At 54.9% G+C, this 270,733-nt stretch overlaps 14 protein-coding genes across 21 annotated transcripts; 7 read left to right on the forward strand and 7 right to left on the reverse strand.

The window, feature by feature from the left end:
- The first annotated feature begins 4,884 nt into the window (after positions 1 to 4,884).
- On the forward strand, positions 4,885 to 8,723 carry LOC126636662 (cholesterol side-chain cleavage enzyme, mitochondrial). The gene is made up of 9 exons (XM_050309079.1): positions 4,885 to 5,129; positions 5,803 to 5,958; positions 6,132 to 6,331; positions 6,688 to 6,891; positions 7,280 to 7,440; positions 7,518 to 7,684; positions 7,810 to 7,888; positions 8,040 to 8,231; positions 8,385 to 8,723. Exons 1-9 carry the CDS (start codon positions 4,885 to 4,887, stop codon positions 8,505 to 8,507), a joined length of 1,527 nt encoding a protein of 508 aa, XP_050165036.1. The 3' UTR covers positions 8,508 to 8,723.
- A 218-nt stretch (positions 8,724 to 8,941) lies between these two features.
- On the reverse strand, positions 8,942 to 49,281 carry CCDC33 (coiled-coil domain containing 33). The gene is made up of 22 exons (XM_050309706.1): positions 48,972 to 49,281; positions 48,168 to 48,619; positions 46,823 to 47,005; positions 36,468 to 36,631; positions 32,359 to 32,483; positions 30,699 to 30,808; positions 29,878 to 29,979; positions 29,645 to 29,736; positions 29,384 to 29,504; positions 25,809 to 25,938; positions 25,600 to 25,721; positions 20,345 to 20,470; positions 12,654 to 12,742; positions 12,353 to 12,386; positions 11,000 to 11,472; positions 10,741 to 10,852; positions 10,434 to 10,565; positions 10,198 to 10,270; positions 9,842 to 9,963; positions 9,543 to 9,626; positions 9,346 to 9,435; positions 8,942 to 9,007 (listed from the first exon to the last, which is right to left on the reverse strand). Exons 1-22 carry the CDS (start codon positions 49,279 to 49,281, stop codon positions 8,942 to 8,944), a joined length of 3,312 nt encoding a protein of 1,103 aa, XP_050165663.1.
- Positions 49,282 to 53,757: 4,476 nt separating this feature from the next.
- Positions 53,758 to 70,325, forward strand: STRA6 (signaling receptor and transporter of retinol STRA6). 2 transcript variants are annotated; one of them, XM_050309070.1, is made up of 18 exons: positions 53,758 to 53,803; positions 58,285 to 58,435; positions 60,650 to 60,728; positions 61,198 to 61,283; positions 61,425 to 61,564; positions 61,723 to 61,889; positions 62,046 to 62,171; positions 62,914 to 62,981; positions 63,104 to 63,180; positions 64,033 to 64,094; positions 64,372 to 64,552; positions 65,392 to 65,467; positions 65,544 to 65,677; positions 66,832 to 66,949; positions 67,098 to 67,199; positions 67,955 to 68,118; positions 68,642 to 68,854; positions 69,392 to 70,325. In XM_050309070.1, exons 2-18 carry the CDS (start codon positions 58,311 to 58,313, stop codon positions 69,568 to 69,570), a joined length of 2,097 nt encoding a protein of 698 aa, XP_050165027.1. In that variant the 5' UTR covers positions 53,758 to 53,803; positions 58,285 to 58,310; the 3' UTR covers positions 69,571 to 70,325. The 2 variants fall into 2 exon arrangements, with proteins under 2 accessions (XP_050165027.1, XP_050165028.1); XM_050309071.1 differs by having other exon boundaries at positions 68,642 to 68,779.
- A 2,232-nt stretch (positions 70,326 to 72,557) lies between these two features.
- ISLR (immunoglobulin superfamily containing leucine rich repeat) lies at positions 72,558 to 76,763 on the reverse strand. Its single transcript, XM_050309094.1, is given in 3 exon segments — positions 72,558 to 75,175; positions 75,177 to 75,541; positions 76,737 to 76,763. Coding segments are annotated over 2 exon segments (1,251 nt in total). The 5' UTR covers positions 75,534 to 75,541; positions 76,737 to 76,763; the 3' UTR covers positions 72,558 to 74,281.
- Positions 76,764 to 80,339: 3,576 nt separating this feature from the next.
- ISLR2 (immunoglobulin superfamily containing leucine rich repeat 2) lies at positions 80,340 to 84,399 on the reverse strand. The gene is made up of 2 exons (XM_050309072.1): positions 84,183 to 84,399; positions 80,340 to 83,677 (listed from the first exon to the last, which is right to left on the reverse strand). The coding sequence occupies exon 2, from the start codon at positions 83,669 to 83,671 to the stop codon at positions 81,575 to 81,577; it is 2,097 nt and encodes a 698-aa protein (XP_050165029.1). The 5' UTR covers positions 83,672 to 83,677; positions 84,183 to 84,399; the 3' UTR covers positions 80,340 to 81,574.
- Positions 84,400 to 89,075: 4,676 nt separating this feature from the next.
- On the reverse strand, positions 89,076 to 97,318 carry LOC126636654 (protein PML-like). Of its 3 annotated transcripts, none has more exons than XM_050309067.1 (10): positions 97,190 to 97,209; positions 96,377 to 96,564; positions 95,070 to 95,723; positions 93,846 to 94,423; positions 93,274 to 93,326; positions 92,792 to 92,863; positions 92,486 to 92,702; positions 91,813 to 91,865; positions 89,826 to 89,982; positions 89,076 to 89,740 (listed from the first exon to the last, which is right to left on the reverse strand). In XM_050309067.1, exons 1-10 carry the CDS (start codon positions 97,202 to 97,204, stop codon positions 89,169 to 89,171), a joined length of 2,559 nt encoding a protein of 852 aa, XP_050165024.1. In that variant the 5' UTR covers positions 97,205 to 97,209; the 3' UTR covers positions 89,076 to 89,168. The 3 variants fall into 3 exon arrangements, with proteins under 3 accessions (XP_050165024.1, XP_050165025.1, XP_050165026.1); XM_050309068.1 differs by having other exon boundaries at positions 89,078 to 89,740; positions 95,070 to 95,637; positions 96,377 to 96,503; positions 97,190 to 97,318; XM_050309069.1 differs by having other exon boundaries at positions 89,078 to 89,740; positions 95,070 to 95,637; positions 97,190 to 97,215.
- STOML1 (stomatin like 1) lies at positions 97,285 to 102,628 on the forward strand. Of its 4 annotated transcripts, none has more exons than XM_050309096.1 (8): positions 97,285 to 97,376; positions 97,575 to 97,829; positions 98,064 to 98,170; positions 98,306 to 98,455; positions 98,900 to 99,103; positions 99,847 to 100,075; positions 100,661 to 100,864; positions 101,524 to 102,628. In XM_050309096.1, exons 2-8 carry the CDS (start codon positions 97,682 to 97,684, stop codon positions 101,724 to 101,726), a joined length of 1,245 nt encoding a protein of 414 aa, XP_050165053.1. In that variant the 5' UTR covers positions 97,285 to 97,376; positions 97,575 to 97,681; the 3' UTR covers positions 101,727 to 102,628. The 4 variants fall into 4 exon arrangements, with proteins under 4 accessions (XP_050165053.1, XP_050165052.1, XP_050165054.1 ...); XM_050309095.1 differs by having other exon boundaries at positions 97,329 to 97,474; XM_050309097.1 differs by having other exon boundaries at positions 97,329 to 97,474; positions 100,664 to 100,864.
- Positions 102,629 to 103,714: 1,086 nt separating this feature from the next.
- On the forward strand, positions 103,715 to 109,459 carry LOC126636657 (protein PML-like). Its single transcript, XM_050309073.1, has 5 exons — positions 103,715 to 103,764; positions 104,382 to 104,860; positions 105,351 to 105,928; positions 106,675 to 107,467; positions 108,461 to 109,459. The coding sequence occupies exons 1-5, from the start codon at positions 103,738 to 103,740 to the stop codon at positions 108,540 to 108,542; spliced, it is 1,959 nt and encodes a 652-aa protein (XP_050165030.1). The 5' UTR covers positions 103,715 to 103,737; the 3' UTR covers positions 108,543 to 109,459.
- A 14-nt stretch (positions 109,460 to 109,473) lies between these two features.
- On the forward strand, positions 109,474 to 113,458 carry LOC126636667 (zona pellucida sperm-binding protein 3-like). The gene is made up of 9 exons (XM_050309091.1): positions 109,474 to 110,159; positions 111,012 to 111,130; positions 111,210 to 111,313; positions 111,479 to 111,656; positions 111,758 to 111,878; positions 112,253 to 112,344; positions 112,530 to 112,672; positions 112,793 to 112,882; positions 112,964 to 113,458. The coding sequence occupies exons 1-9, from the start codon at positions 109,764 to 109,766 to the stop codon at positions 113,077 to 113,079; spliced, it is 1,359 nt and encodes a 452-aa protein (XP_050165048.1). The 5' UTR covers positions 109,474 to 109,763; the 3' UTR covers positions 113,080 to 113,458.
- A 3,009-nt stretch (positions 113,459 to 116,467) lies between these two features.
- On the forward strand, positions 116,468 to 119,011 carry LOC126636935 (zona pellucida sperm-binding protein 3-like). Its single transcript, XM_050309710.1, has 9 exons — positions 116,468 to 116,836; positions 117,293 to 117,411; positions 117,500 to 117,603; positions 117,786 to 117,963; positions 118,047 to 118,167; positions 118,254 to 118,345; positions 118,514 to 118,650; positions 118,724 to 118,834; positions 118,887 to 119,011. Exons 1-9 carry the CDS (start codon positions 116,468 to 116,470, stop codon positions 119,009 to 119,011), a joined length of 1,356 nt encoding a protein of 451 aa, XP_050165667.1.
- Positions 119,012 to 120,830: 1,819 nt separating this feature from the next.
- On the reverse strand, positions 120,831 to 130,469 carry LOXL1 (lysyl oxidase like 1). Its single transcript, XM_050309711.1, has 7 exons — positions 129,464 to 130,469; positions 123,688 to 123,796; positions 122,735 to 122,872; positions 122,279 to 122,435; positions 122,100 to 122,195; positions 121,785 to 121,900; positions 120,831 to 121,510 (listed from the first exon to the last, which is right to left on the reverse strand). The coding sequence occupies exons 1-7, from the start codon at positions 130,467 to 130,469 to the stop codon at positions 121,504 to 121,506; spliced, it is 1,629 nt and encodes a 542-aa protein (XP_050165668.1). The 3' UTR covers positions 120,831 to 121,503.
- An 86,878-nt stretch (positions 130,470 to 217,347) lies between these two features.
- Positions 217,348 to 229,653, forward strand: INSYN1 (inhibitory synaptic factor 1). 2 transcript variants are annotated; one of them, XM_050309103.1, is made up of 4 exons: positions 217,348 to 217,486; positions 218,186 to 218,352; positions 218,665 to 219,400; positions 228,949 to 229,653. In XM_050309103.1, exons 3-4 carry the CDS (start codon positions 219,215 to 219,217, stop codon positions 229,627 to 229,629), a joined length of 867 nt encoding a protein of 288 aa, XP_050165060.1. In that variant the 5' UTR covers positions 217,348 to 217,486; positions 218,186 to 218,352; positions 218,665 to 219,214; the 3' UTR covers positions 229,630 to 229,653. The 2 variants fall into 2 exon arrangements, with proteins under 2 accessions (XP_050165060.1, XP_050165061.1); XM_050309104.1 differs by lacking the exon at positions 217,348 to 217,486 and adding an exon at positions 217,626 to 217,730.
- A 10,106-nt stretch (positions 229,654 to 239,759) lies between these two features.
- Positions 239,760 to 243,004, reverse strand: LOC126636668 (zona pellucida sperm-binding protein 3-like). The gene is made up of 9 exons (XM_050309093.1): positions 242,603 to 243,004; positions 241,907 to 242,025; positions 241,721 to 241,824; positions 241,365 to 241,542; positions 241,159 to 241,279; positions 240,961 to 241,052; positions 240,746 to 240,891; positions 240,120 to 240,239; positions 239,760 to 239,890 (listed from the first exon to the last, which is right to left on the reverse strand). Exons 1-9 carry the CDS (start codon positions 243,002 to 243,004, stop codon positions 239,760 to 239,762), a joined length of 1,413 nt encoding a protein of 470 aa, XP_050165050.1.
- Positions 243,005 to 248,613: 5,609 nt separating this feature from the next.
- CD276 (CD276 molecule) lies at positions 248,614 to 259,737 on the reverse strand. Its single transcript, XM_050309102.1, has 8 exons — positions 259,696 to 259,737; positions 256,897 to 257,029; positions 255,257 to 255,607; positions 254,607 to 254,903; positions 252,995 to 253,135; positions 251,414 to 251,455; positions 250,969 to 251,004; positions 248,614 to 249,799 (listed from the first exon to the last, which is right to left on the reverse strand). Exons 2-8 carry the CDS (start codon positions 256,931 to 256,933, stop codon positions 249,777 to 249,779), a joined length of 927 nt encoding a protein of 308 aa, XP_050165059.1. The 5' UTR covers positions 256,934 to 257,029; positions 259,696 to 259,737; the 3' UTR covers positions 248,614 to 249,776.
- Positions 259,738 to 270,733: the final 10,996 nt, after the last annotated feature.

The following is a 270,733-nucleotide window of genomic DNA, read 5'->3' on the forward strand; positions in this document are numbered from 1 at the left end:
CCATTGGTGCCAAGGGAAATTCAAAGCTCTAAACTCCCTCACCGAAACCCTGGGCAGGAGGGCTGGGAGCAGCACATGAAGGTGATCCCGAGCCCCTTGGGAGTGGGTTGGAAGCGAGGTGCAGGCAGCAACAATTCCAGTTTGGTTGTCCAAACTATCCGGCTGAGGGCACAGGGACAACCTGGGATCCGCGGATGACAGGGAGACTCATGGGCACACACAGGGGCTGTAGCTGCATCTCCATCCCCAGCAGGCTTCCATCCCCACTCCCTGGGAACAACCAGGGCAAAACACGGACCCTTTTGCTAAATTCCTTGAGAAAACTTGAAGCCTTTGGGCTGTGTTTTATTCTGGGATACATTTCCACCACCCGCTGGCTGTTTCCTTAAATACAATGAGCCAAAACCCGGGAGCAAACACAGGCACCAGGATTTATTGTGGCTTCAGGGCTGCTGGAGGGGAAAGCCGGAACGTCACCGCCCTCACCCCAACTATGGCCACATTGTTCGAGGGAGTTATTTTGGGATCTGTGTTTTCACTGGAGCAGGCACGCACAGGAAGGTCAGGTATTCCAGCAGTTTCTCTGGGCTTCCTCCAGCACAGGCAGAGTGGGAACGGCCGTACACCTCAAACAAAAGCCACAGGCATTTTGTTTTTTCCCAGCATCATTTTTCTGGGGGGTATTTCTGCCTCCAGCCTCACCAGAGGCTGCTCCAGGAGGAGGGTTTGCTGTTCAGGACAATAGTCCCAGGAAATCCTGTATCCCTCTGCATCAGAGGCCAGAGCCGGTGGGAAATCCCACAGTAGCACCCCGTGGATGCACTGACTGCAGGCTCAGCTGAGACAGCGGCTCTAGCCATAACACCCCATTGGGAAGCTTTTCCTGATGGGATGGGGGTACAGAGCCACCCCAGAAGGAGCTGCTGGAGCCTGGAATAGGGACATCCAAAAGCCACCCCTGAATTTACAGGAGCAGGATGGAGAGGTGCTACTGCATCATGACCACACCTTCCATCCTCCCATAAAAGAGGATAAATGGCTCTATCCAGGGAATTCACATGTCTGGGTCAGGTGCCTGAAAGTGCCGCCCATTGGCTCTCTCCCAGCTGCCTTGTCGGACCTGTTTTCCCAGTCAGTGGTGTGACAGCTCTATTTGTAGGGGTTATTTGCTGCCCTGTGGCTGTTTTCCCATTTTCCTGAGGCTCTCAGGATTTAACCAGCCTCAGACAGGTGTCTGTCTGTTCTGTGGTCCACGCTGGGACACGGAGGTGTGGGTGTGAGGTGTGGGTGATGCCACACTGCTGAGGTGGATCAGGGCTGGCCAAGTGGGAAATCCAGCCATTTTACTAGAAATGACATGACCCAGGAGAAGCTGGAGGAAGTTAAACATGGGATCATCCTTCCTCCCACGTTGCCGTGCTCCTCCTCCCCACAGCTACACACACAAATGCTTTCCCTTTCGAGCCGTGAATTTCCACTCCAACATCCCTGGGGGATGATCCTGGCCAAAGAATGCATCCCATCAGGCTGGGATGCCCCATCCCAACTGGATGGAGACCCCAAAAACCAGACATCAACCCAGCAATTTTTAGGCCTGGGATTAAAGGCAATACATTAGTAAGAAGAGATTCAGTTCAATGAAGTGGGAGAATAAAAACGAGGTAGACTTGTTCCTGTTTCACATTAAAGTTTGTCCTGGATGGCTCCATCCTCTGGATGCTCTGGCAGTAACTTAAGCATCAACAGTGCCTCAGGGATGCTGTGGGGGATGATGACCACGTGCAATGTCATCCCCTTCTCTCCACTCCCAGGGGAAACCTTCCAGCAAGAACTGCTTGGTCACAGTCACAGTCTGTTTGCAACCGAAAGTTTCTCTTTTTCAACATAATATTATGAAAATGAGTTTCCCTCCCTCCCTTCCAGCCCCAGATTGAATCACAGGGGGTTTCTGGGCAGCAGTTTTACTACTGGAATTATCCCAAGTACCTGTTTGTAGGCAGGAGCTGAAAGCTCGCAATGAATGAATTCACTCACGGGAGAGCAGGGAAGATCCCGGGGTGAAATCACTGCCAAAAAGAGAAGAAATCGTTGGGAAATACATGAAAACCACTGTACTTCCTATGGGACGGGTGTGAGCAATGGGGAGCCAAGCAGGATGGTCCATGTAGGAATGCAGGGTGTATTTTTGAGGTAAGAAAGCAAAGCAGCAGCTCTATGCTCTTTTTGCAGATGGATTTCACTCTGCTGTGCTCTGCTCTCCATCCCAGCAATGTTACACTGTCCTTTTATTTTCCCTTCAAAATGGATCCACTTCCTGCATCACACTGAAGTGAGACTCATCCCAGCCTATTCCCATTGGCTCGGGGGGGGGGGGGGCAGAGATACTTAAGGATGAGCTGCTCCACCAAAACATCTCCTCTACCCTAAATCATCACAATTATGGCACTCCCAGCCCTGGGTTTCCAAGAGATGAGGCTGAGGAGGGGGATTTTCAAGGGAGGCTGGACTTGGGGTTGTGGAGCAGAGCCAAGGGGGTGTCTCAGTGGCCTCCTGGAGGGGTTATTATCAGGGGAAGGTGTGAAGGTGGTGAGTCACCTGCTCGCTCCAGGGGTGACATGTCAGGAAAACCCCACGAGTGGAAAGCGAAAGCCCACGACGCCCACGGTGTCACCTCTCGGCGGGACGAAACCACGCTGGCGGGGCCCTTCTCGTCCCCGGTGTGGGTGGCAGAGGGAGAAGGCCTCGGGGGAGGGGTGAGACTCTCTGTTTCGCTCCTCCCAAAATAGCAGGGATACACCCGAGTCAGGCGGTACCGTGGGCTGCCTGCGGAGGCGGGAGAAGCGCCGCCTCCATCCACGCGCTGCCGCTGCGCTCGTCACGGATGAAGCCACGATGTGCTCCGAGTCCCGTCCCCACTGTGATGGCTGGGGACAGGGGGTTGCTGCGGGTGTTTGCAGCCCTTGAACCGCTTCCTGCCCACCCCTCCACCTTCCATCAGAGCCCCCCAAATGCCCTGCGGTTTGCTCTGTGAGAGGACACAAACGGTCGTGGTTCTGTTGTGCCGTAGGAGCGGTAACACCTTGGCAGGGTTGCAGCAAAAATGTGGAGCCCTCCCCAGGGCAGGGGGATCAGGGGAAGAAGGGCAGGGCCCCATGGAGAATGTGTGTGAGACCCCTTAATCCGAGGGGGGACAGGCATCAGGTGAAGGAGCCCGGGAGTTGTCCACATGCTTTGGAGAGGTGGTGGAAAGGGAGGTGCAGAGGTGACACTGAGTGTGATGGGGACTGTGACCTTGGGGCTGGAGGCAGTGTCTGACAGGGTGGAGCTCAGCGTGTGGCAGTGTGTCCCTCCGTGTCCCTTCTGTGTCCCTTGGGCCCTGACCTCGTGACCATGGCTGGAGGGGAGGCAGCAGGTCCCACCCAGGACAGCGACAGTGCAGGGGGAAAGGACAGGGAGTGACACTGTGCCATCATGTCTCCGGGGTGTGGGACAGCTCTGGGGTGCACATGCAGCCAGTTGGTGTTTTCATGCTGGCATAAACCATGGGGCCTGGTACACGAGGGGACAGGGACCGTGGGGCAGGAGGGGACAGATCCTGTGCCCTGGGAGGGAACAGGGACTGTGGGGCAGGAGGTGACCAAAAACTTGGGGCAGGAGGTGGCAGACACTGTGCTCTGGAAGGGGAGAGGGACTCTGAGGTAGAAAGGGACAGATCTTGTGACCTGGTAAAGGACGGGACTCATGGGGACAGGAGGTGACAGACCCTCTTTCCTGGGAGGGAACAGGGAGTGGGGGGCAGGAGGAGACAAATCCTCAGGAAGGAACTGCCCCTGTGCCCTGGCACGGGACGGGGACCATGGGGCAGGAGGGGACAAATCCTGTGCCCTGGCAGGGGACAGGCTTCAGGTGCCGAGGAGGGGGGGCACAGTCGGCGCTGTCCCCGTGCGGTGGCACTGACGGGCCAGGCGCGCCTCCCGGTGGCCGCCGCCGTTGTCGCATCCACCACCGAGCCCGGCTCAGCATCCCCGGCCCCGGACATCCCGCTGCTCATCCCGCTCGGGGTCCCTTACAGAGACACCCCAGAGACCCGGGGGACACCCCAAAGAGATGCCTCAGGGACCCCTCAGTGTAGCCCACCCCATTATCTTCCCCACCCCACCATTGCCAGTGGCTGTTACTGTGCCTGGGGACAACCTGTCCCTGTGTTACTGTGCCTGTCTGCCACCATCCTCGGGTGCTGCAGCCTTTCTCCGTGGCTCAGAACACCCCCAAAAGCCTTTCCCTTCTGGAAGGGGGGTGATTGCTGTTAGGGTTAGAGCCTGGGAAGTGGGAATGTGTCCCACCCAGCACCCCCTGTCCTGAGGAGGGTGGAGGTAAGACACCCTCAGCAATGTTCAGGAGTCCCCAAGGCTGTCCCCTCCTGGGGTGACCTTGGCCAAGGGTCCCCAAGGATGTCCCCTGCTGGGCTGATGCGACCTTTATTATGTTTAACTGCCACTATTTTGTCTCCTAGATCATTTTAATCATTTATTTGGCAGATAAGCCATTTCTCCCCTTGGCAGCCGAGTCTTCATTGTCAGCGCTGGCAGCAGCACCCGCCTTTAGTGGGGTGACACAGGCCACTTGCCAGTGTCACCCGTGGTCACCCCTTGCCGCTCAAGGTCGGCGTGTCACCTGTCACACCCCGCCGTGGCAAGGCTGGGAGGGGACGATGCTCTGCCAACCCCTTGCCCCAGTGTCCGTCTGTCCCCGGCCCCGGGGGGGGCCATGACTCATCGGGAGGCGGGCGAGAGCACCTCTCCTTGAGCCGGGATAAGAGCGAGGACACCCTCCCCACTCCACCGCCCGCTCCAGGCCACCCTTCCCTCTCTGCCGCCCGCTCCCATGCTCGCCCGTGCTGCGCCCAAACTCGGAGCCTTGCGGGGATGTCCCCCTGTCCCAGCCGGGGGGTGCCACCGGCTTGGGGGGACTGCCACCCCCACGCCCTCAGCTCCCCGACCCTTCAACCAGCTGCCAGGGGAGTGGCGAGCCGGCTGGCTCAACCTGTACCGCTTCTGGCAGGAGGGCGGCTTGAACAACGTCCACCACATCATGGCTCGCAAGTTCCAGCAATTCGGGCCCATTTACAGGTGAGGTGGCATCTGGGCCCCCCTGGCCTCTCTCACCCTGCTCCCCAACCCCAGCGGCTTTTCCAGACCGGGATGATGCTCCTATTACCAGCCCTGCTCGGGGCGAGGGAGGGGGGAGTACGTGGCTGAGCCGCTGGAGGAGTCTGGCTTGCCTTGCGCCGACCAGGCTTGATACCACAGTGATGGGCGAGAGGGGGGCAGGAGGAGACAGAGCTAGTGCCCTGGGGGGGGAAAAAGGGAAGGGGAGTCAGGAGGGGACAGGCCCTGTGCCATGGGAGGGGACAGGGAACGGGTGGCAGGAAGGGACAAATCCTTGGGAGGGAAACCTGGGGCAGGAAGGGACAGACCCTGTGCCCTAGGAGGGGGCAGGGACCATGCAGCAGTGCCTTGTGGATGCCCAATATCTGGAGGATGGAATGCTGGAGCTGGAGAGGATTCTGCCCTCCCTGATTTCCACAGGGTGTGGATCTGAGGAGGAAGGGCGGGGGATTTGATTTCAGCACCGCTCTCTATTCCCACCTGAGTCCTGAGGGCCTGATCCTGATGCTGAGCCCATGCATTCCCCAGGATGCATTCCTGAATCCTTCCAGCAGGATTTTAGGGCATGCAAGGGGGCGGGTGGTTGATTTGGGGTTGCTGAGTGCAGGGCTGACCCTCCTCTTCACCTCATCAGGGAGAAGCTGGGTGTCTACGAGAGTGTGAACATCATCAGCCCCCGGGACGCCGCCACCCTCTTCCAGGCAGAGGGGACACTGCCAGAGCGCTTCAGTGTCCCCCCCTGGGTGGCATATCGTGACTTCCGCAACAAGCCCTACGGTGTGCTCCTCAAGTGAGTCAGGGGGGCTCCTCAAAATGGGGCTACCAGGTCCTATTGCCATAGCCCTGGCACACGGGCTGGGGAGAAGCTGGAACATCAGGAGGGTGATGGGGACGTTGGCTGCTGGGGAGTGGCATCCCCTGGGTGAGTGGGACACCTCTGACCCCCGCTTTGGTGTCCTGCAGGACAGGGGAGGCCTGGCGCTCAGACCGCCTGATGCTGAACAAGGAGGTGCTGTCGCCAGAGGTGGTGGAGGGGTTTGTGCCCCTGCTGAGCCAGGTGGGTGAGGATTTCATCCGGCGGGCGCGAGCCCAGGTGGAGAAGAGCGGCCGAGGGCACTGGACGGCCGACTTCACCCATGAGCTCTTCCGCTTCGCCCTGGAGTGTGAGTGTTGGGGGGATGAGCCTCAAAGCCTGTGCCCCTCAAAAAACCCACCCTTTTCCCCAAGCTTCATCCTCAGAGATGGGCCAACCAGTGCCTCTCCCAAAGTTGAAGTGTGTAGAGGAGCCTCCTCTCTCCAGGCAGGATGTCCTCTGTCTAGACAAGAGAACAACTCAGTACTTGATAAAACACTCTTTTATCATTTGCTGGTCATCAACTGGTGGCCAACCCTACCCAAACCAACCCTCCACGACCCTGAACAAACAGGAGGCCAAGCCAGGTCTTAAAAAGGCTGGAGCTGGCCATGGGATGGTGGAAGGGGATGGGGATGGGTCCCCTCATGGGTGCTGTCCCTGCAGCCGTGTGCCATGTGCTGTACGGGGAGCGGCTGGGGCTGCTGCAGGACTTCGTGGACCCCGACTCGCAGCGTTTCATCGATGCCGTGACCCTGATGTTCCACACCACGTCACCCATGCTCTACCTGCCGCCAGCCCTCCTCCGCCACCTCAACACCAAGACGTGGCGGGACCATGTCCAGGCCTGGGATGCAATCTTCTCCCAGGGTGAGTGTTCCTCCTGCCTGCACCTCCATTTGTCATCCAAGATCCCTTTGAGGGCTTGGCTCCACAGTGCAGCCCCATGTCACCAATCTGGAGACGTTCTCCTGGGTCCAATCACCAAGGCCAGGAGTGGTTTCCACATCTGGAGCTTGTGGCATGGAGCTGAGGGGAATCATCCAGGAGTGATGAAGGGCAGGTGATGGGCAGCTTGTTGAGGGGAGCAGCTCTCCCAGAGGGGCATGTGGCCTCAGAGAGCTTTGGGCACCTGGGATAGCCCTCCTGCAGGCTGTCTCCCTCTGGAGTAGCAATGTCCTGATGTCCTGATGCGCCTTCCTCCTCCACCATTCCCTGGGGGAGGAAGACCATGTCACGCCTCTGTGTCTCTCCTCAGCGGACAAATGCATCCAAAATGTCTACCGGGACCTACGGCTGCAGCGCAAGAGCACCAAGGAGTACATGGGCATCCTCTGCAACCTCATCATGCGGGACAAGCTGCCCTTGGAGGACATCAGGGCCAGTGTCACCGAGATGATGGCGGGCGGGGTGGACACGGTACGGAGCGGGCAGGGTGGCTGGGCGGGGGGAAGGTGCTGGTTGGTGCTGAGCCTTGCTCCCCTGCCCTGCTCCAGACCTCCATGACGCTGCAGTGGGCCATGTTCGAGCTGGCACGGGCCCCGGGGGTCCAGGAGGAACTGCGGGCAGAGGTCCTGGCTGCCAAGCGTGAGGCGGCAGGGGACAGGGTGAAGATGCTGAAAACCATCCGGCTGCTCAAAGCTGCCATCAAGGAGACGCTCAGGTGAGCAGGGGCTCTGCTGGAAAACACCCCCAGCCCCTTCCCTCCCTGAACCGTCACGAATCGAGGGGGAATGTGGGCAGGCCAGGCTGTCCCCAGGATGAGGTGTGTGGCACTTGTCTCCCCAGGCTGCACCCCGTGGCCGTGACCCTGCAGAGGTACACCACTCAAGAGGTCATCCTCCAGGACTACCGTATCCCCCCCAAGGTGAGCATGGCCACCAGCTCCCTCCTTACCCTGTGGCCATTGTGGGACCTGTGTGACATGGTGGGAGCAGCTGGAGGGCTGGATGCCACCCCTGCACCCCAGCAAAGCCACATGGAGAGCCCAGACCCATGGGGCTGATCTCTCCCTACAGACGCTGGTGCAGGTCGGTCTCTACGCCATGGGCCGGGATCCTGAGGTCTTTCCCAAGCCAGAGCAGTTCAGGCCCCAGCGCTGGCTGGCAGCTGGCCCCAAGCACTTCCAGGGACTGAGCTTTGGGTTTGGACCCCGGCAGTGCCTGGGGCGCCGGATCGCTGAGCTGGAGATGCAGCTCTTCCTCATGCAGGTGAGCCTCCTGCTGCTGGGGACACCGGGAACTTGTCACTGGGAGGGATCAGGGAAGTGGCATGTCGGTGTTGGTACCTCCAGGGCAGGGTCTGCTAGACCAGGCTGCTCCAAGCCCTATCCAACCCATCTGCTCCGTTCTCTTTCATTCCAGATCCTGGAGAACTTCAAGATTGAAACCATGAGAGCAGTGGAAATTGGGACCAAGTTCGATCTCATTCTGATCCCAGACAAACCCATCTACTTGACCTTACGGCCGCTCGAGTCCCGGGCGTGACGAGCCTGCTCCCGGGTGACACCCAGCCCGGGAGACCATTTCGGGACATCCCCCACATCCCAACAGGCACTTTCGGCTCCTTCCAGCCAGCCTCCAGCCTGGGGATGGGATTTGGGGGACGCCTGGGACGCTTTCAGGGCCACAGCCTTGGCTTGCTGCATCCCTGCCTTGGCTCAAGGCTGCGCTTACGCCACGGGGGAGATAAACTGAAGCCACCCCAAGGGAGTGCGGGGTGGGAGGGTGGGTTGGTGCTGCTGCACCCTCCGGCTGCTCGGGGCTCCCTGGGGACGGCACCAGGGACTGCGGCCGAGCTCCTCCCACCCCCTCCGGTGTTCTGCTTTGCCTCTTATATTGTCTGTCATCGCATCCCGTCAAAAAGCACCGGCTTCTTCCTGCCAGCATTGCGTCTCTCCGTCTCTCTCAGCGGCCGCGGGTTAGGGCAGGGGGGGCAGGATGTGGGGTCTTCTCCGGGGGGCCGTGGAAATTGCAGTCAGGTTCTGCTGAGGGGCAGGAAAAGGTCTTGGGGAGCTGTAAACTCAGCCCCGCCCTCTGGGGGACATCGAGTGTGGGTGAGAGGGCTCTGGGTTGGTAGGGGTGTATTTTGGGGGCCCCAAGGTCCACACTCCCCCCTCCCTCTTGTCCTACAGGGAAATTGAAGCAGATTCCCCCCAGTGTGAGGGTGGGCATGGAGACAGCACCCACCCCCACCAAGCACCCCTCCCTCAAACTGTCCCCAGAGCACATGGGGGTGGCTCTGAGTCCCGATCCTTCCTGCTGGCAGCAAACACCGGCTGCCAGCCCCCGTGAGGGGTGTCCTTGGTCCCCCCTGTGTGCTCACCGAGGGGTGGAGGAAGCCATTCTCCTGCTCCAGCAGACGAGTCCCAAGCTCCTGCTTCTCCCGGCCCCACTTCCTCGCTGCCTTCTCCAGCTGGGACAGACACAAAACAGGCTGGCTCTCCCGAGGAAATGGGGGCAGAGGTGCCACGCACTCCAAGCCCCCCGCCATCAAGTGGGGTGCAGAGGGGTGATGCCCACCTGCCTCTCCAGCACTCGCCCGCGGGCTTGTGCCTCCTCCAGCCTGGCCAGCAGAGACAGCTTCTCCGTGCCCCCCAAAACGCCCTGTGGGCACGAGGTGAGCCGGAGTGGGAACGGCCTCGCTGCATTTCCCCGCTCCCTCGCGCTGCTCACGGCGGGGGCAGGCCGTGGGGTGGCTACTGCCCCACAGAGCCGGAGATGCCACCTCGGTGACGCCCCCAGGCGACACCCCCCACTTTCTGGGGTGCCACGGCTCTGCTGCCCCTCCCAGTCCTATGCCCGCCCCCTCCCAGTCTCACCGGCAAGGTTGGGGGCCGCGGGGCAATGGGGGCTGCGGGGTGGGCGGCCCTCGCCAGCTCCTCCCGCAGGCGGCGGTTCTCGGCCAGCAGCGCGGTGTGCACCTCCCCGGAGAGGGCTTCACCTGGGGGATGGGGTGGGGGGGGACGGACACTGGGACGTGTCCTACGCCCCTCCCCGTGCAGGGATGGGGGCTAGAGCAAGCCCTTGCCTCTCCCACGCCCAGGAATGTGAGCTGGCGGGCTCAGGACCGACTGATCCCCCATCATGGATCATCCCAGGGAGCCCAGGAGACGGGTATGGGACCCCCCCTCCCCACCCGGCTCTCCCGAGAGTCCTCGTTCCCTCTCGCACCCACCTGCCGGCTTTTCCGTGCTCCTGCCCGCCCTGGCGAGTTTTTCCTGCAGCACCCGCTCCATCACCTCGATGACCTGTGGGAGACAGCAGAGCTGTCCCCGTGTCACCGGCCCAATGCAAGGCTTTGATGATCACCTCACAGAGGAGCAGGATGAGCCAGAGGGTCCCGTCTGCTCCACAGTGCCTCGTGCCCCCCAGTCTGTCCTTCTCACCCCGGCCTAGTGCCCCATGGCTCACCTTCTCCTGCTGCTGCACCGTCTCCTCCAAGCCCTTTGCCTTGGCTGCCTTATCCTGGCACCTCCTCAGCATGGCTTGCTGCAGCCGGTGGGCTCGCTGGAGCAGCACCAGCTCCTTTTCCCGGTCATTTTTCTGTGAGGGAGGAAGGGGAAATTCCCCCAAGGGAGCCCTGTGCTGAGCCTCAAGCCTCGGGACATCATCTGGGAGGACCTCATGGGGGGGTCCTGGGGCTCTGAGGCACTTCCTTGGTTCCCCTGCTTTACCAGCCCACTCCATCCCCCCAGGCAGCCCCTGCTCACATCCATACCCGGATCAGCTCATTCTGCAGCTGCTGGACACGATCCTTCAGTCTCCTCATCTCTGCTGTGCTGGCCACCAGCTTGTGCTTGAGGGTGGCTGCAAGACGCACCCCATGCCACCTCCTTGTCACCTGGCCAGGGGACCAGGGAGGAGGTCCCCCAGTTTCCACCTGCCTGCCCCCTCCCCGCCACACACCGAGCCTGTCCAGCAGCTCCTCCCGGGTCATGACATCCAGGTCGTCGTCGTGGAGCAGGGAGTGGCCCAGCTCCTGCTGCGAGGCCAGGCTGCTCCGCAGGTGCCCGTTCTCCACCTCCAGGCTGGTGACGTGCCGGCGCAGGGACAGCAGGTCCCCTGCCATCCGCTTCAGCGCCAGGCGGTAGCTGCCCACCTCCTGCCAGCCCAGAACAGAGCTGCTGGCACCCCATGGCAGCCAGGGATGTCCCCAGATCCAAGGGATCAGCTCGGGATATGTGACTTGAGGGTCAGACCCACCATGGAGGAGCAAAGGAACATCCAGATATTCCTCTCCTCTTGACACCATCCATCCTTCTCTACCTCTTCCATCCATCCTTCTCTTACCCATCTGTCCATCCATCCATCCATCCATCCATGTGTCAGTCCTTCTTTTCTCTTCTCCATCCATCCTTCCATCCATCCTTCTCTTCCCCATCCATCTATCCATCCATGAATTCATATATTCATTCTTCTCATCTCCATGCATCTCTCTCCAACCACTTATCTTTCACTCTCTAGTGAGTGAAGTCCTTTTCCCATCCATCCATGCATGTATTCATGTCTTAATCCTTCTCCATCCATCCATCCATCCATCCATCCATCCATCCATCCATCCATCCATCCATCCATCCATCCATCCTTTTCTTCTCCAACCATCCATTCTGTCCCTCCAAACCTTCTCCTCTCCATCCACCCACCTCTCCTTCCACCTGACAGACCCCTCCTCCATTTCCCCATCTTTTCCTACAACCCCCTTGGGGACATCTCCCACGGATGTGGAGTGGAGCAGCGCTGGATCTGGGAGTCATCCCCAAGCTCTGAGCCTTTTGGGCCTTTGCAGGTCTTTAAAAGAAGGGATGGGGTGAAGAATAACAGAAAGATGATGCCAGGTGATGCTGGGGGGATAAAATTCCCTGAGGATTTTTATCTTTTCAGGCTGACCCTCCTGAATCCCTCTCTGCCACGCTGGGAGGATGCTGACAGCAGGGACCTTGGCCAGAGGCAGCTGTGTGCCTCCAGTTTCCCTGGGCCCCCTGCTCCCAGCCTTGGGAATGGCCTTGGCCAGTGGCCCATGGGGGGAACCAGGGCATGGGGAGGGGCTGCAGCAGCATCACGAAGCCTTGGGAAGGGAGGAAAGGGGGGGGCAGGTGCAGCCAGAGGCTCTGCTCCTTCCTCCCCATCTGCCCAGGAGCAGTTTCACCCAGGCTTTGGTTCATTCCCAAGATAAAGGTCCCTCCAGCCAAGCTCAAGGGCTGCCCCCCCCACCCTCTCCTAGACCTTCAGTGGCTTTGGTCCCTTTGGTAGCCAGGACCACCCTTGGGGACACTGCTGTCCCCTTGCAGTGTCCCCACTGTCCCTGCTCCTCCCATCTCCCTGGCACTCACCAGCTCCTGGCGATCTCCAAAGATCTCCTGGGACCTGCAGAGCCAAGAGCAGGGGGGACACTGTGAAACACCGGCAAAACCTTGGCCAAGGAAGCCTCCATAGGAGAGAAGAGCCTGCTTGGGGCGCTGGGAGGGATGGGAGTGCAGGAAGGGTGGGAGGCTGGAGGAGATGAGGAGTAAGATCAGCAGCATTGGGGCAGGAGGAGAAACTGCTGGGAAAAATATGGGGAGAGTGGAGGAAGGATGAAACCACCCCAAGGAGGATAAGAAGGAGGAGGAAAACCCACAGTGGTCCCCATACCTCTGCTCTCCATGTGGGAGTGGCTGCTTTCCGGGCAGGATACTGGCCATGGCATCAACTGCTGGGAGAGACGTGTCATCTTGGTGGAGCTGGCAGGAGACATCAGAGCGGAGGGTGAGGATGAGGAGCAGGTTGAGTAGGAACAAGCTCCTTCACTCCCTTTACCACAGCTGGGAGCAGCTCTCTGGGCTTTCACCTGGAGCAAAGCACCTTTGCCATTGTTGCTTTGGGATCAGGATCCAGCTCTGCCCCAAAACCTCTGGAATGACTGCCTGCGATGCTTCAAGCATCCTACCTTGGGGCTTGGATACAGCCAGAGGGCTGGAAGAAGACCTTCTCCTGAGGATGGGGGCACTTAGAAATCCCTGACTTTGAATTATGGAATCATTTAAGACCATCAAGTCCATTCACCCAGCACTGCCAAGACCAGCCCTAAACCACGTCCCCAAGTGCCACCGCTACATGTAAGATGTGGATGCATCTCCATGAGCATCATTCCACAGCGGGACTGTTGAGCCAAGCACCCTAACTTGGGTGTAACAGGGATCTTTGGGTCCTCCCCTCCCTTGGTGACACCAGGTGACGTCCCCATCCCCACCTGCCACTCCCGGCACTCACAGTGGAGGAGAAGGGTCTGTAGTAGAGCATCCTTCCCGCTCCTGGCGTGTCTTGGTCCCCCCAGCACCCCGTTCCCGCAGTCAGCCCTGCCCACAGTGGGTTGCCAGGCTCCTCCTGCCCCAAACAAATCCCCCCCAGGCAAACCTCCTCTTCCTCCACCACCGCCTGAGCCGCAGTATGAGGGGCACTTGTGGTGATGCCGGGGGGCTGTAGCATGAGGAAAAGCTGGTTTTCCCAGGCCTTTTCTGCTGGCAAGAGGATTTAGGTGGCATGGAGCTCCCAGCACACCAGCAGCTGTTGCTACAACACAACTCGCCTCTTAGCAACATCTCCCCGGAGCAGCTCGGAGGCTAAAATCACTCGTCTGCACCCTGATGGGAGAATTCCAGAGGCAGACAGGTGCCCTGGATATCCACAGCTCTTCCCCTTCAACATCCCATTGTGTCTTCCAAAACCATCAGAGCTTGTGGAGCCCCTCGCTGCTTCCAGCCATCCCTTGTCATTCCGTCCCAATTTTAGGGTTTTTTTTGCCTCATTCCCTGCTCCCAGCAGTGCAGAGCCAAGGAGGTGACTTGGTGGAGGCCACCATCAGATCCCAGCGGTCCTGGGTGGCTGCAGTGATGACAGCGCCTCATTTCCATGCACGGAAATGCTCTGCCTTCCCAGCACGCTCCTCTGATGTCTCAAACACTCAATTAACTCTGGAGGACCCACGTCTGGGAGGTGCCGGGTGGCATCAGGCTTCAGCTCCACCTTGGAGCCTGGCCTGGGAATGATTCGCTGGATGATTTGCTGAGCAAACCCCACTTCCGTCCTGAGACCGAATTTAAAGGGTTTTAAGGCACAGGATTCTCTGTCCCAGCTTGTCCCTCATCCCGTCCCTTTCTCAGGGTCCCCACAGAGGCTCCTGTGCCTCCCTCCTGCTGTGGTACCCCGTGTCTGCCTCTGCTCCGGTGTTTGTTAGGGAACAAAGAGGCTGGTGTAAGTCAATGGAGCCCTTCGCTACCTCATCCCGTGCCATCAATTTTTCATCAAGGAGATGGTGGGAAGCGTGCAATTATCTGCCCCATCAATAATGCACTTGCCTTGCCTGGGCTGCCTTCCACCACGGCTTTTCCAGGGTCAGGCTGCACCTGCAGAGCCTGGAAAAGCAATTCCAGCCTGTATTCCCAGCCCAGCGCTGCTCAGAATCCCACCATCCCGGCAGGCAGTATCACCCCAGGGACAGGGTTCAAGGTATTTGAAGGCATTTTTTTCCCTACATCTCCTATCTCAAATCCATACAGAGATCGCTGCGTCTCTCCTTCCCACAGGGGTCCGGGATGAAAGGCTGGGAATCCGCGTCTGAAATGATGGAAGCTTTGAAACTCCTGGCACTCGTTATTTATTTTTTAATTTTTTTTTTCCCCTCCCTCGTCATTTCCAAGCCTCTGAAGTTTCTCCTGCCTTTGGAGCCTTTCATCGCCCCCCTCCTTCCCATATTTGCTTAGGCCAAGTTTTTTTTTTTTTATATATTTACTTAACAAATTGCTCCAAGATGCTTTGATGTATCCGATTAGCTTCGACTGCTGGAATCAATCCCTCTCTAGATGGAGCAGCACGGAGCAAAGTGAGACTGGGGGGAGGGGGGCCTAGAGATAAACCTCTGCAGGAGGCAGAAAGGTCCAAAAAAGGCCAAAAATAGGGTGTGCCAGGGGGTTCTGCACCCACATGGCACGTGTGGACCCCATCCCTGTCTGAGGAGAGGACAGGAGAAAGGCTGAGGATGGGACAACTTGTTACATGTGTGAGCATAGAGGCATTTGGGCCCCTGGCAGTGCCCCACCCTCTGCTGCAGCACCATCTCCCTCCAGCTCAACAAATAACACATCCATGGATGAACATTAAGCCTAATTCCTTAATTGTTAGGAAGATGGGATAAGCTCGGATTTACATATCTGAGGGAAAAAAAAAATTACTGCAGTGGCTTAGGAAGATCAGAGGGGAAAATCCCATTTTCCCTCTTTTCTGTAACAAAAGCTCATGAAACCATCAGGAGATGGTGATGCCTTCCTTTGCTTTGCCCATTGCCCCCATCAGCCTCACATATTCCCTTGGAATGCATGTACAGATGGGGCTGGGGTTGATGCCAGGTCCCAGGTCCCTGATCTTCCTGGATACCCAAACCACCCTCAGAACATCTGGGTGGCCAGATCAGTGGGGAAAATGTTGGGTTTTCCCCCTTTACTTCTAAAATCACAGTGTTTTCCCAGGAAACTCCAATTCCCGGGGGAAATACAGAGATTTTTAGCCCGGTTGCTCCCCTTACACCTTGGCAGGATGTGAAAGGCAGCAAATAAACGGGGTTTTTATCTGATTAAATCAAGGCTGAACTCCCTTCCCAAGCACAGGGGGGCCATTCTGAGGGGGGTGTATTAGGCAAAGCATTACAATTCAATTTAGGAGTTAATTGGATTGCATTGAAAACTGCTTAATCGGTGCCACGTCCCATTTAATAGAGACACCACATCTTCTGCTCCCCCCCCTCCAACCTCGAGGACGAGTTTAGGGCAGGCGATTGCCATCGCTCTCCGACTCCAGGCCCAGCTGCCGGCTGCTGATATCGTGTTTTACAAGGATATAAAAGCCTCTGGATTACACTGGGTAGCTCGGGGAGGGGAGATGCTCCACTGAGAGGCGACTGCTCTGCAGGCTCCCACCCTCCCGCCTGCTCCTTCAAGATAAGGCTCAAGGAAGCAGCTGTGCCACCAGCAGGGATTGCGAGTCCTCTGTGAGTCGCTGCTGGTTTATTTTCCTCAAAAGAAAATGAAAGGAAGAAAAAAAAAAAAAGACCAATAATAAAAAAAAAAGATATGCAGCTAGGAACAGGTGGGATAACTTTTCCTAGGACCAAGAAAGGCTGATCCAGTCCCTAAACAAGGATGGATGAGTCCCTCTGTGCCACGTTCACTGAGGGTTTAGTAGCACTGCTGGGCTGTGTTGGAGCAGGACACAGATGGGCCCACACATTCCAATGCAAGCATCCCCAAACACATAAAAATGTGTTTTGGAGACAGTTTTCTCTTCTTCCATGCTCTGGCTCAGTGCTGGTGTCCCCAGTCCCCACCCCACACAGCTAAACCCTCAGCCACCCAGACCCAAGCAGGAGAAGCCCATGCAAAGCCCCCCTGTTTTCCCACCTTTGCCCAGAGCCTGGATCACCAAAAAACCCCTCATGCAACATAACTGTGGCAGCTGGATCATTTTCAAACCCCTTGGCCCACACACAGCCTCCTCCAGCCCTTGACCCTTGGGTTCCTGCGCCTCCAGCACCCTCTGCTGCCCTCCAAAAGCCACGTTCCTCTGTCCCCCTCCTTGCCATCCCGCCTTCTCCCCAATAAAACAGCTTTTCCCATTGCTTTTACTCTCCTCCAGCCCAGTGGTGACACTGCAGAAGGATTTGGGGTGGCTGGCAGGTTTCCTCTGTAAATGCCTTTACCCTGCCCCTGTTCCCGGAGGCAGTGCCAGGGTGGTGACTTCTGGGGTCACATTAGCTCGTTTATGGACCTGTTTCATTACTTGGTTTAATCCTGCTGGGGGATTCCCCCCTCCCCGTACCCACCAGCCTGCCACGCACTGAGCCTCGTGTTCGTGGGTGCCGGGGCACCCATGGGTGCCCAGCGTCCGGCAAACATCTCCGAGCATCCCCGGGCGGGGCAAAGCGAGGCATCCCCATCCCAGCCTGTTGCATCCCGGCTCCAGAGGAGCGGTATCCGGGGTGGAGGGTTGTCCCCTCCCCGGTGGGGAGCCGGGACCGGCGGAGCTGTCGCTAGATGGGGCTGGAGCCTCGCACGGGCCGGCGGCCGCCTGCGCCCTCAGCACCCTCGGCCTTGCAGAATCTTCGTCCCGCGCAGCTTCCTCAGCCTCTGCAGCATCTACAACCCCTGCAGCACCCTCACCCCTCACAGCACCTTCTCCTCTTGCACCATCCCTTGCGGCACTCTCACTTTTCACGTCCCTGTGTCCCCTCAGTCCTCTCTCACAGCACCCTCAGTCCTCACAGCATCTTCATCCCTTGCAGCACCCTCTCCCTATGCATTATCCTTTTTCCTTGCAGCATTGTCATCTTTTGCACCCTTCTGTCCCCTCACCCCTCACAGCACCCTCTCCCTTTCCAGCACCCTTTTCCCTTGCAGCACCCTCTCCCCTCACAGGGTGATGGGGTTCACAGTCCTTTACCCTTACAGTCCCTTCATCCTTCACATCCTCCTCTCCCCTCACATTACCCTTTCCCTCCACAGCACCCTCTCCCCTTGCTGCACCCTCTCTCCTTTCAGCATCTTCACACCTTGCTGCACCCTCTCCCTGTGTCCTCTTTCCTTGGAGCATCCTCATCTATCCTATTCCCCTCTCCCCTCACAGCACCTTTGCCTTTACAGAACCCTTGTCCCTTATCCCTTGCAGCACCCACTCCCCAAGCACCAGCCTTTTCCCTTGCAGCATCTGCACCCCCCAAATCCCCCTCTCCCCTTGCAGCACCCTCACACCTCACAGAACCCTCTCCCCTTGCAGCATCCTCACACCTTGCTGCTCCCTCTCCTCATGCACCATCCTTTTTCCTTGCAGCATCCTCATCTGTCTCCTCACCCCTCCCAGCACCCTTGGGCCCACAGCACCTTCACCCCTTGCAGCACTGTCACCCCACCCTCTCCCCTTGCTGCACCTTCTCACTGTGCACCATCGTTTTTCCTTGCAGAGTCCTCATCCTTTGAATCCCATTTTCCCCTCTCAGCTGGGCCCAGCAGCACCACACCACGCTGGGTGTCCCCTCCCAGCTTGCTGAGGCAGCAGACCCTGCTCAGTAGGTGCAAAAGCCCCCCCACTATTCCTTGGAAATCACACAGAAACTGGATATGGGTCTAGCAAAGGGACTCTGATGCTGCTGGGAAGGAAGAAATCGACCTCCCATCCCCTGGCTTTCTCTTCTGTGGGGTATTTTTGGGGACCATCTGCACATCTGGGCTCTTGTCTTATGAGATGGAGCCCACAAAACACTTGCAATGCTGGGAACAAAACACCAGCATGGAAAAAAAAATACGACATTTACTTCTCACAAGAGACCCTGTGGCTTGTAAATCCCCCTGCGTCGACAGGTCAGGGAAATATGTGTGATGGGAGTGGAGAAAGAAAGGCTTGAAGGAGAAGCAAATGTTTGAGGAGGCTGGAGAAAACGCCCCCCTAATCGTTAAGTGCTGCTTGTAAATTATTCATCAGCTGGTAAGAGAGGCACAAATCTATTCCGGGAGAGGGCAGGAGGGTAGGAAAACACGGTTAGGCTGAGCCCAGCACAAGGCTCAGCCTAAGGTCGGAGAGCTCGTCCAGCAGGAAAACTTGGTAAGCCCGGGGAGGGGAGGATGTTAATGTCCCCGCACAAAGGATTTCCACCCCCGTGGGAGGTGGAAAAGCAGGAGGGTTACCCCGTCCCCGATAATATCCCCCATCGCTTTGTTTTCCCACTTCTTAATGAAGGCATTAACGAGCAGATCCAGAGCAGGACCTCCAAAGCCGCAGGGCGGGGATGAGGATCCGGGTTTGATCAGCCCGAGCGGAGTGGGAAGAAGTGACAGGGCTGTGATCAGCCGAGTGCTCGCCCCCCAGCCCGGCCCCCCCAAACCCCGCCGCCGGGGGGGCTGTCACGTCCCGGCTCCCTCCCGCACACACGCTCCATTAGTAGGGTGTCAGCCCCGATTCCCGGGGCTGTCAGGAGATGGGTTTTCCAAGCAAATCCCCCGCGCCACAGTGCAAACCAAGTGAAAATAATTTGTGCTTTAGGGGGGAAGGAAAAAAAAAAAAAAAAAAAGCAAAGGAAAGCAAACGGCTGCCAAAGGTTGTGCGTGTGAGGGGAAAATATTAATCCTACCAGCAATGTGTTTTTAGACAGAAAAAGAGAAAATGCTCGTGCAGGGTTGCCCAGACCTTGTGAAAAACATTTCTGGGCTCCTGTTGCCCCACTCGGGCTTTAAAATTGGATGCTGGAAGCATTCTTGAGATCAATTTCCACCCATCCTCGCAGGGATGCTCTTGGGAGGATGAAGCAAGCTGAATTTGAGGCTGCTTGGAGCATCGGGCTGGATCCTGTGCAGGTCTGGAGGGTGCTGGGGCTTCTCCAGAGCCCCCGGGGGTAATTGTATCCATCAAATCTGGAGCTCACACCCCGATGGCATTTAAGCTGTGCTGTGGTACCCGCCTCTGCACGCCCCATTATGGGTTTCTATTAGGTTGGGCATAAAGAAGCCGTGGAAAGGGAAGTCATAAAGCTCAGTGGATTGGAGGAATTAAAACAGCTGGAGGAAAAACAAATAGCTTTGCTGTAGTATTATTCTTTTTCTTTATGGTGGTTATTTTATTGCTAATTTTCTTCTTGCTTTGCTGCCCGAATCGCAGGTTGAAGGTGGGGTCTGGGAAGCCACTGATGGGGAAATAAGTGGGGTTTTGGAAAGAATGGGCCCCCTCCACCCCTTCCCTCCCAGCTATTTAATAAGCAGAATTGGGCTTTAACAACCTGTTATTTTAAAAGCCAGATGGCTTAAAGCACAGGAAGATATTAGGATCACGAGGGCCGGGTTTAAATTCATCCAAGGGCTCCATTTGTCAGTACAAAGGGCTGGAGGAGGAGAGCAGCTGGCTTTTATTTTTTTCCTGGAGCCGAAAGGTATGAGCTGGAGGTGCCTGGGTTCTCCCACATACTGCAGGGATGGATAATAGGAGAGAATTTGCTAAATGAATTTGGGATTGAGCGATTAGATCGAAGCTGGTGCATTGAAGTACTGCCCCCAGCAAGGTGATGGGATGATGTCCCCTCTCCAGACCCTGTGCCACGCTGAAACAGCCCAGGGATGCTCCGCACAACACGAGAAATTACTGCTGCAGCCAGGCTGGAGATAAAACCAGCCACTCCCAGCAACACATACATTGGAAGAGAGATTAAAAATTGGGATTTCTGTTGGTTTTTCACCGTTATGAGGATGGTGGAGGCTGGATGCCAGGGGCAGGGTGCTGGCATAGCAACTCTGGATGCCCTCGTGGGTCCTTACCTGGCCATGAAGTGGGTACAGGGGGGTCACCTGTGGCTCCTCGCTGCTCTCGAGGGTGCTGAGGGTGGCAGGGTCCAGGCTGGGGAGGGCATCGCCGCCTGATGGGGTCAGGAATGCTGCTGGTCTCTGGAGAGGAGAGGCAATGGTCTGTGGGATGGATGGATGCGGTGACAGGGCCGAGGAGGGGGCAACTGGGCTGATCTGCATCCACTGCATGTCCCCTCTCCCCCATCCACATCCCCAGAATGCCACTGGAGTGATGGGGAAGAGCTGTGGGTCTGCCAAAAGGAAGTCGCAAGGGGAGCTTTGGGCAGAGAGGGGATCCCTGAGGCGACAAGGTGACAAGGAGGGGAAGGAGGCCGTTCTGTGCCTGTGGTGGTGGAAAGAGCAGCTCCATGCCCATCCTCAGCCTTCAGGTGGGCAGGAGGTGGGTATCCAGGTCCTGCAGGTGCAATGGGATGTTCCAAACCACTCTGCCACCTGCTGCCACCCCCACCTTTGATGCCTGCTGGATAAGCCCCTCCAGCACACCAGCAATCCCTGCCAGAGCCCTGCCAGATGCTGCTGGCAGCAGTAATGTGATTTCCCTGCCCCTCATTTCCCACTCCCGGCTCTGCGCGTCCTGCTCTCCTCCCGCCAGCCTGGCTTTTATAGACTCCCCTCTAATCCAGTTAGAGGGGGAAGCAGGATCTAATGGAATAAACGATGGAGTCCATGTGCTCCTCACTGCCACCTGAATGGCAAGGTCACAGACAGGGAGCTTTGCCCAGTCCTGGCTCCCAGGGCGATGAGGACCTGCCTCGGCCCTGGGATTCGTGCATCAAGGCATGGTATCCCTGCACCCACCCGGAAAATCCTCGCTCCCCACCTTCCAGCTGCTCTCCTGGCTCCCTCGGCTGAGCAATCAGCCTGGATGCCCTCTCCAAATTGGCCACAGGCATGGGCAACGGCAAAGTGGCCCTCTCTGGGTTTTCCTCCGTGCCTGCGCCCGGCCTCGCCTCGTTAGTGCGGATAACGAGGGCGGGCGCATCTCCCCCCCTGCAGCAGGAGGTGTCCGGAGGCGCCCCGTGCCCTTCCCCGCCGCTTCCTCATTAACACCATCAGCAGCAGCATCCCCCGAGCCGCCGCCTTTCATTCCGCCGCCGGCCCCGACCTCAGCCGAGCTCCTCCAGCATCAAAGCCGGGTGAAGCCGCCCCCCGCCCCACCACTCTCCCCCTTCCCGGGGGAGCAGCATCATGCAAAATGCAACAGTTTAGGCTCTGGCTGCAATTACGGAGGCCGGCGAGCAGCTGCTGCCGCCGCTCCGGAGCGATGGCCGCGGCCACCGTGGCCCGTCGAAGCCCGGGCGAACGTGCTCTTAATTCAATTAGCGCTGCCCTGAACGCTCCCCCGGGACCGGCGGCGAAAACCAACCCATTCCCTTTAACAAAGACATTCCCTGCTCGGTTTGGCTCTTCCTGGCCGAGATTACGCCTCTTGTAATCCTCCATACAGTGAGAGGAATGGGGCATGCGTTTGACTGGCAAGTGCCAATCAGCAGCTGACAGCAGTTTGGCTGTGCCAGAAGACCTCGGGGGCCTCACCGGCTCACCGAGAAAGGATGCTCAGCAGGGAAGGGCCGAATATAATTTTTATCAGGGATAAAAAAAAATACATTAGGAAGAAATTCTTCCCTGTGAGGGTGGTGAGGCCCTGGCACAGGTTGCCTGGAGAAGCTGTGGCTGCCCCATCCCTGGATGTGTTCAAGGCCATGTTTGATGGAGCTTGGAGCAACCTGGGATAGTGGAAGGTGTCCCTGCCCATGGTACGGGGTGGAACTGGGTGATCTTTGAGGTCCCTTCCAACCCAAACTCTTCCATGATTTTATGATTCCCCCAAAACAAACTTTTCACCAGCGTGAAAAATCCCAATTCCGGTGCTCGAGGAGTACAAACCAGGCTGAAATATCAGGAAGCACATAGCGATTCCCTATTCCACAGCCAATTGTAAACCCTTTTTCTTTTGGCCAGCCCAAAAGGGGTTTGATGGCCAGGCTGGCACAGTGACAATTTACACCCCGGCGCTGTGACAATTTACGCCAGGCACCGATCTGCTCCGGGTTTGGAACAGCAGCAATCACATAAATTAAAGCTGTTTAAGCAGTGAAATAACCAGCCTGTTGATTTTTTTTTTTCCCTTGCCTGGAAAAAACCCTGGCACTAGCTTTTCACTGTTTTTTTTTTTTTTTTTCAGAGGCTGTCACCATGTGCCTGCATGTCCCCAGACTCCCATCTCGGGTGATGTGACCATGGGCGCTCAGCAAAGTGGTGACAGAGGCTTGAGGTGACCCTGAAGGTCCCAAGTGCCAAATTAATGGGCTGAGCAAGATAGGGTTGTGCCAAAACAAAGTGTCAAACGAAGCTGGTTATTAAACAGGGATATAAATAAATCCCTTATTAATACAGATGCCTCCAGTGTGTGTTTTCCAGCCCTTGGATGAGGCTCAGAGTCACTTGGGAATGCATCCTGCTGACCCTACACGTGGCTTTACCACTGGCTACTGTGAGGTCAAACTCATCTCTTTTGGGCAAGACACTAAATTTGGGGTGAAAAAGGAATATTTGGAGTGAAGGTAAAACAGGAGTCCTGCCTTTAGCCCTGAGCCAGTACCGAGGCGGAGGAAGTTGGCTGCAGGCTTTCCCCCAGGGAAAAAAAAATCCTGGAAAACCTGGGTTTTTTTGAACGCCAAAGGTTAATTTGCTAAAGCACCAGCGTTTTGCTGCAGTCTTTGATTTTTTTTGTCTCCCTGAGATGATCAAAGTCTTTTGTTCTCCTGTGGGGTCCAGAGAGGGAGCTCGAGGGGATGAAGATGGAGGGGAACAGGGCCGGGTGGGAGCAAACCTGGGGGTCTCAGTGCCTTTACCAGGAGGCTGCAACCCAGCACTGCCCTTTCCCTGGGATAACACCGCTGTTTTCTCATTCCTGGTGTTGGGGTTCTTGGCTTTTAACAAAGCAGGTGCTCCAAACCCTTTCCCTGTTGCTTTTACAAGCGTAGCAGAGTTTTGAGACAGGGTATGAGTTTAGTTTGAGGATAGCCCCTTATCCCTGGAAAACCCTGTCACCGAGGACACTTTCCCAGCACAGAGGGTTGATGTGAGCATCTGAAACCAAGCTCTGGGCATTTAGAACCCTGGTAGGAGTTGGTGAAATCCCTGCAGAGGCCACAGAACAGCCGGGATTTACACCCGGCTCCGAGTGTGCCGGGTACCAGATGGCACCTCGGGTTTATTTAGCTGCTGTTTGTTATAAAGAGCCCAACCAATCTGGGTTATCCATTTTCAGCTCTCTGGGATAAATGAAAAATAAGAAAGGAAAGGAGACGAGCTCAGTGAGTGTTCTGCTTTGCCATCAGCTGCAGGGAGAGAGGTGGGGTGAGAAATCATGGAGAAGGATGGACAGGGATGCTGCAGCTCCTTGTACCCCGAGGATGGGCGTCCATACCATGGCTGCTCACACTCCAAGGATGGACAGGGATGCTGCAGCTCCTTGTACCCCGAGGATGGACAGCAATACCATGGCAGGGATTCTGTGGTTCCTCGCACCTCAAGGACATTCCGGTACAAAGGCCCAGTGCATCACCAGGTTCACCCAAGTCCTGTATTGGCTGTCTGTGCCACCTGGCTCCCATTTGGCCCCTTATTGCTGTCCCAAAGCCAAGCTCAAGACTAATCCATGAGCTGAGAGGCTGGAAATCAAGCCTTCAAGCTTCCCTTGGAGCCCAGGGCTGCCCAAAGCAGGAGAGTCTCTGCCCTTGCAGATGAGGCAACACCTCCCCTACCTGCTGGTTTTGGGGTGCTGAGGATCACAGCCAGCCAGACTGGAGCATTTTCCTAAGAAAATCCTGACCTCCAGGCAAGAAACAAGGAGCAGAACATGCCCTCACCCTGCTCGGTAGGAACTCGCTCACTGATTTGCATCGCTCCGGGTCCATCTGCCTGGGCCGCTGCCGGATGAATTATCCAGAGCCTAAGGCTTGCTGTGGCTTTCTTGCTTTTTGTTTCCACTCCCAGCTCTTACATACATTAGGGAAGGCAGGGCTGGAGCAGCGGAATGGGAGAGGTTGAGGAAGAGGAGAAAAAAAAATTACAGCTCCCAGATCAAAACAATAATCAGCTAAATGAATTCTGCAGCATTTTCCCGCATGACTGCGAGTGATAATTTAGTGCAGCAGCCAGCTGGAAGCAAAAGGATTAATTCTGCACTTAGTGACACCCATGTGAATAATTCATCACACGCAGACCCCTTTTTGCTGACCCCCCTGGGCAATCACTCCAAAGCCCCCCACCAGCCAGCCCCTGCCCGCCGCGGCTCCTCAGGGATGCAGCATCCAGACCGGACCCAAATTCACTTTATGGAGAGGATTTTTGGTTTGCAGATGGGAGCAGAGGCTGGTGGCTGCAGTAATTAGATCGATTGGGCTCGTGGACACATCCAAACCTGCCCAAGGACCTGGAGCCAAGGGCTGGCGGGGTTTCCTCCTCCCCAGGAAAAGCAGCCGCATTCCCTCCCTGCTGTGACATCCCTGGGGAACACGAATGCTGAAGGAAGACAGCTGGACATTTGTCACCATGGTTAACCAGCCTGGCATTTCTCCACTCTGACATGGTGAGCAGCCTCTCCCAAATACCCTGCCTGTACCCTGTCTCCAGGCAGGATTTCCCGGGAATACGAGCATGTGACAAAATCCCTGGGAAAGCAATGGATGTGTGACGGCAAGAACGACGCTGCTTTTTCTAGCTACCTGATGACATGATCCAGAGCCTTGGGACAACATGAAAAAGGGATGAAACCCAGATCCAGCCCAGCTGAAAGGTTTGGAGAGGGGGTGGCAGCTCTAAAGAGCCATCTCCTCCCCATCCCCTGTCCCCATCCCTCCTCACCTCGGGATTTTCCATCCCCAGCATCTCACCTCAAATCGAAGGAGCTGCAGGCAGAGCCCCACGGTTGGGATGGTTCCAGCTGTGGTTTGGAGATCGGTGCCCTGGGGAGGCAAATTGGGTTTCCACTGGAGCTCTCAGTGGCTTTGGCATCATCCAGGTGTTGTCCAGAGGTGCAGGACTGTGGTTTGGAGCAGAGCTCCGGGCTTCCCATGGGATGCTTGGGTGTTTTGTTGCTAGGCTGCTCACCCAGACACAGAGGTGGGGTTTCCATCCCACCATCCATCACCTGTAGATACCACCCCCTGCCCAGTGTTACCCCACGGTCCCTTTCTCACCTCCACAGCGAGGCCCTCCACGTGCATTCCACCGCTGCACGCCGCCAGCTCCTGGAAAACACGGCTGGTGAGGGGCAGCACCGAGTATCCCACAGGAATGAGGGTGCCCGGAGCATCCCACACTGGAAGGGATGAGAACAGCTGGATGAGGGCATGGCAGCCAAACCTGGGATGACAGAGAGGCATCCCTGGCAGGGCCCGAGACTCACCGGCTTTGTATGGATAGAACTCAATTGTCAGAGCGGTGTCTTCGGAGAAGATGGTGGCAGCATCTTGGCCTTGGAAAAGGAAGGAGGCATTCCAGGATGGCTGCTCCTGGGGACCGGCTGGTCGGGATATCTTAAGGGACAACAGGAAATTCGATATTTGGGGGGGAACACAGCACTCACACTTGGAAAGGGGTTGCTTTGCAGGTGTTCAGCATCTGTCTGTCACCTCAAAACCCCTTCCCAAACATGAATTCCAGGCTCACCCGACAGATAGGGAATAGTGGGGAGCAGCATGTTTATCCTTAGAGCTGGGGATATGCCATCCATCGTTGGAAATGGCATCACGCCGTCCCCACTGGCAGCCACTCCACTTCGCCTCCGGAGAGCCCCGCCAGCTTTCCAAAGGTCAACCTTAGCACTGACTCCCCAACGCCAAGAATTTATTGACAGCAGCTCCTTTTTAATGCTGTTACTCCATCCCTTCAGCCAGCATCGCCCAGCGGGAATGAGATGCTGATCGGCTTTTTCTGCATCAGCACATTTCTGCTTTGTTGGGGAGGGTGGGAGAGCGGGGCATCTCCCTCTGCTCACGTTTTGGGATGCTAATGGGCATTATGCACCTCGGAGAGCCGCAGAGGTGCATTATCCAGCCTTGGGAGGTGTTAGCATGGGGAATGTGGGGTTGGGATGCTTCAGAGCCTGAAAAATCCTCCACGGCGGGCTGCATCAGGCAGTGCTGTTAGTGCTGGCTCAGCACCAGGCTGGCTCTCTCATTCAGGAATTTGTCAGAGGCTCCTTGGGGATTTTTTAGCTGGGACACAGCTTGGTTTGGCTGCTGGGAGCACAGGCTGTGCCTGGAAGTCCTTAGGAAAATGCACACGGATTGGAGCAGCTCACAGCAGCTGGATCCAGCTCAGCACCCTGCGGCCACTCCTCTCCTTTCCCAGCCCACAGGGCTGTTTCATCAGCCTCAGAGAGCCCAGTTTTGGGGGAAAAGCTCAAAACCACAAAATGCCAGTTACTCTTTCTGTTATCGACCTGTACAAGGCACTGGAGATGGTGCCGTTTCAGCCTCAGCAGGGAAGGGAAAAGTCAAATGTGGGAGCATATTGCTAATTTGACCCCAATTGTTGGAGGTCCTGAGCCCACATGGCTCCTCTCACCAGGAGAGGGATGGGAGATGACGTTCCTGACTTCCCCCCCTGCCAATTTTAGAGGTGGGGGCAGGGGGCAGGGTGCTTGCTGGGGCCAGGCTGTCTCCCACCGGCTCGGTGGGACAGATGGATGCTCTGTGCCGGGGCATCAGAGCCAATGCACTGATTTGGGCAGACATCCTGCCACAACAACCACCCCTGCCAAAGGGCCACCTGCAGAAACACAACAAAGGGGATGTAGAGGAGGAGGAAGGAGACACCTTCATCCTTTCTGGCTGCCCCAGCTCTTCTCCCAATGGCTGGTTCAAAGGCAGCATCGTTGGCACGAGCAGAGGTAGAGGTGGCCAAGCCTACAGACTCTCTCCTGCCTTCCCAAGGGATGAGGCTGTCCCTGCTCCTCACAGATGCCTGTCTGGATGCTGCAGTCCACAGACAAGAGTGAGAAGCTCCAGATGGGTAGGTTAAGCTGGAGAATTCCCAAGGAAAATAGCCCCAAAGGAGGTTTATCTTAGAGGGGACCAACATCATAAAGGCTTGAGCTTGGGCCTGGGAGGACAGACACAGCGTGGCTTCCTGTAGGAGGCCCCATGGATTTGCCATTGCCACCAGTGTGGCAATCCCGTTGGTGACAAAGAGGATGTTGGCCCAATGGGAGCACCCAGGGACAGCAGAGCACCCAACAGTCCTACAGGTGGCTCTGTGCAGGTCTCAGCTGAGTCCTGGCCAGGAAGACCAAGTCTCCAGGAGCCCTGGCCAGGCAGAGAAGGGCTAGTGACCTGAGAACCCAAAAGGAGTGAGAGAGGTGCCCTGCTGAAGGTGAACCCAAGTGCTGTTGGCTGCAGACGCTGATGGGAACCGACAGGCGAGAGGACACACAGGGCTGGCAGAATTATCGAATCCGATTAGCCTGCCCAGGAGTTCACTCAGGGAAAGCCATTAACCTCTGGAACTGGAGCAACAATGCTCCCTCCTCCTCCTCCTTCTCCTCCTCCTCCCCCCAGCCTTCCCCTAACATTTCCTCCCAGGCCTTAAGAGTTCATCCTCCCGTGAGAGAAGCACATCCTACAGGTGGGGAAACTGAGGCAGGAGATGGGGGTCATGCAGCTCCCCAGGAAGAGCATCCTTGGGGATGTGCCAAGGCAGACTGAGCCCTGTGGGCACGGAGGGAAGGAGGAGAATGAGGAGGACGAGAAGGAGGAGGAGGAGGCAGCACACAGGCCAGATGGCCAGGTTTAATCACTCGTCCTCCCATGTTGGGCTCCCACCGCTTGGGCTGGCAGCAATGCCAGGGATGTGGGGCTCGGACCCAGCACATAGATCCCACAACTTTATGGGGGGCTGTGTTTGTAGTTATCCCTGTAAATTCAAAATAAATTTATTTTGGCTGCCTTTACAAGAGAGACATATCCCTGGGAAATGGCAGCCTCATGATTGCAAAGATTGGAGAGAGAAGGTATTTTGGGTAGCAAACAGGGATTTCCTTCCTGTATCTGCTCTGGAGTTGATGGGGGTGACTCATAGCCTGAATCCATTGCCATGGTGGGGCTGGGGATGCAGACCCAAAGTGGAGGGTCCCAGTGCTGCCTCCATCTCTCACCTGCAAGAGGAACCCAGGGAGGCAGAGGGGAGAGGGGAGGGATAAACCAATAATTATTGTACTGAATGAAACACACTATTGATTTTCATGATAATTCAGCGCCTCACGGGCGACTTGGCATTTGGCCGGCCTCCTCTCCATGATATTTTATTTATGGGCTCCCCGAATGTGTTGATCCAGGGCGTTTCGCTCCGAGCAGATCAAAATTCCATGCACGGGGGAGGAGGATCGAGCCAGAGAAAGGCGCGCGCTCCGCTGGCATTGGGGGCCAGCTGGATCCGTCCTCTGGGTGCAGCCGGACATCTGCCCTCGGCTGGCACTTTGCAGAGGTGAAAGGATGGAGCAGCTCTGCTTCTGAGGAGTGGCAGGCTACAAGCTGGCTCCTGGCTCGGCTGCTCCATCCCGCCTCCTCCCTGCCCCAGCATCCCTCCCTCCTTGCCAGTTTTTTGGCAGGGCTCGGGAACAAAAGCGGGGCCCTCCCCTCGCTCGCCAATGATGACGCTGTGTGTGGAAAGGGGATGTTTCCCTGGCAACAGCTATTTTGAAGATGTGCGTCGCGGTACTTGAGGCCCGGGGAGGAGAAGGTCGCTGCCTTCGAGAGGCGGCACTCGAGCCGGAGGCGTGAGCCGAGTGGAGGGAAAAAACGAAGGACAAAGGCACAGACGAGGAGCTGCCTGTGGGTTTCAGGATGTGAGGACCAGTGTCTGATGCTCAAGGCACTGTTTTGCCCCTGAAGCTTTTCCTGCGTGGGGTGCTCAGCTCCCCTGCTGAAGGAGGGGTGCTCATTGGTACCCGGGCGGGATGGGCACTGCTCGACCTCGTACCTGAGGGCAGCCGTGGTTGGCAGCTCGGGTGATGCTAAAGGCGGCTGCTGGAGGGTCTGGGAACAGGATGGTGGTGGGGCTGATGCTGGGATGAGGGATGGGATGCTTCTCCATGCGGTGCCTGAGGAGTGATGGAAAGGTCAGGGTGTGTGGGGCCACATCTGCCCCATCGAGCCAAGCGCCAGTGGGAGGGCGCGATGGCATCAGGGATGCTCAGGTTGTCCCCCCTGTGTCACCCGCAGATTCCCAGCCATCACTCACTTGTACTCCTGGACATTGGTCACAACTCTGGCCACGGCAACGAGGGTCCTGGGGAGGGTGGTCAGGGGGGCTGACAACCCCCGAAGCAGCACCTGGGAGGTTGAGGGTCCGTGGTGAGGGGACCAGAGAATGTGGGGAGGGGAAAGAGCTGCCATAGCAGGAGGCAAGGTGCAGCAGCATCCCAGCCCCTGCACAGCTCCCCGCCACCCCCTGTCCCCAAGGCCACCTCTCACCTCCAAGGCCACATAGCCAAGTCCGTCACAGCGAGGGATGAAGCTCTTTTTGCGGGTGATGGTGACGTGCAGGACCATTCCCACAGAGTCCTGCCTCCTTGGCTGTGTGTGGAGGGGAGCAAAGCGTGGGAAGAGAAAGATGAAGGCCACAGAATGCAGACACTGGGCACAGACAGCCCATGGCTGGCAATAAAGCACCAACTGGTAATTAAAGCTCACTGGCCCCCTGGGCCTTCCCGGAAAAGATCAATATAATAAATCCTCTGTGTTTAAATATTTCATCGTTCCCAATCTATGTGGGGAAGGGTAAGCTATGATTCTAAGCTCGTTTCTGCCAGCCTGAGCATAGGGGAGTTTGATTTTCGGGGAGTAGTGGAATGAGTTTACCAGGCCTCAGCTGTACAGGGCACTGCTGGCCAAGTCCCTGGGTTGGAGAAATGCCCGTGGAGGGGTTCAGGAAGCTGCTTCTCTGGGGCTGGGTACCTGCCTGCATGAATTAATGCACTGCAGCCCATGTTTCATGAATGTCCCGCCCTGCATCTCCTTCCCAGGATCCCGAGGGTGAAAGCACTTCCCAGCTTGCAATCCCGTCACTTTTCCACCACATCTGAGCCCAGCACAACGCTTGCCTTGTTCCCCCCTTCGCAGGAAGCTCACAAGCCTCTTTGAGCACCTTCCCCGACGTGCCAAATGCGGTTTTCCCACCGGTATTATGGCATTACACAAGGCTCCCTTTGCCCACAGGCCCCAGCCACAGGTGGTGAAAATCAAACTGTAAGCAGGAATAAGGAGCAGGACGGAGGGGCTCATGCTGTACCTACCAGCACCAGCCTGCAGTGGTGGGGTTGGAAGGGCTGGAGATGCCGGACTGGCAGCTGGAATGTCCCCAGTGCCTCCTTGGTAGGTTTGTCTGCCACAGTGAGGGTCAGCACTGGAAGGGAGAGGGTCAGCTGTCAGGATGAGCAGGGTTTGGGAAAGAGGAGGGGCTTGGGGGAGAGATTTGGGGAAAGATCTGGGTGAGGAAGGGACAGAGACTATGGACAGGTTAATTTTCAGCAGGCCCTTCCCTTCACAAGGCCAGGGTGGACAGGAGCAGGCTTTACACCCAGACTGGGATAATAAACACATAAGCTGGCACCAACGCAGCTCAGATTCCCATCTAAGAATCCAGGATTTCCTACTGATCCATCTAATCCACCTCCCTGCCTCCAGCCTGCCCTGCACAGCTTCCAGGGTTCCATCCTGCCCTGAGCCCTCCCTGCCCCAGGGTCCACCCTGAAATCAGTCCTGTCAGTGATGTCTATTCCCTATCTGCCCCCTGGCACAGCAGCATCACCCCACGGATTCTGGCACCCCCAGTTCTTCCCTTAAATTAGAGCAAAGCTGCAATTTATTTGACAAGCAGGAGTAGGAGCCTTTTATGGGGAAAAAAAAAAAAAAAGCAAAAAGGAGCTGATGGAAGGGAAAACCGCCCTCTCTTTATGCTGCCATCAAGAGTTGGGCCTCCCTTCCCCCAGCTTAATGACTGTGCCGAGGCACCCGCCTTAACTCCTGCTTGGCCAGCCTGAAAATGCCACAGGTTGTGCCCGTCCCCAAAACGAAGGTGAAGGCAGCAAGGTCCACGCTTTCCTGAGCTTGTGCTTTACAGCAAGTGCTCCATTTATATGGAAATTTTCCTTTTCTCCCAGCTCCTCGTGGAAGAAGCACCGGAGAAAATGTTCTGGGGTTGAGCAAGACACAAGTGGCTTTTCTGCCTGTCATCACCAATGATGGATAACACTCGGATTTCTGGGAAATAAAAGGATGGAAACTGTATTGCTGGGGAAGAAAAGCTGCGAGCTGCACCTGGGGATGTCAGCTCTAGGATGAACATCTGGGGGATGAACATGGCCAAACATCTGGAGGTGCTGGGAGGTGGAGGAGCAGACTCGGAGGTCCCATCGGGTCTCCCTGAATTTCTTATGATCCCGCACGGGGCAAAAAGTACATCAAAATCTCCTCAATTTAGTTGAGGTCAGGGCCTAAAGGGATTAGGCACGATGTGAAGATTGGTTCCCAGTGTTTGTTTTGTAAGGAGCTGATTTTATAATCAAATCCTGGCCCCTAATTCCATGAGTTTTATCACAGTTACAGATTTAGCAGCCCTGCGTGGGGAGTAACAGCATCAGGATGTGGCTCCAAATGATAAAAGGTGAGGGGTGGCAGTGGGGAAAGATTTGGGATGTTTTCCCTCTGATGCTGATTCCCGTTGGATACTTTGGAGGCTGCCCGGAGCGTCATCACTTGTTTCACCCTGGGCATGTCCCTCCTGGTCCTACCCTGCAGGCACCACAGCCATGAGCTCAGGACAAGGCTCGTTCCCTCTGCCTGGGGTCCTGCAGAGCCTGGACTCCCTGATATCGCCAAATTAACCCTTTGAGGAATGAGTCCCATGTCCTGGTCCCCAGCATCCCTGTCCCCATGGACCTCCAATGCCCTCACCTGCCCAGCCTGCATCCTCGGCATCCATTTCCACCATCACCTCCTCCTCCCAGGTGGGTGCGTGGGTGGGCGCTGAGGATGCACGGGATGCCTCTGGCTTCTGCTCAGCCCCTCCACTGGTCTTACTGCAGGAAAAAGGGAGGAAAACAGGTGGGGAATGCGGTGGCAGGGAGCTGGGAGAGGGATGAGCACCAGCCCTGCTCGGTGCAGCATCCAGCCCTCAGCAAAGCTCTGCCCCTGCTCTGGGGGGGCTTTGCCGGGGATTCTGTGCCGCTTTCACTCCTGGATCCTGCCGAGCCCCCAGGTGATGGGGTTTGCAGCCCCTTTTGTCCGAAAGGCTATTTTAGACCCCGGAGGCTAATTATCCACAGTATTGATGAAGGGACAGGGAGGATGCTGCTGGGAAAAGAGAGAGAAGATTGAATGTTAACGACTGTCATCATTAGGCTCGGCACATAACAATGCTGAGCAATAATTATGGTTGTGTTCACTGCTACAGACCTGGGTAATTCTTCATCTGTGCTGGTGTCACCATCAGGGATGTTTTGGGGTTGTTCCTCCCACTTTTATCAATTAATCATCAATTACTCATTAGCTTGGATAATTATAATAATCCACACACACTTTTTGTGGGGCTGGAAGATATTTTGGAGGGTCTCCACTGCCCCAGTGAGACACTTGGCGTTATCCTGGGAGTCCCAAAACCAGCAGAGTCCCACTGGCTGGCGACGTGGTGACCTCAAGTCCCTGCATCCCCACCCATGGGGTGAAAGGGGATGGTGACATCCCATTGTGACACAGATATCCCAGCCCTCTGAACGGTTTGCTCTGGATATTACGGTGATGAAGTGCCTGGTGCTGGCTCCTCCAAGGAAAGCTCTTCCTGGAGCTCCTGGTGGGACCGAGCAGGTTCATCCCAGATGGATGGGAGGATGGTTGCAAGACCTCCATTCCCTCTCCTTGCTGAAGAGACTGGTCTAGTGGGCCCTCAGCCACGCTGCATCCACATCCCGTGCTCGTTTCTCATCTCCCACGTGTCCCCACTCCCCACCAGCAAAGCCCATCTGCACCCCACAGGGATGGAGCTGGCCAGCTTTGGGAGGTGGGAATTGCCGTCAGGCTGGCACTGTTGAGGAGGGGCCGGAAAAAACTTGGCTCTCCAGTAATGAGCTCTGTGGGGGATTGCTCTCCCAGCAACGTGCTCGGAGTCCGAATGAAGCCAAACCTTGGCTGGGGGGTTGGGGGGGTGGGAGGACGAGCAGGAGGGTGAGAACCGGCCCCCCCCTCATTATAGACTTGCCTAAGGACGGGAGAGCATTCAAAAAGAGCTGTGAAGTGGGGAGGGGGAGGAAAACAGCCCACAGTTGTGCAAAGCACAGGGGTGTGCCTCAAAAACCAAATGAATAGGCCGGGGGCAGCGGGAACGGCGGAGAGCACAGAGGGTTTCATATTTTCTCCTCCCCCCAGCGAGCTCCAGACGCACTGGAGGGGCAGGAGCGGGGTCTGCAGACATGAGATCGCACACCTCAGGGCAGGACACGGCTGGGATGCACCAAGAGCTGCTCTTCCGATGCTCCGCATCCCTCCCTGCCGGCTCCGGGGCAGGCACTTGGCTCTGCCGTGCGTGTGGGGATGCACCATCCGCCCACCGCTGCGATAAAAGATAAAGATAAAAGATAAAGACGGCCGCCCCCAGGGAGTTATTACCCATCAACGTCTCGGCTGCGGTGCTCGGAGACGGCAGCACGCAGCCACCCCGCTGCTGTGACACCAGGGTGCCCAGCAAAGGGCTCGGCAGGGCTGTGCCCAGCCTTCAGAATGTTTATTTATCCGGTGTTATAAGTTATTATCTCTACAGGGTGAGCTATTTCGCGGGGCTTATATCCCAGTTGTTAGATTCCTCCCGATCTTCTAAGCCTGGGATGTTCCATCTTCATCCCACCGGGATGCTGCGGCAAGGAGGGAGCGCTTGATCTCACACCCTGCACCACCCCCCCCGCCCCGTACTCTGGGTTTATCAGCTGAGTCCCCGGTTTCATTTTGGCCAGAACAAAAGGTTTTACTTTGCAGGAACACCGTTTCTGAGAATATCCCCTGGCACCAGGACCTGGACCGCTGCCTTCACCGTGGGGTGAACCCACGGGCAGGGGGACAGCGGAGACCCCCTCCCCCAGCCTGGGAGCAGCTGGTGCATTCAGCAGCGACCTTGAGTTGCTTCTGTGGGCGCTGAAGAGCAGAGAGGAGTGAGCGAGGAGGTCCTTTCACCCGCCCGTGGTACTCAGCGGAGAGGAGAAGCCGGCCGGGGCCGGGCGCTTTGTGCCGTTAATTGCAAACACGCCTGGCTCCGGCACGCCAAGGTCATCCCTGCATCCTGCCGGTCCGGCAGCAATTTATCTGTGAGCACGAGGGACTGAAAGGAAGATGCGGAACAAACCCACCGGTGCCCCTGAAAGCAGGGAGGGAGGATTTTCTGGGTGTTCAGAGGGTGAGGAGCAGAGCCAAGGTGCCGCCCGATCCCCAGAGCATCCGCAGAGGACGAGGCTTTTTCTGGGGCAGGTTGAGCCAAAGCCCCTGTCTGGGATCTCCTGCTCCTCAAGGTCTTTCAGGCTCGCTGTGCTAAACCTGTCCCTCCCCAGATCTCTGGAAGTGATGCACACAACTGCGGAGCGCTGCGGGATGCTGAGTCCAGGCACAAGCGACTGGGCACAGCCACAGAGGGCAGCGGTGCTGCTCCCTCCCTCCCATCCCACTTGGATCGTGTCCTTTTGTGGGGTGATGCTCTGTGTGCCGGCGCTTTGAGCTTGGGATGGCTCCACTGGTTACCACCCGGCTGGTTTTGGGGGATTGGATGCCACCAGACCCCCCACCAGCACATCCCCTTCCCATTTCTCCCTCCCGTCCATAAAACCCCACCTTTTAACTGCAACATGCTACTCTCCTTAAAAAGCAAGTGCCCTGAAAAACAATCAGTGATTCCCTTCTGCCTTGGCTCCCTCACTATGGTTACTAAAAGGCCCCTCATGTGTCCTGCATCCCTAATACCCCCCTCCCCTCCCTTCCATCACTCTCCTGTTACCATGGCAATGCGGTGATGGAGCAGCACCAGAATGTAAAGAGAGATGCAACAATCACACGCCACCCTCGTGCTATCATTTAGGATATTGATGTTTAAATCTCCGGAGATCATCTGGGTATAATTGGTTTATGGAAATAGAGACAACTCCTGCCGCAGAGTTACTCAGGCTGTCGGGGCGGAGAGCGGGTCCTTGGCATGGGGGGGTTGGGGAAGAGGGGATGGGGTGATAGAGGGCTGGCACTGGAGGCTCCTGGCTCACTCTGTCCCAGTGACAGACCCTGGGACCCCCTTCACCACAGAGAACAGGGTTTCTACTCTGGAAAACACCCAGCAAGCAACAGTTTGCTTGACACGAGATGTTTCCAGGCTTTCACAATCCTGGCTGCTGATTGTTCCCAGTGGATGAGCCCCAACCCTGCAGCCTTGTTCCCTTGGCACTGATGGATGCATTTGGGTACCAGCCTGCCCAGCACTGCCCCCGGGAGATGCCCTGGAAAAACCAAGCTCTGCAGCCAGATGATGCTCTGAAGGCACTGACAGCTGCTTTCTCCTCTCTTTTCCAGGGAAGAGAAGCCCCTCTGCCTCTGGGATGGCAGTGCCGAGCAGGGCGGCCTCCCTCTTACCACAGACCAAAGCCTGACCAGCTAATTGAGTCCCCTGGCACATGCATAATGCACGAGGAGCCAAGTCCTCCTTACCCAACATCCTGTTTTATTTATTAAAACACTATTTTATTTATTGTGATATCATTCCCAAACCCAGGCAGCATTACCCTGTGGATTCTTTGACATCATTTTATACTTTCAATATTAGGAACACTTTCTTCCTGACACCCCAGCAAGCCCAAGTGCCTCGTGCCTGCCTTCCCCCATTGCAGCGAGGAGTCCTGGTTCGTCTCCCTGCATCTCACAGAGGTGATGCCAGAGAGGTTCCCCCCTCCCTAGGGCTTGTGAAGAGGGTGGCAGCTCCCAAACCCTTTCTCTGTGTCCCCATGGTCCCTGTTGTCCCCCCTTGGCGGGTGCTGGATACTCACACAACAACGTACGGCCACGGCACCTGGCCCTCGCGTGTGGCCGGCAGGTTGCTGGCTCTGTGGAGGGTGATGGTGATGGTTTCCTTCCCCATGGGGGCCACGTGTCCCCCACCAGACACGGATGTGTGCCCGGGACCTTCTGTCACAGCGGGGGACTTGGATACCTGTCGGGAGTGAGTGAGGATACATGAAGGTGGGAAGGAGATGGAGGAGATTTCATCCCAGCACACCCCCACATCCCAAGCTGGTCCCAGATAGGGAGACCAAGCCGGGGAGGTAGTGTCCCCCCCACATCCTCATCACAGCTGCCTCTTCCCTGTCCCCAGTGTGTCCCCCCACACCACAGATGCCACCATGTCACAGCAGTGCCACAGTGGTGCCAGGTTCTCTGGGAGGACACCCAGCAGCACCAGAGGATCTTGCACAGGGTGAAACCATCCCAGCATCCCTGCCCAGCATGGTGCCATGGAGGACAGCTTCACTCGGGTCCACAGATCCCAGGCCAGGTCACCAAAAGAGGGAGTAACCATCTAAGACACCTCTATGTCCTCCATGTCCCTCTGACCTCCCAACAACCCCACCCCACACACCTCCTGTCATCCCCGTGCTCCCCCTTGTCACCAGCCCAGGCATTTCTGCAATTTATAAGAACTCTGCCAGGATTGGGATCTCAGCCTAATCTGGGGGGGAAGAGCGAGAGTGCAGTGGCTCCCCCCACCCCAGCTCATTAATTCGCACCAGCTGATGTGATAAGGAGCAGCAGAGCCACAAGCTGCTCCTCACGCATCCCATTCCTGCTCCCATCACACCCCGGCCAAGTGAGAGACGGTGCCGTCCCCCACCCCCTGCGTCCTGCAGTGCCACTGTCTCAGGCAGCACAAGGCGTTAATCCATCTAAGATCTCACGTTCCTGAGGACACAGAGTTAAAACACACTCTGCCCCACTTCAGGCCCTGAAATCCAAACCCTTCATTGCATCTTTGGGCCTCCTGAGGTTGAAGCAAAAGCTCCAGCCCGGCAAGCAGCCCCGCGGGCTCCTCAAAGCCGCTGCCTGCAAATCCCCTCCGACACGTGGCTGTGCCTCCGAACTCAGTAATGAGGCACTGCTTTGTCCTAAACCCACTCCCTTGTCTCTCCCTTGTCTCTCCCGAGGCTGCCCCGTGGCAGCAGTGGTGGGCTTGGTGACCCACCACCAGGAGGGATAACAAGCCCAACCCGAAGCTGGGGATCACTTGTGGCACGGAAATCTGGGTGCTCTGATCACCAGTAGTCTGGAAAAATATGTAATTCAGCTTTTCTCCCCCTCCTTTTTTTCTTTTCTCTTTTTCTGTCAGCTCAGAACCCAGTTGGAGCTTGGGGCTGGGCCAGCCTTGGTGTTGGTGACAGCCAGAAAGGGGCACCGAAGGAGCGGAAACACAAAGTGGGGGAGGATTCCCTGACCCGCAGAGCGAGTAGGGAATGGATCCCAATCCATCACTGAGAGAAGACAGGGATGGTTGGGGGTTTTGCAGGGGCCATGGTGCCAGATTTGCAGGCAGGAAGCAGGCACAGGCATGCAGGCAGGGATGCTCTCCCTGGAGACCCCTCTATCCTGTCAAGAGAGCATCTGTTCAGGCTCCAGTTCTGGAATTTCAGTGGACATTTTCATCCCAAACATCACAGAATCCCAGTGTGGTTTGGGTTGGAAGGGATGTTAAATCTCATCTCATTCTAACCCCCTGCCATGGGCAGGGACACCTTGCAGTAGACCAGATTGCTTCAAGCCTCGTCCAACCTGGCCAAATATTCACTAAAATCTTGACCTGGAGGAATTCCAGCTGGCAGAGCCCAGAAACAACCTTGCTTTAATTGCACAGACACCTTGGAGCTCGCTGATGGAGCCCTGCTCTGGGGGGAGAGCCCTGGACCTAAGCTGTGATGCTGGGTCAGCATCCCACCCTCCCATCCTTATTTACTGCTCCAGATCATTACTTTGGGACATTTTCTTATATTCTCCCTATTTTCTTTCACATTCCAGGTAACAGAAGCAGGTTTCTTAGTGCACATCTTCATTCCCACCACTGTATTTACATCTCCCTTGGTTTTACCATCAGCAACAGTGACAGCAGGGTAATTAGCGAGGGTTTTACTAGAAAATTCACAAGTGGTTAAGCAAAATAAAGCTCAGCAGGAGAACAAACCATTTTAAAAATAGCAGGTGTGAACAATGCCAGGCTTCGCAGGCAACCAGTACCTCAAACCCTCAGCAAGCCTGTGATTAACTACGCAAAAAACCCCCCTAAATCACTGTTCAAAGCCTGGAGATTCAGTGTTTCTTCCCAAAAGGAAGAAGTATTTCTACCCTACAGTTCCAGGTAGAGCCCACGCTTGTTTTTCAAATCTTAGTGGGAGAAAAGCTTCTCCATCCTTCCGAGCCACGCGCCCTCCCCTCAGGAGTTTGCAACCTGTAGCTTGCGGAGGTGGAGATAAAATATATTTTGAGTGTGCCCAAGATGGTGACACCACGTTCTGAACATTCTGAGGACCTCTGGAGAATCACCGACTCCTGCAGAACATCGTGAGCATCTCCCGCAACCCACCGCCCTGATCCCACGCAGCCCCTCAACCCCGAGCCGCCCTTAAATCCTCCCTAACGATGATTATTAATTATTCACACCGCGCTGTTGCGGGGAGGTTGATTAACGGCGTCTGAGCTGCCATCGCCGTAATTTGTTTTTCTATCAACTCTTTATCATCTCGAACGAAGCACCGGGGCCCAGCAGCTCCTTTTCAGCAGCGCTCAGCCAAGATTAAATTGCTTCTGACTGCGAGCTGACAAGACATAAATAGCCTCAAGAGCCCGGCGTTTAGTTCAGGACAGCCTGGGCTGGGAGCCAGCAGGGACCTCCAGGCATGGCACCTCAGGGGCTCCTCCAGCCCCTGCCCACACCTGGAGACCATGGGTGTGTTTTCCCCCTGGAAGAAGGTCGGTGATTTCAGGGTTCTCCTTGAATTTTGATTTCGTGGGGCAGCACAAGCTCAGAGGGAGAGCCCGGGGCTGTACACCTGCAGCGTTCACCTCCTCAACTCCAATCCCAGCCCTCCCAGAGCTCCTTGGGGTGCTGGAGAAGACACCAGTCCCTGTCCTACCATAGAAGGAACAGTACCCTTGTAATCCTTTATAGTGAGCCCCCCAGCCCTGGCTAAAGCCAGGAGCGATGCTATCACGGAATCATCAACAGCCCCAAGCTCCTCCCTGCTCCTGGCAATTTATGAGTAGCTGTTGGGAATGTGTCAGCTTTATCCTCCTCCAGAGACTCCATAAAATAATAGTAGGCTCCATGAGTGAAGATGGACTGGGGCTGGTGTGAGTTTTCCTATGTGATGTCTCCCCAGGCTCCTTTCAAGCCTCCTTACGGCAGCTAAACACCAACAAGCTGCTTCCCTTCCCGGGTGGGAAATAAAGTGCCACTTGGCTTTAAACAAGCAGCAGAATCAGGCCACAGTTCCACCTCCAGCACTGTGCTGCTGTGAGGATGAAGAAGGGCTGGAGCATGGCCAGGACACCCCGGCCTTAGTCCGGGACATCCTGGAGTATGGCCGAGGTAACCCAGAGCATGGTCCAGGATGTCCCAGAGATGAGGCAGGACATCCCAGGGCATAGACAACTTGAAGATGCTGGATTCCCAGGTGTCCCTTGGGAAATCCCAGCAGATCTAGCCATCTCTCAGCTGGAGCTCAGGGCTCTGGGATGTCAGAGCACACCAAGAGCCCTGGGCACCACAGAGGATCTCTCAATAGTGGGACGAGCAGCCAGTTAGCAGCCAGTCGGCTCCATCATGGCACACAGCTCCAGGCACGGGGAAACCAGGATGGAGTGAGGGATTTTAGACTTCACCAGGCACCAAAATGGGGCGAAGTACGGATTTGCAGCAGGGTCTTGGGGGCTGATGGGTGAGTGGATGCTTCACCTAGACCAGCCCTCTCCCAGCATCCTGAATTCATGGATTTCTGGGGGTGGGAGATGCGTTGCATCTCAGCTGCCCCCCTGCCCCCAGGCTCCGTGTCGGTGCCTAGGGTGTTAGGGTAGAGCATGGCACCCCATATCCGTACGGATTTGCACCCCCTCCTAGCATCATGGCTCCTCATCTGTCTACCTCACTCTTGGAAGCAACTCGAGCCTCGGCACTAATCAGATTTGAGGCTGTGAAATCTCATTTGAGGCTCTATTAATGCAGAGCTGGCATGACACAGGCCCCGGCCTGTCTCCAGCGAGCAAAACAAGGAAAGCAATCTAGCTGGGAGAAATGCATCTCCCGGAACGAGCTCGGGGGAGCTGGCCAAACACAATTACAGTTAAAAGGAAGATTAAAACAGTATCAGCACTCCTCTTCCTTCGACCCCTGCTCCTGCCCCTGGGAGGGGAGCGTGGAGCTGCACCGATGGGCATCCCCGGCACCGTGGTCCTTCCAGCACGGATGGGGTGGAAACAAGATGCTGCCCCTTCAAAGCAAAGGGCTTTTGCAGGATGAAGGCCCTGATCTCCCTGTGGTCATCATCAAATCTTCATGGAATGGTGACTCAGAAGGGATCTTAAAGCCTATCTTATTCCACCCATGTGCCATGGGCAGGGACACCTTCCACTATCCCAGGCTGCTCCAAGACCTGTCCAACCTGGCCTTGAACACTTCCAGAGATGGGGCAACCACAGCTTCTCTGGGTAACCTGTGCCAGGGCCTCCCTCTTCCTCAGGGAAGAATTTCTATGGTTTGCTGATACAGCATAGGAAGGGGGTATCCCCCTGCGTCCAGGCATGAATGCTTTCTCCCTGTTTGCTCAGACATTGCTGAGGTTTTGCTCCTGGGTGCCTTGGAGCTGCTTGGCATGGGATGGGAGGAGAACACAGCCCCCTGTAATGACACCTATAATTAGCCAGAGAAGCGCTTATCCTTGAAAAATAACCTCTAGAATGCCACGGATGTGGATGTGCAAGGCAAGGAACAGCCATCAGCTTCCCAAATAAAGGAGTCAGTGCACACATGGTTTCCATTTCTAGGAGCCCACAAGCAGATCCTCCCCCCTGCAAAGGCTCCAGACTGACAAGCACAGCTCCAAACAAGACAAATATCCATATGGCTGGAAAACTCCATCTCCTCTGACAGCGCCAGCTCGGGTTTGAAGCAAACCCAATTGTATTCCAGGGGGGTATTTCCCAACACCTTCGCAGCAGGTTCAAACCACCTCCCAAGGAAAACCCTACTTTAAAGTCCTCTAGCAGATCCCCAGCAAAACAAAAGTGAGAGGAAGACAAGCAAACGCTGTTTTATTCATCATTTTGTCCTGCCAGCCTCCTCCCTTCCCGCTGCTCCAGTAACCCCCATCCCTGCTCTGCTCCCATTTCCCAGTCAGCCACAGGGAGGTTTTTCCCTTGGATTCAGGCTGAGCTTGATATATTCAGCTTATTATTATAATTTTTAAGCAACTTGTTTCCTTGAGGGGACCCTGCGGGAGCTCGTTAGAGATCACAGAGCTGTTTCGGGGCACCGGGAGGAAGGATGCTCTTCCCCTTCGGATGTCAACACCAAGACAATTTCCCTGGGGAGCTCCATGGCTGCAGGCTGGGAATCCCTCTTGGCTAAAAATTGCCAAATTCATTTTCCTTCCATTTACGTGGAAAACTCCCAATTCACCTGTCAAATAATGAGCTGGGCCGGCAGCCCAGCACCGCCTCGGCTGCTCCATTAGGAGAGTTTTACACTTTCTATATTTATCAGTGGCACCAGCGCAATTCCCTCCCCCCCCACCTTTTAAAAAGGAGCAATTTTCTCTTTTTAACCCCATTTGCTTTCCTCGTCAAGGCAGTTATCTGACACTTAAAGGGACGTGATGACTGAAATTGCAGGAATTAGAGCCAACAGCCTTCAGCTCCTCGGAGCAGCCAGAGTTTGTGTTTTACAGACGGGCAAATCACAAAGCAGCTTGGAAAACCTCCTGAGGATCCATCTTTGCCATCTGAGAAGATTTTTTTTTTTCTTCTCCATTTTAGCTAAGAAAATGTGAATTGCCACTCTTTGCCAGCCCATTTCCGCACCAGATCTCCACCTGGGCAGGGAGAAGCATGCGGGGAATTTTGGATCAAGCTGGGCAGCTGCAGCTCCCCAGTGTTGTGACCAGGAATATAATTTCCTTGCCATACATCAGCAGCAACATGTGTTTTCACACTCTAAATCATCATCTTTAAATCAGAGCCATGCAAGCAGCCCCCCAGAGCCGTTTGCCTTGGGTCCCCTTTGGCTCCCGGCTCCCCCAGCACGGAGCTGGACGATCAAGGAATGCTGAGAGGCGAAGCCCCCAATGAACCCATCAAGGCACACTCCTCCCTGGGCTGACAGCTCTTCAAAGCCCTACAAATTGCTCGCCGGAGCGGCATTATTCATCTCAGCCGTGTCCCGGGGTGAGCCCTGTCAGCAAAGTTTGTTTTTCAGCCTCATTGGGCTTTTAGCGAGTGGAGGCAGCTCTGGCCCCTCTCCCTGTCGCCAGGGCAGCAGGCTGGGGAGAAGGGCTAGAGCTGCTCCACCCTCCCTGTGACTGTCAGCAGGGTGAGGGATGGATCATCCATCACCCGGGAACAGAGACCTCTGCCCCAACCCCACTGCTCTGCTGATGGGAGACAGAAGCTTTTACCCACCACCACCGCTCGGAAAGATGGGGCACATCGCAAGGGCATCGTCACTGCACAGCGGGATCCTCATCCTGCATCCCCTGCCACTGCAGGTGGACAGAAATGCAAGATCTCAGCCCAAAACCAACCCCCTGGCACAGCTACAAAGGAAGCCCCATTCAGAATCCTGCACAAAAGGGGCTGAAATTATTCCAGCTGTGGCTCAGAACGCCTCAGATCCCTGTGCCTCAAATTCCTTCGGCACTTGAGGAGTCCCTTCTTCACTTTCTATGTCCTGCTTAAAAAACAAAGGTGAACTTTACTCCCGGGGGACTTTTTTCCTCCTCCCTGTGACTTGCGTGACGTCACTTTGCAGCCACGCAGGCTTTGCCAGGGAAGCTGCTTAGCTCCATGGGGAGTCTGAAAGGATAAAACACAGTCTGAGCAGAGCCAGGAGCTGGCTTGGTCCCATTTTTCAGACCCATTGAGGCTTCAAATGTCAGAGTAGCTCCGTGGAGAATCCAAAGGGATAAAACACAACCTTAGTGGAGCCAGGAGCTGGTTTGGTCCCATTTTTCAGACCTGTTGAAACTGTCCAAGTCAGAGTAGTTCCATGGAGAACCCAAAGGGATAAAACATAGGGTCAGGAGCAGGTTTGGTCCTATTCTTCCAACCTGTCGAAGCTTCCCAAGTTTGAGCTGACTTTGCTTGGTGTGGATGGGCTGTGCTCCCCAATGGGAGCCCCAGCTGGGTCTCACCCCGCTCCCTGATCCCTTTGCATCCCAGTAAACCAGGATCCAGAGGGAGGACACAAGCTGTGTGCAAACCCCTGTGTTTGTTGCGGAGAGGCTGCAATTCCTTGTACCCTGACAGCACCAGATCGTGGCTCTGGGCTGGGTGCTCGCTGCCAGCTGACACAGGAGACTGGAAACAAACCACTCTGTGGGCTTGCAACCGAGTTCAGCTGCCAAGGAGATCTCCAAAAGCTATCTCCTTCCTCCCAGCACCACTGGGGAAGTGAAATGGGAATGGTTCCTGGAGGGAGGGACTGACTTCTAAGGGTTTTAAAGACCTTTAAAAGACTAGGTGACCTTTAAAGGTCCCTTCCAACCCAAACTCTCCCATGACTTCTGCTGAGCTGGGGGCTGGTTCCCCTTAACTGAGCCCTGCTGTGAGATCCCCAAGGATGTTGGTGAGCCCATTTCCCTCTCCTCCTTCCCTGTGAGGAGAAGGAGGCCTGTGGGGCTGGCAGCTCCAGTGCTCAGCCTCAGCCATCCCGGCAGCTGAGTGATGATCCACGGCACGTTATCGATCTGCTCGGTGCTGTGCCCAGGTCCTGGGACAATTAGGGAGCCGTCTGGCTCTGCAACACACACCAGGCATTTGAACAGCCACCAGAGCCTCCCGCTTCGTGCCTGGGAATACATTATCCACAGGTTGCAGGGAGATGAGATAAAAATCATTTATCCCTGTGCCTTGGCCTTTTGCGGGGAGCTCAGCGCACATCCATCACCCCCAGCATCCTGCAGAGGAGGTGCTCGGCACAGAGGCAGTGTCAAGGGGCTGGCCCCGCTCCTTAGGAAAACAAAACAGATGGATGTGATAGCCAGCATCCTGATTTCTCGTGACACCAGTCTGAGCTGCAGCCCTGAGATGAAACCACCCTATGAAGTTGCGCCTCTCCAGCCCCATCATCACTGACTCCCCAAAGTCAGCAATTAATCAGATCACCCGAATCCTACCTGAATTTGGGCACATATTTGGTCTCTCAAACCTCAGTTTAGGGTTCACCCTCACTGTGCACTGCAGGGTCAACATATGATGCCTTGAGACGCTCAGGTTTGGACCACCAAGAGCCAAAACAGCTCCAGACCCACAAGCACCTCCCAGCTTGCTCTGGGCTACAGTGCCCCAGGAGCGTTTTTGGAGGTTAAAAACCAGCTCTACCTGGTGCTTCCCCATCACCCAGGACAGCTCAGCCACCCTTCAACACGTTTTCCATCACTCCAGGCCTCCCAGGAGGGAAGGAGCCAGCACCCCCCGCACCTCTCAGCTTTTACTTCTTAAATAAAATCCATCCTGGCAAATACTTGCTGGGTGACATCAGCAGCAGGTGATTTATTGCATTCCCTCCAGGGGCCCAGGAGCGAGATTGCATTTGCTAATGCCTCTCCTTACGCCCCTGGCCCCGCTCCGCATCCCCCTCCACATCCCAGCCGATTGCTATCGATTCCCGCAGCTCCGAAGAGTTTCCGTCTAGACTTTTGCTGAGCAAACTCAATCAGACCTCACTAATAAGCATCTCTGGCCAGTAATTTTTTGGCGGATCAGGCCGGGAATAGCAGATGCACTTGGAAATGAAGTGCTGCGAAGGGCCTGGAGTCGCTCCGTGGTGCTGGGTGTTCATGGTGCTCAGCATCCTGCCTGCAGCGCCTGGAGCAAGGAGATACCCCTGGAGAGCAGCTCAGCTCCAGTACCCTGTAACTCCCTTGAAATACACATTCCAAGTGTCCCAGAGCCACCAGCACCATGTTCCTGCATGAGGGGGGAAAGAGTCAAGGCATGAAGCTGGCCGGCAGCAGGCAGCCCCTGTGCAGGGTGCCCTGCAGGAGACAGGGATGACAACCCAAATTTGACCCTAAAACCTCACCAGTGGATTCACCAGTGCTATGGGTTTGCCCCTCTCCAGCTCCAGCATCAATGACTCCCCAAAGTCACTAATTAATCAGATCACCCAAACCCTGCCTGAATTTAGGCACATATTTGGTCTCTCAAACCTCAGTTTAGGGTTCACCCTCACTGTGCACTGCAGGGTCAACATATGATGCCTTGAGACGCTCAGATTTGGACCACCAACATGTGTCCAGCGTGAAGAACACCCTCATGGCTGCACCCTGGCCACAAGCCACCCCCTGCAGTGTCCCCTGCCATCTCTTCAGCACCGGAGCCTGGAGCTGGGGGGCTGAGGGAGGGCTGCTGGCCCACCCCTGAGCCAGCAGTGCTTGCCCAGCGGCCAGGAGGCTGCGGACAACCTTGCCCTCAATCCCACCATCCCAAACTCTCCCACCAGGGCTCCCTGGAGGGAGAAAAGAGCCCAGAGCATGCCCGAGGAGGGTCCACGAGACCAATCCCATCTCCAGCGCTGCAATCCAGCTTTGCAAGTGATGTTTTCACAGGTGTGTGAGACACCTCCGAGAGCAGCACAGACAGCACATCCACGGGTGTGTTATTCTTCCAGTGAGATGCAGGAAATGGAGCCCCTGGGGTAAGGGTTGTCTTTTTTTCCCTTTATTTAGACAGCTTTTAAAGCAACTAAGGGAAGCAACTTAGACTGTTGTAGCCCTGCCTGACGATTTCTGCTCCTTAAGTCTAGATCTGCAGGGTGAAATATTTAAGACATGGCAGCCCCAGATGCCCACACTCAGCATTTTAAGGCCTTTCAGGCGATGCCATCCACTGCCTGGGCCCAGCCAGCACGCAGGGATGTGTTTTGATAGTGAAAACGGAAAGTTTGGTGTCTCATTCCTTCATTCCCACAACCAGGCTGGAGTTGGGATGACCTGGGAGCAGCGCTGGTACCCAGGCTGGGTCAGGGATGGGATGGAGGTTCCAGTGTCCCTCTCCACCCCTCCATGTCCCCAGTGCTGGAAGCCAGTATAAATAATAGCATTTTATATTAATTTAGGATGGTGCTTTCTCCACCGGCTGCACTCACCTGCACTGGTGAGGAGGCTGGGTCTGGGCTGTACCCTGGTGAGGAGAGGTGGAAGCTGCTGCAGCTCAGCACAGCAGGCCCTGAGGAATAGGAGGAGGAGGAGGAGGAGGAGGAGGAAGGATGCTCTCCTGAGCCACCCAGGAGCTCCGGGGAGGAGCTGAGCTCAGGATCAGCCCGCAGCCTCTAGGGGTAAGAAAAAGGGTTTCAAGACTCAGCTTTGAGATCCAAACCTCCTTTCCCATTCCTCCCCAGTGTCCCAGTATCCCAGCTCCTTTCTCTAACAGTCAAGCTCAGGACCTCACACTTCAGGGGCAGAACCTTTGATAGAAATAAAAATAAAATTTAAAAAAACCCCACAAAACCAAAAAGAAACAAAGAAAAAACTACACAACTAAACCAGCCACAACCACCCCAAAAACATTTATTTTAGACTTAGAGACACCCCCTAAGCACCCCTAGGGATTGCCCCTCCATAGCCCCACTTGCCTCAGAAAATAAAAGAGAGAACAAACCTATACTTAATTAATGAATTAAATTATTAATGAATTTTGTAACAGCCCAACCCTCCCTCCATCCTTTATAGGGAGCACTGCCCAGCTCCCAGCTGCCTCTGATGGGGACTGGCTGCTCCCAGTGCTTAGAAGGGTGAGGTAGAGGAGGGCAGGGAGATGGTGGGGAGCTTCATCCTTCCTGGACCACCCAGAGGTGAGGGGGATGCAGGTGGGCTGGAAGTTCTGCTCCTACAAGTGCTGTAAGGGCAAGATGTAGGTCTTATAGATGGTAGGACATGGCTGGACCATGCTGTGGTGGAAAGAACCAGGTGAACACCCCATAAAGGATCTCTTCCTACAGCTCTGAGCATGGCTTGACTGTAGGACTCTCTTTTCTGGCTTTGCTTGGGGGGCTGTGATCTCACCAAGACCCTGACAGCATTTTGAGCTTGTCCCAGCTTGCTCCTATTCCGGACAGAGAGGATCACAGGGCCATTTAGGTTGGAGAAGACCCTTGAGGTGAAGTCCCACCATTAACCCAGCTCTGTGGTGTTCACCACTAAGCCATGTCCCCAGGTGCCACACCTACATGTTTTTTGAACACTTCTGGGAATGGTGACTCCACCACTGCCCTGGGTAGCCTGTGCCAGTGAGGAAATTGGAAATTCAGGGGCAAACTGAGGCAGGGCTGTTCTGTGTCCCAAAGCCACCCCTCAAAGCCATGGAGACCTCTCCCTTTCTGCTTTTGCTCCAGCTGGAGCCTATGTGGGACCATCCAGCTACTCTATAGGGCCACATCCTGTCCTGAACAGCCCCGTTTGCTCTCTGGCCCCCCCAAATCTGGGCTCTCCTACCTCGGGGAAGTGGGCGTGGCCCTCGGCAGGCAGCGAGTGATAAGCGGACTCCGGTGTGCGGACTGAGCGGGGGGAGATTTCTACATCTGGGGATGCTGGGGCCGTGCCTGCTGCCTGCTCGTCCCCCTGGGAGCTGGGGGGGCGCGGTGGGGGCGCAGCCGGCGCGGGGGGTGCCCGGTGCTCGTGCAGGGACACGGTGAAGGCCAGGCGGCCACAGTGCATGGCCGGTTGCTCGCTGCCCACCCGCAGCAAAGCCACCACGGCGCTGTAGCGGTACCAGTCCTCGTTCCTCCTGGCAGAGAGCTTCAGCCGGGGCTGGTCGGGGCGGGGGTAGATGGCAAAGAAGGCTTCTCCCACCCGCCTGCCCCTCCTCGGTCTCTCTGCCCGCCCGGGGAAGCGCAGGGCCTCGATGTGGAGCCGCACGTCGTGGTTCTTGTCGTTCTTGCAGAAACCTGCCGGGAGGGAGGGGGAAGCCTTTCTTAGGAATGCTGGTGGTCCCAGGAGCATCTCCTGGGCTCCTCCCTCAGCAGCCCTGCTTAGCTCTGCTCTGTGAGCACTAGAAAATGGGTTATCCAGCCTGTATATGTCTAGATCTTGGGTGGGGGTGGTGGCCCCAAGCTGGACCTGCCCCGTCCATCCCATGAAACTCAGACAGTTTTGACTCCAGCTCACAGATTCGGTGGAAGTGTGAGTGTGGTACGGGGGGGGGGCCTGCAAGCCTGGGACGGGCTGTGCTTGCTCCACACCCGTGCTCCTGGGTCACCTCTCCTGCCAGGCGATCCCCCGTGGTGCCCGGCCCCTTACCTCTGGGCAGGGTGAAGGTGAATTTCCTCCTCTGGAAGGAGTAGATCCGGTTGAGGTGGCTCTGCTCGACGATGTCGGTGGTGCTGGTGCTGCTGCGGGCGGCGCTCCCGCCGTTGACTCGGAGCTGGATGCCGGCGCCGGAGCCCTGCAGCAGCGGGTTCTCCACCGTCAGCCTCAGGGCGTAGCAGCCCCGCCGGTTGAACTGGACACTCACCACCTCGAACTCAAAATCCAGGGTCTTCTCCTCGGCCTTCAGCCGGGAGCGCTGCAGGGCCAGGGGGATGTGAGGCTCCCCTGCCTTGCCCGCCATGGGCGCAGAGCAGGACCTGGGGATAAAGCCTCCTTGGAGCAGGGAGTTTGCAGGTCTCTTCCCTGGAGGAAGCCTTCCTGGCAGCCTGGGGCAGGTTTCTGAGCCAAGCCAGCTCTGATTCCGCTCTCCTCTCCAGCAGGGAAAATGCCTGGAGGTGCCCCTGGGTGTGTGTTGGACTCACATCTCCGCAGGCAGCTTTCAAAGGCAGCAAACAAGGAAAAGAAATCCCTGTCTCTGAAAAATCATCCTTCAGTGCCGTGGGGAGCTGCTGAGAGCTTTCCTACTCCTGTGCAACGGCAGGACAGACACTTTGAACTCCGGTTTGTTTGCTGGGAAACCAGGTAACTAGATGCAAAGTGGTGGCTGCCTTCCAGCAAACAGCCCAGAATATCCAGGGTGACGCTGAGTGATGTGACACACACACGTGTGTAGGCAGGGTGTGCATTGATGGCTCCTTGAGCCCTTTTCCTTGGGACACCCACCACAAAGGAGTGTGCTGGAGCCTCCAGGAGATGCGGGTGTTGAGGATGGTACAAGCTCTGACTGCTGCTCCCGTGTTTTGCTGGCCCTAATCCTGCTTCTCCTGCACCCATGGGTTGTTTTTGGATCTCCTCTGCTGGGATCAGGCAGCCAAGTTGGGATCTCAGTGCTGCAGGGAGGGCTGGGCGTGTCCCAGGAGTCAGGGTTGGGCTGCATTTTGGGGTGACCTGGGCCAGAGCTGCCTACAAGGGGGTTTTGGTCCATGGCTGCTTTTCCCAGCATTACATGGGCTGCTCTTTCCCACATTGGAGTGCGTGTTTCTGACTGGTGCAACCAGAGCTGAGCTCCCTTCCTGGTAAGCCTGCTGCTGAGCCAGCTGAGCACCCCAAGGTTAGTCCCACCATGGATATTTTGGGACTGACATGAAGGGGGTTGGTGGTCTGGGTTGGGCAGGAGCTGGAAGCTCAGTCTGATCCTCACCAGGAGCACCCTGTCATATCCCCTTCCCCCATTACCCCTGAGAATAGCACGTTCCCACAGTTTTCGGGATGTTTCCAGTGAAACGTGAGCCGGAGCTGGGCTAGCAGGTGGCCCTTCTCTAAGACAGCTCCATACTCCATATAGGAAACCACATTCCAAGCTCTTCACGCTGGTGCAGGCTTGAAACAACAAGATTATCCTTGAGGGGAGCGGGCAGGGGGACAAAACAGCATCTGGGACCCTGCGGCATAAGATTTTTGGTGGGTTTTTTTCTTGCCCCCTAGTATGGGAGCAGCCCAGGCACCTGCAGGGCATCCAGCCAAAACCTGCACCAAAATGCTTGCCTCCAAGAATCCCTTTGGCTACGTGCATGGGCCATGGATGGAGCTCAGAAATAAATCCTGTTCTCCCACAGCTCCCTGGAAGCATCAGTTGTGTGTCCTGGACCTTCCTCAGTTTCTCTTTGGGGAACAAAGACATAGGCTGATGTCCCACCTGGAGGAATTATCCTGAATGTGATCTTGGTTGATGGATTTAACCTCCCACTGTGGTGAAGATGTCAGGATGAGGATGCTGTGGAGATCAGGATGAAGACAGAAGGCAAATGGATCATAATTCAGGGGCTTGGGGCACTGGGTTGAAGTAGAAGAAAAAGGTTCTGTGAGTGCTGCAGAGCTTGAGCTGGTGAAATAAGGAGCCTGTTAGGAAGAGTGCCAATATCTCCAGGGACATGCTGATGGGTGGATTGCTTATTTGGGAGGGCTGACCACATAAATGGTTTTAGCAATGCTGGAGGAATTGGTGGCTCTTTCCCCTCATGGGTGGAGGCATGGTGCTCCCAAAGCAGAGCTGTGCTGGAGAAGGTGGTTTTTCCCAAGATCCCAGGGATGGCTTGAATTGAGTGTGTGATGCTACTCTGAGCTGTTCCACCTACAAATTCCTAGTAATTTGGGCTGCTGACCTCTTCTGAAGGTGTATCCATGTGCAGCTGGGACATGCCCCAGCCCCCCTTGTATCCCATGCCACTGAGCTGGGCTCTGCTTACCTGGGACTCAGCTGAAGGAAGAATCCCAGAGACAAAACTGGTGCCCATGGGAAGGATCACACCCTGGTTATCAGCTCCCAAATAATCCTGAAAGTTTCCTTTGCCTCAATTAAAGCCCTGCCAGGTTCTAACACGGGGAAATGGGAGCTATTTCATCCTTAACTAGCCTGCTTAATTTCCTCCCTGCCCTTGTGCAAACACATTACAGAGCCATCGCTAATGACAACATCATCAAAGACTAATTTTCCCGTAATCTAATCTAAGGCACAGCTCATTCCTGCAGAGTTTTCCGGGCTGTACCAGAGGCGCACGTGCAGCACGTCAGGAGGTGCCACCCCCATTGTGTTAATGGGGCATTCCCGGGGCTGAGACCCTCTTTTTTCCCCCCCAGGAAGGTGAATAGCAGTTTCCAGAGCTTTGTTGGGTATGAGGCTGATTCACAGGGTTGTGTGAGGTCTGTCTTGGCAGCCTGTGGGTCTTTGTTCTGTGGAATGAAAAGGTCTCTGATGGCTGGAGCTCTGCCGGCATAACGAGCTCAAGGTTTGGGTCGGAAAGCTGGGTGTTCTGGCCACAGGTGTGTTTGGGCTGTCCTTAGCTCTGTTTCTCCATGTGAAATTCCCTTTCCTGAGGGAAAGATCCCCATTAACAGAGTCGGGTTCTGCCTGGATCTCGATGCTGCAGCTCCTCACCCAGTGTTACAAAATAAAACAGGCTCAGGACGTCAGTGCACACAAGGAGAGGACATTTCTCCAGAGACCAAAAAAAAGGGATTTCCTCATCCCTGGAAGTGTTCAAGTTGAGGTTGGATGGGTCTTGGAGCAACCTGGTCTGGTGGAAGGTGTCCCTGCCCGGGGCAGGGGGTGGAACAAGATGGGCTTTGAGGTCCCTTCCAACCCAAACCATTCCATGATTTTATGATTTGGAGGAGACCTTATCATGTGGGGCAGAAGTTAAGGATGCCCACAGTGAGGGGCCAGTGGTGTTGGAGGGGCTCTGCATCCTCCAGCTGCTGCACAGAACTGGGAGAGGTGTGAGAAGCAGGAAAACCATCCCACCTCCATGCTTATCCAGCACAAACTGCACCCTTTGGGATGCCGTTGATCTCCTGACAACCCTGACATCCTAGGCTTGTGGCTGGTTTCTCGACAGCCATTTCTGAATTGAAAATGCAAAACTCCTGGAATACCAACTCTTTGTGGGGTATTAGAGTGCCTCGAGGTGTTTTGGTAGCTCCAAAGCCCTTCCAGGGCTGGTGTGCATCTGTGTAATGGTCACTTCATGAAGATCAGGATGGGTGTTGCTGGCATACTTTTGTCTAGGAGGGGGCAAAACCCCCTGTGACTCTGAATTTCAGCCCCTTCCCTCCCTACTAGCCATTTTCCCGGTCTCTCAGCTTTCCCAGGAAGCAGCTTTGGGATCCAACAGCAGTGTTTCTTACTTAAAAACAATCCCAGGGAAAGGGGAAAAAAAAAAAACAACAAACCCTCAGGTCATTTTGTTTAGCGTTGCCACAAGGTTTTGGCTAAAAATTAAGCTAAATCTTCAACCCTAATTAGTTTTCCTTTGCTTTGCTTGCTGTCACATGTGGTCTGTGTGTGTATTTGTCCAGATTATATTTTTTTCCTGAGCTGGTGTCTCCTGCACTGTGTGGGATGGGTGTGCTGGCCAAGGGGCAGGTGGATGAGAACAGTGCTAAAGCTTCCTGTTATTCCCAGCTGCTCCCACCTGCCCCTGGGGCAAAGCATCCCCAGTTCTTACCCCAAAATGTTTTGCATCCCTCTCCCGCTGCTGTGGGACCGTCACTCTGCACCCTTGGCACTTTCTGTGCAAGCCCTGAGCAGGATCCGGCCATGTCCAAGGTGTTGGTGTCCCCAAACCAGGGATGCTTTGTCCCCAGGGATGTTTGTCCCCAAGCCTGCCCCCACCAAAACTTTCCTTCCCCGTTCCCAGCTGTGCTGGGTGAGGGGAAAAACCAAATAAAGCTGCAAGATTTGGGTGAAGGATTGGGCTGATTTACACCAGTCAGGAGCTGGCCCTTTGTTTTATCCTGGGAGGAAGGAGAGACGTTTGCATCCCGAAGTGGGGATGCAGCAGCATCTGTATCCCCGGGTTTCCCCCTAAATTTCAGCGTGGAGGGAGCAGTTAAACCCCAGCTGAGCCGGCGGAGCGCTGTGGAAGAAGGGGGCTGGCTCAAGCTGCCTCCTCTCCCGAAAAGCTCTGCTGAATCAAAGGGGAGAGCGGAGCACGGGGTTGGTTGCTTTTAATTTTCTAAACCCCAGGGTGGCCCCCAGCCAAGGCCTCCTGGCGATGGAGGGGATAAAGTTCCCCGAGCCACGGCGAGCCTCCGTTCACTCGCCAGTGCTCTGAACTTTGCGTTTAGGTTTGCATGGCTGCATCCACGCCGGACCCCCGCCGGCCAGTGCTTTAGGCCCCGCTTAGCAAGGCCCCGCTTCTCCAGAGCCCCCTGCCCAGCTGAGCCGCTAGGTGCCTTCCAAGGAGGTGGCCGACTGGAAGAAGGTAACTTTTGTTTTGGTCTCTTTTCCTCTTTTCCCACCCCTTTTTATTTTTTTTTTTGTTGTTGTTGTTTCTTCTTCAGACTTGGCGTGGTGGGGGGGAAGCTGGGTTCAAACTGCGGAACTGATTGCTCCAGGTTGTAAAGGCGACTCCTGTTTGCTTAGGGAGGGGCAAATCCTGCTCTGGGGGGTGCAGAACCCCCCTCCCCAAATCCCAGCTCTGCCCTTCAGCAGGGTTTCACCTCCAGCTTTGCTTTTCCTGGGGGATGCTCCTTCCCCCAGTGCCACAGGAGCAGAGGTTGTAGGGTGCTCTGCCTTGGATTCCCCCAGCACTGCTTCCCACACCGATGGATGGCTGTGTCAGCAGATTTTGCTGTGATCCTGCAAACTTTTCCCCTTTCCTGGCTCCTGGGGGTTGTGAGCAGCAGGTGCTGCTGCCTTTGCTTTGAAACGAAGAACCAAGAACGGGGGGCAGGAGCCTAAAAATAATCTTATAGAGCCTCCTTGGCTTAAATGTTTAAGCTGTCTTTGCTTTTAAAATGCAAAAAAAGGCGCTTTTTTCTTGCCTTTCTGGTGAGTTTGTTTATGATCTCTGCAGTGGATTTATTATCTGCAAGCTCCAGCTCTGCAAAGGGAAGGGGTTTGTGAAGCGCTGGAGCAGCTCCACGGCTCTCTCCGGGTGGTGGAAGTCGAGGTGCTGGAGGGATTTAGAGGGGACAGGGGGGCGGAGGAGCCGGAGGCGGGGTGGGGGGAGTGGGGACGGGACTTGGATCAGCTGAGAACCAGCCGGAGCTGGGAGGAGGGAGGAAAATGTCACAATGGGATGAAACACTTCCTCCGGACCCTTCCCTGCCCCCGGGGCTTTCCCAATGGGATAAGGAGAGCTGTGGGCGAGTTCACCACATATCCACTCGTCAGTGCAATGAGTTCAGCGTTCTCAGTCCCCTGGGGCTGTGCCTGTCCCCGGGTGGGAGGGGGTGGGGGGGAGGGAAGGGTGGAGAGCGGCTTCCCGGAGGCCCCAGCATCCAGGAGGGTCCAGGGTGTGTGTGGGCTCCTTGTCACTTGTGTTTGGAGAACTTGGAGACAGCTCCACTTTTCCAGAGAGTCTTCAAAAAGCAAGGGCTGGCTGGGGCATCTTTGATGCTTGGAGGATTCCAGAGTCACTGGTGGAGGGAAAAAATGGGACCAGCTGTCCCCTTGTCCCTCCCTGAGCTGAGTAAAAGTGGCTGCAAACCAACCTTTCCCATCTCGTTTTTGGGACTGGAACACTGAGTTTAGTGGAGTTTGGGGCTGGGGTTGGCTGGCTTGGTTTGTGCCAGTGACAGATCAGGTTTTACCTTTCCAAGCATCATCTGCAGCTGCTAAATCCACCTTCGGGAAGCCCGTCCTCTTTTTTGAAGTTCTCCAAAGCCATCCCTGTGCCACCCAGCTTTGCAGGTCCCAGCGCGGTTCCTGGATGGCAATTGAATTAGAGGAGGTCTTGCTTAAACAGCCCCCCCCTTCTTCCCCCGGCCCAAGGGCTCCCTGAGCAATTGTGAAATGAGATCTTTATCATTTTTATTAAAAGCTGTACACAAGGCATCATCATTAGGCTGGATGGGAGGAGGGAAGAGGGGTAATTCCCTTATGGCTCCCTTCTTCCCCTCCCAGTTTAATTCATAGTGGTGGGATGCAAAAGCTCCCCAGAGAGTGATGGATAGTGGGAAATGAAGAATATGAAGGAGCTTTATTGAGCCCATCAATCTCGGGCGAGGCTGCTGCGATCAAAGGCCCAGCCTGTTTCGGCAGGGGTTACGGAGAGGAGCAAAGAGATCAGGTTTCGGGGAAACCCGGGGCATGGGGGGGCTGCAAAGCCAGCGAGCTCCTGGCTCAGCCCCGGCCGGAGGAGCCGGCGCCCGCCGAGCTGGGTGGAGAGCCGGGGCCCTGCCCTGGCTGGGGATGCTGATCCTGCTGAGCTTTTGGCACACCTGCCCCTCTCCTGGGACACCGGGATTTGCAGCCCAAGCAGGAATCACAGGATGGTTTGGGTTGGAATGGATCTTAAGGGTCATCTAGTCCAACCCCCTGCCGTGGGCAGGGACACCTTCCACTATCCCACATTGCTCCAAGCCCCGTCCAACCTGGCCTTGGACACTTCCAGAGATGGGGCAGCCACAGCTTCTCTGGGCAATTTGTGTCAGTAAAGAGGGAGTTAACACTTCCCTGTTCCATGTGAGGCTGAAAGCCCTCATGGAATGCTTCTCCCCAGCCAAAATGCCTGCCCACAGTGAGGTCTCCCCTCCAGCACCTGGCAATAAGAGACCCCCTGGTGTCCGGGCTTGGATATCCCTGTGTGTCCCTGTGTCACACCATCATTGGCTGATGGTGTCCAGTAGACAGGTTGGAGGCTCTGAAGCACCTCCTGGTTTCTCCAGACCTTTCACAAATGGTGACCAAGATGCTGCCACCCTGCTTGGTAGACCACAAAAGGAGACCATCTCCTGGAACAGGACAGCACCCATCTCGTGAGGATCAGTGGGCAGGACTGGAGGACTTTAAGATCACCTGGTGCAGGGACACTGTTGACTCATCTTGGTCCCAAACCCAGACAGGAATGGGCAGCAGAGCCCTGAGATCCAGGTGTGTGTGATACTCCAAGCAGGATGTTTTGGAAGGGGACATGACACACAACCCAAGGAGATTGTCAGTTCAGTCTTGAGATACTGCTGCCTGCCTACTGAGAGTTGTGTGCACCAGGCGTCTCATGGAGCCTTTTTCTCCATCCCTTCCTGCTTTTCTCTGGCCTCCATGTCCCCAAGTGGCTGCAAATCCAGGCACTGGCAAGGTGGCATCAGTGGTGGATCACAGTGATAATGCTGCCTGGCTGGGCAGGTAGGAAGGTGCATCTTGTCCTTGCTCATTGTCCTTTTTTGGGTGATGCCAGGGGGAGGAGATGGGGGTACAAACAACCCCAGGGTGGCTTTTGGAGCTGATTCTTTAGCCTGATGCTGCATTCTCAAGATGCTGTCCCATTCCAAGGCTGGCATGTCTTACTTTACTTGTCCAAATCCCATCCCCAGCTTCCAAACCCTGCCAGCCTTTGGTGACCCCACAGGAGGGGAATGGGGCTTCCAGACCTGTGTGTGCACTGCTGTGAACTTTACAGGCTCCTTCTACCTTTTTACGGAGTGCTGCATTCCTGGGAGGTGAGGTCAGAGCTGCTTCCCTGCACAGGCGAAACCAAGGGAAGGCTGGAGAGTCGATTCCTTGAGGCTGGAACACTCGGGGTCAAGGATGGGGGCTGGGATCCATCTGAGTTGGATGCTTCCATGGGACGGTGGTGGCACCTGGATTTGCAGCAAAAGGTGGAGTGGGAGGATCTTCTTTCTGGCTGAGTTTTGGTGCTCTGGGAAGGGAGGTGAAGATCCCATCCTGACATAGAGGGAGCCCCTGGAGAACCTGGCTGGGTATGTGATGTCCATCCAGCCATGGTGAGGAGGTGACAAATGCCACTTGTCTATCCAGAGCCAGGGCTGCCTGCAGGGCTGCAACCCTGATCTGGGGAATCTCTTTGAAGCTGTGCTGGATCCATCACAGTCTGTGGTGAACACCAGCTGTACAAACAACAGCCCAGAGCAAATCTGCTGGCTCAGTCATCCATCTCCCGACCCATCCTGCCGAGGAGCCCTGTGGGAGTTCGGTGACATCCCCGAGCTGTGGGATGGGGTGTCCCAAGGTCCTGGGCTGTTCCCAGGGCTTGAAGGCTGCACCAAGCATCGCTGCCTGGCATTTGGAGACATCTTTGGGCACTGCCTCTCTGACAGCAGTGGTAAATTGAGGCATGTTGCAGCTTGTGCGGTGTAGCTCTGGGACAGCAGTGGAGGGTGTGGGGCTGTCCTGGCCAAAATCATCAAAAAATAATTGGGAGAAGGAGAAATGAGAACCTGTTGGGTCTGGCACCACGGCAAATCCTCTTTCCTTTTTATTGCTGCAAAGGGAGAGGGGCTGGGGGGAGGCTGAATGTCATGTGGAGCATCTGGTGGCACGGAGGGACACTGGGGACACAGATCCTGCAGTTCCCCAGCCGTGGTGAGATCTCATTCCCCTTTCATCAGCCGAGCCCAAAACTTGACCCTTGCACTGGTTTTCAAGTCGTTGGCGTAAAAACTGTTAAACAACCCAAACAAAGGCTCCAAGTCTATCAGCGTCCCGCGGCGGGCGGGGAGCGGCCGCGATGATTAGGTGTGCCCCGAGCACTCGGGATGTGCGGCGGGGGAGGGAGTTCATCCCTTAGCCCTCCTCTGAGTCCAGATAAAAGCTGGATCCTTGGGGGCGCAGCTGGATTTTGAAAGCTCCCGGTTCCTCCCCCGGCTGCGGGAGTGACCCAAGAAGATAAAGCCCCTTGGCTCGACGCCTCCATCCTGCATTTCCAAGCGCCCAGGAGGGCCCACCTTGAGCAAACCCTGTCACCTTCTGCCTCTGCTGCCTCTCACCATCTCTCTGCAGCCCACGGAGGGAGGAAGGAGACGGCCATGGCAGCCAACGGCTCCGGTGGGATGCACGATGCTCTCCTGGACAGCAGCCTCCTCAGCGATGACGACCTCGTTTCCAACTGGTACATCTACGAAACCATGGAGCCGGCCGTGCCACAGGATGAGTAAGTGTCCAGCCCCACTGGCAGGTGCCACGTGTCCCTGTGTCCCCGCTGGGACAGGGCAACCTCCTCCCAGCTGCTCTATCCCCTTTCCACAGAGCAATATTCCCACAGCAGCAGGGCCAGGATTTGTGCCCGGGTGAGTTGATTTAAGAGGCTCCTTTTGGCCCCTTAAATTGCTTCATTTCTTTCAAGTACCCCTGGCAAAGTCTGGAGTAAATCCTGCGGAGGGAATCTCTGCTGGTTACCCTCCCTTTTCATCAACCTTCCCCAAAATTCAAAGTGCATGGGGTTCACCTGCTGCCCTGACCCTCTTGAAGCTCCCAGAGACTTTTCTGGCTGCTCCTGACTCCCAGAATCATCTGGGTTTGGAGCCATCCTCATGACACAGCCTTAATCCCATCCCAGTTCTCTGCCAGCATCCATGCAGATTTTGGCTGGGAGTGAAGAGAGTTGGCAGCACAGCCCAATCTACTTGGACGCTCCAACAGGTTCCTGCAAGGCACAGTGACCCTGAATAGGTTTTCCTACCTCCAAAATAGGGCTGAGCATCTCTGGGCTTGTGTGGATGTCCTCTCCCTCTCCCTTTGAATTAGCGTATCCATGGGTTTGGTAAAGCCTATTCCCTCCCCATCCATGATGACCCACTATGTTAACTCTGTGTATTCCAAAGGGCAGTGCTATGTTTCCTGCAGGGATGGGACCCCAGGGCCCAACCTTGCAGTGAAGACCCAGGACTTTGTGCCCTTCTCAAGGACAAGGGAACTCCCGAAGGGAGGGGAAACTGAGGCATGGAGCAGCAGGGCAATTTATCCAACATGTCCCCAAGGCTCAAAGCCAGGCATCCCAAGGCCCATCTATCGGGATCTATTGTCCCTCTGTTGACTTAGTCCTCCACGGGTGGGTCCACCCCTCAAATCACTGATACCTAATCCTGAGGATAACCAGGAGGGTATCCCAGCAGTGACCAGCCCAAAAGGTTCCTTCTCATCCCTTATCCTTCTCATTGTTAAACAGCCTTTGAAATCTCCTTGCCCAGCCTTGGTTTCCCCAGGGGAAGCCCCACCTGTGTGGCCTCCACCTTCACTAGAATCTTTCTAGGGATATTTTTGGGGTGTCCCCTAAACCGTGGTCAGCAAAGGGATGGAGGCAGTGCTGGGGAATTTGCCCACCTGATGGCTTCTGGATGCTCTGGATTTTGATGCTGAAGCCTTGGTGATATCAAAAAGGTGTTTGGTGTCCCTGTGCTCTCAATCGTGCTAGGTGGATTTCCTAAGCCTGGATATTTTTGGATAGTGGGAATTTTCTGGTCTATCCAAGGCCAGTCACTGGCAGCTGGTCCTATAAAGCCTTTTTTCTGGCAGGTTGGTGACAGCCTTGGACATATGATGCCTGGAAAATCCCAATTTCTCTATCAGACCCTTCCTTGCAGGCTTGCTCATGGGAGCTCCCATCTCTGCCCATCCCATTGGAGCTGTGGGGTCTGGGAGGGCAGAAGGGTTTGGGAGGGGTCCTTCCCCGTAAGTTATGGGGTTCAGGAGGTTCCCACATGCGAGTTATGAGGCTTAGGGGGGGCTCAGCTCTTCAGCACAGGATCTGCTGCCCGGTGTTAGGTGAGAGTGTCTGGGCACACTCATGCCTGGCCTTGGGGAGAGGAGGAGGGCTGTGCCAAAGCAGAGATTAAGGGATGTAACAGAGGCCAGGGAATCAATAAATAAAACCACGTCTGCTCTGCTGGCCTTGGCTGAGGGGGTGAAGCTCTGGGACCCCAGGCAGCCATCTCCTCCATCATCCCAAGCTGTGGGACGGGTCCCTTTCCCATGGGAAAAGCATCAAAGCATCCTACAAGCAGCCTCCCAGCTGGAGTGCAGTGCCTTAGGTAGGAAGAAGTGCTGCATTCCCTGAGAAGCCAGAGGCAGAAGGGATATGGGTGTAAAAGAGGCGAAGGCAGGGTTTCATCCTGGTATGTGCAGGAGATCACCCAGTCCCTCTGGGGCTCAACTGAGGGCCATTGCTGGGGGTTATCTCTCCCTCTTGGTCATAAAATCACCTCATGAGGGTGACTTCATCCCTGGTTACTGAGGGCTGTGTAACCCAGCACTCGGGAGGTTTATTCCAGACGGACATGCTGTGTATGTGACCGTCACCCCAGCACCTTTGCTTTTTGCTTTTGGGGCTAAAAACAACCACAGATGATTTTTCCCCTGCTCTTTCTAGCATGTTTCCTGGCGTAATCCCAGACTGTGACCCCACTGTTTCTCCCAGGATGTATCACATCTGCATGGCACCCATCTCTGTAAGTACCTGAGCAGTACCATGGGGTGAGTTATCTGCCCCAACATCCTGTTTGCTGTCCCCCAGTTTGTGTCATGCCCTCCCAAATATCACGACTGAGCTCTGCAGCTGGAGCTAGGATGCTCTTGGACAGGACTCACACCTCTCTCCAGACCTTTTTCTGTGCCTGTAGTCAATGGAAGGCTTTGATTTATGGTTGGACTTCATGATATTGGGTGTCTTTTCCAATCCAAATCATTCCATAGTTGTATGATTCCCTTTTATTTTTTTCCCAGTATGTTCCCTCTGCGACATTTAAAGCCTCTAAACTCCTCCAAGCAGGTTGAGAAGTGCCTGTCCCTGCCTCAGCCAAGGGTGGGTTTAGGGTGAAGGGTGGAAATGGTGTCTCCATGGAGGCTTCCATCACACAGTGCCATGCCCCAGACTTCCCCTCCACGTATTTTCTGCTCCCTTGGTTGTGTTTCTGGCAGCTGGCCGTGCTCCTGGGCTTGTCCTTGCTGGTGAAGCGCAGGCGTCTCCACCAGAGCTGCTGGAACGGTGTCCCAGGACTGCTCAGGTACCTTGGCCCTGCGCCCCAGCCCTCAGGGTCCCTGCTACCGTGCAGCCAAAGGGGTGGTGGGAGGAGATAAACCAGCTTGGAGGGGGGGACAGAGTGCCCACAATCTGGTGTCAGGCTCATTCCTTCCTTGGCTTGCAGCCCAGCCAACTTTCTGGAAGAGGAAGGCAACCAAGGGCTGGTGGCCGCGGTGTTTGGCATCCTCTTCTCCTCCCTGTGCGTGCTGGTCTTGGACAGGGACCCTCTGCCACTCATCTCCCACTCCTCCCAGAGCAGCCGGGGTAAGGCCAGCACCCTCCTGGCCCGTGGGCACCGCACCCCTCCTCACCCAAGCCCAGGGGACACCCTGAGCACCGTTCACTCTGGTCTGTACTGACAGCGCTGCCTTCTCTCGCATGTTTTGCTCTCCCTTCCCTCTTCCCATCATCCCACCATCTAGAGTACTGGAAGATCATGGCTTTGCTCTACTACCCAGCCTTCTACTACCCCCTGATCGCCTGTGCCACCGTCCGGCACAGGCTCAGCTACCTCGTGGGCTGCCTGCTCTCCTGGTGCCACTGCGCGGTCCACATCTGGCAGAAGGTGGATTGTCCCCAGTCACCAAAGGTGTGTGTCCCACCTCCTGGAGAAGGAGCAGAGAGGTGGCCAAAGCCTGGAGGTGGCTTTCTCACAACCTCCTGGAAGTGACACCGTGGTGTCACCTGCCCAGGGTGGGATCCCTGGGCTGGGGTGGTGCCGTGTGACGTCTGTGCTTCCCCCCAGATATACAGGTACTACTCCACACTCTCATACGTCCCCATCATCCTCTGCCTCGTCCTCTTAAGCCTTTGGTATCCAGCCCTGCTCATCAGGAGCTTCACTGTCCAGGAGGAGGCCTTGGATAAGGAGGTAACGAAGATCCACAGGGAAACTCAGGGAGAACCCCTGGAGGGACCAACATGGTTTTGGGGACTTTCCTGCCCCACTGCCTTGGGGATCAGGAGGTCTGGGGTGCTCCCAGTGCACGTGTTCCCCACTTTGCTCAGGCACTGGAAGTGACTCTGTTTATATCACTGGATTTGAAGAGGGAGTGAAAAATCCATCTTTGGAGTAAACTCCTTAGTACAAGAGGCTTAAGGCATCAATGCCTCCCCTTCAGGCTGGGACTGGGGTTGCCTTGTTTTCCCAGCAGGCTGGATAATCCCTGGCCCTTTGAGAAATGCTGGGGCTTTGTTGGGAAGAGAGGAGGAAAAACCTACTTCAAAACAAAGAAAAAAGCCAGCCCAAGTGTGGACTGAAGTGACCCCCAGGCACTTAACTGGGAGCTGGCTGATGGGCAGGAGAGATTTCAGCCGTCCTACCGGTGTGTCTGGTTTTTTTGGGCTGCTTTGTTGGTGAGAACAAGGCAGGTTTGTTTCCACCTTTGCTGCACCAGAAGATTTGCTGCCCGTGTCGTTCCAACACATTCCTTATCAAAACGAGGGCTGGAAAGCCATCACCTGCATCTCATACAGAGATGCCAGTGATGGCTGGGTGGCCAGGGGTAGTAGAGCAAGGAGATGGATGCTAGAGGGGATGCAGATGCTCTGCCCCCCACCCAGATCAGAGTTCCTATGCTGAAATCAGGCAACTTATGGCTGCTTTCCTTAAGGTTACAGGGACAGGGTATTACAAGAAGTACCTAAAGGCTGTCCTATCCAAACGCCCTCGGAAGGGAAGGTAAGGATGGCACCTTCCCATGGCACTGCCTGTTCAGCGAGCACCTGTGCCAGCCCTGCAGTGGGACAGAGAGGCTCCCTGTCCCAAAGGACGTGCTCTTCACCCTGTCCTTCCCCCCCCAGCTCCACGAAGATAGAAGAGAGCCTGCTCTCAAGGATCCAGACGTATTTATGCTCCTACATCTACACTCCTGAGGAAGGTGGGCTGGGGGCTGCTCTCCTGGCCACAGCAGCAGCTCAGCAGACAGGCTGCCTGCCCTTCCCCAGGGACAGCAAATGCCTTTCTTGGCTCCTGCCCTGAAGCATCTGTGCCACGGCAGCTGCCACGCACCACACGTGCGATGCCTTGGCTCAGCACAAACCGTTTGGGGTGGGGACATGGACCCCTCACACCCCCTGGGGACGTGGGTGGGCTGAGGCAGTGAGGTTCAGGCATGGATTGTGCCAATAGCACAGAATCATGGAATGATTTGGGTTGGAAGGGACCTCAAAGACCGTCCAGTCCTGGATGGGCAGGGTTGGGCAGGGACATCTTCCACTATCCCAGGTTGCTCCAAGTCCTGTCCAACCTGGCCTTGGACACTTCCAGGGGTGGGGCAACCTGTGCCAGGTCCTCACCATCCTCACAGGGAAGAATGTAAATGGCCTGGTTCTTGATAATGCTGTGACAAGGGAATAAAATCAGCAATAAGTGGATTAAATCCCTAATAGAGCAGGAATGGGGAGCTGTGCCTTGCTGTCTCTCCTATGGAAGAAGCAGAGAGTGTCCCAGGAGGTGCCAACCCAGGGACCATGGCACCCAGCTGCTGGCATTTGGCGCTGTGGGCACAAAAGTTTTCATGGAAAAGGAGGATGGACCCATACAGCCAAAGTACAGGGAAGCCACTGCCAGCTATGTATCCACACAGGAAATCCAGACTAATATTAACCATCCTGTTTCAGTGCTTTCCCTGGGGTGTTTGCTTTGGCCACTGGGTTGGGTGGACCTGCAGCCTTCTCCCTTCTTCCCCCATGATCCCACATCCTGGCTCCTGTCTGATTCTGCCTTACAGGTTTCCGGATCCCCCTGAAGCTCGTCGTGTCCATAACCATGGCTGTGATCGCCGTCTACCAGGTGATGCTGGTGATTAAATGCCAAGCAGAGCCCCTTTCTTCCCTGCCTCCTGGCCATGTCCTCTCGAGGCAGAGGAGCCCAGAGGTCGCTGCCATGCCACAGTTTTGGCTATGGGAATAGTATTAACGTGCCTCAAGGAATTACCATCCCCTGGCTGAGCCGCAGCAACCGGCCATGTGCTTCCAGGGCTCAGCCAGCCCTAAGTCTTTAAGCCAAGGTGATGGCTCGGCAGGGGGATGCCGTGACCCGGGGCTCACGTGTCACCGCTCCTTCACAGGTCGCCCTGCTGCTCCTGGTATCCTTCGTTCCCACCATCCAGATCGTGCGGGCGGGAATGACGAAGGACGTCGTGGTGTTGTTGGTCCAGTTTGGCTTGGTGCCCTCAGACAACCCAGCTGTCCCAGGGGACATGGAGAAGGAGCTCAACATTGTCAAGCACTACCTGTGGTCGCTGGAAGGTGGGTTCCCAAGCCAGGCCCCGCATCCATAGGTGCTTTCTGGAGGATTTCAGAACTTACCGGAGGGGTTCCTGATCCAGAGGGTGGGCGGTGACAAGGCAGCTTCCAGAGGGACTTCAGAGCCAGCTGCCAGAGCCACAGACATGAAAGGTGGTGGTGTGAGCCTGGTGCTGTGCCAGCTCTGAGCAGCCACTGCGTGCCAAGGCGGGCAGAGCCGGCAGGGAGAGCCAGCAGGGCCGCACTGCAGATGCTGCCCCTCGGCTGCAGGCTTTGATATGTGCTGGAATCGAGCAGATGGCCCCCGGCCCCCTGGATAATTGAAAGCCTGGAATGGGGGTAGCAGGGGATGCCCCTCCCTCCATGGCACTACCTTGGGGTACCACCAACCGCAGGAACGCTTTTTATTCTTCCTGAATCACCAAGCCTCTCTCATCATGGTTTTTTTTTCCCCCCTGACATCTCCATCCCTCCTACCAGACTTCCTTGCCCCCTGTTGCTTTCCTCCCAGCGTCCACTTTTCTGAGAGCACCTTCCCAGGCTCTCTCCATCACACCACCTGCTTATCACAGCTTGCTCCAATGCCTTTTCCTGCGCTGGGCCAGCCTAACTGCTTGGATTTCCCTTGACAGCTTGTCTTTCCCTTTCCCTGTCTCATCACTTCACACGTGGGAGATGGAGATCCCTGTATTGCGATGGAGGGAGGGAGGGAGGACACTGAGGCATGGTGCCATGCAACCCCATAACTCAGTTTGCTCCTTAGATGCCTTTTCCAGTAAAATCCCATTCCTGGGGCTGGCCATAGGCTGGCTGATCCAGCCTTTCCCTCTGCCCCTCTGCAGTGTGCTACATCTGCTCGCTGGTGCTGTGCTGCCTCCTGACCTGCGCCATGCTCCTGAGGACGCTGGTGATGCACAGGTACGGATGGCATCTCCCTGCTCCCTCGGCTTTGCCCTTGCCACCGAGCTGGGATGCAGCTGGACTCTCTCCCCAGGAATAACCTGAAGGCCCTTTACCAAGGGGCTGTGCTGGACGTGTTCTACAAAGCCCACATCCTCCGCCCGTCCCGACAAGCCGTTGTCTGCTGGATGAGCTTCGCCGGCTTCCAGGCAGCTTTCGCCTGCTTGGGTAAAGGATATTGGGGGCAGAAGGGGTTGGATGGGTGGTGGATCCCCACCTTGAACGTTCTACCCTCTCTTCCCCCTTTCTCACCCCATTTTGCAGAGGGATGGCTGTGAGGCTTTTGTTCCCCTTTCCCCAAACACAATCTGTCCTTCTGCGGGAAGGACCATGCTGAACACCAAATGGTCAGGAATTAAAATAGGAGCGGGTGGGGGGGGGGGCAGGGTGTGTGATGATGATTCATTTTGGCTCAAGCCCAAATATTTTGATTCGAGAAGCTGTCGCAGAATCTCGTGCAAAGGACTGTCTGTCTCCCCTGGTCCTGATCATTCTGGGTGTTCCTCGCTGTGCATCTTCCCTGTCACAGCCTGCATGTCCCTGCCTGGGAGGGAGAGGCCACCCCAGGGAGGGGTGGAGGACGTCAAACAGGGTGTAAATCTTTACCCCATCACGGTTTGGAGACATTTTAAGGCCTCTCTGCCCCCTGGGAGGTGACTCTGGTCATTGTCTGCCAACAACCAACTGTATCAGCACCCCGAGGTCATGCAGGGGAGTCAGGCTGAGGGTCCAGAGGCATGATGGAAGGACAGGAGTGACCATCCCTTGGGAAAGCAGACCTGTTTTGCAGGCAGACTGCAGAGCTTAGTGTGGAGTTGGGAGCTGGGGAGCCCCCCAGGAGCTCCTTGCACCAGCTTTCCACAAGCCACCCAGCACTTGGTGTATCCCTGACAGAGCTGGATCTCACCTCCTTCTTAAAACTCTTGGATTTCAAGTGATTAAAGTAAAGCAGGGGCGGTGAAGCATCAGCTTGAGCACAAGGAACCACAGTCGCTGCTGATCTTGGTGTGATTTATGATTAGAAATCAGAGCTCAGGCTGGATTTTATGATGAGATATCATAGTTGCGGCCCCGAGTGATGGCTCTTCTCAGCGGGGATAATGTGGGGAGTGATAAGAAAGACTGAACTTGTAATTAAATCCTGTGCAAAGCATCGTGTTCGGAGTGGGGGAGGCAGGTGAGGATCTCACGGGCGTTTTATGGGATTAAAATGAACAGCATGTTCAGCAATGAGCATGGATCTGGGGAATAGGAGCAAAAATGAGAACCGCTTCTCCCTCCTCCCCCTCCATGGTTCCTCTCTCTCTCTGTCTCCCTCCCAGGTCTCCTCATCCAGCAAGTGATCTTCTTCTGCTGCTCGGTGGCGTTTGCCTTCCTTGTTGTCATCCCACTCCAGTACGGCACGAGCACCCCCCTCTTCACAATCATCCAGAACATGTGGTGAGTGCTCCTAGCCCTTGGGAAGGGTGTGCTTTGGGGTGCTCTGCTGTGGGCTCTTCCATCTTTGCTGGATGTTTCCGCTGCCTGAGATGGTGTCTCGTGCTTGGGACCCTCCTGGTGTCCAACCTGCCTCTTCCCTCCCACCCAGGCCCTTCTGGTTGACCCTGGTGGTTGCCGTCATTGTGCAGCATTTGGCAGCTCACTACCAGTTCCTGGAGCAGCATCCCCTGCGGAAGGAGCTCACCAACAGGTATGGGGACATGGGGAGCCTTCAGGGCAGAGCTCACCCTCCCGAGGTCCAGGACTTGTGTTAAGTTTACACATGTCCCTGCTGTGGAGTCCACTGGGTCGTGAGCTCAAGGCAATTTGAGGCTGGATGCTCCCAGAGAAGTTTCTTCAGATGCTTGAAAGGGCCACAGTCCATTTACAGCCTTGATTTTGGTGGGGGGGAAACAGTGAGGTCTGCGCTCTGCCCTGTCACCTCCATTTGCAAGTCAGAGGAAGTCCAGATCCCTCAGGATCAGCTGGACCAGCTCAGTCCTGGCAGCAGATGAGGTCACACGCAGTGTCACAGCCCAGAATGTGCCTTATGCTGGAGGCTGGGGTGGCAGATGGATCTAAGTGTCCTGCTCCATCCACCAAAGGCGCTTCCACCACCTCCACCACTCCCCCGGCACAGCAGGGAGGCCGCTGTAGGCTCTTCTGGCCTCCATGGGGAGCTGGTGCCCTCCCTCCCAAACCTTTGCCTGGTTTCTATGTCTCTGAGGAGAAAAGGAGACCCTGTGTGTGCTGGAGGCCAAGCTCTGCGGTCCTGACAGTGTTCTGAGAGCCTGCAAGGGTGTTTGCCTCTCCCCATGGGATGGAGACACCTCAGACAGAGATCATGTCTGCTGAGGAGGGAGGGAAGGGTGGGAGGCTTGTTTTGGCAGGTTCCTCCGGCAGGGAAGGGCTGTGCTTCCCATCCCGTGCTGTTTGTGTTCCGTGCTCTTCCTTCTCCACCCACAGGCGAGCCCTCTACATAGTCACCTACCTGCTCTTCCCCATCAACGTCCTGGTGGGTGTCCTGGCTGGGGTGTGGAGGATGGTCATTTCTGGCCTTTACAATGCCATCCACTTCTGCCAGCTGGACATCAGCCTGCTGAACCGGGGCGTGGAGGCCTTTGACCCAGGTAGGGCACGGAGAGGGTCCCCCTGCAGCCCCTCTGGGAACATGGGAGCCCTTCTCCCACCCCTGAGCTCCTGGGGGAGGTGGCTCCTGGGGCTCCTCTGTATCCTGGAGCTGCCAGGACTGGGAGTGGCTTCAAACCACTGCATTCAGAAATGGGAAAACTGGAGCAAGTGGCTTCTCCTGATGCCCGCTTGGTCCTGCTTTTCTATCCCAAAAAGTGGGTGATGCCCTTGCGGGTTTCACCAGTGACCAGACCTCATTTCCACAAGCAGCACACCCTCATCTCTCCTGCACTAAAGGCAGCAGGAAAGGGACCTCAGCCCTTCCCCTGCTTTCCCTGCTGGGATTTTGGGAGCAGAGTTCATCCCCAGCATTGAAGGCAGAGCAGCTCTGGCAGGGCAGAGCTGGAGCCTGGCAAACAACCCTCCCCTTTGCTCCAGGGTGGGAGGGGTGGGGAGAGGAAGGGGGGATCCTGCAAGTCTGGCCCCCCCCAGATGCATTGACTGTGGTCTGTGTCCCCCCAGGCTACCACACGTACTGCCACTATCTGAAAATCGAGGTCAGCCAGTCCCACCCGGTGATGAAAGCTTTCTGCTTGCTGCTTCTCCAGCCAGCCCGGCCAGAGCGGCCGGCGGCACCCCAGCCCAGCAACGTGGAAGAGGGTGAGGCCTTCCCACCTTCAACCAAGGGGGATGCACAGCCGTCAGCGTGGGGTGGCATCAGCGCCTCCTCTGCAGGTTTGCTGCTCCTCTGGAGGTGCTGGTGGTGTTTGGGGTAAAAGGGACCGTGGAGGGTCGTGGTTCCAGTGACCTCTCTACTTTCATGACAACTTTCCTTGAATTGTGGATGCCTCCATCACAGGAGTTGCTCCTGTGCGAGGGCAGGATGAGGCTTCCAGGGGTGTGGATGGAATCTTGGCAGCCCCAGTGAGAGGGAGCTGGGGCTGAGATCATAGAATCCCAAAATGGTTTGAGTTGGAAGGAACCTTAAAACTCTTCTTGTTCTACTCCCTGCCATGGGCAGGGACACCGTCCACTATCCCAGGTTGCTCCAAGCTCTGTCCAACCTGGCCTTGGACACTTCCAGGGGTGGGGCAGCCACAGCTTCCCTGGGCAACCTGGGCCAGGGCCTCCCCACTCATCTAACCCTTCCCTCTTGCAGTGGGAAGCCCCTCGTCCTGTGTCTGCACACCCTTGTCCCAAGTCCCTCTCCATCTCTCTTGGAACTTCTTTAGGTACTAAATAATTCCCCCCCCCATTGCCATGTCCTTCCAGGCATCCAGCTGATGCATCCCGAGAGGACGCCCCTGAGCAGGGCACGGACCAGGCGGAGCCGAGCCCGTTGGTGCTTGGCTTACACGCTCCTCAACAACCCCTCGCTGACGGCCTGCCGGAAAACCGCCCTCTCCGACCCCACGGCCAACGGCACCCAGCTCAGCCCCCCCAAACCCTGACCTCCAGAGAAGCCACCCACCTCTCTCTGCCTCCCATGCACGCTCCTGTCCCATCCCGTTCCTGTCTCCTGTTCCTGCACCGACAGGAGTTTTGGGCCCCCTCTCCAGCCTCCGGAGCCTTTCCAGTGGTGTTGGGGGCTGGTTTTTATCTCTAGGTCAATGCTGAGCCACTCCCAAGGCCCAGAGGTGGAGACAACTGGGTCCCCTCCAAGCCTGACCTGGAAGGAGATGAGCCAAGCTAAATCCTTCCGGCATCTCAGAGATATTTTAGGAGTCACTCCTGCAATGAGCCCACCCGTTCTCAACAGCTGCCTTTTCGACACGTGGCAAGGCAAGCAAAACCCCCAGTGCCAGGGCATAAGGAAAGAGGGAGAAGGTGTGTGGAGGGATCCTTAACCATCCTCAGCACAAGGAATTACCTGCATCTCAATGTGATCTCCTAGTGGAGAAGACCCCCACTGCCAACCCCATCCCCAGCTTCTCCCTTTCTGATCCTGGCTCCCTTTGGGCACTGGGACTTGCTTTTTTCCCCAGTTCTGTGAAGGATAAAATCCCATCTGCCCCTGTTCTGGGCTGTGAGGCTGCAGAGCTGTTTGTTTTCTGTCCTCCCCTGTCCTCTCACCCCCCCACCCCAGTGCCTCTTGTTGCCACCCCGTTTTGTTTAAAGCCAGCAGCTCCCAGGGCGGGTGTCCCTCCGAGCGAGACGAGCTTGAATCCGTAGAATCCAGTTTTACACCTCGCTTGGATGTGCTGAGTCGGGGAAGGTTAATAAATCACATACCTCATTCCTACGCTCGGGCTGTCCTTGGTCTCTTGGATGTTCCCAAATCAGGCAGGGGGGACCTAAGGATCATCATCATCCTGTCTCCAGGTGATGGTTTCGACTCACCTTGTCCAGCAGAGACTTTGTGGTAGATCTGCTTAACCAGGAGGTGACGGGATCAAATCTGTGATCCCACTTTAGGGCAGTTTGAGTGCAAAACTAATCCCTTTGCTTTCCCTTCATAACACTTGGCCCCTAAACTGCAGCTCCCACAAAGGATGGGAACTGAAACAGGGCAGTCCACGGCTAAAGTACCAAAGGGAGATGTGCAAGGTGTTGTTGTGTCACCTTTTCCTACACCTAAAATCCTTGAAATCCTGCCTTTTCTGGGCTGGAAGGATGCCTGTGGCAGCAGCAAGCAGAGCTCTTGGTAAGTTCTACTGGTGGCTCCTTCCCTCTCAACGCCATCACAAACACCTCAGCCTTGCTAAAGCAGCCTTTGCAGCCCACCCTGCACTGAGCAGGGCTACTGGACCATCCCCTTGCCCCAGGGACCTCCTTGGAAGGAGGCTTCCAAGGACCCTACTCCCTCTTACTGGGATGTTTGCATCCCCTCAGTGTGGTTTGGGGGTAGCGAGGCTGAGCCCAGTGCTTTGGGGTTTGCCTGGAGTGTCCCGAGATCTTCCCAGCAACACCTGGGTGGGAGCCATCCTTTTCCACGGCAGTCTGACCCCCATTCCTTTCCATCCCAGGGAAGACAGGGGGTCTGTGCCTTCACCTGCTGCCTGCAGGTGCCACCCGGTGTGCTGGGATGCTGGAAATGCTGTCGCATCCCCTGCCCACCAATCCAGGGTGGTTAAAGTAATCCCTTTTGATCACTGTCTGGCACGAGCACGATGTCACCTGACTGGGTGACAGCGGTGCCACCGGAGGCAGGTCTAGGCTAGTTTCTTTTTAAGACAGCAGGAGCCCAAGGTGCAATTCCTGCCACGTTCCCAGCTGTGGGATTCGTGGTGTGCGTGCCTGGTTTGCACGGCAGAGCGCGGGAGAGAGGGGTGCTGGGTGTCCGGGGTGTCCCTGAAGCACCTCTCCCTCACAACCCATCCCAACCCACCTCCAACCTCCCAGGCACTGAAGACAGCCTTGGTAATCCCGAAAATCTCTGTCAGCTCAGGGCGGCGGGTGGAGCTGGATTTCAGCATCTGTTTACACAGCCCTGCCCCAGGCGTCCTGGAGATGTCTTGGCTGGGGCCCTGGTGAGAGATGACAGCCCTGGGAGGAAGACGGGAGGTGGCCTCATGGATTTGCTTGTTTTCTTGGACATAAACAGTGCCCTTGTTGGGGGGGGACTGATCTTTTCTTCTTCGTGGTGGCTTCACACCTCATCTTTAAACCCCCAACACTGCCTTGGCTGTGGGGTAGCTCTGCCCCTGCACATCCACACCCCTCTCCACCCTACCCCTGAGCAGACGGTGAGGTGGTTCAGGGAGCTGATCCAGCTGCAAATGGCCCTTAAGGAAAAATTGTCCGTGTGGGGAATGGAAATTCAGGTCTGGCTTTGCAAACGGGAGGGACGGAGGGCTGTGTTACCCCGTGGTGGGCCCAGATGGTGATGCCAGGTGTGATGTCACCTGCAGCATCCAACCCAGGAATGCCATGGCATGGGGCCCTGTTTGTTAGGAATGACTGATGCTTAATATCACTAACAACTTGCCATGAAATCTATGAGTAAACCTGGCCAAGGTGGAGGAATTCACTTTTTTTGGTGGCAGAACACCAAAGCTGGTGGGAGCTGCAGCTCTGCGAGACAGGCTTGGCTTGGGACTGCTGAGAGCCTAAATTTCATTTTTTTATCCTTATGCCAGGCCCCAAACTCTGTTCCCAGCTGAGACTGCTGGAATAAACTCCTGTACCCCACTATTCCCAGGCAAGCTAGGAAGGGAGGATGTCAGCTGATGTCAAACTGATCTCAGACTGATTTTAAAAGTTGTATCCTATGAAACGAAACCAAAACTCTCATTGGGGCCACATTGCTTTTCATCCTGTAATGGGAAAAATATGTTCCTGCTTGTTAGCATCCATTGGTGCCAGGAGCTCCTGCCTGGGTCTGAGATGTTTCTGCCTCAGGACCCCCACGGAGACCTTGGCGCCGTATGGGGCTGTGTTGGCAGCTCCTCGGCTCTTTCCTTACCCTACGAGCCATCTGGGTAAGGAATTTTGGGTCTGGAGAGCTTGTGTGGAGGCTTGAGGCTCTGGGATAGCTGGTTGCCAGCTGATTTGGGTGTTGCCGCCCTCCCCAGCTTGCTTCAGGCACGGATGGGTGGGTTTTGGGGTATCCAAAAATGCCTCCTCCCTCCAGGTTATGGTGGGGGGATAATATGGTGCAGGGAGGGATCTGGAGGCATGCTATGGGATGGGGAGGTTTTTTAGGGAGCTGGGGGAATGCTGCAGCACAGGGAACTGGGAGATGATATGGCACAGGCAGGGTTTGAGGGAGCTATGGTGGCACTATGGGATGAGAGGGGTTTGGGGGAGCTGGGAGGATGATACAGCCCAGGGAGGGATTTGGAGGAGCTGTGGGGAAAAGGAGATGTCCCTTGATCAGAGAGGGTTGGTGATGAGCTGTGGTACCCCAGGTGCTGGGGGGTTTGGGGATGCACAGAGGCAGCATGCATCAGCTTGTTTAAAAAAGAAAAAAAAGGTATTTATTGCTGTCCATACAGGTTTGGTTATAAGGTGAGGGGGCTGCAGGGGTCCATCCAGCTCCCACAGATGGTATGAAAGCTGGACCATCTGTACCTTGAGGTGGGGGAGATGGAGATGCTCAATCCCCCCACCAGGAGACAAAGGGTTCTCCAGCACCCTGGGACAGCTGGATAAGGAATATATGTCCCGCATGGGAATGCTAAAGCACTTAAGGGGTGTGTTTATGGCTTATAGGTCAGCTCAGCTTCTCTCTCTCTAGTCTGGGGTTTCCCAATCTTTCTTCCTCCCGCTCCACCATGCAGCCCCTGCTTGGTATCCTGTCAAAGAAGAGCGCTAGGGAATTATTTGGGTCTCTTTGAGCTCAGTCCCTCCCTGCTGGGCTCAGAGCCGAAGCAGGGCAGCTCAGTGGGTCCAGCCCAGATGAGTGTTTTGGACCATGGGTCTCAGCAGTGAAAGGGGAGGGAGATGGAAATGCTGTGGCATTCAGGGAAGGCACAGGCATTTTAGGTGCTCCCAGCACCCAGCCAGCTGGAGCCCTCTGTGCTCCTTCAGGGAGGAAGCCTGTGGCAAATCTTCTCCCACTCCTAAAAGGGGCCTGATCCAAGCCCATGGCTCCATCCAACATGTTCTGCTGTACCCATTCTGCCTACAGAGCATCATCACAACTCTGTCCCTCAGAGCCACATCTCCTGGGATCCCAGGACCCCATTCCCCGCCTCTTTCTCCATTCTCAGACCTGTCCTTCTGCTTCAGGTAATGTTGGTGGTGGGAAGGATGCACCTGAGCTGGCCAAGGGCCCATCTGCTGGTCATGGAAGGGATGTTATCCTTGGAGCCCCTCCCTGGTCACAGCTGGATGCTGCAGGTGGAGGGGGGCTCCTGGTGGGCTCTGGGGACAGGTGATGGTCACCTTGTTGAGGGTGGACTTTAATCCTGCAGCCACACTTTGATCTCAGGAGGGAGATAAGGGGGAGGTGTCAGATTTGGACACCTGGAAAGCGGCAGCAGGGTGTGGATCTGCTCGACATCACCCAAACTCATTCAAAACCTTCAACTAACAGAGCCCAGCCCTGATCCCCACCTAAGGAGGGGTTGAACTACCAGCCCCAGGCCTGGGTCTTGGCCCCCTTTGACTCCTGACCGCCCACAGTTCCCAGAAGCTCAGCAAAGGCACGACACTACGTGAAAATAAATGCTACAGAAAGAGGGGGAACCCCCAAGGCACCGTTTCCTCCTCCCCCGTTTACCAGCAGAGCAGGATGCCCAAGGCCAGCAGGAGGGTCCCCACGTGGACCTGAGGCAGAGCCCCTTCAGCCCCGCTCTTCGACTCCCTCGGCATGTGGTAAACGATCACCAGCTTTTCTCCAACGCCCGAGGGATCCATTTCATCCCCCTTGTAGCAGCTCCGCCCCCCGAGGTGGCCGGCGTGGGGATCATCTCGGAGCAGATCTTCAACCGGATTCTCTGACCCAGCCAACGCCACGTTGACCGAGACATCCCGCGTGCCCACATCGTTGACAGCGAGACAGGTGTAGGTGCCTTCGTCCTCCTTGCTGAAGTTGGGGATGGCCATGGTGCCGTTCTTGAAGACCAAGAAGTGCTCTTGGCTCTGCTTGACGTTGCCGTCCCGTGCCACGTTGGGCCCGTTGATCTCGATGCGGCGGCTGGAGGTCTGGATTTTCCAGCGGATCTCCGGCGGGGGGCTGCCCGCCACGCTGCAGTGCAGGGTCAGCGTCAGGCCGTCGTACATGACCGTGTTGTCCAGGTTGGAGAGGTAGGTGAGCTGCACGGAGGGCGCGACGCAGTGGTGGTCGGGGATGTCTGTCACTGCCCTGCCCTTCAGCCTGGCGGGGGCCACGCACAGGGTGGACCCCCCCTTGGTGATGGAGACCGAGGTGCGCTCAGTCCACTTCTTCAGCCAGAAGACCTTGCAGGAGCAGTTGAAGGGGTTGTTGAAGATCTGCAGCTGGGACAGGGAGGGCAGGTTGTCAAAGGTGCCCTCCGCCAGGGTGGTCAGCTCGTTGTCGTTGAGCCAGAGGGAGCGCAGGTCCTTCAGGGAATGGAAAGCATCCCGGGACAGCCCGGCCAGGCGGTTGTTGTTCATCTTCAGGATCTGCAGACCGCTGAGGTTGCGGAGGATCCTGCCAGGGGAAATCTGCGATCTTGTTGTGGCTCAGGTCCAGGTTCTTCAGGTGCACCAACAAGGCGAAAGCCCCTGGTTCCACCACCCCGATCTGGTTGTAGCCCAACCACAGTGACTGCACTTCAGGAACCTCGGCAAAGGAGCTCTGCCCCAACCAGCTGATCCTGTTGGCCGACAAGGTGAGGATGGTCACATTGGAGGACAACCCTTTGGGTACCTCCTGGAGATCCTTGTAGGCGCACTCAGCCAACAGCCGCCCGTTTTTCTTGATGGAGCAGGAGCAGGGGCTGGGACAGGCCAGGCAGGGCCCCAGGAGTGCAACCAGAACCAGGCAGCAGAGCAGGGACCTCATCCTTCCTCCTGGGAACAGAGATGGGGCAATGAACGGGTTGGGTCTAGCCGAGAAGGGGATCTACTTTTTCTTGCTGAATACTAAGATGAAGCACAGAAGAACAAAGCATCCACGTGATTATCCCCAGAACTTTGGCTGCAAAAGACTGTTTGGAATATTCCCTTATCAGAAGGCATTTCCTCACCAAGAGCAGAGCCTTCAACTACTGAGTAAGGGGGGAACTTCTCCCTAAACTGCTTCCTTCCCCCACTAGAAGATGTCTTTTCTCAATCTTTGATGAAATACCACCCCCAATATGCTGTTTCCATGGGGTTCAGAGTTCACCCCGCAGAGACTGGAATTAGGAGAAACAGAGCAACCACAGCTCTTTCCCAACCAGCTTTCCCCTAAACCATCAAGCTGTTGGGATTTTCAGCAGGCTCTCAGACCACAAACCAACCCCCCATCTCCATATTTTTCCATGTCATGGAAAAAACCCCAGCTTCTCAAGTGCTTTTTCTCAGCAAGGGAGTGCGGGGTCCCTGGCTGCTGGAAGTCTTTAGAGTGAAATATTTCTGAACTAACTCCTTACTCCCCTCCCTCCTGCCTTGCAAAGGGGACGGTGCATGCTCAGCTCCCGGCGTCTGGAGGCTGTGTCCCACCAGGGAAGAGGTTAAGTACAGCTCTGCGAGGAGCTGGCAGCCAGACCCCTTTGTCTCTGCCTTGTAGGCAAATTTTGCTGCTCTTTCCAGTTCCCAACCCTGTCATTTAGAGCAGGAGGGGGGGACGTTTTATTGGTAATGGAGAGGCTGAATAAGACATGCACAGCTGAGGGGGAGGGACGGGACAGACACAGAAAAGAAGGACCCTGCAGGGATTGAACACCAGAGTCCTGGGGTTCGAGGGATGGGGAAGGAGCCCCGCTGGCTCTAGGGGTGATGGAGGGCTGCGGGGGGCCGGGGGGGGATCTGTCCTTTGCTGATGCCTTTGAAGCCCTTGTTTGGTGTAATTTGGGGGTGTCCCGTGCCTGTCCCAGTCCAAGCTGCCCAGCGAGGGGCAGATCCCATCACACTGCGGGATGCGGGGGGAGCAGGGCTGGCGGAGCAGCACCGGGGAGGAGGAGCGGGGGGTCCTGCATCTTTGTAGCTCCTGGAGCACCCCCACCACGGCTCCCTCCCATCCCTCCCCCCTCACCCCTTCCAGTATCCCCCGGGGCGCAGTTACCTCTCCCCGCCGCCTCTCGCTGCCCGCGGCCGGGGCGGGCGGAGGCAGCCCGGGGGCGGTGTGAGCAGGGCCCGCACGCCGCATACCAGAGCCGTGAATAACCACCCTCCCTCTTTCCTTCCCTCCTTCCCTCCCTCCTCGGCCCGACCAGCCCGTTCCCCCCGGCCCCGCCGGTCCCTGGACCCACACCGCTGCCCTCCCCGGCCCCCCCTGCCCCGTCACCGGCAGCTTCGCGGAGATGGAGACCGGTCACCCTCGCTCCTCTGGAGTGGGGGAAAACAGGACCGCCGGTTCCCTCGGCCCTCGTCGGGCTTCTCCTCCCCTCCCCGTCCCCCGGGCCCTTTTTGTTTTCCATGGCACCGACCCACTCCTGGCTGCGGGGGCCCTTCCTCCACCCGCCCGCCTCCCCCGGGGGCTGCTGTCGGAGCCCGGCCCCCTCTGCCCCCAGTCCTCTGCCCTCCAAACCTTCCCCCCCCCCCATACCTCTACCCCCAAAATATCTTTCCTCGTAAAACATCTGCCCCCCAGTCCTATATCTCGGGGTCCATCCTGTCCCACCCCTTGCAGAGGACGTCTGGGGGACAGGCAGAGAGCGAGCGGCTTCTGGAGGACATGGGGTGGCCGGTGAGTTGTCTCTGAGGGGAGTGAAGGGCTTTGGGGGCTTGGGAGTGGCAGGATGACACTGCTGAGGGACTGTGGGGGCCAGAGCAGGGTAGGAGGGAGGGCGGTGGGTGCTCAGAGATGCATTGGGGGCAGGAGGAAAGGGCATGAAATACTGAGGTCCCAGGAGGTCACCCAGAGCTGTCGAGGTCCCAGGAGGTCACCCAGAGTCATCTCATCGACACTTCAATAAATTGTGGATAAAAGCCCCTAAAAGTGGGTGGTGGGGATTTCATCTTGCAGACTCCATCCTCCAGCCTGGCAGGACCACTCGGGCAGGGGTGGGCATCCAGGGCTGGGAAGACAAACAGGTCCTTGCTGTCTGCCCTCCCTGGGGCATTTCCAGTCGGAAAGCTTCCTGCTGTGGGGCTGGCGTTGGAGGTGCAAGGACCTCCATCCTGCAGCAAGCCAGAACCTGTTTGTAAAAGCCCGTGAGGAAGATGAAGATGGAGCGAGGGGGAGCTGGATCCCCCTGGGAGAGCTTCACCTCCGTGTAAGGCAGCCACAGCTCCCTGTCTTCACACTTGTGCTGACGCAGCCGCAGCCGTGGCTGAGGCCGGGCTGAGAACAGGCTCGGGGTTAAAAATAGTGCTGTGCAAGGCAGGAGGGGATTGTTTTGAATCTAGAGCAGTTCACCGGGTGGGCTCGCAGCGTGGCTGCTGCCCAGGGGCTGTGCTGGCACGCCAGGAGAGCTGGGGATTTTCTTCAGTGGGTTCAGTACCTGTTTTGCAAGGCATTTGGGGGGATCTGTCACTGCCCCTCTCGGGTGTGATGCTCTCATGGACAAGGCCAGAATGGGGGATGCTTCCTGAACCCCTGGGCTTGATCTTGGCAGAGCCCATCACTCCAGAGCGAGGCAGAGGCAAATGATCCATCAACCCCTCCATCTCAAACGCCTTCAGAGCCCATCTGGAAGGGTGCAGGGGCTCTGGACCGTTGGAGGACACAGGACAAGGGTTATGCAGGGGACCAACCCTAAGTAAACCCACAGAGCAGGTGAAAGATGCTGCTCTGACCGCTCCCATGGGGGCCCAAAACTCTGTCTGTAACCCCACTGAGGCACAACCCCTTTTTGATCGGGGATAAGCGATAATTTGGGAAGGGAGGGCATGGTGTGACAGCTTCTTTATTTTTGGGGCCATCCTGGGAGAAGGGTGCCAGACACCTTCCCACAGCTCAGGTGTGTGTGACAGCCCGGGCTGTGTGGGTGTAAGCTTGTCACCATCACACGTGGGCACATCCCACTCAATCCCGGGCTGGTGGTGGTATGTGCAGAAGGGTTAAATGCCTTAGGAGAGGCTGAGCCATCCAGCCGGGATGCTTTAACCCTTTCCAGGAGGAACCCTTTCCAACCCCTCCCCTGACACCAGGCACGGAGGGGTTGGGAGGATGCAGAGCTCCATCCTTGACCACTTTTTGTGCCTTTGGGCACCGGGTACTAATTAGAGCCCTCCTGAAAAGGAGCAAATCTCAGCGTAATCCAGCATCAAGATTCCCTGTAGATACGTTAGGTGGGGAAATCTATTATTCTCTAATTAAAGGGAGGAAGAAATGATTGTTCTTTTTCTATTCCTTCTATGTTTCTAAGCGTGAAACTCAATTATAAGTGTATTCACAGGAGGGGATTTGTCTACAAGGGGGAGTCTCTGCTTGGCACGGGCTTTTAAAAGCTGCAGCAAACACCTGGGCTGCTGCAGAGCAGCCTCGAATTCCCGGGATTTGGGGGATTTGGGTGGCACCACCCCCTGCCCGCCGCCTCTTTGCTCGCTGACCTGCTTTATCTGCCTCCCCCACGCTCCCTGTCGCAGGAGAGAGATGCAGAGGCCGGAGTTTAAAATAGGAATTTAAAATAGGAATTTTCCTCCGGAGGATGGAGAAAGAAGTGTCTGCTCGGTGGGGATCTGCTGCGATCTAGAGGCTGATTTTTGGGAACGTGAGGGAGGCATCAGTGGGGCCTCAGGGGACACCCGTGAGTGCAGGAGGATGGGTTACTGTCCCCACATGATGGGATGCCGCCTCTCAAACGGGGACACCGGGAGGGCATGTGGCTTTGTAGCTCCAGATAAGGAAAGCAATCAAAGGCAGCCTTAAATCTTGGCTATGTAATTATGGGCTGAAATCATCATCAGCTGGATGAGATGGGGGGCATAAATCCACCAGGCACCTTTGTAGCACCCCCAGTCTCCAGGCTGGGAGCACTTAGGGATGGGAGTGACTCTAACCCTGCCCAGCAAGGTGCAGGGAGAGAAGTGTTGGGAGGAAAAAACTTGTGTGTACGTGGGCAGTGTGGGTGTTCAGCGTGTATTTGTGCATATGTTGAGCACAGTTATTGCATACGCGTAGATACACAGATCGTATATAAATTAGATACATTGTGTATATATGTTGTATATATTCTTACTCCACATGTATGTGTGTGCCAAGAGAAAACATTATTCGCATTTTTCTATAGGGTGAATTTATAGACAGTATGTCTACAGGGTATACAATGTATTAGGCTTATTATATTTCCCTAAATGAGCTGAATTTATGTATATTTATGTTGTGTACAGGCACTGCGTACGTACAAGGTGTGCAGCGTGTGTAAAAGCATAGTAGAGTGATTACAACAATTATTTGTGCTTATACATCGTGCGTGGATGTATAAAAGGAGTGTGTGCTTGTATATACAGTGTGAGTTCTTATATATATAGCATGTGCGTGAATTAATATATCATATGTGTATACAGAAATATAAGACGTATACTTCATGTGTGCATGGTTTATGGGTAGAAATATATATATTTATAATGTGCAGGGGTGCTTTACTGGTGGCTGTGGCGACGTCTCTGCGCCGTCTGCCACCTCCTTGGTGTCCCCTCGACCGCACTGGGCTGTACCGGGGGCAACACGGGGGGCACCGCGCGCGACCTCCCCCTCGTCCCCATCGAGCACAGAGCCGTCTCCACTTTCAATCCCTTTTATTGACTCTTTCACAGACAGAAGCTCGTAGAAGGGCGCCCGCGGCTCTCACCGGCGCCGGGCCTCGGGGGGAACGGGGCTGGGGGTGGCGGCGGCGGGGGCGACCCGTCGCCTCCCGGGACCGGGCCCCCTCCCGCCCGCCCGCCCGCCAGCAGCGCGGGCGCGTCTACGGCACAGACACTTGGCTACAACGCTACTCTACCCAAAACACATCGAGGGGCCCTGCCGGGACCGGGGGTGGGACCGGGGAGGGGGGAGCGGGACGCCCCCACTAACTCGGGGTGCGGGCGGGGGGCGCGGAGCTGTCCGGTCTCTCCGAGTGCTGAACGGGGAGAGCGCGGGAGCACCGGCGCCCATCGGGGGACGGAGGGGACCCCCGGGAGTGGCAGGGCGCGGGGACCCCAGTGTCCGCCGGGGAACGGAAAGCGCTTCCCAGGAGCGGCAGGAACCAGGGAGCCCCGGGACGCACCGGCGAGCAGAGAGCACCGCCGGGAAGCGGCAGAGACCGGGGAATCTCGGCACCCACCGGTGTCCACCGGGGAAAATCGGGATGCGCCGCAGCGCAATGGGCACCCACCGGGGAGCGGCGGGGGACCGGACCGAGGCGCGGCGGGGATCCACCGGCAAGTGGCGCCGGGAGGATAACGCCGAGGAGCGGTGCGGGCGGCTCCGGGCTCCAGCGGGGTTCGCTCGGGGGCTCGGCGGGGCCAGACCGGGGAGCGGCAGGACCGGACCGGGGAGCAGAGGGGACTCACCGGGGACCGAGGGAGAGGCGGGACAGGACCGAGGAGAGGAGGGGACCCACCGGGGGACTGAACCGATTCCAGGAAAAAAGGTTTTGGGAAATCGGGCTTTTTTCTTTTACCCGTTTTTTATCTTTTTTTTTTTCGTTTTTTTCCTTTAAGGGGAAAGAAAATATGGGGAGAGCGGAGGGTAGAGGCGGCCAGGGAACCGGGAATCGTTGTTGTCGCCAAGCCGGGAGCAAGGACTGCCGGTACCCAAAATGGAAACGAAATCGTAGGAGACGCGTCCCGCCGGCGCTGAGCATCCCCGGGGTCCTGCCGTCTGAGAACGAGGAGGAGGGTCAGGCGTAAATCGCTGAGGATGCTCCGGTCTTTCCTCGGAGGAAAAACAGCGGCGATGCCCCGGGAGGAACGGGGGTTGGGGACCAGGGGGTAGGTGGGGCCGAGGTGGGGGTGGAGGGGGCGTGGGGAGGCTCAGCGGGGCCGCTGCCGGTAGTTGCCGTTGATCTCCTGCGAGATGGTGACAGCCTCGGCACCCAGCGGCAGCTTGTCGCTGTACTCGGAGCGCACCTCGAACTCCTCGCCGTTGGCTTTGGATTGCGACTCCGCCATGGAGCTGGCTGCCACGCTCTCCTCTCGCTCCAGCTCCGGAGCCCCTTCGGCTTCTCTCCGCCTCCTCCACCTGCCTCCTTCTTCATCCTCCTCCTCCTCCTCTTCCTCCTCCACCTCTGCTTCCCCTACCTCGCTGGGATTGTAGTTCTTCTCAGACTCCAGGTAGGAGACACGGGGGTCAAAGTCAGCGGCCATGTGCTTCTCCATCTGGTCCGGGTTCTGGGCCTTCATGATGAGCTTGTAGGTTTTCCCTTGGTATTTGGAGAGGAGGTGGCACCACGTGGCCCCCATCAGGGGTAAGGTGGCCAGCACCAGCAGGAAGATGCTCACCACCACGATGATGATGAGCGAGGGGATCTCTTTTTTGGTGGTGAAGACCACTTGGACCTGGCAGTCCTCCCCGAGGTAGGTGAGGCACACGGAATAGTTGGTGCCGGGGTTCAAGCCCTGGAACCAGTACGAGTTCACCCCTTCTTCAATCTTGGACCACTGGACCAAGGCGTGGCCCTTGCTGCTCTCCTGGCACAGGTAGAGCATCCTGAGGTGGACCTTCTCGGGCTGTGTGTAGGTGGGTGTGAGCTGCACCCGGGCATCACGCTCTGACACATCCAGAGCAATCACCCCCAGGTCGAACGTGTGCTGCTTGAAGTCACCGCTCTGGTTGAAGGCGTGATTGGAGATGTACTTGCTGGTTTGTGTGGAGCCACACTTCTTCTCAAAGGCTGGCAGCTGGAAAGGGATTTGCTCGTCTCCCGTGGACTCTGTCCCAGCTGCCAAGGATGGTTGGCTCTGCCGGGTGGGACCAAGGGGTTTGCTCCTCTCGTCTGGTGTGAGCACGCTGTTCTTCGCTCCCTTGGCCCCAGGCTTCTTGTCACCTGGCTGTGCTTTACCCCCCAGTGGGTCCCTCCCAGGCTGCAGTGGGTATTTCTGGGTGCCCGCCACAGCCACGTTGACAGAGGTCTGGTTGCTCCCCATTTCATTGGAGGCCAGGCAGGTGTAGGTGCCCTCTTCCCTCTTGCTCAGGTGGGGAATCACCAACGTGCCATTCTTGAAGACCAAGAAGCGCTCGGGGTCCCGTTTGGACTGGTCTTTCCCAGCGCTCTCGCTTGGGTTCCCATTGAGCTCCAGGGTTTGGCTGGAGGTGCGGATCTTCCAGCTCACTTCGGGCAGTGGGGTGCCCGTCACGGCGCAGTGCAGTGTCAGGGTGAAGCCATCAAAGAGCTCAGTGGTGTCCAGGTTGGGGTAGTAGGTGAGCTGCACTGTGGGAGAGGCACACTGCACATCCGGGATCTTCCCCACTGGCACTCCTTGGAGCTGCTCCGGGAGGGCACAAGTGATGGAGTCCTTCTCAGGGATGGAGATGAGCGTGCTGTCCATCCACTTCTTCAACCATTGGAGCTTGCAGGAGCACTCAAAGGGGTTGTTGTAGATCTGCAGGTGGGATAGGGAACTGAGCGAGTCAAAGATCCCCTCAGCAAGGGTGGTGAACTTGTTGTTGTTGATGCGGAGGGACCGAAGGTCCTTCAGGGTGTGGAAAGCCCCCTGAGGTACCAGAGCCATGTGGTTATTGTTCATCTTGAGCAGCTGGAGAGCGCTGAGGTTGTAGAGGTCCTGCCAGGGGAAGTCCACGATCTGGTTGTGGCTGATGTCGAGGTTTTTCAGCTGCACCAGGATGGCGAAGGCACCGGGCTCGATGGAGCGGATCTCGTTGTGTGCCAACCAGAGGGAGGTGACCTGGGTCACTTCCACGAAGGAACGCCGCTGCAGTGAGGTGATCTTGTTGGCCGAGAGGCTGAGGGTGGTCACGTTGGAAGGCAAACCCGTGGGCACCACTTGGAGATCCTTGTAGGCGCAGTCGGCGAACTGGTGTGCGTACTTGTCCACGCAAGCGCAAGGCTCGGGGCACGCCCGGGCCAAGCCGAGCAGGGCCACTAGCCACAGGGCCAGCAGCGGGGCCATCTCCCCCTGCCAAGGGATACAGGGGGTCTCAGGGCTGCCGGCCCACGTCCCCGCCCCGCTCCCGGCCCCGGTCCCCGCCCGGCGGGAGGCGGTGGCGGGGCCGCGCCCCATTGTCTGTACCCGACTCCCTCCGCCTGCCGCCCCCTCGCCCCTCGCTCGTGCTCATCCCCTCTTCCCCTTCGCGCTGGTTTTCCTCCCTTCCCAGTCCAGCTCTTCCCATCCTTCTCACTCGCTTTTTCTCCTCTTGATTAGGCTTTTCTTTCCCCCAGCCCCTCAAAAATTATTTAAATCTCGTTTTCTTTCTTCTCTGCTTTAATTTCTCCATTTTCAATTATTTCTTTCCCTTTTCTTTTTTCTTCCTTTCTTTCATCTTTCCTGTGCCCACTTTTCTCCCTCCCATCTCCATTTCTCCCTAGTTCTCTCCTTCTCTGTTTTCCACTCTCCCTGACTCCCTCCTTCTCCCCTTTCCCCCACCTTCCCTCACCGCACCGGGGCTGACCCCGCACCTTACCCGCTCCTAAGTGCCGTTAAGCAACACGCAGCCCTTCTCCTCGCCGTTACCGGCCCTCCGCATCCTCCTTCCGACCCCCGTCCCTGTGGCACGGAGGAGCCTCGCCAGCCCGGACACGACGGCGAGGGACGGGGGGACCCCACCCGTCCCCCCGCACCTCTCCGGGCTGAGCTGTGAGCCGGAGCGGGGCCGCACGGGCACTGGGCTGCCGAGGCGACAGCGAAAGGGAGGAATTAGCATTTCTGCCAGCCTCCCCCTCCGCTCGGCTGCCCCCTCCCTCCTCGCCACCCCTTTCCCATCCCACCACCCACCCACCGCCGCCGCTCGCCAGCCTGCGGCGAGGACGGGGCCGGCTGCTCCCGCGACGGGCGCGGCACTGTCTCTCCACCCTCCTCCCTCCAAAATATAAAATAACCAAAATAAACACCCACCCGGCAGAGCAACGAGTACAACTGCGCGCGCTTGGCAGCAGGCGTTATCCACCCCCTCCCCGTCCGCAGTTTTGACTTTGCCGGTGCTCCCCCCCGGAGACACCGAAAAGCCGTCGGGGCGGATGCGGGACACGGCTACCCCCGTCCTGCCGGCACATCGCGAGGTCGCAGCCCTTTGGGGAGCGCTTGTGGACGGGGATGAGGAGGTCGGACCCTCCAGCCCCCGGTCCCCGGGCAGTGCTGCCATCTCCCACGCCCGATCCATGCGGTATTTCCACGGGCGATGAGCGCCGTGTGCCAGCCGGTCCCGTCGCTCGGCGTTCATTGAATGCAAAGCGCTTTTAAACACGGAGGGAGTAGGAGATGGGAGGCGAGGGAAATACACGAGGGCTACCACGGGTCCTCAAGACGGGACCGTTCTCTCGCAGCTTCCTCCCGAAGGTTTCAGACCCTTGGAAAGGCGCAAGGAGCCCAATATTCCCCTCGTAGTTTCTCCTCGACATGTGGGGCTGTTCTCCCCCTCCACCCCCCGATCCTGCCCCTCTCATCGAGAAACCATTGATTTTGGGAGCACGATCGATTCCTGTCTCCCGCCATCCCTCCCTTCCCCCCTGCATCCCTCCATCCTCTCCCCTCCGGGAGCTCTGCCGCGGGATGCCGAGGCGGACTCATCATGGATTCGGATGGGTCAGTCCGCTCCTCCCGGTGTCCCCGACCCGGCTCTGTCGTGACAGCCAGTGGCCCCGCCTAGAGCTGCGGCTACCGCCCCATACCCATTCCCCACGGGGTTTTGGCACATCCCGAGGAGCTTCAGGGCGTGGGGATCCCTGGGGATCTTTGTGGGGGCCCCGCCGCCTCCCTGCTTGCTCGCAGGCAGAGTAAAAGCCCGGCCACCTCTCCCTCGGCGGGAGCTCGGCTCGGCATCCCCGCCCCGAGGCCACGGGATGGGCGTGTTCTTCCAAGGACGAGGAGAGGGAGGAGGGAGCGGAGAGGGGGTGATGACTGGAGGGACAGAGCACAAGCTGCTTGACAGCAAAATGTCAGATCTGATCCTCGATGACGGTTCCCATCCTCCCAGGAACCGTGTCCAAAGCCCCCCAGCCTGACACCTGCTGCCCGGCACAGATTTGGCCCAATCCAAATAACACACTGCAAGTAAAGCCCTGGGAATGGTCCAAGGGGACTGTCCCGAGCAGATGGACAAGGCCACCTTGGTACAGTGGTCCACTGAGGGGCCGCACAGAAGAGGGGCAATGCTTCAAATCCAGTGCATACATCCACAGGGCAGCGCTTCCGTGTCTCCCTTCCTGCTGGAGCAGAGTTTGAACGACCGTGGTGCTCTCAGCATCTTCAGAGCTGAGCCATGACTCATCTCCATCCCACCCCTGTGGCTGGCTGGTCACCCAAGCGTGTCCTCACCCTCACCGTGACACTCCCAAGCACCCGCACTCAGAGAATTACAGCATCAGGCATTTGGAGTTGTGGTTTATAGGTATTTTCCCTTCATTTTGCCCACTCTCCGAAAACCTGTGGGCTGTCACCCTCTCCTGAGCCCCACGACAGGGAGTCCTGTGGTCAGTGGGGCAGCACGTGGGGGCTCAACATCTCCAAACAGACCCACCCTGCTCCTCACCCAGGTTAATCCACATCCTGGGCTCCCCGAGCTGCTGTGGGGTTGCAGGACCACAGATCAGCCCATGCTGGTGTTGCCCCATGGCTGCAGAGCTCAGGTGGGAGACACAGGGATGGAAAACTTGCTTTGAGGAGCATGGAAGGGGGTTAAAATGCCACAAGGATGTGGCCAGCGGGGAGAGGACACTCATTTTCTGGTTTGCCTGCTATCCACGGCACTCTGCTGAGCTCTTCCGAAGATGCCTTCATCCATCATGCAAGAGGAAGGAACCCAAGTGTCCTAGATACAGTGGCAGCATTTCAGGAACATTTCATGTTGTGCTAGAAATGGGTCAGGGATGAGGCACGTGTGGCAAGTTGGATAAAACATCCCTCCTCATGCTCCTGAGGGCCAGACCCTCACCTAGACACTTGGAAGGGTGTTGGAGCATGAAGCAGCATGGCATGGGATACACTGTCCATCCAGATCCCCACTCACCCCCTCATCAGCTGACACAAGAGGTTCATGTCACCATCTGTGCCTCAGTTTCCCATGGGCTGAGAACAGGGAGTAACAACAGTGCTCTGTTGGCTCTGCAATCATAGATGGATGGATGGATGGATGGAAGGCAGAGCAGGTTCTGGAACCTGCTTCTCACACCTCACTTGCCTCAGCCCCAGGCACTCCAAGTTTCATTGTGCTCCTAAACATGTGGCAATTAGAGGCTGGTGTTGACAGTCACAGCTCCAGAGACACAACTCCCACTAGTCAGGGACATTGCCTACTTCAGAAGGAGAAGGCCAAGCCACCAGGTTGGGCCCTCCTGGCTTCTCCACCTCTGCCAGGATCAGGTGAGCACATGAACCACCACCCTGGGAGTATCCTGACTGCAGGACTTGCCTGGCCATAGACACTGTGGCTTCTTCTTCCACCTAGAAAAGTCTTACTCAGCTTGGCCTCAGCACTTCTCCAAATATTTAAGAGTCCTGACTACCCCATCCTCTCTCTTGATGTTCCATGGGATGCAAACCTGTTCAGGTGATAGCAGAGTTATGTTTTTATTAGGAATGTAATCCAAGCAACCTTTGCCAGGCTCACAGAGGCCAATCCTCTTCTGCACTAGACTTCCCCCACCCTGGCCAGCAGACCTGAGCGATCCCGCAGGGCACAATCAACGCAGAGGAACCAGCCCTCTGGCTCTAATTAGTTTTGCATGATTGTTGGGGGAAGAAATCCGTTTTCATAACCAGAAAGGATTTATGCTTCTCCTTCTTGCCTTTTTTTTTTTTTCCCCCCCCTCCGAAGTCCCAGAGCACTTTGCTTGGGGCTGGCGGGGAGTCATTTTATGAATGGTTTAGATTGAGCAATGCATTATTAATAACAACCAATCAAGCAAGCAGCATAATATATATCATTTCAGGAGGTTCGCTTAATTCAGTAAAGTTATTTATTGTGCTAAGAAAAGCCAGAGAGAGCTCTTAGTCTTCCTGGAAGGAGGATTTTCACAGGGTGGCTGCGAGTGGAAGGGACGTCTGCACCAGCATCAAAGCTTCCTGTTGGAGGTGGAAGCTGGTGGGGCTTTTTTGGGGAGCCCTCAAAGCCATTTTCTCCAGGGTTTGAGGGCTGTTGGGTGCTGCTCTGCTCCCCTCACAGTGAGAGACCCTTTTCTGGCCGGATGAACGGCAGCTCAAGGCAAGACAAACAGCTAATCCCGCTCCCGCAGCCCATTGGCCCCGTCATTGTTTTACAAGGCTTTGATGAGGCCGGTGACAGCAGGCAGATGGGCTCTGCCCTCTGCCCGCACCCCTCGCGAGGCTGATCCCTCGCAAAACCCTCCAGCAGCCACCAGAGGATCCTCGCGGTGAATTTGGTGACAAGCCTTGTTTGTCAACGTGCCGGCTCCTTTGGGATCACTGCTGTAACAGGAAGAGCTCATCGCTGTGTCCGGGACGTGGTTTGTTCCCAGGGGGCTCCCAGGAGATGGGAGGCACTTTTTCTCCCTGTATATCCCGTTTTCCAAGCCTGGCAGCTCCCCTTGTACCCTCTTGGAGGGGAGACTCTCACCCTTCCCTGTCCACCTTCACCCTTCCCTGTACCCTTCATCCAGCTCAAGCCCCCCAGAGCACTTCCCACCCCTCTCCCTCTGTCCCCAGCACAGCAGCCCAGACACCTCAGTGACGGCCACGGTACCCCCCAGGCACAGGAGGGACCACTGGTGGGCCCAGGGGGTGCGGGGTGGTGTGAGGCGTGTGGGTGTGAGTGAGCACAAGTGGGTGTGAGAGCACGTGTGAGTGTGCACGAGTGAGTTTACACGCGAGCGTGAGCACCAGTGAGTGTGAGCGCCCCGAGGACGGCGCCAGCCCCGGTGCTCCAGGCCGTGTGCGACTGTACAAAGAGGACACCTGGTGGCATGTGCCACTCACTGCCGTGTCACACACAGCCCTGCTCGGGGACACCCGATGTGGCCGCCTCCGACTGTCACCAGGGCCACATCCAGACTTGAGAGGGGGGGAGGTCCTGAGGGGGAGGGAGCGAGGCAGGGCGAAGACAACCCAAAGCGTCTCCCCTCCTTGCCTAGCTGCAAAAAGGAGGAAGAAAGATGCCCCGATAAATTACATTGGCCTGTGTTGTGTCATTTATTTGATAAATATGTTAATTTGATTAGTCTATTTCTTCCCCCTAGAGCTGGCCCATGGGCCTGAACCTTTTAAGCTCAGTGCTGGGAGCAGAGAAGGTTTGGGAGTCCTGTTTAATGTTGCTGAGAGCTTCCCTGCATTCCTTGTGAACATCCCTGCGTCCCTGGTGAGCACCCCTGAGTCCCTGGTGAGCATCCTTGAGTCCCTGGTGAGCATCCTTGTGTCCCTGGTGAGCATCCTTGCGTCCCCGCATCCCTGGTGCAGTTAACCTGAGACCTGGCCAGCTCAGCTCACCCCAGGGTCGTGCTCACTCCTCTTCCAGATCCCGGAGGACGAGGTTGCGCTGTGCCAGCGCCTTGGCCACCCTCGCAGTGAGCAGCTTCTCCTGCACAAAGGGCCAGAGCAGGGTGTAGCTCTGCGCGTTGCGGTGGGTGAGCATCATCTCCATATCCAGGCTCACAGGGAGTGCCAGGGCTCCCCAGAGATCCTGCAAGGCCTTGGCCTTGGGCAGGGTGCCTTCTCCGAGTCGCTGCTGCAGGTACCTTTTCAGCAGGCTTTTCAGCCTGTAGGAACGGGCCTCGGGCACTTTGTCCTTGATCAAGGACAACATATCCATGTAACCACACACAACACGGCAGAAGTCCCCTTTCCTGCCCGTGGCATCCAGGGCTTTAAAGAGAGCACGCAGCTCCAGTCCCCAGAAGTTATAGAGGATGAGGACGGGTCTGGGGAGCAGGGAGAGGTACCAGAGGAGGTACTGCACCCCCACCTCCAAGGGGATGCTCTGGGGGAGCAGTGCCAGCACTGACTCGGGGGTCTGGATCACCGTCTTGAAGGAGTGGTCTCCGTTCACCGCCGCCATCTCCATGATGAGCTGGGCTGCGGAGGGGAAAGGACGAGGCTGGAGTAAGTGTTTGGGGGTGCCCCTCTCTGCCCCTCAGCCCCTGGAAAAGGCAATGCTCACTTCTCGGATCAACCTTCAGGCTGAGGAACACCAAAGCGCCCGGCTCCAACCTGTCGTCCAAGGGGCTGGTGGGGCCAGTGCTGTTGTGGGGTGAGGTGCCACTTCTGGACCACGTGGGGCTGGAGGGCTTCTTGCTGTCCTTGGGCTCGCTGAAGGCCTGCAAGAGATTGGAGAAGGGATCCAAGTCCCATCTGCCTGCTTGGACCTGGCTGGGAAGGCATGAGGAGCACCCTTGGGTGCATCATTGGCCACAGACAGGGGATCTGCTTGTGGCAATGCCACTAAAACCACAGGTGTGATGTCCTGGCACTGGGTGTGTGCTGTGTCCGGAGTGGGCTGGCCACGGGGAACCCTGCTGAGAGCCCAAAACCAGGGTCAGAGACACGTGATCCAGAGTAGAGCCCTGAATCCAGCTTGTCCTGTGCAGGGTTGGGATTCAGGCACTACCACACAGGTCCAGGGATTGCTGTCCCTTGCTGTTCATCTCATATGGATGCGGATCATGGAGGGACATAATCATGCCTGAGCAATCTCACTCCATGACATACTTAAAGATCTTGTTGATGTCTAGAAGAAACTGGATCAGGAAGGCTGGATCAGGTCAGAAGGAGGTTTGGGGCCTCTCCAGGCTCAGCAGATCCAGTGCCTACAGCAGCGCTTCCCAAGGATGAACAGAAGTAACCACACCACCCAGCCCCTGCCCAGCATCAGCAGGGATGGACATCCACAGTGAGTATCTCCCTACAGGAGTAGGACAGCAACACATTCAAGCGGCTCCAGCCTTGGTTTCCTTCCCTCTTTCCCCCCAGGACAATCCTGCACCTCTTTCCTGGGTATCCTGCAGCGATGAGACATCCATCTCCCTCCACACCAGCTCTCTACAACTTCACCTGCAGTCCAGGAGTGGTGGAAACATGGCTGGACAGACATCTTCAGGCTCCTCAGCTCAGGGAATGTGGGATTTTTACCTCTGGGACCTCTCTTTGCTACACCCTTAAATCCACATCATACTACAGGACACCTGGTTCACTCAGGGATTTCTGCCAGCAAGCTGCTAACATCCCCCAAAGCCCTAGCCCTGTGATTTTTTGCCACTAGGAGGGACTGGGGACAGGTTTTAGCCCCACAACTCTCTTTTCCCTTTGTTAGAGATGAATCAGAGGAGCCAGGAAAAACAGGATAGGAAGAAATGAATAAGGAAGCCAGCAGTGGCTGGGATTTAATATGGGAACAGCTTTATTGAAAGAGCAAGAAAAGCTTCTGCATTAGTTTATACATAAAAAAAAGGTGTTCACCCCTCATTAAGCCAGTATTGGAAAAACAACCCCACTTCCCGATCCCAAATCAGCCACACTTGCCTCATTTCCAGGGTGTCCCCTTCTTGTGATAGTGACATGGTATCTCATAAAAGATCCCACCCCTTGGATCACGTCACCACCTCAGCCAAGGCCATTTGGTTGCCACACACCAGTTCGCAGCACCAGAGCTGTGAAATGTCACTTTGGGGGTGCTCAGGTGGTCCATCCCTGCTCCGGTGGCTCCCAGGAGCGTCTCAGCCCATGCAGGTACAGGGCCGATGAACTCTGCGAGCACAGATGCTACATTCAACTCACTAATTTGATTTTTAGATCAAAATTGATCGGTTTTAAGCTGAGAACCACTTCCCAGGGAGCCACGAAGACCGACTGGGAAGGGTTGCCTCGGAGGATCCCACCTCAGAGCAGACCGAGGTGGTGTTTACAGAAAACCAGGAGCAAAGGCCTTAGCCTGGGAGAACGAGATTTGGGATGGCCCAGATGCCCTGCCACCTGGGAGCACCTGAAGTGGAAGAGAAAGCCACAAGCAAGTTTCTGGGTGCTGCTGGGAAGGAGAAGGCTTGGCTCCAAGCACAGCTGGAGGAAAGGGAAATGCACCCAGAGACAACGGGGTGCGGCCGCCTCTTCTCTGGCAGCGCAGCTCAAGGAGGGAGGTCTGGCGTTACACTCACCACCGTGTCCTCCTCGCTGTCATCCGAGCTGCAGATGATGATGCTGGTGATTTCTGTGGGAGGAACAGGAGGATGCTGAAGCTCCAAGACTGTGTTTTTGGATGCCACCAGATCAACTCTCCTGAGTTTTGCTGCAGTACCAAGAACCACTCAGCCCTTGGATGCACCCCAAAGTGGGGGCAACCTTTCTACTGCTGCTTCACCCCACGGATCCTGCACCAGCCTCTCCAGAAGTGCATTTCATTCTCTATCCTGTTTGCAGAGCTGATCCCAGGACTCCTCACTGCGGGATGCAGTGGGGTTGGCTCAGCTCAGGGAAGAAAATGTGTTTTCCTAAGATTTATAGTGGGTTTTGCACCAGGAAAATTTACTACTCCTGGAGCAGGAGGTGGAGGAGTCTTTCTGCACTTTCCCTGCTGATATGCCCTTCCCCAAGCTTGGATTTTGGCTACCTTGAAAGCAGGACATGGAGCTGGATGGAGCATCCACATCCACCCTGAGCACTGCTGTTGTATTTATTCCCTGGGAAGGAGCTCCCACCCTCTGCTTCTCTGGTCTAGGGGAGGTTGGCCAAGGCTCTGAGTGCCTGGGGATGCAGAAAGGACGGGAACAGACCCCCATAATGGAGAGAAAAATATGGGATAGCAAGGAGGGCGACATTTACGGCCCCCACCTGCATCCTCCGTGTGGCTGCTGATGGCAGGGGTGCTGCTGCAGTTCCATCTGGGCACGGAGGTGCCGGGCTCCCTCTGGAAATCCCACTGGTTTGACTTGGGATTGCTGGGGCCCGATGTGTCGTCACACTCCAGCTTCAGCATTTTGGGAGAGATCTGGCTGCCCCTTTCCATGTGGTGAAACATCCGCTTGTGCCATGAGGGGACAGGGAGAGCCTGGACAGGGGAGAGCACAGCAGGTGGAAGGTGCTGGGGTGGCAACTCCTGGTCCCCAAGGGCTCCTGCCTGGCTGGGATGGTTCTTACCGTGTCCATATGCACCTCCTCGAGGTTGGTGGGCGAGGTGCTCTGCTTTTTGTGCTGGACTTGATCCTCTTGCTGCGGAGAGAGTGCAGAGCAGCATTAGGGTGGACCTGGAGAACACTGACCCCTCAGCAGGGCTGGGGTGTCCCCAGACAGCGTGGGGGGCAGAAACATCCTCAGGATGGGGGAAACTGAGACACAGCCCGGCCCTGTGGCTTGGCTCAAGGTCTGTGCTATAGTTGTGGTTTTCCCTGTGGAAAGTGAGGGATGAAGCAGTGGGCTCAGAGAAGTGGGATGGGGTAGGTAAATGCCTGGGTACTGGAAAGCCCCGGGGGTTTGCTGTTGATGAAAAAATGGCACTGATGGGCTGGGGAGGGGAAGGTAGACCCTTGGGAAAGGTCAGAGGAAGGGAGAATCCATGTTTTGGCTGATGCAGGAGGCCTCCCCACAGGGCACCACAGAGGGATGAAACACTGATGTCTCACCAGGTTGTTCTCCAGGGCCACCTCGACCACAGAGACAGGTCGTGATTCAGTATCTGAAATGGAGAGAACAGGGTTGAGATCCCAAATCGGAGCCTCCAGAGTTCCCACCTGGCCCTGGCAGCAGCCAAGCTGGGAAAAACGTGCCTGACAGCTGCAGCAAGGAAGGGGCAGATCTGGTCTCTTTTCCCATTCCCAGCCCTTTGGTCTGGGATGGCCCAAGGGTTTAGGAAACTCTGGAAACCCAGAAATCATCATCACCAGAGCCTGTCTGACTGGTGGGAGACCAGAAAGACCTCTGGCCATATAAACAAAGAAGCAACTCTTGGCCCCAGTAGAAATAAGGAACCACAGGAACGGATCTGGGCTTGTCCTGCTGCAGGGAGCAAAAGTGGAAGAAGAAGAGAAGTTGTGGCTGCCCCAGCCCTGGAAGTGTTCAAGGCCAGGCTGGACAGGCATTGGAGCAACCTGGTCTACTGGAAGGTGTCTCTGCCCATGGCAGGGGTGGAATGAGATGACCTTTAAGGTCCTTTCCAACCCAAACCATTCCATGATCGTCAATGGCAAGTCCTCACCTGGGTGCCCTGTGACGCGCTCCACCAGCGCCTGCAGCCTGGCCTTGCACTCGGATAAGTCCCCGGGCTGCCCTCGGTCCACGGCCACCGGCAGCTGCAGCCGCTGGAGCTCCTGCAGCGAGCCCTTGATGAAGGGCTGCATGTCCATCACCTCCTGCTCCGTGGCGTAGAGGTTCATCTTCTCCACCAGCCTCTCGCCCGCCTCCATCCGCCGCAGCACCCCCTCCACGTGCTGCAGCTCCCGCGCCAGCTCCCGCCGGCCCTGCTCCTGACGCGCCTCCACCAGCCCCAACAGCTCCTCTTCCTCCTGCCGGATCAGCCGCACCAGCTGCTCCACGCGCTGCCGGATCAGCTCCCGCATCTCCCGCTGCGCCTCCTCCAGCCGGGCCGCCTCGCCCTGCAGGGACACGTAGGCGGCCTCGAAGCCACTCCGGCGCCGCCGCAGCTCCCGCTCCATGGAGCTCAGCTCCTCCTGCCTGCGCTGGGTCTCGCTGCGGATGTCGCAGAACGGTGCGTGCTGGTTGTCCAGCAGCGCGCACGAGCAGCACAGCGCCTTCTCACACCTCTGGCAGTAGATGCTGGCAGGGAACACGAGCGTCCTTCAGAGCTGGCACGGCATTGGGGTGGGAAAAGCAGCTCTGCTGCGCTGGGCACAATTCCCCCTGCCCGAGGAACAGCCCAGGGGAAACTGAGGCACGGGGGCTTTGCCTCACTGCACCAGCTGCAGGGGTGGCCACAAGGCTGGGCCTTCGACCCTCCTTTGCTGCCCTCCCTCCTCCCAGGGTGCTGCCAAACCCATATCACACAGACTCATACAGTGGCATCTCCCGAGCTGGAAGGGACCCACAAGGATCATCAAATTCCAGCTCCAGGCCCTGTACAGGACACCCCAACAATCCCACCATGAGAGCATTGTCCAAGCGCTCCTTGAGCTCTGGCAGCCTTGGGGCTGTGACCACTGCTCTGGGGAGCCTGTTCCAACGCTCAGCTACCCTCTAGGGGAAGGATCTTTTCCTAATATCCAACCTAAACCTCCTCTAGCACAGCTTCATATGATTCCCTCAGACCCTCTCACACCTTGCTCCTGCCTGGGGTCTCACCAGGGTTGCAGCTGTTCCTCTCCAAAGGCAGGTGATGAAATGCCTTTGGCAGGGTTGCTCCTGGAGCAGCAGCCCCAAAGCCCTTGGAACAGGATGGGATGCAGGAACAAGGCACCACTCTCACCTGCAGACGCGGCTCTGGTCGGGGTGACTGGAACTGGTGCAAAAAAGGTTGTAAGACTTCCTGGTGTCTTCCAAGAATTGATGGGCTGACTCAGCACGAAGCTCCTCCAACTTCCTGACTTTGTGATTCTTCTTCTTGTGCCACCACTGATGGTCCTCAAAGCACTTGGCACAGAAGAACTCCTCGCACTCGCAGCACCACACCAGTGCCGCTTCGCCACGGCACCGGCTGCAAGTGGGACCACCGTGGCTGGTGATCTGCTTGTAGACCTTCAGCCGGGCCTGCAGGTTGGTGAAGAGCAGGTTGTCCATGTCCGGGATGCCGTTGGCCTGCGGGATGGCCGTGCAGCACACGGGGCACTGCCCAACAGGCTTGTTCTCACTCAGGCAACCAAGGCACAAGGTGTGGAGGCAGGTGAGGAGCTTGAGGTTGGGCGATTCCTGCCGGCAGCCCTCGCAAAGGAGGAACGGGAAGTCATCTTCCACCACTGGAGGGTGGGATGGAGGTGAGCACACAGGTGCATCCATCTGGGGTCTTGTCTCCATGGGGGCAGTGGCACCATCTCCATCTAGGTGGGATGTGGAGGAAAGACCCCCATGAGATGGAAGTTTGAGAGGCTCAGTCCCACCTTGGACATCCCACATCACCCAGCTTCTGTAGGGGAGGGATGGGGGAGTCACAGGATGCATCTGAGGGTCCTCTCCATCCCTCCTGCTGAGGGCGAGCAGGTGGCAGCACTCCAGGTGCTCTCCCGCGGAGATTCTGTGCTGGATGCAAAGGGTTGTGCTCCCCCCTACCCTCTATGTGGGACCTCGGAGGCTCTCCTCCACCCTCCCCAACCGCCTTCCTTTTCAGGAATTCTGGATTTCAAAACTGGGGGTGGGGCAGGGGAACTGAAGCAAAATGGTTTTCGTTTTGCTGCTACCGCCTTTTCCTGCTCTGCAAGAGGGAAAAGCAGTGGAGGGAAAAGGGGGATCCTGGCAATGGTCCCCAAAGATTCCTGCGAAACATCCCAGGCAGCACTGGGATGTTGGCAAAGCTCTGTCCCCAAAGGTGTCCCCTTCCGCACCCCTCGTCCCCCTAGCCCCAGGCCGGCAGGGCAGAAACCGCCCCCCCCGCCCCGCCAATAAAGCCGGGACCGCACTTATCACCTCCCGCCTGCAACGGTTTTGTACCCTAAAAACTTACGCACACTCCTCCTTCCAAGCAGGCAGTGCCCGCAGGTCCCTTTGGGGAACTCTGGATCGAGCTCTGTCCTCCTCCCCATCCCGTCTCCCTCTCCAGAAAAGCGGGGAGCCCCTCGTTACCTGCTGGGGGTCCGTGGCCGGGCGGCCGCGGGGCGGTGGGGCTGCCGGGCATGGGAGCGCTGAGAGGGAACAGCCGCCTCAGTCCACTTTCGTTTCCTCAGCCTGGCTGGAAATGGAGGAGGAGGAGCTGGTGGAAAAAAGGCGGGGAAGGCACAGAAGGTGGCTCGGGCCAGGAGAGACAGAGGGAGCTGGTGGGTGGGAAAGGAGTGAGATGATGGGGGTTCCCCGCTCCCACCCCTGCCTACCGGCGGAAAATGCCAGGGAGGTGGAAATGCAGGGAACGGGGGGATGTTGGTAATGGGGCGGAATATTGGTACCGGGAGGGAGGGCAAGCCGGCACCGGGGGGCACCCTGGTAACCAGGTGGGGATGCTGGCACCGGGAGGGTGCTGGCACCAGGGGGATGCTGGCACCGAGAGGGGTTCGGATGGCAAAGCTCTGCTCCAGCTGTCAGATAGGACCCCCGAGCTGCGCTGTCTCGGCTGCAAGAGCTGCTGCTCTGTCTGGGTCAGTGTCAGGCTCCCACTTCAGCCGAGCGGGGCTTTAAACCCTCACTATTGTCATCCCCTATCCTCGGCAGCGTAGCTCTCGGATCTCCACTTCCTTTTGAGCCGGCGAGATGGAGAGTGGGGGGCTTTGGCATGGTGGGAAGGCCACGCCGGAGCGGGAATTCCTAGGAAAACTACCTTTCCCGCTTCCCTGTGAGGTCGGGGTACCCCCGGGAGCCCCCCATGATGAATGTGTGATGGAGACCCCCGTCTTCCCCATGGCCGGCGGAGCGGTTCCCTGGCAGGGCCTCTCCGGAAAAACTCACCGAGCCGTGAGCCATGAGCCGTTTCGTCCCTGTGCCGTCAGCAGCCACATGACGAGCAGACCAGGAAGCGACAGCGGCTCCCTCCTTCCTCCCCTCAGCATCCTCAGCGCGGCCTCCGCTCCCCACGGCCACGGGGCTGCTGGCCGAGGACACCCCAGGGTCATCCCCAGCTCCCGGGGGGGACAAAGTGAGGAGTGACGGCGGGGTCGCAGCTTTTGTCTCCCGGCTCGGCTCCTGCCCAGAGGGTCTCCGGGAGGATGTGAAGCCTCCAGCACCCCAGCTGGGGTGAGACTCGGGCCGGGGAAGCCCCTGAAGGATTGGATTTCTTCCAGCAAATGTCCTCCTGTAATGTGACTACAGCAGGGCTTGTCATCTCTCACGGCAGGGACGGTGGTGACAGGGACAGAGGTGGCTGCGATGGCAGCAGGGAGCCAGGATTAGAGGAGCACCTTGGAGCACCAGGAGCAAGGCCCCGTGTGAGGCACCAGCACCATGTTCAGCCGGTCGGGATACCAAGCCCTTCCCTTGGGAGACTTTGACCGCTTCCAGCAGTCCAGCATCGGGTTCTACGGTGCCCAGAAGGGCTTTTTCTGCTTCAGAGACAAGCAAGACCCGCTGGGACTGGCTGGGAATGCCACAGGTGAGCCCCAACCCCCCTGGGATGGCTGGGAATACCACAGGTGACTCCCACACTTGGAGGGGAGCTGCTGCCTTCCTCCCTATTGCCCCTGGTGCTATAGGGTGTTACCCTGGCTGGGTGCCCCCCACACTGCCCACTGCCCAGGGTGCATGGAGGGGAGAGGCTTGGATGGGAGTTCATGGGCAGGGCAGGGGGATTTGGAGCAGGTACATCCCCCTTTCACCCTCCTTGCAGACACCTCCCAGGGTTGGCTGTCCTGGATCTGCCATGGGATTATCACCTCCTTGGTTTTCTTGCTGATGGTTGTCACCTTCCCCATCTCGGGGTGGTTTGCCCTGAAGGTAAGTGAGGAAAGCAGGTGAGGAGTGGGATGACAACCAACCTCCATAAGGGGACTGTTACGAGTTGCCCCTAGTCCTGGAATTGCAGGATCCAGGGTTTTGCTTCTGCCCTGGTCTAAACTTTCCCTGTTCCAGGTCGTGCCCACCTACGAGCGAATGATCATCTTCCGCCTAGGCCGCATCCAGGCGCCACAGGGACCCGGCGTGGTCCTGCTGCTGCCCTTCATCGACCACTGGCAGCGGGTGGATCTGAGGACGAGGGCCTTCAACGTGCCCCCCTGCAAGGTGACTGCCATCCCTCAGGGTGGGATGGAGAAATAGCTCTCAAATTCCCAGAGCAGGTGGATTTTGGGATGGTCTGGGCCTTGGTGACCCAGCTTTCAGCTCCTCCTGGCAAGGCCAGAGACATTGTAGCTGGTGCTGTGTAGTCAGTCCTCACGTGCCTTGAGGTCAAAAAGATCGTCTCGCCTTATTCAGTGGGTGTTCCTGGCTGGAGACATCCCAAAACCATCAATCCCTACCCTTCCCAGATGTCTTTCAATAACAAGCCCATACTGGAAACTGTCCTCACCGTCCAAGCTAGCCCAAAATTAATTATTTGCATTGGTTTTGTGTCTAATAATCCTCTTAATAAAGACATCTGGGAATGCCTTTGCTCCCAGGATCTACACACGAGGGTGGGGCCGTGGGGCAGAGAGAGGGAGAGCTCCTGACTCCTTTCTGCCCCAGGTGACCTCCAAGGATGGGGCAATCATCTCCATGGGTGCCGATGTCCAATTCCGGGTGTGGGACCCTGTGTTGTCCGTCATGATGGTGAAGGACCTCATTGCAGCCACCCGGATGACGGCACAGAACGCCATGACCAAGACCTTGATGAAGAAGAGCCTCCGTGAGATCCAGGTGGAGAAGCTGAGGATCGGGGAGCAGCTGCTGGTGAGGACTGCCTCAGAGCCCCCCAGGACACCCAAACCCTTGGGATCGCGGTGCGGAAGTAACAGTAAGGAAAAGATGGAGCTGCTGAAAGTCCCTCTGGCCACAGACCTGGCCAAGGAAGGGAGCTGGGAAAATGTGGTGATTAGCAGGGAGATCTCCAGAGCTCTGTGGCTCATCTCCAAGGGCTTTGGGTGCACAGAAGGGCTCATGTGTTGTGATTTGACCTCCTTATCTCCGTCAGGAAAAGGTCTGGAGGGAACCTGGAAAGGGCTTTGGGTGAGAGAAGAAGGACAAGGTGGTGACAGAGGGGTAGTGAGTCCTGTCCTGCAGTCAGCCTGGAGCCAGGCCAAGATCTTGTGGGTTCAGTGTCTACAAGGAGTGATGTAAAAAGAGGTTGGGGGTATCTCTGGGGTGCCTGGGGTGGTTTGGAGGCCAGAGATACTGCCTGGTGGATCACTATGCCATGACGTGTTGCCCAGGGGGAGCAAGGAAAAGGGCTGTGGAAAGAGGAACAAGACAGAGCTGTGTCCCCTGTCCCAACCTCCTCCAAGCTGGGAGAACAACTGGGGGAGGAGGGTTTGAATGTGAGAGTTGACAGCTTGGAGGAGGAGGAGAACTACTGAGCCTGGTCAGTAGTTCTGACCACTGGTGGGCAGAGCAGTACAAGCTATAGGTTGGGGGTGCCATGGTGTGGCCATATGCAGCTCTGCCAAGGCTGTCAACACCTCTCCCTTTCTTCCCAGTTGGAGATTAACGACATGACCAAGTCGTGGGGCCTGGAGGTGGACCGGGTGGAGCTGAGCATGGAGGCTGTGCTGCAGCCACCCCGGGAGAGCCTGGTGGGCCCTGCGGCCACCGTGCCACCCGTGCCGGGGCTGGAGGGGCTGGATGGCACCATTCAGCAGCTGGCTGCCCACTTCTTCGGCAGCACCCTGGCTCTGGCCAGTGGTGGGAGCGGTGCTCCGGAGGCAGGTAACCAACCCTGGGTCACTGCTCCTCTGCTGGGGGATGTCCCTCCTGCCCAGTGACCTTTGTGACCATTGGCTATCTGACAGAGGAGTCAAAGTCCTGGAGATGTCACGCTCCTACGAGCACAGCACAGATAGGCTGGTAGCAGGGAGGAGAGACATCTGCCTTGGGCACAGCTCCATGCAGCACGTGGCCACAGCACCACCATTTCAACAAGACATTGGAGAAGGGGCGGGGAGGGGCGAAAGCAGACCTGCAGGAGCCCTGGGCTCAAGGCCAACTCATATCTCAGCATTTCCACCAGGCAAACTCGAGCCTGAGTTTGCCAAGAGTCACGTGGATTTTCCTCCAGCAACCCTGCACCGATTTGTGCCCCGTTAACTTTTCAGGGATAATTTTCCTCACCCTGGTAGCCAGGGAAGAGTAACCCATGGCAGACAGTGGAGCAGGAACCGGCAAAGCCAGTTGCCCTCTTCTTGCTTAGCTGGAGACTTGCTGGAAAAGTGGTTTTCTTGCCTCTGGAGACCTTTCCTGGTGGGTCTGGCTCATCACACAAAGGTGTCCCCTAATCTGTCCTGTTGTCCCCAGCAGACAGTGTGGAGACAGTGAACGAGGTGGAGCCTCCCACCGCTCCCCTCCTTGCCCAGAGGAAGCCCAGCGCAGATGAGCTGCTCTCAGCGGTGGAGTCTGTCCTCTCTGAGACGCTGGTCAGCCAGGTGGGAGCATCCTACCAGGTCAACATCGCCCTGCCCAGTGGCACCCGGAGCACCTACTTCATAGACCTCTCCTCAGGTCACCACTCTTTGGGGTTGTTGTGTTGGAGGTGTGAGGGAGTTTTGCTCTTGTGCCCCCTTTGCATGCTGTGAACCCCACCGAGCTTGGTGGCCAGAGGTCCCAAACCAAACCCCTTTGGTACCTCCACGAAAGCCACCCAGGGGCCTGTCAGGTGACCGATGCAGTTTGATGACCGTGACCTGGAGTCCACACTCCCTGGAAGTCCAAAGTATAATTTGTTCTGGTTTAAAACCGTGAATTTTCCTTCAGAAACAAAGTATTAATGGAAAATTGACAGCCAGGTCTCATGGCTGGCCTGGAGACCTCAGGAGTTGTTGACTCTTGTAGGACACCAGCACAAGGGGGTAGTGATGGAGGGCCCCTGCCATGCTGGAGGGTGTCCCCTCACGGTTGCCTATGGTTTTCCTGGTGGTCATGGCAAAAGCAGGACAGGGCTTGGGAGTGGACCACTGTAAAGGACATGGGTGGAGCAGCACAAGAGAAATTGATCTCCATAAGGGTGTAAGGACTCCTGCCTCCAAAGTCTCCCTGCCAGGCCCTTGTCTGTCATCTGGCCCATCTCAAATCTCATGAAATGTAGGGGGGAAACACCAGTTGGATCAAGGCTGGATCCTGAACCCACTTTTTCTCCCTCTCCCACCCACCGTGTCCTACAGGCAGCGGGCGGATTGGCCGCGGCGTGCCCGAGGCCGTTCCTGACGTCACTCTGGAAGTGTCGGAGAGGGATCTTCAGGACCTCTTTCTGGGTGACCTGCGCCCCCTGAGTGCCTACATGAGTGGGAGGCTGCAGGTGACAGGTGACCTGCACCTGGCCCTGAAGCTGGAGGAGCTCATCAAGGCCATGAAGCAGCATAGATAGAGTGTGTGCGTGGGCGCGTGTCCGTGTGCTTGTGTCTCTGTCGGTGTGCCAAGGCATGAGGACATTTGGGAGGACCGTGCTGTGTGGTGAGGGCCTTGCCATGCTGGAGCTCCTGCTGCCCTTCCTGTGGAGGCTGTGGGAGTTGGGTGAACATCTGAGCAGGAAAACCGAGGCTGAGCTCCACTGCCCATCCTTGCCCTTGGCTTTCCCTCTGTTCTTCAGCCCCTGCTTACAACATTACGGGAACCAGCTGGCACCTCAGCATGTGCCAGTTTGCTTCCAGTTTCACAGAACCACAGACTGGTTTGGGTGGGAAGGCCTTAAAGCTCATCTCGTTCCACCCCCTGCCCATGGCAGGGGACACCTTCCACTAGAGCAGGTTGCCCCAAGCCCCATCCAACCCGGCCTTGATTTCCTGGGCCAATGTGTCACCAGGGCACAGACCGACGTCCTGGTGTCCCCACAACCTGGTGCATGGCCAGGGATGTCACTGGAAGGGGCGTGAGGTGAGTGGCTGTGTGGAGGAGAGCTTGGGGACACTGTGGCCGAGGACAGGAGCCGTGGGATGGGGTGGGCAGCCAAAATGGGCCACGAGGGCTGGCTGCACCAGGCTGGGATGCCACCAGCAGGCTGGAACTGGGATCCAGCATGGCACCACTGATGGGATACCAGCACTTAACGGGGCTGGAGCAGAGGTGGCAATCTGGGGAATGACCTGCCTTCCCCACACAGTGGTTTGTAATTAGTGACTGCGCTAATCTGTGCTTCAAGATCCTTTTGCATGCGTGCTGTGAGGTGTGTCCATGGCGGGTGAGGACTGGATATAGGCATATAGAGATATTTATTTATTTTGTAAGCTTCCTTTCTATCTGATGGACAATAAACCTGATGTGCAGCCTTGGGCAGTGCTGGGCTCGTGAATTCTGCAGGCAGATGTGGCTGCACCCCTCGTGCCTCAGTTTCCCCCAAGGCAGAGACCAGAGGATGGGAGGAGCTGCCAGGCAAGGAAGCTCAATTGTGATGAACACATGAAGTCCTGGAATGGTGAGGAAGAGCTGGCAGGATGCCATGTGGCCTCTTGGGGGATGCTCAGCTCCCCAACAGCACCCAGCACCCCAGGGGTTAAAATGGCTCGGAGCTCCAGGCAGCTTTAGCAGCTCCAGGATGTTTTGCTGGACCAGTGGGACAAACCTGAGTGGTCTTGCTGTCCTGTCCCATCCATGCCAGGGGCTTCTTGCCGGAGGATGGGACAGGAGGAAAGAGAATTAACATGTTTCCAAACTGGAAATGTTTGGAACTGAAATGTTTCATGACTAAACCACCTGTTAAATGTCTTCTTCAAAGCCTGGGGCTGGGTGGCACCAGCCTGGACCAGGCTCTGGGGATCCTCAGGGCATCAAAACCCCCAGAGGAGTTGACAGTAGTGTCCTACCACTCCCTACTCCCTTTGGGGGTGCCAGGAAAGGCGAACCCCAAGTACTCCTGATGGTCCCCCCTTTGTAGTGGTCCCCTCTTTGTGGTGGTCCCCTTTTTGTGGTGGTCCCCTTTCATGGTGGTCCCCTTTCATGGTGGTCCCCGTGGTGCAGATGGCTGGGGGTACCGATGCCCTGCAAGAAGGAGCAAAGGACAGCCAGAATACAGGACAAAGGGACGTGGAAATCCTCTCCAAGGTGGAAGGATAGCCCCTGAGCTCCCTCACGGCCTGCAAAGGGCACCGAAACCGCCTTTGGCAGTGCCCGTCCGAAGCACAGCAGGGACTGGGACCCTGCTGTACATTTCTGGGGGCGCTTCTCCTTGGGGAAACGCCTTTTGGAGGGGATCTTGGGGTTTCTTCCCTCCCGGATGGCCGGCAAGGGCTGACCGGCTGTGAAGCGTTTCCCGGGCGGGGAGCGGCGCTGGGAGCGGGCTCTCCGAGGCTCCCCCACCCAGACCCGGAGGAGGAGTTAACCCCGGAGCCGAAGAAACCGAAAGTACAGGCGGGGCAGGCAGCGCGATCCTTTCCCGCCTCGCCATGTCCCTGTCCGGCTCCCGCGCCCCGGTCGGTCCAGGGGGGATGCGGGAGGGATGCGGGCGGGACGCGGAGGGGGCTCCGACCGCTTGAGGGGGTCGGAGATGTCCAGGACACCAGGAAGTCCCTTGCCCCGAGGAGTGGCGATGGGGATGAGAGTTTGGGGTGTCTCTCTGCTTCCCGGTTTGGTGGGTGGTGGGGAGGATGGGACTGGTCCCCAGTCCAGCCCCCCCCGCCCCCGCTGGGAGAGGGAGGTAGGAGGACAGAGGGATGGGCTGAAGGGAGGTGGGTGTCAGGGACGATGGTCCCCACCCCACCAGAGTGTCATCCGGGGGTCTGTAGATGTTTCCTCCGTGCCCCCATCCTTTGATCTGCCCCTCCTCAGCCCTCCCCAGCCCCATAGCCAGGGGACTGTTTCCTCTTTGCTAAAGGGAAAGGAAGGGCTCAGCAGGGCCCTGTCCATCCGACCTCATCCTAGGTGCACTGGACACCTCTGCCCTGGCCATCACTGGTGGGAAGTGGTTACTCACTGGTTGCTCCAAGAGCGGTTTTTGGGTCACCTCTCCCCCCAGTATGAGGTTTCAGAAGCTCTTAAAGACACTCCTCAGTGCTCATTCCTCACCCTGCCCCCACTCTCTCTCCCCAAGCTCCTAGAAGATGACTTCCAGTTCCTCCTTTGCGAGGGCTGCCGGCAGGAATCGCCCAACCTCAAGCTCCTCACCTGCCTCCACACCTTGTGCCTCGGTTGCCTGGGCAAGAATGAGCCTGTCAGGCAGTGCCCCGTGTGCTGCACGGCCATCCCGCAGGCCAGCGGCATCCCGGACATGGACAACCTGCTCTTCACCAACCTGCAGGCCCGGCTGAGGGTCTACAAGCAGATGGTGGATGGAGTTGACTTGTTTTGCAACAACTGCAGGAAATCAGGGGAGTTCTGGTGCTCCGAGTGCTTCGAGTTCCTCTGCACCAAGTGCTTTGAGGCCCACCAGCGCTACCTGAGGTGGGAGAGCCACAGAGCCAAGAGGGTGATGGACATCAGGGCAGGGTCTGCAAAAGACTTCCTGGAGGGGAGCAGGAGGACAGGGAGCTTGTCCTGTTTCAACCCAGACCACAAGAGCCAGCCTGTGAGGTAGGTCTGAGAAGGCTTGTCCTCATCTAAGTGGGTCCTTGCCATCTCTTTGGGTCCTATGATGGGACCCCCAGAGGGTGGCTGAGCATTGGAACAGGCTCCCCAGGGCAGTGGTCACGGCCCCAAGGCTGCCAGAGCTCAAGGAGCGCTTGGACAATGCTCTCATGGTGGGATTGTTGGAGTGTCCTGTACAGGGCCTGGAGCTGGACTTTGATGATCCTTGTGGGTCCCTTCCAGCTCGGGAGATGCCACTGTATGAGTCTGTGTGATATGGGTTTGGCAGCACCCTGGGAGGAGGGAGGGCAGCAAAGGAGGGTCGAAGGCCCAGCCTTGTGGCCGCCCCTGCAGCTGGTGCAGTGAGGCAAAGCCCCGTGCCTCAGTTTCCCCTGGGCTGTTCCTCGGGCAGGGGGAATTGTGCCCAGCGCAGCAGAGCTGCTTTTCCCACCCCAATGCCGTGCCAGCTCTGAAGGACGCTCGTGTTCCCTGCCAGCATCTACTGCCAGAGGTGTGAGAAGGCACTGTGCTGCTCGTGCGCGCTGCTGGACAACCAGCACGCACCGTTCTGCGACATCCGCAGCGAGACCCAGCGCAGGCAGGAGGAGCTGAGCTCCATGGAGCGGGAGCTGCGGCGGCGCCGGAGCGGCTTCGAGGCCGCCTACGTGTCCCTGCAGGGCGAGGCGGCCCGGCTGGAGGAGGCGCAGCGGGAGATGCGGGAGCTGATCCGGCAGCGCGTGGAGCAGCTGGTGCGGCTGATCCGGCAGGAGGAAGAGGAGCTGTTGGGGCTGGTGGAGGCGCGTCAGGAGCAGGGCCGGCGGGAGCTGGCGCGGGAGCTGCGGCACGTGGAGGGGGTGCTGCGGCGGATGGAGGCGGGCGAGAGGCTGGTGGAGAAGATGAACCTCTACGCCATGGAGCAGGAGGTGATGGACATGCAGCCCTTCATCAAGGGCTCGCTGCAGGAGCTCCAGCGGCTGCAGCTGCCGGCAGCTGGGGACCAAGCGGAGCCTGGGCCCTTTGCCGAGTGCAAGGCCAGGCTGCAGGTGCTGGTGGAGCGTGTCACAGGGCACCCAGGTGAGGAGGCACTTGGGCCAGGTGGGTTGGGGAGGTGGGAACTGAAAGCAGAGATGAAGGTTATATCCCCTGTGTAGACCACGTTCTCCATGGGTTTCTCATCTGCTTCAACATCTGCTTCAGCTGATGCCATTCCCACCCCTGGAGGTGTTCAAGGCCAGGCTGGATGGAGCCCTGAGCAGCCTGGTCTAGTGGAAGGTGCCCCTGCCCATGGCCTGCAGGTTGGAACCGTTCTGTGATTCCATGATTCTATGAGCTGAGGGAGCTGTGCCCCACCCAGACTTTGCTCACACATTGAGCACACTCCAGCCTCTCCCAGGGATGGGATGTTGTTGTTGCACCCATCCCTTCCAAATGAAGGGTGTCTCTTGCCCTTGCAGAATGTGGTGGGTGGTCCCCAAATGCAGTTGTACTGGGAGAGGACGTGGGAGATCCTTTATGGTGAATCTACTGACCCCAGACCTGGGCCATGACCTCCTTGGCTTTCTGTGGGTGTCCACCACTGAGCTTCCCAGAGCAAGCTCATGTGCCATGGATGGTCCATATAGGAGTCCAGGGGTGATGTCCTGAATGGAGCTTGGGGTTTCCTGGAGACAATCTGCCCCCCACCCCACTACCTGCATCTCCACTGCATGGTAGACATCATGCCTCTGTTTCCCTTCTGCACCTCTCCGAGTCATGCTTTGAGGACCCTTGGAGCCCTGACTATCTCCTCTTGCTTCCTTCATCCCTGCTTCCCGCAACAGGTACCTCCACTTCCCGGCACAACTCTCTGTCTGATGAGAGCATTGTGATCCTTGACCTCAAGCATCCCGGGGAGGATTGCCAACCACAAGCAGATCTCCCTGTGGACCTGCCAGCCCACAGCCAGCCCTGTGCGCCTGTGCCAGACCCCTCTGGTGGCAGAGAACACGTGTGTCCAAACCAGGAGGGGGATATGTCCCCCACCCTACCCAAGACTCTTCTGATTCAGAGGGAGGAAGAAGCAGAGGAAGACTCAGGCTCAGCCTATGGGGACACTGTGCCTCTTTCCAGGAGCATCCAGGACTCTCTGGCCTCCCTGCAGGAAGGTTTTGGTGGCTGGGCCAGGTCCAACATGCAGCAGGCGGACAAGTTCCTGAGGATGGGCACTCGCCTCCTGCAAGCTCAGCAGAGGGCAAACAGGCACCTAGTGGCCATGACCCAGGAGATCCGGGCCATGTCCCAGTCCCTGGCCACCATCTCCTCTGCTGTGGGACCCCTGCTGCAGCTCGTGGCCTGCCCACAGAACCCCTCCACCGCAGACATGGACTGGCCATCGCTGCCCTCCAACCTGCTGGACTTATTCCCTTCCAGCACCCCGCAGAAGGATGAACCGCCGGTCCCGGCGGCTGCTGTGGCCTTTTCCCCCAGGACACCCCCTCCTGCCACCCCCCCTGCCAGCCCAGCGCGCTCCGAGACCCCCAGCCTGGAGTCCGAGTGGGAATGCCCCAAATCATTGCATCCCACCAGGAGCAAGCGGGGCGGGCAGCCCAGCACGAGGCTTCGGAAGCGGAGGAAGTGAGGGTCTGCAAAGCAGGACGTTTGCCATGGGCTGTGGCTGCTTGGAAAACCCTCCAGAGGTCCCTGTGGAGACCTTTAGGGTTCCCTTTCACCTTGCCATGCCAATAAATCCTCCTGGGATGAACAGTGTGTTAGTCTTTTGCTGGGTTTGGAAAGCAGCAGCTCCCCCATGAACTGTGGTGTGGCAATAACTTGCTCAGGAGCAGCATGATTACCACTAATGTTCCTTTTTTTCCTTTCCAGCACGTGGGACCTCCTGGCTGATAGGTCTAGGATGGGTGGGAGGGCAGCAAATCCATATGGGAGAGCTGGAGGGTGGGGGAATGGATGGTGGCTGGGCGGAATGGACCTGTCTCCATCCCAGCCTGGAGCTGAGTCCTGGATTTCAGCCTCAGTAGCATCTCCAGGAGGTGACCCTCCGAGGAGGTGCCCTCAGAGCCACCTGCACCTTCTGCAGAGGCTTTTCTTCAAGGCTGCTTGAGCTCTGGAATGAGACCAGCCAAGCTGGCAGGGCCCAGGGCTGCAGGGCCAGGGCAGACTTTGTCCCTTGAAGGCACTTTTCTGGCTGAGGTGCCAACATCTCAGCACAAGACATGCCTCTGCATCCCCAGCCTGGGATCAGAAGGGCTTATCCCCTCCTGCAAGCCCTGCCAAGCCTGGGAGCTTCAAGGTTGACTCGAGATAAAGATGATTTATTGCCCCAGCTCAGGAGGAAGAAGTTCCCATCTTCTCCTCTGCAGCCGTTGAACAAAACAAAGTTTTCCTGATCTGTGTCAGGCAGAGAGGGAACCTTGACCAATGGGATTGGAGTGGCCACAGCCCAGGAATGAGGATGTGGTGCTGGTGCCCCAGAGCAGCAGAGACCATCGGGGAAAGAGAACTTGATTTGGGCAGGGACAGACCCGTGTGGTCACCTTGTTCAGGTGTGCTTCGGTGGCAAAGGCCATCTCCATCCCTGACTGCTCACTGGGCTCCTCTTTGCACACTTAGGTGTCCATCTCCACCCCTGCAGAGAGGAGAAAGTGCAAATTGTAATCGTCCTGATGTCTCTGGTGAAGGTGATGAGGATTGAAGACAATGCTGATGAGTGGAATGCTCAGACTGGCTGTTCAGTGTCCCCCATGACTCCCACCAAGGACAGCCAACTAGAAGACAGGCCAGGGGACAACACTGGGCTGCACAGCTCAGGTGAGTCACATCTGGAGCGATAAATCCACAGGTAGGCTTTAGGGGGTGTGGGCATTGAGGTGGGACAGTTTGGAGCACCTCTGTGGATCCCCTGGTCCCATAGTTTGCTTGAGGATGAGCACAGGATGACTCATGTATGTGAGACAGGCAGATCTCCATGAGAAGGGTGTTGGCTTGGAGACAAGGAAGAGAGCACTGAGAGGTCCTGTTTGCTCAGGGAGGTGCTAAGAAAGGCTGTCAGCCTGGTCCCTGTGGGAACAACTCAAGTCTTTTTCCTTCAGATGGTTCACAGCTTTCCTGCTGGCAGTTGTCCAGTTTGGATCATGCCAAACCAGTCTGATTAAGCCACGGATGTCACCTAAAATTCACGGGCATCTCACCTGGTTCTCACCTGAGGGTGTGGAAGCAAAGCACTGAGCGTGCCAGCACTCACAAGCAAACATCCTGGTATCACTTCAGTGCCCAAACTGCTTTTCCTCCTGACCCATAACCTCAAACCAAGCACGAGGAAGCTTGTAGGGTGATTCATCTGGATCTACCCCACCCTGGAGTATTTGTCCCCCCGTGGAGGGGACAACCTGCTGCTGAATCATCTCCAGAAAGGTTGGGCTGCCCACACACCATGGGAACCGTTTTGCTCCAGGCCAAATCATTCTAATAATTATTAGAAATAATTGTTATTTCAAATAGCTCTAATTTATTCCTGATAAGGAAATTATCGCACACCCCCTACTGCTCCATCCCCCAGCAGCCCTGCTACAGAAGGACCCCCTAATCTGGAGATGGGAGATATAGGCTGAAGGTGGGATACACCTCTGTGTATCCTAACTGGTTGTTCCCCCAAAAAAAAGGAGGGGAGGAGGGTTAGCTGCAGTTGGCTGCACAGCAAGCTCAGCATCTCTCCTGTGAACAAGAGACCCAATCCAGCATCTTGGTAAATCCCACCACAGGGGTTCCACAGGGAACTGGGTCTCTCAGCTGTTTCCAGTTGCCCTGATGGGAGGTGTGCTGAGCATCACCTGGTGGGAGAGTGGCTGTGGGAGAGGTGGGCTATAAAACCTCCCTGGGCAGCAGTTACTCCTTGTGCTGGACCCTGGTAGGCAGGATGAGGTCTGGAAGCAGCCTCGGGTTGGCTCTCTTGTGCTGGGTTTTTGGGGAGGTGGCTGCTTACAACCCCCTGGGTGTCTTCAGAGGGGAGGCAGAGCTATGGAGGTACGGAGGGGATCCTTCCCTGGGGCAGCCACGGCCCTTCTCGCAGCCCTGGGCGTGGGTGGACGTGTCCCAGCTCCAGGCTCTGGCCCCGCTGCACCCCGTGGCCGTGCAGTGCCAGGAGGCACAGGTGGTGGTCACAGTGCACAGGGACCTCTTCGGCACCGGGCGCCTGGTCAGGGCTGCGGATCTGAGCCTGGGATCAGCGTCCTGCCCGCCCCTGCTCTGGAGCACCCCTGAGCCCACTGTGACCTTTGTGGCCGGGCTGCACGAGTGTGGCAGCACCCTCAGGGTAAGTTGCGGGGGGCTGGACCCTTAAGGGGCGGGGGGGGTGGGGAGAGGAGGGGAGCGGGGCTGCCTCTTGGCTTGCACCCTGGTGCCTTGGGGTGCTGAGACTGAAAGGATCTGTGGTGTGGTTGGGCTCAGGGAAATGCTCCGAAGTTTTCCTGGAGGTTGAACACCTCAGTCAAGAGGATCAGGAGCTGTGCTGTGTTGTCTGGGCTCGGGTGAGCAGGGAAGAGGCAGAGAGATAAGTTTTTTTCTGATAAATACAGAGGTAGCTAAATGCTCCGGCACTGTTCGTGCTGCTGCTGCCACCTCGAGGGCGGAGCGCGGAAGACCGGGTGTTGGGAGCCACTGCTCCTTATGGATACCTCAGGAAGCATCTGAGTGCTGCTTATGGGGTGTAGCATGAAGCTACTTCACCGAAAACTTAAATCTGAAATGGTCTCTCCCCTGGGAGAGGCTTGGAGTGGTCATGTGAATGAGCAAGTGCCCTCCCCTTACTCTATCCAGCAGATGAAGTCACTCTTTGGTATCCTGGGAGCCAGACCTTCCTGTCTGTTGTTCCAGGGCATGGAAACTATAGAATAAAAGTAAGAATCAGCTAGAGCATGTCTGCATCCAGCTCTGCTGCTGACCACAGGCTGTCCTGGGGCAGGCTGGAGCAGGCTCCCATCCCAGAGGATTCCTACATCAGGATGAGTGCCCCTCACCTGCCTCCAGCACAAATGCTGCTGGCTGAGGACCAGAAACAATATTTCAGTGCTGAGTCTCTGAGCTCAAATGTGCAGCTCTGTGTGTGTGTGTGTGGTCAAAGGAACAGGGCTCTTAATGACTGGATAATTGCCCTGCCTTTCCCCAGGTGACCCCTGATTCTCTAATCTACACCACAAGCCTAAATTACAGCCCAGTTCCTCCCAGCAATCACATTGTCATCCGCACCAGCCCTGCCGTGGTTCCCATCGAGTGCCACTACCCCAGGTGAGCAAAGGCAAGTGAGCACCAAACAGTCCCTTCTGCTGCCACAGAGAACTCAGCTGTGGGCATTTCTCCTCCCCAGGAGGGACAACGTGAGCAGCAGTGGTGTCAGGCCCACGTGGGCACCCTTCCGTTACACCCTGTCCTCTGAGGAGAAGCTGCCCTTCTCCCTGCGCCTCATGACTGGTGAGTTTGGGGTGAGGATCTCCTCTGGTGGCCATGATTCCGCTAGATGGTTCAGTTTTGGGCAGCACCCAGGGCCTTGTGCCCGCTGGGGTTTCCCTGGGTGGAAGCAGCGAAGCCCAAACCAGCTTCCCATCCAAGAGTGCCTGGTGACCTCTGTCCTTCCAGATGACTGGAGCGCCGAGAGAGCCTCCACTGTATTTCAGCTGGGAGAGGTCCTGCACTTCCAAGCTGGTGTTGATGCAGAGAACCACGTGCCTTTGAGGCTCTTTGTGGACAGCTGTGTGGCCACCCCGACCCCAGACAGGACCTCCTCTCCCCAGTACGCCTTCATTGAATTCAGTGGGTAAGAGCTGGCTGTGCCCTTGTTCAGAAGGACCTTTCTGCAGGTTTATGGAGATGATATCTGACAGTGGGACCCTGTTTGGGCCCTGTGTTTGTGTCCAGGTGCCTGGTGGATGGGCAGCTGGATGATGCCACCTCGACTTTTATATCCCCGAGACCCAGGCAAGATGTGCTTCAGTTTGCAGTAGATGCATTCAAGTTTGCAGGAGACTCCAGCAATCTGGTAAATCATTCTTAAAGCAATTAACTCCCTTTCCTGGGTGAGAGCCTTGCTCCATTAGGAAATTTAAAGTGGTTTTTGTCTAGAATTACATTCCCAAGGTAACTGCCTCATAGCAACACACGAATGAGGTCATCCTGTACCACTGCTGCTGCATCATGGCCCTCTGAGGCAAGGATCAGTTCTGATAGTGGTCAAGACAAGCCCTTCTGGTGGGCTTTGATAGCTGAAATCCTAAGTGGCTTGAAGGAATTGAAGGGGGTTCAGCTGCCCTGGGGAGTCTGTGGTCCTGGTGCTGGAGATCAAAATCATGGTGTGTGGGAAAGACATGAAGACACCTGATGGCCAAACCCCTCTGCTCTGCCTGCCCTGCCCAGATCTATGTCACCTGCCACCTGAAGGTCTCCCCAGCTGACCAAGCTCCAGACCCTCTGAACAAGGCCTGTTCTTTCAGCAAAGCCAGCAATCTGTGAGTAGTGGGAACAGCAGCTTGGCCAAGGGTGAAGAGCTTGGGCTTCTTTCCTGGTGTGTCACCTCACAGGGAGGTGGGGTTGGACACCTGGGTGTGGGAGGGTTTGGGTCTCTCCTAACAGACCCCAAAGCACGTGAGGCACTCTCACCATAGGGTGGGCTGGTCACCAGGCTCTCTTCCAGCTGGGTTCCTGTGGAAGGCACCCAGGATATCTGTTCCTGCTGTGAGATGAGGAGCTGTGGCTTGGCCCGGCACTCCGGGAGGCTCCATGCTCCTTCCCAACGGCCAGGAGGACGTGTCCGGAGAGAACTGCCCTCCCAGCCCGGTATGTCTCTTGGTCTATGCCAGGCTGGAGCTGCTTCATGACCTGCTGGCTCCTCAGTGCCAGTCCAAGACTTTGGAGAGGTTCAAATGAGTTAGAGTGCTCACAGGTCCTCCCTTTCAGATCCCTTGGTGGAAGAAGCGGATGTTGTGGTTGGACCTCTCCTCATCCACAGCTGGCAGGATCACACAGTGAGGAGGGTCCCTTCACAAGGTAGGGAGAAGACAGGGAAGGGGGATGGTTTAGGGGACAGGTTCTGGCTGTGGCTGTAACCACCTCCTTCCTTCTTCCCAGCTGCAGGTCACCTGTGGATGGTTTTGGGGCTGGCTGCAGTTGCTGGGTTGGTCATCCTGATCCTTGCTGTCCTGGGAGCTCTGACTGTCTGCCAGAAACACGGCAACCCTGTCTGAAAGCTGAAACCAGGGATTTATACTCCCTTCAAATGATAATTTTTTTATTGTATAACTGTGAGGGACTTGGTGAGGAGAGGGGAGAAGTCTTCTTTGAGAAGGTGCATTGAATCTTTGTGCTGACTTTAATTTCCCAACTTTATCTTCTTCTCCTCCAGCCCTGCCCTCAGCAGAGCTTTGTGCAGCCTTACCCTCCTCCATGAACCTCTACCAGAGCACCTCTTTGGGGACTAATGTGAAAAATCCCCACCTAGATGCTCACCTGTAGAACCATGGACTTGGGTTTAGTGTCCAAACACTTTTACTTTCTCCTGGAGCCACGTGGGTCTGCTCCATGCTGGAAACTCCTTACTTGATGAGTGAAGCATTTAATAAAACTTGGAAGAGTCTCCTCTTGCCTCAAGCTGTTTTTGGGAGGAAAAGGTAGCTTTGCTGAATGAGGAAGGGAGCGCAGTTTGAGGGTCTGTGGGTTTGGCTCTTCTTGGGACAGAGAGAGGCAGGAATTCCAACCCCGGCCCCAAGGACTGTTTACACATAGTTGTATGTAACAAGCCTTGGCTGAAATGTATAAACAGTCCTTGGGGCCGGGGTTGGAATTTCTTCCTCTGCTTCCCCCCCTCCCCACTCCAAAAAGGGGACTTTCTGACATGCCTGAGTCATGCTTGTTGTTTTGTTTTTTGTGGGTTTTTTTTGCCCCCAGTGCTGTGGAATTTGGGCTCTTCCGCTCAGCAGAGTGGCCATTATGGCAAGATGTTCATCCCTAAATCCAGGACCCCCTGGTGCTCTCCACGAGCTGGGAGAGGTTCACACTTTTAGGCAGTGGTGGAATTGGGCCAGCTGAACACCGTGAGATGCTTTGTTTGTTGTAGGAGGAAAACTCAGGTGCCTGGATTTATGGACACCTGTGAGCAGCTGGGGTTTGCCTACAGCATGGCCACCTCTTGGGCTGGATTTGCAGAGAGCAGGAGGATCCTGCAGCCCCTTTAACCTTCCCTAGGGGACTTGTCTTTGTCATAGAAAGCAGAGGAAAGGGATATTTTGCACAAGCTTGCATGCCTTGGGGTGTCATCCAGAACCCTGGAGACCCCTCAGCCAGATGTCCTGGGATAAATGTCACCTTGCACTCTTTGGTACAGGGTCTCAAGCTGAACTTAAGGTTTTAGGTGACCCAAACCTTCTCCTGGAGAAGAAATTTCCTCTTCCCAGGCTACGAGTTGTGTCTGCTGAGACATGCTGAACCTTCTTGTCACCAATTTCTTCCTGATTGAGGTCTTCTCCAGGTGTTTGGGGCCTTCATCATTCCTTGGCACAGGTGCAGGGCCTGTCTCTGGTTTGCTGAGACACACAGAGGGACCCTTTAACTTAAACCCCTTTCCTTGTGCCATTGGGCACAGCCAAAATACCTCCCCTGGTGCCAGGGTGGAAGACAAGTAGGGGCCACATCTGGTCAATAAGGAAATGGGGGATGGGGAAAAGCACTCTGGCTTTCCAGAGCAGTTATCCAATTCCAGCAGCACCCCCAGCACTGACTGAGGCTTTTGACTTAACACTTTGTTATAAGGAAAAATGGGATGTGCTTTATATGATGGTGGGGCAACACAGGGGTTTGTGCTTTTCCAGTGCCCTGGGACTTTCTGGTCTCTGCCTTTCCCAAAAACTGAGTTCATGTTCTCTCCCAGCTGTGCCAGTCCGTGGCTCCAATTCCATGAATCCAATGTGCTGTGCTTGGAATAAAGTTGGGACAGCAGAAATCCCCTTTCTCATAGAGAAACACCCCCTCTTCCCACAGCCTGTGATTATATCTCCCTCTGGTCTTCCCCTCTGCTCATTTGTGCTGTGTAAACACAAGGTGATCCATCCGAGGGATTTATCCTCCTGCTGGGATCGAGCCCTGGAAACCAGAGACCCCCGGAGCTGGAGCTCTCCAGGGTAAGACCAGGCATCTCTCGTGGTCCTTGCAGCCAAGGACTCAGCTGAGCAGAGATTCTTCCCCCGGGAGGGGGGCAGCCGCATATTTAGTGAATCACCATCGCCTGCGGCCGTTATCTCCCTGACGCAGGAGCTCAGCCTCTGGAATCCCCGGCATTTCCAAGCAACTGCAACTTTCAAGGTATTTTAAACATGGAGAAGTCCTGGGCCTGCTGGCAGCAACGGGGATGGGGCATGGACTCCCAGGGAAAGGCAGGAGGTTTTACACCAGTCCATAAATGTCCCCACGCGTGGGTTTTGGGGATGTCGAGTCAGGCGCAAGCCAGTCCCAAGTCCAAACCCGGTGGGATTTCCGCTAGGATTGGGCTGGTCAACATCTGCCCCCACAACTTTCTGTTTCTCTTCCTTTTCCCAGAAATGGCTCAGCTGTTGCAGCTCAAACATCCAAATCAGGGCATTTCTTCTGTCCCTAAGATTTGCGAGGGACATCCTGAAAGGTGGTGAGGGATTTGGGGTATGAAATGGAACACCCCTCCTATGGAGCCAAGGGGATGCTGGCAGAGCTCTGACAGGGAAAAAGGAGTGAAGACACTCAAAAGAAGGGACAGAAACTCCATGATAATAATAAAGAGCCTTGTAATAATATATATAATTAAATAACCTCACAATAATAAGTTTAATAAATAATGAGGCTTGAAAATCTATAAGATTTCTTTTTAAGCAGCTTTCCCTGTTCTCACCAGGCCCCTTTTCCTGAAGGCAACAAAACAAACACAAGGGAAAGAACCAGGGAAGGGCAACAGAGATAAAAATGGTTGGGGCTCTGACCTCACTGCTGAGGCAGAAACTGGGGATGTTGGGCCCCCACTGAGAACAGCCACGCTTGTGACAGTGGTGAGGGCTCTGCATCATTGCTGCTGACCCAACCCCCCCATCCTGGCCCCGCTGAGAGCAGGGGGATGCACAGAGCCCACCTTTGGGATCAAACTGTGAGCACATGGGCTGCTGGTCCCCCAGCACATCAGCATCTGAGCGGAAAACCAAAGTCCCAGTGGGGCCAGCGGTGCCGGGCTGGGCTGGTCCCCGGGATTTGGGATCATGGACCCTGCTCTCCCCACTGCTGTCACCCCCGCAGCAGCCTTGAAAAGCCCCTTATCACCTTCTAACCTAAACAAGTCACTTTGTACCCGTCTCCCCGTCTCCGGCTTCTGCTGAGTTTTATAAACATCTTCCCCAAAGAGGCTGACGAGGATGTTTGCTCTTGCCTTGGGCAGCCCGGGAACAGGGGGTCCCGGCACCCCGGAAATGACGGGGTCATGCCTCCCCTCTCCCCTCACCCACGAGGGCTGGGTCCCCAAACGGGAGCCCGGGGGCAGACAGCTCCTGCTCCTGGAGGGGATATAAAGGTTGAAGGAGCAGCCTCAGTTCTCTGTGCCAGGGTTTGCTGGAAGAAGGAGGGATGGGACCCGAGAGCAGCTTGATCCTCTCTCTTCTCTGCTGGGCGGCAGGCGAGGTGGCTGCCTACCCACCCTGGGATTTCTCCTGGGGTGAGCAGGCGAGCCGGCAGGCGCGGGCAGACCCCAGCACCTGGTCCTGGGTGGGGGACTCCCAGTCTCCAGGCACCTACAGGCAGCACCCGGTGATGGTGCAGTGCCAGGAGGCTCAGCTGGTGGTGACGGTGCACAGGGACCTCTTCGGCACCGGCCGCCTGGTCAACGCGGCCGACCTGACGCTTGGGCCGGCGGCGTGCAAGCATTCCTCGCTGAGCCGCGCCCACAACACCGTCACCTTCACCGCCGGCCTCCACGAGTGCGGCAGCACGGTACAGGTAAGACCTTCTTCCTTGCACCGCTTCCCCCGGTCCCGGCATCCCGTCTGGCTCCCCTCCCCGCGCCACTCCCAGAGCAGCTCCAGCCAGGGGCTTTGCACCGGGCATCCCCTGAGAGGCCGGGGGAGCTCCAGGTGCTGGATGCAGAGCATAGTTGAGGAACAGCCCAGGGGAAGGATGAGCAGGTATTTGCCCCAAACTGGAGCATTTTTCCCCCAGCTGCTTTGCCCATTCGGCTGGAGCCATGCAGATAGCACAAAGCTATTTCACTCATGTTTTACCCCATTAGTTTAACTCACTGAGGACAGAGCAGGGCTCCTTCTCCATGCCCTTTCTCCCCCTTTTTTTGGATTTCCCCAGCATTTCCAGTTGGGAAAGGCTGGATGCATGGCCTGGTGGTGGTGCTGAGGGTGGGGAGTGGCCTCTCCAATGGTATTTCAATGTTTTTGTGCCCAGATCACACCAGATTCCCTCATTTACCGCACGCTGCTCAACTACGACCCCAGCCCTGCCAGCAACCCTGTCATCATCCGCACCAACCCTGCCATCATCCCCATCGAGTGCCACTACCCCAGGTGAGGCCTTCCTGCCCTTCTTACCCCCGCCCTGCTCCTTGGGGATCAGCATGGGGCTGTATCCTGATGCACAGTGCTCCCTATCCAGGAGGGAGAACGTGAGCAGCAATGCCATCCGGCCCACCTGGGCTCCCTTCAGCTCCACGCTGTCAGCAGAGGAGAAGCTGGTGTTCTCCCTGCGCCTCATGAATGGTAGGTAGGAAGCCATACTGACTCGTGGATGGGGATTTCCCACCTTTTCCCACTGCAAGAGATCTCCCAGCACCCCGCTGGGAACTCCATGGCAAACCCCTCCACTCCTGCTTTTGGACTTTGCTCCCATGAGAACCTGGGGACAAGCAGAGCCACCCCCTCTTTATCATCACCCCTTACAGAGGACTGGAGTGCTGAGAGACCCTTCACCGGTTTCCAGCTGGGCGATGTCCTCAACATCCAAGCGGAGGTGGGCACCGAGAGCCACGTGCCGCTGCGGCTGTTCGTGGACAGCTGTGTGGCCGCCCTCAGCCCCGGCGCTGACTCCTCGCCCCACTACACCATCATCGACTTCAATGGGTGAGCCCCGAGACATGTGGGGTGTGGGGGGGATCCACTGTGGTGCTGACCCCCTTACCCCACGCCATCCCATCCCACCCCAGGTGCCTGGTTGATGGGAGGTTGGATGACACCAGCTCTGCCTTCATCACCCCCCGGCCCCGGGAGGACATGCTGCGCTTCAGGATCGACGTCTTCAGGTTCGCAGGGGACACCAGGAACCTGGTAAGGCTGCGTGTCCCCTGCCAGCCCCAAAGCCAGCCGCTGTCCCCACTGGCAGGTGCCCACCTCTCTCCTTTCCCTCCCCACAGATCTACATCACTTGTCACCTGAAGGTGACCCCGGCAGACCAAACACCGGACCCCCTGAACAAGGCTTGCTCCTTCAACAAAGCCAGAAACACGTGAGTAGCCACCTTGCCAGGATGGGGCACGCCCAGGAAGGTCCCCACCAGCATCCCACAGCCCTGGAGTGGCACAGGGATGGGTCACAGACTCAGACTTGGGGGGGGCACGAATGCTCTGTGGGTGCCACGGCGGGTTCTGGTGACAATCTTCCCACCCTGCTCCAGCTGGGCACCCGTGGAAGGCACCCGGGACATCTGCAGCTGCTGCGAGATGGGCAACTGCGGGTCCCCTGCACTCTCCCGGAGCCTCAACCCCCTGGACCAATGGCCTGGACGCCGCTTCCGCCGCCACGACACCAAGGGTAAGGTCCCTGTGGGGACAGAGGGGACACCCCGGGGTGGTGGGGGCAAGCCTCATCGCTCCTTCCTCCCCAGGGAAAGAGGCTGAAGCTGACGTGGTCATCGGCCCCGTGCTGCTCTCGAGGGACCTGGGCGCGGGGGGACGGCAGCAGGAGGGTGGTCAGGGTGAGTCCCCACCTGATGTACCCCTGTGACGTGGCCCCAGTGGCAAGCGGTGACACTGCTCTTGATTTTGCAGGCGGGGTGACGGCCGTGCTCGGCGTGGGGACGGTGCTGCTCTGCGTGGTGGCTGGCGTGGGGCTGGCAGCAGCCGTGCTGGCCATCGGCGTGGGCCGCAGGAGGTGCGCCCGTGCTCAGGCCTGAGCGTGGGGCCAGAGCCTAATAAAGCCTGGGAAGGACAAACCGTGTCCGTGGTGCTTCCCCTGCAACAGCATCCTGGGGACATGGCTGGGAGGGAGCATCCATCCCTGGGACATGGGAGTGCTGGAGCCCCCAGTGCCGGGGAGGGCCCCAACATCTCCACCTGGGTTTCAGCCCTTGCTGAGGCTCGGTTTTGGAAAGGGCCCAATCATGGGGGAGGTGGGGGGCAGTCCCCTCACCCTAGAGGAATTCCAGATGGGTTTCCTGGCCTTGTCACTGCTCCTGGGGGAAGGGGGATCAGAGCGGGGTGCAGGGCCCAGCCTGGAAGATCGCAGTGGTGAGCTGGGCTGCACCAGCCCTGCAGGGTTCCAGGACCAGCCTCTACAGACCTCTCAGATGGCGTTTAGTGCCTGGGACCCCCTCCCAGACAGCTCCATCCCCTTTCCCACGGGATTTATTTCAGCTCCAGCCCTAGCATTTCCATCACTCCAACATCGTTTTGGGTCTGGCTCAGCCCCAGGGCCTTCATGTCCCCTCCAGCCCCGCAGTCGCTGTTTCAGGCCCAGCCCCTGCCCTACAACTTTCCTTTAACAAACATTGTATACGTAATAACAATATAATAGAATAAAAAAAAAAAAAAAAAGTGAGAATATCAGAATAACAGAGCTAAAATACGATAATACCATAAAATAATAATACAATACTAGGATAAAATAATAGTAGTAGAATAATAGTAGGAGCACACAACACCTTTATTGTCTTTAATTACAAGAGTTTAAGCTCCAGATACCCTCCGGTCCCGGGCCCGTCCCGCGCCGCACGATCGCCGCCTCCCGGCCACGCGTGGGCACTGCAGCCGCCGGGTCACTCCCGCCTGCCCCGGCCCGGCCCTGCGATCAACCCGGCCCGGCCCTGCGATCAACCCGGCCCGGCCCTGCGATCGGCCCGGCCCCGCGCTGCGCTCCGCGGCGACATCGCTGCCGGAGCCCGGGGATGGGCCTCCGGGACCAGGCCTTGTGCGGGAACCGGATTGGGAAAGGGAGGGAGGGGCGGGGAGTGGCGCGGGCCGTGCTTATAGGGGCGGGGAGAGAGGCGCGGCTAACAGGGGGCGTGATTTGCGGACGGGGGAGACAGCGGGGGATGGAGTGGAGGAGGGGGACACAGGGCTAGGTGGGGGGACACGAGCGAGTGAAGGGGACAGGAGCAAATGAGGGGGAGACAGGGCTTAGGGGAGACAGGAGTGAATGAGGAGGACACAGGGCTTGGGGGGGGACAGGAGTGAATGGGGAGGACACAGGGCTTGGGGGGGGACAGGAGTGAATGGGGAGGACAGGAGTGAATGAGGGGGACACAGGACTTGAGGGGGACAGGAGTGGATGAGGGGGACACAGGGCTTGAGGGGGACAGGAGTGAATGAGGAGAATATAGGGCTTAGGGATACAGGAGGAGGTGGGGACAGGAGTGGATGACAGGGAGACAGGGCTTGGGGGGAGACAGGATATGCAAGGTGGGGGAAGGACCATGCAGTGGGGTGTGGTGACAGGGCTGCAGCTCCCAGAGCCATGGGATGTCACAAGACGGTGGCCGTGTCCCACACCCCCTCCCAGTCCAGGCAGGCAGCAACGAGCACTGGGGGTGTCCTGGGGAGTCCATCCTTCCCATTTCCCCATGGGTTATGCCCTTTGGTCTCCAGCATCCAGGATTAAAGGACAACAGTCGTCTCTCGGCAGAGATTCCCATCCTGGATGGCCCAAGGACATCTGGGGATATCCCTCAGTGGGTCTTTGTGGTGCCACCATGGCCTCAGTTAAACACCAACCCCTCCAAAGCAACGTGTTTTAATGGTTTCTGGTTTTAAAGCTTGTGAAAATAACAATAACATAATTAAAAATAAAAATAATAAACCAAGACTTCCAGTCATCTCAAGGACTCTCCGTGTTTATAAAAGCTGGGCAGATGGAGAGACTTCTCCATTAAAGGTGATGGGATTTCCAGCACCTTTGGTCCCAGAAGTGTCTGGAGCACCCCGGCGTGGCAGCCACCTCAAAAAGAGGGCTCAAGCATCCTTCCTGGGGCAGCACCTCCAAATCCAGGCTGTCTTCTTCCCCCTGGGGAAACACGGCATGGCTGGAGACCCCCCTACCCCAGAAAATGCCAAAGTGGTTAAGAACTATAAAGCTAATATGCATTTACATCATCATACAGCACTTATGGGTCCCTGCCTTTATTCCAGCTAAAACCCAGCACTGGATCCCCTCAGAAAACGGTAAAAAACCAAGATAAAAGAAAAGTTAAGTATAAAAAAAATTTCAAAGAGTCATTCTGGCTTCCCCTCCTTTTAATGTGAAGGCATGGGGGGTTTTTCAGGGGGAGGGCGGTCTTGAGGAGCTGCTGGTGGGCTCCGGGGTCTCTGGTGGGGCAGAGGAGCTCAGGCTTTCTTTCTGAAGAGGGGGACAGAGGCTGAGGCAGGTGACATCCCTCTGGCCCTGCTCCCATCAAGATCTGAAAGAAAAGAAAACAAAATCCCAGAAGATCCAGTATCAACATCCCAAAAGGGAGCGGGACACCAAGCCCCAGCCCCACCATTGGCCAAATCCAACTTCTTTTTTTTTTTTATTCTAATGTTCACAGAGAAAACACAAATGGAAGGGAGGAGAAAAGGAATTAAACCACTCAGGTCCGATCCCCAGGTTTTTTTTTCTGGTGTGCCAAGGGAAGAACAGAGCAGGACATAGGGAAGAGAAGGACAGGGAAGGACACATGGCCATCTCCTTACTGGGAAATCTTGCAGTTTGTCGTGGAGACATAGCGCCCGGTGTAGTGGATGTTGCACCTCACCACGTTGTTGGTGAAGTCTGACTCCAGGACGATGTATTTGGGGTTCACCTGAACCTAAAAACAGGCAAAAGGGAAGGAAAAGACCCCCCCCCCCCCCGAAAAAAAATTAGTAAGGGGGGGGACAAGCAGCACCAAAACCCACGTTAAAGGGATGCCACCAAAGAAAGTCCAGAACGAGATGGTTGGAAGATCCCAAGCCAATCCCAAACTGGGAATATTCGCCCCAAAGATCTCCCCCGAAGCCCCTGGCCACCTTCAAGACATAGTTCCCCGGCTGCACATCCGTTATATCGATCCACTGGCAGTCGATGTCGGCATTGTAGGTGTCATAGCAACCCGGGCTCAGGCCCTGTGAGGAGAAAAGGGGGTTCAGGTGTGCTGGGGAGGGGGTGAACCCCGAGCAGCCTCTTCTCCCGGGCCCCCCAAGGTCACCTGGGTGTGGGAGGTGCAGGCGTAGCGCTTCAGGTTGCCGAAATCACAGGTGGTGTCCTCCAGGCAGAAACTGGCCTTGTGGCCCTCGGCCACCTTCTTGCCTGTGCTGGCATCCAGCAGGTCATAGTGGCTAAACTCATCCATGCTGTGGTAGTGCCTGGGGATGGAGGGGGGTGGCAGTCAGGTGACCCCCTAGAATGATGCCACTCCCTCCCCAGATGTGATTTTTAGGGGCTTCTTGTCAATGCTGGGTCCACAGCAGCTTTCCAGCTCCCTCCTTGGGGACATTAATTGCAGGAGCATGGTGGCTCTGGGGACAAGAAGCAATTGAAAGGTGACCCCCTCCCACCAAGACCTCAAAGCAAAGCCATGAAACGGGGCAAATGCCTTTAAAAAGCCTTAAAGCTGCCGCCAAACTGTTGGTTGGAGGAGGGGAGGTGGGGTGGGGACACTCACTGGTGGCAGCTGTGCCACTCCCAGCTGTGCCGGGGCCGGCTGGGCAGGAAATCGGCCGTGCCCTGGTTCTTCACCCGCTGGGGAAACCGCAGCAGCACCCGCACGTCGTAGTCAGTGGCTTCAGGGGTGTAGGCGGTGCTGGGGACATCAGGGAGGGTCAAACCCAGTGTCCCCTCAGCCCCAGCCCCCTGGGGGACAGAAGCCCCCCAGGTGCAGGGTGGAGTGTCAGCCCTGGCACCCTGAGGAGGAAAATCTTCAGCAAGTGCCTCTGTAGGGAGAGTTCCCTCCGTGGAAAAGGAAATGATGAAAAAAGGAGAGAAGCAGTACCCACCATACACCTTCCATCATGCTTTGCTTTGCTCTTCCCTTTCCCCTTCCCTCTTTCCTTCTCTCCTTTCCCCTCTTCTCCTTCAACCTTCTTCCCCTTTTCTCTTTGCTCTCCTTACCTCTTTCCTTCATCCTTCTCCTTCCCCTTTCCTTTCCCCTTCCCTCTTTGCTTCCCTTTCTCCTTTCCTTCTCCCATTCACTTCTTTCATTCATCCTCCTTTCCCCTTCCCTTTTCCCTTTCCTTCTTCTCCTCCATCCTTTCCCTCATCCTCCTCCTTCTTTCCCATCCCTCTTCTCTTTCCCTTTTCCTCTTCCCTATCATTCCCTTCCCCACCCCTCTTTCCTATTCTTCCTTTTCCCCTTTCCTCTTCCCTTTCTCCTGCCCTCCATCCTTCTCCTCCTTCCCCTTCCCTCCTTGCTTTCCCCTCTCCTTCCCTTTCCCCTTTCATCCCCTGCCTTCATTCTCCTCCCCTATCAGCATATCACCCATTCCACTCTCCAGGTCCCCCCTCTCTCCACCCATCTCCCCACAACCCGTTGCCCCATTTCCCCTCCTTTCTTCCCCCTGTGTCCCCATGTCCCCCTCATCCCGGGACACATCTCATTCCCAGGAAAGCTGCTCCTACCTGGCCAGGCACTTCTCCTCGGCGGCGCAGCGCAGCGAGTACAGGTGAGCTCGCTGCACGTAGGTGGACGCTTGCACATAGTTGGGGTCCGGCACCAAGTCAGGGAGACCTGCCAGGAGGAGAGGAGGACAGCCCTGAGGACAGGGACAGGGCTTGGGGACAGCCCTGAGGGCAGGGACAGGGCTTGGTGACAAGGCTTGGGGACACCACAGTCCTCTCCTCGAAGCAGCCAAGGCGGGGTGGGGGGGAAGCTTTCCTTCGGTCACCACCACGTTTTTTTAATCTTAAGCTGCAGATGGAAAATCCTCCCTTCCCCTCCCCTTCCCTCGCAGCTCCCGCTGGCAAAGCCCAGTCCTCCATTTCCCTACAGCGGGATTGCTCAACCCATCCTCCTGGAAGCGATTACACTCAGCCCTGCCTGGCCCCCTGAGAGGGATTTTGGGGTTCCCCTGAGCCCCTGTGGCAGTCAGGGACAGGGGTGACATGACCCCCATGACCCCCAAGATAGGAGAATCCCTATTTCCTTCCCTGTTTCCTGTTTTTCACCCCAAAACAGGGGCAAAACTGCAGAGCTAACCCCAGGAAGCCCTTGCTGTTATCCCTCATCTCCTTGAATTCTCAACAGTTCCCTGTGCTTGGGGTCACACTGAAGTGACCTGTGACAGACAGACAGACAGATGTAGAGACAGGCAGGGGCTGCCTCAGTTTCCAAAACTATTATGGAGCCCTAATGGAGCTGGAACTTCCCCCCCAGCAACTCCCCTTCACACCTCCCCTTCCCAAAGGCTCCTCCGCCACCATTGGCCCAGAAAGTGCCCCGGCATCTGCCCCTCAAGGAGGATTGGGAGAGTGGAGGATGCTCCCCAGACACTCTGTGCCTCAGTTTCCCTTCTGCCAGCCCTCTGCAAAGTCCTGCTCCCCTACAACCTCTTCTTAGAATCTGTCCTTCCTACAGGATTGCCAGCCTATCCCCATTCCCATCCTTATCCCTGTCCTCATCCCCATCCCTGTCCTCCTGCCCATCCCCATCCACAACCAATCTCCACCCTCATCCCCTGTCCTTGTCCCCACCCTTGTCCCCATCCCATTGCCACACTCACTCCTTTTCCACATGCCCATCCCAATTGTCATTCCCACTCTCCTCCTCATCCCCATCCCCATTCTCGTCCCCATCTTCAAGGCCATTCCTATCTTCACTGCCAATCCTCATTCCCTTCCCATGCCTGTCGTCATGCCCATCCCTCTCCTAATTCTCATCCCTGTCTTCATCCCTATCTTCCTCCCCATCCCTGTCCCAGTCCTCATCCTCATTCCCATCCCCATCTTCACCCCTCAACCTCATCCCCTTCCTCATCCCCATCCTCACACCCAGCCCCTTCCTCATCCCGATCCCTGTTCCCAACCTCATTCCTATCCTCATCACCATCCCTATCTTCAACCCTCATCCTCTTCTGCATCCCCCTCCTTGTGCCCATCCCCAGTCCCGTTTCCATCTTCATCCCCATCATCACTCCTCATCCTCATCTCCTCTTGCCCACCCCTCTCCCATCCTCACCTTCCTGCCCATCCCTACCTTGGTTCCTGTCCCCCCTCTCATCCCCATCATCTTCATCCCCAATCCCATCTTCATCCTTGTCCCCATCCCCTCTCAAGACACCCAGGGGCTCCAGCCCCACCCGCTCTTTGCCCCCAGACAGTTTACATCACATTTCCTTTTTTTTTTTCTCTTTTTTTCCCCTATTTTTCCTTGGACAAGAAGAACAATGCCTCCTTGTTTCTGGGCCTGCCTTCCCTCGAGGGATCACGTCACTCCATTGGAGCTCGTTTCCTGCCCCACTCGCTTGGTCATCGCTGCTGATGTAATACCCAGGGGGGGCCTCACAAGCCGGGGGCAAGAAAATCAGGAGAGCTTGGAAAGACATTTTTCCCCCCTCCCTTGAAAAAATTAATAACAAAAAAGCAATGGAGAACGACCCCGGGCCTGCGAGAGGAACATTTGTCATCATTTATAAAACAGCTTTTCCTCCCCACTGTTGTTTATAATAAATTCTTGGACGCTCCAGAGAGAAATCCGACTCCTTTACCAACGGGGAGTTTTATTTTCCCCCCACGACGGAGCTCGCCCTGGATGGCCCCGTTGTTATTGTAGGGTCTCACGCCTGATTTTCGGCAGTGAAGGGTCAAACCGCAAGCACCGGAGTCGCTGGAGTTAATGGGATGGCAGGACCCGGCCTCACCACCCTACAAATGTCCCCTCAGCACAGCGGGGAACCCGACTGTCCCAGTCCCAGCTGGCCAAATCCTGATTTTTTTTTTTTTTTTTGCTGAGCCAGCATTTTCCCACCTCCTGCAAGTGAGAGCCCTGGCAGCCCCCCCGCCATCGCCTCTGAAACGGGACAACCACAGCAGGGAAATGTTTGTTTTTCCTCCTCGGCCCCTCGGCCTGCCCTGGGAGCTGCCAGAGAAGATTTCCTTCTTCTTCACCGTGAAAATTAGAATAATAAAAAAAGGCCGGCCCGCTCCCGCCGTGCTGTTTGTGCAGGTGTGCCGGGCTTAGCCCAAAAATCCCGGCTCCAGCAGTTTTCTGAGAGGGCAGCTGCTTCTCCTCCCTGTGCCCGGCAGTGCTGGGTCCCAGCCCTGGAGAGGCAGGAGCACCAAAGTAGGGTGGTTTTAGCAGTGGGGATGGGGACACAGGGACACTCTGAGTGACTGAGACCCCATTATTCCTTCATCCCATCCCGTATCATCCCATCCCATATCATCCCTGCAGAACCCTGGTTCCAGCACCAATGCACCCCTTCATTCCCCCATCCCATCCCCACAGCATCCCTCATCTACCACCTCATGATACACCCCTTCATGCCATGCCATGCCATGCCATGCCATGCCATCCTATCCATGCAGCACCCCCACAACATCCCTACTCCACCACCCTGTGGTGCACCCTTTCATCCCATCCCATCCCATCCTATCCATCCCATCCCATCTCATCCCATCCCACCCCATCCCTGCAAAATCCCTCCTCCAGCACCTCCTGACACCCCCCTTCATCCTCACTGAATCTTGGGAATCCCAGCTGGTTGTTAAACACCTCAAATCAACCCAAAACTGACCTCCAAACCCACCAAAGGAAGGTATTCACAGGAAGACCATCATCTCCTGGCCCAGGGGCCCCATCCACGGGTGATGGCACCCCAGGTGTTACCACAACTAAAGTTGAGTGGGTAACAAAATCCCTGTCACCCCATGGGATTCCCCAAACCCACTTTCATTCCAAAACCAACCCTGGGTGATCCATTCCATGAGGTCAAGGTGAAAAACCCTTCGGGAGATGGGGTCCAAGTTGGGGTCAGGGTGAGGAAGCCCCTGGAGAGGACCTGGTAGGGGTCAGGGTGAGAAGCCCCGGGAGATGGGGTCCAAGTCGGGGTCAGGGTTAGGAAGCCCCTGGAGATGCCTCCTAGGGGTCAGTCAAGAGTGGGAAGCCCTGTTGGGAACCGGCACCTTGTCCAAACCCCGTGAGAGGGGAGACACTTGGACCTGAGGTGACACAGCGCCAGAGCAAGACTTGGGTGACCCCTGGGTCATAAGCAGAAGACATAAAGACTTCTGGGGTCTCCTCCCCATCTCCTTGGCCCAGAGTCCCCCTCCCTCAGCCAACACACAGAGAGATGCTTCTCTCGCACCCCAACCATGGCTTGGTCACCTACAGATTTATGACTGGAAACTCTTCCAACTCATCTTCCAAGATATCTCCATCTGGTTTGGGTGGAGGGAGGTGGACAATCCACCATGCTCCCACAAGCCCCAATAAACCCTCTCATAAAAGCTGGTGGGATCTAATTGCTTAATTAACCCCCCAGGTACCCCAGCGAGGGGCCAGGAATGCTGCACATTCCTTGCAGAGCCGGGTGGGATTAAGAGGCTCTTAAAGAGCTTAGATGCATAATTAACATCTGATTCGGCTTTATGAAGTGTTTTGACCAATTAAGAAACCATCCCGAAGGGTGGCCCTGTGGGTGACAGGTTTGGAGGGGCTTTTGGTGAGCCCCAGGGAGGTGACAGCTTTCCCTAAACAAAGCCCAGCTGGAGAGAGCAACAAGTGACCCAGAGGAGAGGCCAGGCCACCTCTCTAAATTGCTTGGATGATCTTTATTCCTGTCTTTAGATTTATTAAGGAAAATCATGAGGCAGGGGGCCAGGGGCTCCAGCACTGAGAGGTGAGTGTCCTGTGGATGGAGCGGCGAGGGTTGCTGACCCACCCACGAGCACCCTGATTCCCCCAGTGGAGCCACAGCACTGTCACCTCCTGGCCCAGCTTCCACGGATCCTTGAAGGACACAGCCGTTGCCAACAGGGAGACGATAAACTTGGCAGGCATCTTCCCATTTCCCTCTGCTGCTCTGGGTCATCTGCAGGGCAGCTGTCCCCAGGCGTCCCTCGCAGAGACAGGACTGCCAGCATTCCTCCTCCCTGCATCCCTCGCCCCTGCATCCCCCATCCTCACATACTTCACCCCCCTCATCCCTCACCCCCGGTACCCATTGCCCCCCACATCCCAGGCCGAGCAGGAGAGGCTGCTCCTGGTGGGGCCGGCAGGGATCCAGAGGAAGATCCTCTCTGCACAAACCCTGTCCCTGAGCTCTTTCCCAGATGGACCTTGGGCTGACCCAGCCCGGCTGCTCTTGCTGTGTTTACTCACTCACATGCAACAGGCAGGGCTGGGACAAACGCTTCCCCCAGCCCAAATCCTCTGGGATGGGTTTTTCCCAGAAACCAGGGATGAGGCTGGATGGGTCATGGGGTCAGACTGGTCAGAGGCTCCAGCTGAGATGGGCTTCCCAAGGGATAAGGCTGATCCCCCAGGCTGCTGCTCCTCACACCCTCCAGCCTTGCTTCCAAACTCACCACGGAGCAAAAAACACTCTTGGTGAGGCTCAGCCAAAAGCCACAGGATTTCACCAGGATCGGGGTCAGTGGGACGTGAAACAAGGGTGTCCCTGCTGCGACCTCGGTCCCCTGCTGCGGCCCCGGTGCTGCCAGCACGGGGGGAGAGCTGGGGGCAACTGGCCTGGCTGAGGCAGTGCAGATCTATCCATCCATCCATCCATCCATCCATCCATCCATCCATCCATCCATCTGTGAGCTGAGCGTACCCAGCACAGGGCACATGGCCAGCGTGACCAGGATACAGCACTGTCCTACCCCAGGAGCATGGCAAGCCCCCAACCCACGGCACACAGCCACCCCGTGGATACAGGATGACCTGAGATGTGGCATCCAGGCATCCAAGGAGCACGGTGTGACCCCAGCCCACGGCACAGACCCACCCCACACAGGCAGGGTGGCCTGGGACATGGCACATACCCACCCCACGAGCACAGTGTCCCCTCATGCCAAGCACAGACCCATCCCACAAGTATGAGATGACCTGGGACATGGCATAGGCCCACCCCACGAGCACGGGATGACCTGGGACAGGGCACAGGTCCACATCAAGCCCAGACCCCACACTGGGATTTGCTCCTTCACACCCTTTCCCTTTCCTCTCTGTTCTTCACCACCTCAAACATCATTCCTAAAATATGTAGGGTCTCCAACAGCCCCTCGGTGACCTCTCAGTCACGGTTGTCCCCACAACACCAGGGCAGCATCCTTGAAGAGTGACTGACATCAGGCATGGATGTAAGGGGACTCTGCCCTCGGGAATAACAAAGCACCCAGGGCACATCCCACCCAGGGGACCTGCCCCCCATCCCGGGGTGCCCCCCAAACTCACCCCGTCCGCCGTGGCTGGGCCTGTAGACGCTGCCCACGCTGACCCGGGCTTGGCTATCAGGGACAGCTTGGGGGATTTCAGGGCTCCTGGCGGGCAGGTAGGACTCGGGACGAGGGACCCCGTAGGGCTCCACCACCCGGAACGGCGGCTGCGGCTCGTAGGGCGGGTACTGACCCCCGTACCCCGTCCCGACGGCCGCTTGGAGGTTATCCGTGGAGGCCACGCCGTGGTTGACGGCTTGTTGGTTGGCGTACGAGTCCGGGCTCTGCTCCGGCGCAATCCCGGTGTCGTGGTACAAACTATGGGAATACCGCCGGTCCAGCCCGTCCACCGGCTGGGGCACGGCGGGCACGTAGGGCCGTTCGGGCGGTGGGTAGTGGGCTCTGTAGGGGCTCTGCTCCTCGCCGTAGTCCTCGTGGCGGGCGCGGGGCTGGAAGGGGTACACCACGCTGGCCCCCGCCGCTGCCCCCGCCGCCACGGCCGCCCCGCCGGTCCCGGCGCTCCGGTAATAGGTGAACGCCTCGTCGTAGGCCCGGGGCGCCTCGTAGGGCTCGTACTGCGGGGCGAAGGGGTACTGGGGGTACGGCGGCTGCCCCGCCGAGGCGTACGCGAAGGATGATGCTGATGCTGACGCCGCTGAGGATGAAGGCTGGCGCGCTCGGGCGGGCGGTCGCCGCTGAGCGGCCGCGCCGTCGCCCACCGGGCCCTCCCGCCAGTTCTCGGGCACCTGCCCGAAGCCGAAGGGGTGTCTCGCCTGTCCCCGCACCGTCCCGGAGCCCGGAGCCTGCCGGCGGACGCTGCCCGCCGCCCCCGCCAGCAACAAGCGGCTGCCGGGCGGGCGCTCCTGCCCCGGCGGGACGTACTCGGCGCCGCTGTTGAGGAGGCTGTAGACGCGGCCGTTGTTCTCCCACTGGATGAGCTGCCGCCACGGCTCCTGCCCGCCCGCCAGCAGGCACAGCCCGCAGCCCAGCGCGGCCCAGAGCCCCCAGCCCGCCCTCCGGGCCATCCCGACCGCCGCCGCCGCCGCCGAGCGCCGCGGAGCGAGCGCACGGAGCGGGGCCGAGGGCGGGAGCGGCGCCGCGGGTGCCCCGGCACTGCCTCCGCCCGCCCGCCCGCCCGCGGGGGCAGGATGCGCGGGGAAACTCGGAGTTGCGGTGCGCGGCGCTTTTTTTTTTTTTTTTTTTTTTTCACTCCAGCCCTCCGGTGAGTCACGCCGTCAAAATTTTGGGTTGAATTCGGCGGGGTTTGGTCCCAGGAACCACTTCTGGCGCGGGTCCTTGCCCGCCAGGAGCCGGGAGGAAGTACATCCACTCCGAGGGAGAGCTGAGATTTCACCTTCATGCACTTTTTTTTTTTTCTGGTTTTTTAACCCTGGAGTGATGCACGCCTTCAAAACTGGGGACAGTTTTAAGAATTTTACTCCTAGGAACCGCCCCCAGCACGGATCCTTCCCTCCCTGAGCCGGGGCAAGGAGGAAATAGGTCCTCTTGGGATAAAAAAGTGAAATGTTGGGGTTGGTACTTTTTTTAACCCTGGAATGATTCACACCATCAAAGACTGGGTTGAATTATGCGGGTTTCAGTGCCAGGAACCACCTGTAGCATAGATCCTGCCCTCCAGGAACTGTAAGGAAAGGCTGCAGGGTGCTGGCTTTAAGCAAAATGAATTCCCTTGGGATAAAAACCTGGAATTTCACATTTCTGCACTTCTTTTTAAACCTGGAATGAGTCATACCTTCAAAACTGGGGACGGATTTTAGTACTAGGATCCACATCCAGTACAAATCCTTCCCTCCCTGAGCAGGGAGTAAATGCATCCATTAGGGATTAAAATTTGAAATTTCAGGTTTTTACACATTTTTAAACTGCAGAAGGATTCAAGCCTTCAAAACTGGGTTGACTTCTGAGGGTTTTGGTCCAAGTAGTCACCTTTAGAATGGATCCTGCCCTCTAGGAGCCAGGAGGAAGGGCTGCTGCCTCCAAGCAAAATAAATCCACTGGGGATAAACCCCTGACATTTCAGGTTTTTTACATTTGTTTTTAACCCTGGAGTGATTCATGCCTTTAAAACCGGGTACAATTTTAAGGATTTTAGTCCTAGGAACTGCCTCCAGCACAGATTCTGCCCTCCTGGGGCCAGGAGGAAAGGCATCCACTATGGACAAAAACCTGAAATTTTGCAGTTTACACTTTTTTTTAACCCTGGAATGATTCACGCCTTCAAAACTGGGGATAACTTAGTGGATTTTGGGCCTAGGAACTACTTCCAGCATGGATCCTGCCCTCCAGGAGCTGGGAGGAAGTGCATCCACTGGGAATAAAAGCTTGTAATTTCTGATTCTTACCTGAAATTTCAGGGCTTTGTGCTTTGGTTTTAACCCTGGAATGATTCATAGCTTCAAAACTGGATCTTGGGCCTAAAAGCCGCCTCCAGCATGGAACCAGCCCTCCAGAAGCCAGGAGGAAGGGCTGCTGCAGGGTGCTGACTCCAAGAAAAATTAATCCATTTGGGATAAAACACCAACATTTCACTTTTTACCCTTCTTTTTAACCCTGGAATGATTCACACTTTCAAAACTGAGGGTGAGTTAATGGATTCTGGGCCTGGGAACCACTTCCAGCATAGATCCTGCCCTCCAGGAGCTGGGAGGCAATGCATCCACGCGGATTTTTACCTGAAATTTCAGGGGTCTGCACTTTGTTTTTAACCCTGGAATGATTCACACCTTTAAATTGGGGAAGATTTTAGGGTTTTTGCTCCTAGGACCCACTTCTGGCACAGATCCGTCCCCAGGAGCTGGGAGGAAAAGCTGCAGGGTGCTGGCTGCACAGCAAAATGGGATAAAAGCCAATTGGGATAAAAACCTAAAAATTCATTCTTTAACCCTTTTAGGATACCATTTTCTCCTGAAGGGACCTGTATTTCCACTAGTGCCTATCCCATGCTGATGCCAGGTGAGGGCCTGGAAAAGCACCTTCAGTCCCTCACAAAAGCTTTCAGTAGGTTTCAAAGCGAAGCTGTGCCCCAAAAAATGGACTTTTCCCCAGAATTTTATTCTTTGGGTCAATTTGGGATTATTTTCCCCATGGTAGTGTGTCCCAAATGAGGATGGGCCCTGCACAAAACATCTGGAATAAAACTGGAGACCAGCTGGTAACTCAGTGCTGGAAATATTAAATAAAAAGGGGGGGCATGAGGAGTAATTCTGGTGGGTCCCCAACCCTGCTGCCAGCTGGATCCAGTCCCTGCCAACCCCGAATCCATCACCACACTGGGATCATCACTATGGCTCACTCCTTCCCCTCATGGAATGAAGGATCTTGGGCTCCTTGTCCTCTCTTGGGTCCCCTGAACCCCCTCCCGCCTTTTTACATCCCCACACTCCCAGACTGGCATCCGTAGGGGGGATATTTTGGGGCAGGAAAGAGGCTGGGAAAAAGCATCCCAGTATCCTGGGATTTCTCCTGGGGAAACTGAGGTAGCGCCCTGAAAGCTGGGATGGACATCCCAATCCCTGCCACCCCCCTGTCCCTGCAGCTGCCCTTGTGCCACCTGGCATTTCCCCGTTGCTTTAAGTCCCGCCCACTGGGACGTGTGTTTTCCACATGTAGATTTTTTCCTTTTCCCCTTTTCCCTCCCTCCCTCCCTCCCGCTGCTCTCGTTCTCAGCTCCAAAGCCAGGGGTGGAGCCAGGCTGAGGGCGGGGGCCAAGCCCACCCGGACTACGGGGGAAACCCAGCTCCAAGTGCTATTGAGGGGCCTGAATCCCACCCGTGGGATTCCCCAGTTCCCTGCGTCCCCCGGTATTTCCTTGCTTTTCCTGGCTCCTCCCTTCTCCCCGCGGGGACTGGAAATACCAGAGTTGATGTAATAGGCAGCGCAGCGCTGGCCAGGAAGGAAATCCTGGACTAACCTCCTCCTCCCACACCCCAAGGCCCCATGGGGGGCTGTAAGCGGGTCACTTCCCTCTGCATCCCCCCAGGTGGGGAGGGGCGGGATTTGGGGGGGATGGAGCGGGAAGGACACACAGGGACAGAGTTGGAGGGGGTCCCTGTGTTTGGTGCAAGGGTGGGGGTCCCATGTGGCTCCATATCCCATCCCCAGGCCATGTGATGCCAGCGGGATGTGGTGGCCGAGGGGACAAGGCGCCACCCCCACCCATGACCCTTAACGTGGAGGGGACACGCGTGTCCCATCCCAAATCCCCACAGCTACCTGTCCTGAGTGGGGACAGGGACATGGAGGGCTGGCAGTGGGTCACTTCCCTCTGCTCCCCGGGTGGGGAGGGATAAGATTTGGGGGGGATGGAGGGAGGGACACGCACGGTGACAGACTTGGAGAGGGATGGGGGGGCTATGGGAGGGGGGTGCTGTATAGCTTTGGGGTTCCCACCTGGCTCTGCACCCCATCCCTCTCCCCAGGCCATGTGACGCCACCGGGATGTGGGTGGCCCAAGGGACAAGCTGTCACTCCCACCCACGACCCTTAACGGGGAGGGGGAGGGAGCGCCCATCCCAAATCCCCACAGTCCCACGCGGGTTCAGACTCAGGAGGGGTGGCCAGAGGGCTTCTGTCCCTTGGCCACGGAGCAGTGACCCGAGGGGCCGTGTCCCGCTGTACGGGGGTCCCACCCCCACTAGATGGTGCCAGCAGCCCACGCTTGCGGTGCCAGCGCGCCGGGGTGACACCAGCGACAGCCACCTCTGCAGGGGTTTCTCCCCCCCCCCCGCCCAGCTCCACAGAAACCCCTTCCCCAGGCGGGGCGCGAGGGGCTGGACCCCCTGAAGCCTTTTCTACCCCCTTATTTTTTAGGGGGGGGGAATATTTATATATTTTTAATATATATATTTATATATTCACATATTTATGTATTTATATGGGAATGGATGTGGGAGCTGGTACCCAGGACCACAGCTGAGGGAATCACGAGGGGAATCCCAAAGAAGAGGGTGAGGTGAAGCGCTGGCACTGGGGAAACTGAGGCAGCCTCGGTGCCTCCATCCTTCTGTGCTGGGATCAACCCCCGAACTTCCCCTCAGCCTGTCCATCCTGCTTCTCCTTTGCAGAAATAAATTACCAACACCAGGAATTCGTTGCATTCCCAAGTGATTAAATTACTTAGCAACTTAACTCCCTGAAGAACAGTTTTTCATTGTTATTATTTTTAGGTAAATTGGGATAGTCACGTGAGCGACTGGATGTCACCTCCTGGAATTCGGGGGGACACGTGATCGCCGTGGGGCACGGTGGCACTAAAGTTCCACTGGATCCATCCCCCTCAAACTCACCTAGAAGATCGTTTCCAGGATTTTCCCACCTCCTTTCTAACAAGGATTTTCCAGGATTGAGTTGATTTTCAAGACAGTCAGGTGAGGAAAAGCGCAGGGGAGAAAAAGGGGGAATTTAACTGAACCTGAATCTCCACTTTCTTGCCCCAAAACAGGTTTTGTGAAACAGCAGACTTCCCACCACCACCACCCCCCAAAGGAATTTTAGCAGTTTATGGCAGAAATTCCCCTTCTGCAGTTCCCACCTCATCAATGACCACAAGCAGCAGGATCAAGGTCAACATCCCCCAGCTCTTCAATCCCTGTGCTGTGGGGATGAGTGGATGGGACTAAAGCATCCCAAGGCTCCCAGTGGAAGAGGAAAAACACCTCCATCTTTCCCTGATGGAGCCAAGGTTTTCCTAGTAATTTTTCCCCCAACTTAGCCAAATTTAGAGATGTGACAACCTCACCTGACAAAGAAATCTGCTCATGCCACCACTGTGGATGAATCACCTCCTTGTCTGGTCATCCAATGGCTCTCCTCTCTCCAGGCCAAAAAAAAAACAAAAACCCAAACAAAAAAAAACCAAATAAAAAATAATTGAAAGGGAATAATCAAAATGCCAGTTCTTCCCATCCTTCTGATGGCTGAGAAAGCTGAGTGTGCCAGGTCTCAGACCCCAGGGAAGCCGGGATGTCTCTGCTCTATCCCTTCCCCCCTGCACCTTGGGCGGGTGTTCTGCACTCCCTTCCCTCCTGCCCTGGAATGCAGGAAGGGAAAGCAAACACCGGGACATGAGCAAATCCCACTTTGATGCCTCCAAAATCCCCTGTCCAACCATCGCCTTGATTCCATCCACAGAGTCACTTCCAAGACAAGGAAGGGCAGATTCATCACTGCAGCCCTGGTCAAACCCACAAAAATCCCCCCTGGGCTTTATATTCCTGGTTTCCCAGGTGGGTACAGGAGAAGAGAGCGCATGAAGTGATGCCAGAAGTTAGTGCTAGAGGGATTATTTGGTTCATCTTGTCCCTAAAAGCCTATGGTTCAATCTATGGGACAGAGCAGGGAGGTGCCAGACCTACCACCACCCCACCTGGGCCCCACCAGCTCCTTTCCCACCTCGTGCTTGACCCAGAGATGGCTGGGGAGGGTCTCTAAGGGACGGGGGTTCTTCTCCCAACACTCTCTTTACAGATTCCCAGTGTTTTGGAATGCTGGCAGCACTCCTTGCTTCCTACGCTGACGTTCCTCTATCCCATTTAGCAATTAGAGGTGATTTTCTTTTCCCCCACGTGTTCTTAACGGAGCTTATAATTAACTCCTATCCGTGTTTGCGTCCTGGCCTCATCAGAGGTGTCAGCAAAGCTCTCTTGCAACGTTTCCTCTGGGGTTTTTATAGCTTGGGATCCTGCAAGAGACTCCCTGCAAATCCAGCTGGGCTCTTCTCCCAAAGGACGAGAGACCCGCCTGTCCCCAGGAGACGCTGTCCCTCAGCATCCAGCCTGGAGGGACATCCACAGGCAGATGTAGCTGGCAGGACTGACAAATCGCTGGCTCCTGCTGCCAGCCCGACCCATCAGGAGCAGCAGGGTTTAGGCAAAGCCTAAGAGAAATGCAGCTGCTGAGCCCTGTCTCCATCGCTCAGATTAACCTTCAGTGCAGCACCTTCCGTCGGGGACGCGAAGGTGACAGGGAAAAGCATCCTTTATTTCCGCGTGGCTGCCTGCTCCCGGCACACGTGCCCAGAGCTCCCGCCTTCCGCCGGAGGTTTCTCCTGGAAATTGAATAAAGTTGTCACCGCCCTAATCTCCCTGGCTCTGCATGAGGAATGTTCCATCCCTTATCTCCCCAAAACTCCTGCCTGCCTCGGCTTTCCATCCCCTTTGGATTGCTTTCATGTTTTTTTGCAACCCGGCCCGGCTCTCAGCGGAGCAGGGAAAATCCATCATGTTCCTCGAGGTGAGAGGAAAGTCCGTGGAGCTTTTTGCCTTCCCAGGGGCCATCGTCCTCAGATCTCCTGAGCCTGGTCACCATCACTGCCCCCAGTTGCAAACCAGCCCTTGCTGGGGGACACATCTCAGACAGGGCAGACAGGATGGGCGTCACCCTCGGCAGCTCTGGACTCCTTGTTTTCCATCTTTCCTGTGCTTCCGTGGTTGTCACCAGCTTGGATCCATGGGCAGATCCTGAGGAAGCAGCCCCTGCACCTCACAGTGAGCATCTCCTCCTCCTCCTCTCACCCAGCAGTGCAGGGGTGAGACGCCCTCTCTCTGGCTCTGCCTGTAACACCCTAAAATAACACAGACTACTTCTCCCATGAGCAAATTCCCTCTTTTTTTTTTTTTTAAATTAAATCCTTATTAAATCAAGGCTTTCCCTGCCCAGCAGAGGTGATCCGAGGTGGCTCAGCTGTCCCAGCATCAGCAGATGACAACCTCGACAGCCCGAAAACCCACCCACCGCTATCCCACCCACCCCTGCAGCACCACTCGGGGCTCTCAGCATCTCCGTGGGGGTCTCAGAATCCCCTGGGGGTCTCAGTTCCCCCTCAGGGGTCCCTGCACCCCCCGGGGGTCCCACCCAGCACAGATGCCGGGTACCCTGTGGGCTTCACTCATGGATGGCGGGAGATGGAATTAATTAGGGAGGCAGAGTGGATAATAACATGTTTTTTAAAGCATGTTGTTTGCAGCAGACTTCTCTGGAGTGGGTTATTTATAGGACACGGCTATAACCTAAATAAAGCAGTGGAATTTTGCCGTGTGGCTCCGGGGGGATGGCGCCGGCTGGATCTCGGGGGGGGAGGTACAGCCCCCCACCCTGGTGCCCCCCGGGCACCCCCAGCCCCTCCTGGGGGCAGCAGCACGTTGCAGACCAAGTCACAAGGCTTGGTTCCTGGAGAACCCCGAGCATCTCTCTCTTGAATTAACACAGGTCGAGTGAGATGATTTAAGGAGCAGAACTCGTGAGGATCCCGCAGGCCCCCATGGGATCCTTTCTGTGGGACCCCGAGGAGGAGGAGGTGATGTGAGCTGTGGGCTGGACCAGCTGCTCCATCCCAAGGCTGCTGCAAACAGGAGCAGGAGCCAGGGCTGTATCCTGAGCAGGGTAGAGACAAGGCAAAAGTGTCTCCCAGCTCCAGCTGGGAAGTAGGGGGTGGTCTCAGACACCTAAATCCAGCTCATCCCAAGGGATGCTCACAGGGATGCTACAGCCACCCCCAGGAGCAGCGAACCTCCTCCTGCCACCCTCTTCTTCTTCCTGGTCTCCTTCTTCCTCCTTCTCCCCCTCACTCTCTAATATTTAATTAATTAAATATGAATTAATATTTGATCATACAGGCTGTCCTGGATGGGCTGGGACAGTGGTGGTGGTTCCACCAGAAGATGATTGTCCCCAGACCTTGCCAGGATGGCCTGTGCTTGCCGTGGGATTGCCCAAAACCCCTCATTTATTGTTCAGGCATGCTCAATGTCACTGTGATCCCACTCCCCCCCCACCCCCTTGCCTCAGTTTCCCCCCTCCTTGCCCGGGAGAGGCACCAGCAGGAAGCTGAGCTGATGGCAGGGAGGATAAATAAACCCCAACACGTCCCTTGGCATTCCCAGAGCCACTTGAAAAGGAAAAACACCACCCACAGCTGTGACAAATGTCTTTGTCTGGCTCTCAAGTGGGATAGGGAACACCCGGAGAGCGGTGGCTGCTCGCGCTCCAGAGTGGTAGGAGTTTAAATATATAGTGAATAAAATGAATAGTTTTGTTTGTTCTGCTCTTCTCTAATTTAACACCTTCTGGGTGAGCAATTACTCTCTGTAACAAGAGCAAATAAGCAGCATTAGTGTAATTGGTTGAGTATTACTCTGCTTTATGCCATATAATTCAACATTGAGACCTCAGCATTTACTCTTAAAAGAAGGTTTTCTGCTCTAGTCGAGGCTCACTGTGGGTTAACCCTGGGTTTACCCACCAACCCCCAAATTCAGCTTATGTTTGTCATTCCCAGCTAGGAAAAACTGCTTTTTTGCTTGGTTTTTTTCCCTTAATGTTTGCTGCAGAAGCTCTGTGGGATGAATTCTCCTCTGGAGGAATGGCTGAGATGTCTCACTATGGGTCTGGAGGTGTCTCACCATGATGCTCATCCTCCTCCCCAGCCACAAATGGGCTGAATCCAGCCTGGAAAGCCAAAAAACCACCCCTCATCCCTGTGCATGGCTGGGTTTAAAGGAGAAGGGAAAAAAAAATCACCTGTCAGGCGAGCAAGTGGAATTAGCCCATCATTCCTCAGTCAGATCAGTGGTGTACATGGATTTAAATGGTGGTTAATGCATCCCTTCCTGCTTGGAATCATATCTGGGTTAATGTCCTTGCCCGCCCGTCCCTGATGGACATCTCCATTAGGAGCAGTCGGGAAAGCCACAGGAACTGTCTAGGGGGAAAAAAAAATCAAAGAGAGAAATTGTCTTTGGGGTTGGGGAGAGGTGGAAACGTCACATAAATCCAGTGAGTTGCTTTGCTGCTGCTGAGGAAGTGGAAGAGGCAGCTCCGGATCTGGGGCTGGGTGGAGAATTAATTGGGAAATGGGAGATAAAAAGCAAACCCAGTTTTGGGAGTTTTCTGGTTGGAAACAGCACCTTGTTTTTACTCCAGGAGCCCCAAATTCTTCTCCCCACACTCCTTGGGGGCTGTTGGATCTTTGTCCCACAGAGGAAGTATCTCCTCGTTCTGTTCATCCCTGGAAAACAAAAGCAAAGCCCAGTTCTTCCAGGTGCTCCATGTGCCCCATTGAAACACTTCCAGCAGCTCTTAGTCTTTCCAGTTGACCTCACTGGTCTTCAAAGAAGGAACTGGAAATCTGAAGGGTGCTTGCCCTGACTGTGCCTCAGTTTCTCTCCCTATGGTAAACAGAGGGAGGAAAAGGGGCCACGTGGACACCTTGAGTTGGTCCAGAGGGAAAGGGATGCAGGATCCATCCTGTCTATTTGACCACACCCCCTCTATGGGCGCTGAGTGCCCTCAGCCACTCCCTTCCCTTCCCATCTCATCTTACCTCATCTCATCGTCCCATCCCACTATCTCAACCCCTTCCCTGTCCCATTCCAGGGTCCCACTCCTGCTCATGGATGGATGGAACCCAACTACTTACATGGTGTCCTGCCTGGAGAGAGGTAACCAAGACAGCCCTTGTATTTGATGCCCCAGGATGGTTTAACTCCATCTGCAGGAAGGGTAGATCATCCCCAGGCCCTGTGGTAAGAGAGGGATGGCTTGGAAGGGAACATCTGTGGGGTGAACTGGTGCAAACTGGTCCCTGGCAGCATCAGACACCAGACCCAGGAAAAGAAGGACAAGTCTCGCTCTGGAAGAAACTCTTGTTACCTGCCCTGGGAGCAGGCAGGGGACCCAAAAAATCCATCCTCAAACTCCCCCTCAAGCAACAGCACCCCATGGAAAAACCCCGGGGAAAAAAGGCCCTCATCCCCTTTAACCCCTTCAGCAGGATTAGTTCCCAGCTGGAACAAGGCTCTCCTTTATCCTGCCAAAGCTCCACGGAGCCACCAGCTGGCAGCGCCCAGCCTGGAAGAGCCTCACCCCAAATCAGCTCAGGCTCATTGGCCAACCTCGTTAATCTGGCTGAGGAAAAACCATCTCCCAGCCTGGGAGCTCTGGGAATTCCTGCCACAAGCCCAAAACCAGTTTCGCTCTCATAAAAGCGATGTGAACTCCGCTGAACACACAGGAGCTCCCACAAAAGTGGCAGAAGGAGGGAAACAGCCAGGAAAGTGAGCTGGGGTTTGTGGGCACGGCCAGGGTGGTGTGGGTCTGTCACGGACCGGAGGAGTCAGAAATCGAGTTAAGGAAGGGAAAATACATAATCCAAGAGTAAGAAAAGGAGGTTTCAGCTCAGAACCTGTGTTTCAGAAGCAAATTTCTAGTGAGGAGATGGGCTGTGAGCATCCCAGACCTGGGATAACGCTGCTACAGCTTGAAAATTCCCACTTGGAGCTGAGTCTTTCTGTATGCTGAAGGCCTATGACAGTGTGAATCACCCCAAAATGTGACCAGCACCTCATTACCTGTTCTGCAGAGGTTGGGGGGTCTTGGGGCTTTCCTGGAGCAACTTGTTTGCCCCTTTTTACCCTGGAGGAAAAGACCATCATCACCCATGGTACATTGGCTCCTTGGGGAAACCCAAGGAAATCAAGGCAGGACTTTCTCCGTGGCCACAGGAGCGCCATCAGTCACTTGGAGCATGAGAACATTTAAATGTCCCTCAGGGCTGGAGAAAATCCTGCTGCTGAGATGTTTTGATCTCCTCCTCAGAATTCCCAGCTCCAGCTTTACTGCCTCCCTGGCGTCTCCTCTTCCACCTGGGAGGCTGCATGGGAAGGGGACAGCAAGCACAGACACAGGGACAATCCCAAAACAACCCAGTGCCACCCTGGAGAGCCTCAGCTCAGGGCCAGGACCACACAGATGGATTAACATCCATCTCCAGGATCAGATGGGAGAGGACCAGCAGCCTCCTCCCCTCCTGCCCAGCACAGAGGGAATTTCCTTCCACAGCCAAAAGGAGCCACCAAACACCATGCATTGGGTCCCACCTCCTTCTCCAGTGGGTTGCACCTTCCTCTTGCAACCAGAGGCAGCCCTATCCATGGAAAAACCACCTCTTGAGCCCAGGACAGGAGCTGAAGCATCAACCAGGGAAGTGCAATCCCAAAGGGACTCATTCTCATGCACCCCAGCCTGGGGGGACCTGCTCCTGCTGCCTGTTATCCCTCAACAACATCCCGGGGGAAGGAGAAAAAACAACCCCAACCCCAAATCCCACTGCACACAACGTGCTTTGAATCAGGAAGGAAAGCAGAAGAGGGGAGAGTGAAGCAGTGAGGCTCAGGAAACAATCTTGTTATGGATCTCAGCAGGGATGAGGTGTAATTAATCCCAACAAATCCATCAGAGAACAATCCCTTGGTTTGGGATAAATTGCCTGTGGCATCATCCCGAGGAAGTAGCAGGTACCTCCAGGTGGTTTGTGGCAAATGAAACGGGATGAATCCTCCCTGTTCTGCTGCTGTTGGGTGGGAAAAGGGGTTTTTCCATGCTACCAGATGGCAAATGGGGACAGGTTTGCTGTGGCCTCCCAGGAACCCAAATCCCCCCGCAAGCTGAAATGAGGAGCAGGATGAGGAAGCTGGAACAGGCACAGCCACCTTCCTCCATAATTCCACGGAGGAAAAAAAAGGCTGAGATCTTCCCAGATTTCAGCCACGGGGGTGAAACAAATTGAGTAAATAAATCCAGGTTGATTTGCTGTGGATTTTCGCAGGGATCACCTGTTTCCCTTCATTTTGCAGAAGCACCACTGCAAGCTCAGCCAGCACTGACGTGGCTTCATTGCTCAGCTTTCCCAATCCCCTCTCTTCCTCAAAGAATTCCCTCTGCAAGGCAATTTTGTGCCCTGTCCATTTAAAATAGGACACGTTAAAAATCTCTCCTGGAGAGGATGGTTGGCTTCAAGCGTATCGGGGTAGATGCACTTTGATGTCTCATGAAGATGCAGAGGGACATCTGTGCTTCGTCATCGTGGTCTGCTGCAACAAAAATAATAATGAAACACCCTCAACCCTGCCAGCTCTTCCCTGTTGGAGCCTGGGAATCACTGCTCTTGGCGTTCCAGACCGGGATGCCGGGCTCTGGGCACCACCAGCATCCCAACGCCCTCGCGCTGCCCTTCCCAGCGCGGGAGGGCTTTCCTCCCCGGAGGCTTTCCCAGCTTTCCTCTCCTCCTCACTGCCTTGCCTCATCTCCTAAATGAAGTATGTCAGGCAGCATTAGCTCATCCTTCCCCTGATCCCTGCCCAGGGAGCATCCCTTGGAAAACAAATCGCTCCATGTCAGCAGAAGTGTCTGGAGTGATAAAAGCTGTTCAGCAGCAGCAGCTCTGTATGACCAACCACTGGACACTCCCAAACTTATTAGAAACTGGAATATATCGGCAGGTTTTCTGCTCCACCTGCCAGCCTGGCTGAGGATGGATAAATTCCTCATGCTGGCTGGCTGGAGTCTCTTGCTTCTCCTTCTTCATCCCTCATGGAGGTGGGTGGCCCCTGGGTGGCATTTTTGGGGAGATGACAAAAGTCCAGCCCTTCCTTGCTCCACAGCAAGTTTCCTCATCTGTTAAAAAATAAATAAAGAAAGAAAAATCCAGGGTTAATTCTTAGTTTGGGATCTATTTATCCCTTTCCTGAAGACAGAACAAGCAAAAGATGCTGCCCAGCATCACGTTGGATGTGGTACCCAGGGGGCTGAGACATGGGCAGCACATGGAACTCCTCTCTGAGAGGGGTATCTTCCCTGCCAGAGCAGCAATCACAGCCCATCCAATTCCCTGCTCCATTTCAGGAGGAATTTTTGTCCCTGTGCTTGTCATGAACTTGCCTGATGCTGGGGAAGATCAGCCTGTCCATCTCTCTGCGATGTGAAGGAGGGGAGCTTTTTCCTCCCCCCTCCCCTCCTTTTTTTTCTGTCAGGTTTCTTTTTGTTTTTTAATTCTTCCTTGCTTTTTTCCAGCTTTTCCCCCTCTTCTCCCGCCCCTTTTCCTCTCCCTTTTTTCCCCCCTTTCCCAGCTTTTCCTTTTTTTTATTTGTCTTTCCCAGCTCCTGCCACTCACCATCAAGGTGTCACTCCTGCTTCTGTTTTCCCACAGGACCTGCTCCTGCACCAACCAGGCCACAAGCCCTTAGGAATTTCAGCAGGGCTTCTCCATCAGGAATATCTGGGAGGCAACTGGGACAGGGATACGGAGGGAGTTAATATCAGGGGGAATCCTGGAGGTGAAAATCTCCAAACCTGGATAACTAGACCCTCAAATAAATCAACCTAAAAAAAGTTAAACTCTTAGATAAGCTACACAATAAACAAAGCAGTAACCCAAATTCCTCAATGTTCCTTCTCAGAGGATCCCAAATCCATTCCCTGGCTCATGGATGAGGGTCTTACAGAGCTGGCACAGACAGCAGCAGTCAGACATGTGCACAGGTAGGTTTGAGGGCTGCACGATTTGTTTTTGAAAAGAAAAAAAAAGCAATTTATGGCTCGGGGACCTGCTGAGCCACAGAAAGCTCCGGAGATCTGATCCCTCATCAGCTGGAGAACGAGGAGAACAAACACTGGGCACACCGACTTCATTGGGACGGGTGAGCACAGAGAGACTCTGTGCAAATATTAACTGAGATAACCAAAGCTGCGGGGAGGGATGAGCTGCAAGGAAAGAGAAAGTTCTCCTTCCTTTGGATCGGGAGTTGTGCGAGGATGGGGCTGGCTGCAGCAACACGGGATGCTTGGGGTACCTGGGCAGGATGCTCAGGGTGCCTGGGAAGATGCAGGATGTTTGGAATACCCAGGTAGACAGATCCAGGATGCTCTGGGTTCTTGGGAAAACAGATCCAGAATGCTCAGGGTGCCTTGGAAGGTGAATGCAGGATGATCAGAGTGCCTGGGAAGAAGGATGCAGGATGCTCAGGGTACTTGGGAAGCTGGGATCAGGATGCTTGGAATACCTTGGGCAGACAGACACAGGCTGTTAAACCTGGAGGAGAGGGAATATTTTTTATCCCAGTAACACCAGTAGGACATAAGAAGGTCTGGCCTGTGGAAGCACAGCTTGGGAGAGCTCAGTGGCATCCCAAACTGATCCTGCTGGATCTGTGGGGGTGTTGAGGAGGCTTGGGACTCACCCAGAGTCCATAAATGCAGCTGAGGCCTTCCCCATGTCCCTGCTCATCCCACAGCTGTGCTCCTGGGGGACACAGAAAGCAGGGACTCAGGACAGGGAAAGCTCCCATGGCCCAGCTTGTCCGTAGCCACAACACCCCAAAAATAGAAAAACCAACTTCTTACTACAACTTTACTACATCTCCATGCTCTACAGGATCAGCACAGCCTGGGAAAGCTGGATAAGGATCTCCCCAAGCCGATGCTCACGGAGAACTGGCCATTTCCCTCAGGGAAGGACAAGGGACCAGGAGAAATTACGGACTTTCATCTCCTGGCCTGTTTGGCCCAATGAGGAAGCACCCAGAAACTTACTGTTTTGTGGAAGAAGAACTGGAATATTTCCAGGAAGAACTGGATCTCACCTTTCCTCTCAACCGGGAGCTAAAAGAGCAGGCACAAGCCTGGAAGGAGAGACATCCATCATGGACAAAACAAGCCTGAGACACGGAAAAGCTGATTTCCTTGCCTTGGGGGGGCTCAAGGGGGCTCCAAGACAGCTCTCCTACCCTGATTTTGACCATGGATTTCCTTCTGCTCCAAGAGTTCCACCATCCCTGATGCTCCAAGTTGTACTTGCCTACGCCTACGAGAAGTTTTAGCTCCGAGTAATGTGTGTGATCCTCCCCGCCCCCACCCCCAGCTCTCTGAGAAGTTCATTTCATCCAGAAAGTTGGAGAGTGATTTCTTTTTTCACCTACTCCTGGAAAAAAAAAACCAAAAAAAGGAGCAAGGAGATGTATCTGACTGAAGGTGTGATATTTTCCGAAGGTCTTCTCCAGCTGGATGCAGCACCTTTTATTTCTAAAGCAGTGACTTTACCGCTTGGAAAAAAAAAAAAAAAAACCCAACCAAAAAAAAACCCTCCCAAACCTCACCTTGGGTTGGGTTGATTTATGCAGGTTACGTTGATTTGTAACATAAATTTTGCAGGATCATTTCATATTCCTTTTGTTGTACAACTTGGAGAAGCCTAAATGTGAATCTGAATATAATAACCCTCCTCACTGAAGCGAGCTCCTTTCATCCACACAAGAAACGGGCCCAGAGGTTCTCTCCCAGGCTCCTGGTTTCTCTCTAATGACATCCATCTCCTGCCTTTCTATATATAATTCCCTGTCTCCGGGTCACTCGGCCCGCCGTGGTGGAGCCGATGGCTCCGGGCGATGCTGTGGCAGGTGCCACATCCAGCAGCCAAACGCTGCAGCTCGAGGTGGAGGAAAGAGGTGGGGGGGAAAAAAACCTGCCATAAATCAGATTTTCAGGTTGTTCAGGAATAAAATGACACGTGCTGGGCCGAGCTAGCTGGGGGATCATGGTGGGGGGGGATGCCACCCCTCACCCTGGCAGTGCCACAGAGGGAGAGGACACCCATCCCGGTGTCTCATTCAGCATCGACAGCCCTGCTCCTGCTGCAGCTGGGGGACAGGAGGGAGGATCCAGGATTCCATTGCAGCTGTTCTCTGCAGTCCCAGCACACAATTTCAGGCAGTTTCAGGTGATGCAGGACCTTTATATGGTCTTTGGTGGCCTCGACCCCGTCCCTCCTGGACTAGCCGATCAAGCCTGCATCTTGCTCCATGCACATCCGCAGGGTTAGTTATCCTCAAGACAGGATAACTGGATTTTCCAGTGTCCGTTTTCAACTGGGCATCACAACTCCAACCACTGTAACCCCCCCAGGCCCTCTCCCTCCCCCCACCAAGGCCATCAGCACTTCTCAATGGTGCTGCAGATGCAGGAGAAATCCCTGTGCCTTGTCTCCAGTGACACCAAATTCTCCCTGCAGGGAAGGGGGACAGCTGAAAATCTACCCAGGATTTGGACCAAAATTATATTTCCTACTGATTTTTTCCTCATTTCAGACCCACAAGGGGGTGCAGGATATGTGGGCAGGCTGCCAGACAGACAGAGCTCCAATTGATGTTGACATTTTGGGAACTGCTCTTTCCACATATCTGATGGCACAGAGGATTCCAGGCCTGGGGGATGGCAACGTGACATCTTGGGCACATTTATTCAAGAGACCCTTGGTGGCAATGTCCAAATCATGCTACTTGGACAGGCAGTTTCAGGGTTTCCTGCAAAACCAGATCCAGTTTGTAACTTCATTTAAACCCAAACAACTCAGCAGAAGAGTTTTCAGTGCAGATTTGCCCATTCCCTGAGGCTCCCCGCTGTCAGGAGAGGGAGGGCACACAGGGAGGATGCTCAGCACTTCTGCAAGATCCCCCCCCCATGCTGTGGCCTGTCTTGGACAGCACAACCCCATTTCCAAGGAGGTAGGAGCACCCTCTCTCCCACCTCCCCATCCCATGAGGATTTAGCTCCATACACCAGCTGAACAAGGTCTAAGAAGTCATCCATCCCAAAAGCACCATCCCCAGCCTCCGTGCCACCAGCAGGCCAGCTCTGGCCCCTCCACATGTTTTCCAGACACTGCTTTTAAGCCCAGACAGGAAAATTTCTCACCACCAGCCCAAGCAGACTGTTTTCGCAGCTCTCTGCGAGTGTGACAAGGTGTCTGCGTTCTTCTTGGAGCTCTCCAGGCTGCTTTCAGGGGAATGAAAAGCTGTTTTTAGAGGCTTTAAAAAAAAAAGAAGGAAATTAAAAAAAAAAAAAAAAAGGTGTTTCACTGTAAGAATCAATTCTCCCTCGCTGGGCAAAGCTGACTAATTTGTAAACTGCGAGAAGAGAATAAAAAGGAGCCAGTGAGCGAGAAATGCCAGGCGAGGATAAGTGAAGAGCATCCCTTGGCAGAGGGATGCTGCTTCCTCAAGGGCTTAGCTATTCTCCTAGAAAATTGGGAAGGAAAAAGCAAACTTTCAGAGGGTGGCTTCCCCTTGAAATGCCACCTGGGTGGACCTCACGAGCCTCTCAGCTGCTGAGCCTCTTCGCCCTGCTGATGGGAATCTTCTTGGCTCTCTCCAACCCAGAGGAGAGTGGGATCAGCCAGGCAAGGGCAGGAAAATCTCCCCTGGGTTTGAACCATCCCAAAGCTCATAAAGCACATCATCAACCTGCTCAGCTCCATCGCTGCTCCCATTGACCGACTCCCTCACTTGGAAAATGCATCCCTGAGCCTACATTGCTCCATTTAATTCCAGTCCAAGCCCGCTTTTAGTTGAGGATAAAAGGCAAGAGCAGTGTGGGTTAGCATTGCTAATTAGAAAGGATCAGAGAGGAGGAATTAAGGGGATGAAAATCAGGGGAGGAAACGGTATCAGAATCCGAAATTTCAGCATCCAGCAGAAGAAACACTTGACATGGCTCCTGGGATCCAAAGGCAGGAGGAAGGGCTGTGCAGGCAGCAGGACACAGGAACACCACTGATGCTGCTTCCCAGCCTTTTGAAGGGAGCAGGAGCAGGCAAATCCACCTTTTTTTTTTAAACCCAGCACCAAATTAAAGGTGAGTGAATTCCTTCTTCTGCTGCCTCCTGACAAAAGAGTGGGATTCAGGAGAAGTTTGGCCAACCTGGGAGCAGACTGTGCCCCAGCATAGGCACCTGTGTGGCACTTCTGCCACCTCAGGGCTGTGGGGCTGGAGAAACAGTGCCAGAAAACCCAGGTTGGCTCTGGGTAAGCCAGGTCAACACTCCCAAACCAGAATATGCCCAAGGTCCTGTGAGATGCCCACTCGGCCGGTGCTTATCAAGGCACAAGTCAGAGACGTTTGACCTTTCAGATTCTGTCCTGGAAACACCTTTATGGCTTGTTTTAACCATCCTGTGTACGTGCTTTTCACCTCCCCAGGAAATCCACTGGGCTGGGAACAGCATCTGAGGGGGTTGTTGCCCCGTTTTTGCTCCTCTCCAAGTGGAGCGAAGACAGAGCAGGAGGGCTGCCCAGACTCGGGAAGGCCCATGTTCCAGCAGGGAGAAGGAGGAGGGTCTGAACTGAGAGATGTTGGTTTGGGAGAGGCACTCAGCACCTCCTCAGTGCTGCTGATGCATCACCAACTCAGGAGAGGAGAAGAGGGGAGGGATTCACATGCCTGCAGGGCTGGGACGTGCTGATGGAGGCTGTGAGGTCCCAGGGACAGGAGTTCACCCAGAGACGAGGTCACGCCGTGTTCTCAGCCAGCACCTCCTCCCCAGCCCGAATCACAGCCCCTCGGCAAGAGCTGAAGGTGCCCAAGTCGTTTAACATCTCTGAGGCTCCCTGATGACCCATTTACGATGGCTTTGGTAGATCTCAGTCTACATCCCATGTTTAATGTGATTACAAGGCTGTGTAATTGCGGCGTAATTGTCCTTCTTCCTGAGGCTGGTGCACCCTGGGGTTCCAGCCTCTCAATCTTAATTAAAAAGGATAAATCTTAATCAACCTCAATCAGAATTTTGGAGCTTGGGAGGGGGTAGGATGGAAGGGTCCCTCGGCACTCTTTTCGGGTGTAAGGGGAACATGAGCCCATGTAAGGAAATCAGCCCCACTAAGGGTCTCGGAGGTGCCGTGTCCCATTATTAGGGGTCTAATTGAGGACTCTGTTTAACTATTTTAACTCCTCAGCAGCTGATTGATTGGCAGAGCAAAGCCTCAGGAAGATCCACCTGGCAGCTACAGAGCATTTCCATCCTCTTCCCTGCGTTTCATGGAGGGAAAAGAGCACGAGCAGAGATGCTCTTCGTCTTCCATCTGCTGGGAGGTGGGAGCAAGTCAGCCTTTCCTAGTCCTTGATTCAGAGTGGTGCCACACCCCATTTCTCTCAGTAAAAGTTTGCAAGAGGAGTTTGAGATCCCCCCAGTTCTCCTTTTGCCTGGTCACTGACAGCTTTTGGTCTCAGAAATGCAGCAATCCAAGGGGCCAGGGAGGTGGGATGCAAACCAGCTCCTGCCTGGAAAGCAAGAATCCATGTCAGTGAGGGGGCAGAGAAAACAAAGCCTTGCCAGGATCTGGCCCCCAGGCTGCTGGGACCCAGGGAACCCAAGGACGAGGAGAAAGGGCTTTCCAAGAGAAGGGTTTTCCAAGGCAGGCACCTGCAAAGGACTGCTGAAGGGGAAGGTAGGAGTGAGGATGGGATTTGTGGGAGATACACGGCAGATGACAGCCAGGATGGCATCAGAGATGCTCAGGCAAGTAATGCTCAAGGGAAGGTTTGATCCAATCCCCACCTTCCTCCTGCTTTTTCCCATGCAGGACCAGGAGAGACGCCCTGCTAGCCCTGATATCTTTTGGGAAAAGCCACCCAGAGAGAAGGGTGAGCTGAAATGGGGTGTGATGATGCAGCACATGAAAGAAGAGAGGTCTAGGTACACAGACATGCTCTTTCAGAGCTGTCTTCTTGAGGAGTAACTGGGCCAAAGCTCCCACATTAACTACTTTGAGACTGGCAAGGATCTGCCCTGCTCGGTGTCCAGGGAAACGTAAGGAAGGTGCAAAAAGGGCTAAGAAAGAGTGAAATGAGGAGGAAAAGAGGAGGCAGTGATCCCAAGAACCTTTGGAGAGAGCTGATAGAGGAGGGTAGCTCAGCTAATCACATCCTCAGAAACTTCACCACTTCCAAATGAATTTTTAATGAAGAAAATAATGCTCTTTTGCAGTTATTTCACTTAGAAAAGAGAAGCTCTGGAGATTGCCACACCATCCCTCAACACCTCTGGCACCTGGGCATGTGAAGAGTACACGGAGAGGTGAAGTAGAGCCTTTTCCAGACAGGTCTTGACCTTGGAAGGTGGGACCAGGAGTTAATTCAGTCTCACACAAACTGAGAAAATACTCTTTAAAGTGGAGACAGGAGATGGGAACTTGCAGGGGTCAAGGGGTGATGACACCCCTGGAAGGGGACTTGCTACAGAGGCAGTACTTGGAAGCTGAGGGAGAGTTTTCTAACACAAAGGATGCACCCAAATTCCCCAGGATTCTGAAGATGGTGTGGGAGGGCAGATGGTGCCACAAAGAGAGAGCAGCCAGTACCTTCAAACACTTCCTCTATCTTCCAAAGGGACACCCAGGATGGACTTCATCCCCTGGCATGGCACAGAGATGGGTGCTGAGCACTGTGGTGCATGACTTCCACCTCCCTCCAGTCCTTCAGGATGAGAGAGAATGGATCCACATCATTTAAAATCAGTTGGAGCCGTGACCACCAGATCCTACCTGGGATGGGTCATGCCAACAAGCCCTGCCTTTGTTTTAAACCTTCTTTCATCTGGTATCTTCTGTTCTTGCCTTGGGAAGAAGAGTAATCATTCCCTGCCACTCAGGTTTTCGTAGAGTTCTGTCACCAGCCCCATCGATCATTCCTTCCCTATGCTGAGCAGAGCCAGGTTATTTAAGTTTTCCTCATCCATAAGCCTTTCTACCCCTCTGATCTCCCTCAACACCCTCTAAACTGTCACACAGAGAGCCCCAGTTCTCAGCACGGCAGCCAGAGATGAACACGAGAAAGGTGCAGGGACTATGCTGAAACCTCTAAAAGTAAAAATGTGATTATTTTCACCTTTAACCACCTCACACCCACCCAAAACTGCTTTCAGTCAGGCAGGATTCAGATCCATGATCTGGAAACCTGATGTCCTAAAACTGTGTGTCTGAAAGCCCTGGGCAACTCTTGCCTCCTCCGCCCGGTGAGCTCAGCTCAGCTGCTGTGCTCTCCTGCCTTCTGGTTCCCAGGGACCATGAAATATTAAGGGGAGAAAGAAACCCCAAACATAAAAAGAATTTATAGGGGATTTCCCAGGGGCTTTTTTTCTCCTACTTGAGCAGGTCAAAGTTGCCCTTCCAGAAATGAGCAGAGGGAGAAGGCTTGTTCTTCTTTGACAGAGCCAAGACCTTGCTAAGCAAGACGTCTTAAAAAGTAACTTCGGATGCTTTGTGAGGCAGAAAAAGGTGTTGGGATGGAGGAGCCCCTTTGGGCAGCAAACCCCCATCATCCAAATTGCTGTTTAGCTTCTCTGACAGCCTCTTTCAGTGACCCATTCATCTTTTCTGGGTGGAGGGCTGCAAACTCTCCCTCCCTGCCTCCAGTTCTGTTCTTTCAAACTGCTCCATCAAAGAGATCTATGGAAGGCTCCGTTCCCAGCTGACAAGTGATCTATTTAAAGTTTATATGCCCGGGAACAATCACAAAGACTTATTAATGGGGAAACTGCTGAAGGGAGCAGGCCCACGTGCAGCCGCTACACAAACACGTCTCCATTGCCATTTAATGCTCCCCAGCCTGGCGAAACGGCACATTTCTGCTCCTCGTTCCACCCCCTCCCCACCTTCAGTGCTTGGGATTCACTTATTCCCCACCAGCGGGTCTGAGGGTCTGGTAGAGGTGGCAGGTGGGGACCTGAGAGGGTGAAGCTGGACAGGCCGCCCGCCCCAAGTGCTCCGGCTGCAAGGAAAGGAGCATCACCTGGGAGATTCCCACTGTGGACAGTTCCCGTGGGGGGAGATGCATCTCCAGCATGGACCAAACGCCTTCAGCCTGCATGGAAAGAGAGTAGCTGTCACTGCTAGGTGTGGGAACAGCAGAGTCACATCTCCTGGGAATCAGGGGAACAGGCAAGTTTAAGGTGGAGCAAAGCCAAGCCACCGCCAGCACGAGCCTCCAGCTTGGGGTGTTTTGACAGAGTCACAGAAGGGACCCCCGGGGACCACCCAGTCCCAGCCCCGCTGCCAAGACAGGGTCACCTGGAAGCAGGTGACAGAAACGTGGCCAGGTGGGTTTGGAATGTCCCCCATGGGCAGCTGCTCCAGTGCTCTGCCACCCTCCGTGGAAACAGGCTCTTCCTCACGTTGAGGTGGAACTCCCTGTGTTTTAGTTTGTGGTCACTGCTCCTCATCCTGTTGCTCCCTGCAAACATCCCAGAAAACATACGGATGGTCTCAGCAGAGAAGGTGAGTTGGGATAAAAAGGGCTGGGATCACGCCGAGCTGGAGGATCCCCTCTGCCCCGGGAAGATGTCACAGGACATCCTGCACCAGGCAGATCCAGAAGAAGCCCAGGCACATTGCTGCCTTTGGAAGGAGGAAGGAGAAAGCAGCAGAAAGGTTGAGATGTGGCCTGTGATCCCTTGAGCCGGTCACAAGGAAACATCTGTGATCAGAGAGCTCCACAAACCAAGAGAGGGCCCTTCTACCCTTCCTGACAGGGGAAAACTGCCTTCTCCAACACTGGTTTCTCAAGCTGGGAAAACCCAGCAATGACACAGGAGTGTCCTGGCCAGCCCATACCAGGTAAGAAGCTCCAGCAGTCGCTCCCACGGCCGTGTGCCCCGGGTGATGTTTTGCTCCTGGCACGCCAGGAAGCGGAGCAGGACTTTTGGCTCCAGGAAATCAAAGATTTACCAGTGCAGGTCCACAAAGCTCACCTGAGGAGCGGATGAATGGACGGTGAGGGCACCTCTCCCTCCTCTTCCCAACACACGTGTCAGTAAATGCAGCATTTCCAGCCAGGCGATGACATATCGAATGTGGTCAGCCCAAGGTAATTGCCTCTGCTCTTCCTGCCTTAAGACTTCCAACCTTGCGGTTTTCCCACAGAAGGAGAGCCCTGCTCTTCTGATTAATGGCCCTGGCTGCACGGCTCAGGTTTAGTTTGACAGCCAATAAAAGGCCTGAGAGACTGAAAAAAAAAAAAAAAAAAAAAAAAGGTTATTAAGCATGAGAAGGCTTTCTCTGGGCTGAGGGGTGGAAAAACCTGGAGCTGTGAAGCCCCACTGAGTGTGACTGATGGAAATAGGGTAAGGAACATGCGCTGGAGAGGGGCGGCAGTCATCTACCAGTCTCTCCATCTCTGACACACCTCCTTCCACAGACCAGCATCACCAAGAGATCACCCTGGCACCTCCACCCCCTCCTCTTGCTGCAGGCTCTGGGTTTCTGCATCAACCACGAGTGTTTCTGAGATGGTCCAGCTGCCCCCATGTCCCCCTCTGAGCAGCTGGCAGATGTTCTGGAGAGATGAGGCAGCCGGGACTGGGATCTCTGCCCTTACTGCCTTGCACTGCTGCCAGCACCGAGCATCTCCATCTCAGGGATGGAGCCACACAGCTCTCCTGGCAGAAGAAGGGATGATTTTATAGGCAGTGAGAGCTCTGCTGTAGGCAAACAGTGCCCAAGGTGGTGCTTAAACCCATTTCCAAGCCTGTGGAGGGGCCACGTAAATGGACAGCGGTGCCAAGCCTCACTCCTCCCCGGCAGCCAGGTGGGAAAAGCCATCAGTGCTAGAAAAAGGCATTCCCTGAACACCCACAAGTCCCTCTAATGTAACAGCCTCGTGTATTGATTACCTGATGTGGCCAAATTAAGCAGTTGCTCGGAATTCCCCCCAAGATTTACGGACACGGCCCTGCGGCTACCGGGTTTGTGCGAGGACACCAAGGGTGTCATTTTTTGGTACCGTTCCATTTGTTCATGATATTACTTCCTTTTATAGCTTCAGTAAATTTTTTCAAAAAGCACTTTTATGGAACCCATTTCCTAATGAACAGCCTCTCCAATTGGCTTCCTGAAAGAAGTCAGGGCAATATTGACGCCTTCATGTCAATGCAGTAAAAAGCAAAAGGATGTTGTTAACGCCTCGGAGTTCGCAGGTCCTCCCCTGCATGGAAATGCCTTGGGATGCAAAGAATAGATCCACCATAAATGCATGAATCACTTAAAACTGAACACCAGGACCTTCTACAGAGCACAAGCTGGGATTTCAGGGGGAAATATCTCTGCATAAGCTCAGGTCAGTGTTTAGTGTGAGTTTTCCTGTCTGTTGGGAAAGGTTTTCTTTGGCTCAGGCTCCATAGCCAGGTTGGATGTCAAGCTGGGGCATCCCAACCTGAAGGTCATTACAGGGCAATGGGAGCAGTGCTGGATCTCGCCTAGGGAAGCAAGCAGAGCTGGAAAAGAACAGCCAGACTTCCCAAGAAACAAAGGAACAATGCAAAACGGGGTCAGACGTAGTGAGCAAGGATCAAAAACCGGCAGGAGAGCACGGAAAAAAGGACTCAGAGATTCAGCCAGCCCTCCAGTTTCATTGCCTCACCTTGCAGCAGCGCCGACAGACAGCCCATCTGGCTCAGCCGCTGGCACCTGGGCTGGGAGAAGATGCTGCAGGTCCAGAAAAGCACTCAGGGGCTGGGAATAGACAAGAACAACTGCCTTGAGCTTGGCTTTCGAGCTCAAAACCAGCCACCCACCACAATTAAACCGTTGGCAGGTTGTTCACCGGCAGCGCAAGGAGGCTCCAGCCAGCAGAAATCGGGTTTATTCGGGGCCAGCTGGAAAATCACAGGGGCAAGGAGAGCAGTCCCACTGAGATCACCCACCCTGTTGTTTCCTGGGAGTGAATGACACCGGTTTAAATTCAGACATGAGGTTATACCCAGGACACATTTCCTAGATAAATAAGCCACTAGCCTTTTCCACTTGTAACCAGGCAACACACAGACATGTGGGTGTAGGACGCCAAGGAATGTTTATATTGGGTATTATAACCTTTATTTACTGTTGGACCGGAGCTGCTCTCTCATTCTGAGGAAGAAAAGGAAGGTTTATTGCCAAGCTCAGTGGATATGGACTCATGCCTTATAGCCAAGCCCCACAGGATAAAAAAAAAAAAAAAAAAAGAGGTATTAGATCTCCATCCTCCCCAAGCATCGGATCAAGGGTCCTGCCGCAGCTCCCAGGGCAAGGGGGGAGCAACTCTTTAAACATTTAACACGCTCAAACCAGCAGTGAGACAGATGGAAAAATAAAAAAACACCCGGAGCAGCTTGATTTTCAGCCTTTGGAGACACAAAGCCATTAAACTTTCATGTCCACCCTTCGCCTCCTCCCTGCCCGGCTCTGATCCGATTTAACAAACACGCGGTCCCAGGGACCGGGACCTGCTGGAGGCAACGGAGGGAAGATAAACAAGGTATCAGAGCCCGGACTTGCGATGCTGAAACACAAGATCCTAAGGAAAAAAAAAAAAAAAAAGGTGGTTTCTTGGGGTTATCTTTTGAGGATGACTTGATTTCTGCGTCTTTTGCTTCCACTGACCCGGCAGGGATAAAGAGAATAGCACCGGTGCTGTTACAAAGGTAACTAGGATGGGCACACATGGATATCTAAATAGTGCATCTAGAAATAAATACATATAAAACATAAACATGTACAAGATATAAATAAAAATACATCAAATTTTGGAATATATATAAAACGGATATTTTTATTTTAGGGAAGTCTTCTCGAAAGGATCTCGTGGGAACGTTTAAAAATAAACCCCCTGGTGAGCTCTCCATTTCAATAATCCAAAACATAGCAAGGGAAAGCAATACTCCAGAATGGTTCAAAATTAGGTCCTGTCCATTTTTCCTCCCCCACCTCTCGTGTTCTGCAGAAGCTGTCCCAAATTCCCCATTTCATCCAGGCTCCTGACATGGGGGGCAGCAGATTTGGGCTTTCCCTACGGTGAAATAAAACCACATGAGGAGCATTTGCTGCAGGTTTGCATCAACCAGCAGCAGGGCCAAGTCACCCACACCGAACAAATCATCCCAACAGTTGTATTTTCTGGATGCTGTCCCTGCCCTGTGGATGCCCAGCCTTGGGCGTGGCTGCTGTGCCACCACTCTTAAGGTCATTTAAGCCCTGGAAACGGTGGGAGCCTCCTTTCCTCAGCACCCATGGGTGTCCTGCTCCACGACAGAGCCTGTGAGGTGCAGGGTGGTGTCCAAGGTGGGACACACTTGGGATACTCAACCTGCCAAGGTCCACCTCGGCTTCCTTCCCACTGAGCTCTCCTTCCCTTTTACTCCATCTTGGCAAAAAAGCTTCTTCGGGGAATTTTGTCCCCACACCAGGAATGAGCAGCTCCAGGCAAAGCATGGCCAAACCATGCAGCAAAATGCATTTGCAGATGAAGCTCTGTGGTCAGAGAGATGCCTCCAGCCCCTGGCACAGCCTCACCTCCTGGTCCCACTGCCCCATCACCGCAGGTGCCAGCACCCCCCATTTCCACACAGCATCCCTGCAAAGCTCAGATCTTTTCCAAGCTGGGATATCCACAGGGATATCTCCTGTACATCAGAGTAGTTGTTGTGGTCAGAGAGTGGCATCTCTGCTGCTCCTCCTGAGCCACCAAGCAGGTATTAACTACCCAAATCCAGCTGCTGGCAGCCCGCCATGGCATCCATGCCCCGAATCCATAGGGATGGTTAGATACCGAAGCGTTACAGTGACGTCCTTGGGATTCCCAGCTGGAAGGGTGGTGGGTACCAACTCCCTCATGGTCCTTCTCTGTCCACAGCTGCTCCATGCCCTGGTGACACCACACTGGGAGGATCAAAGCATCATGCTCCGCACTTGGACACTCCTGAGGGCACCAGCAAGAAGATCAGGGAAGGTTTCAACAACCAGCAGCAGGATGGATAGGGCCATGGGATGCCCTCGGGATCATGGAATCATGGAATGGTTTGGGCTGGAAGGGACCTTAAAGCTCATCTCATTCCACCCCTGCCATGGGCAGGGACACCTTCTGCTATCCCAGGTTGCTCCAAGCCCTGTCCAACCCTGCCTTGGACACTTCCAGGTGTGGGGTAGGACGATGCCTTTAAACCAGAGGACCCTCATGAACAACAACCAAGAGTCCTTGGGTGCTGATGGGGAAAACCTGCCAGCCCAGCTACCCAGGGGGGATATTTGGGGGAGGGATGGGGACATCCCCGTGCTCAGGGGATCTCCTGCAGCCCTCTGGTCTCCACAGGCAGTCTGGGAGCCATTAGGATGGACATCACGTAACTGCAGCAGCTCTAAAAGGTTTCATTTTGTACCACCTTGACTCGAAGTTTTGGTGTAATTCTTCGACTGCTGTTTATCCACTTGAAATCAGATTGGCCTCCTTCTGCAGAGACCTTTCTGGGACATTTTCCAACCTTCTGTCTCTGTTTATCTTGCACTCCCGATAGGGGAAGGGAAAAGAAACCTCAACCCAACCTCCAGGCAGGCAATCTGGTGTCTTTGCTGCACATCCCATCTTCCTTCCCCTTCTTACTGGTGTATTGCCTCTGTTCTTATTTTCCCTCCCCCCACTTCTTCCTGCTCTAATAAGATCTGGGCTTTAGGAGGCTGAGGGAAGAGTTGGATTCATTTCTCTGCAGCCCTGAAAGCCAACCTACCTGTCTGTAGTCCACTCAAATGGATCATTTCACCTCTGCAGCATACCAAGCCCAATTAATATCAGGCTAAAAACTGCCTTGTCTGCATGTTTGGAAAAAAAAATCTGTAGCATTTTTGATGGGAAGGATTTGCTCTCAGCCAGGGATGCAAATCAGGGTGGTGATGCAAGGGAAAGAAACCGCTTTTTGCTCAGACCAATTTTTTTTTCCCCTCCTGTTGTTTCTGACAGTGCAGAGATCAAACTTCTTCCAGCTCTTACAAATTCCACGAATTTTTTGGATGCTGAAAGGAAAGAAGTTGATGTTTCCTTTCGAAGCGTTCAAGAAACAGACAGGAAAAAATTAAAAAGCTTTTTCCCCCTCCATTTATTTATTCATTTAGTTAGTTTTGGAAAAGGAAATGCCAAAATAACAGATTTGGAGGAGAACAAAGGGGATGTTTCCAGCCATGGGGTGCAGCTCACCTGCCAGCTGCAGGGCTCCCAAAATCCTGGATAGGGAGTGGGACAGCAGCTCACAGCAGAGAATGTTTGCCTTCTTCCAAAGGATGTTTTCCACACGATGGCTCTGCAGAGAGGTGCAAAAAACGGGAGCTGAGTTTTTCCAAAGCCTAGGTGGGAAGGGATAGAGATGTGCCAGGCAGGGAGGGTCTTGCTGAAGACCTGCTTCCCAAGGGGAGGTTCCATTTGCATCCATGCTAGAGTCATGGAATGGTTTGGGTTGGAAGGAGCCATAAAGACCAACTCCCCTTCCACAGGCAGGGACACCTTCCATTATCCCATGTTGCTCCAAGCCCCATCCAACCTCCCCTTGAACACTTCTAGAGATGGACAGGCACAGTTTCCCTCTTCCCAGTCCTGAGTGAACGTGGAATTCAACCAGAAACTCTTGGGCTGACAGGAACAGAAGTGCAATAGCCACACAAAGAGGACAAATGGGGAGAAGCAGCATCAAAGGAGCACAAAGAACATTAGCCAAGGCCACCACAGTGGACATGAAGGGTCCCTGGTGTGTCCTTTGGGGCCACCAGAGGCACAGGGGGACACAGGAAAGTAGGGCAGCTCCATCCCCAGGGGATTACTCACAGGTAACTCCCAGCATCGCCCCAGGATGAACCAGCAGCTCATGGGGAAATCTCCACTGGCCAGGAAAGCTCTCAGAATCCTGAAAACACTGGAAACCTACACCTCCTCACCAGCTCCAGCTGACCCCCCTCCTCTATCACCCCCTGCTCCCTAAGAACCTCCCCCTTCCACTCTCATTATCTAATTTATTAAAGTAATTAAGCACAGCTGGGAGCACTTGCTGCTTTGGGGCTGGGAAAGACCCTGGGTGACCAAACACGGAGACAGGAAGGTCCTGAAATTCCAGGCTTGGAGCTAAACTGCCCTTCGTGGGGTTCAAAAAAACCTCTGGAAAAGGGGTGCCACATCCCAAAGTCAAGCATATCACCTCAGCTTAGCACCGTTGGGAAGGAGTTTTCTGTCCTGCAGGAAAATCCCAGAGAGAATTTAACGCTGGTAATAACAAGGTTCCCTCGGGACAACATTTGTTCAGTGTGACATAAAACATGAAACCTATACAAGAGAGGAGGTAGAAAAGTCCAGGTGAAATTAGAGCTGTAACACCTCAATGAAGCATTTTGACTGTCAAAGTGAAATGAGATTGAAAAGATCCATTACGACACTTTTGCAATAATTAGGGGGGGGTGGTTAGATTTAATAAGCTTCTAGGAATTTTTTCCAGTTCAGTAAAACTGCATGTTCAGCAAGAAAACTCCTGTAGCAGCAATATCAGTTTCCCTTTGGGAGATTCCACAAATGTCCCAGAGGCTCAAGGATTATTTGCTTTCCTGCAGGGAGTACTGACAGAGCCAGCCTGGCACATCCCTGGCACTGGGATTTGTGGGCTCGTCACAGGAATGCTCATCCCCTTCCCAGCTCCATGGCCCTTCAGCCAAGCCAGGAACACCAGCTGGAGGAAGAGAAGCAAGAGTGGGGGGATATATATCCCATAAACAGTGAGGAAAGGGGGATTTCTTTGTAAGGGATGAGCAATTTTCCAGGCACCAACACAGGCGGGGGAAACCCTGGGCTGTGCTGAGCCCATGCCCACAGCTCCCTTGTGTCTATCTGGGTCTTCACAGGCTCACTAGGTGCATTGTGGCAGTGGGAAGTCCTTCCCGAGGGCAGGGAGTCATGGAATACATCCATCCAAATGCATCTGGCCAGTGGAGACATGGCCCCAGCTCACCAAGATGCCCCCCAGCTGGTGATGCTCCTCTGCCTGCCAAAAAGTTCCCCCTGCCACGATTTATCCAAGGGCACAGAGAGAAGGGGAGGGGAAAAAAAAAAAAAAAGAGTGAGAAATCCCTGATGCATTTATTGAAAACCATTTTGGTCACAGCAGAAAATTGCTGGCAGCTCTAGCCCCATCATCTGAGCAGCTGCCATGTGGCCTCCAACCCTTCCCTGCTGGAAGCCAGCCTGGAAATGAGCTGGCCCCAGTACCAGAGTCCTGCCCAAAGAATGGGAGGAGATTTGTTCCTTGAAATCAAACCCAGGGAATATCCTGCCTGGTTCTACACGGGGAAAATGATGGCCACAGGGTGTTCCCAGAGGAATGCAGAGCCCTGCAGGGTCAGCCTGGGCTGGCATGGGCACCCCTGAGGTGCCTCTGGGTGGGTGAGGACATGTTGGACCAGCAAGAGAGAGGTTGGGATGATTGGAAACACAGAGGAAGCATCATCTGGTGGATGGTCCCTGCAAATGAGCACAGCAACAAGGGCCAAGGTGGGCGAGGATCCTCTGTCCCATTCCCACCATCTGTCCAGCCCGTCCTCCTCCCTGCAGAGGAGGGAACCATCAGCCAGAGCCCCAGTGATGCCCAAATGCTTCCCGGTGCTCTGAGGAGTCACACTCAAAGCCATGTGTCCTGGATGGCTGCAGAGATGCTGAGCAGTGGTCAAGCCAGAGCCACACGTCTCCGTTGGCAGCCTAGCAGAGGGAAGGGTTGGGATACACCTGTTCCTCATCCCCACGGTGACCCAGTGGCTTCCCACAGGCATTGGGTACAACTCAGGCTGGTTCGGCACTGCCCAGGGTGGGCAGTGTCACCATCCTGCTCTGTCCAGCTCCTGCTGACACCACCAGCACCAAAAGTGCCAAAGCAGCAGGATGCCACCACCCAGCCAGAGTTGGATCCCCTGTCCCTCTGCCACTGCAATCTGGTGACCACTCTCTGCTCCCTGGGTCCATCAGCCGAGTGTGTCCCTCAGGAGGTGGCTCCTCGCAGATCCACCCTGCGCTCCAGTGTCCAGAGTCCTGCCCAGGCTGGGACTGAGCCAGTGCCCCACCCAGGGGGTGGATGCTCTGAGCCCACGGCCCCAGCCCTGCTGAGACAACTCACCCAGACGGGCAGCGAACCCTCTCCCAGCAGGAGATCTCCATCTTTCATCAGTCCAACTCCCAGGCACGGCTTTCAAAGGAAAAGCGAGTCTGTGCTAGAGAATTTGAGATCCAGATCCCTCTGTCACGGCAGGAGACACGACAGTCTCTCTCCCTCCCCCTACCTCCCTCCTTCACCTCGCTAAAATCCCATTTCAGAGTCACGGCGTGCCAGTCTCTGTCCCAGGGGAAGCGAGGAGCAGTTTCCTCTCCTTTGCACACTTCAAAGGTGCTAGTGATCTGAGAGCGTCTCCCTCTGGTTCCCTTCCCCTCCAGCTTGTTTCCTCGTCTGGCAGCCTCTGTACTTCCAGCTCCTCTTGCTCTCTCCCTCGCCCACGTAGCTGGAAGAGAGCTGCACACGGATGGCAGCTCAGCTCGGCTTCCAGAGGCACTGGGTTCACAACCTCCAAGGACTTCTCTGGGTTTTCTCTGATTTTTCTCCTATTTTTGAGCTTTTCCCCCCTCCTGTTAACTCATGTCAGCCCCAGTGAGCTGGATGTGCTCCCAGTTGATGTTTGGAGATGATGAATCCCTGTCGGGTACCACGTACATGGAGATCTGTTACAGGCACAGGTGGGTTCAAGCTTCAGCATCCACTTCTGCAAGCAGACCCCACCCCATTCCCCAAGGTCTGGATAAGCCCCTAAATCCAGCAGGAATCACTGCACACCCACCCCAAGAGGATGTACAGAGACTGGAGATGAAGGGGAATGTCCCACTAGGGACAACATCACAGGAGACCCAGTTCCAACCCGCCTTGCAGAGAGAATCCAACAAAGAGTCAAACTTGGCTGTCCCAAACCCAGCAGGAAATTTGGAGCACGGTGCCCCTCAGGGGCAAGTTTGAGCTGAGGACAAGCGATCATTTCTCAAACTGCTCTCACGCCCTGGAAGCAAATCCAGCAGGAAATTTTACCTGGGTGTTTGTGGTCCTTGTAGAGCCCAAATCAGATGGAACCAGGGAAGAAACAGTGGTCCACACCCTGAAAAAACTGCTCTCCTGGCACTGGGGGTAATGGAGTGCAGCCTGGGGAGGGGACCGCCCCAAACAAGCCCACCCCATGGTTTTCTAAACAGTGTGACCTCTTTGCAGGCACAGTATTTGGGCAGAAGGATGAGAGAGTTGATAAAAGGTTCATTCCAGAATCAATGGGGCTGTTAATCAGACTGCAGAGAAATTAAATCCTTTCCTGGTGGCAGAAGGGAGTCACGGGAGAGGAAACCACCCAAAAATGGTGGGACCAGAACAAGTTTGATTGTCCAGCTTATCCCAGGATTACCTTCCATGTCAGGACTGAACAACTTGCCTTTCACCCCTCTAGACCAACTGTATCAACCAACAGGGCAGGTTAAACCAATTGTATTAACTGGAGAGGGTAGGAATCAAAAAGCCAAATAAATCATAGATGCAGATTTACATGGTTTAAATAAAGCCTTTGAAACAAGACATTATCCACTGGAAACTCTTAATGAAAAGCCAGCAATGTTCTCAGAAGCAGAAATATTCTCAGCATGAAGGCAGGACATCTATTAAAGCCAGGAAAATGAGATGAATGGGGCTCAAAGTTAGAGATTTTTAATACACCAGTTGGACACTGGGAATTTAGGCTAATGCCATTTGGAATTAGCTCTGCTCCCAAGGTATCTCAAAGAGCAATTTAGCAGATGTTTGAGGGATTAGGAGGTGCTGCAGTTAAAGCAGACGATATTTTAATTTGGGGCTGTGGAACCTCAAGGAACACCATGAAAGGCAGAGGTGAGTTCTGCAGACAAGGGAGAGGAGGACAGGCCTATTTGCATATTTAAGGAGTCCAAATGCCACGGGTATAACTGGCCTCAGGTGAGTCATGTCAGCCGTGCTGTCCTCCAAAATAAACACCAACTGGCTGATGAAATGACCTTCAAAACTGTGTCGACACTGAGGCCAAGATGGTTTTAAGTCAGCAGCTTGGGCACTGAAGGCTTCTGGAAAGGTGCCCTTCATTTGCTGTCCAAGTAGGGTTTGGAGATTCAGCTGCTGGGAACTCTCTGCCAAGGACACTTCTGTCTCTCTGCCCAAGATCTCCTCAACCCGATGAGCACACTGAGGGATGTGGTTTCTAAATCCAATTACGAGTCTTAGAGGCACTAAGATTAAAAAGATGTGAACCAAAAATGGTCACTGTGAAGATGCTGGAGAAACCAGACCAAACCCCCAAGGAACATTCTAGCAGCCTCCAAAGAATGAATGAGCTGAACATCACTGGAGAGCCCTAAGGTGCTTTAAAGACTCCACATGTGAGTTCCCCATTAAAAGGAGGATTTTAAAAAGTCTAAACTTGAAAATTCCCAGGAATCATTCACCCTCCATGTCACCTAACCAAGAGCCCAGGGCAGAGAGGATGGAGAAGGCATCTCAGCCTCAGGAAGGAGGGTACAAGCCCTGCAGGGAGACTGGAAAATCCCCCCTGAGCAGTGACAGTGAGGGCTGCTGTTCTTCTTTTGCAACTTAAAGAAATAAAAAACACCCCCCCCCCCCTAAAAAAAAAAAAAAGGGGAAAAAAAAAAAAAAGAGAGAGAGAAAAAAAAAGGATGAAAAAACTATTTACCCAGTTTATAATATTGCTCTGGATCAACATATTAATTATTGATACAGCCAGAGACGAAAGCAGTCTCCAAACACCTCCCATCACATCAAACTCATGTGAGAGGTTTCTGTCCATCAAACCCTGAAAGGGAACAGCCTAAGAACAAGTCTCCAGGTGGAGGAGAAAGCAAAGGGAGAGGGAACATTATCCTGGGAGCAGAGAAATCCCAGTGTGCACATCAGCTGCTGCAACAGCTGAGCAAGGAGCTGGTTCTCTGACACTCAGCACTGGAAACGACTCCGAGGGGGAAAAAGACCCTCTCTGTGGGCACAGACAAAGGAATTTTGGGGGGTAAAGGAGACAATATGGACACAAGCTCCTCCTGGCTGCCACCAATCCGCTCTGCAGTGGGTGCTCCAGAATTAGGCAGAGCTCTGCTCCAAGAGAGGCTGCCTGGGCATTAATAATTCATGCTAAAAAGCTGAGCCAAACCCCTTGATGTGAGTTTGCAGCCTCTGTTGCTGAGCCAAGTGGGGTGGACAACCTGCTGCCACCAGACCTCCTCCTTCAAGAGTTGTCTGCGCTGGAAAAAGAAGGAAAACCTCCCATGGCAAGCAAAAAAATCCCATTTTTAAGCCTCGTGGTCTTGGCCCCCTCCTGGAGTCACTCAGACAAGGAGGGGGAAATAACAGGATTGCAGCCAGGACACAGCCCGGGATCGGGTCTGGGTCCAGCTGTGCAGCCTCGTTCCGGCAGAGGCACAGCTGTGGAATTTATCGGATTCCTTCCTCCGGGGGCAGTGAAAGGCCAGCTTGAGCAGTGGGGCGAGGAAGCACCGGATCCCGTGGAGATGGGAAGGGCCCACAGCACAGGAACTCCCTGCTCACCACGTGGCCTTTCCCACCTGCCCATCTGTCCCCACGAACATCAGACCCCAACCTCCAGTGGCGATGGGGCTCATCCCAGACCAGTTTGGGGGTGGGATAAGGGACCACAGCACTTCACTGTGCCTTTGCAAGGGGCAAAAGACAGTTTCTCTTCACCACGGGCAGTGGAGGGAGGTGCTGTCCTCCTACCACCTGCTCCCACAGGAGCTGGATCCTGTTATTTCACCTCTCATGGGATCTTTACTCCATCCTGGTGACTCCAGATGCTGCGATCTCACGTGTCCAAACCTTTTGTCACCGGTAAACAAAATCACCAGCATTTAGTAAACGCACACAAAATGTTTTGTAAAAGCAGGTAGACAATTCCCAGGCATCTGATCCAGTTTGGCAGTTTCTTCCCAAGGTCTGGGAGGGGCATTTTGCAGTGTTTGAGGTGACCATATTCTCATTTGCCTTCAGCTGTGGAAGTTTGGACAAAATCTGTCCTTGATATAACAAGAGCTCATCCTAAGTTGAAACCTTGGTCATGAAGACGTGGAGACCCTCCAACATTCCAACCAATTCCATGAAAAACACAATTACCCTGCCAAAGAAACTCCTAGAAGACCTGAACTCCAAAATCCCCCGAGACTTGGTGGCCGTGGTCAAAGGGACACGGGCAGGTTTGGATGGACCTTGGGTAGGGACTATTTTTATCTGCTGTCATTGAGGGTGGCTGTGGGACACCTCCAGTGACAGAAGAAGAGTTTAATCACCCTTGTCCCCCCAAAAAGCCTGGTCCTGTGCTGATTCACAGGGGACTCTCTACCTCCAGGGTTCCTACAATCTCTGCATCGTTAATAGCTTGTCCTCACGCAACCCAACTATTTTTTCCCCAAGCCTGGAAGCTTCCTCCCCTGCTCATCAGCAAATCAAATTTCTTAATAGCAAAGTGAAATAACCTGAGAAGTAATGGAAAAAAAAGGGAAGCATTAAGCTTTCCCAGGGACCTTGATCTCTTTTATCATCTCATTGTCTTCAGAGGGGTGGTTTTCTTTCAATCTAATTATCTCCTGGATATGTGTTGTCGGCTCCCTTACGTATCCCGGCTTCCATCAAAACAAACCAAAAAAAAAGAAGTTAAATCCCCTGTTATTGTTTTTTTGATGAGAAACTCATGCTAATAACTTCCATTTGGGAAATAATTTCAGTGACTATACCTTGTTTTCCTAGTAGATGTCCCATGGGAGCTCGGCGGTGTAAGAAACGGCCACGAGGAGGAGGCAGCTGTTGCCAAGAAGGATAAAAGGGATATGCATGTCCAATGTGCTTCCTGAGGGACTTGACCCACATGTTCGAAAAATAATCCATGGGAGGTTTTGGCCACTTTTGGGAAGGATTTCCTGCAATGAACCTTCTGCACTTGGCCATGAAATGGAGAGCAGACAGCTATAAAGAAAAAGGGGAGGATTGCTGAAGGCTCGAGGGATGTATTAGGGAAGAGCTCCCTGGGATCATGAAGGCAGCAACAGTGGAGGGTGAAGATTCTGCAGCAAGGCAGGAGGTGCCTGCCCTTGAGAAAGGAGATGGAGACAGGAACACAGGAGGTGAGGGCGTGCATGGGGAGAGACAGGGCAGGCCAAGAAGACGGTCGTGCTGGAGAAGGTGGAATCAGGTGGGAAGCAATGGGAATGGGCAGACACAGGGATCAGGGCTGCAGGCAGCATGTGGTGCCCCGGCCTGCCTGGGGATTTAGAGGCAGCAGTATCTGGTGATGTGTGTAATTACACAGCTGAGTTTCTCTCTCCAGGAACAGCTCCACGTCTCACTCCCCTCAAGCCTGACAGCATGGAAACTAGGGATGGATTTGGTTGTCCATAGGGAACACCCCTCTTCTCTCTCAGGCAGCAGCATGATCCAGGCAATGGGGAATCTCAGGAAAAAACACCAAGACTGAAAATACAGGAAGAGTGGGAAATCTCCAGACATGAATCCTCTCCAAAGCCTGTGTTGCCCCAAAACTGAGCTCCTTTACAGTTCCAGCACAGCATCTGTGTCATGAGAACACCCAGCTACCTCCTGGAGGGTCTGTTTGCTCTCACCTCACACTGATCAAGTGAAGGTCTCCTGTCTCCCAAAAGGCTCCAATAATTCCCATCAGTGCCAAGTATCTTCCACATGACCGGCACAGAACCAGCACCACACGCAAGAGCTGCTCCATCACTGGACTTATGGCAGGAGGAAGGGGTGTCCTCTCTTCTAGATGGCTTGTTGCTAGTTTAATACAATAATTAGTGTACTAAAGCACACAAATCTGTGACTTTTGGAGATGTGACTCTTGCCTGAGTCACTGGAACGCTCTTTCCTTGGCATGAGGAGCAAAGCAGGTTTCTTGGAGAATCACGTTTAAGCAAAGGTGGAGAGGGTGTCTGTGCCCAAAGGAAACACCTGGAGGCTTGGAATGGGTTAATTCACCCTCCCCAGGAGGAGGAAATGCTGAGTTGGGCCAGCAGAGGTGACAATATCCCTATCTGGGATGATCATGCTGGAATCAGGAAGGTTAAACACCAGCAGGACAATGGGGACGAGACCTCAGCACAACACCGAGATGCGCTGAGAACAAAATTAATCAAGGGCACCACGGGACGTGGCGTGAAAAAATGATTTAAGTGCCTGCCCACCATCCCTGCAGCCTGGAAATGCACAGACAGCACTGAGCTGCTCGTTTATAAATAAGCATTTGACCCGGTCGGTGCTGCTGAGAGCTGGTGGGAAGCAGTACCTGCCAGGAATGCCGAGTCTCTGAGTCACTCCAGCAGGAGCAAGAGGTGGAGGACGGGCATGGCTGGAAAATAACCCAACCTGATGTTTGCAGCCCCAGTGAGAGCCTGGAGAGAAGGGTTTGTTCTGGCATCTCCCCGGGGCTTCACACACCTCCTTGTTCCAGCATTCCCCCATGGCAGGGCTGCGCCCCAGCCCCACGTCACACCCCCAAACACACAGTGGATCAAATCCCTCGCTAAGGATGCGTTGGCTCCAAATATTCTCTCCAAGAGGAGTGGTGACCATGGCCAGGAAAAGCTGCAGCCTGCAACAGGTGAAGGAAGAAAGATAAACACTCCAAAACCCCAAATTTATTCAAGGAAGACGAAAAAGAGAGAGATTTTGTGGTTAGATTGATGGCGAGACATAAGGGCAAGAGAGATAAAGCAGAAAGGAGCATGAAGAGATTTATCCTGAAAGATATTCCAGATAAACAGGAGGCAGATAGATGAATAGATATAAATGGATTAGATAAATAGACTGTAGGAAGGAAAAGGAAAAAAAAAAAGAATGGATATATGGATAGATCTTTATTTCCCAAATAAATCCCAATCTCCTATTTCAGTCTTTGGTTTGCAGACATAAAATGCACCTGCTTTGAGAGGCGGGAGAGGAGCGATGAAAAGCCTCCTCACCTGTTTTCCACCCTCTGGCAATGTTCATTCCTGACCACGGGGAGCTTGAAGCACGCGTGTAACCCCAAAGCCTCCCAAATCCATGGGAAAAGGCTGCTGCCAGGGATAGCTCCCTGGAAGGAGAGGTGCTGGTGCTCCAGGATGAGCAGGGAAGAGCTGTCTCCATCCTGTGCTCAACTTGGACATGGAGCCCCATGCACTTGTGCCCTCCCAACATCTATGCTGCACACCCACAAAACCATGGTAGGCTTTCCCCCTGCTGCTGCTTTATTCCTAGACCACAGGAAAGAGGAAAAAAAGGAAGGCAATTTTGTTCTAAACAGTGGAAACTTCACACAAAGATGAAAGTCCTGTATTTCATAATAATTTACCCTGTTTTCCTTCCAGTGTGTTCTGTCCCTCGTCTTCACGGCTCCCAAGAAGAAGAGATGGGTCTCAGCAGACCTGTGAGATGCCTTCAATCCCTGCTGGCATCGTTTCTGTGCTTACCAGGAGTGGAAGTCTCACCAGAGACCCCAAGATTCCGCAAGCTGTGGCTCAATCCTGCACAAAGTCACAGGTGAGAGCTCCCTGTGTGCAGGGTTGGGCCCAGCCCGGCCCTGGACAACGGGGCAGAGCAAGGAGGTGCTGTGTCTGCATCACAGACCTGCTCACTGCGGGTGTGAGAGGCAACATTACACATCCACAGAGGGCAAAACACTTGCTTCAGCAGATAGAAAGATATAAAACCCGGGAAGAGATGGATGGATGGGTGGAGAGCAGGGGTGGGGACCACATACCCGGTGGGAGCCATCACCTTCCCGTGAGCTGAGTTTGCAGCACAAAAAAGTGCATATTCTGGGATCAGCTCAAGCAAAACCACCTCAAGTCATGTTGCATTTGCTGGAGGGTTGGAGTGCACACACATATCCTGAGGGGGGGAAAAAAATGCCCTTTTTTCCTACCACAAACCTTCAGGGAAAGAAAGCAAGCACGGGAACAACGGCCTGAGGACATCGCTGAGATCAATGGGTCTGCAAAGCAAGAGTTATTGAGAGATATCCCACAACAAAATCCGTCAGGAGTGATGGATAGACAGTCTGGGAAGGGTTCGGGTGCGAGGAGGGGGGGCGTCCCTGAAAACACTCTCTCCCCTCGGGGGCTTCGCTGGCACCGCTGGCAGAGCTTCTGAAAGAGATCCCGAGGCTGAGCCATCACAGCGAGAAATGAAACGCTGCCTTCCCCTCCCCCCAAAATCACCTGCCAGGGGTTTAGGCTAAATATATCTCCAGCCCGGCTTGTATTCCCAGGGCTGCAGTGCCGGGAGCGGCGAGACGCTGCCGGGGTGGGCGGCACGGGAGAAAGGGGCTGGAGCAGCGCGGGCGGGCACAGGTTGTCCCTGGAGTCCTCACGGCACCCCTCGCTGTGGGGGCGCGGGGGGCTCAGCGTGGCAGGCAGGGGGAGCGTGGGAGGAGCAGTTTTTGGGAGCGCAGGAGGGCCGTGGGTGAGGAGCTGGAGGTATATTTAGGTGCTCGGGGGTGGGAAGGAAGAGGGGTGTCTGTGCCTGAGTCGTGACCCCTGGTGGGAGGGTATTCCTGAGGACTGGCAAGCCCTGGGCAAGGAGGTGCGAGGGGAGATGGATGCACCGTGCACCCCTCCAGGATGGGGTGTTCCTGGTGAGCCAGAGCCACCACCACAACCCTCATGGTCCCTCTCTGCCGGAGCTGGAATATCTATCTGTCTGTGCCTTTTAGGTAGCCATCCCCATTTATTCCCTGCCCTAGAGCACCACGGCAGAGGTGAGATGCCCACCCCAAAGTGGGGGGACAATGTGGTGGCTGTCCCAGCCGTCCAGGGACAGCAGCCAGGATCCAACCCCAATGCCACATCCCAAAAGGAAAACAACCTCCTGCACCCCTCAAAGGCTCATGGAGGTGCCCAGGGTGGTCTTTGCTGCTCACCTTCCAGAGGGAATAGCTGAGAAGGGACCAGGTGTCCCCACCAAAGGAGAAGGACACTGGCAATCCATCCCCAGGGTCTGGCCAAAACCAGGTGACAAAACATCTCCCCAGCCGTCCGGGAAAGAGGAGTTACCTGGGCATTTTTCCAGCAGATTTTTGTTATTTTGCAGGAAATATTTTCCAGAGCAGCCCGAGAGACCTGGACACCCTGGAGATTTACATGTGGGCAAGCGCCAGCCAGACGTTGCTCCTAATGAACACAAAAGCTCTCCACAAAACCTGCCAAGACCCGGAGTGGGAAAAGGACAGAAGGCAGCCAGGGGAATGCTCATCAATAAGTTTTATGGAAATCCTCAGTCCCTGAGCCTCCATGAATCTCGAGAGCTACTGCAGGATATCAGGGCTGGGTGAGACCATCCCCTGCCATGCAGCTGTACTTCATGTTCCCAACAAGAAACCAGGGGGTTTGTGTTTTCTTTCCTTCCAAAGGGTGGTTGGGCACAACCGGTTCTTTCTCCAGCTTTGCCAGAGTCAAAAATGGCCCCAAGTGGGAATTGTGCAGTTGCACCCCTACTCATGTGGTGGGTGTGGCAGCACCCTGTGGGGGTGTCTCTCCTGGGTTCAGCTCCCACAGCACTGCTCCAGCAGGATCCTGCACCGCCAGCATCTCCTTAGCCCAAACCAAAACCATCCTTGGCTTCATCAAGTTTCGGCAGCGATCTGGAGAGACGCCCTGAACCAAAACCTCCACAGGGAGGGTCTCCAGGCTCCCACTCAGCCTGCAGCTCCTCCAGCCCAGCATCCAGTTTATATCCAAAAGGGTGCTCTACCCCCTCGAAGGCAAATCCCTCTGTAGACTGGAGTCCTCCATCGTTAAGTGACCTGATGGACACGCGACCGAGCTCCTCCCAGGTTAACCCAGCATCGCTCTCACAGAGGAACCTGCAAAGAGCATCTGTGTCATTTTTCCCACTTCCAAAAGTAACAAGCAATGGAGGTGGCTCCGGGGTTTCAATCCACCTTCCAAGCTCATTGGGAAATGCCAGCCTGGAGCTCCCAGGGGCTCCTTGCAACCACCCTTAGGAGGACACACACTCCCAGACCGCTCCTCTGAGCTTCCGAGGTCTTTGGATGCTCTTGGAAAAAATCCCCAGGGTACATCAGACACCATCAGTGATGCTTGGAGCAGCTCAGGAACCTTCCCCACGGCTCCAATGCTCCTCCACTGGCAACATTCCCAGCTTTGAGGGTCAGGAAGGGGAATAACACCCTTTCCATCCTTGGGAACGCTCCTTTGAAGCGCTTCCGTTGGTGGTGACGGAGATCAAGGGCTGCAGCCAAGCCTTTGTCTGCAGTTTGCAAACCTGGGGTTGGTGTCACTACCCTTGCAATGATGCCAAATGCTCCCTGGTCCCGTGTTTCCCACGGTTCTGCTGCCCTACCTGTCCTCAGGAATTAACCTTGGGCATGCAGCTCTAGCTGCATCCTTTATCCATGCAGCTGGGGATTCAGGAGCAATATACTGGCTTGTTCTAACTGATTTTGACCCCAGCCATGCACACATCCCCTGTAGGAGGTGCCTGTAGGCATGGCCAGATGAGAGCTATTGCTTCCCTGGTTTTCTTCTGCAAGAAAGTTCACCAAAAATTTGGGAAAAAGGGGAAGGAAAAGTCTGATTTTTGCAAGTTTTCTAGCATTGATGGGACTTCCCCTAACAGGATGGCTCCACCAGAGCCTCCCCAACCCCGTCACCTACTCATCTTCAAAGTCACCTCAGATGTTGGTGAGGGCCTGGTGGGAAGAGCAGCTGGATGTGGCCCTGCTCAGAGCCTATTAAATGGTTTTCCTCAAAAAGAAAAATGAAGCAGCAGCCATTTTCAGCACACAGGAGCAAGGAGAAACTCAGAGCCAGTCTGAGGCCACCACGACCCAGCACCTGCAAGCAAATATATCACATAATCCCACTCCTAAATGGATTAAATTCCTTCTTAAAGCCAGATGGCCCCTGGCTGTCCTCAGAATCCCTCCAGAAACTCTCCTGGCAGCCAAAACCCTTCCGCTAATTTTTTTAAGCGCCTCCATCCTAATTGGCTGTGCAGCTCGTTGCTGTGGCTGTGCAGCTCGTTTCATCTGCAGAAACAACAACTACGGGCAGGATTCGGCTCCTTACAACTGCAAAGCTGCTTTATGGCCCATAAAGGAAGAGATTACCACTTACCTCACAAACATGCCTTGAAGAAGCCTCCAATTTCGTGCCTTCCACCGGTACTTGCGGGTTTTAAGAGCTCCTTTTCCCCTCGTTTTAAATCAGAGCTAAAGTTTCCCCATGCGTGTTGGCTGCACTTTGGCGTAATTAAAGATATGGAGTTTGGGATTGTTCTTATTTCTGCCGTGGCTCTTGTGAGTCAACAAAAGGGTGGGTTGGAAATGCCACGTGCACGGCGAAGAGTTCGGCTCCGGGGGGCTGGACAGGTGGCTGAAGGCAGCACTTTCCATGAGCACCCTCTGCCTTTCTGCACCTGCTTTTCTATTCCTGCACCTATCCAGGAAGAGTGCAATTATTAATAATTAAAAGAATTAAGAGATTAATCAGAGCGGGGCGACTGCTGTACCCTGAGGGGCCACACTGAAGGCTCTGGGGCTGCAGCTCCAGGCGTAGAGCAGAGCCCTTCCTTAAATGTTCCGTGCTTGTGCCCTGTTTCCAGGATAACTAAGGAGAAGGAAGTAAAAAAAAAAATAATAAGCCAAGTTAAGGATTTGTGTGGCTTCCAGCTTTCCATCCACATTAAAACATTACGTCTGGAGCCACGAGGCATGGATGGGGACCCCAAACTCATCTTAGCCACCAGAGCCACGGGAAAGAGCTGGGATATCAAACAAGCCCTGGAGAGACAGGACATGGATGGGGACCTCGAAGTCCATCCCAGAACTGGAGCCCCAGGGCATGTATGGGGACCCCAAACCTATCCCAAGCTCTGAAGCCACAGGACATGGATGAGAACCCCAAGCAAACCCCAGTCCTGGAGCCATGGGGACCCAAAACACATCGCAAGCCCCATAGCCACAGGACATGGATGGGAACCCCAAATGCATCCTGAGCATCAAGGCAGGGATGGGGCCCCCAAACACATCCCAACCCTGGAGCCACAGAATGTGAATGTGGACCTCAAAATCCACCCCAACCCTGAAGCCCCAGGGCATGTATGGGGATCCCAAACCCTTCCCAATCCTCAGAGCCATGGAGCACGGATGGAGACCCCAGAGCCAAAGAACAAGGATGAGGACCCCAAATACATCCCAGTCCCAGAGGCACAGGACAGGCATGGGGACCCCAAACCCTTCCCAAACCACAGGGCATAGCCAGGAGCAACATCAACTGTTCGAGGGTTCCCTTTTCTTTCCTGACCCTCCTCTTCTCTGCACCACCCAGGACAGCCCCTGCTGTACTTTTTCTCCTCCTCCTCCCTCCCAGCAGCTTCAACCACCTGTTAATTCCTATTTTAATTGCCAACAGCATCCTTCTCAACAAACATGGAGCATTTTGGGATCTGCAGTGTCCCTAGAACCTGCCTCAGTGCCCCGGGAGCCCACCTGGGACCAGCAAGGTCTCAGAGCAAACCCCAGGGGCACCTCCGCTTCCCACAGCCAGGCCACCTTGGTGACCACACCATTCCTCCCCAGTTTTTTTTCCTTTAATTAAATCACAGTTTTCCAACAGGGAAAGAAAAGCAACCCAGAAGTGCCTCCCCACCCCACAGGCCTTGGGCAGATTATCTCCTCCAGCCCCAGGGTCTGTAGCAGCCCTTCCAACAGCTCCTATTAAAGCACAGAACCTTCTCCACAGAACCCTCTCCCACACTGTCCATCCATCAAGCTGCACTTTGCCTCGAAATGAAAGGAAATTTGGTTTATTTGATCCTCGGACTCTCGAGGAGCAATTTCACAACAGCTGGCGACAAGGATTTATCCCTTGTCCAACAAAAAAAAAAAAAAAAAAGAAGCACAACCCCTCGTAGCAGCACTGAGGGATTTTTCTGAATGGGAAGGAAATAAAAACAAGCTGAAATTATTCCTGCAAAGGGGGAGGGAGGTGTGAATAATACCTTGTTCTGCTCTTGGCACGCTGCTTTGATCTTTACTTTGTAGTTACCATAGTGACAAATAAAAAAGGCATAGGTGGAATAAATTGCTGGAAGTTGATGGTGTCCTACATAGGTTTCTCCAGCGCACACAGCGTACGCCCGGCCCAGCTCTGCGGCTCACGGGGAGCATTTACACCCTGCCTCACCTGGAGCGGTATTTAGGCACGTCCCAGGCACAGAGAGCTCCATCACTGGTGTGCCGTGGTCTGGAGGAAGGAGGAGAGCGTTTGTCTTGTCAGCAGAACCAAAAGACTGCAGCTTGGGGATGGACCAACATCCTCCTCCCCTGGGATGGTGCTGAGGGTGAGGAGGTAAAAGGGATACAAGTCATCAGAGGGAGGGGGGTGCAGCCTGCAGATGGCAGTTAGGGGAAGAACATCTCCTTCATCCGATGAACCTTTTTTCCAGCTGCTCTGATGCCTGCGCTGAGCTTAAAAAAATTAAAAAAAAAAAAAATCAAAATGTATGAAGCGATTTTTTTTACGGAGAAATTCTATCTCTGGTTGCGTTGCTTTGCCCCGGCTGGTTCACTCCAAGGAGCAAACTTCAGGACATAAAGTTGCTGCCAGTTCCAAAAGAGCTTGAAATTTCAGGGGATTCCATTTCTCATGGAAAACACCCAAAAAACATTGTCCAAGTCAGTTGCTACTGGTTAAGCAGGATTTAAACCTGGATAACCTTCATCCCAGCCACCTGAAGCTCTTAACTGGGGTGACCTAACCTGGAGGTACCTTTATTTTTTACCCCCACCCACCGTCTGCCAATGCCTTAATATTTGTTTTTATACTAAAAGAGGAGCAAAACCCCATTAGAATTGATTCCTCTCTCACAGAGAGGTTCTTTGCAGGTTGGGATGACTTAAACCATTCCCCAGGATAAGGTAGGATTTGGTCCAGTGCCGGGGCAGCCACTCGGACTGGCTGGTCCCTGTCTCATGGAACAAGGCTTGGCTGCAAGAAGCAATGGGATGCTGCCACAGGCTCAGATCATCCTGATTTTCCCATGTATGTACATTTGGAAATGACTAATTCTTACATTCAGACCAAATATTTGAAGGCCCTGATCCCAAGCAGCCGCACAAAGCAGCAGAGCAAACAGGGATGATGCCAATCCCCCATACACAGAATAAAATACAGTAAAAATCAGAGGAGCAGGGCCAGTATCAGACCAGTGGAGGAGCTTTGGGGGCTGAAAAAGAAACAAAAGGAGTTACCATCCTGGAGGGACAAGGCAAAGGCAGCATGGGGCAGTCCTGGAGAGGAGGAGACTGAGGGGAGACCTCACTGCAGTTACAACTCCCTTGTGAGGGGCAGAGGAGGGGCAGGCACTGAGCTCTGTTCTGTGGGGATCAGTGACAGGACCTCAGGGAATGCACTGGAGTTGTGTCAGGGCAGGGTTAGGTTGGATATCAGGAAAAGGTCCTTCCCCCAGAGGGTGGTTGGGCACTGAACAGGCTCCCCAGGGCAGTGGTCACAGCACCAAGGCTGACAGAGCTCAAGGAGGATTTAGACAATGCTCTCAGGAACATGGTGGGATTCTTAGGGTGTCCTGTGCAGGGCCAGGAGCTGGACCTGATGATCCTTGCGAGTCTCTTCCAACTCGACAGACTCCACGATCCTGTGTTGTTGCACCCATGCAGCAGGCAGGCAGGGGGGCAAGTTAAAAACCCAGACACCGCTTTCCAAAGAGATCCCCCGAGCTTCTGAGCACCCTTTAAACCCACGAGGACGGCACCGTGCTCGAGAGAAACAACCAGCCCCGGGCTCTGCCAGGCCCTGCCTTGCTCCGGTGCTGTCGACACGCGGCTGCTGGAGTCAATCCGTGCACAGCTAATGTGCTACATCTGCTGTGTGCTTTGCCCGGCGATTGTTTGCTTTAGCTCCGTGGAATCTCTTCCCGTGTTCCACGGTAAAGCTCTAACGATGTGCGGTGGCTGCTGCGCCACTGCGCCGGGATAATCTTCGGACAATTATTCGCTGGATTCGCCCCCGTGGCTGGATGAAGCGGCGCCTTTGCCAGCTGCCAGTTGGATGCTCCTCCAAAGCGAAGCCAGAGCGCGGGAAACCAGCCTGGCAGTAAATTAAGAGCTGCCAGTGCCAGGAGCATCCCAAGGAAGTGATTCTGGCTTTGGAGGATCGTTAGTGGTTAGGGGGATCACAGGTGAATCCTGTGGGTGATGGGAGAGGATGAATCCAAAGGTGGGTCCCCAGTCCTTGCACCCTTGGTTCCCTAGGACACCATTTCTTCCTCAGATATCATTTCAAGCCTTCTTTTCCCTTAATTCTCAGGAAAAGCAGTGCTATTCTAAACCACACTCATACAAGAAAAGGCAGCAAGAGGTCACAGGTTGATTCCTCATGGTGATGTCTCCCACATTCCCCCCCCCCCATTCCATTCTCCACGCTCCCATGCTTGTGGGGCTCCCCCCATGGAGGAGACAGGCCACAAATGCAAAATAAGTTGTCCCAACAGAGGGAAAAGCCCATGGAGCTGGTAGGCTGGAGAGTCCGAGCTCTGGGTCAAGCTCACGTGGGGGAATTATCCAGCAAAGCTCTGAGAGGAGCCTTTCAGGAGAGGAACGGATGCATCTGTACCAGGGAGGGTTGTGGAGGTGGCTCAGGCCCCTGTGTTTAAAAGCTTTTAGTCTCAAAGACACACATAAAAAAAGGGACCTTTTTTTTCAGGCTCATTACTTTAAAACAAACCCTCAGAAGCTAATTTGACTTGGGGGATCCTCCTGGAACATCTCAGAAGTAACTCAGTTGCAGATCAAAACACCTCGTACTTTACATGGAGCTTTCATCTCCCCGTGCCGCCTCTGCCGCTGCTGTAATTAGAGACAAAGCTCCTTTGTCTCCAGCTATCCCTTCCCTTCCCCTCTCCTTTCCAGAAGATACTGACTCCATTTGATTTTAGATGACCAGCCTTTTGTGTTGTTTAACGCTCCCACCTGCCCTAGAACGCCTGTTTTTTTGTCATCACAGCACTTTTGCAGCATCCTCTTCCCTGCATCTCTGATGTTGTTGCACATCAGGCATTAAACACGCTCTCCCAGCCCATCCACGGGGGTGCTGAGGGCTCTGTGGGTTCCTAACCAGCTGCTTCTGGTTAGCGATGCCCACCCACACTGGGAGCAAGCACAGGTAGCATCAGGACCTGGGATTTCTGCCATTCCTCTTCGTTTAACAGGATTTTACCTTCCACTCCTCATCTCCAGGTCAGCAAGTAGAGAGGAGACACTTCTCATGCAGCCCTGGAGCTATTTTGCCCTAGAACACAAATTAATGGGTTACAGAGATAACCAGCTGCTTACATCTGTTCTCCAATTTTGTCTCCATCAATGATGCATGAACCCATCTCCAGGGGCTCAACCTGTCCTGGAAAACCCAAATTAAAGTGGGGATTAACAGCCCCACCTGCACAGACATGGCGTCATTTGCTTTCATTAATTGTGATTAAAGTCATCATTCCCAAAACCAGCTCCAAAGGGGACCCAGAGGCTGGACTGAGGGTCAAGATGCTCAACTCCAGCAGCAAAGATAGCTGGGAGAAAAGAAACCAGGCCAGGATAGCATGCAGAAATATCCCATGGGATAAAAAAATGGGAGTCCTGAAGGAGAAATCCAAGCTCACTTTCAACACTGGCTTCAGATGGTCCAGTAGTTTGGGGAGCCTGACCAGAATCCCAGGACTCTGTGGTGATGAATGAGGGATGTCTGTGGGACCCAAGCCTGGTACTTGGAGTTTTCCCTGAACACCCAGCTGTGGGACTCATAGGATTTCCAGCTCCATGGAGGGGAGAGAGCACTCCTGCTGCTCACACTTCCCTTCCTGTTATATGGAGAAAGGAAATAAAATAAGACAAGGCCTGGATATCCTATGGCCAGGATCAGGACCTGGATAACAACCCGAGTACCCACCCACAACACCTGCCCTTTAAATTAAGGCTGAGCTGAAGCATCACCTTTATGAGCCTGAAAATAGGATTCTGCCACAAGTCCAAACCTAGGGATGCCAGGAGCTCCTTTTCCCTGCTTAACTCTGTCCACGGTGCGGATTAAAATCCTGAAGGACCCAAAAACTCGGGAGCTGCAGGGACATCCTTTGCATGCATGTCTTATATGTTCCTTAAGAAAGGGTAAGAAAAGCAACCAGGGAGCAGTAAAAAATTAAATTGCATTATATTTTATATTCTATTATAACCACTGAGAAGCCTCATTACTCTCAGAGGGGTCTGCAAGCCCCGTCCTCTTTCATACACCAAAGCACCCCAAAATCTGCACTGAGAGATTCCTACTCCTCTCATGGACAGGGAAAAGGGGAACCAAGAGGCAAATACATCCACCCCCAGTCCTGTACAGTATAGCAGCCATGCACAAGCCAGTTGCTTTCTGGGTGTAAATCCCACAGTTTTGGTATCATGGGAATTTGTTCCTGTCCTGTCTCCGGCAAGATGAGCCAAAGCCGGTAAAAATCAGGGAGAAAAACATCTGCCTCTCTAGGAAAGGAGAAAACGGAGCTGTGAGTTCAGGAGCAGCAGGAGTTAAAAGCTCTCCTCATCTGTCAGCACCATTCAGTCTCCTATGAAGTTCAGGGGGAAAAAAAAGGGAAAAATAAAGCCTGACAACATCAAATTAAACGAGCAGCCATCCTTTCCCCCCTCCCATTCCTTTAAAACACAAGCTCATCAAGGAGAATCAGAGGGATTTTATCCCCCTGCCAAACGGACACCGGAGGGTCTGGCACATTCCGGGGTGGGGGCATGGATGTGGCAGGACCATTCAGCTGAGGCACCTCGGCCCAACCCTTTGGATGAGCATTCCCATGCCCGGCCTCCCTCCACGGGTAAATCAAGCCCAATTATGACAGGTGTGATTTTATATCGGCGTTTGGCTTTTATTGCCATCATAAACGGTCCAGCTGGCACCGGGCTGGCAGTGGCTCATAGCAAGAGATGAGATGAGATGAGATAAATAAACGAAGGAGAGGGGAGTGTGTTTTTTTTTCGTGCTGTGCCTGAAATTCATCCCTGCATGGCTCCGACCAACCCTGGGCCAAGGCTGGCGCAGGGAGGAGCTGGAGTCTCGTAGGGCAAAATGCTCCCCCCTGTTTGTTTTTTGAGTCCATCAGCAATGCCTGGGAGTTCCAGGCATCCCCCATGGCTGGATCAGGAGAACAGGGATGAGATAATGTGCCTCACGAGGGGCTGTGGTTGAGGGGTTTTGCAGTTCACCCACCAAACCGAAGAGGGTGAGATGGAGAGAGGTCCAGAGCTCGGCAGCAGAAGGTGTCTGGTGCCACCCAACCCTGAGGAATGAGCATCCTCAAAGGTAACATTTTGGGTAAAGACCTCACCTCAGAGTCCAAAGGATAAATCCTGCCTGGGGCTGATGATATTTTAGTGTCTCCCACTCCCCATAGCTTGATCCACAGACCCCAGGGCTCAAATCCAGGGATCTGATTGTACCTGTTGCTCTTTGCCTGGGACAGAGTCAAGGGCCAGTGCCCGAACCAAGGATCCCCAATCCAGAGGTTCTTACCAAACCTTTCGATACATCAGATGCATTCCCATCCCACCCAAACGTCCTGGAGACAGGTGAGGATCAGTCAGTCATAAAATCATTTAGTTTGGGAAAAACCTCTAAGCTCGCCAAGTCCAACCCTTCCCCAGCACCACCCAGACCACCACTGACCACGTCCCCAGGTGCCACATCCACGTGGCTTCTAAATCCCTCCAGGGGTGGGGACTCCTCCCTGCCCTGGGCAGCCTGTGCTGAAGCCTGAGCATCTTCCACAGTGAAGAAAATTTTCCTGCTGTCCAACCTAAACCTCTCCTGGCACGACTCGAGGCCATTTCCTCCAGTCCTGTCACTTGTTACTGTGGAGAAGAGTGAGAAGGACGTAAAAAACTGTCTGGATGGCTGAGCCCAGAGAGTGGCCCCCTGAAAACCTGCCTGTCACACCAGCCTTGAGGAGGAACCTGCTCCTGGAGGGGAATCACCAGGGGTAGGAATAGTGAAATTAAAGTGCAAATAGCGAGGGCAGCCCCATAAACACCCGGGAGGGACCTGGACATGGGAGATGGACAGGAATTCATCCTGGTTTTAAATTAATGAGAGGTTAGCTTGGCCACAGAAGCTGCGGCTGCCCCAGCCCTGGAAGTGTTCAAGGCCAGGTTGGAGCAACCTGACCTAATAGAAGGTACCTCTCTCCATTTACAGGGGGGTTGGAAGGAGAGGAGCTTTCAGGTCACTTCCAACCCAAACCAATCTATGATTCCATGAGAGCTTTTACATTAACTCAGAGGGTTGGAAAAGACCAGTTCAACCCCTTCCCAGGTATTTAGAACCTGTTCAAGAGAAGTAAAACAACAATAAAATAAAAAGCAAAGGCAGCAGGACTTGCCCTGTTTACTGGAGTGATCACACAGCTCCAAATAAACCCCCAGAGGAGGATGAAGTGTCTTGGCCATAACAGCAGAGCATCAGAGCAGCTGGTGTGTGGAAAGGAGGAAAAGATTTACTATCCCTGGTGCTTGTGTTTCTCCTTCCCCACCCCTTCTTTTTTTGTAATAGTCATTGTAAAAGGGAAAAGAAAAAAAAATTCTTCTGTACCTCCCCATGATGTTTCCTTATTAAAAAAAGTGACAATTAGTCATTTGAAGAAGCAACAAAGAGAGGCAGCGTCGGAGAGGCGCGATTTGCATTTCAATGTGCGATGGGAGGGACGGGGAGCCGAGGCTCGGGGAGGAGAGCTGCCAATCTTCCTGAGGAACCCACGGACACCCTCCCCACCCCAGCTCTCTCTCTCTGCTCGGGGAGGGCCCAAATATAGCTCAGAGCGAGCATCCTGCTCCACCCTCCCCCAAAATTCACCCTGCCTTGCTCCCCTGGCTCTGTTCTCTTCCACATCCTGGCGCAGGCACTTTGAACGGGACGCTGAGCAGGGAGGGAACCGGCTCCGCTGGAAACTGCTTTGTTGTTAGACCACATGTGCAGAAGGACGGGGAGGGACCCCAAAAATCCCACCCCAAGGCAGATGGCCCCCAATGAGCCTGTCCCAGGGGCCTTGAGCAGCTTTCTGGGGCTGGGGTCCAGGAATGCAGACTGGGAGGACAAGGAGAGATAGATCTAGGCTGGGGTGGGAAGGATGCAGACCTCAACCCAGAACCTCCATTCCCCACACCTCCCCATCCTTCCCCACGCAATCCCTTCAGGGAGTTTTAAGGAATAGTTAAGTTGAAGGAGCCTGGAGATTTAACACAAAAGCTACATCTCACCTTGTATCTCACCCTGTCTCATGCACGCTCTGAGCCCCTGGCTCTGGTGGGCCAGGAAAAGCCCCAAATAGCCCCCAGATCACCCCAAAGACTCAGGATCAAATCCACGAAAACAGAAGCCACAATTCTGAGTGCAGCAAAACAAGTCCAAGGGAGCAGAAGGGGCTATAACCCCCAGCCCAGAGCCCTGCACTAGATGAGCCCCTACACCCACCCACCCCAGGTAGGGGGGCAAATCCCAGTCTTACTGTCCTTCTCTTACAGCCCCTTTCCCATTTTCCCTGGGACACAGCTCTGAATTCCGAGACGGAGATCGACCAGCCAGAGAGAATATCAATGCAGCCCTGCAGCCCAACAATATCTTTATTAACATCTTCCTTTTATTATACGTTACTGGGAGGGGAGTTTTTTTCCCTTCACTGCCTTTCTCCTCCTTTTATTCTCCCAAACCATGACATTTATGGGACAAGATGGGCAGGATGCCTTTGCCCAACATCCCTCAGGGGACATCAGGCCCCTCTGGGGACACAGACGCCCCTTCAAGAAGGGAGTAGCCAAGTGTGATAGAGGAGAAGGGGTTGGAGCATTTCCCCCATCATCAGCAAAGGGGAGAAAAATAACCCTGCATGACTTCCCAAAGCTTTCTCTTCCCAAGGGAAGCACCCCCAGGAGCCAGACCCTGCAGATGGAGGGACAACAGGCAGAGCTGGACGTGCTCCTTGAAGCCAAATACAGGAGCCTCGTCTTCTCCCTGCCTTGGAGCTCCTGCAAATTTACAGTGCTGACAAGAATTCCCTGATTATGGGATCGGAGCATCCCTTCACCCCCGTGTTCCCAGCACCGCATCCCCCCAGGGACCTCCCGCGTCCTCCAGCACCTCCTGGTGCCGCGGCGAAAGCTCCGCTCGCTTCCCCGCATCCCGGGGGAGACGGGGATGCTCGGTGACGTGCTTAAAAGCAGGCTGACCTCTTTAGCCATGCATGGATGCTGCGGAACAGCCAGCGGGACAGGGAACAGCTGCGCTTCCCTATCCCAGGAGAGGCAAACAGCCTGCGGGCGAGGCCGAGGGGCTCGGCGGGAGACGGCCCCGCATCCGCGGGGAGGATATGAGAGGCTCGGGTGGCCCAAAATGGGTCCCTATACCTATCTCTCTCTCCCCTTCTCACCCTCTCTCTCCCCCTCTGTCCTCCTCCTCCTCTTTCTCTCTCTATATATCAATGATGTGCCCATCCCAGCAGAGCCATGGCCTTCCCAAATCCACCCCACTTTGCTGCTGACATCCCCAAGTAGCAACACAACTTGGTTTGCAGAGGATCAACCCCACAGTTTATTCTCAGTCCATCCCCACAGGGTAAAAACATGTATTTTATATATATATATGTATAATCTCCCCTTTTTTCCCCCCCATCTGCAGGTGAGACTTTGTGTTTAGAGGAAAGAGCAGATTGCAGCTTTTAATTAAAAACCTCCAAGCCTTCTCCTGCTCCGAGTTGCTCCAGGAGCAATCCCTAAACAACGTTCAGCAGAGAGGAAACAGCCCTGACTGCTGCTCTGCTTTCAAAAAAAAAAAAAAAAATTAAAAAATTAAACAGCACAAGCCACAGAACAGGGAGTTCTTCCAACAATCTGTTTTCCATACCCTGGAAAATAATAGCAACCCATATGGAAAGCCCACACAGCTATTTTCCAGGTGCTTTTTGTGGTGTGAAATCCATGGAATAAATTACCTGCGTGACGGGGGGGATGCTGGGGATGTGTTTGTTGGCTGCACCTCAGTCCCTTTGGGTGCAAACACGGGGCATGGGGCAGATTTTCCCCCTCTGTCACCCTAAATATCAGCAGCGTGGGGCATGGCCATGGCACAGCCCCGTTCCTGGCCCAGCTGGGAGCAGTTGGGAAGGGGGAAAGGAAAAACACCAAGAAATATGTTCCAGGAGTATCCAGGAGATGAAATTTAATGGAGTTTCCCCCCCTCCACTGCTTGTTCAGGGTGTTTATGGGATGCCTGGATCCTCCAGCTGGGTTGGTACCTGGCCCTAACAGGGAAACTGAGGCACTGCAAGGGCTTTGCTTCAGAGTGCTGCAGAAATCAGATCCATGGAGGAGAGCAGAGCAGGCAAACAAGCCATGAAAACATTCCAGTTGTGGAGACGGCAGCAAGATTTCGGCTGGTCCATGAATAAAGCCCTGAAACCGCTCACAGATGCGCAAGTTTGATTCTCACACCTATTAAAGCCCCCCCCAGCCCTTCTGTTTGATGAGGGGGATGAAGGGCACGAGGACATCCTTCTAAAGAGGATGCTCTTCTTGGTTGGACATTTCCCAAACACCTTGGAAAGCTGTTCTCACTCAGGCAGCACTGAAAAGACACATGGTAATTCTGTTCTCCTTCTGTCTCAGCCCTTAAACCTGGGGAGTTATTTTATTTTCTAGTTTTTTTCCCTTGGCCAAAACAACATCAGTTTGGGTAGGTGCTCAGGCTGCCTGAATCTCCCCTTCCAGCTTGAGCTGCAGCAGGTCCTGGCTTGGGATCAAGTGACACCTCCGCACCCTAAAAACCCTCTGCATCCCACTTCGAGCCCCCTAAACTAATTCTGAAAGGTTCAATCCCTTCTCCCTCCTGTTTTTAACCTAAACAAGCAGATATCCATGGCTAGAACATCCAGGACAGGCTCTGCTCCAGATCCAGGGATGGTTTCATTTCCTGGATGTCACACACGGATGGCAAGAACAGTGTTGGGCTCCCACAGCCCAAAAATTCGTTAGGGATGCCCCCACAGAGCCTGATGAAAGATACATTTAATAAACTCAGAGTTTCGGCTGATGGGAAGAAAATCAAGCCTGGGGTGAAGATGAAGGAGATGGTTTGGCTTCTTCCCTCTTCTCAAAAGTATCCAAGAGACAGTTCAGCAAAGACCGGCACAAATTCACCCCAGAGGTTCGAGATCCCACTCCTCCTCCTCCTCCTCCCAAACACCACCATGTTTTTCCCACCTTCCCATCCTTAAGCCGCTTATTACAGGGCGACGTGGGCAAATCCAGACAGAAAATTAAAATGTTGTAAAAAAGAGGAGAACTAATTAAAGCCGCAATCAGCCCGCGCTGCAAAAATCATTTCAGGTTTTCCTCGCTGATAAATCGGGAGGGGGACAGAGCCTGGGATGTTCGTCCACCTGCTCGAGCTCTTACAGCCTTGCATGGCAAATAGATTGTGTGATTAAGGGAGTAATTATGAAGCTGGACCATAAACTTCGATAATTAATGGGCTCTTCCCTCCCCCTCCGTGTCTGCTCTGGCCTGGCAGGCACCACCCAGCACTGCTGTTGATCCTATCTCCTCAAGCCCGGGATATTTTTGGAGAGCTTTGTGGGATTGCAAGGTCTGTGGGGAACTACAGCCTCCAAAACTCAGCCAGCAGAGAGGGGTTTCTGCCTCAAGGAGGGGGTGACCAGTGGCACCCCAGTTGATTGCAGCAGGAGGCTGGAAGGGACCCACGTGGACTCAGTGATCCATGAGGATCCCTTCCAACTCCATTCTGTGATGGGGGACCTGCCAGGTTCTGCCCCAGCACCTGCTCCTTCTGGTCCCTCATCCCAGTGCTGCCCACAACAGGGTCCTGCCATTGCCCACTCCAAAATCCCTCCTGTCCCAGCACCAGGAGCATCCCTGTGGAGCTGGCACAGGGCAGCATCACCCCAGAGCCCACTCCGACCCCCTCAGCCCCAGCAGGCACCTGCTTACAGGGCTCTGTAGGGTCTTCAGAGCCCCCCCAGACAGGGAGAAAAGCAGATAACGGGGTTAAACCACTCCTGGGGGACGAGGGGGAGAACAGGGGCTCCCCCAGAGGAAGGGAAAAGCCAGAGATGGAAACATCCCTCTCCAGGGCTGGGCTCCCATCAGAGCAGCCCAGCACCCCACAGCAACCCCCAACACAACCTGCCCCCCTCACCTACACCCCACTCACCACATGATACCCCAGTTTTAGGGGATTGATGACAGCACGCAGGAGGAGTCCCTGCAAGGATACACATTCCAGGGTCCCCACGGCACAACTTCCCTAAAAAACACAGCTGCCCCCACTTCCCCCACCCTCCAATAAAGCCACAGCAACACCCCACAGGTGCCTGCCCCAAACCCACCCCAGCTGCCAAAGGAGCAGCAGCAATTAGGAAACCTCAATTAAAAAGCTCAATTTCGGGACGTTAAACGTGCTGACAGTGGGACAAGCCTGGGGCTGCATCCAGAGAGGAAAATCAAGGGATGCTGAAAGCCCTTACACGAGCCAGGGGCTGGGCCAGCATCCCCAGTTTCCCCTGAGAAACCAACCTCTCTCTGCTAAATTGGATTAGAATTGGCAGTGGAATAACCTCGTGGAAGGGAGGATGGCACAGAGATGTATCCAGAGCACTCTGCTTCCTCCAGAACCCCCAAAAGAACCACCGAGCAGCCCCTGCTCCCATCACCTCACCAGGGAGGGACCAGCATGTATCTCCAGGATTAATAATATTCTTATTTTGGAGGTGCTGGCTGCCAAAATTGCCAAATTTGAGCCCAGGGGGACCCTCCAAGCCATCACCCTGGGCAGGCCCTGGGGAAGATGCTCATCTCCAAGATGCCTGTCAACCTCAGCATGGAATTTATGCAATAAAACCAGCCCAGGGTGTGAAGGATTTAATAATACAAGCTGTTGCATGACAAAGCCCAGAGAGCAATATCCATATTATGGTTATTATTAAATCAGAGCAGCCTCCTATGTTTTGTCCTGCCTGTAATTTAAACGGATCCTTGGCTAGACTTGGGTGCTTTCACAGGGAAAAAGCCCTGAGTTATATCTGAAAAACCATGAAAAGAGACTGATGAGCAATGCTTCACTATCAAAATCTAAATATGAAAAATATTTAGTTTAGAAATTCTAGAGGGTTGTTGTGTTTTTTTGCACCCTCTTAGCACTGGCAAAGACTGCTGCATGTCCTTAGGCCTGGCAAAATGATACATCTCATGTGGTGATGGGACATCTCACCTATAGAGCACCCTGAGACACTTCAACCCTCAGCTGAGGGAATTTCTTTCCCTTTTTTGTGGTTTTCCCACCTCTCTGCTCCTTTGCTCTGCCTTTGCTCCTGAATCCTGCTGGCCTCCAGCACCCATAAACAGCACAGAGCCCCTTCCTCATTAAAAAACTGAAGTCCTAAAGTTTGGTACCCCAGGAAAAAAATTAAAGAAAATAAGAAAAAAATTAAAAACTTCCCCATTTTCCCCAGCTTCAAAGTGTGTTTGAAGATCACCAGTGAAGTTACGGTGATTGGTTACTACCAACCTTCAGAGATGAAGGGGGATGAGGGGCGCTCTGCAAGCCCCACAGTGTGAATTTTGGGCTGGACAACACAATCAGACAGAGCCTGGGAACTGCATGGTTGGAATTTTTACTGGATTCGTGGCTGAGCTTGTTTACATGTACCAGTTCCAACTTTTTTAGCACCCAGGATGTTGCTCCGAGGAGCTGGTCCTGGTCCTGCCCTTTGCTTTCCCTGTGTGGAGAAGCGCTCTAAAATCCTGTATTTCCTGCAAACACCGTGCAGGAAGACTGGGGAGGGGGAAAATGGAATTTTCTCTCTGGACCCCTGGAAGTGCCAGGCCTGGGGAGGAGGTGATGGCCACCAATGGGTTCCCATTCTGCTCCACGCGTGCTCCCAACGGGGGGAGCTGCTTGCACAGGAGCTCAGCAGAGCAGGGACCATGCCAGGGGAATGATTCCCACCCTTACACCTCCCAAATAAACCCTAAAACCCAAGAGAGGACCAAACCAGAATTAAATGGGGATGGCACACAATGAAACCGGGGAAAACCGCTCGTGAGGGTCTGTGGGCAGCCTGAGAGCTGGAGCCCTCGCGCCGCCTCCGAGGGTCTCCGAAGGGACTGGAGAAGAGCAAGGGAAGCCCCTGAACCTCTAAACAGCACTCTGAAGCATCAAAATTCCCTCTGGAGCTGGGCCTGCCTTTTCACAGAGCAGGGGTCTCTCAGCCCACCAAATTTTAAAAAAAATCAGGAAATCTGTTTCCCAGTAAGGGAAAATCAGTTTGCTTCTGGGAGGCAGGAATCACCTATTCCTGGTAATTAGGAACAGGGAGCATCACTTACTAAATGCCTGCAAGGTGGTTAATTAGCAAAGAATCGAGCGCTGAGCAATTAAGAGCCATTTTTCCAACAATTCAGGGTGGTAAGAGAAGTGGAAGGATCAGAGGGAGGACTTGGCTTTGGTTGCTCAGGGGCACGGAAAGGTTCAGCCCCAGGGACAGCCCTGGATCCACATTCCCTAAAAAAATTAAAAAGCAGAGGTATTCTGTGATTTTTGGGGGAGAAACCATCTCCTATGTAGTCCTCATGCTGCAGGACAGCTCTGTGCCCCACCAACACCGCTGCTGGATGTGGATGCTGGGAACACAACGCTGTTCCCAACCACCTGCTTCCACATATCCCTTTCCCCTCCCTGGGAGCACCTCCAGCCTGGGGCCAACAAGGCAACCTCCAGCCAACGAGGCTCTTTGTGGTACATAGGGATCACATTCCTTCCTGTTTGTCCTCAGCATCCAGGGATCTGCCTTTCCAAGCCCATGGCAGATGGATTTGGGCACAGAACCGCTGGAGCCATCCCTGTTTATCAGCTTATTTCCTTCCCCTTTCTGCTCCGGCACATTTCGGCATCTGCAGGTAAGTCCAGAGCTTATTTGATATCATTTTTCAGCTCAGTGAGAAACACAGCAAAGAACAGGAGAGCAGCACCGAGGATCTCCCCACAAACCAGCCTCCAATCCATCCACCACGTGCTGCACAGCCCTGCTCCGGCGCTGGATTTTGGCAGGCTGGGATGCACAATTAAGTCAAACGCGACACAGAAGTCGAAGGACATTAAGTCAAGTTGTCTTTATTAGCTGACCTTGTGAACTAGTAAGAAAAAATAGCCTGGAGGTTGCTTGGCAAGAGCAGGATGTGACACCTCTGCAGGCTTGAGATGGCAGTAATCCCCCTGGCCTGCCTGATCCAGGATGGAGAAGCACGTGCCATACCCTTGTCTTCATCCCGTGATGTCCTCCTGTCATCCATCAGCATCACTTTGGGATATGGAGGGGATTTGAATACCCCTTTGTGGAGAAAGGAGTCCTGGAAAAGGTTCCCCTCCAGCCCAACGGATTGATGAGCCAAGGAGAGTGTGGGATCCTGGGAGAAGGCAGAATCCATGAGGGAGCCCAGGAGGGGTCCAGAGCCTCCATGCTCAAAGCCAGGCGTGTTGGGGACAAAGGCAGGCGGCAGGTGAGGACACCTTGGCACATGGGGAGGGTGACAGGAGCAAACACCAGGGGCTGAGGTGTCATTGCTGCCCATTTGGGATCTCCAGGGACGGGGAAGGGGGTACTGATGAGCACAGGCTGCAGGCTGTGGCTGCCATGAGAGGTGCTTAAAGGGCCTCTGCCCTCCCTCCAGCCTTCCTGGAGCAAATCAAGGCCATTCTCTACAGACACGGAGGATCCTGCAGCACCTGCCCGTGAGTCACCGGCTGCTGGTCACAGTGAGTCACTGCACACCCAGAGCTGGAAGGTCTTGAAGCATCCCCAAAAAAGTGACCATGCCATCCTCACATTCCCATGCCGTGGCTCCCTGCAGGATCTCATCAACCAGAAACCGTCCTGGCTGCCGGGAGTCTCCTCCAGGCTTCCCGGGCAGTGAGAACAGCTGAGGAGGGATGAGAGAGGAGAAAGGCTGTAGAGGAGAAGGCAGACTTGTTCTCTTGGATAAAGATGGGAATGATGAGGATTCAGACAGGGAACAGGGATACCTTCCCATCCCAGAAGGGTCAGGTTTCTGCTCTGGCCTAAGAGAACACGACCAAAATGTTTTGTTCTGGGCGGTTTGAAAGCATTAAAATGATGAGTAAGCTCAGGGAAAGAGGAACAGTAAAGTCCATCCTCTCTCCATCATGTTTCTCCCATCCCATCCCTAAAGCCTCACTGGTATCCCGATGCCCTGAAATCCCCTGGGGAGACCAAGGACCAAGCCCCTTCTTTGCCTTTGCTCTCCCTTCCCTGCCTTGGCTGAGCACCTCCAGCTTCCCACAAGGACTTTTTCTTGGCTGGTTTTGACTTTTTTGTTTCCTTTTCCATAAACTCAGCGCAGAGCTTAAGCTCAGACTGTCAAGAGCAGGAATTAGGTGGGGAAGGCATCCAAGCATTGCTGCCCTGGGTGGCTTTCCCTACGGGATCATCGTAATTTACAGCATATAAAATATGATGTTTGGAGTGTGACGTCAACCCTCTGAATGATTTTTCCCCCCCAGTCCCTTCTTAAACATTCCATTCTGAGGAAACAAGCGTGTGGAATGAAATCCAAACAGATCAGATTGCCTGTTGATGCTGGGATGGAGCCATTCAGCATCTCCAGGGCCGGGAAATACAGCAGCAGATTGGGACACCTCTGGGTTGGGTGATCTGGACTTCTCCAGGCCTTGTTTTCTTGGCTGAGAAATGGGGACAGCATCAATTTTTCACCCTGTTTGGGGGTGGGGGGAAAGGCTAAACTGGTGTTTCTGAAGTGCTGGCACAGCTGGGCAGCTCCACTGAAGGAGCTCAGTGACTGCTCCATGCAAGCAGAGCTTTGGAGACCATCAACACGCAGCCAACACCGATCTCCGGATCAGCTTTGTGTCCTCTGTCCATCCCTGAATGGATTTTCCTGTTCCCAAGAGCCCACCACGAACCAGAGGAGGTCCCACACTTGTCCAGCACCAGCAACTGCTGGCAGCTAATGGGATGTTCCTTCAGTCCCAGCAACCCTGGCTGAGGCCCAGGGTGGATTTTCCCTTGTTTGATCCTTGCGGGAGCACAGTGTGGGATTCTGCATGGACCAACCTCAGCAGACAAGATGGAAAAAGCCTCCTAGGTGCTCCTATGGCTCTGGAGCAGATGATGGATGGATAACGGGAGCTGGAAGAGCAGGGTTTGGACATGGTGGGACACAGAGGTTCCTTCAGATGATGCTCTCCAGCTGGGCACAGAAGCAGGGAAGGTACCAGCCTGTGTCTACCTCTGCATGGAGCAGGTAAGAGCATGGAGAATTAATCCAGGGAACAGACCGAAAACTTGAGGAAACAAATATATTTGAGGTGAAAAAAGCTCCAGCAAAATCAAAGAGGAAAAAAAAATGGGTTGAGGACAAGTAGAGGGATTTTCTTTGCCTTAGGACAACGTGTGTTTCTTTGCCCCATCCCAATGTGTGCTATCTCAGGGGGTTGCATCCTCTACTTACATTCATTTTTAAATGAAGAAAAAATAAGAATAACTTAAAGGGCAAAAGTCAAACTGCTGTTTTTTTTTTTTTTTTGAAATCAGCAGTATGTCAAGATGCCTAAAATAAAATATTTCATTAAAAGAAAGCCAGAAAGGCAAGAGAAAAGAGCTCAGAAGTTCCTCCAAGGGTAAAAGTTTGACCCAATGCTCCCCACACCCCTAAAACACCAACACCCACAGATTGTACTCCCAGAAAAATCTGCATGGAGATCTCACAGTTTTTCCAAGCATCCGTTCCTGGGATGGGACCTGGCTGCTGGGGCCATCACTAGGATGGACACCCAGTGGCTCCCAGATCCTGCTCCTTGGTCCATATCTTGGTTCTTCCCAGTGGTGCCACCTCCACCCAAGCTGAGGTTTGCAGTGTCCTCGTGGTGAGTGACGTCCAAGGCCTTTTAGGAAGGGCCCAGGACATCACCTCTACTTGTTTTTAGGATAAACCTGGAGGGAGTCCCCTGACCCAGAGCAGGGAGTGACTCCTTCACGCTCCAGATCTGGCAGCTGGGAGGGACCCCACTCCGTGCAGGGATAACATCTGCATCTTGTCTCCCTTGTTTATCAGGGAGTTCACTCCAGAAAATCTAATCATCATTTTGGAGTTAATCCCTCTATCAAACCCTTACAAATCCCTTCATCCAGAAGTTTATTAATATTAGCTCCTCTCAAGCAGAAGCAAATAAGCGCCTTTACCTCCCGTTTGGCTTTCTGCTCCCCTTCTCTCACTGCTGTTAACGGGAGCAATTCAATTAAGGAACAAACGACTTCCCAATAAAAATCCTTCCTCTCTGCCTCCCTCCTTCTTTCATTCAAGGACTAATAACGTTTAATTGGGGAAATGAGCTTGGCTGGAGGTGCGGGGTGGGGGGATGGAACAAGCCCTGGTAAGCGCAGCCCCCTGCGGGCTCGGGGCAGAACGGCTCCGCTCATCCCAGGGAAGGGGGATGCCTGGTTAGAAATTCCCAAAACTCCCTGATTTGCCAGGAGAAGATCTCCCAGCCCCAAAGTGGCTGTCCCAGTGCCCATCCTGTTTGAGCACAATGGTTCGAGGGGCGGAGCACCCTCAAAGGCTGCACCAAATCGGGACTGTGTGTGGCAGGGAATGCTCTCCAGCTGCCCCACATCTTGCTGATGCTCCAAAAATCCCTGAAATTTCCTTCATCTTGGTGCAAACCGTATGCATTCCATCAGGAACCGCTGCAGATCCACAAGGATGTGGGGGTGAACCCAGCACCAGCAGCACTGGCTGCCAGTGGAAGGCTCAGGACCCCTATCCAGCACCAGGGAGAGGGGATGAAAACAGCAACAAAGTTTGAAAACAGGGCAACAACTATGCATCCCACTTGCACTCTGCATGCAAAAAGCCTCCTCCAAGGGGGCTCCAGGGGGTCCGAGCCCCTCTCCAAGGGGTCCAGGCAGCCTCTGCTGACTCCATCTCCAAGCCTCGTGCTGCAGGCACGGTCCCTGGAAGGGGAGGCTCAGCTCGCACAGGGAGCGGTGCCGCCCGTCAGCTCCGCTCCATCGCAAAGGCCACGGCATTTCCCGGCTGTCACAAAGGATTTGTTTAGTGCTGTGTGTCCCCCCACCCCCTTCCACCTCCTGCAGTGACAGAGCTCTTTGCTAGAACCTGGGGTGAGCCTGGGAGAGGAGGTCGGATCACTCCATCCATCCCATGATCCCTCCTTGTGCTGGGCTTGGACCTGTTTGCGTCAGCAGCAGGACATGATAGACCAGAGATGCTCAGCCACGAGCTGAGGTGCCACCTGCAAGGAGAAGACACGTGAGCAGGGACAGGGCACAGGAAAGGCATCAGCCTGGGAGAGCTCCCTGCTTGTACCCCTTAATTCCCCAAACCTCCTGCTGAAGTTGAGGGGCAGCCAGAGGAGTGACCCCCTCTCTCTTTCCAAGCTCTGCCTCTGCCATCCCCATTCCAGCTGAGACCTGAAGAGCTTTACCACACCTCTTCCAGCACTGGAACTCTAATGATGGCAAGAAAAACGCATGGTGTGGTCTGAGGTGACCTCCTGACACGCTCCACTCACACTTCACCCCAGGGTCTGCCCGGGGGCTCAGCATGGAGAGCATCCCCGTGCTTTCACACATTTTCCCATGGTTTTCCTTCCAAAACATCCCCGTTCCCAGCTCTCCCCTTGCCCCGGGATGTGTTGAGCAGCATCCCCTGCCCTGAGTGCCAGCACAGCGAGGATGAGGGATGGGCACCCGCCTCGCTGGTGGCCACGTTCCAGCAGCAGGAGAAGTGCTACAGGAATCCCTTCGGGAAGAAATGTCCTGGTGAAATGTCAGTGGGAGTTATCATAATGGGAGAGACGGGTTTGTCGAGCAGAGGATGGTTCAGATCAGGACAGGCGCCTGTGGGTGTTTGACAAGAGCTTTCAAGCCCAAGGAAAGCTCTGGCCCCAGTCTCAGGACCCTTCCTGGCTGGACTTCGGGCTGGCAAAGGGATGGGGGTGGTACTGCCAGCAAGGAAAGGGCTGTGGGATGCTCTGGCAAAGGTCGTGTCACCCAGGCTGACCCATTTTTGGGCAGTAAAGAAAGCAGAGTCACACAGCTCCAACTTAGCCTTGTGCTAACCTTGGACCAGGCTTCTTCTCGGAGCTGCTGGAAAGCCTCCAAGACAGGGCTGCAGCAAGGGCAGGGCTGCTTGGAAAAGGAGATATCCAGGAAGCAAAGCAGGTGAGCAGAAGAAAGGTTTTGTTCCCTCTCTCTGCTTCTTTAGATTCCCCCCTCCTTTAGGTTCCCAGCGGTCACATCGTCACCAGGACCTGCACCTGGGTCTCCTCCAGATCCATGTTCCTTCCAAACTATGAAGTTTATGGGGTCACCCATACAATGAAGGGTCCCATCTTTATCCCATCAGGGTCTGTCACATCCAGCCCCTGTTCCCTGCAAGTTAGGCCTCACTTTAGAGCGGTCAAAGGGGTGGAACCCCAGGCGTGGTTGCCCGGGCACATCTGCAGGGGGGTCGCCACCTGAGGAACAACAGAAGTGACAGTGGTATCCATGGGGGGATGGGAAAGGGGTCACCTCACCTCCAGAGGCTGAAAAGAGGAAAAAAAATTTCCACCTGCATCAACATTTTCTTCTCCCACGCTAGGAGAAGACACCAAGCCGCCCCACAGGGCATCTGGTACGGCCTTTGCCCCTCCTTTGGCTTCGCTGGAGGGGTGGCTGCTCATTAGTGAGCGCCACTAATTGAGAGGAATGAACCTAATTTGCAAAAGCAAAGCTAAGAGGCTCCACTTGCTCCTGTCTGCAGCTGGGAACAGCTTTGAGGGGGATTATTCAGCCACCAGACCACGGTGAGGGCAGTAAACGTTGGACACGAGTACGTCCCACCTGGGAGGAAGCAGCTCCTCTGGGTCTCACAGGCACTTTCAGACCCAGCTCACGGAATTTCAGCAGAAATCCAGCTTTCTTTTTCCATGACACAGTCAGAGAAAAGCACAAGTTGAAAGTCTTTCCAAGCCTTGACGTGCCTGCCTTTGATTTCTTCAAAACAAAACAAGGTTTCCGCAAATAAATTAATTTCCTTTCAATGAGAGGTTTCTTGGCAGGTCCTCTGACACCTGCTGACCCAAAATGGATACTTGAGAAATTTTTTTTTTTCTTTTTTTCCCCCTTAATAAAGACACAGTTCACACTGACCCAAATTTTGAGCTTTGCTGTTGTTAGCTTTGCCTCTGGACGGCGAATGGAAGAAGCAGCTGATCTCCCATCGCCAGGGGACACCCAACTGAGGCATTAGGGGGAATATTATGAGACATCCAGGTGGGATCAGCAATTCCCACCCCTGAAGGAGGCCAAGAGGAGATGTGGAAGTCTGCAAGCAGCAAAACAAGAGGGAGGAGATGTTCTTCCTGGCTTTAAAAATTCATCGCTGGCTTTCTCTGCATGTCCTGGCTCAGGGATGCTGGAGGCTGAATCCAGACCACAGGGCTTAAAATCCCCTGGAAAGCTCTTCTCCACGAGCTGGTGAAGTCCAATTTGTCCTCCAGAGCATCCTGCAGCAAGAAGTCCCATGAGTGAACATCCCTCCCACTGCAATGAAAAAGAAGAAAAAAAAAAACAAAACCAGGCGATTTGGAGTCTTTTGATTAAATTAAAAGACATGAACCAAATTACACAGGACAAGCTTCGCCTGGGATCTGCCAGGGAGCTTGGCAAGACCTGGCGCTGCCCGTGGAAATGGAGAAGGAGGAGAAAGCTGAGCCACCAGCGGTTCCTTGAAGCTCTTGATTTCACCTTTAATGTATTTCAGTGCATGATTCAAGCACATTATCTGCATGAAATGCTGCATTAGCATCAAAATGAGGGGAGTTCTGTTCGATATATTAAAGTGGCTCTGATGGGTTTGAAGGGAGCTTAGCGCAGGAGAGGCATTAAGGAAGTAAATGCCACATTTGTATTCAAAAGAGCTTTCTTTTTTTTTTTTTTTTTTTCATTTAAAGCCATTGATCTAAGAAGTGGTGCTTAAGACGGGCTTATAAAAGCAGGAGTGCATCTTCCCCGGGAGAGACAAAACTCTGTGTTTATGGGGAGTGGGAAGGGGAAGCAAAGAGCCCATTTGGAAAATATGTGGCACTTGGGGAAGTTGGCACATCACCCTGAGGAGCCAAGGGCTGGGAGGGATGGGTCCTTCAGGTGGCATCACCACTCTCTTCCTAGTGTGTCCTACATGATGCCTTTTTTTGGTTCAAGTCCAGAATTAAAAACGCCTTTTCCAGGCTGGTCACACTCACCGTGCTTTTTCCCGGTAAACACCCGGTTTGCCTTTTTCTGCTAAATCTCAAGGAAAAAGAATATCCTACTTAAGCATTTTTTTGTTAAATTAGGATTTTTTAAAAATTAGGAATTTTCTTATTTTTTTTTTTAATTAAATTTCTGCGTGACAAAACAGCTTCAGACTTTTCACTGGAACATCAAAAGTCAAAGCCACGTCAGAACAAATGTCGCCGACGTCTCCACCAGGACAATTTCAGTGGTCTTGCTCACCAAGAGTTTTTATAAAATAGTAATTCCTGCTTTAGAATATTCTTTATATCTTTATGCCACTCAAGTAGGAAAAGTCTCTTTTGTAGCTGGCTCTGAGAAAAGCAGTTTTTCCCCCAAAATCAGACTCGGCGCTGCGGTCTTGTTTAAACCACGATGAATTTTTCTTGCTCTGTTAATGCCAGACAAGGAGCATTTTAGCTGAAAATGCCAGGATTTCTGCAGAATTTGGGAGATCAAACTGGTTTAGCTTCATTATCTGAAGCAAACAGAAACTGCCCTGAAAGCTCTGGAGTGAGCATTAACTGCCTCCATCCATCTTTGCCACCTCCAATGGCAATTATTAGTCCCTTGTCTTTCCAAATGGAGAAAGCAAGGGGTTAAATTAATTGCTTCTGACCACTTAATGAATCAGGGAGAGACCCTGGGAAGCTCCTCTTGCCTCTGCCTGCAAGTCAGCCAGAGGAAAAATACACTTTTCTTGGCTGAGATGCTTTGCTTACAGAAATATTTATGCCTTGGAGCTGCCACGGGTGTGACACCCTCCAGACTTGGAGAAGTTGGAGGTCAGTCACCCTGTGACATTCCACCACGTGTGGCCCTCGGGGTGAATTAAATAAATTAGAGTATTCCTGCCATGGGAGCTGTGAGCAGCACTGTGGAGATTTTTGGGGGTGTCCGCAGCGGGACACACACTGGGACCTCCAGCCACACACTACCAACCTGTCGCCAGCGTCATCCCTCCCTGGAGGGCCATGCCAAGAGGAAGACACACCAAGGAAAAGCTGGACATCTTACAAGCCTTCATAAATTAACAGCCCCTTCCTGCCGAGGACACTGAAGCCCAGCCTGAGGGGACGTGGCTTTTGTCACTCAGCCTTCCTCCCTGCTCCGCGCTCTTCCTCTGTCACCCTGCAAAGCGAACCTGGGTGGCTCAGGGACATTCCAGCACTCCCAGCCTTTCCACCCAGCTGTCTCCCAACCCCCTGGAGCATCCCCCACACCCACCCATGAGGATGGGGCTGTTGGCTGGAAGAGCATCCCTGAATTTTGGGGGGGAGAGGAGGGGCAGCAGACGCTGCTCCCACTCAGATATCTCCCACTCCCAATATTCTTTCCCATCCCAGCTTGTTTTCTCCCTCCTCTCCGGAGCAGGTTGTCATGTCACAGAAGAAGGGAAGGAAACAATGCGGAGGAAATTGATAAGCATGGCTTGAAAGCCAGAGAAAGGGAACATTTGCCTGGGAGAAGCTGTGATTAGATCCGTGTGTGTGTCCTCTGCCAGCGTTCCTAAAAATAGAGCTTGGCTGCACAGACTGTCACACGCATGCAGACATGCTCTCGCTGGAGCTATATTTACCAGCCTTGGAGACAGCCAGATTCCCAGGAACGAGCCGTACGTCCCCCCGGGACCGCCACGGAGGGTTCACACGGCCAGGAAGGGACACAGGGGTGAGGAGGGAGCTCCCCGAGCATCCCTGGGAACTGCTGGGGAGGTGGGGTGGGCACGGAGAGACACGGATGGGGAGCACAAAAACGGGGACCTTCGTTTCTGGAAGGTCCTGGAGAACATCTAGAAAAGCAGATCTCTTGATCTGGAGGGACACACGTGGGACAAAGAGAGGCCACCCAGGTGGCCACATGCTCATGGTCCTACCCCTCAGCACAGAAGCAGCCCTCAAAAGAGACACTTATCCCCCAACCCCTCTTCCCATATCAACCCAAAAACCCAGCGTTCATGGCCAAGTCTTCCAAGCCCAACATCTGGGCCAGCACAAATATCTACATCCACGGGCTGAAGAAGGATCACAGTGAGCTCCAGTCCTTCTGCACTGATGAGACCAGGGCTTGGTGCCATCAGGGTGCCATGGTGCTGCATTCCTGGATCTGGGCATGAAGAGGCTGGGAAGGAGGAAGGTCCCACAGCTGCTTGTTGGAGAAAGAAAAACTAGAGCATGACCTACATCGCCTGCTGGAAAGAGGCTCCTCCGCCCCCCGCCGCGCTCGTTGGCCTCGTGATAGAGCGGGGAGTGTTTAAAGGGACAAAATTGAGGCATTTGAGTCATATTCATGAGGTTTCTGAAGAGGATGTTTGAAGACCGAGGTATTATTATCCACATATGTCTTCCCAGAGGTTGCGTGCAATTAGCATTATTCACAGATATGCAATTAGCATTACCCAGAGATATGTATTTCGAGTGGGAAAATAAGTGTTTTTCTTCCCAGAGTAGTTGTTTTGTGCACGGCTTGCTCAGCTCAGAGTGCTTTGGTCCGATTGGAAATTGGAGAAGAGCCACTTGCCCCAGTTTGCCCCTAGAAAAGGAGAGGCCAGCAGCAAAGGGTGCTTCTGCAACTGCAGTTTCTGTTTAATTAGTGGATTTTGGATGAGCCAGTGGGCACCCACACAACCAACTGGCCCATTGCCATCTGCGGTGTCATTCCCTGGAGACCAACAGCACATCCCCAGCGCTCTGCCCTCCATCTGCCCAGTGCAGGGTGGCCACCCCAACCCTGTGCCATCTCCAGGAAGATGAGTCTCATCTCCTGATCCAGGCCCTGAGCCACGGCTTTGGTTGCAAACCTTCCCCTCTGATGCCCGGAGGTGACGCTTGGCTACAGAGGGGGAAGCAGGGTGGTGTCTCCAAGGGCGGGTCCAGAGTGGGCTGTGACCCACCTTCATTTTCCAACTCAAATACCCTCTGTTTAACCAGCTGGATATGAGATCACCGTGTGGGACGTCGTTACCGGAGGGCGAGGGGAGAGTTCCACCCCACCACGGAAAGGCAGGAGTGTGGAGCGGCTTGTTCCGTGAGCCCAGACACCCAGAGCTGCACGCTCAGAGCTCCTGTACTCACCAGCCTCGGAGGAAAACGTGGAAGGTGGCGCAGGAGAGACTCTCCAAGAGTGAAGGATTGAATAGGCTCACTGTGCCGACAGCCGGCTGTTTTGATAGGAGGCTGCAGCACCCTAAATCGTGCCAATAAACACTCAGACATCCAGCTTTGATTCAGCTCGGTGAAGAGCTGAGCTGTCTGCAAAGAGGCGGTTCATAAATCAGGAATTTGAGGGTCACTTAGTGAGGACAGCGCCGTAAATCCAGACCTTTCTTCTCTCTGACTTGGAGTTTAAAAGCCCAGGAAAGGGCAAGGTCTAGACCTAAACAGATGCTCAACCACCTGCAGGAGGTGTCCTCGGCATGAGGACTCTGGACAATCCTTCATGCACAACCACGCTGCAAATCCCACTCACCTCACTCCAGGTGGATCCTCCTCCCATCAGTCACCATATCTGTAGGGTCCTTTGGACTGAATCCCACCGGTCTCTGGAGACACCAGTACTGTCAGGAGAAGAATAAATCCGACAAGTGATGCTTCACAGAGCTTCTCAGACAAGGTAGGGGTGTTGGGTTGGTGGCTTTTAGTTCCTTGAAGGCACCTGGCTTGGACCTGGATACAGCAGGTGACCTGCACTGAGATGGGACTGTGGAGCACAGCTCAGGAGGCCCCCATCCCTCAAATCCATGCAATACTGTGGGAGCTCTCATTCCCAAATCCTCCTCCCTCCTCTCAGGAGACAGGTTAACCTCAGCACACAAGGACACATCACAGGGGTAGACAGGGACTAACGGTCAAGTCAAGAGCAGAGCCCACTTCCCTGACCTCTCCGTGGCCCCAAGAGCAGCCAGGCCTCACCACACACCCAGCCTAACTTCCCAGCTCAAAGACGTCACAGGGACTGCCACAAAGTCCTGCTTTTCCCTTCAGAAAGAGCCAAAACTGCAAAACCACATCCATTTGTCACCAGCAGCTCTTGCTCCAGGGCATCCCATGCCAGCTGGCTCCGTGCTGTGCCAGTCCCCAGTGTCACTCCCTGCTCCTCCTTGCTGCAGCCAGAGACCTTTACAAATAAATAATGTTCTACTCCAATCTGTTGGAGCAAGTTGGCCTCCTCCATGCCTCTGGGGAGGGTGGCAAATGAGGAAGGGTTGATGATCTGCATGGAAAACACCTGCTTGTCGCCCAGAAATGCTTCTAAAAAGCAAAGAGGTTGCCTGGGTGCTCCAAAAATATCTAATATTCAGAAATTTGACACTGTGTCTATCGAGAGACCAGCACCAGCTCCCAAAACATCTTGGCAACGCCAAGAGAGGTGCCAAGGAGCCCAGAGCATCACGTTAATGGCATGAAGATATCCAAGGGCTGGTGGCCCAAGGTGGTTTACAGTGGGTGGAGACCAGAATAAGCACCAGGTTCACAGAGGAATTGTTCACTTGCAGGCAGCTCTGGGCTGCAGGGAGATGGCTCTGCCTCCCTCCTCAGGGCTGTTAAACCCCCTCATTTCCCCAGTGAGAGTTTTTCTTCAGCACAAGCCTCAAGCAGAGGCACAAGAGGCACAGAATCCCGAACAGGCTGAGCTGAAAGGGACCCACAAGGATAATCCAGTCCAACCCTCAGCCCTGCACAGGACCATCCCCAAGAGTCACACCAGGTGACCCAGAGGATCATCCCAATGTTCCTTGAGCTCTGTCAGCCTTGGTGCTGTGGCCACTGCCCTGGGGAGCCTGTTCAGTGCCCAAACACCCTCTGGGGGAAGAACCTTTTCCTGCGATCCAACCTGACCCTGCCCTGACACGACTCCAATCCATTCTCATGGGTCCTGTCACTGATCCCCACAGAGCTCAGTGCCTGCCCCTCCTCTGCCCCTCACAAGGAAGCTGTAACTGCAAGGAGGTCTCCCCTCAGTCTCCTCTTCTCCAGCTGAACACACCAAGTACCCTCAGTGTCCTCACACGGCTTCAAATCAAAGCCCTTTCCCACCCTTGTTGCCCTCCTTTGGACACTCTCTAATGGGTTAATGTCTTTCTTATGTTGCAGTGCCCAAAACTGCCACAATATTCAAGGTGCAGAAACCACTTCTCCCCTGCCCTGGCTATGGAACACAGGAAAAGAATAAAAAAATCCCCTTGGGATGGGATTGCACAGCACCCTTGTGTTCAAGGACAGGGTGAGGCTCCCCCAGGCACTTGGCCAGCACGAGACTTTCCCAGCACCATTGCTGAGAGGGGAAGATGCAAAACCCTCTGGAAGGAAAGGAGCCCATCAGGAACAAAGGACGTTGTCTCAAGCTGTGCAGGGGAGGTTTAGGTTGGACATCAGGAAGAATCTCTTCAGAGAAAGGGTGATTAGACATTGGAACAGGCTGCCCAGGGAGGTGGTGGCATCACTGTCCCTGGTGGTATTCAAGGAAGACTGGACGTGGCACTCGGTGCCACGATCTGGGTTGGCACAGTGGTGTTGGGCCATAGGTTGGACTCAGTCTCCAAAGGTTTTTTGATTCTGTGAGCCAAAGCTGAGGAACCACAGTGTGCAGGTCCTCTTCCTCAGCCAAAAGACTCCAGGATGAGCTCCGGGGCAGCATCCCCAGGGCACAGTGACCACAGATCCCTCTGTAGCTTCTCTAACTGAGGGTAACCATCTGATACAGGTCATGCTTAAGGATCTGGAGTCACAGCTGGAGCACCTGCAATCAGTGCAAACCAGGTTCACTAAGCCTGAAAGGAGAAACCTGCTGCCAGGGCCTCGGTGTTGAACCCCAGAGCAGGGATGTCCCAGTAAATCCTGTACATATGAGCAACAGCAACAGAATTGTTCATGCAAAATTATTAGAGGAGTCGTCTCCAAGAGCAGAGTGTAAAGCTGGTAACATTCAGCACCCACTTTTCACAATAAGACTTAAATCCTGCTTGAAACAAGGTGTTCCAGAGAGGAGGCTGAGAGGAGAAGGTGCATAGGGACATATCAATTGCAAATTGCCAAGAAAAATCAGTGGCTGGGTAGAAAAGAAAGAGAAATCCCTGGAAGAAAAGCAGGTCTGGAGCTGGCTGAGAGCCAGTCACAACCATCACTGGGGAGAAGACTGAAGCCCCAAAGCCACCACTAAAAGCCTTATATTACCTTTTCTGTGTGTCCATGTACTAGCCCCTCCACATGCAGGAGCCATGGCTGTGAGAGGGCAAAGGCAACTGAGACTCTCCCCTCTGAATCCAAAAAAAAGCCTGGAAAACACAACATGGGTGGACTCTGCAGGACACAAAGCATCCCAGTGTTTTGGAAGAGTCTTCTGAGACTCAGAAGGTGAAGGAGACCAGCTCAGCCAGGCTCGTCAGAGTAGAGCTCATCAACAACCAAAGACCCCCCTGAGGGCAAATCCATCCCCTGCTCATCCCCATGGGATGCAGGGTCAGGTCAGCCTTTTGCCCCATGGTTAGGCCAAGTAGGAGACCCTGGATAAACCCCACAGGACTTGACACATGGGGAAACAGCTGGTGAAGGAAGTCACCAGCGAGCCAAGGCACATATCAACCACATCCTGCAAAAAGAATCGGGGTTGTCTACCTCTGAAAAAAAGCCCAGGGCACAAAAAGTGGACAAAGTTTTCATGGAAGGGGGGAAAAATTCAAAGCTGCTTTAATCCCGTGGTAGATCCTCCACCCAGCTCATGCTTCCAAACTCATTAGCTGCCATCCGATTCTTCCTTGACAGCAGGATCGTTAATTTTGCACTTCCCAAAATAATATTTGCCAGGCAGCACTCTTCACTATGATTAAAACAATATTGGGCACTAAAAATATCCAGCTCCTGGGGGAATCCTGCCTGCCCGAGACAACAAACTGCTGAAGACACATCGAGGAGGAGCTTCGTTCCTGTTAAAGGCAAAGCGGGACCGTGCTCTGCAATGGGGGGTTGGGAGGGATGGAAGGGGGAAACCGAGGGTGAGGAAGGGACAGGAAAGGTGGAAAGGGTTCTTTCAGGCACGAAACATCCGGGATGGCAGAGCCCAGGGCTGGGGAAGGGGTGGTGGGAATCCACAGGAGGCGAAGTCCAACACCTGGAGATGACCCAGGCAAGTGCTGGTGAGACCCTCCCTGCAGAGCTGCCTCCAGCTCTGGGGAACAACAGCACAGAAAGGACATAGAGCTGCTGAAGCAAGTCCAGAAGAAGCTACCAAGATGATCAGAGGGATGGAGCACCTCTGCCATGAGGAAAGGCTGAGAGAATTGGGACTGTTCAGCCTGGAGAAGAGAAGGAGTGACCTAATTGTGGCCTTCCAGTACCTGAAGGGAGCTGACAGGATGGAGAGAGGCTATTTGCAAGGGCCTGGAGTGACAGGACAAGGGGCAATGGCTTCACTCTAACAGAGAGCAGGGTTAGATGGGATATTGGGAAGAAATCCTTCCCTGTGAGGGTGGGGAGGCCCTGCACAGATTGCCCAGAGAAGCTGTGGCTGCCCCATCCCTGGAAGTGTCCAAGGCCAGGATGGACGTGGTTGGGAGCAACCTGGGATAGTAGAAGGTGTCTCTGCCCATGGCAGCGGGGTGGAACAAGATGATCTTTAAGGTCCCTTCCAGCCCTTCCCTGACTCTGTGATTAGGTCAGTATTTTCCCACATGGCTCCAGAAGCTCCCACTGCCGGTCACATCATGTTCCCCACCGGGTTACACCACTCACACCTCCTGCCAGCTAATGGTTAAAACATCTGCATGCAGGCACTTCATTATTCAGCCAGCCCCCATGGCCACATACAATTCATCCAGGCAAATATTTGCATTTTTATTCCATCAAGTAGCAAACGTATTATCAGGCAACACCCGCTCCCAACACCGAGGATCCATCCCCGAGATCATCTCTCCACCACGGTGGCTTCGTGTTTGCCAATCCATCCATCCTCTGTACTTTTTCTCCCCACCCTCCCCTTTCCAACATAAACATATCTCCATTGGGTTTTTCCTATTTATTCTTGTGCCAATATTGCCTTTTCACTTAACCCCTCCCCAGTCCCCTGGTCCCCTCCCTCCCTGGGGCATTGCCCGGTGCCCACGGGCTGCACAACTTGCCCGGAGCCGACGTGTGTTTCTGGGCCACGAGCTGCAAAGCCTCGTGCCCTTCCCCAGCTAAATCATTAATCACCACTCCTCTCTGATCCCATGATTTGCATGGCTGGCAGCCAAGGTCACTCCAGGGAGGGCTGCCTGGTGGAGATCAGCCTCTGGTGGATGCCCCACCACCTCCGACAGTCCAGGCAGCACAAGGACCTTCTCGGCAGCCGCTGGGGCAGGTCCCTGCAGAGCAGCCCCCACGTTGAGCTCTGATTCCAAACTCTGCCTGCTCCCCATTCCCTTTGATCTCCCCTTCATTAGTCCTTCTCCTTCGCTTTTTGAACGTAATTAATACTTCCCTGATCAAAAGCCCCGGCGCAAGGAGAGTTTTAACAGCTCTTGTTTCACTGCATGTTCCCATTAAAGGAGGGCTCGGGCAGAGGGGAGGAATGAGACCTCGTTTGGAGCCTCAAAAATGCAGCAGTTTCTCATCCCTTTGCCCCGTCCCCAGGATCTCACCACCAGCAGTCAGAGCACACCATGACCCACTTCTTCCCAGCCCTCACGTTCTCCAGGGGACTCAGGACCTACGTGATGGTTGTTTGGGGTCTGGCCAAACACCCACCTGAGCCATCAGCAGCACCCAGAGGACGAGGGAAAACACAGGGGTTCTTCTCCCCAGCAGCCAGGTGCTGTCCCCTCACTCCCAAGCTGGCAGAGAATCGTGTCCTAAATCTTCCCTGATCTCTACACCCAGCCCCGACCTGTCCCAGTTCTCATCACTCAGCATCGAACTCCAGCCCAAGCTTGGAGCAACTCTGAGCCCCTCCAAAAACCCTTACAACTCAGTGAGAAGCTTTGCTGTTGGGCCACTTGGCAATCAGACAATCCAACAACTACATGATCAAAAACCCCCTGGTTTAACCTCCTTGACTGCCTCAACCCACGGAAGAAATCCCATAAGGTCTTAGCTGGCTCGTGGGGCTGTGAAAAGCAGCTGAGATGGGGGTTAGGGGACAGCACAGGACAGAAGTTGGTTCCTGAGACAATTTGGGCCCCCAAACCTGGCTTGCTCTCCCCGTGGACCATCAGGTTACTGGGCTTCAAAGGGCCTCAAAGCAGCACTTGAAGTCTCTGCTGCTGCCCACACACCCTCACTGACCAAACCCCCAAATCCTGGCTGAGCCAGAGCTCAGCTGCAGTTCAGGTCTCCAGGAGGAAGGTGTTGATCCAACCCCCAGTCTTTAATGCACAGGAGGGTCTCCAGAGCCTCAGCTCCTCCTGACACAGGGTAAAACACCATTTCCCCAGGCAAACTGGGGGAGGAGATGCTGATCTCACATTTTCACCTGTCAGCAAGCAGGTTTCAGCTTTGCTGAGGGGAAAAGAGCACAGAACCACCACCCAAAGCATGTTCAGCCCTCCCAGAACCACCCAAGACATCCTGATTTGATCAAAGGACGCTGCCCACACACATCAGCATCCTTCCCCCTCCAGCTCAAACCCAGAAGGAAACCAAAGGTATTTTTTTCCATCCAAACTTGCTTTTTGGGCTGCTCAGAGCTTTTTTACCCTGCTGGTGTCCCAGCCTTTGCCTCAGCCAGGTCAGCAGCGTGTCCCACACACTGTCCTGGACCTGCCAGCACAGGAGCCAAGGTCAGTCCACCCAGGTGACATTACCCAGCAGGCACATCCAAGGGCTTGGCTTTGCTCCCTGGCACCGTCAGCCTGGCCAGACCTTGCGAAGTCACATAAGGTGACATTTTTCCAGAGAATTTAACTCACCCTGATAAAAAGCCAGCTAAAAAATCCTCCTGTCTGTACATATTCCTGCTGGGAAACGCTGTTCCAGAGGGGGGAACAGGCTGTTTTCACTGGCATTTACTTGGGAAAGAAAGGGAACAAGCTCCTTCCCGAAGGTGGGAACCACACGAGGTGATTGTTTCCTTTGAAAAGGCTTTTTGGTTGGGCTCTATTTTTTTATTTTGTGCTGCGGCAGCACGATGAGACAGATCTGTTCAAAGGGAGAAGGAGAATATGATGCTCTGATCCGCTCGGACAACTCCAAACACATCCCCCCCTCTCCCCCCCCAACCACGGCTCAGCTTCGCCCTTCCTGAAAATGTTGATTTATATTCCACCTGCAAACGAGGAGGAAACAGAGTGGCCAAACACCCCACCACACTGAGCCCTCAGGCATTTAGGGAACGAGCCTCTGCCCCCAAAATGTAGGGTTTTTTTCATCCTTTTATCCTTGTAGTAAGGAGGAGGGGGATACAGGCTTCAGGGTAAGGAGCAGGGGAAAGCCTGGAGCTTTTTGGGTCGGGAAAGCTAAAAGAAACCAAAAAATAAAATAATTTCAAGACATGTTCGCAACCTCTCCTTCGCCTAAAGCTGCAACCACAGACACAAGTCACAGCCCAGCAACCGGAAAATGTGGCTTAGGAGCAAAGATTTTTATTTGCTCTGCCTTAGCCTTGTGCTGATAACATAAGAAGGTGGGAATGGGGTGATGTTGCACCTTGTGGTGTCTCCTGGGGACCCAGTTCCAGCTCTGGAAGCTTTCATGGCTCAGCAGGGCTAGCCCTTGGATGTAGCACAGGGAAGGAGCAAATGGAGCTAAGCAAAGGAGGTGCAGTGCTCCTTCTGAGGGCTGGAGAGCTCACAAATGCAACAAAAAACCCCAAACCATGTTAAAAATAGAGCAGCAGAGCAGAGGGGACACTCACTGCTTGCTGCAGCCCAGGGCAGCCTGGTCCTGCTGCCACCGCTGCCCCTCCGAGCCCCATCCTCCAGCAATGCAAAACCCATGCCCAGGGACCACAAACCCAACAGAACCTGCACTCAGCCCTTGTGCAAACCCAGAATTAGGGCAACAAGGTGAGGTTTTTTGGTCTGGTTGTCCTTGCATCCCTTAAGACGCCACGCCATAGCCCAAATCCCCAGTTCATGCCATGCTCTAGCCGCTCCCCTCCTGCCTAAGCTCCAGCTGCCAGCAGGAAATGTCTTCTGCCACTTAAAATCCATTTTAATGCCACTTAAAAATCACTTAAAGTTAGTCTATACTTCTTTACCAGTGAGGAAACGTGTCCTCTGGAATCCCAGGAGAGCAGGACAGCCGGTTCAGCATCTGTCCCAGGCTGGAAAAATCCATCCAGCTCTGAACACCAGCAGAAAGCATTAAATGAAGAAAAGAGACACATTTAGAGTCTCTGGACAGAGGAAAACCCCCTAAAAATTTACACTTTTATGCACCCAGCAGCAGAAACTGGGGAATATTAGAAAACATTAGGGATATTAGCAGATATTTTATGGGCCTGTTTTATTTCAATTCCTCCCCTTCCCACCCACTGCATTTATTTTTTTGCTGTCCCACTGCATCTTTCCAGAACAGGGAAAGCATCACCTCAGGATAAATAAAATAAGGGATGTGCAGAGAGACAGGGATACGGGCTCAGGGAATTTCCACTGGAGGAGTCAGGGCTGGAGGCACTAAGTTATGGAGGTCATGGAGTTTGGGGAATTTCCCCCCACCCCTCCTTCTCTCTTGTTTCCTAGTGCAATGACATAACCCTCTCAAAGCTATTTTAAGGCCTCGTGACTCGTTTCATCTCAGGACAGATGCTGATCCCAGAAGCCGGAGGTAATTCCCACATGGCAGCATTATTCCAGGAGCGACGGCGCAGCCGGGGCTGGTCACCTTTTATAGATGCTGAATAAGCTTCTAAAAATACCTGAATTTTTTTTTGTTGTTGTAACAGAAACAAGGGAGCTGGAGAGGGGAAAAATATCCCAGTTTGCCTTTCCCGATGATTTCCTCAACCCTGAGCTCACCAGAGGACACTGCTGGGGACAAACAGCCCAATTTCTCATTCCAGAGCCCATCCCAGACACTCATTTTTGGGATACATCAGCAGGGCTGAAGGTTTTGACCACTTTTGGATATTAGGAAAGATCCTTTCTTGGGGCATCTCTTCGCCAGGACACTTCTTTGAGCGGGGAGGAGCATCCAGAGCTACCACAGGGGCAAGAGATGGGCAAGGACAAGGTCCAGGAGACACTTCAAGCTTTGACCTCTGGGTTGGGACATGTCCCCAGGGCTCCTCTGTCACCTCTGAGCTCCCACCTCTCCCACCTTCCCACTTCCTTGCACAAAACAAGTTTGAGGAGTCTTGGCCTCAAATCCCACTCGGTGAGGGGTGGAGAGGCTTTTTGGGACATCTGTGAGCTGTTGGGTTTGTAAAGTAACTGTACACTCATCCTTGGGATGCACCAGGGAGCACACAAAAGTTGCTGGATCAACCCTAGTCCTGGAACTGGGGGTCCAACAGGAGGCTGTGGTGTTCCTGCTCCTACAGCCACAGCATCCCCGGGGTTCCCCACTGGGCAAAGGTACCTCCAAAATAAATCCAACCCTCCCACCTGCTCCCAGCACCTCCTCTCCCTTTCTACAGCCAGGCAGGAAGGGCTCAAGGTGGGAGTCTCAGGGGGAAAAGCAGGGGAAGGAAACCCTGGTGAGGTGGGAATCTGCAGTCAGTGCTCAGCCCTCGCCTCCAAACAGCACCCAAATCCCATGGGAGGGTGGTTGTCCCCTTTCACACCCAGTTGTCCCCCTCCAGGAGAGGCACTGGGAGTTTATGGGATGCTCTTGTAAACAATCCATCCCACTTTTCCCATGAGTTTTAAGGGAATAAACACATATATTTCAGTTGCTCCTACACTCAAGCACTTGGCTCAGTGAGAAGAGAGGGAGCAAGGCAGAGAGCGATGGTTAATCCAAGCCTTGCAGCAAAGATCCAAGAGTCAGGAAGGTTGAACCCTGTGACTAAAGCGATGCTGTCTGAAGTTCCAGGCATGGCACACACAGAAAAGAAGGTCTGAGGAAAATTTTGTCTAATCCCTTCCAAGTTCCAAGGAGATTTAAATCCTTGGCATTTTCGTCAGGGCTGTTCCAGCTCACCAGGAGGAACAGATCCCCTCTGAGCCCACCAAGAGCCAAGTCACGAGGTTCAGAGCCCTTTTCCACAGCATCCTTCCCACCTCCCATCCCTTCCAGGACCTTTCAGCAAAAATAAATCAGTCACAGAATTATTTATGTCTGTTCCTCCCCACACCACCCCCCCTCAAAGCCCAGAAGCAGCCAACTGGATTTTGTTCAGCCTGTCTCAAAAGGCTCCTGAACAAGGAGAGGAACACGCAGTAGATGACTTTGAAAAACTCTGAATAGCTACAGTGAGGAAGCAGCTGGGAAGTACCCAGATGGACAGACACAGCCCTTTGGGATGTCCCAGGCCCTGTGAGGTCTTCCTTTCTTCCTGGAGAGGGGCAAGAAAGGGGGAACGAGAGGGAGAAGAGGTCACAGGTTTTGGATCTGCTCAGCCAGCTCAGCCTGTCCTCCGCAGGCAGTGCTGGAGTAAGAAAGGCTTTGAGACAACTCCTGCATCCTCAAGCAGCTCACCCGGCCCTGAGAACACCAACTTTTGCTTTCAAATCAATAAAAATGAGGTAAAAATTCAGTTCAGTGTAACCATGAGGAGTAAGACTTGACAGCAGAGGGGAGAAAGGATCCGCTGGTGGAGGAGCTGAGATCCCAAGGCAAGAATCAGAGCAGGAGACAAATGGAGGGACATCTAAAGCTCATTTATTCCCCAGTAAACTTGGGGACTGGGGACAGCACCCCCACTCATCTCCACTTTCTAAGCTCTTGAAACGATCCTAAGAAATCCAGACATCCCAAACTCCTGTAGGCTACAAATGCCTCTCCACCAGGCTGGTGGATGGTTCTGCTCCAACCCAGCTCCTGCATCTCCCCATTTTCCTTCTAAAGGCTGAGATGATGGGGTTTTCTCCTCCACAGGCCTTGCCTAGGAGCATCCCACTAGGGCAGGGGACACCAAAATGAACACTTTTTCACAAGGGAAAAAAAAAAAAAAAAAGGAAAGAAACCATCAACCTAAGGAGGAATTGGGAAAAATCAGCAAGACAAAAAACCCCTGGAAGCACTTCCAGCTCAGCTCCTCAAGGTTTGAAGGAACAGGGCCTTAACTTCACCAACTGTGAAAACCCATTAGCATCTCACTAAGGTCCATTAAAAATTATTCAGCTGGAGGATATTTTATGCAAAACTGCTACAAGGCATTAATAAAACACATTGAAATCCCTGTCCTGTGGCAGCCACCTCCCATGGGTGGGAGGCGGGATCAGGGAAGGTGGCAGCAGGGAGGACAGTACGGGATGACCCATGGAAAAAGGACATCAGTGTTAAGGAGCACCTTGCCAGCTTTGAGGGAATAAATTCCAAAGTTTGGCCTAGTTTTCCAGCCTGGAAGCACCCACGGGCCACGTGCAAACCGTGCAGCACCAAAAAGGGGCTTTTCCAGAGTCACAGCCCCAATCCCAGAGGGATGCACAAGCCCTTTCCTCCTCCCCCACCGGCTCGCGGGAGATTCTGGGGCAATTCTCAGCTTTTCTTCCTGCGTTGGGTTTATTTCTCCAGTCCCACGGCGGGGAATTAGGAGGCAAGAAACTCTGCTGTGGCCTCTGATTAACAAAATATATCATTAGCATCCCAAAGAGAGCTCTGCCACAGCCTATAAATACGAGGCAGCAGTGACTCAGCAAAGCTGGAGCTACTTTGCTCCCAGCCCGCCCCCCAGTTTCCCAGGTAGTTCCATTTTGGGGTGTGCACGTGTGTGGTCCTGGCTCCTGGAATGCCGTGCGGGTCGTCATGGAAACCCCACGCTGCTGAAATCCTCCCTCCTCCAGGAGATCCTGCTCTAAATCCCCCCCCAACCTGGCCTGAAGTGCCCCAGGCTGGCACGGACCAGGCTGTGGCATCAGTTGGCAGCACCAAGAGGAGGAACAAGAAGATTCTGAGTTGTTTTTAAGCCCCTCACGGCCTTTAAAAAGTCACCCATGCATCAGGGAGGGTTCTCTGTTGCTTGTCTGAGGCTGTGCTGGGCTTGTCCAGCCCCCAGCCTGGGCAGAACACGCTTTATTTTAACTGCAAGGTTACCTGGGCAAGAGTAATCAAGGGAAATTACATGAAAAACCACATTATGACATGGGTTTCCCGCTATTTTGGGCAGTTCTCTCTACCCCTGATTAAATCCTGCTGTGAAACCAAGCAGATTAAATACCTCTGCCCCCCCCAACCCCCCTCCAAAAAAAAAAACAACACCAGCAACGTTTGGGAGTTTTAACAGCCTTTCACACATCACATTAATGGACTCATCCAGCCCCAAGGCACAAAACCCTGTGTTGTTATCGAGCTTAAAGGATTTTCATTTGCAAATTCACCGTGGTAAGCAGGGCCCTGGGGCGGAGACAGCCCAAGTTTTCCAGGAAAAGAAAAGAACCAGCCCAAAAAAAAAAAGCAGAATGCTCGGCAACCCCCAAATTTCCATGACTTGGTCCAAGTTTCAGGGAGTTGTTTGTGCCCGGAGGAGGCCAGTGCTGTTTCACTGCAGCATTTAAACACGTTGCTGCCCCAGAAAAGGAGATTTGCATTTGGAAATTCCCTGTGATTTTGCTTAAAAAAAAAAAAAGTTTAGTTTGAAAGGAATTTTGAGAGAAATTCCTGTTTTGGCTAACCAGGGAATCACAGCTGGAGCACCACAGGCAGGACCAGACACCACAGGGGTGGGAGCAGCAGCCAACTCCATTAATATTAATAATTTTAAGTAGGTGGAAACAGCTTCTGAGCAGTGAAATGAGAAGGAGATGGTGGCCAAAATGGGCAGAGTTTGTCCCCAATCTTAAATCCTGCCCCAGAAGAGACCACCTTCCTGTGTCCACAGTCAGCTCTGCCACTACCCCCACCAGCCTGTGGGGCCAGAGGTCTCCCTGATTAATTATCCATCCTTACACACCACAGATCAGGAAGAATTTGAAGTGGAAACCTCCCCGTGCACCACGAGCAAGGTCACCTGTCCCCTGCCAGGGCTCAGCTCTCCCATTCCCAGGTCTAACACAGATATCCCAGCCCAGACAGAAAAGATGCTGTAATTACATCCAGCCCTTGTGATGGTCACAGACAGCACCTGGAAATTCAGATTCCACATCCCGGCACTTCAACAGTCCAAACAAGCAAGGAGCCAAACGGGATCTTGGGTGAAGTTACCAGGGAACATCAAGAAATCCCAAAATCCAAGGATCCCGGTGAGCATCTCTTGCATTTGCTCCAGAAAAATCTTAATCCTAAACCCCTCATAATCTCAACTCTTAAAATCCTAAACCCTGAAATCAGTCCTAAACCCCTAATTGTATCCTTCTGATAAAACTGATTTTGTCCTTCCTATTTATATCCACCTCCCCAGTCTGTCCACGCTGGAGCGTCTCTGGGCCCTCGACAGCACAGCTTGGTGTCCACAGAACTACAGAAGACAGATGAGAGCCAGAAACTTGGATAAGGTCACGGACAAGGCTTTTAAAAATGTAAATGAAGCCCGAGGAATTGGCCTAATCCTGCAGGCAGGAACTCAGCGACACACAGGAATGAGATTAGCACAAGGTCCCCTTGGCGCATGTCGGGCCCATCTGCTTGGCATTCTCCTTGCAGAGGGTCTCCCTGAGGACAGGCTGGAGCCAAGGGCTCCCAAGGACATCTCCTGCCCCAGCGCCATCCTACTCGGGCATAATCGCCCTGGCAGGTGTCAAATAGGGGGAGAAAAAGATGCAGTTTTGGGCCAAATCAGCATTTCACTCCCAGAACATCACTGCTGACGCTGCATCCCTCGAAGGGAAAGGAAAGTGCAAGGGAAGCTGGAAAACCCTCTTCCAAAGCTTTGGGGAAAAGCTTATTTTTCCCTTCAGCATTTATTTGGGTAGAGGTTTTTTTTGGAAAAGCAGCTGGAAAAAATCCGCTGTCGAGCCCCAGCGCTGGCCCAGAGCTCTTGGATGCTGCTGGGGCTCCTCCAAATCCAGCCTTGCTGCATCCCTGCTCCTTCCCGATGCTCCCAGCCAGCAGCCCCAGCAGAGCACAAACCCCAGCCAAGCCACACTTCCAAACAGCATCTCTAGGAAAGACTTCCACTTACAAAAATGTCCCGCCAGGCTCCCAGTCTGACCGGCACACACAAGCTGGGGATGGCAGAGAAGGTGTTCTGATGCTCAATCCCAGCAGATGCTTCCCAGGGGCTCAACGCTGATCCCAGACTAAGGACCGGGATAGCTTTTCCTCAGCCCAGTCCCTGGTGCCACCCTCCTGCTGCCCAGCAGCCTCCAAATACCTTCCCTGCCCTCCCGGAGCACGTTGAGCCCAAAGACAGAGTGCAAAGGGAAACTGAGGCAGGGAGCATTGGTGGCACCTGCCAGCTTCGCAGGAAGCACCATCCAGGAGTTTTTAGTCTCCACTGGAGCACCTTCCCCTCCAGCAGGCACCTCGACCTCTCCAGCCAAGCCAAAAGTGTGCATTTTCTGGGCACCTCCAGAACTCACAGTCACTCCCTGCCCCAGCACCAGCAGAGGTGCTCCGAGATCCCCCGTCCTGATTCCCTGTGCTGTTTGCAGGGATAAGCCATCCCTGAGGAGACTCCGCTCCCCTCGCCGGGGTGATTAATGGGGGGTTTGCTGGTAAAACAAAAGACCATTAAGAACGTTAATATTTGCTCTCCCTCCTCCCTGCCCACTTCATTTCATACTTCAGTGAAAGCCCAGCACTGGCCCTGACGAGGAATTAATGAGGGCATGAAGCCACATCGATTTTTCCTGCCACAAGGGATTGGATCCGTCTGCCTGAACCCAGAGACACCCAGACCCACTGTCTGTGACAGGATGCTCCCAGCTCCAGCCATCCAAGTGAGGGATAAATCCCAGAGCGGGTGTCTCCGTCCGAGACTGAGTTTTTCTAGTATTAAGAAGAAGAGCAGCATTTCCACCTGGTTTTCAGCTGACCTGGCAGATGGAGAGGATGCCAAATTCATGCCCATCCCAGCCCTACAGCAACAGAGACTCCACCAACATCAAAAACCTTCATTGAAGCAGTTCCAAGCAGCCCAAACCTCACAGCTCTGAAGAATTAGGAAATGAGGAGAGAATCCCAAGAGACAAAATCCTGGGGACAAGAGCCCCATTTTGGGGTTCTTCCCTACTCACCCATTGCAGCTCCTCCACAGCTTCCACAGGGACAACCTCTCAAAATCCCCAGCTCCAGAAGGAATCCCCTTGCTCTGAGCCCCCTTGAAGTCTTTGATGCTGATGATCCCGCCCTTCCCAGGGCTTTTAGCCCGAATACATCCCACCTGTGGAGGGAGGTTGGGTGCCCTTGGAGTTATTTGGGATGGGCTCGTGATTTTCTCCAGTGTTTCATACAAGCCAGCCTGTCACAGGCCAAGAGACCCCACGTGATGGGACACACATTTTCCACCCTGACAGGCAAACTAATTAAAACATAACCATTTTCTCGAGGTAGGAGCAGTTTGTAATTTTCAAAGCCTCTCTGGAAAGCAGTTGTGAGTTTCCCCAGGTCCCACTCCCCCTGCAGCCGAGGGTTTTACGGGTCACGCCCGTGTTGTCACTCCACTTTAATAGGCTTTTTTTTTTCCTTCCTGCCCGCTTAAAAGCAACAAGTCGACCTGAAATCACCCGGCTGCAACACGTGGCCTGAGCACATTGGCTCAGCAAAGCCGTCACTGCTCAGCACCAGAGGCAGTTTTTATTCCCCACCCTCACCAGGGCCAGGCTGGGATTTGAAATCCAAGGATGCTGCGCTCACTGGCATGAGCCGACACAGGGAATTTGGGGTTTGGGCCCTCTGCAGTGTGGGTTTTAGCTGGAATGTGGTGTTGAGGGTGATGCCCACACCAGGCAGAGCTGGAGCTGCCAAGATTTTGTGGTGAAGCCACCACCAAAAAAAGCCCATCACGGACCATCTCACCCAAAAAAATCCCTAATCCTCACTCACTGGACTGGAGGATTTTGATTTCCTTCCAGCCCTGGGGGGAGCTGAGACCACAGCAGGGAGGGGAGGCCCCTTCCCCCCTGACCATGAAGGTTTGGGAACATCTCAGGGATTAATTCTCACAGTCCATGTTTCCTTTAACCTAAGGATAAAGTCCATCCAGGAGAAGGCCATTTCACTGCAAGCATCCCACGGGATTTCTCCCGGAAGGCATTGTCTGCTGCCAGGGGAAGGGTGGTTGGGTCTGCCAGGGAAGGGTGACAGAGATGTGGAAAAAAATAGATTTTGAAACATTGCTCTCAACAGGCTTTTTTTCTGGGGTTATTTTCTATCTCCTCCTTGGTTTCTTCCCATTATTCTCCGCAGGTTTTTCCCGGGACCTGAGGCGCTCCCGGGCTCGGCGTTGCTAACACACAATTCTGTATTCTCACATCTCTCCTCGCTAATCTTTAGGGAAAGAGGAATTGACAAACTGGTGAAAAACTGACTGACACTCGAATCAAAATACAAAAGAAACAGAAATAAATGGCTCTGAAAAGAATCGCTATTTAATTAGAAATTAGATCTGTGCCAGTGAGTCACGGCAGGGAAGCGATACATCAGCGGCTCGGCAGCCGAGGGCACCTGCCAGCAGCATGACAATGGAGACCAGCTCCAGCCCAGGGCCACCACGGGGGCCTGGGGGGGCCAGAGAGGACCCCTCCACCGTGGGGGTCCCGTGTTAAGCCTTGCTGAGGCAAGAGCCACCCTGCAGGAACCAGCCTGGCACGACCCCACAGAATAAAACGCCTGCGAGCCCGAAAGCCTTGCAGAGAAATCCCCTCCTAGCAGTTTTCCTGTTGGAACGGGAAAATCCCCAGTAAATCAGATCTGACAAAAAGCATAAATAAAGGTTGGAGAACGAGGGAGGGAGAGAGATTAGGGTGGTGGGAATGAAACCACTCCTCTCTCTCTCTCTCCATCATGCTCCAGCCGTGTCCTTCCCAGGGGGACACCTCCACCAGTGGGGTACCAAGGCTGGGCAGCATTTGGGGATCTCCCCCAAACCCTCTGGGAGACCCTGAGGAAGGTGGGATGGGATAGGATCGGACCTGACAGGGAGATGGAGAACATGGATCAATCACAAGGGCCATGAGAGCTGAGAGCAGGATGGGCCTTGACTCCCAAATCCAGGCTGTGATGCACAGGTGGGAAGAAGCAACCTGTGCCATTCTCCAGGTTCTTCAGAGGGGGAATCCAGGCTTTGCAAAGCAGCAAACAGAAGCAGAAAATAAATTTTAAAAGGAAAAAACCCACCTTCTTCCTATTCTTCCTCTACCAGTGATGAATTGACCAGCAGCTGGATTCATCCATGGTGGCATTCACAGCAGGATCAAGGCAGGACAGGAGCATGGGAATGCATTCTCTTGGCAGGGGGGACATCCCTCGCTGCATCCCTTCATTTCACATCCTCAAGACACCATCCAGAAGGTTTCACGTTGTAGGAGCCACAGCTTGGGGGCTCTGACCTCACACTGGAGGTTCTGGACATCCCTGCAGGGCCATTTTGGCCGCTTTAGCTCTACCACCATGGGCAGGAGTTTCCAAGGCAGGTTTTTGGGCTGTGCTCCCACCCTCCAGTGCTGACAATGGATATTTCTGAGCATCTTTTATCAGCCTGGCTGGGGCCCAAACTCCCTGGGCTGCTGGTGCCCACCACAGCTGGGAGAAGGGAGGAGCAGGTCATGGATGGAGCCGTGTTTCCCCCTCAGTCCACATCTCAGCCACCCACTGTATCCCCCACGGGAGTGTATTCAGCTCCTCCTCTGCCCCACATCACTCAATATATTTTCCCACCTGCTCCCGCATCACCACTGGACTTCCCAGAAGCAGCACCTCTGTCTGGGTTTTACCACCTCCACTCTTTCCCCAGATCGCTGTCCCAGTATCCCTGCTGATTTTTGGGATGAGGCAGAGCCCGAGCTGGCATTGACGTGCTGTTAGAGGAAGCAGGGGGAGCGCGGTGGCTGTCGGGGACCCAGGTGGCCACGCTGCCCCTGGCTGAGCTTCAGGTGCAAATTGTTGGAGGAGATTCCTGCTGAAAACTTCCCACATGATTACCCTGGAAAATATGATTCCAATAAATCCGTGCAGTGAGGGATTGCTCGCCAGCATCCACCACACACCTTGGCGCCCCTGCCATCCCCGGCTTCCCACCGGGATGTGCTGCGGGAATCAGAAAAGCCCCCAAAGCACCAGCTCACCACGAGCTGAAGGATGAGTCAGTTCGGGTCCACGCCAAAAAGTGTGTTCAGCACTTTTGAACATTCCCAGTAGGAGGCAATAAATAACATAAATGCGCACCCGCCGCCTCGCCGCTGGCAGACCTGGGATTGCCACCTATCGTCACCGCTCAGCTCCAGGACAGGGATCTCTCCTTGCTCCCACTGCTGCTAAACCGGATGGGTTTCCCCGGGCTGGATCCCTGCTTTGGAACAAATCGCTCCCCTCCTGGGGGTTCCTCCCCAGACCAGCCCACCCCCCCCAACCCCACGCACACACTCACATGCAAACCCATGGTTGTTGTTTTCCTCCCATCCAGGGACCTTTGCTGGGATCCTTCTCCTGCATCCCGGGTGGGTTTTTACAGATCCCGCAGAAATTGGCCCCAGGTACGACCCACGGGGCAGGGGAGGGGCATTTTTGCATTCAGAAGGAACCAGCCTTAACGAGCCCGTTATTTGGAGCGGGGGCACAGAGCGGGGAAACTGAGGCACAGCTCCCCTCCTCCCCAACAAGGGACCCTCCCCCAGCGCTGCCTCAGTTTCCCCGGCGCCGCCTCCCGTGCAACTGGGCTCCCGGTCCCTTTAAGCCCCCCGCCCGGCGGAGGCTCAGCCCCTTTCTCTGACACAGCAGCCGCCGGGGCGAGCGAACCGGGAGCCGCGGGAGGCTGCGGCCGGGGCCGGGGCCGGGCGCCCACCGCCGCTCCGCCCGCCCCATGGCTCTGCCCGGGCGCCGGGCGCCGCCCGCCCCGCTCCGCCCGCCCGGCGCCCGGGGAGCCGCCGGCCCTGAGCCCGCACCGCCGCCGGTCGGTCCCGGGGCACCGCGCGGTGGGGTGCGGGGGCACCGGGAGGGAGGAGAGGCAGAGCAGGGAGAGGGAGGAAGGGAGGGAAGGAGAGGGAGGGAGGGAGGGGAGGGGGATGCGGGCAGTTGGGATGCGGGGAGCGGGGATGGAGGATGCGGGCTCCCGGGGATGGAGGATGCGGGGAGAGGGGAAGGAGGATGCGGGCTCCGGGGATGGAGGATGAGAGCGGCAGGGATGGAGGATGCAGGTAGCGGGGATGGAAGCTGCGGTTACAGACATCCTCCATCCCCGATGCCCGGGAGGATGCGGGTACCGGGGCTGAAGGATGGGAGCAGCGGGGATGGAGGATGCGGGTACCGGGGATGGAGATGGGAGCATGCCGGCACTCCCCCTCCCTGTGCGCACCCCCGAGCTGGGGGGACGCGCCCCCCCTCCCCATTCCGCCTCCGCCCGTGCTGCTTTCCCCCTCCCCGGGGGAAGGGGGGACATTTGGGGCCAAGGTGGGTTTTCCCCCTCCTCGGCCGAGGCGGGGTTGGGGTTTGAACCAAGCCGGGAGGAGGATGATGGTGGGATGGGCCCCAGGGAGGAGGAGGCTGCCCGACACCCCCCCCCCGCAAGCAGATGAGTCTCTCGGGACGTGTGTCCCCGTCCCCCCGCCCCGGCAGGCTGTCACCTCCGGTAACGTCTCACCCCTTCCAACAGCAACCGAAGGAAAGTGGCCCCCGGACTCCTCTTAAGCCACGGAAAAGCCCTGAGGGAGGAGGAAGAGGAGGAGGAGGAGGAAGGGGAGGAAGTAAGGAAAGGAGAAGGGGGAAAAAAAGGACAAGGAAGAGCTTGGACTGGAGCCAAGGAGGGTCTGGATCGCGACGGTGAGTTCCTGAGCTGCACGGCTGTCTGTCAGTCTGTCCCTCTATCCATCCATCTGGCTCTGCGAGACCCCACTGTGCCCCCAGTCTGCAGGTCTCAAACTGTGGGGAAGTGGGGAGGGCAAAAGGAGGGGGACAGCATCAGGCTCCATCCTGTCCCCCACTCAGTTAGGGGGGGCTGCTGTGGGGGTGCCTGGGGGCTTGTCCTCGTGCCGGGGCTGAGATCAAGGCAAGGTGGGAGTGGGCAGAGCCCCCCCACCATCCTCCTGGCTCCGGAAGGGATGGCTCCCTCACGCTGTCTGTCTGTCCTTGCAGGAGGGGACCCTGGGCTCCCCAGGACACCTGTGCCCAGCTGGGAGACTCCCCACCACCACCACCACCCAGCGTTGGAGCCGGAGACCCCGCAACGAGGGCTCGACGTGGGGAGAAGCGTCGCTCCCTGGGGACACCCAGCCCTGCATTCCCCTCCCCGGCATCGGGGAGCAGGCAAGGCGTGAGCCGCTGGATTTTAGCTTCCTGGGACATCCAAGGGACTCTTCCTCCTCCTGTTCCTCCTCCTCCTCCTCGTCGTCCTCTGCTCACCCCATGGCCACCTCACACCGCCCCGCGGCCACCGGCTGAGTCCCCTCCGCAGCGTTCCCGACTCTGCATGCTGCATCCCGACCCTGCTCCGCGCTCCGAACCACGGCCCCCCGGCCTCGCAGGGAGGCGAGCGTGCGGCTGGGACTTCCTTGGAGGCAGGGGAACGTTAAGATGTTGAAAGCTCCCCGGCCGAGAGGGGCTGCGCGGACGCCAGGCCACCCGGCTAGGGGGGAGCAGGATGGACAGAGCCGTTGGGGCCGGGAACCGAGGCTGGTAGGGAAGGATGGACTCCCGGACCTGCCAGGACAGGCAGCCCAGTGACCACCCCAGCAGCAGCAGCAGCAGCAATTGTAGCAGTGGCAAGAGTAATTGTGAGCGGGAAAGGATCCGGAGCCGGATGAAAATGGTGATCGGGCAACTGGAAGGCATCTTACAGGAGCTCAAGGAGGTGGCCAAGGAGCTCCGGGAGGTAGGAGAGTGGGTTGTGGTAGCTGGTGATCCCGAGTGGGGGTGCCCTGTCCCTGTCCCCCTGCCCCAGGGTCAGGATGGGGGGGAGCAGAGCCAGCTCAGCACCCGCAACGCACTGGCCCCAGGAGGCACCTGGATGATGTGCAAGAGGATTTTCAAAAAGGGGAGAAAATTGGGCATGGTTCAGAAAATCGCTCCTGTTCTTGACCTCAGGGTGAGGGGGCCTGGCCGAGGCACCAGCCCTGTGGGTGCTGCTGGTGGGAGAAACACCGCCAGCACTGGGAGAACTGGTGTCGCAGTCCACCCTGCTCTGCCTTGGAGGGTGTTTTCCAGGCCACTTCCAACCCAAGGAGGCGGATAGAGTGGGGATGGTGGGTCCCCCGGCATTGCAGAGGGCACTGAAAACATGCCATCAGTCCTGGGTGCAGTGAGGAGTGTCCACAGCGTGGACAGGGGGTCAGAGTGACCGTGTGTCCCGCAGCCCGGCTGGAGAGGGACCATTGCTCCGGCAAGAACATCTGTGTACACACACAAAGTGTGGTTGGAGTTTTCTCCCAGTGCAGAGGCACCACAGAGACGCTTTGGTGGGGAGTTTAGTATCTCCCTGGTTCAAGTGTTTGGGCCACGCATCTCCAAGCTGGAGGGGAAGGGGACGGGGTTGGTAATTTAGGACACCACTGCAGGGGATGGGGAATGGTGGATGGGAAGTGCAGTAGCCTTGATCATGGAGCAGATGATTGCTTTGGCAACAGGGCAGGCAGGCACTGGCATCCTCTCCATGGCCTGGGACTGCATCCAGGACCTCTCCACCCCTCAGGAAGGGCAGAAATTTGCCATGGGCACCATGGAGCAGCCCCGTGTGGGTCGGTGACATCTGGGTGCCACCTGGGTGCCACCCAGAGAGCGCTGATGCAGGGGGACCAACATGATCCTCGTGGCTGTGGTCAGGGAGGGGGCATCCTCCAGCAGTGTCCTCCTTTGGGATGGCTCCTCTCCATCCAGGAGATTTTAGGGGTGCTGTCCCTGTGAGAAGGCCAGCACTGGAGAGATGCCACATGCTGCCACGCTGCCCCACTGTGTCCCTGTGAGGTCTTGATGGGGCCGTGGCATCCCAAGAGATTGTCCTTTCTCTCCTGGCTTTGCCAGTCCTTCCAGCAGCAGAAAACAAATCCAGCCACGCAAAGCAAAAAGCCCCCTACTCCCCCACCAAACCCCTCAGTGCCACCGGCTGAGCGCCAAACCCCTCCAACACATCTCTGATGGATTAGGAAAAGCCATAATAATAATAATAATAATAATAATAATAATAATAATAATAATAATAATAATAATAATAATAATAATCAGGAGGCAGAGCTATTTTCTGTTTGGCCTGAACTCACTTCATGCTCCACCAGGAGCCTAACAGGCCTTCAAAGGGAGGATGATGATGGCGAGTTTAAGGTCGGGTGGGACCACCATGAGCATCCCTCTGGCTGAGGATACGGAGGAATAAGGAGGACCAGGGTGGGGCCAACCTCTGACCATTTCACAGCTGAGACCAGGTTGTGCTTGCCACCAAACTTTAGGTGGCTCCACAAGGTCCCTGTTGAGCTCTTGGGGCCAGAAGGGTCCTGGTGGGCTGCCCAAGTCAGGCAGTGCCAGCATGTGTCAGAGGAGAGAAGAGGAGGAGGTAGCCAGAGGACACCCATCCTCTGCCCCCACCCTGCTCTGTGCCAGGGAGGGGGTCCACGCCCCTTGAGGTGGCTTCTCCAGGGGTTGCCTGGAAGTGTTAGGCATGGAAATGTTTTTTTTCCATGGAGCTGGCACGTTCCTAGACACTGGTAACCTTCCAGGCAGCATCCCATGGGTGCCCTGGGAGAGCCCCCCACAGCAAGGGACAGCGAGGCCAGGTCAGCGTGCAGCCAGACACGAGGTGGGTCCTAAACTTCAGCCCTTCTCCTGGATCCTAGAACAGCCCCATAAAACTCTGCAGCAATTAGCTGAATTCATACAAAACAGCCTAAATCCCAGTACACTCAGGGCAGGCTTCGGAGCTAAAACACACTGGTCCAACCAGGTTGAACCAGGAGTCAGCGACTCCAGAGAAACAGAGGTCTGGTTTTCCCCAAACCAAGCAGAATTTGGGTGTTAGAGGCTTCGGAAATTCATAGAATGGTTTGAGTTGGATGGGTTTAAAGCCCAGCTTGTTCCACTTTCCTGCCACGGGCAGAGACATATTCCACTAGACCAGGTTGCTCCAAGCTCAGTCCAGCCTGGCCTTGGACACTTGCAGGGATGGAAATTCATCTTCCTGCTCTCTGGATCACTCAGAGCAAGCTCAGTGGGAGCAGGTTACATGGAATTCTCTTTCAAGCCCACACAGAAAAGTACATGGCAGACACCAGGCTGGCAAATCGTAATCTCTAAGATTTAGGCGGAAAAGAAGTAAAAAAAAAAATAAGCCCTCTTGTTGTCTTCCTTGCACATAGGGATGCTCTTCCTTGGCTGGAAGTGAGAAGCAGGGTATGGGGACAGGCAGGGCTGATGGCCCCAAGCTTAGGTGGGCTCTTGGGTGGGCTCACAGGTGGGGTCCCAGGTGGGGCTGCCCTGGGCCATCAAAGCCCACCAGTGTCCTGGCACTTGTGATACTGGTGTGTTCTCCAACCGTGGGGGCTTTGGAAATATCCATCCCCATGGCCACCTCCTCTGGTAGGGGTATCGCTGCTGAGTGGGGATGCAGGGCTGGATGTGCCCACAGAAGACACCCGACACACCCACGGAGCTGGAAAACCTTCCCTGGGTGATCCTGGAAGGCAGGGGGTGATGCTGGACCTGCTCCTTCCAGGTTCTCCTTGTAGAGGGAGCTGGGTGCCAGGACTTCACCCGTCTGGAGGCAGCAGCCAGGTTGTAACCACCTTGCCAAAAATAACCCCCGAAGCCATCGACACCCTGTGTGGGCACAGGGGCTTCCACCCAGGGATGGTTCCTGCTCCAAAACCACTCACCAGCTCCAGGCACAGCTGGCTCTGGCTCACATAAGCCTGCTCTCTCAGGTTGTCCCTGCTTCAGCAGAGGCGCTGAGTCCCAGACCCAGCCAGGATTGTGGGATGCTCCAGGACGAGGCTCCAGTGGGACACCCCAGGGCAGCCCCACTCTGCTGGTCCATCCCCGAGGACGTGATGTGTGACCAGACACTGGTTCAGGCTCCATCCCCGCCTCCTGGGAGCGGTTCCCACCTGAAGGCTGTCATTCCAGATGTCCGTTTTATTCGGGATGCTGTTCCACCAGCCTCCCCGCTCCCGCTCTCCCTCCCTCCCTCCTTCCCTTTTGTGTATATAATTATTCCCCAGCACTCCAAGACAGGGCTGTATTATGTGCGGGGAAAATGATTATTAAAATCTTTGATTGAAAACGCACACTGGAAGTAGAAATCAGGCAGGAGGCAGCGGGGAAGGCGCTTCCGCCGCGCGCTTGCCATGCCGCCTCCCTCCCACGCACCTCCTGCCAGCCCCGGCCTCTTCCCGCGGGGATCAGGGCGATGCCACAGGGAAGGAGATAGCCCAGGAGGTCCCAGGCAGCTCCACGGCAAGGCTGAGCTCCTTCCCACCCTTGGGGGATGAGTGCTGGGAGTGGGAAACCATCCATGGCGGGAAATAAACCCAGGTATCAGTTTAAACCCCAAAAAAATTCCCCACAGGGAAGGTCCTCTCCCCTCTGGGGCTGCTGATGGAAGCAACAGGGTCCCAGCACCCAGAACAGCATTGGAGGGGTTCCCTCCAAGACTTTGGCATGAGGAAAACCCTTCCTGCAATCCCTTATGATAATAAATACCTTAATAATGTTGTAATCAATAGGTGATTAGCTGGGAACGCTTGGGGAAGTTCATGGCGAGAAGGCGGCTTATTATTCCAATAACAACATGTTTGGGAGATGTGCAGGATGATTTTGAACTATTTAGCAGCTGATGATGGAGCAAATGAACCCTGGATCCTCGGCACACTCATTTGTAAGGATCAGCTCAGGGAAGAGAGGGCCCTGCAACTCTGCTTCAGTTTGCCAGCTCCAATTAATCATTCATTCCTTATTAAATATTTACTCACCTTGCCTGCACCGGAAAGTGGGAAGGTCCCTGCTCCAGGAGCACTTGGTTGTGGGGGTGGTGGGGCTTTGGGGTGGCTCTTTTCCCCTGTGGAGGTTGGAATTGCTGGTGACAAACACCTACGGGATGATTTGATGCTTTGGGAATAGGGTTGGGGAATTTTAGCATGGGCTGCACGGTCCTGTTGCTCATCCCCTCTGTGCACCAGCTGGCAGCAAAGCACAGTGCAGGGACACACGGGCCGGATCCAGCCTGGGAAAGCAGCTGTGTGGCACAGGAACATCCATCCCTGGAAGTGTTCCAGGCCAGGTTGGACGGGGCTTGGAGCAACCTGGTCCAGTGGAAGGTGTCCCTGCCCGTGGCAGGGTTTGGAACGAGATGGGCTTTAAGGCTCCTTCCAACCCAACCATTCCGTGGTTCTGTGGAAATGCTTTGGACCCCCAGATGTGCTGCTGGAGGTGCTGGGAACGGGGAGCATGGGGGACACACAAAAATCCCGGCTGGGGACAGGATGTTCTGCTCTGGATTGGGAAAACTGTTGCATCTCACCGTAGTGCGGCTGAGAGGACACACACAGGGCTCCCATCACCGGAGCAAAGACAGCCCAAGCAGTGCCGTGTTTGATCCGCCCACCCCGGCCCCGCCTTCACCCGCCGGAACCTGCCCTGAGCACGGACCCGCCTCCCCCTCCTCTTCAAAGGCCGAGTGGGGATGAAGGGGCTTTTGGGCCACTTTGATCCCAGCATCTTCCAGCTCCTTCCCCAGCCCCGGGAATTCGTGTTACCAATTACTGACCACAAAGCCTTTGAAGTCCCCTCTCATCCTCCCGCCTCTCCAGCGTCTCCCCCAGCATCCGGGAGGTTTTAGTTCCTCGATAGGAAACAGCGGGGCCAAAATGTGGGAGCTGGAGCCACCAGACCCAACTCCCAGGCAGCGACCTCGGTGCTTGATGTGCGGCCAACAGCCCAAAATCCCATTAAAAACAACTATACACCAGATGTTCAACATCTGCCTCAGCTGAGGAGGTGAACACCCATTTTAGGACCTTTTATCTGGAAAGCTTCTGGCTGCCTGTAACGTCCATGGGCGTGGGGACCAGCACTCCCAGCTGGGCGGAACGGTGGGAGCTGGTTTTTGGGGTGGGGGTGAACGTGGTTTAGCTCATCCTTACTCAGGGTGCGTCTCTCTGGGGTCCCACAGGGATGTGGCTCATCCCTCTGCCTCGCTCCATCCTCCAGCTGCTCAAAGCTCGTCCCTGGGGATGCGAGCTGAGCCCCCTCGGCCGCCCAGCAGCTGCTTTTGGGACACTGGGGTGCAGCAGGAGGAGGCCCCTTGGGGACACCCCTGCACGAGGTCAAGGGGAGTTATTTTGGTCCCTCTTTTCCTGCTGTCGGATACCCCTGCTGGACCAGGGATGCTCTGCTGCCACCAAAAAGGTGGCTCTTTGCAGCAGCCTGAGGGTGATGGAGGATGGGGACACGTCCTGCCTGTCACCTGCATGGTGCTTCCACCACATGCTGAGGACACCCCACACCTCCTACCCTGCTTGTAGGGGGACACATCCACCCCAGTTCCCTGGGAGATGAGAACATCACCAGGGTCTCGTCCCAAACCACCCCAGGTCTGGTCGTGCCTCCTCCCCCACCTCTCTCCTCCTGGCTCCCTCTGCCAGCAGAGATGGCCTCAGCTGGAAAAGCTGTGACAACCTGCTTCAGGAAGGAGAAAAGGGAGGAGAAAAGCCCAAATCCTACTTTACATTTAAAGCCTCGGCGAGTACCAAGTGTCACATAGGTATTTAACACCCACCACCACCCCACAATCCTCCCCCCTGCCCCCCCGGCTAAAATAGCAAGTGCTCCTAAAAATAGCCTCGAGTGAGCCACTGCTGATGTGACACTAATCCCCGTGTGCCACGAGGAGGAGCGGGACAGGGACAAGGGCTGGGATGGGCATGTGCCTCCTCCTGTCACCACCCAATCCCGAATGAGCAGCGGGTCCCTTTAATGAGGATGAGGAGGGCCCTGGCTGTCAGGGACCTGAGTCAAAGCCCAGGGAGACGCTCCCCCTGAACCCAGTGCTGTAATCACCGAGCCTTTGTGAAAACAGAGGTGATCTCATTCCAGCTGAGGGTTTCAGCAGAATCATTTGCAGCCTTATTAAAAAATAATAATAGCCGGGTGTTTCCCAAAGACAGCTCCATTCCTGCCCTTTTTCCTAATTCTTTCTTGTCACCAAGAAAGAAGAGGTCGCATCATCTTCTTTTTAATGCCTCTCCTCAAGTTTCACCCTTTCTCCCCCAAAGATAAGAGAGTCAAAAAAACCCCCAGAAAAAAAGATATCTGGTGGTGCATCAGGAAGAGGAAAAATCACCCTTGTGAATGTCAAGATTTTGTTGTGGATGTTCCCAGCACCTCAGCACCCTTCAAAGCCAAAGCTTGAAGGATGGATGGGTCCCTGCCTGCCCCCTCTGGAGGTCTTGAGTGGCTGGAAAAATAAGTTGGAGATCACAGGTGAGGAGCTTAGCTAAAGCCTGTTGCCTTCTGCTCCTTGGGATGAGCACTCAGCTCAGCATCCCCAGCTCTGCCGTCCTCTGGGGACACAAAGTCCCTCCAGGATGCAGGGACATGATGGAGATTCAAGGTCCATCCCACAAACAGGACCTGGGATGGGCTTCAGGAGAGAACCCAGCTGTGGGGCTACCACATGGGGCTGGGGACTGGTCCTACTCCAACACAGCTCAGAAAAGAGGTTTTATCCCAAAACTGGGCTCATATGGGTCCCAGGAGGGGCTGGTCAGGGTCGTTTAGGTGTATTAGTGCCCATCTGGAGCATATTAGACCATGTGCTCAAGTCTGATGGTGGGTGCACTACTCTCTCCCACCCCCTCTTCCCATTTCCTACCCACCCCTTCTCCATGGAAAGATGTTTCTTGGCATCTTTTATCCCCAGTGTGGCCAACCTGCTCTCGGGCAGCAGCCCCAGCCCTTCAGTCTCCATTCTCCCGTTCACACCAGCCCATCCCATCCCAGAAAGGGTCTCACCATTCCCAGGTCTCCCCAGTTTCCCAGCCCCGTGTTCACAGCAGGCAGCGAGCACGCACATCCACCCCACCGCCCTCACCCAAACCACCCTGTGCCCCTTGGGGTCCTGCCCCAGGAGGGTGGCACCGCTTTGTCCTCCAGAGATGCTCCTCTCTGGGTTGTCACACGGCCTCAGGTGTCTCAAAAAAAAAATGGTCCTACCTGTGGCCAGAGCCTGGAGCTGTCCCGCGGGGCCGGCGGCTGCTTTGCAAGAGGGGGTGCTGCGCGTCCACGCCCGGACGCACCTGGGGGGGCTTGAGTTCCCCGTCCTTGGTGCCAAATCCTGGGGAGCTGGGCAGAGCAGGAGAGCTGCATGGGCAGGGCTGTGGAGCGAGCGAAATTTGGAGCTCAAATATGGGAATTTGATTAAAATTAGGTCAGCAGAATGTAACGGAGCCACTCCGGCTGCTGGCAGCGTAATCGTCCCCCCCGGGCTCCCCGTTTCAGTTGCCCAGACATATTAAATTACCCTTAACTCTGCCCACGCGTCCTCACCCACCACGGGGGCTCTGTGAGGAGCCTGCCTTGCTGAGCCATGCTTTATGGTGCATTTCCAGGGATTTATGGAGCTGTCCCAAACCTCTGCACATCAGCAATCCAGCAAAGGGATGCAGAGACTGAGGGCAACCTGGTCCCATGACAGCAGCTTTGGGGTGCCCACCTTTGGGGTGTCTGAGCCTCACAGCAAAAATGCTCAAAAAACATGGAGCTATGGGATACAGCAGCGTAAAAATGATGGAGAGATGTGCCATGATTAATTAATCCTGGTGGATGGGAGGCTCCAACACCGAGTGATGACTGACTCACCATGGGACTGGTGGAGATAAGTCAGGGCTTTTCGGTGGCATGAGGAGAAGGAAAGGAAAGGTGCCTGGTAAGACACTGCCCATTGCTTTACCTTCCTTCCTTTATTTTGGGAGATTTGTGGCTGATTTTCACCAGGAAAGGACAAGGTGGAAGGGGCAGTGGAAAGATGGGCAGGGAACAGCAATAATGAAAAAAAACATTAATGCACGAAGAAACCACCCGGAAGGAGCCAAGCACATCTGTGCTTCCAGATGCTCTGTGAGTGGGATGGGGGTCCGGGAGGGACACGGCCCTGGGGTGCTGGGGGCACCGATGCCCACAGACACCCAGGGATGGGAGGAGCACAGAGTGCACCAGGGGGGTCACAAACAGGTACGAGGCATACAGAGGGGTTCCCCCCGGCCCCCCCTTGTCTGCCACTGCCCACCTCCTGCTTGGCAGAGCGGGGACCAGCCAGGCCCTCTGCCAGCTCCCCCGGAGAGGGGGGAGGAGAGCCGGCAAAACTGCCAAAAATACGCGTTTCCCGGTGCCGCCGAGTTGGATTTCCACGTCGTGCTCTGCCTCCCCCACAAAGCAGAGCCCCACACGCCCACGCGCGAGCAGAGACGCCAGCCAAGGAATACCGCGGATAAACGCGGTTCCGTCGGGATGCCGTGTGGGATTGGGGTCTCCTGGGCAGGATAAGTGCTGTGGTCGGTGCTGGGCAGCCCCTGAGCTGGGTGGGATTAAAGACTTGGAGGTGGGTGACGAGTCTGCTGAATCCAAAACCTCGGCAAGGTTGTTAGATGGAGACCGTGATCCATGGGAGCCATCATTCCTCCCATGGTCCATGATCCAAGGGAGCCAAGGGATCCAAGGGATCCAAGACCATGATCCAAGGGAGGTCATTCCTCCCTTCCTTCCCCTTCCAGCCCTGCCCACGGCTTGAACCTCCCTCAGGACATTGCATCTACTATTTTTAATATTTTAAGACTTGTTTTAGTCTGTCCCCGGTGGCATGTTGGGGCCACCACAGGGCTTGATATACTCAGTAGTGTGAAAGAAATGAAGGATTGGGATCGATCTGTCAGTGTCCCAGCCAGGGCAAAGGGGGGACAGCCCTGTCCCCTCATCCCCTGCACATCCCCACATATTTTGGCCCAGGACCTTGGGCCATCATCCACCCCCTCCCTGCTTTGACTTCTCCACCTACAGAGCTGCCTTCTCTGGGGGAAGGAGGTGGCAGTTGCTGGTGGCTTCCCATGGTCAAGTGAGAGGGACTGAAGGACACCATGTGCACGGGGATTTGGGGTGGGAGTCATCCCAGGGGACAGGGTGGACCTTGGGAAGGCCCATCCTGTCACATCGAGCCCTCAGGGGCACCCAAAAGCTTGGGGGTTCAGGTGTTTTGCCACCGGGTGGGCTTTAGTCCCTGCCAGGAGGCTCCGATTGAGCTGAGACCTCCCAGCTCATCACACCAGTGGTGCCAGGGCAAACGGCAGAGATTTGGGGGTGTGGTGCAATTACGGAGCAGAACTGGGAGGGTCTCCCACCCCACTCAGCGACTCCTGTCTGCCCGTGCCTCCGTCCGTCTGTCCGCAGGTGGTGAGCCAGATCGACCGCCTCACGTCCGACTTCGAGTTCGACCTGGAGCCGGACGACTGGACCACGGCGACGGCCAGCAGCACCTCCAGCAGCGACAAGGGGGGAGGCACCTTCGAGCTGGGACCCCTCGATTTCGCCGCCTCCGACATCCTCTCCGACAGCTGGGAATTCTGCTCCTTCCTGGATGCTTCCACCCCCTCCGACCCGGGCGATGGCCCCGAGCCCCCCCGGCCGCAGCCGCAGCCCCCGCCTGCTCCCCAGCCCGACTACCGGCTGATGAACGGGGGGCTGCCCATCCCCAACGGCCCCCGGGGCGGGGGCACCCCCGATTCATCCAGCGAGGAAGCCTTTGGCACGACACCCAGCCAGAAGCTGCCCCAGCACCGCCCGGCCGGCACGCGGGAGCGGGTCCGGTTCAGCGACAAGGTGCTGTACCACGCCCTGTGCTGCGACGATGACCGGGACGGTGACAGCACGGCGTCCCCGGGGGACGAGGGGCCCGAGGAGCCCGCCAGGAAGGGGCCGGTGGGGCCCTCGAAGCATCCGAACGCTGGCGGCGGGGCAGCCCCGGGCCGGCGGCTGATGAGGAACAGCAGCACCCAGACCGTGGCCGACAAAAGCACCCAGACGGTGCTGCCTTATATCCCGGCCAAGCAGAGGATTAAAAACAAAAACTGACACCGGATTCCGCCGCACGGATTTGGGGAGGGTGGGTGGATGGCGGGGGGGAGAGGGGGACGACTCCTGGGAAGGGACAGAAAAGTATATATATATATATATAAATATATATTTAAATAAATCAATACTAATAATAAAATCGACATGAAAAGGTGGCAAAGAAGACGAATGTCCCAATGTCCCAACTACCTACACGTCATTTTCCAGGCTCAGGGAATTTTAAACTGTTTTTTTTGGTTTGGGTTTTTTTTGGTTTGTTTTGGTTTTTTTTATGGACAGAAGTTTCAGATCAATAAACCGTCCATCATGGAGAAATAACAACCATAACATATATATATTACATGTATATATGTGCCAAGAGGGGGAAGGTGCTATGAAGGGGAGAGCCAGCGAATCCGAGGTTGTGGATGGGGGTGGATGGGGACATGGGGGTGCTGGAGGGGGGTGGCTGGACCGGGGAGGGGACATTTGCCCTCCCTGAGACATTGTATCCCTGTTTGGCTTAACAAGAGCTGGTGTGACCTGACTTGTCACATCCAACGTCTGAGTGGACCAGGATGTCACTCCCACCTCCAAGGGGATGTTGAAGGGATTTGCAGAGGGCAAAACCACAGCAGTGAGGAGGAGCTGGGGCAGGGAACTGCTCCCCTGCTAATTTCCAACCTTTACACCAGGTCCAGGAGGAATATTAGCGACCTTCAAGTCTTGCAACTGCCTTAAAATGGTGTGGAAAGTGTCTCCAGCTTTTCTTTATGTACCTAATTCTGGTTTTCCGCTTCAAAAGGCCCTGATCTGTGGGGGGGAAACAGCTGTGTTTTCCCTGACAGATGAAGGAATCTGGTGCTCCAGATCTACCCCTGGCACTTTTTTTTTTCAGCTTCCAGATTCTGCCAAAGCCTTCAGCACAGAAAGCACCTAGCCCTGGGGACAAAGCCCCTGTGCCCTCCCCATCGGATCTTCCTCCTGCAGGGATGCACTTGCACTGCCAGCCCTTGAGCATCCCTGGCAGGACACAGTTTTTCCAAACCTGGCAGCGAAAAAACCACCACCTTGATTCCTTAGTTTCAATCCAGGTCAGAGATGCTCCATTTCAAGCCTTTCCCAAGTGTCCTCCCAGAGGCAGGACCCTCGCTGGCACCCAGCACCGCTGCCGGGGCAAGGGATGCGTGGAACACCCACCATGGAGGAAGCAGCAGTGACCACAGCACTCTGAATTCCACCCAGACTGCAGCAGAAGAAGAGCCTTTCACCCAAATTGTACTGAATTACATTTAGCTTTGAGGGGCATGGCATCACCTGGGGAATCAGTGTATGTTCCCCAACACATGGGAGCACCCGTCCAGTTCCCCATGGGGGCATCCCAACCCTGGGCAAAACTGGGAAAGGGATGAAGAGCCCTGTAGATGGGGCTACAGGGTGGGAGATGATGCATCATCATGCACCATCAGCATCATCTTCCTCCACATCTCTCCCTAACCCATGGGCTGGGATACCATGGGGAGCATCAGCCTCTGTTTTGTCATAGCGAAGGATGGGATGTCTCCATCCCCCATCCAAAGAGTGGCAACACCATCCCGGGGACACGTGGGGTGGGACAACTCCCTCCATCCTCTCTGTGTGTCAGCAGCTGGTTACTCATTTATTTTTAAGAGCTTTTCATGTCCTGACCCCCTGTAAAACTACAATTAGCACATGTAGCTTTGTTGTTCAATAATTCCTCCCGAAGGAAGAGCACCAGGAAAAAATTTGGAGCAGCTGGAGCTGCACAAGGAGATGCTTTTCAGCTGCTCCAGATTTGGGAGCACCTGCATCACCTGCAGCTCTGGAAGGAGCTGCAAAAGGAGGAAATGAGGCATGGCCTGGGGAGCACTCACCCTGGAGCCAAGGATTTAAAACCTATGGATGCAGCTGGGGCTGTATGGACAAGGGGAACAGCTCCATCCCCCATGTCTTTATTAGACTGAATTTATAGCTGTGCCAGCTTGATTTCCTGCTCTCCGATAAATCCAGTCTGTAAGTGCTGTATTAACCTTTGGGGCCATGGATGGAAAACTTCCATAAACCTGGGGTAAATGGAGAGGCAGGAAATCCATCTGCTCCCCTTTGCTTGGGGTAAGGATAATAAAACCCTCACTGGTATAGAGATGGACCACAGGCAATGTCTTTGCTGCTTCTCTGCACACCCAGAGGGGTTTGACTGTCGTTATTTAGTAGGAAAACCTGTGGGTTTGGGGTTCTTTAGGGAAGAACTCAACAAAATGGGAGTGGATGGATATTAAGACAGATAAGGAGAAAACAGGCAAAGTAGTAAAAATGGCTTTGTTAGAGCAGTAACGAAGTTATTAACGATGTTATTCACTGCACCACCAACTTAATTATGAATGATGTTGAATTAACAGACTTGGTTCTTGCAGGGACAAGATCCAGCTTGTCGGGGTTGGTCTGTGGCTGCAGGTGATGGGGATGGAGTGGAACTGGACTGGGAAAACAGCTCCTCTTTCCTTTAAGACTGTATATTAATGCATTAACGAGCCTTTTCCCCACAGCATCCCAGCAATGTCCCTGCCCTCCATCCCCAACCCCTCCCTGGACCCCAAAACCTGTTTGGGAACACCCAGAACCACAACCAGAGAGTCACCAGAGCTCAAAGGAAGGGGCAAAGGGCTCCTCCAGGAAGGAATAAAGAACTGTCAGCAAATGAGGACACAGCCTGGCCCGTGATCCAGACCAGCGGATGACTCTGCCATGCATCCCACAGTTTTTTGGCTGGGAAGGATGCTCGGTGTCTGCTCTGGCCAGAGCTGGGCTTTGAGGGGCTTTAAGCAGAATTCCAGCCTGGCATCCAGCTCTGACCCTCCCCACAGCTCCTATTCAAGCTGACCTGAATTAAGAGAGGCTCCACTGGGGTTTGTGTTTTGAAGGAACTCCTCCGAGCTCACCCAGTCCCTCCGGCTCCTGAGATCCAGCTGGAAAGTTTCTCCCCCAGAAGGAGCCGTCTCACAAACCTCACTCTGGCGAGGGCTGAAAATAGACCTCGAGTGCCTGGAGACTTCACTTCTGAGCTCGCTGACATGAAAGGCAGCTATCAGAGTGGATGAAGGGATGTTTTCCAGCCTAAGGAAGAGCTCTGGCTCAGGGTCAGGCTTTGGGAGGGGATGGGGTGCACCCAGGAGCCCAACTGTACCTGTGGGTTGCCACCCTCAGCCCTGGGAAGCCAAAATCCAAGCTGTCCCCACACACAGATGAATTTTTGTCCTCAATTCCATAGTGATCTGCTCTCAGGGGACTGAGACAATTTCTCCCCCTGCAGAGGTGGGCTTTATTTCACACTGGCCAGGCTACAGCCAGCCCTTGGAGCTCAGCAGCAGCTAAAAGCATCCCTGGATTTTAGCTGCCCCTTCCCTGCACAGCTTGGAGCTGAGCTCTGGTTGCAGCTGGAAGAAGAATGTTTTATTTCCAAAGGGAGAGGTGATACTCCTGCCTCTGCTGCTGTACAGCATCTTGTCTTGTTTGTTCCTGGCTGTTCCACAGCTGAATTACCACATCTTAGGATGCTGCTTCCAGAGGAGCACTCCTTCATCCTCGCTTTTCCAGCTTTTGGGAGCTAAATCCATCATGTGCCTTGGGAGTGGACTATGAAGGCTCTTCCCTCCTCACCTCCACCCTTCAGGCCAGGTTGATCAGCTCCATGGGGAGAAAAGAAGCATCCCCCCACAAAGCTGCACTCCCCATGGACAGGAGCAGCTCAGCTACGTCTTCCCAGTTGGATTTTACCTGGAACTGGGAGTCACATCCTCCCTCCTTCTGCTTGTCTCCAGCCCCAGATAACTCGCTGGCAGCTGTTATCTCCCCCAGGGAAAGGCTGGGTGTGGAGGAGGCAGGAGCAGAGTGCACCCACCCTGCTCACAGCACCCGAAAGGTGCCCAGCCCTCCTCCCGGGCTGTTACCCCAGTATCCTGCATCCCTTCCTCCCGCCTCACCCCCAGCCCAGGGCAGCCTTGGAGCAGTAAGAGGGCATCAGGGGCACTCTCCAAGCCGTGGTTGAGGATGTTTAAGGATTTTGAATCCACCCCAATGCCATGTGGCACTGAAATCCCAGGGGGAGCAGCTCCCCTGCTCACGCTCCTCTCCAGGCTCTGCCAACCAAGCAGGATGGAGATGGATAAACTGAGCCTGGCCAGACATGGGCCTGAAGCAGGTGCTCATGGCCATGGCACACTAATTAATCCTCATTTGTGCTGGCACTTGCTAACCTGTAATTTCACAGCTTGCTGGAGGCCTCTGTGCAGCAGGAGGCTGCCGGTCTCTCGGTGGCTTCCCATGGACGGAGCGCTGGGTTCCAAACCTTCCCCAGGGCTGGTAAGCCAAGGATGGGGGGGTGTGGGCCGGACACCTGAAAGAAAACTCCTGCTCTAGCAGGGGATGGGGAGCTGGGCTGGATACCCAGCATGGGGCAGAAGACCCCATCCCACCCCAGCAAGGGAGAAAGAGGGGGCTGTGGTGTCAACAGGGAGCCCAGAGCACCAGGAAGGTGGTGGGGATGAGGAAATAAGGTGGGAATAAGGCTGTGGTCAGGGGGAAGGGCTGGGGAGCAGCATCCCTGTTCAGTAGGCCCAGGCTGAGCTTATATGGGCTCCTGAGGCCACAGGTAGGGCGTGGATCCTCAGACATGTTGCCCAGGCCATTTAAGGTCCCCAGGGTGGTGGGAAGCCAAACTCGGGGGTGAGGGGCTCCAACTGACCTTCTGAGCAGAGCTGGCAGCTCCACAAAACCTGCTTCTCCAGCGGCCACTGCTCCTGAGGCTCAACCCTCCAGCACCTGGATACAGCCCTTGCTACACCCACAAATGGATGTTTACTCGTTCCATTCTCTCACCCTATAATGTGCACTTTTCCGGGTGGTGGCTGGGTGCTCTCCCACCACTGGGTGGCAGTGGGAACACATGGACACGCATGGACATGAGTGGCCCACACAGGGACTGCCTCCTGCTCCTCACCAACCCCTTCAGAGCCCTGCCTCGGTGGCCCCATGTCACATCACCCCATGGTTCATCCCTGACAGGGACAGGGCCACTCCAGCCTGGACACATCCTGCTCTCAGGGGGAGCATTCCCTCAAAACCCAGCCAGAAAGGGCAAATTAGAGACCCAAAAATGCTTTTTACCTCCATACCCTGGAGTCAGCAGCAATCTGGGCGTTGCCTTCATGGCAGGAGAGTGCTTGGCTGCAGCACCCCCAGTTTTTGGGGTAGAGCCCCCCCCCCCCCAAAAGAGCTGCAGGCCCCCTGGAGCCATGGGGTCCAGCTGAGCCTGCTGGAACATGGAGGAGCCCTGGAGGTACTTGTAAGACAAGGGATGACATGCTTGATGGGACTTCTTAATTAGATCTTGCTAAACCAAAATGTACCGGGGCTCCCCTGGCAGAACAGCATCAGACAAAACATTAATCACGCTCCAAATAAATAATTAAAACGTTGGGGCTCTTAGAAAGGGAAAAAAAAAAAAAAAAAAAAAGAAAAAACCACAACACCAAACAGTGAAAAATCAAAGGCATCAGCACCAGCCTGGGGACCTTGATAAGGAGCAACACCACTGGGTCCAGCAGGGCCCCCTGGCCTTGGAGGGAGCAGAGCTGTGTCCCCAGGGCCATCTGAGCCAGCAGGGACCCAACAGGGTCATGGAAACCTGTGCTCAGAGTCCCAGGAGGTGTCAGGACGGGGTTTAGGACCTCATAACCTCATACCTGGAGTTGTGGGAACACAGCCCCAGCTCGGCTTTGTGTTAAATGGGTCTTCTCACAGCGAGCACCCACAGGCACAAACGATGCATTACAAAATCATCCCCCACCGGCTGGTTCGTGCAGGGCCTGGGATGTGGTTCATCTCTGGGATATCATCTGTGGTCACCTCTGGGGCAACATCCACAGTCACTCCTGGGATATCAGCTACAGGTCACCTGTGGGGCACCATCCGATATCCAACATCCCTGGTCACCTCTGGGATAACATCCATGGTGCCCTCTGGGATGCTGGCCCATGCCCAGCTCTTGGGCTCCAGCGGGTGCCTGATGCAGCGTAGGAAAATCTGTTTACCCAGCACTTAGGAAGCACTTTGGGGAGAAAACAACAACAATAAAGGCTTGAAAATAGAAGCCTCCCCCTCCCCATCCCTCTTAGCCGGAGCAGAGATTGCTCAGGATAAGCAACACGGAGCTTGAATTATGCATGGAGCCATTTGCATCCAAGAACACGACTGAGCAGGAATGGCCCTGTCCCTCCCGGGCCCCAGCCTTCAGAAACTCACCCGTGCTCTGCTTCCCTCTGCTTTGCTTTTCCTACAACGGGGTTGTTAAAAAGCCAGCCCAGGGCCGTGGTGAGATGGAGCTGCTCCCCTCACTCCACCCAAGAGCTCGATTAGGGATTTAGTGCCTTTTCTCCCTTCGAGGCTGCAGGAAAATGGACTTTATTCTGCCTAGGATTAGGCAACCCCCTGGCCGTGGCACCCACAAAGCAGCATCCCTGACCTTCCTCTTCCTCCTCCCAGCCCTCCTCCAGCACAGCAAAGCTCCCTGGGAATGATGGACTCCACCAAAACCTGCTTTATTGCATTAATATTCGCTGGTAATGAAGCTCACACTTAGAGCTCCAATTAAATTAGGAAAGCCATAATGAACAAGAAGTGGTGCATTAATTCGTTAGCAGGGAATTGTTCCAAATTACCTCAGCGAATACGGCAAAACTTTAATTTACCGGCGGTGTTTTCAAACGGGCTTTGCTCCTTCATCTCCATTTACACCGCAGCACATTTTTTTTTTTCTGGCAGCAAAAGCAGAAGTGAATTAAGTTCAGTTCCTTGGGGGAACACATTTGTCTCTCAGCTGGGAATAAACACCCATGAGAGATACCAGAAATTTGCCTTTTTGGCTTCTTCACCAGACACTCACAGGGAAAATAGAAATTATTTACGACAAACAGCTTAAGCGCCCAGGAAAGAGCGTTGCCAGGAAAGAGCGTTGCAAAGGGTTAGTGCCTGTAAAAGCTCCCCCAGTGGCATCCCAGGGCTGAGAAAGGGCACAGCTTGTGTCACATCCTCAGCCTGCCCTGGCTCAGGAAATGAATCCCGGCATCCTTCATATCCAAGCACTTCACAGGTGGGCTGGTACAAAATGATATCAACAGTGGGAAAAGTCCCTCTCACAGGTCCCCTCCTCCCAAACCCCGGGGTTTTAAAGAGAAAACACAGAAGATAAGTTTTATACCACCAGAAATTATTTTTCCTGCCCCCTTTTTTTTTTTTTTCCCCTCCAGTAAAGGGAATATTTCTTTGTTATTAAGGAGCTTCCCATGTGTTTACAGGACTCTGGGAGCTGCTGATCAGGGACACCCATGGTAGGAAAGCGTGGCTGAAGCCCCTGAGCTGGGATCAAAGTGCAGCTAAAGGAGCAGGGTGAGCTCCAGGTGATATCTGGGGCAGGAACTGGATCCTCAAGGCATCAAGGGAGCTTCTTCACAGGGGTAAAATGAGGGTGGAAAGGGGTAGAGAGAATAACTGCCATTCCATCCAGGAGTTGCACAAGGCTGTATAAAACCAGATGGGGAAAAAAAGCAGACCAGAAATGTCACCTACACAAAGTCTCAGCACCTTTGGGGACAGTGGAGCAGCACCTGGCCCTGCCCCAACTCTTGGGGGGGCACCCAGTGGCACATTCCAGCCTGGCCCTTTAAGTGGGTAAACGTTCCATCAACCTCCATGAGACAACTTTGCCTCCCTGGCTCCTCGATCCACCCCCAGCAATCCCAGCTTTGGGAGCCTTAGCTCAGGTTTGGATTCCTAGGAGCTGTTTTTCCACTAAGCCCTTTTCCTCCTCAGCCCTCCTCTCAAGTTTTTTTTCTTTCCTGGTAAACACAGTAAAAAGATTGGGTTGGGGCTGATAATTCATTAAAGAATTAACAGCTATGTTAGTTATACTAAAATCCAGTGTGGTGGGTACCACAGGGGGAAGCCAAGCTCACCTGTGGCCCCTCCTGGGCTGGGAAAGGGAGTTGACAGGAGGGAAGGACAGCCTGGAGCATGGCATTCCCAACACAAATTCTTCCTGCTTAAGATGGGCCTCAAAAGAGGATTTCCATGCCATAAACTCCCCCCACCCTGCCAGATTTCCTCCCCCTTTCCTGCTCTGAGGACACAGCTGTGTCTCTTGGGAAGAGCACCCACACCCTTTTGGCAGGGCAACATCACAGCCTGACCACACACCCAGCACCTGTCACCCTGTCAAGGTAAAAATTAAGGAAAAAAGAGGAGGTTTTAATCTCCTGTAGCTCCTCCAGGAAGAAGCTTGTGCATAAAACATGAAGGCTGAGAGCCTGATCAGGGAAGATTCCAGCCAAAAAAAGAAAAAAAGAAGAAAGCTTACATGGTTGCCTCACTTTTCCACTTGATTATTTCAGCTCAGCTGCTTAATTCAATGAAAACAGAACCAGGAAACATTTGCCTGAGGCACATCATCCCTGGGCTTTCAATCCTGGCTTGTCTGGGGAGGGAGTCCCTGCTCCCCACCTTCCCAGGCCTGTGGAGCACAGGCACCAAACTACTTTCCCTTTGCAGAGCTGTAGCTGCCCTCAGGGTTTCTTAGAACGTGCTGTAGGGAGACTGAGCACCACCAGAGTGCAGGCTAATGGCTGGGGAATTCCAGCCCCGGGGCAAGAGAGCTGCTTCCAGCCTTCAGCCACCAAATTTAGGGAATGCCTTTAACAGCTTTCAGAAGGCAAAAGCAAAGGACCCAAACATCTGAATCAACCTTGGTCCTTTTTACTCCTTATCCAGGGCCAGGAGCAGTTCCCTCAGCTCAGAACAGGTTGTAAACAAGCATCAGGTGTTTGGATTCTCCCAGGATATGGAAAGCAGGGAGGAGCCATGTGGTCAATCGGACCAGAAGGATGGAGGGGAGTCAACAGGCTCAGGGATCCTCCCTGGAAGGGGCACCACCTCCCATCCAGGCACACTTGTGCCTCAAGGAGTCTGATCACAGGGTCCCACACCACATAAACAAGGGCATTGATTCCCCCAGGGCACATTTATGGTCTTAAAACCAGGCAGCACCTCAAAGCACATGGCCCTCCCAGCCACAGGATAATGAAATCCTGCAGCCTCCAGCTGGAACTGGAGGCAGGAACACAAAACACTGGAGAAATATCTGTGTTGCCCAGGCTTCTGAGGAGTGAAAGTGGTGTTTGGCTCACCACAGTGGGAGCTGAGACACCAAGAGCTCACACCCAGCTTGAGCTCCACCGCAGACAAGATGTTTTCAGCAGCCTAAGCCAAGACTTTGGGGGTAAGCCTGTGCTGTGTGGGAGGGGAAGCCAAAGAGCACAGAGCAATTTAACACAGCTTTAAGGCCTGTCTGGTGTGTGTTGCCTTAATTTCAGTGTGATGAGGACTCCTGTGCCCTATAGCTCAGCTCCACTAGCACAGCAGGAAGTCCCTAACAGTGCTACAAGGAGAGGTGATGATAATCCATGCAAACCTACCAGCTGAGGGCCTCCCCTCCTTTATACTAAAAAAAAAGAAAAAAAATTAATTTAGAGCTGATGAACCAGTAGCTTTCCCTATTTGTCCCTTTTTTCTTACAGTGTTCCCAGTTCCACCTCCCCATCCACTAAACAGAAGCATCTTGAGCCCTTTTCCATCCCCAGGATCAGGTTGTTTTTTTTTTTCCCAGTTCTCCCAGCAGCAGAAGCCACACTCAGCCCAGAGTTAGAACTGCCACTTCAGGAGATGCTGCAGCCTGGATGAGGAGGTATTAACTCACACCACCAAGCCTGTTCTCACATCCTCCAGCAACATCCCTGCTGAGGAGGAGCAAACAGGACTTCTGGAGTCAGGGAACCATTCAGCACCTCTAAGCACTATCAACTCTTCCCTCATCCACCTGAAAATAGGAGCCATACCTTGTTTGCAGCCAGTGTTCAGGATTCTTTGCCAAGGGTACAACATCCAGGGAGCATCTGCATTTGGAAAGTCACATCCAAGCAGACCAAAGGCTGCCTGGTGTTCCCCCCCTTTCCACTGAGGAGGGACAGAAACATTTCACACAAGGAGAGGGCAGAAACGTTTCCTTTTATTAGGGGTGGAGGTTACAACAACATCCCAGGAGGGCAGGGGCATTTCCTGCACACAAGAAACAGTCCCAGGGCCGTCAGGCTCAGCAGAGTGGCCGCCACGAGCATGGCAACTTGGACCACCACGGAAAGTCCTCCAGCAGCACCTGGGAGAGACAAGAGCCACTCACTACACATCAAATGGCTTCCTGTCATCTGCCAGGGGATGAGCTTGCAGGCAGCTCCGGGAAGGAGTTCCCCAGACTGTCTTTTGGTGGCTATACTGGAATGTCTCTCCAGGTGTGGAATCGTGGGGGATTTGTGACTAGAACAACCTGGAGTCACCTTCAGTTGAGACCTGAGAGACAATCAAACAAAACAACCCCACATACATACCCTGTGGGGTCTTCCCTGCTCGTCCAAGGCCTCCAGAGGAACTCCATAATCCCTGAGCTGAGTCAAGGATTAACAGTGGCCCAACTGAGACTTCAGCTTCTGTCACCCTTGAGGGATCACCTAAAACAAACAAAAAAAATGAGTTCACAGGGGAGGTAATTCTTGCTCACTCTGGATTTTAGAAGCTATAGAAGGATGGACCCTGCAAGAGCAGCTTTCCTTTTAAACACAAGGATACAGACACAGTTACTTAGAACAAAGTCATAAATTCCCAGAATGGCCTGGAGTGGAAGGGACCTTCAAGCCCATCTCATTTAACACCCCACACCATGGGCAGGGACATATTCCACTATCCCAGGTTGCTCCAAGCCCCATCCAATCTGGCCTTCAACACTTCCAGGTATGGGGCAGCCACAGCTTCTCTGGGCAACCTGGGCCAGGGCCTCTCCACCCTCACAGCCAAGAACTTCCCTGTATCCAACCCAAGTTCTCCCTCCTTCAGTTTGCCTAAGGACTCTGGAGAAGAGCTGGGTTTGTCCTTAAACTACAGATGTTACAGCATGTTGGCTATTCCAGCCTAGAGAAGGTCAGTCAGCCCTGGGGGTACATTTTGGACACAACCCTACCTTGCTTGGTAGGGACATCTCTCCTCAAGCGCCTCCCCACCCATCTGGCCGGAGGGTTGGTTCTCCTGGAGTATCCTCCATGCACCGGGCAGTTGCCAGTCTCACAGCAGCTGCAGATGTCTCCAGTACCCTCCACAGGTGCCCAACTGAAACAGAATTATCTGTAAATCCTCTCCTCCAGGCTGGTTTCCTCCCTGCGTGCACCAGCTACTCACAGGCTGCTGGCTTTGTTGAAGGAACAGGCTTTGTTCCATGGATTTGGGGCTTGGTCAGCTGGGGAGACCTTCAGGTGGCAAGTGATGTAGATCTGGAAGGGAAATTAAAACTGGTTAGCCTCGGATGCTCATTTTTCTTACAAGCAGAGCAGCGCATCTGAAGCAGCCTGGGGAGGAGGGGTTGGCACAGCATCTCACCAGGTTCCTGTTGTCTCCCGCAAACTTGAACGCGTCGACCACAAACTGCAGCGTTTCCTGCCTCGGCCTCGGGGAGATGAAGGCTGAAGTGGTGTCATCTGCTCTCCCATCCACCAAGCACCTGGACAAGGGTCAGGAGTCAGGGGCATGCCTGTCCCTGTCAGGGACAGCTCAGCAGTACCACCTAGAGAACAGTCCCCCCTTACCCGCTGAGGTCAATGAAGGCGTATCGGGGGGAGGAATTCCTGTCGGGGCTCAGAGTGGCAACACAGTCATCCACGAAGAGCCTCAGAGGGACATGGCCCTCAGAAGCCACGTCAGCCTGGAGGTGCAGGCTCTCTCCCAGTTGGAAGCCATTGGAGAGCCTCTCTGCACTCCAGTCATCTGGAAGGGAGATCCAAGGGGTCACTGAGGAGAGCAGCACATTGCCCTGCCCTGCACAGGGACCTCTCAGCTGTGCAGCAGGGTGGGCCTGACTTCAGCCCAGGTTTATAGCTCCCTTTGGGCTCTCAGTATGTGAGCAAGAGGAGAGAGGAAATGGGGCTGCCAGGCCTGCACCCACCATCCATGAGGCGCAGGGAGAACATCAGCCTCTCCTCAGCCGACAGCGTGGAGCGGAAGGGAGCCCACGTGGGCCGGACAGCACTGCTGCTCACATTGCTCTTCCTAAACGGGGCAGATCTGCATTAACAGCCATGCCACCATCACCTGAGGCCCATAGGAGCAGAGGCACAGCCCACACGCTCACCTGGGATAGTGACACTCAATAGGAACCACCACTGAGTTGGTCCTTACAATGACTGGGTTGCCAGAAGGAGCAGGTTTGTAGGACAAGCTCGTTTTGTAGATCAAGGAGTCCGGGGTCATCTGGAAGGAAGATTTGGGAGACATGATAAGACAGGAGAACAAACTACTTGCCATAAGCTCAGCATGGACTGCCAGGACTGACAGGCCACAGCTGTAAAGGCACAGGTTGTCATCCACATCCCCAAATTCAGTGCCTATAAGACACCATGAAGCCTTGTATTGGTGTCCCAACAAGGGGCCAGCCTTGAAGGAGGTCAGGGAGCCTCAGGACTTCAAAACTCCAAGCACCCACATCAGGACCCCTTCTCCCATATGTCCCTGCTGAATCCAAGTCACAAACCACTACAAGTCCTACTTGCTGTAGGGTGTGGGCTTGAGGACGGCACCCATACTCCAAAACCTACCTTTGCTGTGGCCACACCACCCCTCACTGCTGAGCTGCTGCAACCAAATCAGCTTCTCCTCACCACAAACCCTTTACCAGGTCACTCCGAGGATCAAGAGCTTCTCGGGGGTGAATCAAGCAGCACACTGCTCCCTGCAGCACTTCCCATTTACCCACCCGGTGCTGGTCAGATGGACCCAGAGAAGGTCCATCCCTACTCAGCAGCCCCTCAGCCCAGCACCCCCCCCTCACCTGCAGGGTGCTGCCACACTCATGCAGCCCAGCCACAAAAGTCACGGTGCTCTCAGCAGGATTCTGGGGCAGGGGCGGGCAGGAGGCTGATCCCAGGCTCAGATCCGCAGCCCTGACCAGGCGCCCGGTGCCGAAGAGGTCCCTGTGCACCGTGACCACCACCTGTGCCTCCTGGCACTGCACGGCCACGGGGTGCAGCGGGGCCAGAGCCTGGAGCTGGGACACGTCCACCCACGCCCAGGGCTGCGAGAAGGAAGGCCCACGGGGCCGGCTCCAGGAGGAGTCCCCCCTGACCCTCAGGACCCCTGAGTCCCTCTGAGGGAACCCCCAGGGGTTGTAGGATGCTGCTTCAGCCAGCACCCAGCAGAACAGAGCAACACCCAGGCTGCCTCCAGGCCCCATCCTGACTCCAGAAAAACCAGCTCATAGAGGAGGGAGCTACCCAGGAGCCCTTTTATACCAGCACCCCCAGCAGCCCAGCCCAGCCCAGACAGGGCACACCTGGGGGCTGCCAGCGGGACCCACCCCAACAAGGAGCAGGACAATGGGATCCAGCTGGGACCATCCCTCCCTCTCAGGGCACAGAGGATGATTTTCTTTGACCTTCGCTTGGGAATTGCCCCTGAGCACTTTGTCCCTTGTCTTACCTCTTTGAGGTGGCATCAGCCACTGCCAGCCCAGTGGCCAACTGGCCACGAGTCCCTTGCACCTCCGTGTCCTTCTCACTCTGTGAGATGGAGCCAATTTTGACCAGCAAGGTTCCCACAAACATTTCTCCCCTGAGTGATCAGCGTCAGCAATTCCCCAGAATCCACGTGGCGAAGCACCACTGGAGGTGGCGCGTTCAGAAATGGAGAGGAGAGCAGCAAAACCCACCTGGGCTGTGGCCCGTGGCATCTGCAATCTGTCCGTGCCCGATTTCACGGGAATCTGCGCCGGGTAATTGTGTTTGGAGTAATGAAGGCATCATAACCGGCTCATTTGCATAGAAAGCAGAGGTACAAAAGGCGATCTTCCCAGAACAGCAGCTGATAAGTGAATGGCAGGCATAATCAAGAGATTAATTGGCCCTCGTGTGTTAATTATGTTAATTGGCACAGCTGCTCATGTGTACAGTAGGATGACTAATGGCTCTACACCTCTGAGCTGGGTGGAGGGTTGGGGTCACTTGGAGCTGTCTGCTGTGGGGGCAGGACCCAGGGAGGGGGGTCCCCTTGCCATGGGGGGGGATGCCCTGGGCACACCCACTCCTCAACAGCGTGGATGAATGAGCTGGGAGGGATATTTTAGCCTTAACGTTTGTGTTCCTGGTGTGCTTCTAATGGTGCTTTACATGAGTGCCCGGGGAAACACAGGATTTATTGGCTGCAGCATCTTCCTCACAGGATTTGGGGTGGGCTTGGCATGGGGGGAACCTGCCCTGTTCACTTGCAGGGGACATCACAGCAACGAGACGGATGAGCAGAGGTCCCACCCAGACATAGGGGTGCACCCAAATTCCTGGTGGGATCCACCTGTGGGCCCGTGCATCAGGCACTGGCTGTCATTCTCCTGCAGCATGAATAATGCCACACACACACACATGCCAACCTCTTCTGGCACGATCTCCACGTCCTGGCCTTGCCCCTGATATTTTTATGAATGATGAATAAATGATATGACAAGAAAAACCTCTCCGGCAGCTCAAGGCCTCTTTATTAATTCAGCAGGGGTGGGTCATCTCCAAACCCAGCTCATCCCTCTGCTGGGTTGGAGTGTTTTATCAGGCAAGCTGGGTTTGCCTGGGGGAGTTCCCGGAGCTGAAGGGATCCAGGAGGATGGCAGGTGCTGCCCCATTACCCATCCTGACAGCAGGACATGGCACTGAAGGTCCAGGATTTGAACCTCCTGCAAACCAACCTCTATGGAGAACCAGGGCTACGTGGATGGGTCCCTGCATGCCACACACCTGTGCTCCTGTCCCAAAGGGAGCAATGCAGCTCACCCACACACCCCAGGAGCCCCACACAGCCCTGCCCTGTGTCTCACGCTGACACAGCCCAAGGTCTCTCCACCCAAAGGTGGGTTTCTCACACCCTGCCATAGCTCCTGCCAAGGGTTCGCACCAGGAGCGGTACAGTGGGAAATGAATTCAGGCATCTGGGATGAAAAAGGGACGGGAGATTCACTGGCTTTAATATCCTGGAGCTATTGGGTGAGAAACAGCTTTTGTTCTCGTTCAGGTGCAAAAGAGATCGATAGGCAGCACAAAAGCCCCCATCCACCACCTCCCAGCGAGCGCCGCAGCGATGCCGCATCCATCACTGTAATCGGGATTTAATAGCTCCGGAGGAACAGTCCTTCCCAGCTGCAGAGTCCTCCCACTGCAGGCTTCCCCTGGGAATGAAGGACATTCCCTCCTCAGTCCCTGGAGAGGGACTTTGGACAAGGGGGAATGGCTTCCCACTGCCAGAGGGCAGGGTTAGATCCACACTGGGAAAAAATCCTTCCCTGTGAGGGTGGTGAGGCCCTGGCACAGGTTGGCCAGAGAAGCTGTGGCTGCCCCATCCCTGGAAGTGTCCAAGGTCAGGTTGGACGGGGCTTGGAGCAACCTGGTCTGATGGAAGGTGTCCCTGCCCATGGCAGGGGGTGGGACTGGATGGGCTTGAAGGTCCCTTCCAACCACACACAACTTCCCCACCTGGGATGAGAGAAACCATTTCTCCATCAGGCACAGAAAACAACTGCCCTGTCAGCAGTTTCCCTCTGTCTCCTCTGTTTATTTACCAGGGTGCTTTTCCACTGGAGTGTTAAATACTGTATTAATAGGGGGATTTAATACTTCTCAGGCACTGTTTAAGCAACATCTCCTCACCTGAGACATCACACGCTTCTCTAAGGCTCATTAAACAGCATCAGCCTCTCTTTGCCTCTCTTCCTGCGGTGCCGGCTCAGATCCTGCTTGGAAAAGCATTGCCGGGGGTTTGCCATGGTAAAAGGACTCTGCAATGCCACCTGATCACAACATGACACCAGAACATCAACGCAATTCCCTCGTTCCCACCAGTGCATCCCAAAGAGAAGCGAACCCCGCTTGGCAAAGGAGGAGAGCTGGAGTTTGGAAATGGTATCGCTCATTAACTTTCCTGGCTGGAGACGAGTCCTTCATGCCAGGTAGGGGATTTTTTAAGCAACATCCCTCGTTTCATTTCCAATCTCTCTTAAATGACTCCTGAGTCACCGCCATAAACACCCCCTGCGCTTCCTTTCTGCCTCAGATCCCTCGTAAGTGCTGATGGATGAACGGGTTGGGTTGCCCAGGATAAATCACGCGGGAAAGCCAAAGCTGTAATTAAAACGTCTCTCAACCCCTCCGTTAACTCTGACTTAGCGAGATCAGATGTGTTGTGGCTGCAGGGAATAACCTGCTTGGGATCCAGCTCTGAAAAATGGGCTCTGGGGGTGGGGGGAGAAACCAGCTCTGAATGTGCCAACTCCACATGGGAATCCCAACTCCCTCGGGAACACCATGGCTCTCCTCATCCCCCATCAAAAGGGTGTGGGACCAGCAGCCATGGCACCAGAGAGAGTTTTTCAAGGCCTTTTATTTTGGACAAAATAGAGCTTTGGAGCGCGCCAGGGCTTTGTGTTGTCTCCAACTTGCCCACGGAAAGCAAATTCCCTGAGCAGAGCTGGCACAGAGCTGGGTGGTTTCCCCATCCCAATTGTTGCAACTGGGAGGAAAGAGAAGGGAAATACAATTAAAACTGTCTGTTCATAACAAATCCTGGATTTTTAAACTGATTTCACTCGTTTGGGGTTGTTGCCTCCCAAGAAAAGCTACAAGCAGATGAAGAAAGTGGGTTTTAAGATTCCCACTGCCTTTGGCTTTGCTCCTTGCCTTCAGCAACAGAACAGCAGGAAGATCCAGGCCTGGGGCTGTTTCTGGGCTCTGCTTTCTCTGGGAAACTCAGATATTCTGTTTGCAATGGCCTTCAAATCAGAAAGCAGCTCAGCCAGGTTGCTCTGAGCTCTCCAGCTGAATTCAGGTCTGGCCTGGCAATTCTGATGCCAAAAATCAGGTATTTGGGGGCAGTGCAGGAGATGGATCCTGCTCATCATCCCGTGGGAACAAGCCTACATAGAAAATGGTGCTTCTTGCAGATCCTTCACCTCTGGAAAACAAAACTGACTCACAGTGCAGGGCAGTGTGAGTCACCCAGGGGTACCAGGTAGCTTTGGAGTCCAACCCACCCCAAAGGGATCCAGAGCATCCCTGCAGCCTGTGGGGACATGACTCCCTCCATGTCCCCATCCAAGGGGATAACAGGGATGGGAGGGCATTATCCATCCCATCCCTCCCATCACACAGGGTATCCAGAGCGTCCCTGCCTGCAAGGATGTGGCCCTATCCATGTTCCCATCCAAGGGGACAGGCAGGGGGATCATTCATCCCACCCCAGGGTATCCAGAGAGTCCCTGCCTGCAGGGATGTGGCTCTGCACCCCCATCCAAGGGGCACAGCAGGGGCATTATCCATCCCATCCCATCCCATCCCATCCCATCCCATCCCATCCCATCCCATCCCATCCCATCCCATCCCATCCCATCCCATCCCATCCCACCCCATCCCATCCCATCCCATCCTCCAGCCCACACAATCCTCAGAGGGAGGCAGCAGCAAGGCTCAGCATCCCTATTCCCCTGTTTCTCTGGATTTAGGTCAATAGAGAGAGCAGGAAACCTTTATTCAATATTGATGGGGCAAATGGAGCCGCCATCGACCGGCGCAGGGAGAGACTCGCCCTGGAGCTTCCCGAAATCAGCTGCCAAATGGGATTTTGGGGTTGTTCTTCACCCATCCAGGGGGTTCGGATGCACCCACAGCCTCGCCTGCTCCCGGGAGGGATGAAGAAAACATGAGGTGAGCTGCCAGCTCTCACTGCCAGGTCCTTCACACGCTGCATCCCTCTTAAACCCCACTTTCCCAGCTGCCAGGTTCACCATTAGCCAGGAGAGGGCAGAGAAGGACTTGGGGGCTTTTAGGAATGGAAAAACACCCATGGCCGATCAGCCTCATCCCTGCCTGGGTGTCATCACACAGGATTAAGAAGAGGATGGATGGTTCCCTCCCCAAAAAACCCATCACCTGGACAGCCACAAAAGCAGGATGGCACCTGGGGACAACAGGGACAACTAAGCTCCTCCCAGGGTGCTTTATCCCAGGCCAAAGCACAGCACATCTTCCTGGGAACAGCAGCTCACTCTTCAGAAGGGCTCATCACCCTGGAGCCACCTAAGGAGTATTTTCCCTGGGCTTCCACAGCTAATTTTGACTTTCTCCCTCACCAGCCTCAAGAGCTCCTTTCCCTGCACAGCCCAGGATGCCTTTTGCCAAAACAAACAAACAAACAAACAAACCTCAAATCTGCCCAGATAAAAGTGCCAGGAAGCTCCCAGCTGGAACAGACATCCCCAGGGATGCTGTGGCACCATCTCAGGACCTTCAACCACGTCCTAGACGTGGGGACAACTCATCCCGCTGCCCGCCAAGGATGAGTTACCCGAGGGGTGTTTAATGGCTTCATTCCCCCAGCCCAGTGCTGGGCACTAAATAATATTAATGGCACCTCCTGGCACCTCGTTAAAACTCGCGCCAGCAGTTAATTCAGGCCATAGATCAAACCCCTCGATGAAATCACCATCCATCCCCTCCCTAATCAGAGGCTGAGACCAGCACACGTTCCCCCGTCTTGCCTTTAGGAATATTTCCCTATTGGAATGCAGAGCTTGGCTTCATGATGGGGAAGGACAGCTAAAAATAGTCGCTCCCAGTGATTTAGGGAGGTCCCTTCCTCACCAGGCCCCATCAGAACCCACTCGCATCCCGGCACTGGGATTAACCAGCCTGAATTCTGGAGCCATCTCGGACAGATGACAGCATTCCTTCGGGATTTTCGTCTTTATTCTGCTGCTTGAGGGATGAGAACAAAGCAGATGGATGAGGGCAGGCACTGGCCGTTTGCTCCCAGCGCTGGGGGATGGATGAGGGCAGCTCAGGTGGGGTTGAAAGGAGAACATGAAGGTTTTACTCATGGGAATTCCAATCTTCAGGCTATTTATGTCCAAAGCTGCATCCCAGAGACCACACCGAGCCTGGAAAGCGTTGGCCAAAACAACCCCAGATTTATTTGTCAAGGCACAATAATCCCTTCAGATTCTGGATTTTAAATAATGACTAAAACCAGCAGAAGAGCCAACAGGGACTTCACCCCTGGAGCAGGACCAGGGACGCACCACCTCGTTCACCCCGGCAGTTTGGGTGCCCCCACGCCCCCAGGAGCAACAGGAGGACCCCCAGGACATGCACAAGGGCAAAACCCCATGATCCCATGGGAAAAACGAGTGCTCAACCCCACACACCGGCCAGGCTTGCTCCAGGCAGTGCTTCAGCCCCCAAAGCATCAGCTCTGTCACCACAGGGAGGACAGGGGGCCTCACCTGGCCAGCAGGTTTCCCCCCAAGGCCTGCCCTTCCCAAAAAACCCTGGTCCTAGGCAGGAGATAACCACCCTAATGGGATTTTGCATTTAAGGCAAAAACGTTAAGTCCGGTGGGAACCACAGTGTTGCAAAGTGAAAAATTAATCATCCCCACACGTCCCTGGAGTGGTGCCTCCATGGGGGCTGAGAGCACCGTGCCGGGGGATCCCTGGGTCCCACCCATCTTCCCGGAGCCTCCGGGGCTCCTGCAGTCATTCCCAGGGACCTTGCTGAGCCCGTCACCACTCCCAAGGCCTGTGGGCTTGGGAAGGGCAGTGCAATGTGCCCTGGAAGGCACCTGGAAGGTGCTGGCTCAGCTGTGGCCATGAGGGAGGAGGCACAGAGGTGAAGAGGTGACGCCGGTTGTTCTCATCCCCGTGTGGGGACGGACAGGGAAGATCCTCCATCCCACACACACCATCCCTGGGAGGGACACGCCAGCCTTCGGAGCTTGCCAGGGATGAAGAGACACAGCCTCTCTGCAGCCCCAGGGCACCCCAAAGACGTGGCCAGGGAGGGAGGAAGGTGACGGGACCCGGGACGAGGGGTGGCAGCAGGTCTGTGTCCTCCCAGGGGATCCAGGCCTCGTCCCCACTGGGGACATCTCAGCTGGTCCAGGGCACAGGGCACTGCCTGGGGGTGCCCCAGCTCCTGTCAATCAATTTCTTGCTCGTTATCTGTGAAAGAAAAAAAAAACAAAAAGACTAAATAAATAATGAACAAACGTATTAAAAAAGAATAACTCACAGGTCTAACTTTAAAAGTTCACTCAGTTGCAGCAGCCCTGGGCTCTCCTTGCCCAGGAAAACTGGGATCCCCACTCCCAAGGGTGATGTCAGCCTCAGGCAAATACTACCAGGCACACTTAGGTATGTTTTTATCCCTTCATTCATCCTCGTGGCTAGAAATGCCCCTGCAGCCAGCAAATCCTGGGAGGTGTTATTATCCAAGCTTTGTTTCTGCTGCAAAAGTGGTCGAGGAGCCAGTGGGAGATGTCTGGCACATGGGGTTAAGCAAACAGGACACACTGGGAATGAAAAGCCAAGGGGCCAGGAAGCAGAGCACGGGTCAAAAAACAGAGGAAGGAAGGGTTAAATTAGCAGTGATTCACCAGCAGCAGAGGCCAAGCCTCTGATTTAATAGAAGAAAGAAAATAAATTAAAAGATTGAGATCTTGGGATGGGAATGAGTTGGGGAGGAGGATTGACCAGGCACAGAGTGCTGGAGCCCAGCACTGGGCTGGGAGGGGTGATGGGCTGCTGGCAGCACCGAGCCAGGAGGCTGGGAGAAGATAGAGAAAGGCAGAGCTGAGACACCAATTTCCATGAATTTCCACCTGAAATTCAGCACCAGGCTGCTGCTGGGGAATTCTGTGTGGGGAGGGATGGAGCTCTCTGCAAAGGCAGGACCCACCCCAGCAATTCCTCTCCTCTCAGCAAACCGATGGCAACACTCAAAAAAACCCCAAATTCCTCACAGTGTCCAGAGTTGGTGGCCAGGAGGGTTTTCTTGATCCCAAGGTGTCCAAGAAAAGGAAGGGTAAGAGAAAAAACATCCTATGGAAGCAGTTGGCTGCCTCGCTCCATCGCTGCTGGGAGACACGAGCGGCAGCCAGAGCCAGCACAGCCCAAACTGGGGTGGGAATGGGTGCTGGGAAATCACTGATCTGGGAAAATCTGATGGAGAACTGGGGTGGTAAAAGATGAAAATTGAAAATACAGAGGAAAAAAACTCCTACAAAATCCAATAGATGCTTTCCACATAGATCTGAGCATCACCTGGAGGTGATGCTTAGGGTGAAACCTTCACCAGGGGGCCAGCTCACGGTCCTGCCAAATCCACTCACCCTCTTTGCTCTCCGCGCTTTTCAGTAGCTGCAGAGCTGTGAAAAGCAAAGCAGCACATGGTCAGTCCCATCTCTCCTGCTAGGAGACACCTCCCCAGAGGAAACAGCTAAAAACCCCACTTAAGGGGACCCACCCCAATAATGACACCAATTTCCATCGCAAACCAACCCCTGGTCCCTAAATCTGCCCAGCAGGGAAGACAGTATCCCAAGAGGGGTTGCTCCTGTGCCAGTAGATAAAGGTAATCACTGGGCATGTAATTAAACTGTTTGATGCTTTTTTATCATGGGATAGACTGGCTTATCAGGGAGCTGCCAGGTGAGGGATGTGCCGGAGAAAGGGGGAGTGAGGAGCGGGGGGCGTTGAGCACCAATGGAGGGGCAGTAAAATGCACTCCCCATGCTAACAAACCCTCAGGTTTATTATATAGGACCATGCACCCACCTGTCTTGGGTTCCTCCCCCTCCTCATCCTGCTCCTCTGTCCCTGCAAAAGAGCAAGCCAGAGTGTGGGAAAGGTGCCAGTGCCCACCCTGAACCCCTCTCCGGGATTTTGGGGATGCCCCTTGGATTGCCAGCTGCTCGGAGCAACGTGCAGTCGCTGCGTATCCCGGGGTTCGCTCGGGATCAGGTGCTGCTGAGCTGCTGGGGCTGCTCAGGGAGGCGAGTGGCACCCACCCACAGCAGCCCCCGTGGGGGTATTCCCCCAGCACGTGCTGTGCCAGCGTGGCACATTCCCCACAAGCGAAGCAGGGAAAGGCACAGCTCCAGGCGGCGCAGCGCAGCCGTCGCAGCCCTATTTATAGCACGGCTGCCATCTGGAGCAACACTCAGCGAGGGGCTTAGCGGGACACCACAGATCCCCCGGCGCCTCCGGGATACCCCAGCACCGAGGGATGAGCAACCCCCTCCTACAGCACCCACCAGGCTGCCACCCTTGGAGCCCGGGAGCTTTTACACCCCACGGGCAAGTCCTGCCACGCTGCTGTTCCCAGCAGGAAAGCCCGGCAAAAATCACTGTTCCCATGAGCCTGGCAGCCATGGGAGGCAGGAAGGGTCCCTGCCTGGCTTCTGGCTGAGCAAGAGCCATGGCAAAAGGTTATTCCTGAGGGTGTGCAGCCATCAGTGGAAAACATCACGGGGTGGGAGCTGTGTCTCGAGGCTATAAAGGACTGAGGTCAGCTGGCCCCGGGCCACAGCTGAGCGTCAAGGCCCTGAAAATCCCCTGGCTGAGGAGAAGATACTCTGTACAGAAGGAAAAATATTACATATATATATATAAAGAAAATATATATATATAACTTCTGCAGATGTTTTCCTAGAGAAAAAACCCTCTCTGTCCCCACTGCTGGGGACACAGACAGCCAGGGATCATGGCTGCATTGCTTCCAAGGTCCTTCCTGGCAGGGAGAGGAGTGAAGTAGGAGCCCCCGGGGAAGGAGACAGCGTGTCCCGGCCCTGCACAGCGATGTCGGCAGGGAAAGGCTCTGGCAGAGCGAATGCCTCGGGAGGCAGCGAGAGAAAACAACCAGGAATGCCAGCAAAGCTGCTTCCTCGGCCATTTTTGGAGCACGGCAGCTTTTTAAAGCAACAACCCCCCCCTTTTTCTGCAAACACTTCTCCATAAATAAAAAAAAAACCAACCCAAACAGGAGGAAGATGCAGGAAAACAAGAGCACAGAGCATCTCTCTGAAGCTATTTCTACGGTGCTAAGTGCTAGAGGCACCTCTTTGGAGGAGATGCTCCTGGCTGTGGATACCAGACACATGAAGGATGCTCAGAGCAGGAAAAGGGGGAAGACAGGCTGGGTGGGAGGAAAACCAGGTGTATGTTTGAGCTGTCTGCAGCCAGCACAGGCTCTGTGGCCCAGATCTGCTGGTGCCACCCCCTACAGCATCCCTTCACCCTTTAAAAGACGCCACCACCAAGGCAAACCTGTGCTGGTTAACACTGTCCCAGCTCCCCCCACTCCACCACCCCGGGCAAACCATTCCCCCTTTCTGGGGGAGGCAGCTGCCCCGTTACCTGCATTTTCTTCCTCCTCCTCGCAGCTCTCCCGGATTTTCTTGTGGCACACGTAGGCCAGGATGACGAGCAGCCCCAGTACGCAGATGGCCAGCCCCACCGTGACCCAGAGCGCGGCGGCGGGGAAGGCGAGGTGCTGGCCTTGCAGGGGAGGGGACAGACAATGCCTGGGTGAGTGAGCGTCACTGCCCAGCCAGGGAACCTGTGTGCCACACCCAGGACCCCTGGTGGCACAAGGGTGGCTTTGGAAGTCAAGCCATCAGTGTATGTAGTTATGGCCTCCCCCAGCAGAGCTGGATCCAGCAGGGAAGAGGCAGGTTGAGTCACTCCCTAAAACACTTTAGTAACTTTTATATAATTGCTCTAATAAATTCAACTTCAGGCTGCCCCTTGCCCTGCTAAGAAGCTCAGGAGAAGCATCAGATGATGCTGTACATGCTCCCTTTCCCATCATCTCACGCCACAGGGGCACAAAGGCTGGAAATACCTTCCCCAGGGTCTGGAATCATAGAATGGCCTGGGTTGGAAGGGACATTAAAGCTCACCTCATTCCACCCCCTGCCACGGGCAGGGACACCTTCCACTAGACCAGATTGCTCCAAGCCCCATCCAACATGGCCTTCAACACTTCCAGGGATGGGGCAGCCACAGCTTCTCTGGCCAACCTGTGCCAGGGACTCCCCACCCTCACAGGGAAGAATTCCTTCCCAATATTGCATCTAACCCTGTTCTTTGGCAGTCTCAATACATTGCCCCTTGTCCTGTCACTCCTGGCCCTTGTCCAAAGTCCCTCTCTGTATTTTTGTGGGCCCCTTCAGGAACTAAAATACCCTGGCAGGGACCACCAGGGTTCAGGGGATACCTTCTGGAGTGCTGGGAATCCAATTTTTCCCCATATTACTGCTCCTTCTTCAAATACAGACTTGCCCCAAGCCCTGCCCTGTCACAGATGTCACCCCAAGATTGACCTTTTTTTGGCATATTCAGGAGCCCATCCAAAAGCCACCACCCTGTCCCCAACCAGCAGCATCCACGCAGGTTTTCCTGCAAGAGTTTGGTGCACCCAGCTAGAAAGTTTATGCTCTACCACGGATCCACCTTCCTAACCAGCAAACACCGTACCTAGATTAATTACACACTAATTAATGCTATTGGGAGGGCAAGAGGTTATAAGGAGGGCAGCAGGAAGAGCTCAGAGTGAAGCAGCGAGGCTGAAGGTGGATTCCTCCAGCCTGCATTCCTGAAGTAGGATTGGTGCAGCTGGGATGGAGATCCCCAAATTTAGAGCACCCCACGGCAACAGGTTAAGGAGGAGACACCTGCCATACCCTGTGCTGCTGGTTTGGACTGGCAAAGGGCAAGGAGCAAAGCTGGAGACTAAGAACTAAGGACACTGGTTCTTACTGGGACACTGGTGTGGGGTGACAGGGCAGACAGCACAGCCTCAAGTCACCCTTGTAGGTCCATGGGGGAGGTTGGCAGAGCAGAGACAGAGGGTACCAACACCCAGGGTGGCTTTGGGCCACAGTAGGGATCCCGGATCCCAGTGCCCCCACGGTCACCTCCTCCAGACAGAGCCCAGCCCTTCCTTCCCCCAGGTTTGGTGGCTCACCCGTGATGGTGACGGATGCGTGGCCGTGCTGCTGCAGCACCAGGTTCTGCACCAGGCAGGAGTAGGTGATGCTGGGCTCTACCAGCACCTGGAGGACGCTGTGCACGTCAAAGAGACCTTCCTCGTTGGCCACCTGGGACGTGGTGATGTTCTCCGTGATGTTGCTGCCCCGGCTGTCCTGCCAGAGCACGCTGGCCTCGGGGTAGCCGCGGGAGGCATGGCACGTCACAACTGCCAGGTCACCTGGCTTCAAGTCCTTGCTGGGCTCCAGGTTCACACTGGGCTTGGAGTAGGGAGCTGCAAGGGAAAGGACAACCAGCATGATGCGATGGAGACAACCAAAGGATCAGGATCGGAAGCAACCCGATGAGGTTGGGCAAGCCCCAGGACAGATTCTTCCAGCTGATAAGACCAATCAGCTGAAGGCTCCCCAGTTTTGAGTCATTTATGGCTGTCTTTCCAAGTGTTCTGTTAACTGGGAGCTTCTCCATGACAGCAGGGAAGGGACTGTAACCTGCACAGCAATATTTTGGGGTGATCTCTAACAGAGACCTGAATTCATGGGGAAACCACAGCAAGGGTGGAAAGAGGGGCTTCAACAAAGCATGATGGGGAGACACACAAGGACACTCCAGCTCTGCCTGCCTCACCTGCCACCTGCAGCGTCACCGCAGCGCTGTTGTAGTCCCGGACACGCACGAAGCAGGTGAAGCTGCCCTCGTCCGCGATCTCCACGCGCCGCAGCAGCAGGGACACGTTGCCCTGGGGCAGCTGGTCGTAGAAGAGGGACGTGCGGTTGGTGTAGACCCTGCCCTGGTCTTCCAGCTGGTCCCGGCCACCGGAGAACCTGTGGACCAAGCGCTTGGTGTCTGTCAGCTGCCAGATGAGGCTCAGGTCGTCCAGGCTGAAGTTGGCCTCGGGGGAGAAGGAGCAGCGCAGGGTGGCGTCTTGGCCAAAAAGGGCCACTACGGGCTCATCTGGGACCTGGATCTCCATGGCACCTACAGGAGGGAGACAAGGGCAAAAGCACGGGGTGGTGGGACCTGCAGCAGCACCTCCTTAATCTTCCACCTGGATATCATCTAAGCAAAAGGAGGGATGCCCATGGCAGGGACCCGTGGACAGGTGGCATCTCAGGACCATTGCCAGCCAAGTCTCCCTGGCAGAAGGGAGACAGCCCCACATCCAGCACCACACCAGGGGCACCAGTGCCTTCAGCTGCCAGACACGGCCACGGGCACCCAAACCTCCACCCCTCGGGACACACAGCCTGGATTGTCCCCATGGAGAGGGGAGGTCAGGGGGTGACAGCAGTGGGGACACAGTCCCGTGTCCCCAGGATGAGCCAGCTCTGGTCAGGCTGTCAGGCACTAGATGGCACCAGTGCTCCAGCATGATGCCAACTGGTGTGCCATGGCACAGTGCCAACTTCATCCCAGTGCCACGGCAAGATGCCAACCACTGTGCCATGGCGTGGTGCCAACCTCGTCCCAGTGCTCCAGCACGATGCCAGCCGTGTCCCAGTCCCACGGCACAATGCCAACCCTACCACAGAGCAATACCAGCTGTGCCAGGGCTGCCACACCAGAAGCTGGTCCTGGGGTGCCTGTTGGCACCGATGTCTCCCAAAGCAGACCAAGGGCACTAATTCCCCCCAACCCCAAAACAGGGAGGTAAAGGGGGAAATCTCACCTCAGACCATGGATTTACTTTTATTTCAAGCTCAGCACCGCTGTAGAACATAGCAAAGCCCTTCCCACAGCAAATACCTACCATGGGACAAGGGCAGCAATGAGAAATGAGATTTGAGGCAAGGGACTGAGTGGGGAGAATAGGGAGCTGCAGGAAGGAGCTAGGCAGGAGGAGCCCTGCCAGGGGCTGCAGACGGACAGACAGGCAGGACAAGAGCATCGGGCAGCCTGCCTGGCTCCAGGGAGACTCCAGAGTGTCACGTCTCCCTTGGGCTAATAATAAATGCCAGTGGGTTTTAGGAACCAGCCTGGCCAGAATCGCTGCTGGCTGTGGAATCCAAAAGGATTCAGTCCCGACGTCTCTCCCAGGTAAGTCAAAACCTCCCCTGGCTTTGCCATTCAGCTGGAGCACATGGGCCACCACAAGCCATGGCCAGGGTGATGCCCTGGGCAGCCAGAGGACCATAAAACAGGAAAAACTCCTTGTGGGAGCTGTCACCAGGAACCACAGGGCAAAGGCAGCTTTGCTGGGATAACATAGCACTCAGGACATCTCCTTTGAGGTGGTGACAGGCTGACTCCCCCCCAGCCCTACTCACCTGCCAGCACTCCCAGGACAAGCAGCGGGAAGAGCATCCTTGGCACAAGGAAAGTCTGGATAAGAAAGCAGGAGCGAGCACGGCCCCAGGAATCCTCACAGGGAGCCTTCTCTCCTGGAACAAGAGCCCTGAGCTGAAGAAAAACAGAAGGAAACACTGAGATGGTGCTGGGAACCAGGGACAAAGAGCAAGAGAAGGGATCCCACACCAGCCGTCCCCATGGAGCACCCACCCTGTCACGAAACCTGGGAGGGGGTTCACCTCCAGCCTGGCACCAGCCAAGGGACTGCTGCATCCCCAGCATCAGGGAGCCGAGGGAGCCAGAGGCAGCTCTTGTGCTGGAGGCGTTGGCCGGTGCCCTGGGGAAGCCACGTGAGCCTCTTCCCTTCCTCCCTGCTTCTCCTCCCCTTTGTTTCTCTCTTTCCCAGCTTTTCCCCGCAGCAGCGTTGGGCTGTTATGTCCCTGTCCTCCAAGAGGAGGCAACTCGCTCCCAGAGTCCAAAATTGCTGAAAACTAAACCGAGAAGCTAAACAGCAGAGGTCTGCAGATTCCTGGCTCCACCAGCAGCTGGAGGGCTGGGAGGTTCATCCCTGTTCGTGGCAGGAAAATCTCCGGCATGAGGGTTGTCACAAAAAATGGGGAATAAAGCCAGAGTGTCTCAGAGCTGGATGCGGGGAGAGGTGAGGGCAGGCTGCCCGGCACCACTGGCTACCCTGGCTGGATTCCCGAGCATCCCTCCCGGCCCTGCCAAGAGCTCGTGACCTGCGTTCCTCCCTCCCAGCAGGAACGAGCCCCAGATATCACAGCCAGCAGCGCTGCTGCCCTGTCCCATCCCTGTCCCAGCACATCCCAGAACTCCGCCTGGAGCCTTTAGCACTGACATAGCCAAGTCTGAAATGAATCACTGTTGTGGCACCGGTTTCCTGAGGGGCAGCGGGAACAATGGGGGCCATCGGTACCTTATTCCTTAAACCCCCCTCCCTCAGGGAAAAGGCAGCCCCAAAGCTTTGGTCAGCTCAGCTCTCGTGAGGGAAAACTGAGGCACAGGAAATAGGGGAAGCTGAGGCACAGTTTTGCCACAAGGTCTCTGAGGGAGAATCCCCTCTCCTTCAGTCCCACGCACGAGGCTTCTTTGGGGGAAACAAATCATCCAGCTTTTTTTCTTAAACTTGACTCTTGCCTTTTCCCAAGTGGGCAAGCCCAGAGCCAGCCTTGTGCCCAATCCTAGGCACCCAGGAAGGGAGGGAGCCGGGGCAGGAGAGGGTAATGGGGCACCACTCAGCTGCCCAGACCATGAGGGAAACCATGACTCATCTCCCTTGGAGTTCTTCCCTTTTCCTGGTGATGCTAAAATAAATTATATTTTACGGGTTTCGTGACCTACTAGTCCTGCCAGACCAGCTCAGAGGTGTCACGGGAAGGGGACACCCATGTCTGCAGTCCTCCTTCTGCAGACTCCTTCTGGGAGTCTGGTCTTTTCATGACTCAGTTTCCCCATTCCTGTGGTGTCATCCCAGGACAAAGGATGGGCTCTGCCCCAGACCTGAGCTTCTGACACAAACTAGGATGTAAGGAACTCCACAAACACATTCCGTGGAAGAGGAATGCCCCTATGAAGGCAAGCCAGGATGGCTGAACACTCCAGAAACCCAAGCAATAACTAAATCCCCCCCAGGAATCATACCTCATCCCTTCCCTGGTTTTTATTTACCATCACACAGCTTTTTGATAATACTCACATTATCAGCTACCAAATTATCACCCCGAGATGCGGAGAAAACATCTACAGATCCAGGGATACGTCCTCACCTCCCGGCCCAGCTCAATCCCAACTTTTGGAGGTGCCTGGGCTGAGTCCCCACTTTGCTCCTCTCCTGCCTGGGGTTTGTGCCAGACAAGAGACCAGCTCTGCTCTAGACTATTTTTAGTTGCTGCTCAGATTCTGGGTGCACAGCAGCAGCTCCTCACTTGGGACTCTGTGGGGATAGGGGTCAAAGAGGGGGTGGAAGGATGGGGTGCAGTCCTCAAACTCCAGGTGCGGATTTGGGGCGTGATGTTTGGGGTTAGGGAGGGACAAGGATTCGGGGTGCGATACTTGGCAGGAAAAAGGGATGAGTGGTCAGGGTGATACTTAGCAGGAGGAAGGGATGAGGATTAGGGGTGATACTTAGCAGGAGGAAGGGATGAGGATTTGGGGTGCAATACTTGGTAGAAGGAAGGGACGAGGATTTGGGGTGATACTTGGCAGGAGGGAATGATGTAAATTCGGGGTGATACTTCGTGACAGGAAGGGGAAGGGGAGCATCTCTTGTCTCAGCCCGGAGAAAAGGGGAACAACCGCTTCTTCTCGGGGTTCTGTCCCACGCGTGAGGTGTGTTCAGCCCAATACATTAAATAGGGCGGTTTAAATCGGATTTCTAAGCATGCCGGGATGCCGCCTTCCCTGAACCCATACCCACCATGCGAAGCGACGGGGCCACCGCCTGCCCCCCGGGGCTGCTCCGCACCGAGACGGGGGGACCCCGACACCCCCCCCAAGTTCCGCCGGGGCTCCCCGAGCCCCGCAGCCCCGGCTGCGCCGTGTCCCCCCGGCGGGGCCGGGCTCGGGGGGAGCCCCATTCATTCCGCCCTCCCGGAACACCGCCCGGGTCCCGTGCCCCGGCCCGCGGGAGGGGCAGCGGCGGCGGCGGCTCCTCCCGCGGGGCTGCCCCGCTCCCGGCCGGACCCCGGCACCCCCGAGCCCCCGGCACCGGCGCGGCCCCAGCGCCGCCCCCGGGCCGGGCGGGCCCCCGTACTTACCGGGCAGCAGCGGTGGCAGCGCGGGGTCCGGGCGGCGGCCCCGGCCCGATTGGCTGCGGCCGCTTCCTGCCGGGAACGGCGCGGGAGGAGCCTGGAGCGGGACACGGCGGAGAGCGGGGCTGGGGATCGGGGAGCACAAAACTGGGGGATTTGGGAACCTGGAGCTGGGGGATTGGGGTGCATGGGACTAGGGCGCTGGGGGATTGGGGTGCGTTCACCCAGGAGATTGGGGTGCACGGGGCTGTGGGATTGGGGCGCACAGGCATGCGGGTTTGGGGAGCACTGAACCAGGGGGATTAGGGTGCACGGAGGTGGGAGAGTTGGGGAACACCAGACTAGAGGAATGGGGTGCACAGAGCCAGGATTTATGGATTAAGGTGTCTGGCGCTGGGGAATTGGGGTGCACTAAAATGGGAGGGTTGGGGCACCAGGCCAGGAGGATTGGGGTGCACAGGGCTGGGGAATTGGAATGCACAGAGCCGGGAGGGTTGGGAGATTGGGTTCAGCCAGGGGATTGGGGTGTCTGGTGCTGGGGGATTGGGGTGCAAAGCTGGAAGGGTTGGGGTATACCGAGCCAGGTGATTTGGGGTATGCTGAGACAGGGCATTGGGGTGCATTCAGCCAAGGGACTGGGGTACATGCTGGGCCTGGGTATTGGGGTGCACAGAGCTGGGGAAGCAGAGCTTATAGAGCCAGGGGATTGGGATACACATGGCCTGGGAATTGGGGTGCCTGGAACTGGGATACATATAATCCAGGGCACAGGGGTGCATGGAACCAGGGGACCAGAGCACAGGAAAATGGGAATGCTGGGATACACAGAGTTGGGGGTCCAGGACACACCAGTGCAGAGGGTTGGGGTACACATAAGCAGGGAATGTGGGGGGACACAGGGCTGGAAGAACAGGGTGCACGGAGCCAGTCCTCAAAGCTGGGAGATGCAGACCCACGGGACTGGGGTGCATGAACTGGGGATTTTGGAGACCTCAAATTCGGGATGGGGTGTCGCACGGAGCCAGGACATGGCGAGGCAGGAAGGCTGAGCCACATCCTCTGGGGAGAACAAAAGGCAGCTTGAGTTTGCCCTGTAGAGCCCAGGCTGCTTCCCAGGAAAAACCTGGCTAATGATTTACCCACACCAGCTGCCCAGAAGCATCAGCAACCACAGGCTGTGCTGAGCAGAAAGTGTTGTCTGGGGCTAGAGGGGGAACTCCCAAATATTTGGGAGCCATGACCACTGGAAAGGGACACCCATGAGAACCCCCAATCTAGAAGAGCAAGACCTCAGTCACACAAGCATCGAGGCAGCCTCCCTCCTGCATCAACCACCCAAAGGGAGCACGGTTTTCTTGGAAATCCCTTTTACCACCTTTTGGGGTTTGCTTTTTGGGGGGTGCAGCCCAGCTGGGCTCTGGGGGTCCCCACCATCGCTCCCATAACCCAGCGGGTCACTTTTGGCCGGGGCAGGGCTGCAGTGCCGAGCCTCCTCCCACGCTCCCACACACACAATGTCTTCTTTTATACAGCCTAAAGCCACCCAGCACTGCTCCTGACACGCATGGAGGGATGCATCCACATGGAGACTGGGAAGAGAGCACAGCAGGGAAGGAAGCAGAGGAGGAGGAGGAGGAAGAGCAGGGCACTGGGAGGAAGCCGGGTGATTTTTCAGCAGCACACACACACACCAGATGTTTCCCCAAAGGATGCAGTTTCTGAGGTTTAATGTGATTTTCTCAAGGGGCCCCTCCACACCAGCAGCTCTTACTGTTTCTCCAAGGATCCAGTGGATTCCCGGGGCTCCATCAGCTGCAGTCTGTGCTCCAGGGCCAGGTGCCTGTGTGGGAGGTTTGGGTCTTTCATTGCTCCAGAGCAAAGGAAGCTCCTCACCCTTTTGATTACAGAGGAAAGCTGGAACAACCAAACCTGGAGAGCTTAAAATTAAAAGGTGAGTAAAAATAACCCAAGACAGGCTATATTTAAAACCATTTCATTTCTTTCACCCCCTTGCAGGCAAGGAAGGATTTTGCAGTGCTGGTAAAAGGCTGCATGGCTTGACCCGGGCACCAAAGGGGGAGAGCAGCAGGAACGGGAAAGGATGAGGCCAATGTGCTTCAGAAGGCTGTGACTAAATGGGGAGCCTTGCTGTCGATTCTCAGATGTGCCCTGCAAATCAGGAGGATTTCTCTTTCCATGCCCAGCCTGCACTGGGCAGTGCTGGGTGTGCAGAGCAGCTCCGTGATCCCAGCCTGTGCCGGCTCTGGATGAGGAGCCATGTCATAGAATCATGGAATGGATTGGGTGGGAAGGGACCTTAAAGGTCATCCTATTTCACCCCCTGCCGTGGGCAGGGACACCTTCCACCAGACCAGGTTGCTCCAGGTCCTGCCCAGCCTGGCCTTGGACACTTGCAGGGATGGGGCAGCCACAGCTTCTCTGGCCAGCCTGTGCCAGGGCCTCTCCACCCTCATAGCCAACAATTTCTTCCCAATATCTCATCTAACCCTGCCCTCTGGCAGTGGGAAGCCATTCCCCCTTAGCCTGTCCCCCTATCCCTTATCCCAAGTTGCTCTCCAGCTCTCCTGGAGCCCCTTTAGGCTCTGGAAGGGGCTCTCAGGTCTCCCTGGAGCTTCTCTTCTCCAGCCGAACATCCCCAACTCTCCCAGTCTGGCTCCAGAGCAGAGGGGCTCCAGCACTCAGAGCAGCTCCGTGGCCTCCTCTGGACTCACTCCAGCAGCTCCCCATCCTTGTGCTGTTGGATCCCAGAGCAGGAGGCAGCTCTGCAGGTCTCACCTGAGCAGGGTAGAATTCCCCCCTGCTACCCACACTGGGGAGATGCAGCCTGGGATACTGTTGGAATCCCTGCTGGCACATTGTCCCTGTCCTTTTCTGGAGGCTGATGGAGAAGATCCAGCCATCATCTCCCAGTGCTGCAGCAGGGAGACAGGGCTGGGCTGCAGGGACTTTCTGCACAAGACAATTCCCTCTCCCAGGCGCAATCGCTCCATGGGCATCTCCAGCATCAAAGCTCAGCCCCCCAAAAATGCAGTGGGATCCAAGAATCTCACAAAGGCTCTTCCAAAAAAGACAGCGAGTCCCAGCACTACCCAGGGCAGGGCTTCACACCATCACAGCGTCATCACTTTGTCCCTTCTCCCAACAGTTCACATGATGAAAGCAGCATCACAGCTTTGATATCTTAGCCACAAGTGCCTCTCTGCTTCTATCGGTCTTTGAAGGTACAAAGTGAGCATCTGAGCACCTGAAGCTCTCTTAGTGTTAAACAGAAACCCAGGAAAAGCCAAGGATCTTGAAAACAAGGGCAGATTTTTAACATCAAAACATGCTAAAAATTAAAATATGTGCTGCTTGCAAGTCTGCTCATAATTAACAATGAAAGGGCTTCTGGGGAGGAATTGAAATAGTAGATGCTCTCCATCCCAAATGATTATTTTTGGCTGGTTTTCCTTCCTCAAACCCTGCAGTACCCAAGGTATGTGCATAAGAAATGTGCATAATAATGACCCGAAAAAATACAGAAAGGGCTGCAATTTGCAAGTTTAATTTCATGCTCAGCCAGAATTCGATCAAGGGGAGGAGGGAGAGCTGGAGAGGATGGATGGATGTGCTGGGGCAACTCCAGAGCCTCCCAACAAGGTGTCCACAGCATGTGGGTGAGCTCTGGGCATCCCAGGGAGGCTTGCATGGACGTTTCTCCTTCTCATGCTGCACAGCACCAGTTTCCAGCTGCTAAGGATGTAGGAATCAAACATGTGATGCCCAGGAGGCTCTCCTGTATTTTCACCCATCCTCTTCAGGATGGGTTCAGGACAAGGCAGGGGGATGGAGGGTAAACCCCACCTTGGCCATATGCCGATTTTCATTCCCCAAACCTGCCATGATCATGGAATCCCAGAATGGTTTGGGCTGGAAGGACCTTAAAGCTCATCTTTTTCCACCCTCTGCCATGGGCAGGGATACCTTCCACTGTCCCAGGTTGCTCCAAGCCCAGTCCAACCTGGCCTTGGACACTTCCAGGGATGAGGCAGCCACAATTATTCTGGACAACTTGTTCTATCCTGATCCTCCCTTTTGGAGCCCTTTGGAAAGATCAGCTGGATTCACATGGTGGTAACTGCATCACCTCAACAGATGCAGCTACTCCACTGCAGGATCCTTGGACAGATGGAAAACAGCTCTAGCTCCTCAAAGGAGTGCAAGGAATGTCACAGTGGCAAAAACAAAGGGTCTGGAGCAGCAGGAAGGGGGGTTGGAGGCTTTTTGAACCAAGAGGCTGAGCAGTGAGTCAGTCCCAAGAGAAAACCAGCACCACAACACCAACCTGGGACACCCAGGACTCTTTTGCTGAGGCTGCATCTGGATAACCTCAGTCCTGCTCACTCAGAGCAATGGAGCTGGAGCACGTGGGATGTGGCTGTCCCGAGAGGCAGGGTCAGGGCTGGGGCCAGTGAGTCACTCACCAGATGTTTTGGGTCTGTGTGTGGCAGAGGATGCTGTGGAGACAGCTCGGCATTTTCACAGCACATGAGGGTCATTCATGAGCTGAGAGCCCAGGATGGGCTCCAGATGCAGGACCATCCCAGCAGGAAGCTGGTGAAAATGGGAGGAGTCGCCAGATGCAGTGCACACCCAGCCCACCCTGATCCTACACCTGGTGGCACCCAGGTGTGCTGTGCACCATCCCTCTGCTTCCCAAACACAGACACAGCAAGTTATCAGCAGCAGGAGATGCCCAAAATGGAGGTTTGGAGGCTTCATCTGTCTCTCAGTTCAGACCAGCTGCACCAGATGGTTTCCCCTAAATTCAGGAAGCTTTCATCCATCCTAAAATCTGGATAAAACCGAGGATGCCAGTAGCTAGAAGTGCTAGAGGTCTGGGCTGCCAGTGCTGTGCTCACACTACTGCAGATCAACTATTCCCACTGAGTTTAATTTGCAAAATTAACAGTTTATCGGGATCAGTGTCCCAAACCCCCAATGGGGAGACCCAGAGCAAGGGAAGGGGTGGGAACACGCACTGGGGAGTAGGGGCAGAGCCAACCCTGCCACCACCTTGAATTAGTTTTGCCCAAACTAGTGTGGAATTGTCCTGAGAGGTCTGCGAGGGGTAATGAGGGAGGGTGAGCACAGGGTCACCCCACAACACGGGGGTCTGCACTCCCAAAAAAAGCTTAGGAGAGCCTTCCCAACGCACGTGCGTGCCAAGGGCAGGCTCCCGCCTGCTGTGCCCGGCAGTCAGCCAAGCCCACACAGCCTCTCCAGACCCAAAGGTGTTTATTTTTTAAAATGGTATTAAATTTGCAGCAGTGGTGGGAGCAATCCTTGCCCTGGAGCTCTTCCCCAGACCTCTGCTCTGCTGGGCACAGCTCAGGCAAGATCCTTGGTGGATCCCATTCCCCAGAGCAGAGTCAGAGCACCTTAAGGGGGGTTGGCCCCAGTCTGGGCTCCAGGGATATCCATCTGCCACCAACACCCCAAGGCCACGTCATTCCCTGCCTCCTCACTTGCTGCAGGGCCCCTCAGGAGCAGGGAGATGACTCTGCCCTGATCACAGAGGTTTTTCCAGAGCCTGCCTTTGAGCAGACACAGCAGGATGAAAAGGCTCCTCTTTGTTCCAGCTGCATTGCCTTTGGGGCACGAAGGAAAGAAGAGCTGGTAGGCTGAGCTGTCTCCAGGCCCTTGGAGAGGACTTCCCTGCCCCCACACGTGGAAAATGAGGCCTTTTCCTTCTCCTTTCCTCCTGCTTTGTTTCCACACCCTTCCCAGGCATCGCCCAGTTCTTCCACCCAGCCTTGCTGCCATCAGGATCCAACACCTCTGGATCTCCAGCAGCCCTCTGGGCTAAGGAAGGCTGGGAGTCATCAGCAGCAAGGACAGCATGAAGAAGACAAAAAGGGGCAGGTGTTTTCCCCCCAGATGTAAGAAATATGAGAACTAACCCCCTGCCCTCCTCAAAGGCATCAGCCTTCTGTGCTCCAAGTATTACCAGAGCCTTCATCTGTCCAGAACAAGCCTCACAGTGGGATAGCCAGGGCCTGTCCCCGCCATCCTCCTCCAGCCAAGCCTGGGAGGGAGCAGGAACATTGCACCTGGAAAACCTGAGGTCATAGAAATGCCCCAAATCCAGCACTGATACCTTGCAAAAGGGACTGGGACCTCTGGACACCCCAGCTCTGGTCCATGTGTCTCTTCAGCGTAGGCTGAGCCGCAGCTGGGGCAGCAGAAGAAGTTGGGAGGCTGCAGAGCCCATCCTAACATGTGGTGAGGGCCCCACAGTGCTCGCAGCTTCCTCCCAAATTTCATGTGGCAGAGGCAGGAGGTGTCAAAGATCACATCCATGCATTTCCCCTTGCTTGATGGATACTCCTGTCAACTCTGACAGCTTTCATTGATTTCTGATGACAACAACTTTCCAAACACTGCCACGAGGCCACCTCCTACCTGGGTGCCATCATGCCCAGCCAGGACATTTACCTGGTGTCCCCAACCTGTGTCAAGGGCTCTGTCTCCTGACCACATCAGACAAATCGCCTGTTGACAGCAAAGCAGACAGGAGCCAGGGGTTCCTGGTTCAGTTACAAAGCGTGTGCTGCATTTTGATCTCCCAGGAAATTAATGCAGTTCAGAGCAGCCCAGCTATCTGTAAATATTAGTCAGGTATTTTCTTATCAGAGAAAAGTCACCAGGCTTTTCTTTTCCCCAGCAACACCTCTGCAAGATTACTCTCACTACGCCTTTCATCAATTCAAAGCTTGGGAAAAAGAAGGGTTATCTCTGAAACCTTTCCTTGAGGTCTTTTCTTCAATAAACTCAGAGCCCGACATTGCAACAACAAGTAAACTGCGTGTAGGCAGCACAGCAGCAACAGCACAGCCAACCTCCAGGGAAATCAAGCGGAATAAACACCTGGGCAGTGCCAAAGTGGAGCTGCAGGACGGGATCACCACATCCCAGGGAAAGCAGTGACACCAAAGCCCGGCTATGTGGAACTTCAAAGGAGCCCTCATGGGCAGGGACAAACCATTCCCGGGCAATCAGGGGCTCGGCCCACTTACCCACGGGATGAGGTGCAGAGGATACCTCTGCTCCCCAGTTACGTGCACACAAACACGTTTGAGCCTCAAAGCTGCACGGGCTCTCCCCAGGCACTGCTTGACTCAACACTTTCATTTACAACATGACTGTCCACAGCAACTGTGGCTGCCCCATCCCTGGAAGTGTCCAAGGCCAGGCTGGACAAGGCTTGGAGCAACCTGGGATAGTGGAAGGTGTCCCTGCCCATGGCAGGGTTGGAATGAGATGAGCTTTAAGATCCCTCCCATCCCAAACCGTTCCATGACTCTAATTCCAGCGCAAAGCTTTATGCTGTTCTCCCCCAAAATATAACCTTAATCATCCATGATGTAAACATCCAGGAGTGTGAGGCTGCATTATATCCCACTATATCCCATCACATCTTTGGATCTCAGCTCCTGCCTAGGAGGTGCCCACCAGTGACCCCAGCAGCATCCCTACAGGAAGGGCACTGTGATGCCATCAGTGTCCCTGACACTCCCAATATCCCTCTCAAGCCCAGTTTCCTATGAAATCTAAGTGTGTGGCTGTCCCTCCTCTCCCAGGAATGCCCCAGCAAACTTTTAAGTCTGAAACAAGGTCAAAGCCGAAGGGGTGGTTTGGCTCCTGCCAGCCTGGGTAGGAATTCATCAGGAGTCAGAGCAGCACACACAGCCTGGGGTGCCAGAACACGTCCTGGCTGCCCACCTGCTGCTCCATCCCAGCCATAACCTGTGCCACAGATCTCCTGGGAGCTCACAGTGGGGAAGGAGTTATTACAGTGGTGGGAAAGGGATGATCCAATGGAAATGAAGCCTTGAAATGGAATAACCCCCACGCTGCTGCTCCCAGAGCAGCTGATTTCAAGTGCACCACATTTCCAGGCTCACATATTTTTGGAGCCCACCCTGTGCTTCACAGAACAGAGCTTTTTTCCAAGAAAAGCCCTTCCCAAAGCATCTCCTCCATCTCAGCACCATCCTCCTCCTCCTCCTCATTTCTCTCTTCCTCCAAGGCAGCTGCCAGCAAGGAAGGGAAGGTGGCAACTGCAGAAGTCACTACGAAGCTTGTCTGCGGCCGATGCTTTCGGCTTATAAATTGCAGCTGTCCCATGGCAACGTGTCAAATGCATCGTGCACAAGATGCCACCTTCACACCATTATCCCCATCACAGCCCTCCCCACACCATCTGCTTGGAGCAGGGCCCCCTCAACAGGTGGCTGGTGGGACGGTAAGAGGAACCGTCAGCTTTTTAAGGGGATCTTGCAGCGCAGGATACACTGACTTGCTCCCAAATATCCTGCTGCCTGCTTAGGAACGGTCCCACAAGGAGATTCCCACTCAGGAAGGCAGGCAGAGATGCCGTCATGACAAACTGAAGATCAGCTGTTTGCTCCCACACGCTTCTGCAGCAGCTCGGTGGGCCTCGGGGGAGGTTTGTGGCACAGGCCCACCTGGGGATGCAGCCACAGGTCCCACCTGCCCTGCAGAACACCCAGGGGAATTCCCCCTGGGAATACAGGGACCTCCAGGGCTGTTACAGGAGCTCATGCAAACACACTCCTCTGGCAGCTTTTTTTTAACCTTTACCCTGTGGTTTGTTTGCACTCTGCTCAAAGCAAGCCCAAAGAAGGGCAGATGTCAGCCTGAAATAACCCCACACCTCTGCACCCTCCTCATCGGCTTTTTCTGAGCACCTGAGGTTGGTCTGAAGTTTGGAAACCATTGCCAAAGCCCACCGGCATGACAGGGTACAGCACTGCGTGCTGGAGCCTGGAGACCCCAGGGAGGTGATGGAGGGCAAAGAGATGCTCCCGGTGGCAGCTGCACAAGCCCCACCCCTGCTCCTGGCACCCCAGGATTGCTGGAGCACAGCCATCCACCACCCACCCAGCCCCAGGCTTGGAGAGGCAAACCAGCCAGGACTGCTGGCAGGGGCCTCCGGAGATGAGATCTCCAGCCTTCCTGCCACTCTTCAGTCTTTCCCAGACCTGCATCTTGCTCCTGCCAAGCTCAGAGCCAGTTCTCTTCCCATGCATACACCCCCCAGCCTCGGCATCTCTCTCTGAAGTCCCTCAGACAGACACATCCTTTGCTCTTCTCTAGGTTGCCCTGCCCAATTTATTATCTTTTTTTTTTTTTCCAAAAGACTAGTTCTCCTTTCTAAAAGCACATGGGAAGGAGGTTTCAGACTTTCCACTGAAACTGGCTTTTTCCTCCACCCGTTCTTCCCTAAAACTGTAATTCAAACAACTTTAATTGTACATTATTTTCTTTCTGAATTGCCCCTATGGATAATTTATCTTCTTTTAGTGTAGCTGTAGGGAGTACAATCTTATCTTTCAGCTCCAGCAAGGCTGACAATTTCCTATCTTCTGATGCCTTCTGCTCTTTACTATGTTGGGGCTTTGTTACAGAGTTGATTAAAGCAAAATTGCTTTTTGCTGCAATTTTACTGCAATCTAACCCAGAAATGCCCAAAGAATCACAGTCATCTTTCACAATGCTCATCTGTTCGCTGCTATAAAAGCCTTCCCTGCTCAGGCTGGAGCAGCTCAGATTCTGCACCAGCCGTAATGTTTGCCATCAATTAAACGTCCCCTATTGACACTCCTCCCAGCTTTTGGATGGGAGATACTGGAGATACTCAGCCTGGTCACTCACTGTTATCCCCATTGTTCATTTTCTCCTATTGATAAAAAAATATTCTCCTCGTAAATTGCTTTTCTTTTAGCGTGTGCATCCAGAAGCTGTTCCCAAGCCCCTCCACCGCAGCTTCCTCGGTAGCTCGTCTTTTCAAAAGAGTCTGAAGGCCAAACATTATCCCCAACATGCACACAGAGCCTAAAATCTCCATGAAAAACACACAGTTCTCCCAATTTAGCTCATTTCCAGGCCCTAGCAGGGCACGGAATCACGAAATATCCCAAGTTGGAAGGGACCCACAAGGATCATGGGGGTCCAACTCCCACAGGACACCTCAACACATGGCACCGACCAGCCCCAAATCCACTTCTCGAGGGTGGCTAGTCTAGATGACTCTAGGATTTTGGCTATCCCCATCCAGCTGGGAGAAGGTTTCTGGATCTGGTATGTCACACCTCAGTTTCTGGAAGGTTTTCCTGCTCCATCCCTCTTCTTCCAGCTCCCAAAGAGCCAAATGCATCAGGAAAACTTGCCCTTGTCATTGCACTGACACTGCCTTGGGGTCTCACAGGATGCCAGGAACACCCTATCTGCCAGGAGGGGACATGAAAAACCCCATTTCAGCCACCAGCACATCCCTCCTCATGGCTCAGACAGGAGACAGGGCCACCTACACGAGAGAACTAAATTCCACTCCAATAAGACCAGTCTGGAAGCCCAAGCCAGAACATCTGACTTATCCACATTCCAGCTCAAACCAAGAGCATCTCCTGGCTCTGAGCTTACATGGAGCAATGGGCAAAGGGTGTGGGTGGCTGGGGTCCCACATGAAGCTGCTCAAGGCCATTAAAGTCTATTTGTGCCCCCCTGGCTGAACCCAATTCTTTCTCATGACTGTATTTATTTTGGGTATCATGCTCTCGAGGGAGAAGGGAGCCTCAGGTTTCACCAAATCACTTTTCTTAAACCATTGCATCATTGGCTAAAATAAATGTGCCCCAGGGCAGTACAGAATGCTGATCAGGCAGAGCCATTAAGGTTAGAAAAACCTATGTCTAATCTAACATGCATCAGGCAGGACTAGGAAAATTGTATCTAATTCAAGCATTTACCACACTGTAAAGGCTGGATAATACCTTTAATTTTGATTTAGCTGGTAAAAGATGACCCGCAGGGGATGTGGAAAACAAGCACCACATAGAATAGATGTGATAACCCGCGGCACCACCCCGAGCAGCCTGTGCTGCCAGGGCTGCTGTCTGCCAGCTCAGTAATGACCTCCCGGCTGGGCCGCTCCCTCTGCTCAGCCCCACGCTGATCG

This window comes from Myiozetetes cayanensis, unplaced genomic scaffold (assembly GCF_022539395.1).
Source record: "Myiozetetes cayanensis isolate MyiCay16 unplaced genomic scaffold, myiCay2020 scf14, whole genome shotgun sequence".
Classification (NCBI taxonomy): domain Eukaryota; kingdom Metazoa; phylum Chordata; class Aves; order Passeriformes; family Tyrannidae; genus Myiozetetes; species Myiozetetes cayanensis.

Coding starts and splice junctions, on each gene's coding strand:
- STOML1 (XM_050309096.1), top strand. CDS start 97,682: ATGTTCAGCCGGTCGGGATACCAAGCCCTTCCCTTGGGAGACTTTGAC. Junction 98,456..98,899: donor TCAACGTGCCCCCCTGCAAG/GTGACTGCCATC, acceptor TTTCTGCCCCAG/GTGACCTCCAAGGATGGGGC. Junction 100,076..100,660: donor GAGCGGTGCTCCGGAGGCAG/GTAACCAACCCT, acceptor TGTTGTCCCCAG/CAGACAGTGTGGAGACAGTG.
- LOC126636657 (XM_050309073.1), top strand. CDS start 103,738: ATGTCCCTGTCCGGCTCCCGCGCCCCG. Junction 104,861..105,350: donor CACAAGAGCCAGCCTGTGAG/GTAGGTCTGAGA, acceptor GTTCCCTGCCAG/CATCTACTGCCAGAGGTGTG. Junction 107,468..108,460: donor AGGCTTCGGAAGCGGAGGAA/GTGAGGGTCTGC, acceptor TTGCACACTTAG/GTGTCCATCTCCACCCCTGC.
- LOC126636662 (XM_050309079.1), top strand. CDS start 4,885: ATGCTCGCCCGTGCTGCGCCCAAACTCGGAGCCTTGCGGGGATGTCCC. Junction 5,130..5,802: donor CAATTCGGGCCCATTTACAG/GTGAGGTGGCAT, acceptor TCACCTCATCAG/GGAGAAGCTGGGTGTCTACG. Junction 6,892..7,279: donor GGATGCAATCTTCTCCCAGG/GTGAGTGTTCCT, acceptor GTCTCTCCTCAG/CGGACAAATGCATCCAAAAT.
- CD276 (XM_050309102.1), bottom strand. CDS start 256,933: ATGCTCTTCCCGCTGCTTGTCCTGGGAGTGCTGGCAG. Junction 251,456..252,994: donor GGAGGAGGAAGAAAATGCAG/GTAACGGGGCAG, acceptor GCTCTTTTGCAG/GGACAGAGGAGCAGGATGAG. Junction 249,800..250,968: donor AAGCGCGGAGAGCAAAGAGG/GTGAGTGGATTT, acceptor TTTCTTTCACAG/ATAACGAGCAAGAAATTGAT.
- STRA6 (XM_050309070.1), top strand. CDS start 58,311: ATGGCAGCCAACGGCTCCGGTGGGATGCACGATGCTCTCCTGGACAGC. Junction 58,436..60,649: donor CCGGCCGTGCCACAGGATGA/GTAAGTGTCCAG, acceptor TGCTCTTTCTAG/CATGTTTCCTGGCGTAATCC. Junction 65,468..65,543: donor AGGACGCTGGTGATGCACAG/GTACGGATGGCA, acceptor CTCTCTCCCCAG/GAATAACCTGAAGGCCCTTT.
- CCDC33 (XM_050309706.1), bottom strand. CDS start 49,281: ATGGCGGGCAAGGCAGGGGAGCCTCACATCCCCCTGGCCCTGCAGCGC. Junction 20,471..25,599: donor TGGAGGGCCTCGCTGTGGAG/GTGAGAAAGGGA, acceptor TCTCCTCTCCAG/AGACCAGCAGCATTCCTGAC. Junction 11,473..12,352: donor TTGGAGATCGCCAGGAGCTG/GTGAGTGCCAGG, acceptor AGAGAGTGAAAG/ATAAGTGGTTGGAGAGAGAT.
- ISLR2 (XM_050309072.1), bottom strand. CDS start 83,671: ATGGCCCCGCTGCTGGCCCTGTGGCTAGTGGCCCTGCTCGGCTTGGCC.
- LOXL1 (XM_050309711.1), bottom strand. CDS start 130,469: ATGGCCCGGAGGGCGGGCTGGGGGCTCTGGGCCGCGCTGGGCTGCGGG. Junction 122,873..123,687: donor GAGGAGAAGTGCCTGGCCAG/GTAGGAGCAGCT, acceptor TGATGTCCCCAG/CACCGCCTACACCCCTGAAG. Junction 121,901..122,099: donor CGGGGAACTATGTCTTGAAG/GTGGCCAGGGGC, acceptor GCCTGTTTTTAG/GTTCAGGTGAACCCCAAATA.
- INSYN1 (XM_050309103.1), top strand. CDS start 219,215: ATGGACTCCCGGACCTGCCAGGACAGGCAGCCCAGTGACCACCCCAGC. Junction 219,401..228,948: donor TGGCCAAGGAGCTCCGGGAG/GTAGGAGAGTGG, acceptor GTCTGTCCGCAG/GTGGTGAGCCAGATCGACCG.
- LOC126636668 (XM_050309093.1), bottom strand. CDS start 243,004: ATGGGGCCTGGAGGCAGCCTGGGTGTTGCTCTGTTCTGCTGGGTGCTG. Junction 241,543..241,720: donor CTCCCTGCGCCTCATGGATG/GTGGGTGCAGGC, acceptor TCTCCCTTCCAG/ATGACTGGAGTGCAGAGAGG. Junction 239,891..240,119: donor AGCAGGGAAGACCCCACAGG/GTATGTATGTGG, acceptor TGTCTCTCCCAG/GTGCTGCTGGAGGACTTTCC.
- LOC126636654 (XM_050309067.1), bottom strand. Junction 92,703..92,791: donor AGGAGGTGCATATGGACACG/GTAAGAACCATC, acceptor TCCCCTGTCCAG/GCTCTCCCTGTCCCCTCATG. Junction 91,866..92,485: donor CAGCCACACGGAGGATGCAG/GTGGGGGCCGTA, acceptor TTCCTCCCACAG/AAATCACCAGCATCATCATC.
- LOC126636935 (XM_050309710.1), top strand. CDS start 116,468: ATGGGACCCGAGAGCAGCTTGATCCTCTCTCTTCTCTGCTGGGCGGCA. Junction 117,964..118,046: donor ACCATCATCGACTTCAATGG/GTGAGCCCCGAG, acceptor ATCCCACCCCAG/GTGCCTGGTTGATGGGAGGT. Junction 118,651..118,723: donor CCGCCGCCACGACACCAAGG/GTAAGGTCCCTG, acceptor CTTCCTCCCCAG/GGAAAGAGGCTGAAGCTGAC.
- LOC126636667 (XM_050309091.1), top strand. CDS start 109,764: ATGAGGTCTGGAAGCAGCCTCGGGTTGGCTCTCTTGTGCTGGGTTTTT. Junction 111,314..111,478: donor CTCCCTGCGCCTCATGACTG/GTGAGTTTGGGG, acceptor CTGTCCTTCCAG/ATGACTGGAGCGCCGAGAGA. Junction 111,657..111,757: donor GCCTTCATTGAATTCAGTGG/GTAAGAGCTGGC, acceptor GTTTGTGTCCAG/GTGCCTGGTGGATGGGCAGC.